This window comes from Elephas maximus, chromosome 2 (assembly GCF_024166365.1).
Source record: "Elephas maximus indicus isolate mEleMax1 chromosome 2, mEleMax1 primary haplotype, whole genome shotgun sequence".
NCBI classification, from domain to species: domain Eukaryota; kingdom Metazoa; phylum Chordata; class Mammalia; order Proboscidea; family Elephantidae; genus Elephas; species Elephas maximus.
The window spans coordinates 229,572,811-229,861,168 of NC_064820.1; the positions used below are offsets into that span (position 1 = coordinate 229,572,811).

The following is a 288,358-nucleotide window of genomic DNA, read 5'->3' on the forward strand; positions in this document are numbered from 1 at the left end:
AATTTGTCCATTTCTTCTAGATTATCCAGTTTGTTGCCATACAGTTGTTCATAATATTCTGTCATAATTCCCTTTATTTCTATTGGGTCACTCGTAATGTCCCCTCATTCATTTTTTATTTTGGTTATTTGTAACTTTTCTTTGTTAGCTAAAAGTTTGTCAATTTTATTCATCTCTTCAAAGAATGAATTTCTGGTTTTATTGATTCTCTCTGTTGTTTTTCTGTTTTCAATTTTATTTATTTACGCTCTGATTTTGTTATTTCCTTTCTTCTGGTAGGTTTAGGCTTAGTTTGCTCTTCTCTTTCTGGTTTGTGGAGTTGTCCAGTTAGGCTGTGAATTTGAGATCTTTTTTACGTAGACATCTATTGCTATAAGCTTCCCTCTAAGTACTGCCTTCACTGCATCCCATAAGTTTCGGTATGGTGTTTTTTTCATTTGATCTAAGAAATTTGTGATTTCTCTTTTGATTTCTTTCTTGAACTATTGGTAATTTAATAGTGTGTTGTTTAATTTCCATAGGTTTGTGTATTTTCCAGGTTTTCTTCTTCTTTTTTTCTGTTATTGATTTTCTAGCATCACTCTGTTGTGGTCATAGAAAATACTTCGTATGATTTCAATCTTTTTAAATTTGTCAGGACTTGCTTTGTGACATAAAATCTGGTCTCTTCTGGAGAATGATCCATGTGCACTGGAGTAGAATGTATAATGTGCTGTTTTGGGGTGGAGTTTTCTATATATAAAAATTCTAGTTGGTTTATAGTGTCATTCAGGTCCTCTGTTTCCTTGTTGATCTTTCTAGATGTTCTGTTCCACATTGAAAGTGGTGTGTTGAAGTCTCCAACTATCATTTCTTCATTCATTTCTATCTGTATTTGCTTTATATATTTAGCTGCCCCCATGCTGGGTGCATATATATTTATGATTGTTAAGTATTCTGGATTAACTGACACTTTTATCACTATATAATGTTCATCTTAAACTCTTCTGACAGATTTTGTCATAAAGTCTACTTTGTCTGATATTAAGATTGCCACCCAGCCCCCTTTTGGTAATTATTTGCATGGAATATTTTTTTTCCATTCTTTCATTTTCAACCTGTTTATGTCCTTGGGTCTAAGGTGTGTCTCATGTAAACAGCATATAGTTGGATCTTTTTTTTTTTTATTAACTTTTATTAAGCTTCAAGTGAACGTTTACAAATCCAGTCTGTCACATATGTGTTTACATACATCTTACTCCGTACTCCCACCTGCTCTTCCCCTATTGAGTCAGCCCTTTCAGTCTCTCCTTTCGTGACAATTTTGCCAGCTTCCCTCTCTCTCTATCCTCCCATCCCCCCTCCAGACAAGAGCTGCCAACACACTCTCCAGTGTCCACCTGATATAATTAGCTCACTCTTCATCAGCATCTCTCTCCCACCCGCTGACCAGTCCCTTTCATGTCTGATGAGTTGTCTTCGGGGATGGTTCCTGTCCTGTGCCGACAGAAGGTCTGGGGAGCATGGCCGCCGGGATTCCTCTAGTCTCAGTCAGACCATTAAGTATGGTCTTTTTATGAGAATTTGGGGTCTGCATCCCGTTGATCTCCTGTTCCCTCAGGAGTTCTCTGTTGTGCTCCCTGTCAGGGCAGTCATCGATTGTGGCCGGGCACCAACTAGTTCTTCAGGTCTCAGGATGATGTAGGTCTCTGGTTCATGTGGCCCTTTCTGTCTCTTGGGCTCCTAGTTTTCAAGTGACCTTGGTGTTCTTCCTTTTCCTTTGCTCCAGGTGGGTTGAGACCAATTGATGCATCTTAGATGGCCGCTTGTTAGCATTTAAGACCTCAGACGCCATATTTCAAAGTGGGATGCAGAATGTTTTCATAATAGAATTATTTTGCCAATTGACTTAGAAGTCCCCTCAAACCATGTTCCCCAGACCCCCACCCCTGCTCTGCTGACCTTTGAAGCATTCATTTTATCCCGGAAACTTCTTTGCTTTTGGTCCAGCCCAATTGAGCTGACCTTCCATGTATTGAGTGTTGTCTTTCCCTTCACCCAAAGCAGTTCTTATCTACTGATTAATCAATAAAAAACCCTCTCCCTCACTCCCTCCCTCCCCCCTTCGTAACCACAAAAGTGTGTGTTCTTCTCTGTTTTTACTATTTCTCAAGATCTTATAATAGTGGTCTTATACAATATTTGTCCTTTTGCCTCTGACTAATTTCGCTCAACATAATGCCTTCCAGGTTCCTCCATGTTATGAAATGTTTCACAGATTCGTCACTGTTCTTTATCGATGCGTAGTATTCCATTGTGTGAATATACCACAATTTATTTACCCATTCATCCGTTGACGGACACCTTGGTTGCTTCCAGCTTTTTGCTATTGTAAACAGAGCTGCAATAAACATGGGTGTGCATATATCTGTTTGTGTGAAGGCTCTTGTATCTCTAGGGTATATTCCGAGGAGTGGGATTTCTGGGTTGTATGGTAGTTCTATTTCTAACTGTTTAAGATAACGCCAGATAGATTTCCAAAGTGGTTGTACCATTTTACATTCCCACCAGCAGTGTATAAGAGTTCCAATCTCTCCGCAGACTCTCCAACATTTATTATTTTGTGTTTTTTGGATTAATGTCAGCCTTGTTGGTGTGAGATGGAATCTCATTGTAGTTTTAATTTGCATTTCTCTAATGGCTAATGATCGAGAGCATTTTCTCATGTATCTGTTGGCTGCCTGAATATCTTCTTTTTTTTTTTTTTTTTTTTATAGGAAGTATTTTCATTCTCGTTGCTGTCTATGAATTTCCTTATTCCCTCCTTGATGTCTTCTATAACCCAGTCTTTTTTCAGGAGGGTATTGTTCATTTTCCAAGTATTTGATTTCTTTTCCCTCGTTCTTCTGTTATTGATCTCTAGTTTTATTGCCTTGTGGTCTGAGAAGATGCTTTGTAATATTTCGATGTTTTGGACTCTGCAAAGGTTTGTTTTATGACCTAATATGTGGTCTATTCTAGAGAATGTTCCATGTGTGCTAGAAAAAAAAGTATATTTTGCAGCAGTTGGGTGGAGAGTTCTGTATAAGTCAATGAGGTCAAGTTGGTTGATTGTTGTAATTAGATCTTCCGTGTCTCTGTTGAGCTTCTTACTGGATGTCCTGTCCTTCTCCGAAAGGGGTGTGTTGAAGTCTCCTACTATAATTGTGGAGGTATCTATCTCGCTTTTCAGTTCTGTTAAAATTTGATTTATATATCTTGCAGCCCTGTCATTGGGTGCGTAAATATTTAATATGGTTATGTCTTCCTGATCAATTGTCCCTTTTATCATTATATAGTGTCCTTCTTTATCCTTTGTGGTGGATTTAAGTCTAAAGTCTATTTTGTCAGAAATTAATATTGCTACTCCTCTTCTTTTTTGCTTATTGTTTGCTTGATATACTTTTTTCCATCCTTTGAGTTTTAGTTTGTTTGTGTCTCTAAGTCTAAGGTGTGTCTCTTGTAGGCAGCATATAGATGGATCGTGTTTCTTTATCCAGTCTGTGACTCTCTGTCTCTTTATTGGTGCATTTAGTCCATTTACATTCAGGGTAATTATAGATAAATAAGTTTTTAGTGCTGTCATTTTGATGCCTTTTTATGTGTGTTGTTGACAATTTCATTTTTCCACATACTTTTTTGTGCTGAGGCGTTTTTCTTAGTAAATTGTGAGATCCTCACTTTCATAGTGTTTGACTTTATGTTAGTTGAGTCGTTACGTTTTTCTTGGTTTTTGTCTTGAGTTATAGAGTTGTTATACCTTTTTGTGGTTACCTCATTATATACCCCTATTTTTCTAAGTAAAAACCTAACTTGTATTGTTCTATATCGCCTTGTATCACTCTCCATATGGCAGTTCAATGCCTCCTGTATTTAGTCCCTCTTTTTGATTATTGTGATCTTTTACCTATTGACTTCCATGATTCCCTGTTATGTGTATTTTTTTTTAATTAATCTTAATTTGTTTGTTTTTGTGATTTCCCTATTTGAGTTGATATCAGGACGTTCTGTTTTGTGACCTTGTGTTGTGCTGATATCTGATATTATTGGTTCTCTGACCAAACAATATCCTTTAGTATTTCTTGTAGCTTTGGTTTGGTTTTTGCAAATTCTCTAAACTTGTGTTTGTCTGTAAATAACTTAATTTCGCCTTCATATTTCAGAGAGAGTTTTGCTGGATATATGATCCTTGGTTGGCAGTTCTTCTCCTTCAGTGTTCTGTATATGTCGTCCCATTCCCTTCTTGCCTGCATGGTTTCTGCTGAGTAGTCAGAACATATTCTTATTGATTCTCCCTTGAAGGAAACCTTTCTTTTCTCCCTGGCTGCTTTTAAAATTTTCTGTTTATCTTTGGTTTTGGTGAGTTTGATGATAATATGTCTTGGTGTTTTTCTTTTTGGATCAATCTTAAATGGGGTTCGATGAGCATCTTGGATAGATATCCTTTCGTCTTTCATGATGTCAGGGAAGTTTTCTGTCAGAAGTTCTTCAACTATTTTCTCTGTGTTTTCTGTCCCCCCTCCCTGTTCTGGGACTCCAATCACCCGCAGGTTATCCTTCTTGATAGAGTCCCACATAATTCTTAGGGTTTCTTCATTTTTTTTAATTCTTTTATCTGATTTTTTTTCAGCTATGTTGGTGTTGATTCCCTGGTCCTCCAGATGTCCCAGTCTGCATTCTAATTGCTCGAGTCTGCTCCTCTGACTTCCTAGTGTGTTGTCTAATTCTGTTATTTTATTGTTAATCTTTTGGATTTCTACATGTTGTCTCTCTATGGATTCTTGCAACTTATTAATTTTTCCAGTATGTTCTTGAATAATCTTTTTGAGTTCTTCAACAGTTTTATCAGTGTGTTCCTTGGCTTTTTCTGCAGATATCCTAATTTCATTTGTGATATCATTAAGCATTCTGTAAATTAGTTTTTTATATTCTGTATCTGATAATTCCAAAATTGTATCTTCATTTGGGAAAGATTTTGATTCTTTTGTTTGGGGAGTTGGAGAAGCTGTCACGGTCTGCTTCTTTAAGTGGTTTGATATGGATTGTTGTCTCCGAGCTATCACTGGGAAACTAGTTTTTCCAGAAAATCCGCTAAAAAAAAACTGCAGTCAGATCCCTATCAGAGTTCTCCCTCTGGCTCAGGCTATTCAGATGTTAATGAAGCCGCCTGGGGAGGGTGGGGGAGGGAACAGAGAGATAGGAGAGTAGCACCTCAGAATATAGCCAGAGTTGCTTGTCTTGCTTGGAAAGACTATTATATCTGAGATTCCCGCGGGCGCGTCGCCTATGTGTGCTGGCTGTGTGGAGATTGCCCCCGGGGGGTCTGGCCCGCTGGAGTCACGGTCAGATCCTCCGCTTCCAGCCCCACGCCCAGCGTCAAGGCTCCCCTACTGGGACGGTGCACTCTCGACTCCAAAATCAGTCGCTGCCTCCCGGGGACTTCTCGTCCCTCCAGCCGCGTGGCCGTGCCGCCCCCGTGAACCAGGTGGGCCCCCTCCCGGGGTTAGTTCAGATGGGTGGAGTAGCTCCCCGTGCTTGTGCCGCGACCGAGTGTCCCGGCTGGAACGCTGTTCTCCCCGCTCCAATACCAGTCGCTGCCTCCCGGGGACTTCTCCTACCGGCTGCGTCCCACGCCGCCCGCGCGACCCGGATGGTCACCTTCCCGGGGTTAGTTCAGGGGGTGGAGCAACTCTCCGTGTTTATGGCGTACCTGCGTGCAGTCCAAATCCCTGTGGGACGGTTCCCCGGCTCGGATGCTGCTCTTTCTGCTCCAAGATCAGTCACTGCCTCCCAGGGACTTCTCCTAACGGCTGCGTCCCACGCCGCCCGTGGAACCGGCTAGTCCCCCTCCCGGGGTTAGTTCAGGGGGGTGGAGCAGGTCTCTGTGCTTGTGCCGTACCTGACTGGTATGCTGGCTCCAGGCTCTGGAAACAATCGCTGCTTCCCCGTATTAGTTCGTTCTCCGTCTCTAAATCTGTGTTTGTTGTTCAGGGTTCGTAGATTGTTATGTATGTGATCGATTCACTTGTTTTTCCGTGTCTTTGTTGTAAGAGGGATCCGAGGTAGCGTCTGCCTAGTCCGCCATCTTGGCTCCGCCTCCCTGAATATCTTCTTTAGTGAAATGTGTGTTCATATCCTTTGCCCACTTCTTGATTGGGTTGTTTGTCTTTTTGTGGTCGAGTTTTGACAGAATCATGTAGATTTTAGAGATCAGGCGCTGGTCTGAGATGTCATAGCTGAAAATTCTTTCCCAGTCTGTAGGTGGTCTTTTTACTCTTTTGGTGAAGTCTTTAGATGAGCATAGATGTTTGATTTTTAGGAGCTCCCAGTTATCGGGTTTCTCTTCAACATTTTTGGTAATGTTTTGTATTCTGTTTATGCCTTGTATTAGGGCTCCTAGGGTTGTCCCTATTTTTTCTTCCATGATCTTTATCGTTTTAGTCTTTATGTTTAGGTCTTTGATCCACTTGGAGTTAGTTTTTGTGCATGGTGTGAGGTATGGGTCCTGTTTCATTCTTTTGCAAATGGATATCCAGTTATGCCAACACCGTTTGTTAAAAAGACTATCTTTCCCCCAATTTACTGACACTGGTCCTTTGTCAAATATCAGCTGCTCATACGTGGATGGATTTATATCTGGGTTCTCAATTCTGTTCCATTGGTCTATGTGCCTGTTGTTGTACCATTACCAGGCTGTTTTGACTACCGTGGCTGTATACTAGGCTCTGAAATCAGGTAGAGTGAGGCCTCCCACTTTCTTCTTCTTTTTCAGTAATGCTTTGCTTATCCGGGGCTTCTTTCCCTTCCATATGAAATTGGTGATTTGTTTCTCTATCCCCTTAAAATATGACATTGGAATTTGGATCGGAAGTGCGTTATATGTATAGATGGCTTTTGGTAGAATAGACATTTTTACTATGTTAAGTCTTCCTATCCATGAGCGAGGTATGTTTTTCCACTTAAGTATGTCCTTTTGAATTTCTTGTAGTAGAGCTTTGTAGTTTTCTTTGTATAGGTCTTTTACATCCTTGGTAAGATTTATTCCTAAGTATTTTATCTTCTTGGGGGCTACTGTGAATGGTATTGATTTGATTATTTCCTCTTTGGTGTTCTTTTTGTTGATGTAGAGGAATCCAAGTGATTTTTGTATGTTTATTTTATAACCTGAGACTCTGCCAAACTCTTCTATTAATTTCAGTAGTTTTCTGGAGGATTCCTTAGGGTTTTCTGTGTATAAGATCATGTCATCTGCAAATAGTGATAACTTTACTTCCTCCTTGCCAATCCGGATGCCCTTTATTTCTTTGTCTAGCCTAATTGCCCTGGCTAGGACTTCAAGTACGATGTTGAATAAGAGCAGTGATAAAGGGCATCCTTGTCTGGTTCCCGTTCTCAAGGGAAATGCTTTCAGGTTCTCTCCATTTAGAGTGATATTGGCTGTTGGCTTTGCATAGATGCCCTTTATTATGTTGAGGAATTTTCCTTCAATTCCTATTTTGGTAAGAGTTTTTATCATAAATCGGTGTTGGACTTTGTCAAATGCCTTTTCTGCATCAATTGATAAGATCATGTGGTTTTTGTCTTTTGTTTTATTTATGTGGTGGATTACATTAATGGTTTTTCTGATATTAAACCAGCCTTGCATACCTGGTATAAATCCCACTTGATCATGGTGAATTATTTTTTTGATGTGTTGTTGGATTCTATTGGCTAGAATTTTGTTGAGGATTTTTGCATCAATGTTCATGAGGGATATAGGTCTATAATTTTCTTTTTTTGTAATGTCTTTACCTGGTTTTGGTATCAGGGAGATGGTGGCTTCATAGAATGAGTTGGGTAGTATTCCGTCGTTTTCTATGCTTTGAAATACCTTCAATAGTAGTGGTGTTAACTCTTCTCTGAAAGTTTGGTAGAACTCTGCAGTGAAGCCGTCCGGGCCAGGGCTTTTTTTTGTTGGAAGTTTTTTGATTACCGTTTCAATCTCTTTTTTTGTTATGGGTCTATTTAGTTGTTCTACTTCTGAATGTGTTAGTTTAGGTAGGTAGTGTTTTTCCAAGAATTCATCCATTTCTTCTAGGTTTTCAAATTTGTTAGGGTACAATTTTTCGTAGTAATCTGAAATGATTCTTTTAATTTCATTTGGTTCTGTTGTGATGTGGTCCTTCTCGTTTCTTATTCAGGTTATTTGTTTCCTTTCCTGTATTTCTTTAGTCAGTCTAGCCAATGGTTTATCAATTTTGTTAATTTTTTCAAAGAACCAGCTTTTGGCTTTGTTAATTCTTTCAATTGTTTTTCTGTTCTCTAATTCATTTAGTTCAGCTCTAATTTTTATGATTTGTTTTCTTCTGGTGCCTGATGGGTTCTTTTGTTGCTCACTTTCTATTTGTTCAAGTTGTAGGGACAGTTCTCTGTTTTTGGCTCTTTCTTCTTTTTGTATGTGTGCATTTATCGATATAAATTGGCCTCTGAGCACTGCTTTTGCTGTGTCCCAGAGGTTTTGATAGGAAGTATTTTCATTCTCATTGCATTCTATGAATTTCCTTATTCCCTCCTTGATGTCTTCTATAACCCAGTCTTTTTTCAGGAGGGTATTGTTCATTTTCCAAATATTTGATTTCTTTTCCCTAGTTATTCTGTTATTGATTTCTAGTTTTATTGCCTTGTGGTCTGAGAAGATGCTTTGTAATATTTCGATGTTTTGGACTCTGCAGAGGTTTGTTTTATGACCTAATATGTGGTCTATTCTAGAGAATGTTCCATGTGTGCTAGAAAAAAAAGTATACTTTGCAGCAGTTGAGTGGAGAGTTCTGTATAAGTCAATGAGGTCAAGTTGGTTGATTGTTGTAAGTAGGTCTTCCGTGTCTCTATTGAGCTTCTTACTGGATGTTCTGTCCTTCTCCGAAAGTGGTGTGTTGAAGTCTCCTACTATAATTGTGGAGGTGTCTATCTCACTTTTCAATTCTTTTAAAATTTGATTTATGTATCTTGCAGCCCTGTCATTGGGTGCATAAATATTTAATATGGTTATGTCTTCCTGATCAATTGTCCCTTTTATCATTGTATAGTGTCCTTCTTTATCCTTTGTGGTGGATTTAAGTCAAAAGTCTATTTTTTCAGAAATTAATATTGCTACTCCTCTTCTTTTTTGCTTATTGTTTGCTCGATATATTTTTTCCATCCTTTGAGTTTTAGTTTGTTTGTGTCTCTAAGTCTAAGGTGTGTCTCTTGTAGGCAGCATATAGATGGATCGTGTTTCTTTATCCAGTCCGTGACTCTCTGTCTCTTTATTGGTGCATTTAGTCCATTTACATTCAGCGTAATTACAGATAAATAAGTTTTTAGTGTTGTCATTTTGATGCCTTTTCATGTGTGTTGTTGGCAACTGCATTTTTCCACATATTTTTTTGTGCTGAGACGGTTTTCTTAGTAAATTGTGAGATCCTCATTTTCATAGTGTTTGACTTTATGTTAGTTGAGTCGTTACATTTTTTTTGGCTTTTATCTTGAGTTATGGAGTTGTTATACCTTTTTGTGGTTACCTTATTATTTACCCCTATTTTTCTAAGTAAAAACCTAACTTGTATCATTCTATATCGCCTTGTATCACTCTCCATCTGGCAGTTCAATGCCTCCTGTATTTAGTCCCTCTTTTTGATTATTGTGATCTTTTACCTATTGACTTCCATGATTCCGTTATGTGTATTGTTATTTTTTTTAAATTAATCTTAATTTGTTTGTTTTTGTGATTTCCCTATCTGAGTTGATATCAGGACATTCTGTTTTGTGACCTTGTATTGTGCTGGTATCTGATATTATTGGTTTTCTGACCAAACAATTTCCTTTAGTATTTCTTGTAGCTTTGGTTTGGTTTTTGCAAATTCTCTAAACTTGTGTTTATCTGTAAATATCTTAATTTCGCCTTCATATTTCAGAGAGAGTTTTGCTGGATATATGATCCTTGGCTGGCAGTTTTTCTCCTTCAGTGCTCTGTATATGTCGTGCCATTCCCTTCTTGCCTGCATGGTTTCTGCTGAGTAGTCTGAACTTATTCTTATAGATTCTCCCTTGAAGGAAACCTTTCTTTTCGCCCTGGCTGCTTTTAAAATTTTCTGTTTATCTTTGGTTTTGGCGAGTTTGATGATAATATGTCTTGGTGTTTTTCTTTTTGGATCAATCTTAAATGGGGTTCGATGAGCATCTTGGATAGATATCCTTTCGTCTTTCATGATGTCAGGGAAGTTTTCTGTCAGGAGTTCTTCAACTATTTTCTCTGAGTTTTCTGTCCCCGCTCCCTGTTCTGGGACTCCAATCACCCGCAAGTTATCCTTCTTGATAGAGTCCCACATGATTCTTAGGGTATCTTCATTTTTTTTAATTCTTTTTTCTGATTTTTTTTCAGCTATGTTGGTGTTGATTCCCTGGTCCTCCAGATGTCCCAGTCTGCATTCTAATTGCTCGAGTCTGCTCCTCTGACTTCCCATTGCATTGTCTAATTCTGTAATTTTATTGTTAATCTTTTGGATTTCTACATGCTGTGTCTCTATGGATTCTTGCAACTTATTAATTTTTCCACTATGTTCTTGAATAATCTTTTTGAGTTCTTCAACAGTTTTATCGGTGTGTTCCTTGGCTTTTTCTGCAGTTTGCCTTATTTCATTTGTGATGTCTTGAAGCATTCTGTAAATTAGTTTTTTATATTCTGTACCTGATAATTCCAGGATTGTATCTTCATTTGGGAAAGATTTTGATTCTTTTGTTTGGGGGGTTGGAGAAGCTGTCATGGTCTGCTTCTTCATGTGGTTTGATATGGACTGCTGTCTCTGAGCCATCACTGGGAAACAAGTTTTTCCAGAAAATCCGCTGACTGCTACGCTGGCTCCAGGCTCTGAAAACAATCGCTGCCTCCCCGTATTTGTTCGTTCTCTGTCTCTATATCTGTGTTTGTTGTTCAGGGTTCGTTGATTGTTATGTATGTGGTCGATTCACTTGTTTTTCCAAGTCTTTGTTGCAAGAGGGATCCGCGGTAGTGTCCACCTAGTCCGCCATCTTGGCCCCGCCTCCGGATCTTTTTTTTTTAAAAAATACATTCTGTACTCTTCAGCTTTTGATTAGAGCATTTAGTCCGTTAACACTTACTGTAATTACTGATAAGAAGTGACGTACTTCTGCCGTTTTGTTTTTTGTGTGTCTTAAGCCTTCTTTGTCCTTTAGTGCTGTTTGCTTTTGAGTTTTGTTGGTTTATTGTAGTGAGCCTTTTTGGTTCTCTTCTCCTTTCCTTTTGTGTATGTTTTTTAGTTATTTTCCTAGTGGTTACGATGAACACTAAATTTAAGAGCTTGTATTTATAACATTGTAGGGGTTGGTGGGCAGGGTAAGTTCATACTAACTTAACTTCAGTAACATACAAGAAATTCTATATCTATACCCTTCATCTTCCCCTTTTGTTGTTATCACTTATATCTTTATATTTCAAGTGACCTGTAATGTAATTTTATCCTTGCCTTTTATATACTTGTTATTAAAAAACATGAAGGACAAAACATTTAGAATTATCAAGCATGAATACCTTATTATTAACCCATATACTTGTCCATGCATTTCCCTTTATTAGGGATCTTTCTTTTTATGTATAGCTTTGAATTACTTTCTAGTGTATTTTCCCTTCTATCTGAAGAACTCCCATTAGTATTTTGTGTAGGTCCACTCTGGTGGACACGAACTCTCTAGGCTTCTGCTTATCTGGGAATGTTTCAATTTCTTCAAGGATAGTTTCACTGGGTATAGTATTCTCAGTTGACAGTTCTTTTCTTTCAGCACTTTAAATATATCATTCCATTGCCTTCTGGCCTCCAATGTTTCTGAGGGAAAACTGGCAGGTAATCTTATTGAGGATACTTTGCATGTGTCTGTTTGCTTCTCTCTTGCTGCTTTCAGGATTCTGTCTTCATCTTTAATTTTTGAGAGCCTAGGTATGATGTGTCTTGGTGTACATCTCTTTATGCTTATCCTGTTTGTAGTTCTTTGAGCTTGGATTTATAGATTCATGTCATTTGTTAGACTGGGGAAATTTTCTGTCATTATTTCTTCAAATATTCTCTCTGTCCCATTCTCTAATCTCCTTCTGCAATTCCCATGATGCATAAATTAGGTCTCTGGTTGTTGTCCCATAATTTCATTAAGCTGTGCTCAGCCTTCTTGAGCCTCTGTTCTTGTTGCCCTACAGCATCTGTAATTTTAACTACCTTATCAATTTGTTGACTGATAATTCTGCCTGATTAAATCTGTTGGTAAGCCCTTCTATTGTGTTTCTCATTTCAGTTGTTGTCCCTTTCAGTTGCAATATCTATTTTTGTTTTTGCATTTTTTTTCTGAAATATTGATGAATATTTGAGACTTAAAATACTCCATTTTCACTGAGCCTACTCCTTAATGTCATAAACCCTTTTCAAAATGTCTGGTCTGGATTCTCTATTTTTTAAAATGGACTTTATTTTTTAGAGCAGTTTTAGGATTACAGAAAAATTGTGCGGAAAGTATGAGAGTTCCCACATACTTCCCCCTCCGCACACCATTTCTATTATTAGCATCTTGCATATTTGTTACAATTGATGAACCAACACTGATGCATTAAGTAAAGTTCATAGACTACATTGATGTTCACTCTGTGTTGTACAGTCATATGAGTTTTGACAAAAGCACAATGTCATATACAGGGTTTATTTTTTACTGTACTTTAGATGAAGTTTTACAGAGCAAACTTCACTTAAAGTTTGCTCTGTAAATTTTCTCATTAAACAATACACATATTGTTTTGGACATTGGTTGCCAACCCCATGACATGTCAACACTCTCCCCCTCTCATATTTAGGTTCCCCATTACTAGCTTTCCTGTCCCCTCCTGCCTTCTTGTCCTTGCCCCTGGGCTGGTGTGCCCATTTAGTCTTGTTTTGTTTTATGGGCTTGTCTAATCTTTCGCTGAAGTGTGACCCTCAGGGGCAACTTCAGTACTGAATTAAAAGGGTGTCGGGGGGCCATACTGTCAGGGTTTCTTCAGTCTCTGTCAGAACAGTAAGTCTGGTCTTTTTTGTGAGTTAGAATTTTGTTCTACATTTTTCTCCAGCTCTGTCTGGGACCCTATATGTGATCCCTGTCAGAGCAGTTGGTGTGGTAGCTGGGCACCATCTAGTTGTGCTGGACAGTCTGGTGGAGGCTGTGGTAGTTGTGGTCCATTAGTCCTTTGGACTAATTTTTCCCTTGTGTCTTTGGTTTTCTTCATTCTCCCTTGCTCCAGATGGGGTGAGACCAGTGGAGTATCTTAGATGGCCACTCACAGGCTTTTAAGACCCCAGACGCTACTCACCAAAGGAGGAGGTAGAACATTTTCTTTATAAACTATGTTATGCCAATTAAGCTAGATATCCCCCGAGACCATGGTCCCCAGCCCTCAGCCCAGTAATTTGGTCCATCAGGGAGTTTGGATATCTATGAAGCTTTCATGACCTTCCTTGGTCAAGCTGTGCTGGCTTCCCCAGATTCATGTACTGTCTTACCCTTCACCAAAGTTACCACTTATGTATTGTCTAGTTAGTGTTTTTTCCCTCCTGATCCCTCCCCTCCCTAGTAACCATCGAAGATTATTTCTTTCCGTTTGTAAGCCTTTTCATGAGTTTTCATAGTAGTATCTCATCAGGATTTGTCCTTCTGTGATTGACTTATTTCATTTACTATAATGCCCTCCAGATTCATCCATGTTGTGAGATGTTTCACGGATTCATCATTATTCTTTATTGTTGTGTACTGTTTTCCTTATTTCTTTTAGTGCTTTGTCTATGTTTTCCCTTAGTTCTTTAATTGTGTTATATTTGTCCATTTTTTCTTTTTTTCTAATATTTGATCATCTCTAGATGCACTTTCACTCCCTTTGTCATGTTTATTTGGATGGACCATTTTTTCTTTGTGTGCTTTGTGATTTTTTTTTTTTTTTTGCTGGTCATTGGAATTTTTGAGAGTGTTAACATTCTCAGTTTTCCCCAGTATTTGGTGTTTTTGCCCACACTGCTTTCTGCAAGAAACTCTTAGGTGGGCAGAGCTTTCAGCCTTTGCTTTCTGTTTCCTCTCCCTCTCTGTGATAGTTCTTTCTCCCTCCCTGGTTTAACCGGGATTTGAAAATTCCAGATTTTGTTTTTCAACTTTCAATCTCTCCCAAACACATCAAAGAACATGCTATGGTCCGTCTGTCCACCAGTGGGCACCGCCACTCAGGCGAGATATCATGTACTAATCAATCTGTCCACCAGGGGGCTAAGTCCCTTCCTTGTTTCTGCAATCACGTTTTTCGCTGGAAAACCCACACCTAGCAAGCCCCTTTCAGTGCAGTGTTGCCCTCCAGTTTTGCCCGAGGTTTCCTTCCCTGCTTCGTTGGGGCTGCTTATATCTGAGCTGGCATTCAGGGAAAGCACAGGCAGACTTTCTTACCTTTCAGAAGTACGAAGCAGTGGCACTCCCCAGAAGGGCCTCTGATTGTCTTGTTGATTTCAGAGCCCCAGTGGCCCTATGGTGGTTGGGGGAGCTGTCTCCACTTAGGTGACCCTCCTCCTGACTCCACTGTAGGGAGCCACCTGTAGGAGTTCATATCAGTTCAGCAACCAATACTTACAGGTTTGGGGAGGGACAGCCACAGTCCAAATGGACGCCCAGGGAGGTCTGCCTTGTTGCTGTCAGAGCCTGCCCTGTAGTATGCTGTCTGTGGCTGTTCCCTCCACTCTATATGCCTGCTTCCTAGCAAGCAGCTGCCTCAGTCAGCAGTCCTCAGCACCGACTGTAAGAGGAAGCAGGCAGAGCCAAAATGACCCCTAGGGAGGTCTGTTCTGTTGGTTTCAGTGATATGAGCTACGTGGTGCACAGGGAGGCAGGTAGAGTGCTATGATAGCAGACTCCACTGCGGGGGTCTTCTGTAGCAGTTTGTAAGAGCCTAGCAACCAACAATTACCAGGTGGGGGAGGGGGTGTCACACTCTGGTCAGATCCCCATGGAAATCTGCCTTGTTCCTATCAGATTCCTCCTGGTGGACTGTTGGCTGTGATTATAGCCTCTAGTCAAGGCTCTTGCCACCTAACACACAGCAGCCTCAGTCTGCAGTCCTCAGTGCCAATTGGAAGTGGGGGCAGACTAACTCCGACTGACCCCCAGGGAAGTGTCTCCTGTTGGTTTCAGAGCCCACAGCTATAGGGTGCATAAAGAGGCAGGTACAGCGCTGACTATGGGAGCAGGCTCCATTGCAGGACTCTTCTAAGGGAATTCACAGCAGGGATGCAGATGACAGTGTCTGGTGAGGAAGAGGCTGTCACACTCCAAATGGACCTCCAGGGAGGTCTGCCTTGTTGCTATCAGAGCCCTCCCTCCCTCTGCCACAGTATGCTGGCTGTGGGTGTACCCTCCACTAGATTCCTGCTTCTTGGCACACAGAGGCTCAGTCAGCAGTCCTCAGGACTGACTGAAAGAGGGAGCAGACAGACCAGAACTGATTCCCCAGAAGGTCTGTCTTACTGGTTTCAGAGGCCTGAGCTATGGGGTGTACACGGAGGCAGGCAGAGTATTAACTGTGACAGCAGACTCCACTGCATGTGCCTTCTGTAGGAATTTGCAGTAGGTTTGCAACCAAAAGTGTCTGCGTGGGGGAGGTGCTGGCACACTTCAAACAGACCCCTGGGGAGGTATGCCTGGTAGATTTTAGGGCAGAAGCTTGGGGTCCTGTCTCTTTGTACAGACAGGGGCTGTGGTGGTTAGAGAAGTAGGCTCTTTTCCTGGGGCCACTACCCAGTTCACAGCAGCCAGTGGCCTGCTGGCTCGAAGAGGGGCAGGTATGGTGGGAGGAGTGATTTCCTACCATATACAACTCGTTGATTTGTTGATTCTTGCCTGTCTGCAGTTCCCTGCTGCTTTCCTCTGCTCCCTGATTCAGAGTCCCTCAAAGCTGAGCACCATTTCTTTATTGTACTTCTTGTATTTGTGGGGGGAAGGTTGAAATGATTGGTTTATGCCACCATATTCCCAGAATTCTCCAGACTATTTCTAATAATCTTTGTCTATGTGTTCCTTCCCTATCCTATTCCTGGTCTTCCTGACAGAGGCAATCTTTACCTTGAATTGTGTGTTGATCACTTCCTTGTTATTCTGTATTATGTGTACATATACATACTTATGCCACACGTATATGTACGCTTAATACTTAGTTCTTGTTTTAGGCTCTATAAAATGGTAAGTCTTTCACTCAAGATTTTGTTTTCAAGATTTCATTTCCATGTTGGGTATTACTGTAGTTGATCCATCTCAATGACTCTATCTCCATTTCACAATGTGTTGCTTTACCACAATAAATTGACTCTCTCCTCAGCAGATGGACAGTGGGATACTGTGAACATAGCCCCTATGCACATTCTGGTGCATATCTCCTGACAACACATGTAAGGGTTTTTCCCAGGTATGTTCTGACACAGAAGGGCGAGAGAGAACCTTGGTGAGACGGATTGACACAGTGACTGCAATGATGGACTTGAATGTGCCAGCAATCACAAGGGTTAACACAGGACCAGGAAATGTTCCATTCTGTTGTACGTAAGGTTGCCAAAAGTTGGAGTCAACTTGACAGCAGCTGTCTATTTAAACCCAACTTGGTCATAATGCTCTAGTTATCATTTTGTTACTGGACTTGGGCTTGCTGGGGGCTCCATTTAGGCTTTTATGATGCCTTACTTATGGTTTTGTCTATTAGTGGCAATGGTTCGTACTTTTTCTCCCTTGTGCCATTCTTCTTAGGTCTTCAAGTCAAGGTTATATGAGATGGGGAGTGTCACCTCTTTCTAGTCAACTCTGCTAACACGCCACTGAGTTTTTTTCAAGGTCACCATCACCTCTGTGTTGTCAAATCCAATGGATTTTGTCTTCATTTTATTTGGATTCATCATTTTACCAACTTATCTTTTCTTCTCAAAACAACTCTTTTCAGCTGGTTTTCCCCCAGCCCTCTGGGTTCTCCTAGTCTCTTGTACCTAACTCTTGTACTCAACTCTAACGGTTGAAGTTCCTTAGGTCTTGGTCCCAGGCTCCCTTCTTTTTCTCTCCACATTCTTTAGGTGATTTTTTCCATTCTCATGAGTCTCAAATGTATACCCTCAGCCCAGATCTCAGATATTTTCTCTGAATATTAATCTTTCTTATCCAGCTGTCTTCCTAACACTGTCATTTGGATGTCTGATAGGTATCACAAACTCAACCTAGCCAAAAGGAACTCCTGGTCTTTCCCCAGTCATTTCTCGTTTAACCTTCCATGTCACTATATAGCACCACCATCCTCCAACACATGCAAGCCAGAATCCTGGGTATGATTTTCCATCCTCCCCTCTCCCACACCCCTCTACCCAATCTATCACCAAGTCTTATGGAGTCTACGTCCAAAACACACCTTAACTTTTTCCAGTTCTACTTCCACTGTTACCACCTGATCTAAACTATCAGCATATAACCTGGATACAAGCATTAGCTCTAGAGCAGACACACTAACACCCCCTTAGTAATAGTACCCTGGTTTCGGTTTGCACTTCTTTCCCTTGCCTAGATAGCATATGTACTTTGCTGGTAGGTGATCTAACTCCACCTCTAAGGATATACCCCGGCTAGTGTAAATCAGAGGTAGACAAACTTTTTCCATCAAGGGCCCAAAAAAAAGCAACCAAACTTGTTGCCGTCGATTCCGACTCATAGCGGCCCTATAGGACAGGGTAGAACTACCCCATAGCTTCCAAGGAGCGCCTGGTGGATTCGAACTGCCGACCTTTTGGTTAACAGCCTTAGCTCTTAACCATGCTGCCAGGTGGTAAATATTTTGGGGTTTGTGGGCCACGTATGTCTCTTTTGCATTCTTTTAACACTTCATAAATGTAAAAATGTATTGCTTCTTAACTCATGGGCTATACAAAAACAGGCCACAGGCCTTAGTTCGTCCCCACCTCTGGTTTAATCACTCAGCATGGTTCATTTCCCTGGTGGCTGGAGGAGGGAGAAGACTGAAGACCCACAGGATGACTCTGACTCCTGTGGGACTGACAGAAGTAGCTTGTTTTCCCCTGAATTCACATAATCCTCTTCCCTCTGCCTTGGGAGTCCTCACCACCAATGCCTACTCATGCTCAAAGCTCAGCTCAAATGCTGCCAACTTCACAAGGCTTCCCCTGGTCTCTCCTAAGCAGAGCAAGGTGCAGCTCCTTGGACTTCCACAATATGTCACTTACCTCTCGATTACAGCACCTGTATTCTGTACCAATGGAGCCCTTTCTACGGGCACCAGAACAACCTGTGAGGTAGGTATGTTCTCCTTTTATAGATGGACAGGCTCAGGGAGGTTATATAGCTAGCTTGTCCAGTCACAGGGCTAACGTGTGGCTGAGCTGGATTTGAACTCAGTAACTGACATTGCACTTCGCCCATTACCCATCTGCCCCGCTAGACCACGAGCAACTTTAAAGCAAAGATATCTTAATCCTGAGTTCATTTTTGAACATGACACTGCTTCAGGCACCAAGAAGCCATCAGAATGTTCTCAATTTTCTGTTTCTGCTTGTCTGCCCTATTATTCTCACTACAAGTTGGCTCCTCCTGGTAGGTGCACACGGCAAGCGATGTACACTTCTCACCACTTCTAGGTTTAAACATTTCAGGCCAAGGCACACAGACTTATCTAATTGTCTCAATGGCAGCTCTAAGTTCCCAGTAAAATTACCCAAGCCAGAATTCTACCTCTGGTCCTGAGGGTGGGAGTGGGAGGTGTGTGTACGTCACAGAGTACAAACAAGACTCTTGGTCCTTCTCATAACTATGCAGATTCTGTGTGGGAACTGGGGGGAAGGGCCCCCAAAGATGGAACATTGTGAACTGGGCAGTCTCCATACAAAATGTCCATTACGATGGTAAGTTATTGGTTGAATGATTTAGTCCTGTCTAGGTTTTGCCATTCTACCTATTTTTTTTTTAACAATATAGAACAAAAAATAGTATGTTGCTTATAAATGTATCACAATATATTGGTTATCTTTTATTAGCAGCTTTATCTTGCTGACTTTTTTAGAAAGAGAGAAATCAATAAATCGACTTTTAGGCTACAATCTAAAAGTTCCTGTGTGAGTGCCCTTTCTCAAATGTACTGGGCAAAATTAAGTCAAACTAGACAAATTTTACAGACAATATACCTTTTCAGACACATTATTGGTTATTTGCAGGAACTACAGTGAGATGGGGTTCAAAAGAACAAAACAAAGGTCGTGCTTGGAGTCAAATTATTGACATCCACATGCTAAAAGGGTGTGACCCACCATCCGTACAAGTAAACCATGACTGTGACCTGGGCGTGACAGCAGCAAGTTGAGGATATTCCCTGCCACTGGGTAGACAATCATGGAACCACACGAATCACACCCTGTGTGGAAAGGGGTGTGACCAGAAGTGGGTGGTGTGCCCAGAGCCTAGAGAGGTAAGGCCAGAAGGGCAGGCAGTGACGGCCACCCCTAGCTCAGGGATGCCACAGCCTCCTGTGCTCAGTCATGTCATTCACTCCTAGTTGCAAGTTCTGGGCCCAGGCTGTCTCACCCTTTTGGCCCTTTCTCTAGCTGCAATTTCCCCTTTCTGAATTTCTTATCTGTCTGTACGATGGAGCTGGGCAAGAAGAACCCAACCAAAACCCACTGCTGTAGAGTCGATTCCAACTCACAGTGACCCTACAGGACAGAGCAGAACTGCCTCATAGTTTCCAAGGAGCAGCTGGTGGATCTGAACTGCCGACCTCTTGGTTAGCAACTGTAGCACTTAACCACTACACCACCAGGATTTCCTAAGCAAGGAGAGGTGGGCAAATTAGTGGCTTTTAGACCTGTAAACCTTGCAGCACTTTCTTTAACTGACAGCTTCTCTAAAAGCTCAGTATATAGCTAAAAGCAGAGCAGCTTGGGATGTACGGACGGGCCTTTCCCCTCTCCTTCTAGGGTTTCTAAAGGGGCTCCAGGAACCAGTATGAAATCCAGTTTACACTGGTCTCTGGAGTCTTTTGCAGGTCTGTATCCTAAGATGATGAGAAATCTTTCAATACCGTGCATCTTACAGGCATCTGCAGTGTCTACAATAATTTTGCTTCTGGGTTATGGTTAATTGGCCATGTCACCTAACTCAGATGAAGGTAAAAAAATGGCCAAATTGGCTTTCTGGTATTTTGCAATGTTTCCTAGCAGTAAAGTTTTATATACTTACGATAAAACCCTTGCACCACGTTACTGGGACACAGAGGAACTAGTTTTCGGATTCCTATACATGAGCACTTGCACACCGTTTGTTCCCCAGGACACCAGAGCTATGTTTTATTTTCACAGTATGCTTGAGGGAGGCTGCCGAGAACAGAATAAAGGCCTGGAGATGGCGGGTGGGCTTAGGCCTGGATACTGCTCTTGGTGTTGAAGGCCAGGTAGTACATGACTGTGCCCATCAGGGCGGCCAGCACCTCTGTGGAGACCCAAGGCCCGTTCCAGGCACCCAGGTGCTTGATGTCAACAGTAAACAGGGGCGGATGGCTGAGACGTCCTCGCTGTTTCTCTGGGCCTTCCTCAGGAGGCTGTAGGACTCCTCGTCAAAGAACCTGACCTCGTAGGTACCTGAGTGGGCGTGCCTGTGCTCCACGCTCCAGGACGCCTGGTAGCGCTCCATGTCTTGGCCCCAGGTGACAGGAAACTGCTTTCCTCCGACATCAGCATAGAGAGGTATGTTCTGTCTGCCATTCTTCCAAGTCAGGGAGAACTCCACAATAAACACGGTCTCTGTGGTGATGACAGCATCTGAGGTAGTGTAGTAGGAGGGGACAATCACAGGTGTCTCTCTGGTCTCTGCAGAGCAGCCCATGGAGCCAGCCAGCAGAAGCAGCACTAAGGTCTTAGTCGCTGCTGCCATCTTCCCTCCACCAAAGCTGAAAGAAAAAGGGGACAGCAATTTACACAAGGAGTCCCTGGGTGGTGCAAAGGGGTTAAGTGCTCTGCTGCTAATTCAAAGGTCAGAGATTTAAACATATTCAGAGGCACCTTGGAAGAAAACCCTGGTGATCTACTTCAGGAAATCAACCACTGAAAACCCTATGGTGCACAGTCCTACTGTGACACACAAGGTCATCCTGAGCCAGAGTCAACTTCTCGGCAACTGGAGAATTTACAAAACCAGCTCTTACTGGTCAATGGTTAGTCTGCCTGCAGTTTTTCCTTATGATAAACAATAACGGCAATGAAAGGCTGTGGAAGACTGCTATAGTGATGGCCTCCCATACATCAGGATTCCCTTTGCCTACAGCTTGAGCGGTGCCTCTCACACCAACTTGGCCATCTGACTCACGTGAGCCCCAGAGACAGTAAACGTGATGCAGGCAGAGGCTGGAAGAGCTCGGTGTCCTGGGATTGCCTTTCCCCTCATTGCTTACTGAGCTGAGCAGCCCCAGAGGCAGCCCTGACTAGCCTGCTGATGATGGGTGGCACATGGCCGTTTCACCCAGGGTCCCTGCCAGCAGCTCGTTTTGTTAACAAGCCCAGCCACTCTCCAGGAAGCAGACATGAGCCGTCCTGGCTGAGCCCAGTACGAACTGTGACCCACAAGATTACGAGCAGTTAAATGACTATTTTAAGCCACTAGGTTGTGGGGTGGCTCGTTACACAGAAATAGATACAAAACCCTTACGCACACATTTGTTCACCAAGGATAAATTCCTGGAAGGCATCCCAAAAGCCCTGAATTTTAACCTGGCTGTCAACAAATGTCCCTTTGGACATGGTACTAGATATTTTGCACTCAGGCACGGGGACAGTCTTGTTTGTTAGCTGGCTGGCCCAAACGTCCGGTTTTTCCTGTCAGAGAGGAACCTGAAGTAGGTAACTGGCCCACTGCAGCACTTTCCCCTGTGGTTAATTTATGCTCTAGGTCAGCGAACTTCTCAGTGAGGCCCCAGTCTGTCATGTGACTCCAAGAATAATATAAACTCTAAGGTTTATGGAGTACTTGCCATGTCCCAGACACTGTACCGAGCACTCTACCTGTGTTTGTCCTTTATTATCCTTTTCACAAATGAGGAAACAGACAGAGAGGTTCAGTGAGAAGCCTAAGATCTCAGAGCTAGGCAGGAGAGCCTGAACTTGCACCCAGAGTCTAACCACACCTGCTGCCTCTGTGCAGGTTAAGAGCCCACACTTGCTAGGTCCCCGACTATGCTCTCCACTCCCTTGAGTTCTCCGAATGATCACTGAACACCAAACACGTTGCTCTGTGCTTGTGGCCCTGCCTCTCTGTGCTCAGGCACCCATGTTCAAGGACGGTAGTGTTTTCCCTACCAAACTTCAGTTTTCCTGTTCTCAGTAGAATGGCAGCCTTGAGTCGGTTATTCTTGTCTTTGAAAACACTGTAGTTCTTTCCATACTGTGTAAGCATCATCATCGGTGTAAGCATTTCTCGGTATAAATAAGGGTTGAAAAGTTAATAAATACAGATAAATAGTAAAGTAACTTTAACTGGAAAAAAGCCTACAAAAATACTCTTACTACCCAACTAAAAAAAAACAAACAAACCCACAGCACTTGGACTTCAGTAACCTGGACTTCCTTCTGATGTCACTGAGAATTCAGTGAAAGTGGGAGGCAGCTCTTGATGGAGTTTTTGGACCAGGGCAGCACTTTCTCCCTCACAGAGGGAGCTGCAGAGGGAGGCACAGAGAGCGGCAGCCAGCCCTTTCGAGTCCTGGCATATGACCTTGGAAAGGGAGTTAATCAATCTTTTCCAGCTTCAGTTAGCCCATACCTAACATGGAGAAAAAAATGCCTTCCACACTTCAGTTTACAAAAATGGAGATAAAAATGCCTTCTGTACTCAAGTTTATGGTGAGGATTAAGAGTTGGAGCAAAGCACTAGGGCAGGGCTGGAGACGCAAGGAACACCTGACAAACGTCAGGGCCTTGACACCTGGCGACCGGATCTGGTGCCTAAAGCCAAGCACCCTTTGATGTGGATGAGCGCCCACCACGTGCAGGCACCGTCCAGGGTGTTGTACTGGATGCATGAGTCCAGAACCAGACACTTAACAACCAAGAGGTTCCCCCCGTGCTAGGGCATCACCACTAAGTATCAAACTGTTATCCTCCCCTCCCGTGATTATTACTAGTTCATCTGAACCTCTTTTATCTTAGACTATAACTGTTAGAGAAAAAAAAAAGGTTTGGATGGCCGGGTGGGAGAAGCCAGAACATTAGCCGGCATGCCCTGAGTTTTTAACTTATGAGGTTGTTTATTCTCCCATTTCACAGATCAGGAAGGAAGGGCCGAGAGAGATAAATTTGGTCGGACTCGCGATCACGATTTTTCTGCTGCACCGGGCAGGATCTTAATTTAATGCAACACTTCTCGGAAAAGCAGATGACTAAAATCGCATTTTAATTGCCAAACTAAACAGCAGGCTCCCAACGGGATGATGTCCACGCCCGATTTTCCCTCTTTCAGGCGCTCTCCTCCCATCACACCCTCGCCCTGGAGTTAGGCCGTGGGCTGACTACCTGCTGCAGGACGCCCGGGGGTCTCGTCTCCCCGGGGACAGCAGAGACAGCGGGGACACCGGCGACTTCGCCGGGTCCTCGCGGCGCTGTAGTCCCACCCGGCCCGGCAGCCCTCCGCGCGCCCCCGCGGCCCGCAGTCCGCCTGCGCACGCGCCCTCCGCGCACGCGCCCTCCGCGCCCCCGCCCTCCGCGCCCGCGCCCTCCGCGCCCCCGCCCTCCACGCACGCGCCCTCGCCCCTCAAGTCAGGCCCCGCCCCGCCCCCGCCCGTCCTCGCCCTTTTCCTCGGGCCGCCGCATCAGACCTTCCCGCCAGTCCCGGCGCCTCGCGGTCCCGCGCCCTCGCCCCGCCGCCTCCGCCTCGCCGCCTGAGGCGCTCCGCAGGCAGGACTGTCGGAGCGAACGCCGGCCCCGCCGCCTGCGAAATTCGGCCGCAATACCAGACGACTAGGCGGCTGCGGGAGCGCGCACGTCCTGGCGGCGTCGCGCGGCTCCGCCCACCGCGGCGTGCGCGCTCCGGGCGGCGGCCGGCGGGGGCGGGCGGGGGCGGCTGGGGGGCGGAGCCGCCCGCGGGCTGAGGCTCTGGGCCGCGGGCTGCTGGGCAGCTCGGCGGCGGCGGCCGGGAGGTCCGGGCCAGCGGGGCCACGCCGTCTGCTCCGCGGACACGCCGAGGCGGGGCGGACCGGCGCGCAGGATGCGTCCCTAGCCCCGGCGCGGCGCGGCGTCCCGGAGCGTCCCCGGGCGGTGCGGACCGAGGTGAGGGCGCGGGGACGGGCGGGCGGGCGGGCGCGCGGGCCCCGGGCTGCCCCGACACCCCGGCGCCCCGGGACCTCAGCACCCCGGGCATCACCGAGTCTGGCCGGGCGGCGGGCGGCGGGCGCCGGCAGTGGCGGGCGTTTATGTAAGCGCCGGCCGGGCAGGTGGCTGGAGGCCGGGCCGAGCGTCCCCCGAGCGCGGAGCCCCTGCTGCCGCCGTGGGCTGCTGGCTGCTGGCTGCGGGGCTGCGGGGCTGCGGGGCTGCGGGGCTGCGGGGCTGCGGGGCTGCGGGGCTGCGGGGCTGCGGGCCGGGTCCGGGGCTTGGCGGTGGCGGCGCCCGTGAAGGAAGGCTGCGCCCGGGACGGCCCCGCTCTCTCTCCCCAGGCGCCCCGTCTGCGCGGGATGCGCTGCGCCCCGGGATGAGGCTGCGCCCTGGGGAGGAGAGATTGAGTCTCGGGAGGAGACTGCGCCTCACGTCCGCTTCAGAGGGTGCCGCGTCCGCGTTGGGTGCTCTGCGCCCCGGGGAGGGAATGTGTGTGCCGTAGGCTGAGGCCGTGGAGATGGAGATGCGCCCCCAGGAGGGAAGCCTGTGCCCCGCGGAGGGGAACTTGGCCCCGGGATGAGGCTGCGCCCCCGAGGAGGGGAGGGCGGCATGGGGCTGCGCCCCGGGGTGAGGCTGCGTCCCCAGGAGGGAAGGCTGCGGCCCCGGGGAGAGGAGAGCGGCACGAGGAGGCTGTGCCCTAGGATGAGGCTGCGCCCTCGGGAGGGAAGGCTGCGTCCCGGACGCCCGCGTCCCCCCGGAGGGCGCCGCGTTCGCGAGGGCTGCTGTCGCCGCGGGGCCGGGAAATGCTGCGGGTGTAGGGCGTCTGGAGCGATTGGGAACAGTCTGAGGCGATCGGGGGCCCGAGGTTAATTCTGACGTGTCCGCATCAGCAGTAGGAAAATTACTGCGTTGTGGGTGGGTGTGAGGGAGGTGTGAACTTGGGCTGTGGACGCTAAAACGTGTTGAGTCCCAGTTTACAAGTCCGGGATCCTACAGTGTGTTGGAATCCCGATTTATACTTCGGAAACCGACACCTGGTGTTTGGCTCGCAGTTTGTATTTTTAGCCAGCAGGTTTGGTTGTTCTGATAAAGATGCTTTATTTCCCTTGTACACTGTCGTTCCATCCCCGAAGTATAAAAAGTGGCGTGGTATCAAAGTTCCTTCTTTGGTCTTAGTGCCATGATCAAGATGATGAAACAGTAGTTTCTGCTGAGAATAGAAATGCTTGTTTAATCCCTCTTAAATTTGCCCTTATTTTCGTTTCTTTGAAGGGTGTTGCCCAGAGCTACACCCCAATTTACAATTGCAAAACTCTGGAATTGTCTAAAAAGCATACCTTAGGCAATGTAAAGCTTCATTTTCATCTGATTACTGTCTTCCTGATCTCTAACCTCTGTGAAAATCCCTGCACCCTCTCCAGAAAATGGACGCTTTGGCGCTGAGACTCCGTTACCATCTTTGCTTGCAGAGAGTTTCCCAAGAGGGAGAAAAGGAGAAGGAAAAGAAAAAGGCAAAGGGTTGGGTGGTACTGTTCCTCCAGGTGCTAAGAGAATTAACTGCACCTCAGCTCAGGTGTCCTCCAGAGGGCAGGGCCTCCAAGCAAGGACACTCACTGTAGAGGCCACATCGACACTGGATGACACTGGCCGAGCTGGGTGCTGCAGTCCCGCTTGGTGGAGATGAATTCACACCGCCTTTGAAAGGAGCCTGTTGTCTCTGCGTAATGCACTGCTGGGTGCCCGAGGATTGCTGTGAGAAGCCCAGGTTTGCAAGACTGAGTGTATTCAGCCACAGCTGGATCGGCTCGAAGCTATGGTTGGGAGGGAAGAAAGGAGGTCTTTCTGCAGGGGGCAGTGGTAAAAAGAGAATTGGCCCGGCTCTGAGAAACTGAGGACACTTGTGTCTCGGGAGCGTGTGCTTGGGAAGTGGTTCTGTGAGGTGACAGAGGAGCATTAGCTATTTAGTGATAACATCACGAACAAGCAGGCTCCCAGGCTGATTTCACTTCTTTGTGAATTTGTATGTCTTAAGGCATCTGAATTGCTTCTAGATTTTTGAGATAAGAAAATTCTTTATACTTACATTTGTCAAATGAATGAATAAAAGGAAATTAATTCATTTGATAAATACTGATCTATGATCTCTATGTGCTGGGCCCTGCCTGTTCTCGGTCATTTGGGGGAGACTTTACCAAACAAGATAGAGTTTAGAAAAGCTAGCTGGCAGTTTGGGATGGGTTGCTTGTTGTTTTATTAATCAATTTTATGGCCTTAGCATTTTTACTTACATATTTAAAAAGAGAAACATGCACACATTACAACCTTTAAAAGGTGGGAGGGGGCACGTGAAACTTCCTTGCACTCCATCTCTGGCTGTGGGGTTCCCCTCCAACCACTGTGACCCAGTGATTGGGTATTCTCCTAGCAGTAGTCCAAATATATACCTAGTTGTGTGTAGGAAGCCCTGGTGGCACAGTGGTTAAGAGCTGCAGCCGCTAATCAAAAGGTCAGCAGTTCGAATCTACCAGGCGCTCCTTGGAAACTGCATGGGGCAGTTCTGCTGTGTCCTGTAGGGTCAGTGTGAGTTGGAATCGACTCGATGGCGATGGGTGTATATGGGTAGTTGTATGTGTTTTTTAATGTAAATAGATTGTTTCCAATATTTGCTATAATAAAGAGTGCTGCAATATTCATATATTTTTATATATGAGTGTAAGCACAACTCCTTTATCATTTTTATTAATCATCAAAATTCTTTCACTGAACGTTTATTTCAAAACCAGGTTTTACTCTCTTGAATGCCGTGATAAACTATGTAAGTATTTAGGACCAAAAAATATCATTTAAGTAGGGAGGAGGCAGTTAGAAAATTCACATTGGAGATTAATAGGTAAAGTTATGAAATTCGTTTAAGAAAAATGATTAAGGTTAGCATTGGACTAAAAAGCTTAATTGGAGGGATCCAGTTTTATTGGAATACTTGATGGTTTTCTGTGTCAGCTTTTTAAACTGTCAATTTCCAAATCCATAATTTGGTGTGATAGAAACGTTGTTAGTTGCCATCGAGTCGTTTCTGACCCTAAGCGCGCAGGCCTTACTTTCGAGGTGCATCTGGGTGGGTTTGAACCACCAACCTTCCAGTTATTAGTCCAGCATTTAACCATTTGTGCCACCAAATAGTGGTGTTCAAAAAAACGTTTACTTAATATGGTCATAGAGGTAGAAGAGGCAAATAGTGAGAATTTCATTTAATAACTGTATATTAAAATCATTAAGAATTCTTATTCTTTGAGTAGCTTTATTTTTCCAATCATAACTTTGTATTCGGAGTGTATTCTGTGCCGCTGTGCCCCCTTCCGGCACCTGCGCCCCATGGGACAGGGACAACTAGAGGTCTTCTCAGCAGGCTTCACTCTGCCTTCGACTTGCAGAGTTTTGCTTCCTGGTTTAACAGCTGTTGGCCTGGGACCTACAGTACAAATCATTTCAAGTTAGTTTTGATTCGGTTGGTACTGCTTGTCTGGGCTTTCTACCCGTCCGTGTACAGTGTGTTCCAGGAGTATACAAGGAAGCACGACTGGTTTTAGGTCTCTAGTCTTTGTGATGGATTTAAGATTTAGCTGGGGGCAGGGCAGCTTGGGAAGAGGGAATGAAAAGAGCTTGAAGGCTCCTCCTAGTTTTACGGGGAATACAGTAGGATTGAAGCATTTCCACACCTGGCCTTGTTTCACTCTTGCATTGATTCCACGGATATTCACCTCATGCCTTCCTGGGTGCTGGAGATACAGGAGCCAGCCCAGCAGTGGTAGCCTGTGCCCTCAAGGGGCTCAGTTATGTGGGGAGGAGGGGGACATGGTGCTGTAGGAGCAAGTCAGGCAAGTGGTGGGGTGCCGGTTGAGATGGGTGAGCTTCTTTGCCTGGGGAGCTACCTGGGGAGCTGCTGGAATAAGAGCCTGGGGCCTCAGCTTCCCTGTGGTTGTGGTGTGCTGGTAAACTGCAAGACGGCTGGGGGCGTGGGATGGGGTGGGGTGGGGGCCAGTGCCAGGAAATGAGAGTGGAGAGGGCTGGAGGGCTGGTCTCCTTGGATCATAGAGGCTGTGGTGAGGAACTTAGATTGTACTCTTAATGTGATGGGAGGCCTGAGTTTCCTTTTAAAAAATTGACTTCAGAGGGTTTTGAACAAGGGAATACGGTCTGATTTATCTTTACAAAAAATCGCTCCGGCTGCTGTGCCACGTAGCTAAGGCTTATTAGGAGCTCGTGATGTGCCTGGCCCATGCTAAGCCCTTTACATCTATTGATTAATCAGAACAATTATTCTGCAAGTTTTGATGCTTCCTTGATTAATTTAATTCTCATAACAGTCATGAGGGTAGATACTATTATTCCCCATGTTACATTTGGGGGCACAGTCTCAGAGAGGCCAAATAAGTGCTTTGCCAGGGTCGTGCAGTGAGTGCAAAGGTAGGGCATGGCCCTTTCTCCTGTGCCGCTACAGGTCCCCCTCCTCTCCTGGGTACGGGAGCAGCAGCAGGGCCCTGAATTGGGAGTCTAGTGTGGGGTCCAGGTGAGCCGCATGGGCCTTGGACCTGGGCCAACCTGGGCGGCAGCAGTGAGATCACCTTGGGGTTACTGCACTCTAGCATTTGTGAGATGCCCTTGTTTGTAAGCTGCGTCATTGTTTTTTTTTGTACCACTAACAAAGGGAAAGTGTTGCCAGTTAACAATGACACAATGCTTTCTTACCACTCAGTTAGCTTAAACTCCTTACAAGAGCTCTTAAACTTTAACATAGACTTTTACACTCTTATTGCTCTTATGCTTTACTAAAAAAGGAAAATGCATGTGAAATAAAGTAAAGCCTTCACGTTTAGAATCCAATTTTTCTAATTCAGCTTTGGATTGGGCCTATCTACTGTGACCCCCCCCCCCGCCACAATATGGCTCTCTGTCGTCTCACGGGGGTCTTGGGGTGAGGCAGCACCTGAAGCTGCACTGCTGTTGTCTCAGGGGTTTTCACTCCAGGCTGCTGACAACTATTCAGCAAGCTTTGATGCTTTCTTGATCTTACTAGAAAGTGTTAAGGTTCCCTGAAACAATTTGCTGACCGTTGCGTGGAAGGGTTGGGTTGTCCATTCCGCCTCCAAGACGAACAATTGACTTTGAGTGGCTGGAGCAAGAATAATTACTTGCTTATAAAAAAAAGCTCAACTCTCGCTGCCAACAGCATTGTGAGATACCATCAGTTTTAAGATTTCAGAGTTGTTAAGATGCAGAAATAATGTGCGTCTTGGAGTTGATGAACTATTGTGTGGTTTGCTGGGGGCCCCAGCAGGATTTGCCAGTAGATTTGCTCTGAGAGAGCGCATCCAACAATGATCCCAGGTTGGTTGATGGGCACCGTTTATCAAGTGGGAACGTTTGTGGGAAGAGCAGGTACTTGGGGTGAAGATCAGGACTTTGGTGTTGGACACGTGAAGTTGGAGACACCTCTTGGGCAGCAGCTTAGCTTAGCAGTTCCACCCACAGACAGCACCTAGCCAGCGCCTTGGGTTTTTGTTCCCCCATTTACTAGATGTATGATCTTGAGCAAGTTTTTTTATTTTTCTGTACTTTAGCTTTCTCATACATAAATTAGGAAGAATGATAGTGGCTTATCTCAAAGGGTTGTTGTGCCCATAAACTGAGCTAATGCAAAGTGCCTAAAATAGGCCTTGTTTCACATTTGCATATTTTAGTCATTGGTTATCTAAGTAGGTATTTTTGCATAGGGACTGTAGGTAAATCCAAGTTCTGGGTCAAGAAGAAGTTAGGGTCAGATAGGTAAATTTGGGGGTAATTTACATATTGCTGGTGTTTGAAACCACAGGGTGAGTAGTGAGTGCTGACAGAGAGGAGGAGCAGGCTGAGGACACTGAGCCCTGGGGATCAGGCAAGGGGTCCACCAGAAGAGAAGGGTCTAGCAGTGCCCATTGAAAAGGGGTCCCTTAAACAGGGAGGAAGCCAGGAGAGTTTAGTGTCCTGGAATCCAAGTAAAAAAGTGGTGCAAGGCTGAGAAAGTGGTCAGTTACTTTTCGTTCTGGGATTTGATAGGAGGTAGGTTTAGGTGCCCTTGGTGAGCTGTTTCTGGAGCGGTGGGGAGGAGAGGATGGGGGAGTGGAGAGCATTAAGCAGTAAGTAGAGAGAATTCTTTGGAGAACGGATTTTGTTGAAAGGGGAGCAGGTAAGGAAGTGTTTGCTGGAGGGGGGGTGTGGGCTCAAGGAAGCTTTCTGTTTTATTTTAATTAAAAAAAAATTATAGCATGTTTATGAGCCAGTAGGACCAGTCCAGGAGAGAGGGGAGAAATCTGCAACATGTCAGGAGAGAGGATGATGGCAGAAGCCAGGTCCTTGAGAAGGAGAAGCTGTGGCTTGAGCATGCAGAATTCATCCCAGGCCGTAGGAGGGCAGGCTTGGGAGCACAGCCATCCCACAAGGAGGGGATCCCACAGTCTTTAAGCAGGAGGAGCCTCAATTCACTTCAATTTTTTTTCTTTTAAAGACTGCTGCCCTTTTGAGGGGAGGGTGTAAGAAAATATGATTTTGTCCCCAGTGCAGAAAAGTAGGGACAGTGCTCTAGGGCTTTAGGAGCATTAGCTGCCTTGGGGCAACCTTACAGAACTGATATCTGGGAAAATGGCATTTTTCTTTATTAAAAAAACAAAAAAAATGAACACATTTAGATGTCTGTAAATGTATCATTAACTTAACTGGAAATCAGCACCTTTATCCACCAAACTGTACCACTTAGGGGACAAGCAAGACCGGGCTCCTGATTGGTGCCTTATTTGTGTCTTAAAGATCTAGAGGGAAATACCAGGCTCCCTCTCCCCCTAGGAAGGCAGGTGTTGGAAGTTGTGCTCTGCTCTCTTGGGATGTCGCCATGGGATGGTTTGGAGAAGGTGGGTGTTCCTCCTTCATTCTGAGTGGTCAGGTGAAGATCCAGTGCTCTTTCTGTGGCTTTATTCAGACTGCCAGTGTGGTGAGGCTGCAGTTTTCCAGCACTGATGCTATGGGAGCCAGACCTGCTGGATCTGCATGAAGGGATGTGTCAAGTGCAAAATGTACTAGACAGTTGCCTGGGTAGTGGAATAGCTTCCCAAAGCCCATGGAGGGTGATGGGGGTTTTGTGGCTCCTGGGACTTATGGTGGCATCTTGTGCTGCTCCTTGGGGAGGAGGGCATCAGTGTGAGGCCATGATTGGCCAAGGCAGGGAATGGTGATGTCCCGTTTCCCTCACCCCCACCCCTTTCCTGCGGCTTTACCATTCATGGCTTCCGGCCTGTGGATGCCCAGGCTCATTCAGGGCACCAGTATTTGTTTAAATGAAGTTGCCTCTTGGATTAGTAATACATCTCACCTACCCAGAATTTGGTTTGTGCTGTTTGTGGTCACTCGATTTTTTTGGGTTTGGAGTTTTGAAATACCGAGCCTCTCAGTTGCTTGCCCAGCGGGATGACAAGCGAGGCAACATTTCACGGCCTCCTGGCGTTCCCTCTGTTCTCGTTCTTGGTGCTGGGGAGAACAGTTCCCCCTGCCCTGGAAACGTTCACTTCACTCTCTCTTTCCATTGGCAGGTTTTCCCCAATGCCTTCCCAGTGTGGGTCATCGCGTGTGGACGCCATGGTGAGTGACGATGATAAAGCCTCTGTGGCTCTGTGAGCTAGCCTTCCAGCGGAGGGGACTAATGACGGTCACAAAGACACATCTCACACCTTGACATCGTTCTGTATATCTGAGTGACAGAGGGAAACCAGGGCCCAGGCAGACAGCACCCAAGGGGAGTGCCAGCTTGAGGTATGGTGTTCTCAATAAAAGGTATTTACGCTGAGGCTGAAAGAGAGGGGAGAAGGACGGTCCAGTGGAGGGAGCAGCTGCCCACGCTCCTTCTTGGTGGGGGAGGAGGGGAGGCCAGCAGCCTGTGTCAGTGATTATGGGGAGGGCAGTGGAAGGTAAGGCTGGAGAGGTCTCGGGCCCACTGGAGAGGTGAGGGTCTTGCGGACCATGGGGCAGAGCCAAGGAATTGTTGGAGTGTTTTAAGTAAGGGACTGAAGTGTTGTGACTTGTCTTGGGAAGAACACTTCTGTAGCCTGTGGGGAGTGGGCTAACGGGGGGCCTGGTAGAAGGTCCAGATGGACCGAGGTGGCAGGCTGGAGAAAAGAGAGCAATGCGAGTATCTCTTGGTTGTGGGATGGTGGATTTGGTGATGGGCTGGGCCTAGAAGATGAGGGCAAGGGAGGGATCAAGATAGGCTCTGAGGGGAAGATTCTTCATTTGTATCTGTAATTTTGTTCTAGATTCTGCTTGCATCTGCAAATTCCTTTCCCTCTAGTATGTGATGTACAGAATATTTACATGTACTTATGTACGATCTATAATGAAGGATGTAACGTATCATTTGTAAAACACACAAATAAGTTGTGTGCCGTCGAGTTGATTCCAACTTATAGCGACGCTATATGACAGAGTAGAACTGCCCCATAGGGTTTCCTGGGCTGTAATCTTTATGGGAGCAAGATTGCGGAGCCGCTGGTGGGTTTGAACCGCCAAATTTCTGATTAGCAGCCAAATATTAACCATTGCACCACCAGGTCTCCTTCGCAGAGAAGGATGCGTGTTTAAAATTGGATTAGGCAGAACTGGCACTGATTGGTGTCCTTGTACTTGTACCAGTTATTCCTCGAAACAGCCTTATGTAGGAGGTTTGTTACCCTATTTTTTAGATCAGGAAACTGATGTTTAGAGGTTTGGTAACTCCTGGGAAAGCTGGATAATAGTAGCTAATGTTTATTAAGATTTTACTGTGTGTCAGACATGGTAAACAGAGTTTAATCTGATACAATCCTCACAGTGATTTGAGGTTACTGTTAGGAAGAGCTGTCATGATCCCCTTGTATGGATGAGCACACGCCTGCCTGGGTCACCTGAGCAGCCTCTGGACAGACCTATTCCCTCTGGTCTCCTTCCATTGCAGCTCCACTAGCAGCCAGACTGACCTCTTGGTTTAAGCTGGGATGTGTCTGCTGTTCAGACCCTGTGGCTGCTCCTGTCTCAGAGGACAAGACAGTGTCCTCCCGGCGTCTCCAGCTCTCTACGCCCTGGTCCCTGGTCCCCTCTCAGGCCCCCTCCTACTGTCCCCATCCACCCTGCAGGCTCATTCCTGTGCTCAGGGCCTTGGCTCCAGCGGTCCGTGGCACTTCCCCCGATGAGGTGGCCAGCCCTCCAGCCATTCTCCTGTGCTCTCTCACCTCCTGGCACACAGCGTGCTATCTTACATCCATTTCCGTTGTCTGTGCCCACATTCGTTCCACACGCAACGTGCTCGGCAGGAACAGAAATCTCAGGAAGGCAGCATCATCCTCGTTTTGGTCCCTGAGGTAGCTATCCTAAGGGCTCTGAGTAATGCATAAAAACCAAAAAAACCAAACCCAGTGCTGTCGAGTCGGTTCTGACTGATAGTGACCCTAAAGGACAGAGTAGAACTGCCCCATAGGGCTTCCAAGGAACATCTGGTGGATTCGAACTGCTGACATCTTGGTTAGCAGCTGTAGCTCTTAACCATTATGTCACCAGGGTTTCCGAATAATGCATAGCATTTAGTTAAAAAAAAACAGACAAACAAACAAACAAAAGCCTTTTGCTGTTGAGTTGACTCCAGTTTATGGTGACGTGTGTTACAGAGAAGAACTGAGCCCCACGGGGTTTTCTTGGCTGACACCTTCACAGAAGTAGGTTTGCCAGGCCTTTCTTCTGCAGGGCCACCGGATGGGTTCGAACCGCCAACCTTCAGGTTAGTAGTTGAGTGCAAACCATTCGTGCCACCCAGGGCCCTAAAGCAAACATGTTGCTGTTGAGTCGATTCTGACTCATGGTGACCAGTATTTGTTGAATGAATGAATATGTTTTTATTACTTACTGTGTAGGTTTTTTTTTATGTAGGTAGTAAGTGATAGAAACAGAATTTGAGTCTAAATTTGTCTGCCTCTTAAAGTGTGTGTTTTCTGTCTTACCGTACTGCCCCACCCCCAGTGTTCCTATTGTGCTTGGTGAATCAGTCATATCTTTATGCCCCATATGTCTGTATTATCTCCAGATTCCCATGCTTTTCTCTGCAGGGTGGAAACATTTACAAAACATTCAAAATTGTTAGAAAACCAAAAAGTGCATTATAGTAAATTAATCTGTTGAAAACAGGGAGTCCATATCCTGAAAACATAACTCTGTCCTGTCAACATTATTTTAACCCCTTTTCGGCAATGTGTAATTGGGATCTGTTCTCTTAAGCAACAATAGTGTCTTAATAAAGAAATAATAGTTATAGCAATATCTTGATGAAAATGAGAGTACTTTGGATAATTCTGGGAGGTTTCAGAAAAAAGGAACCAAATTAAGCGAAACACATACACCTACTCCTCACTTACCAACTGTCTCTAGTTATCTGACGTTTTGCGTTTACGACAATAGTAAAAAACCAGCTATCTGACTATTTTGCGCATAAATGACATATGTCTGGCAGTAAAGAACGCCAGGGTGTGAGGCGAGGGTAATACTGGCTGTGATGGTTAAGGTTATGTGTCAGCTTGGCTGGGCCGTGATTCTCAGTGGTTTGGCAGTTATATAATGATGTGATTTGGCAGTTATGTAATGATGTAGTCATCCTCCATTTTGTGATCTGATGTGGTCATCCTCTGTTTTCACATAATGCTGACTTTTGCATAACGACCTGGTCTTTGGAACCTAACCATGTCAATAAGTGAGCAGTGGGTGTATGTGATCCAACTGAGGAGGCTTGACAGATTTAAAAATCAGAGAAAGTGGGGTTTATAAGCTGTACAGTGGAGGAACAAAAAGAAAAGTGTATCAGAATTTAGGAAATTGGGGATTTGATACCAGCCCTGTGTCTGAAATGGATGGTCAGTTAACATTTTGTCTTTGCCGCAGGTTCCTTGAGGATAAAACAAGGGAGGTTGAATTGGTGATTTCTAAGGTTCATTCCATTTCTTGGAGACTGTTTTAAGTAGGTGGTTTGAAGGGTCATTCATGCAGTTGTTGAACAAACACTTCTTATAGAACCTTTGTGTAGAAGTAGATGATGATGCCCTATTTCACTTCCATGGCTGCTTAAGATCCACAGGAGATAGAGCTCGGCAAAAAAGCATCCTTCCCCCACCCTCTTTACTTGGTACCTGCTGAGAGGTAAGGTGTAGGGAAAGGGGGGTGGGTCATGGGAGTGGACCAGGGCTAGGACCAGGTCTCAGAGGCAGGACCTAGGGAGCTGGAGTAATGGATTTTAACTCCATGAGAAAATGCAGCACTGCAGAGAATTGGAGGTGATCACCTTCTGTATTTTCTTTGTTTTAGGGGACTCTCTGTGTTAGCTGTCCTGGATTAAATTGAGCGAGCATTGTCCTTTAGCTCTTCAAATCTAGAGCTTATCATAACTGACTAAAAATAATTCAACAATAGTTAATATTTGGAGTCGTGGGTGGTGCACATGATGAACACACTCAGCTGCTAACCAAAAGGTTGGAGATTTGAGTCCACCCAGGGGCACCTCAGAAGAAAGGCCTGGCAGTCTACTTCCGGAAGATCACAACCACTGAAAACCTTTTGGAGCACAGTTCCACTCTGTCACGTGTGGGGTTGCTAGGAGTTATAATCGTCTCGATGGCAACTGGTTAACTGGTTGTTAATATTTAATTGGCCCTCTTGTTCTAAATCATGAAGTTAGAAATGAAAGTTGTTAACGTGTATACATCAGTCATGCTGGAGAGGACGTTTGAGAGTCGCCTTGTATTCTCGTGTCCTTACTTATGGGCAGTGCTCATGCATTTATTTATTTATTTTTTTTAATTTTTATTTTTGGTTAAGAACAGTATGGTGCAAATTCTTTACCTTGCTGAGTATTAACTTACTCTAGGTGAGTTGGTTTCCTTGAGAAAAAGAATTTGTTCAAGGATATAAGGTAGCCTCTTGTGGTCTGTGCGAGGATCTGAGCATCAGGCTTGGCAACAGGTCATGAACCACGCCTGGTGCCCTGTGGGACCAGGCCCTCTGCCAGCTGGTGCCTTCTAGAAATAATGCCCGAAGTCTCAGTGTCTTCCTTTTCAGGAATAGAGTCTACAGGGCACCTGCTTTCTCAGATTGCTGCCTTTCAGGATGAGGTCCTGTGTGGGTGCGTCAGGTTGGTGGAGCCTGTTTCTTGGGTGCATCCTGGCTGCGTGAGAGACAGGGAGATCAGGCTCTGGTTCCAGCTTAAGGAGGAGTGACTCAGCTCAGGGGACTTGCCCAGATATAGACCATAGATTCAGAAGACGCTGGGTGACCGTGGCTCTGACTGTGACCCTCCGTGAATGGTGGGGCACGTGTAGTACTGATCTTCTACGTACTTTATAGGTTCAGGCTGAAGTCAGTCTTCGTCAAATTGGGGTGGTAGTTTCGAGAACCATGCTTTGGCCACAGTTTAAATAGCAATGATTTGACTCTTAATATCTATTCTATCCTAGAGAATAATCGAAGTTAATTATGTTAAATGTGTACTAATTAGCCTTGATCATTTTGAATATATTCCTTTTCAGAATAGATTGTTGTATGTCGCCAAGTTGATTCCGACTCATAGCAACTATATAGGACAAAAAAAGAATTGTCCCATTGAGTTTCCAAGGCTGTAATCTTTATGGAAACAGACTGCCATTATCTCACTCCTACTAAGTGGCTGGTGGGTTTGAACCACTGACCTTTTGGTTAACAGCCGAGCTCTTAACCACTGTGCCACCAGGGTTCCTTGCACAAGCAATGAATAGTGAGTAATTATTTCCTGCAGGCAGAAAACTAGTTTGGGAAGTTGAAGCTGAAAATCCTTAATTCAGAAAGACCTGGGACTCAGGAACGAATCCTAGAATTTCAGAGCTGCAATAATTTGAGAACAGGTTTACCCCGTATTTTACTATCACTGAAAACCTATAGAGAAAAATCACTTGGATCAGGTTTTCAGCTGGTGTTTGGATGTGCCAAGACTAAAACTTCTGTTTCAAGTCTCCTAACTAATTGTCTTTTGAGTATGTGGTAGTACTACCCAGTAATACAAACAAAACAAAAACAAACCCATTGCCATCAAGTCAATTCTGACTCATAGTGACCCTGTAGGACAGAGTAGAACTGCCCCTTAGGGTTTCCGAGGAGCGACTGGTGGATTCAAACTGTTGACCTTTTGGTTAGCAGCTGAGGTCTTAACCATTGTGCCACCAGGGCTCCTACATAGTAATAGAAAACCAAGGAGCGGGGGAACCAAACCCATTGCATCAAGTCGATTCCGACTCATAGGGATCCTATAGGACAGAGTGGAACTGCCTGATAGGGTTTCCAAGGAGCGCCTGGTGGATTCAAACTGCCGACCTTTTGGTTAGCAGCTATACCCCTTAACCACTATGCCACCATGGTTTCCTACCCAGTAATAGAGCAGGGTTAAAATCTATACCTTCTGACTTCTAGGTTTTCCCCCTTCTTCTTATCTTTTCGATGGCATGTGGTAGATGCTTCTCACCCACAGATGAATGAATGATGTATTTGATCATTCCACAATGAAGATTTCTACTTATTTTTTTTCCTCTAATGAAACTGTGTGAGGGAATTGATTATCTTCCATAGGAAAAGCAGGTATTTGAGGTAATGAGTAAATCTAGAAGGTATTACTGAACATAGAGCATCTTTTCTGGGCTCTTGTGTAGGATAAACATATTCAGTCTCCTGCTTGGTTCGCTTTATATGTGTGCATTTATCGATATAAATTGACCTCTGAGCACTGCTTTTGCTGTGTCCCGGAGGTTTTGATAGGAAGTGTTTTCATTCTCGTTGCATTCTATGAATTTCCTTACTCCCTCCTTAATGTCTTCTATAACCCAGTCTTTTTTCAGCAGGGTATTTGTTCAGTTTCCAAATATTTGATTTCTTTTCCCTAATTTTTTTTGTTATTGATTTCCACTTTTATGGCCTTATGGTCTGAGAAGATGCTTTGTAATATTTCGATGTTTTGGATTCTGCAAAGGTTTGTTTTATGACCTAATATGTGGTCTATTCTAGAGAATGTTCCATGTGCGCTAGAAAAAAAAGTATACTTTGCAGCAGTTGGGTGGAGAGTTCTGTATAAGTCAATGAGGTCAAGTTGGTCGATTGTGGCAATTAGGTCTTCCTTGTCTCTATCGAGCTTCTTACTGGATGTCCTGTCCTCTGAAAGTGGTGTGTTGAAGTCTCCTACTATAATTGTGGAGGTGTCTGTTTCACTTTTCAGTTCTGTTAAAGTTTGTTTTATGTATCTTGCAGCCCTGTCATTGGGTGCATAAATATTTAATATGGTTATATCTTCCTGGTCAATTGTCCCTTTAATCATTATGTAGTGTCCTTCTTTATCCTTTGTGGTGGATTTAACTTTAAAGTCTATTTTGTCAGAAATTAATATTGCTACTCCTGCTCTTTTTTGCTTATTGTTTGCTTGATACATTTTTTTCCATCCTTTGAGTTTTAGTTTGTGTCTCTAAGTCTAAGGTGTGTCTCTCGTAGGCAGCATGTAGATGGATCGTGTTTCTTTATCCAGTCTGAGACTCTCTGTCTCTTTATTGGTGCATTTAGTCCATTTCCATTCAGCGTAATTATAGATAAGTATGTGTTTAGTGCTGTCATTTTGATGCCTTTTTATGTGTGTTGTTGACAATTTCATTTTTCCACTTACTTTTTTGTGCTGAGATGTTTTTCTTTGTATTGGTTCCCTTTAAATTCTACCACACCATCATAAAAATCATGCACTTCTTAAAAATCAATTAAATAGCCATGCTTTAAATTGACTGCCTGTTATCTATACGGCCCTTGGTTAGCTGTAAGTCGTGCTGGCCTTAAAAGCAAGCTGGGAAGAGGAGGTTAGAAAGTTAAATAATGCAAAAGGTAGCTCAGGGCATGATTTATTTGTCCTGGCATTGGAAGCCAGTGAGTTTTGTGTTGCAAGAAGATGTGTCTGTTTGCAGTTAATCCTCATTCTGCCTCCGTCATAGCAGCCTCTGATCTGTTTTCTCTCTCTCCAAAATTTGCCTTTTGCGGGCATTTCATATAAACGCGATCATGTAGTGTGTAGTCTTTTGCGCCTGGCTCTTTTCACTTAATGTTTTTGAGGTTCACGCATGTTGTAGAACGTGTCAGTGGTTTGTTCTCTTTAGTGTTAGTTGTGCAGATATAGCACATCTTGTTTATCCATTCACCAGTTGATGGGCGTTTGGATTGTCTCTGCCCTTCGGCTGATACGAATGTTACTGCTTGAACATTCACGAACACATCTTTGTGCGGACATGTGTTTTCATTTCTCTTGAAGAGTCCATAGGAGCTTTTGACGTGAGGCGTAAGATGAAAACATTTCTTTGTGACGTTGGTAACTCTGGAGAAGACTGTTTGTTGGATTTCCAATGGCTTGCTCCTGAGGTATCTGTGATGTGGCTTGAACATCTTGAAGAGTGTGACCGGGAAGTATTATGGCTATCAATGTCGGGGTAGGCCAGTAGGGTCTGTAAAGATGACTGACCTGTGGTGTACATTATCAGGCCCCCAACAGGTGAACTCTTTCCCAGTATTTGATTTTTTTTCCCATTCATCAGAGAAAAAAACCAGTGAAGTACCGTTGGGCATATTAAACACCACATTCAGCCTCACAAAACTGCAAGGGCACTTTTTGAACCAAAAATTCTACTTCTAGGAACCTACACTGAAGATACACCTCCAACAATATGAAAGTAAGTGCGCACCGAGTCATCCTGCCTCAGCACTGTTCGTAACTGCAAAATACGGGTGACAGCCTGAACACCCGTACACAGCAGAGGCCTCAGCACTGTTCGTAACTGCAAAATACAGCCTGAACACCCGTACGCAGCAGAGGGCTGAATAAACCTTGGTGCGGTCACACCAAGTACTGTGTGCAGCGGGAAAGCGCTTCCCAAATTCATTTGTGGTGGTTTTCAGGCTGTGCTGGAAAGGAACAGAGTGAAGGCGTGCAAGGGTCAGGTATGGCACACTCATGTGAGGAGGAGGGGGTATAAGAAAATGCATTCGTATCCGTACATTGTGTGGAGAGTTACAGGAAGGATAGCTGAAGCTAAGGAGATGGGCTGCTATGGAGGGTGAGTGGGTGCTGGGTGGAAAGGAAAGGGGACTAGATACGGGGTAGTAGGGGTAGGGGAGCGACAGTTCTCTTAGTACGCCTTTTTTTATAGCCCCCCACTCTTGGAACACCAGCAGTGTTTCATGTACCTCAAAGCAAAATAAATAATTAACATCAACAAGCATGTGGGGGGACCCGAAATGGAATACAAACAGAAACAAATGATCCCTCTGGGTTACAAAGCGATAACACAGCCCCAGTAAAGGGGCCACTAAAGAAAAGGTTCAGCTTTATTTTGGAAAACATTATCTGGACTGGATTCTGTAAGGCTAAAGAGAACAGGAGCTGCACAGAATCCTCTAGTTGTGAATTTGTTTCTCCTGAGGGTACGGGTTAGAGTCTGAAACTGTGTTTACATTCCCCCTACCAAATCCACTGCCTTTGAGTCAGTTCTGACGCACAGCGACCCTGTAGGACAGAGTGTAACTGCCCTATAGGGTTTCCAAGGCTGTAAATCTTTACGGAAGCAGACTGCCACATCTTTCTTCCATGGAGCAGCTGGTGGGTTCGAACCACCGACTTTTCGGTTAGCAGCTGAGTGCTTTAACCACTGTGCCACCAGGGCTCCTCATGTGTACATTAGGATTGAACAAATAAGTAAATACACAGTGAGTAATGAGAGCCAGGTTTCTCACTGTCTCTAAGGAAGAGGTTAAAAACAAGGAGAGGTCGAAGGGAACAGGAACCCGGTGGTGTTGGATTGGAACCCAAGCTATCAATGTGAATCCATGGTTTTTAATATATGTATATTCAGAGATAGATTCAGAGTTAAATGTAGGCATGTATATAGCATGAATTAGCGTACATACATACGTAAATACATGCAAAACTCCTAGCGTTGTCTGTCGAGAAGGCCTGTAAGCAGCAACACCCCTGTAGCAACGAGCACCCCTAAATACCATTCCACAGTAACAGGAAGCCGGACTCCTTGGAGAAGATGGGCCTGGAACATCTGGTTGTGCCAGAAAGTAAGAGCGTGCTCAGAAGAGGATGAGGCTTGCTGGAAGGACACAGGAGTCAACCAAGGAGCTCCCAATGGCCAAAGCTGGAACAAACTGAGCAACAAAATAAATAATGATAGTATTGGTTTATAATCTGTAGAATGAAAGATTCATGAGTACATACTGAGGTAAATAAGTAAATAAATGGCAGAAAAGGGGTAGCTGTCCCTTATAGAATTCCATGAATAAATGTAGAAAGGGAGAGGAAAGTAAAACTCACCATGAGGCAAATACCGCAGTTGTAGTTACTTCAGGCAAAATCTATGGGCAGATGCTAAATTTCGTAGGTAAAGCTTCGAGGAGAAACAGGATATTTGCAAAGCCTCAAAGTATCTTTTTTTTCCCCAAGTTATTTATTTATTCAAAAGGGAAAAATGGTAACCATAGAGTGGAGAAACCCAGCAGACACCACCTACCCAGGCGGTCAAGGTTAGCATCACCTATGATAAGATGTATCATATCACCTACTTCCTGCGGTGACACACATTCCCAGTCTCAGTCTCATTGTGAGGAAATACCAGACAAACCCCAATTGAGGGACATTCTGTAAAAACCTGACCAGTATTCTTCAAAGGTGTCAAAGTCATGAAAAATAAGGAAAAACTGAGAAACGGTTCCAGCTTGGAGGACACTGAGGAGACACAACAACTAAGTACAGTGTGGGGTCCTGGATGAAATCTGGAACAAAAAGATGGCAGTGGAAAACTGGTGGAGTTCAAATAAGACCTGAAGTTTAGTCAACAGTATTGTACTAATGGAAGCCCCGGTGGCGCAGTGGTTAAGAGCCTGGCTGCTAACCAGAAGATCGGCAGTTCAGATCCGCCAGCCACTCCTTGGAAACCCTGGGGCAGTTCTACTCTGTCCTATAGGGTCGCTAGAAGTCAGAATTGACTTGATGGCAGCCAGGTTTTTTTTTTTTTTTAATTGTAGCAATGTTTATTTTTTAATTTTTGTCATCGTTCTGTGATTTTGTAAGATGTTTAACATCAGGGGAAGGCTAGACGGGAACTCTAGTATTCTTTAGTTTTTCTTTAAGTTAAAATCTCAAAATGAAAAGTTGAAGAAGGCACATGACAGAACGTGAAGTATCTGTGGAGTTGATGGTGACCCAGAGGAGGGTAGGAGCGCGCTGCCTGTGTCCCCCTGTTTGTAATGTACTGCTGTCAGTTCTCCCTCTGAGGGAGTATTGGAGTTATTTCAATGAGAAATCATACATTCTTTCTGGAAACTCTTGTTACTTCTCCCGCTCCACTGTAGAACATTCTGGAGATGTACTTCCCACCCTGTGGCAAGGAGGGGCATAGCTCTGTCAAAGACGGGCCCATCAGAATGACATTTGAGTGGGGGAGGGGTCCTTTCCCAAGCCACAGGGAAGAGCTGCTGTTTCCAGGAGGTGAAGCCCTCCTGGGTAGACCAGAGTACCAGGTGCCACTATATTGAGGTCAGTTTTAGAGCCTCTGGTATCTCATATGTGTGCAAATGTTTTCCTAGTTTGACTTTGGACGTCTGTTAATTTTTTTTCCAAAGAGAAATTTAAAAATTTTATATAGTGAAATTTATCAGTCTTTTGTTTTATGGGTTTTGAGTCCTGTGTAAGAGCATTTTCTCTGCCTCAGTAGTCATATTCTTTAATTTCTTCTAGTACTTTTTTTAAAGATAATTTTTATTGTGCTTTAAGTGAAAGTTTACAAATCAAGTCAGTCTCTCACACAAAAACCCATATACATCTTGCTACACACTCCCAGTTACTCTCCCCCTAATGAGACAGCCCGCTCTCTCCCTCCACTCTCTCTTTTCGTGTCCATTTTGCCAGCTTCTAACCCCCTCCACCCTCTCATCTCCCCTCCAGGCAGGAGATGCCAACATAGTCTCAAGTGTCCACGTGATCCAAGAAGCTCACTCCTCACCAGCATCCCTCTCCAACCCATTGTCCAGTCCAATCCATGTCTGAAGAGTTGGCTTTGGGAATGGTTCCTGTCCTGGGGCAACAGAAGGTCTGGGAACCATGACTACCGGGGTCCTTCTGGTCTCCTGCACACCATTAAGTCTGGTCTTAGGAGAATTTGGGGTCTGCATCCCACTGCTCTCCTTCTCCCTCAGGGGTTCTCTGTTGTGTTCCCTGTCAGGGCAGTCATCGGTTGTGGCCGGGCATCATCTAGTTCTTCTGGTCTCAGGCTGATGTAGTCTCTGGCTTATGTGGCCCTTTCTGTCTCTTGGGCTCATAATTACCTTGTGTCCTTGGTGTTCTTCATTCTCCTTTGATCCAAGTGGGCTGAGATCGATTGATGCATCTTAGATGGCTGCTTGCTAGCATTTAAGACCCCAGATGCCACTCTTCAAAGTGGGATGCAGAATGTTTTGTTAATAGATTTTATTATGCCAGTTGACTTAGATGTCCCCTGAAACCATGGTCCCCAGACCCCTGCCCCTGCTACGCTGGCCTTCGAAGCATTCAGTTTATTCAGGAAACTTCTTAGCTTTTGGTTTAGTCCAACTGTGCTGACCTCCCCTGTATTGTGTGCTGTCTTTCCCTTCACCTAAAGTAGTTCTTATCTACTATCTGATTAGTGGATACCCCTCTCCCACCCTCCCTCCCTCCTCCCTCTCCTAACCACAAAGGAATGTTTTCGTCTCAGTTTAAAGTATTTCTCAAGTTTTTATAATGGTGGTCTTATACAGTATTTGTCCTTTTGCAACTGACTAGTTTCACTCAGCATAATGCCTTCCAGGTTCCTCCATGTTATGAAATGTTTCACAGATTCCTCACTGTTCGTTATCAATGCGTAGTATTCCATTGTGTGAATATACCATAATTTATTTATCCATTCATCCGTTGATGGGCACCTTGGTTGCTTCCATCTTTTTGCTATTGTAAACAGTGCTGTAGTAAACATGGGTGTGCATATTTCTGATCGTGTAAAGGCTCTTATTTCTCTAGGATATATTCCAAGCAGTGGGATTGCTGGATCGTATGGTAGTTCTATTTCTAACTTTTTAAGGAAGCACCAAATCGATTTCGAAAGTGGTTGTACCATTTGACATTCCCACCAGCAGTGTAGAATTGTTCCAGTCTCTCCACAGCCTCTCCAACATTTATTATTTTGTGTTTTTTGGATAAATGCCAGGCTTGTTGGAGTGAGATGAAATCTCATTGTAGTTTTGATCTGCATTTCTCTAATGGCTAATGATCGTGAACATTTCCTCATATATCTGTTAGCTACATGAATGTCTTCGTTAGTGAAGTGTCTATTCATATCTTTTGCCCATTTTTTATTTGTCTTTTTGCAGTATCATGTAGATTTTAGAGATCAGGTGCTGATCAGAAATGTCATAGCTAAAAACTTTTTCCCAGTCTGTACGTAGTCTTTTTACTCTTTTGGTGAAGTCTTTGGATGAGCATAGGTGTTTGATATTTAGGAGCTCCCAGTTATCTAGTTTTTCTTCTGCGTTCTTAATAGTGTTTTGAACACTGTTTATGCCATGTATTAGGCCTCCTAACGTTGTCCCTATTTTTTCTTCCATGATCTTTATCGTTTTAGATTTTATATTTAGGTCTTTGATCCATTTTGAGTTAGTTTTTGTGCATGGAGTAAAGTATGGGTTTTGTTTCATTTTTTTGCAGATAGATATCCAGTTATGCCAGCACCATTTGTTAAAAAGACTGTCTTTTCCCCATTTAACTGTTTTGGGGCCTTTGTCAACTATCAACTGCTCATATGGGGATGGATTTATGTCTGGATTCTCAATTCTGTTCCATTGGTCCATGTATTTGTTGTTGTACCAGTACCAGGCTGTTTTGACTACTGTGGCGGTATAATAGGTTCTAAAATCAGCTAAAGTAAGGCCTCCCACTTTGTTCTTTTTCAGTAATGCCTTATTTATCCAGGGCCTCTTTCCCTCCCGTATGAAATTGGTGATTTGTTTCTCCATCTCATTAAAGAATGTCTTCAGGATTTGGATCAGAATTGCATTAAATGTATAGATCGCTTTTGGTAGAATAGACGTTTTTATAATGTTAAGTCTTCCTATCCATGAGCAAGGTATGTTCTTCCACTTATGTAAGTCTCTTTTGGTTTCTTGCAGAAGTGTACTGTAGTGTTCTTTGTATAAGTCTTTTACATCTCTGGTAAGATTTATTCCTAAATATTTTATCTTCTTGGGGGCTACTGTAAACGGCATTGATTTGGTGATTTCCTCTTCCATGTTCTTTTTGTTGGTGTAGAGGAATCCAACTGATTTTTGTATGTTTATTTTGTATCCTAATACTCTGCTGAACTCTTCTATTAGTTTCAGTAGTTTTCTGGAGGATTCCTTAGGGTTTTCTGTGTATAAGATCATGTCATCTGCAAATAGAGATACTTTTACTTCTTCCTTGCCAATCTGGATGCCTTTTATTTCTTTATCTAGCCTAATTGGTCTGGCTAGGACTTCCAGCACAATGTTGAATAAGAGCGGTGATAAAGGGCATCCTTGTCTGGTACTCCATCTCAATGGGAATGTTTTCAGGCTCTCTCCATTTAGGGTGATTTTGGCTGTTGGTGTTGTATAAATGCCCTTTATTATGTTGAGAAATTTTCCTTCTATTCCTATTTTACTGAGAGTTTTTATCATGAATGAGTGTTGAAGTTTGTCAAATGCCTTTTCTGTATCAATTGATAAAATCATGTGATTCTTGTCTTTTGTTTTATTTATGTGGTGGGTTACATTAATTGTTTTTCTAATGATGAACCATCCCTGCATACCTGGTATGAATCCCACTTGGTCATGGTGAATTATTTTTTTGATATGTTGTTGAGTTCTATTGGCTAGAATTTTGTTGAGGATTTTTGCATCTACACTCATGAGGGATATAGGTCTCTAAATTTCTTTTTTTCTGATGCCTTTACCTGGTTTTGGTATCAGGGATATGGTGGCTTCATAGAATGAGTTTGGTAGTATTCCATCCTTTTCTATGCTCTGAAATACCTTGAGTAGTAGTGGTGTTAACTCTTCTCTGAAAGTTTGGTAGAACTCTGCTGTGAAGCCGTCTGGACCAGGGCTTTTTTGTGTTGGGAGTTTTTTGATTACCTTTTCAATCTCTTCTTTTGTTATGGGTCTGTTTAGTTGTTTTACCTCTGTTTGTGTTAGTTTAGGTAGGTAGTGTGTTTCTAGGAATTCATCCATTTCTTCTAGGTTTTCAAATTTGTTTGAGTATAGTTTTTCATAGTAATCTGATATGATTGTTTAAATTGCCGTTGGGTCTGTTGTAATATTGCCCATCTCATTTCTTGTTTGGGTTATTTGCTTCCTCTCCTGTTTTTCTTTTGTCAGTTTGGCCAATGGTTTATCAATTTTGCTGATTTTTTTCAAAAAACCAGCTTTTGCTCTTGTTAATTCTTTCAGTTGTTTTTCTGTTTTCTATTTAGTTCAGCTCTAATTTTTATTATTTGTTTTCTTCTGGTGCCTATGGGTTTCTTTTGTTGGTCTCTTTCTATTTGTTCAAGTTGTAGGGATAATTCTTTGATTTTGGCCCTTTCTTCTTTTTGGATGTGTGCATTTATTGATATAAATTGGCCTCTGAGCACCGCTTTTGCTGTGTCCCAAAGGTTCTGATAGGAAGTGTTTTCATTCTCATTGGATCCTATGAATTTCTTTATTCCATCCTTAATGTCTTCTATAACCCAGTCTTTTTTGAGCAGGGTATTGTTCAGTTTCCAAATATTTGATTTCTTTTCCCTGCTTTTCCTGTTATTGATTTCCACTTTTATGGCCTTAAGGTCTGGGAAGGTGCTTTGTAATATTTTGATGTTTTGGATTCTGCTAAGGCTTGCTTTATGACCTAATATGTGGTCTATTTTAGAGAATGTTCCATGTGTACTAGAAAAGTAAGTATACTTGGTTGCTCTTGGGCGGAGTGTTCTGTATATGTCTACGAGATCAAGTTGGTTGATTGTGGCATTTAGATCTTCCGTGTCTTTATTGAGCTTCTTTCTGGATGTCCTGTCCTTCACCGAAAGTGGTGTGTTGAAGTCTCCTAGTATTATTGTGGAGCTGTCTATCTCACTTTTCAATGCTGATAAAGTTTGTTTTATGTATCTTGCAGCCCTGTCATTGGGTGCATAAATATTTAATATGGTTATATCTTCCTGGTGTATTGTCCCTTTAATCATTATATAGTGTCCTTCCTTATCCTTTTTGATGGATTTAACTTCAAAGTCTATTTTGTCAGAAATTAATATTGCCACTTCTGCTCTTTTTTGATTGTTGTTTGCTTGATATATTTTTTTCCATCCTTTGAGTTTTTGTTTGTTTATGTCTCTGAGTCTAAGGTGTGTTTCTTGTAGGCAACATATAGATGGGTCTTGTTTTTTAATCCATTCTGCCACTCTCTGTCTCTTTATTGGTCTTTTAGTCCATTTACATTCAGGGTAATTATGGATAGGTATGAATTTAGTGCTATCATTTTGATGTCTTTTTTTGTGTGTTGATGAGTTCTTTTTCCCACTTGATTTTATGTGCTGAGTAGATTTTCTTTATATATTGTCCTTTCCTCCTATTTGTTGTTGTTGATTTTGTTTCTGCTGAGTTTGTATTTTTCCCTTGTATTTTATTTTGATGAGTAGGATAGTTTGTCTCCTTTGTGGTTACCTTATTATTTACCCCTATTGTTCTAAATTTGTAACTAACTTTTATTTCTTTGTATCTTCATATCTTCCTCTGCATATGGAAGGTGTATGATTACATTTCTTAGTCCCTCTTTACTTTTTTAATATTATCATCTTTTATATAACATCGCCATTACCCTGTGTTGGGCTTTTTTTTTTTTTTTTAATCTTGCTTTTTTTTTTTTTTTTTTGGATTTCCCTGTCTGGGCTGACTTCTGGTTGTTCTGCCCAGTGTTCTAGTCTTGGGTCGATACCTGATAGTACTGATTTTCTAACCAAAGAACTCCCTTTAGTATTTCTTGTAGTTTTGATTTGGTTTTTATGAATTCCCTCAACTTGTGTTTATTTGGAAATGTTATTTAAGAGACAGTTTTGATGGATATATGATTCTTGGCAGGCAATTTTTTTCCTTCAGTTTTTTAAGTATGTCATCCCATTGCCTTCTTGCCTGCATGGTTTCTGCCGAGTAGTCCGAGCTTATTCTTATTGGCTCTCCCTTGTAGGTGACTTTTCATTTATCCCTTGCTGCTCTTATAATTGTCTCTTTATCTTTGGTTTTGGCAAGCTTGATTATAATATGTCTTGGTGACTTTCTTTTAAGATCTACCTTATGTGGAGTTCAATGAGCATCTTGGATAGATATCGTCTCATGTTTCACAATATCAGGGAAGTTTTCTGCCAACAAATCCTCAAGAATTTTCTCTGTATTTTCTGTTATTCCTCCCTGTTCTGGTACTCCAATCACTCGTAGGTTATTTCTTGATAGAGTCCCACATGATTCTTAAGGTTTCTTCATTTTTTTAAATTCTTTTTTCTGATTTTTCTTCAAATATGTTAGTCTCAAGTGATTTATCTTCGAGTTCAGAAATTCTACCTTCTACTTGCTTGGTTCTGCTCCTCTGACTTTCTATTGAGTTATCTAATTCTGTAATTTTTATTGTTAATCTCCTGAATTTCTGATTGCTGTCTGTTTATGGATTTTTGCAGCTTATTAAACTTTTCATTATGTTGTTGAATAACTTTTCTGATTTCTTCAGTTGCTTTATCTGTGTGTTCCTTGGCTTGTTCTGCATATTGCCTCATTTCCTTCCTGATGTCTTGAAGGGTTCTGTATATTAAACTTTTGTATTCTGCATCTAGTAATTCCAGGAATGCACTTTCATGTAAAAGATCCCTGGATTCTTTGTTTTGAGAGCCTTCCGAGGTGATCATGGCCTGTTTCTTTATGTGGCTTGATATTGACTATTGTCTCTGAGTCATCTATAAGTTATTGTATTAGTTTATGCTTGCTTACTGTGTTGTAACTGCTTGTTTTGTTTTGGTATACCCCTATGGGTTGCTTGAGTGAACTATCTTGATTATTTTCGCCTTTGGAGCTCTGCTGTCCTGTCCCCAGCTGGCTAGAGCTGTTATCAGGTATATCAGTCTAGGAGTCCATTCAGTTTTCTTGTGTCAATGAAGCTCAGGTTTCCAGGCAGTTGATATCAAGTGTGTGGTACAGGCTCTGTCATACAGTCTTAGAGGGGTGGGGTAATTAGTGTATATACTGGTATCTGATTGCAGCGGGGAGTCACGCTCTGAACAAGGCAGGGGTCTAAGAACCCACCCCCAAGTGTCTCTGAGGAAAATGTGTCTCTGTTCCCTAGAGCATGCTGGTGGGTGGGCTCTGCAGGGGGACCATAGGCACCCAAAGTTTTTGGTTGTAAGGCCTGGGAGGTACCAGTTATCCATGGACCCCTCTCGCGGGTGGCTGGGCAACCTAAGTGGAGCTGCCAGTCCTTAGGTCTCTGTTGTGGGTAGGTGAGGACCTTGTTTAATAGGCAAAGCAATGTCAAACGTCAAACACCCACCTCTCCACCGCACAGCTGAAATGGTTGGAATTTTCCAACAAGGGCCTATTGTCCTGAAATTGGCCCACACAGGTCCATGCAGAAGGGAAAGGTGCTCAAGGTCCACGGACGGTTTATGCCTGGACAGGAGCTGCTTCTGTCCTGAGCTCCCCCAGTTAATGGAGCTAGTAAATTATCTTTTCCCCCAGTTGCAAATTTTTTCCTTCCCCAAGGCCAGGAGGACGGCTCCAGGTGCTCACCAGGGTCTATCTCAGTCCCGGGGATTCAGCCGCTGAAGCCGGCTTGGGGGTGTGGAGGGCACAGTAAAATATCTGCAAGTCCTTAGCTTTTGCGGAGAGCGCTGTTCTCCTCAGGTTCCAGAGGTGTGAGTGGGCTGTGTGGCTGCTCCTTCTCCCTGAGGAACCTGAGGCCAAACGCTAGGACCAGCCCGCTGCTGCCGACTCTGAGAATGGTGCCCGAGGGCTCCCCGCGATTCAGGTCCGGCAACTCCTCTCCGCTTCTGAATGGTCTCTTCCTTCCCCTGCCCCTCGGTTCATTGTCTAAGCTTGCCTTTGATGCTCAGGGCTCCCCGCTTGTCACAAATATGCTCGTTTCACTTGTTTTTTCAGGTCTTTGTTGTAAAGAGGGCTCAACGGAAGCGCCTGCCTGTTCCGCCATCTTGGCTTCTGGCTCTTCTAGTACTTTTATATTTTGTTATTCATATTTACCTTGTTAATCTATGTGAAATTTAATTTTGAATAGCTCAAAATGGGGATCTAATATTTTTTCCAGTTGGCTAGCCAGTTGCTTCAATCATTGAGTAGCCTGCCTTTTGCCCTTTGCCCAGAAACACCACTTTTACAATATACTGAATTATTTTTTCAGATATATTTTCTAATTGTTTTTTTTTCCTGTGTAGGAAAGCTATTGATTTTTGTATGTTGATGATGTTAACAGCTTGTCATTTGTGTCTTGGGTTTTCTAAGAGGGTAACATTGGGCAAATAATGCCTCTTCCTTTCTAACCTTTATACCCTTTTTTTTTGTTGTTGTTCATCGACTAAAACTTCTGAAACACTGATGAATGTAATGTTGGATAATAGCAATGATTTGCAGGCTTCTTCTCTTGTTCCTACCTGTAATGTGAATGCCTCCAGCGTTTCCCCATTAAGTGTGATATGTACTGTAATTGTTTTGTAGATACTCTTTATCTAGTTAAGCAACTTACCTTCTCTTCCTAGTTTGCTGAAAGTTTTTAAAATACTCTATATCATGAATAGCAGAATTTTATTGTGTGCTTTTTCTGCATCTCTTGAGATGATCCTATGGGTTTTCCCCTCCAGTCTGTTAATAGAGTAAATTTCACTAACACATTTCCTGCTGTTAAACATTCTTGCATTCTGCTTTTCTTTTAGCACACTGCAAATTAGATTTGCTGTTTATTTTTGGACATGTCATCAAGAAAGAACAATTGCTAGAAAAGGACATCACATTTGGTAGAGGGCCAATGAAAACAAGAGAAACCTTCCATGAGATGGGTTGATACAGTAGTCACAACAGTGGACCCAAACATATTAAAAATCATGAAGGTGGCGTAGGACCTGGCAAGGTTTTGTTCTGTTACACATAAGGTCACCATGAGTCCGAGTCATTAACTTTTTTTAATGAGTACCCACCCATAGCTTTTTTCGGGATAGAGCTTATATACTGTAATGTACATACACTGGTGTGCCGGTGAGCACTTAACGGCTGGCTCCCTAGTAGTAAAAAGCCCTGATTTGTAGCGCTTCCCGATCTCTTTGGTATAAGTATTCCCACTGTGGCCATTTCAAACTACCAGTGAGTCATGTGGCTTGCAACATTCCCGAACATTTCAGTCCTCCCTTGGGAGCCAGTCTGTGCTGTCCCCAGTGTATACTGGAAAGCTGAACAATGCAGCTGCATGGGTTTTATGCATGTATGCACGTGTGTCAGCTTCACTGAGATCAACATGTAGAGCAGGTTTGTAATCAGGCTTCCTCTGGCCCACCCAAGTCAGTACTCCCACTGGCTGTTCTCACCCATCGCCATAGCTTCCTTGCTTTTGGCTTAAATACCTAGTTTATTTTCAGGCCATTCTTGTTTCTTATTCTCTGCACTTAAAGCTCTACATGTCTCCTAAGAACTGCTTTGGCATCCTCATTTATAGATAATAAAGCATAAGGCTTGTAATGACTTCCATTGAAGACTGAGCGTCAGACCTGTGATGAGTATCATGGCGCTGACTTTTCAGAGGACAGTGCAGCTTCCGTTAAATGTGAGAAATGCTGTCATCTTATACTGAGTCTGCTGTTAATCTTCCTTTGCATTGATTAAAACTCTTGTTTTCATTCATTTTTGCGATCATTCAAGAAGTATTTTTTGAGCATCTGCATAGTAATAAAAAAAAATTTTTTTTACTATGTATCAGCCGTTTTGGATGTCAAGGGTATATAAGTGAGTAAATTAACTCCATCCCTTTCTTCATGGAGCATACATTCACGTGTTTTCCTTTTTGATTGTCCTTCCAATTTTCTTCTCACTCAGACATCCACTGTCTTTGCCCCTGGTGTAATCTTAAGTCAATCCAATGTTTATATGATTTCTTCCCCTGCTTCAGTTCTGAAATTTCCTGCTTAGATACTAGTTGATGTTTAGCTTAACTATTTATATAAGAGACTATCTCAGGAATAGATTTGACACATCGAACACTAATGACCAAAGACCAGATAAATTCTCCCTGGGGAAGGACATCATGCTTGGTAAAGTAGAGAGGGTCAGTGAAACAGAGGAAGACCCTTAGCAAGACGGATTGACCCAGTGGCTGCAACAATGGGCTCGAGCATAACGATGGGATTACATCATACATGAAAAAAGCAAGAGGTCATTGAAATGAACAACATAGATGTCAGAAGAGACTCTGAAACTTGCCCTTGAATGTAGAGTAGCTAATGCAAAAGGAGGAAATGATGAAGTAAAAGAACCTAACACAAGATTTCAAAAAGCTGCCTGAGAAGACAGAGTATTATAATGAAATATGCAAAAGCGTGAAGTTAGAAAACCAAAAAGGTAGGACACACTTGGCATTTCTCCAGCTGAAAGAACTGAGAAAAAATTCAAGCCTCGAGTTGCAACATTGAAGGGTTGTATGGGTAAAAAATTGAATGACGCATGAAACATCAAAAGAAGATGGAAGGAATACACAGAAATACCATACCATAAAGAATTGGTTGATGTTCAGCCATTTCACAAGATAGCATATGATCAAGAACTGATGGTATTGAAGGAAGAAGTTCAAGCTGCATGAAGGCATTGGCGAAAAGCAAGACTCCAGGAATAGACGGAATACCAATTGAACTGTTTCAACAAACACACACGATGCTGGAAGTGCTCAATTTGTCTGTACCAAGAAATTTGGAGGAAGCAGCCTGGCCAGTCAACTGGAAAAGATCTATATTCATGCCTATTCCAAAGAAAGGTGATCCAACAGAATGTAGAAATTATCGAATAATATCATTAATATCACATGCAAGTAAAATTATGCTGAAGATAATTTGAAAATGGTTGCCGCAGTACATCAACAGGGACCTGCCAGGAATTCAAGCTGGATTGAGAAGAGGATGTGTAACAAGGGATATCATTGCTGATGCCGTATGGATCCTGGCTGAAAGTGGAGAATACTTGAAAAATGTTTGCCTGTGTTTTATTGGCTATGCAAAGGCATCAGACTGTGTGGATCGTAACAAATTAATAAAAACATTGCAAAGAATGGGAATTCCAGAGCACTTAATTGTGCTCATGTGGAACCTGTACATAAACCAAGAGGCAGTGGTCTCCAACAGAACAAGGGAGTACTGTGTGGTTTAAAGTCAGGAAAGGTGTCACCATACTTACTTAATCTGTATACTGAGCACATAGTCTGAGAAGCTGGACTATATGAAGAAGAATGCAGCACAAGAATTGGAGGAAGGCTCGATTAACAACACGTGACATACAGAGGGCACAACCTTGCTTGCTGAAGGTGGAGAGGACTTGAAGCACTTACTGATGAAGATCAAGGACTACAGCTCTCAGTATGGATTACACCTTAGCATAAAACAAAAATTCTCACAACTGAACCAATAAGCAACATCATAATAAACAGAGATTTATCAAGGATTTCCTTTTACTTGGATCTGCAATCAACACCCATGGAAGTAGCGGTCAAGAATCAAACAACATATTGCATTGGACAAATCTGCTGCAAAAGACCTCTTTAAAGTGTTAGTAAGCAATAATTTCATCTTGAAGACTAAGGTGTGCCTGACCCAAGCCACGGTATTTTCAGTTGCCTCATATGCATGCAAAAGCTAGACAATGAGTAAGGAAGACTGAAGATGAAATGATGCCTTTAAATTATGGTGTTGGCAAAGAATATTGAATATACCATTGGACTGCCAGAAGAATGAACAAAGATTCTGACTTGGAGGAAGTCCAGCCAGAATGTTCCTTAGAAGCAAGGATGGCAAGACTTCATCTTACTTACTTTGGACATGTATTAAGGAGGGACCAGTCCCTGGAGAAGGACATCATGCTTGGTAATGTAGAGAGGGTCAGTGAAGCAGAGGAAGACCCTTAGTGAGATGGTTTGACACAGTGTCTGCAGCAATGGGCTCAAGCATAATGACAGTTATGAGGATAGTGTAGGACTGGGCAGTGTTTTGTTCTGTTGTACATGGGGCCATTATGTTTTTACATTACCAAAAAAAAAAAAAGGCAAACCAAACCCGTTGCCGTTGAGTTGATTCCGAATCTTAGCAACCCTATAGGACAGAGTACAACTGTCCATAGTATTTCCAAGGAGCAGCTGGTAGATTCAAACTGTTGACCTTTTGGTTAGCAGTGGAGCTCTTAACCATGTACCACCAGGGCTCCGGTTTTTACATTAGGAAAGGTTAAATTTTAAAAGGGTTGTAATGACACAGTAATTGGAAAAGTTGAGCAATGTGGTACTTTTATGGTGTGTGACTGTCGTTGCCACACTGCATGTCTAGATGTTGTGTGATTGTGTCCCCTTCAGGGGGGCCTCTATTTGTATTTCCTGAGGGCAGTAGAGTGGTCTGGGCCACTGTGACATCATCTGTGTGGCTGGCAGCTCTTGGGGTTGGGGGCTTGGTTAATAGCACTGTGTACGCTATTGCGCTGTTTGCTGTGTCCTTCGGTGTCGTGTGAGCAGAGAACAAGATGTCTGGCCCCCATTCTGCAGGCCCCAGTCCAAGGAGTTTGGTGGGTTCCATGCAGAGGAAGAGTCAGGGGACCAGGAATCTGGGAAATATGGGTGTAGGGTACTGGACTTTGGAAATCCATCTCTGCCCGCCTTTCTGCTTCATTCATTTGGATCTCTGCTTTCTTAGTCCTTTGCAGGATGAATTTGACTTTAATTTAAAAATCAGTATTTTACTTTAATAAGAGAAAAATATTCAGAACAAGTTAAGAGACCCTAGAGATCAACTTTCCTATACTGAGAAACAGAGTGTGGGATGCACATCTGGGTGTAGGCCCAAGCTTCTGGCCCAGGAGTCCTGTCTGCAGGGAAGGGACTTCTGAGGAAGGACAGACCCCCAGGTGGCAGCTCCCTTCCTAGCCGCTGGCCAAGAAGGTGTGGCCCTGCTCTTTGCTGAGATCCCAGGTCAGCCCGCTCCCTTTCCCACCCTGGGCTGTCCTACAGCCTTCCTCACTGATGGGTGATGCGCGCTCAGCTGGGGATGGAGAGAAAGCCCAGAGGCCCTTTGTTTGTCAGATGACTCTTGGCCTCTCCGGAGTGAAGGAGAATGCCCTCTCCAGACTCTGTTCTGTCTGTCACGTTGGAGCTGGTGGATGAGAAGGGGGTTTTAAAATGGGTATGAGAGAAAAGTACTTTTGTTGTGAAAGTATATTCTGTTTTTTTTGTTTGTTTGTACCGTTATACCTTGGAATCTTAAATCTTTGAAGGTAACAGGTATGGGGATTGAGTCTTAATTTGAAGGTTGAATCCTTGTAGATTACCCTTTGAATCTCAGTCTTTTTCTTCGTCAAGTTAATTTTTCCGTCTGTTGTACTTTTGTTGGATTTTTAAATATAGATACATTTTATTTATCTGTACTTAAATTTTTATCGGTCAGCCAGCCAGACTGATAGCAATAGTACAGTGACATAGGAAAAACAAAACATTTTCCTGCAAAAATTACAGTCCCGAGCAAGTTAGGGATTGTACCAAAACACAGACGGAGAGGAAATCAGGGAAACTCTTCATAGCTTATGTCTAACCCCTTAGCTCAGCAATACTTTAAAATAATAAGTATTTTCTAGTAAATCACAGTTTTATAAAATAGAGGTAATTCTCCATCACACAGTTTTATATTTTTTATTTCTTTTTTCCTGAGGGTCGGTCATAGAACCTAAAGATGTCAAAATAAGTATTCTGTCTGGTTTTCTAAGCCATGAAGATCTTCATCCTGTTTTTTCAGAGACCCCAGGGTATTGAAACCCTTTTGATGAGTCTCAATTCATACTCCTCTCCTCCAAACATTTACACAATGTTTTTATTGTTAGCTGCCATCGAGCTGGCTCTGATCCGTGGCAACCCCATGTATAACAGAGTGAAACACTGCCCAGTCCGGCACCATCTTCACGATCATTGGTGTGCTCGAGCCCATCGTTGTAGTCACTGTGTGTTTTGAGTGCCATCCCGCCTAGGGCGATCATCTTCCAGCAGTATATTGGGCAATATTCTGTTGTGATCTGTACGGTTTGCATTAGTGTCATGGATTGAATTGTGTACCCCCAAAATCTGTGTCAACTTGGTGAGGCCATGATTCCCAGTATTGTGTGGTGTCCTCCATTTTGTAATTCTCTTAATGTTATAAATCATGATCTCTTCCTGTGGTTAAAAAGGATTAGGGTGGGATGTAACACCCTTGCTCAGGTCACATCATGATCTGGTGTACAGGGAGTTTCCCCGGGGTGTGGCCTGCACCACCTTTTTATCTCTCAAGAGATGAAAGGGAAGCAAGCAGAGAATTGAGAGAACCTCATACCACCAAGAAAGCAGCACCAGGAGCAGAGCATGTCTTTTGGACCCAGGGTTCCTGCACGGACAATCTCCTCAACCAGTGGAAGATTGATGACAAGAACCTTCCTCCAGAGCCGACAGAGAACGCCTTCCTTTGGAGCTGATAGCCTGAATTTGGACTTCTAGCCTACTAGACTATGAGAGAATAAACTTCTGTTTGTTAAGGCCATCCACTTGTGGTATTTCTGTTACAGCAGCAAGAGATGACTAAGACAGTTGGCTAATTTTTGGAAGTAGACCACTAGTCTGTCTCAGTCCGGAAGCTCTCCAGAAAGCCCTTCACCATGGGGTTTGAAATACTGGCGTTTGACCCTGGTTGTATTTGAAGTACTGGTGGTGTAGCTCCCAGCAACACACAAGCCACCACAGCATGACACACTGACAGACGAGTGGTAGACTTACTCAGTGGGCGTGGGCACGATGAAGCCCAGGAGATCCATGCCCAGCTTTACAGTAGGAGCAGCCCCAGGAGGAAGGAAGGAGCACACCCCTCACCCTGCTGTGATTGAATTGTACATCCCCATTGGAGTCACGTGGGAGTTAGCTGTGGGTGGTGAGCACTGAGGTCCTGCCTGAGCACTTTGCTGGAGTACATTCTGGTTTTTCTCAGCAGCCCCAGGGGGCATCTAGGCCCCCAGCAACAGAGTTCTGCCTGCCCTGGATCTGGGGTGGCAGGGTATCATGAACTGAATTGTGTTCCCCCCAAAATATGTGTCAACTTTGTTGGGCCACAATTCCCAGTATTCTGTGGTTGTCCTCCATTTTGTGATTGTAATTTTATGTTAGAGAAGAGAGTATTAGGGTGGGATCATAACACCACCCTTACTCAGGTCACCTCCCTGATCCAATGTAAATGGAGTTTCCCTGGGGTGTGGCCTGCACCACCTTTTTTCTCTCAAGAGATTAAAAGGAAGCAAGCAGAGAATGGGGACCTCATACCACCAACAAAGCAGCGGCTGGGAGCAGAGCAGTTCCTTTGGACCTGAGGTGCCTGCACTGAGATGCTCCCAGACCAAGAGAAGACTGATGCATCGCAAGGACCTTCCTTCATAGCTGACCGAGAAAGCCTTCCCTTGGAGCTGGCACCCTGAATTTGGACTTCTAGTCCACTGGACTGTGAGAGAATAAATCTCTCTCTGTTAAAGCCGTTCACTTGTGATATTTCTGTTATAGCAGCACTAGGTGACTAAGACACAGGATCTCCTCTCCCGGGTCTGATTTCAAGAGTGTCCGCCTATCCTAATGACAGGGAGAGAGAATCCAGGCATCCTATGGGTGCTAAGCCCTCCGAGCCACACTGTCTCCATCCTCTGATCTGCTGGTGGTTTTCTGCCACCTCCTAGATTTCAGTTCCGTGGCTGTGCAGCCAGGCCTGTTTGTAGCTAAGGCTTAGGATGCTGGAAGGTACTTGACCTGCTGAGGCTACATGCTCTCGTCCCGGAAGGCTGCCAGTGAGTGGTCACAGTGGTGTCTGCTTCCTTCCTAGCTGTGCTGTTCTCTTCAGAGGCTGTGGGGAAGGAGGCCCAGGACCGCCTGTCACTGGGGGTCCCAGCAGGTATGCAGAGGATGTGCAGTCTGCCACCCAGGGGTCTCGGGCCCTGGGTGGGGGCTTTGGACAAGGCCTCCTTGGATTTTCAAGTTACACCCTGAGAACTTGATCACTTTGCATTCTGCCGGTTCAGCCTTTGGGTATGTGTCTTGTATCTGCCCTACTGAGTGCCTTCGGAGGAGGCTCTTGGCCTCATTGGGCCTGGTCTCCCTGCAGAGTACACAGTGGGTGCTCAGAAAACGTTTGGTGACGCGAATCCAGTGACTTGCCTTGTGCCATTTAGTTTCACTGGGGATTTATAACCACAGATTGAGATTGTTCTCACCTTCTGACTCATCTGATGTGACTTTTTATTCACAGAACTTTAAAAGGTGGTTTCTTGATTTTAATATTATATGTAATGTTCCCTCATTGAATGTACTGTGAACTGCCAGAAGAACGAATAAACCTGTCTTGGAAGAAGTACACCCAAAGAGTGCTTCTTGGAAGTGATGGGGAGACTTTATCTCATGTACTTTGACATGTTATCAGGAAGAACCAGTCCCTTGTAGATATCATGCTTGGTGAGGTAGAAGGTCAGCAAAAAAGAGAAAGACCCTTGATGAGATGGATTGACACAGTGGCTGTAACCATGGGCTCAGACATAACAGTGATTGTGAGGATGGCACAGGGACTGGGCAGTGTTTCCTTCTGTGTACATGGGGTTGCTATTGAATTGGAAGCGACTCAATGACACCTAAGAACAACTCTCCTAAGATGGGTTGCTGGCGATTTTGTGTTTAAAAAGCGTGGCACTTTGGAGAAATACAGTATATCAGGTTAGGTGTTCAAAACATTCTGAAGCATTTTTTACAACTCCATAAGCAGTTGGGTTTAAAACATGGTGAATTTTTGTGGCTTGGTAAAGGTCAATAGTGTTTATCATCTGTCAGGCCGTGTGCCATGTGTCTGTCAGGCCGTGCGTCTTTCAGGCTGCGTGTCAGCTCCCACTGCTGAGTTATAGTTTCCCAAGTGCTGGAGCCCGTTTTGGATCCAGTACAAGTTTGTTGTCTGAAATTTCCTTTACTCTGGGGAATCTTCTAGTAAAATTTTGAAAGCTTTTGATAATCCCTACGATGTTTTTGAGTTAGGGATTGGGGAAGGGATGTATTTTTATCGTCACTCTGGCATTGGCCTTGCTCATGTTGGTGCCTCCTGGGCGTCCGCACAGCCATTGCATTGGGTCGTCATGTTGGGCCATCATATCGGCGATGCACCCCTTGCGTTGAGAGAAGGACTGTGGTGTTTGTGTCTTTTTTTGTCTCCTTTGTCCTCTACTTCACAACAGCATGTGTGGCCCTGCCTGTAGCTCGGCCGTGTTCTGAGCCCAAACATGGACTTGCTGGACCATCAAAGCAGCTGTCCTGTTAGCCTCTTCTCTCACATTGCTCTTCCCTCCCTCCCGGTCCCTTCTGAATGCCGGTGGCATGTGAGCTCTGTGACTGGCACCAAGTGGGGATACAGTGAGGCGCACGTTACACGTATGGTCCTTGCTCTCATGGAATTTCTAATGATACAGGCTGTTACGGATTGATTTGTGTCCCCCCAAATTGTATTAACTTGACTAGGCCATGATTCCCAGTATTGTGTGATTGTCCACCATTTTGTCATCTGATGTGATTTTCCTATGTATTGTAAATCCTGGCTCTACGAGGTTAATAAGGTGGGATTAGCGGCAATTATGTTAATGAGGCAGGACTCAATCTATAAGATTAGGTTCTGTCTTAAGCCAATTTCTTTTGAGATAGAAAAGAGAGAAATGGGTGGAGAGACATGGGGACTTCATACCAACAAAAAAACAAGAAAAAAACCCCAGTGCTGTTGAGTCGATTCCGACTCATAGCAACCCTACAAGGAGTCAGGAGAATAGCGAATCCTTTGGACCCGGGTCTCTGGGCTGAGGAGCTTGTTGACCAGGGAAGGTTGATTACAAGGACCTTCCCTGAGAGCCAACACAGAAAGGCTTCCCCTGGCGCTGGCACCCTGGATTCAGACTTCTAGCCTCCGAGACTGTGAGAGAATAAACTTCTCTTTGTTAAAGCCATCCACTTGTGGTATTTCTGTTATAGCAGCACTAGATGACTAAGACACATATACATGTACCACGTAATCACACCAGTAAATGTGAAATGTCAGCTGTGACAGAGAGAGCCCTGTGGTACATTGAGGTGTGTGAAAAACCTTCGAGACCTTGACTTGGGAGCGGGGAAGGTGTCCCGGAGGTGGTGAGGCCTGTGCCTCGCTGTGCCTGCAGGGAGCCTGTATTGTCCTCCTCCTGGCACCATCACCCCCTTGTCCTCCCTCCCTCCTCAGCCTGTCCTGGTCGGGGTTTCCGCCTCACCTGTCCTCTGAAACAGCTTGTCTGGTCACTAACAACCTCTCTCTTGTCAAGGCCAGTGGCCAAGATTTTGTGCCTCTCTTCCTTAGCCTCTCAGCAGGATTGACTGTCTGGATTCTGGGAGGCCAGGCTGGCCTGGTTTCCTTCCCAGGGCAGCCTTCTGTGCCGCCTTCCTCCTCCTGAGATTTCGAGTCCAGGAATTCTGCTGGGCTCGGGCGTCTGCCTGCACTCTCATCCATTCCTCCCTGACTCTCGGGCCCTGGCTTTGTCCTTGGTCTGCTGCTGGTGCTGCTCCAGCTTAACACATCCAGCTTGGACCTCCACCCCACCCCTACCCCCGGGCTTCAGACTGGCCACTGTATGTAATGCACGCATCCCTTGGCCGCACTGCTCTGGTTCCTGCCCCATCCCTGCTGTCCACATGTCCCTGCTGGTTCAGGCCTAGACCTGGGTGACACTTGGACTCCTCTTTCCCCTCAGTGTCTCTGTGAGTCCTGTCCGCTCTTCCTCCTAATCTGGCCCTTTCTGGCTTTTCCCTTTGACACCCCATTGCCTGGTTTTCCTGGGCCCAGACCTGCTCTGCTGCAGTCCTGCCTCCATGTGCTCACTTTGTAGAGGCAGATCCAGCATGCTCCCAATCCTCTGCTTGACGTCTTCACCTGGGGAAGTTGCTTCTCCGAGAGAAATTCTACAGCCTCTCTCCTGGCCCCTTTCCCTCTACTTGTCCCTGGTTCGCTTCTTTGTACACACCTGATGCCCCACCACAGGGCCTGTGTCTCCTGTCCCTCCTGCTTGTGATGATGGGACCCCGGTGTTGATGAGGATGCTTTCGGCTCCTGGCAGAGGCCTCCGGACCGTCCTAGTTGTAGTAGTCGCTCCTGTCCTCTGCCGTCCACCCTCTCCCACATCGCCCTGTCCTATGAGCGCGAAGTCACCCTGCTTGTTTGCCTCCCTGCCCCCGTGTGCAGGCCCTTGGAAGGCAAAGGTGCCTGCTCACTGCGTGCACGTGATAGCCTGCCCCGTGTGTGCTCCTGGTCACTCACCTTGGCCCTGTGCACGGCTGAGGTAGAAAACCTGGCCAGAATGGCTTTCTGGTAGATTCCCTGTGACCCCTGGGCCCTACCTACCAGGGAGTCTGGAGGTGGGCAGTCCAGAGCTGGGGCAGCAGCCCCCGGCCGCCATCTGTATTTCCAGACCCTTCCATCTCTCCATTCTGCGATTTCAAAGTGCAGCTTTTGTCCTCATGCCTGGTTCCTCGGGCCATGTGGTGACTGTTCTGTCTCCAGCCTAGTGTTCCAGCAGCAAGTGGGGAAGCAGGAAGGGGTGGTATCTATATCAGGAAAACACAAAGCTTCAGGAAGCCCTGCGTTTCCGGCTCCTTGGCAGGAAGAGTGTTGTACAGTCACCTCTGGTTGCCAGGAAGTCTGGGCCAGTGTCTGTGCTAAACAGAGTCAGGCTCTGTGAGTGGGAGGGGTTCTAGAAGTAGATCTTGGGTAAACAAGGAGCAGGGGCTCCCACTGCCATAGCAGCCGGGGGTTTTAGGCTATAGGTACTCGTGCCAAGAGTGGCTTAAGCCATTGCATGTTGGGTGCTGTATCACGCATCCATTTCTCACATCTCAAGTTCTGTACCAGTTGAGAGGAAGCCACATGCCGTACACAGGCAGATGGAGGTCAGATGTGGGCTCTGGTGGTGAAGCCCATTAGAGGCGTGGCTTTCTGTGACCTGGTGGTTGCTAATACCTTACCCCAGATTAGACAGACTTACCCACCCAGGCACCAGCCTGGCTGGGGCAAGTGTAGGGTGCCCTTGGCAGGAACACATCCCTCTGCCTGGCAGGAGAACAGGCCAGCGTGCCTTTTTCTGTGGGCAGGCCCAGCCAATGGAGGGGAGAGGAGGGTGAGGTTGAGCCAAGGAGGCCAGCTTCCTCCTGGCAGGCATATCGGTCTCCACTCATCCTGTGGGGAAGCGTGAGCAAGCTGGATTCTCAACATAGGGGACCGGAGGAGTGGGGAGTAAGTGCCCCTCCCCATGTGGGGAAGAGGAAACGAGCTGGATTCTCAACACAGGGAACCCTGGGAGTGAGGAGTAAGTATCCCCTCCCCCTTAAAAAAGAGAAGAGCCTTGCTGTAGCTCATGTAAGAAGACTTTGGAAAGCAAGGGAGCTGTAAGGGGCAGTTGGTCAGGAGTAGGGGCTAGAGTTAGCATCTGTGAGCTGTTGGCCCTCCTGCTGCGTCCTGGGCTCCTCACACTTGAGGCTCCACACACCCTGAGCTCCTGACCGCCCACGCCCTGGTGAGCTCAGTGCATCTCCATCTCCAGGCTGACGAGGCCTTGCAAACTGAACATCCGAAATCAAATGCTTTATTTTCTTGCCTTTCTCTGACACCCACCCAGTTGCTAGAAACCTGGCAGTCACCCCGGATTCCTCCCCTCGTCTCGCCCGCCGCGTCCCATCCATGAGCACATCTCGTGCTTATGGTCCCCGTGTCTGTCCTCAGCACAGGAGACCTCTTCTCCAGTCTCCGCGGCTGCCCTTACCCTTGGACTGCCGCCATTTCTCATGGGGCCTCCACAGAAGCCTTCTGTCCAGCCCTGTCTTCCCCGTCTGCATGGCTGTCCTCCACACAGCAGCCAGGACGAAGGAGCCAAGACATTCATGTCGCTCCGTGCTCACAGCCCCTCGGTGACCTAACTTGGCCTGCCTGTCTTGTCAGTGTTGCCTCCTCCCATGTGCCCCTCTGTGGTCCTGGCCCAGGCTCACTCCTTGCATCCACCACACATGTTCCCACCTTGTTGCTTTCCATGGGTGACTGCCCCTCTGCCTGGGAGTGACCCTGTGCTCATTAGATGTCTGCCACCTTCTTGGAGACTGCTGACCCCGTTTCCAAGGTGCCCTCTGGGTTTCCTGCTAAGAGGCAGCCAAGTGAGAGGGTTATTTGCGTGGTCTCTAGAACTGGACTGCTTGGGCTTTAGACCATCCTGGCTCTGTCACTTACTAGCTGTGTGACCTTGGACACATTACTTAACCTTTCTGGGTCTCAGCTTCCCCTTCTGCAAAGTGGGCATAATAATAACCACCTCATTATTGTGAGAATGAAATGATTACATAAAGCAGAGTGACAGTATCTGTCAGTAGCCATGCTAGATAAGTGAGGTGGCTGCTGTGATATTATCATTGCACCGTGTTAGTTTCCTTTGTAGCAGTGACCCACATCTTTAGTCTCATGGATGTTGCTTCTCCCTGTGGGCAGGGAATTCACCAGTTTATGCTGGGCACCTGGCAGAGCACCTTGTAAAGAGGGGCAGGAGCTTGGTAAATAATTTCTCACTTTACGTTTGAGCCTCACTGCCTCTGCCTTGGAGCTGGAGATGAAGGCCAGGTTATTCTTAGAATTTTAAGTTTATAGGCCAAATGGAAGTATCTTTCCCTGTACAGCAGAAAAGATCCCAATATAGGGACATATTGTTCCCCTCACCAACAAAATGAACACCTTTTGAGCTGTTTTACCAACAGGTGGTGGAACCTGAAGTGCCTTCTCTAGCTGTGGAGGTGAAATCTGACAGGTGCTTGGGATGGAAGGAATCTTTGGGTTATAATCTGATAGAAATGTTCACCCATGCCCTCAACTCTCAGGATTTCTCTCTAGGGTGGTGGATTCAACATAGCTCCTTGGGAAAAAGCTTGGTAGTTGGAATCGGTGAAGTGTGATTTTCTGTGGAAGCTCAGCATTATTCTTTGATGTCATCCTTGAATGCCTCGTGTAAAATCCTAACTGTTAAATTAAGGGTCTTTTTATTTTGGATTGCTATCTGAGCCTTTAAAAAAATTTAACATTTACATTCAGTGTGAATCAATTATTTTAAATTGTTTGAATCCTAGCATAATTACTAAGCAGCATGATGGGCCGCCCAGAGTGGATGCTCAGGACCTCCTGGGCCTGTGTATGCACGCATGTGCCGGACGTCCTCTGGGCTGGCACTCCTGGGATGCTCTCTAGGGTTATGATGGCCCTGTGGCCACTTTGGGCACCCGCGTCCGGGTGTGCCTGTCAACCAAAGACCCCAGAGAAGGGTGTGTTTCCGGGGAGTTTTCTGTGTGCTGATGGTGGTAGAAGGTTTACCTTCCAGAATCTGCTTTAGGCTCAGTCCCAGAATCTGACCTGCTAAAAACATTGACCGATGTTACAGGAAGTGCTGCAGATGTGGCATTACAAAGACAAAGGCAGACAATAGTGTCAGAGTTTGTGTGAGCTTCGTAATGCAGGTGCACTGCTGTCTTCCGTGACTTGATTTCACCTTCGTTTCCCCCTCAGGATTTTAAAAACCTGTGTTTTAAAAAAAGGCACTTTTAAGTTGTAAAAATGACTCAACATACACAGAAATAGAAAAAAGCAGCACGCGAAGGCTATATACATGGACTGTTCAGTTAAAAAGGTAGCACAGAGGCACTTGTTGGAGGTGAGGCCACAAGAGAAGGAAAGTGCTGTACCAGTGACCGACTAACCAGGCGGGGATTTGGGGAGCCTGTCCGGATCGTGGCTGTGTCGGTCATTATCCCAAAGTTAAAGGCAGCGTCACACCTGAGACCCAAGTGAGCAGCCAGTTCCCAAGGGAACTGAATTTTCTGAGCCCTCTGCTTAGAAAATAGAAGATTTAGGGAGCCCCTGCAAGCCCCACCCACTCCACCTGGAAATGCGGAAGTTTCGCACACCACCCGGTCGTTTTTTGACTTTAAACGTTTAATGAACCAAAGTAAAAGGTAAAATATCTTCTTTTGACATCCGTGGTGGAGTCGTAGGTACCCAGGGTTCCTCCGCCCGGGTCTAATAAACTTGCATCGAGAGCACAGCAGGACGTTGTGTCTCCTTCAGTCTTGTTCATAGAATCCCAGGAGATGTGGGAACCAGGGGTGGGGTTTGCTTTCTGGACCATCTGTATCGCCGAAGTCCGGGTTGGAGGTGGCCGGCTCGCAGACGCAGTCCCGGCGGGCAGCTCCGGACAGAGTGGCGGGTCTTCCTACCAAAGGCCGGGCTGCAGGGCGAGCGGGGCCAGCAGGGCGAGTGTTGCCCCGGGCGCGGACAGCGGGACACCCGCGCGGAGCTGCACGCCAGGCAGAGGTCGGCTGGCCGTGGCATTGGTGGCTGGGGCTGGGAGCAGGGTGGCGATGGGCCCGGGCTGTGTCTCCCCCTGCACTGGCAGGAGCAGGGCCGCCAGCAGCAGCAACTCCAGCGCGGGCTGGGCCGTCATGGCCGGGCGCCCTCGGAGCCACTGCGCGTCCACTGCGCGTCACCTGGGCACTTGGGCTCCCTTTCCCTCTGATGAGCTCTTGGTGCTGCTCTGGTAGGACACTCGGCGGCTCCTCTCTGGGTGAAGTCCGGTCGCTCTTACTGCCTTAACCCCCGCGGTCCAGTTAACGGTCGTGCAGAGAACCCGGCGGCAGCGGCGTTCGGCTCTTCCGCGCGCCTCGCGAACCCTGCGCGTCCAGGTCCGCCTTGCGCCCTGAGTGGAGCTGCCCGCAGAGCCTGCGCATGGCCCGGAGCAGGCGGCTCCGATAGGCAGTTTTCGTGGCTCACACTCGTGGCTCACACCTGGAGAGCAGGGGGTTCGGGAGGGTGCCGTGGGCCTGGTGGAGTGGGTTGGTGCTTAACCTGAACCCGCTTCGCAGTACTGCAGCTGCGTAAACCCCATGATCTGTTGGTTCAGTGGAAAGCAGAAAACATTTCCTGCTAAAGTAGACACGTAGAGTGAAACAGAAGCCTTGAAATTATGCTAGCTTATTTTAGTTTACCGATGGGTTAATTTTACAAATGTTTTTTCTTAGTGCTTCTCAAAAATTGTGGTCAATGTACAAAATGTATTTCCTCCTCGACTGGAGTTTAAAGGACACCTTATTTCTCAAGTAAATCAGGGATACTTTTGCTTTTAGAAGTTGTCGTGAACTTTACCATCGAAAAGAGCATTAAAATGTTTTTCTCCCCAAGCAGAAAGCATGTTTAATTTTACAAATACTGTATACTTAATGCTGAAACATTGGAATTCTGATCAGTCTTGCTGACTGCTACAAGGTTAAAAAAAAAAAAGCCACTTAAAATTGTATAAAAGAAAAAAGTAGAAAGAACAGTGCACATGTTTTTGCCAGAAAGTGAGCATACTTTGTGCTTATTTTTATGCTAAATAGTAATTGTTAGTGTTACTTTCTTTACTTGGTTTGAGGCTCTACTTGTTATCAACACTAGGGTTAAAAAAAACTTTTATTTTTTTTAATTTATAGAATTAACACATATCCTTGGAAATACTTGTACAGCAGTTGAAATGAAAAGTTCTGGCTTCCTCACCGTCCTTGCTCTCAGAGTGGACAGCTCTTAACAGTCCCACCTGGTCCAGTATCCAGTGGGAGAAGGCAGTTTCCTGGGAGCACGTTTGGGGTGCTGTTATCAGGAGTGGAGCCCTGGTGGCACAGTGGCTAAAACACTCAGCTGCGAACCAGAAGGTTGGCGGTTCAAACCCACTGGTCACTCCCGTGAGAGAAAGATGTGGCAGTCAGCTTCTGTAAAGATAATAGGCTTGGAAACACTATGGGGCAGTTCTACTCTGTCTATAGAGTTGCTATGAGTCGAAATCAACTTGATGGCAATGGATTTTGGTTATCAGAAGAAGGGAGATGGATTCAATGTAGGCAAAGCCAGCTCCTGCCCCAAGTATTAATTTTCAAATGTATGTCTGCATAGTCATACAAAAGAACATATTAAAACAAACAAAAAATGTGGGCCCATGGGTGAAGTAGTGATTCTACGGCTGGCAAGAAATACACAGGATGACCCTGGAGCATCTCATAGTGCCAGAAAGTAAGAGCATACTCAAAACACAACACAAACAAAAATCCCACATTAATGGGGTGTGTCAAAGGGACACAGGAGTCAACTGAAATACTTCACAATGGCCAAAATGGAACCATTTGAGCAACAAAATAGTGTTGGGTTATAGCCCAAAGTATAAAATAACTCTCACTGAGTTCTTACTGATACAAAATAAGTAAATGGGGAATAGACAAATCTCCTATGCAGAAGAATTACAAATAATTTATGTAGATACTCTGCCCTTGAGGAGGCAGAGCTTAACTCCCCACTCCTTGAGTGTGGGCTGTGCGCAGTGACTTCCTTCCAAAGAGTACGGAATGGGAAGGAGGGAACAAGAGTAACTTTACAGTGGAGAAAGCTGACAAATACTACCTCAGCCAGATGATCAAGATCAACATCAAAAGTGATAAGTCATGTTGATTGGATGTGTATTAGTTTCCTAGGGCTGACAGAACACATTACCACAAGCTAGGTGGCTTAAAACAACAGAAATTTATTCTTTCACTGTTGTGGAGCCCAGAAGCCTGAAATCAAGGTGTCTGCAAGGGAGGCTTTGAGGGAGGATCCGTTCCGTGCCTTGCCTGCTTTTATTCATTTTTTTCTTCTTTTAGAAAGTCCAGGTACCATGTCCTCTGGGGGTCCCTTCAGTCTCAGCCGGACCGTTAACTCTGGTCTTTTTACTAGAATTTGAGTTATGCATCCTTCTTTTCTCCTGCTCCATGAGAAATTCTCTGTTGTGTTCCCTGTCAGGGTGGTCATTGGTGGTAGCCAGGTACCATCTAGTTCTTCTGGTCTCAGGCTGATGGAGTCTCTGGTTTATGTGGTCCTTTCTGTTTCTTGGGCTCTTGTTTTCCTTGTGTCTTTGGTGCTGTTCATTCTCCTTTGTCCCCTGAAATCATGGTCCCCAGACCCATACTCCTGCTACTCTGTTCCTCAAAGTGTTTGGTTGTATTCAGGAAACTTCTTAGCTTTTGGTTTGGTCCATTTGTGCTGACTTCCCCTGTATTGTGTGTTGACCTTCCCATCACCTAAAACAGTTCTTGTCTATTGTCTAATTAGTGAATACCCCTCTTCCTCCCTCCCCACCCTTGTAACCATCAAAGAGTGTTTTCTTCTGTAAACCTTTTCTTGAGTTCCTGTAATAGTGGTCTCGTACAATATTTGTCCTTTTGGCCTCACCTGATATTTGGTGGTTGCCACAATCCTTGGTTTGTAGATGCAGCACTCCCATCTTTGCTTCCGTCTTCATATCGCCTTTTCCTCTGTGTCCTTACTTCTCAAATCTCCCTTTTCTTTCTGTTTTAAATCCTGTCATTGGATTTACAGCTCATCCTAATCCAGGATGATCTTGTCTCAAGATCCTTATCTTAGTTCCATTTTCAAAGACCTTTTTTCCAAGTAAGATCACAGTCACAGGTTCCTGGGGGTAGAATTCGGATATATCTTTTGGGAGGCCACAATTCAATGTGCTACATATGTACCCTTGATGTGATGTGATGAGAAGGGCACTTCACGCCCCCCCCCCCCAAAAAAACCCATAACCCCGGTCTAATCATGAGAAAAAACCAGACGCATGCCGTAGAGGGACCCTCTACACATACCTGACCAGTGCTCCTGGGAACTCTCAGTGTCATCAAAGACAAGGGAAGTCTGAGAAGCTGTCACAGCCCACGGGAGCCTAAGGAGACATGGCGACTAAATATAATGTGATGCCTTGGATTGAATCCTGGAACAGATAAGTCTACTAGGTAACAACTAAGGAAACCTGAGTGAACTATGGATGTTAGGTGGTGATAATGATCATTATTGGTCATTAATATGTAATAAATGTACCATACTAAGGTAAGATGTTAATAATGGGGGAAAATGGGTGTGGGATATACAAGAACTCTATGTGATCTCAATTTTTCTTTAAATCTAAAATTATCTAAAAATAGACTATTACAAATAAAAATAGTGTTTAAAAAAACTGCTATTTCCTTAGAAGCTCCTATTGTGTCCTTATCCTCTGCCTCAGGTAAATACTATCCTGACTTTCATCTTAATTGTTCCTTTGGTTTTCTTTGTAGATTTACCGTTGTTTTTCACCCTAAATAGCCTTTAGTTTTGCAAAACCCAGGAGCAAGCACAAACTTAGCTTCCCAGGAAGGGTGTATTATTAGTCAGGGTTCTCCAGAGAAACAGAACTGATAAAATGTACATAGATAGACAGATTTATTTTAAGGAATTGGCTTACAAGATCCTAGTGGCTGGCAAGTCCAAAATCTGTAGGTCAGCCAGCGGGCTGAAAACTCTGACATTCTTGTGTCCTAAATTGGAATCTGTAGGCCTAAACGTAGGCTGGAAACTGCGGCAGGATGTCTGTGTTACATTTTTGAGGCAAAATCCTTTATACTCAGGAAACCTCAGTTTTTGCTCTTAAGGCCTTCAACTGATGGGGTGAGGCCCACCCACCTTGTGGAGGGTGATCTGCTTTACCTCAGGCAAACTGATTTAAATGTTAATCAGGTATAAATACATTCGCCAAGAACCAAACCCGTTGTATCAATTCCAACTCATAGCGACCCAGTAGGACAGCCTACAACTACCCCATGGGGTTTTCAAAGAGTGGCTGGTGGATTCCAACTGCCAGCCTTTTGGTTAGCAGCCATAGCTCTCAACCACTGTGCCACCAGGGCTTCACATACCTTCACAGCAACATCTAGACTAGTGTTCGACCAAACAACTGGGCACTGTAACCTAGCTAAGTTGACACATGAAATTAACTATCAGAAAGGGGTAATACTGCCAGTGAAGGTTCCATGGGAATGTGGGGGCAGGGGGAAGTGTGGGTGGCAGTGACTGGTAATCTCCAGGGCCCTCACTCACATTTTCACATAGGGCCCTCAGGCAGTGTATTCACAACATCATGTATTTTTGTAAATTTTGCAAAAGTGAGATCTTTTAACTCAGTTCGGACCTCCACAGACCCCTCTATCATGCCCCTCGGCTTCCGCTCCCCGACTCTCTCTTTTGCAGGGTGGTATTGAATGGCCTTGGGTGTCTTTGGGATCCGGCTAAGAGAAAGTTAGGTTGTGGACATGTATGTGTGGGTTTTCAGCTACTCTGTGGAGAGTTAGGTACTGTCAACTAGTCAGGTGTTGTCAGTCTGGGTTCTGGAGGCCTCTTCTGCAGCCCGAGGCATACAGGTAAGGGCCAGAGGAGAGGGTGGTGCCCACTATACCCACTTAACCCAGGACTCTTAAGATCAAGGTGAAGATCCCAGGGGAGACGAGGGAAGAGTTGGCTCCGTGCAGGTGCAGGATCAAGGCAGGGACCAGCTTTAGTGTAGCTTGGAGACACAGGTGCGCTGAGTGACAGGTGTAGGGATGGGCCAGGGAGAGCTTGAGATGTTTCTCAGGGAGAGGATTTTCAGAGAAGATTTTGGGTGAACTCTTGACAGGATCGTAGTTGCTAATGGTAACCCCTAGCAAAGTTGAGGTTTTCTGTTTTTGGCAGTCGGAGGGGCAACCACAGTGCTGCAGGGAATGCTGAGGGGCTCCATATGTGGAAGGAGCAAGCAAGAAGGAGCTTTGGAGGGCAGGGACTTCCCATTCCAGCCTGCTGGCATCCTGTATAGTTTCAGATGCTGCCTCCCTGCCTGGTGAGCTCCCTGCAGCCGGCCCAGGGGGCCTTGCTCAGGAGCGCAGGCCACCCACACACACACCCCTGGAAGTCTTTTGGGGTGACTGCTGGCTGCAAGGGGCCATGAATAAGAAGCCTGCGCTCTTCCCTGGGGGGAAACATTCCCAAATGAAGGGAACATGCTCCAAGTGCAGTCGAGCCTAAGGCTTTGAGTCGAAGCCTGTTTGGCGGGGTGTCTTAGTGTCCTGGGACTGCTGTGACAAAATATATCATGAGTGGGTAGCATTAAAGAACAGGAATTTATTGTCTCACAGTTCTGGAGGCTCGGAATCTGAATCGGGCTCCAGCTGTAGGCGAGGGTCCCACCTTTTCGGTAGCTCTGGGAGTTCCTTGGTATTCTTGGTTTGGGGATAAAGCCCCACGTAGCATTTCCTCTGTGTCTCTCCGTGTCTATTTTCCTTCTTTATAAAGGCACCACTCAGAAGAGATTAGGTGGAGGGCCCACCCTTCTCCAGTATGACCTCAGTAACATAAAAGATAACTCTTAGTTCCAAACAGGGTCACGTGCATGGTACAGGGGTTAGGATTTCATCATATCTTTTGGGGGGGACTCAATTCAGTCCATAACACAGGGCAATGTGAGGACAGTGATGCCACGGGAACCTTACGGGCTCAAGTCCTAGGTGATTTTTCTCTTCTGTTTCGGATACCCCATTGATCCTTTGTATTTTTACCACTTGACTGGGTAATTTATGATCTTTAGAGGAGCATTTGGTTTCGTTTTAGCCTTTTAAGTGTGCTAGAAGAGATGGAAAGCCTGGTTTCTTGGATGCTCCTGATTGATCCCGCCCACCTCAACTGCTCTCCCGAGCCCCGGCGGTTCTCAGATCACAGTTGATTGAATATACTTCAGATCAGACAACCCAGGAGAGTTAGCCCTGAGGAAAATATTGAATTTTTTTGAACTTTGTAAAGGCGAAAGCACTCTACCTTGAATTGTTTTTCTGGTCTCTATTAGATTTTCTCCATACAGAAATACACATGACTGGGTCTGTTTCTGCACATGTAATTTTAGGAGCTGGCCTCCTTCGTGAAATGGATGGGGGCCGTGGGAAGACGTTGGGCTTGAAGATGAGATTCCTGTCTTCAGTCGTGCTGAGCAGCTTTATGAACGTGGGAGGAGTTTGCCTTTATGGTGCCCATCTATGAATTTCAGCTGAAATCAACTTCTCTGCCTTTTTGTCTGTTTTGCTAGTGGTACTGATGCCTTTGTCCTTTAAAACAGCTGTAGAGGGATATCAGCAACCTACTGTAGGAACGCTTTTGTAAGAATTAAAGCTACCTGATGTCACTTCACGTTTCAGGATTGTTTGCTTCTCAACTTGTGGACTATCTAAGGTCTTAACTTGTGAACCCTCTAAGGTTGTTCTTAGATTCTCAACTGTTGTCAATAGGATGTAAAGCTTTCGAAGTTCACTTTTTTTCTTTTCCATAGCAGTGTTATTTCCTTTCTTTGTCTGTATTGCAATTGTATCCTGTAACAGGCTTATTAAATTCCCTGGGAGATTTTTATAGGTACCTTCCTCCAGTTGGTTACGTTGCCAGCTGCCGAGCTTAAGGCCCTTTTATGATATTTAACAAAGCTCTCTGTGTTTAGTGTGGGCTGCAGTTGTGTTTAAAGCTGCAAAGTAGACTAGTATATTAGATACAAATATAGACCTGTCAGTTCACTTATCTTTTTAAGTGTGTTCATCCTAGTTTCTCTCCAGCCATCACAACTACTCAACCTAGGAACAAAAGGAGGTGCATAGAATCGTATACTGTGATGCTTCAGTCAGGTTTTCCAGATGCGCGTCTCCACCTGTAATCCTGACGTGCACGGTGGGGCCGTAGGTCGCAGGTGTACTTGCCATCTCTTTTCTCTCTTATGCTCCCAAGAATGATTGTCTTATGAATCAGCCCAAACAAAAAATTAATTAAAAAAATGAATATTTCCAACGACTTGTTTCTTATTTTTTGATTATTAGCCCACTTTACTTTTACAAGCCACGTTTAGCGCTATCTTTCGTAGGCTAGGTAGGGTCCTTCCAGTGAAAGGTCCACTGGGCCAGAAGGGAACTGTATGTTAGTGAAAGTTATACTCGTGGTTTAAGATAGAAAAGATCACTGGAATACTAAGCTAATAAATTCTGATTCAGAAGTATACTAACTCTTTATTTCAAATTCTGATTTAAAAATTAACATTTAGAAATTAAAAATTTTTCTTTTCAGGACCCACAGATGTCAGTCCTTCAGTATTATTGAAATTGAATGTGTCAGGATAAATTTGGGGGATGCAAATTTGTGTCTTCCCCCACCAGTTATACTCCCCCAAAGAGGGAGTAGGTGCTGTACTTCATTGCCTCAGGGTAGGGCTTGTGACGAGGCAGAAAGTACAAGTTGCACAAAACGCAGGTGTGCAGTTTAATTAATAAATTACCACGGGAACCCTAATGTACCCACCAGCCAGGCTGAGAAAAGAATTAGAAAAAGCAAAGGCATAAACTTTGGAAAAGAAACTGTCTCTGTTTGCAGTATATCTGAAAAGCTGTAGAGCGGTATTGTTTAATAGCACTTTCTGCAATGGTGGAAATGTTCTGTTTATGTACCGCCCAGTACAGTAGCTAGTGGTTATCATATTGGATGGCATAGCCCTAGAGAACAACAATAAAAAGAAATCAAATGATAAAGGAATTCACCAAGGTTGAATTCATCAAGCAGAAATATAAAATTAATACATAAACATCAATAACTTTCATATAAACAAAACAATAAACAGGTAGAAGATATCATGGAAGAAACAACCCCATTTACAATAGCAACAATAAAGTTAAAGTACTCACGGGTACATTTCATAAGAACTGTTGAAAACCTAAGTGAAGAAAACTGTAAGACTTGTTCTTGCTTAGGTTGTCTCAGCATCATTAAGATGTCAGTTCTCCCTAAGTTAATTTATAAATTTAATGGGATTCCAATAAGAATATGAACACAACAGTGGTCTTTTTTTCCCTTGGGTTGGACATGTTGATTCTAAAGTTCAAATGGAGAAACCAACATACGTGAATAGCTAGAAAGTCAGAAAAGTAAGAGCTAAAAAGAAGAGACTAGCCCTATCAGATATTAAAACATGCTGTAAAGCTTCTGTGGTTCAGACAGTGTGGTCCTGGGCATGGACAGACAGGCCAGTGGCATAGGAAGTTCAGAAATACACTCAAATATAGATGGAAATCTAGTATATGATAATGTGGTATCTCAAATCTCTGAGTCAAAGGTGAACTTTTTAATAAATGATATTAGGATGAAGGGATGCCATTCTGGAAAAGACAGCATCAGATTTATCCTTAACACCATATACAAGAATGAACTCTGAGTGGATCACATTTGATTTATACCTTACACCGTATACAAAAATGACCTCCAAGTGGATCAGAGAACTAAAGGTAAAAAAGGAAACTATACAAGTACACACACACAAAAAAAAATAGGTGAATATAACCTGTATGTTGGAAAAGGCTTTTTAAAAAGTGTGATTCAAAAGTTTGATTTGACAGAAGAAAAGATGGGTGCCTTTGAAAAAATCTTTTGCCAAAAACAAACCAACCAACCAACAACAACAAAAATCCACTAAGTAAAGACAAAACACAAAAAGATCAACTGTGAAAAATTCCTTGTAACGTATCCCAAAATATTTTACACACAAGTATTTTAAGAGTCAAGGGAAAGAAGACCAAAATCCTGTAGGAAAACGGGCAAAACACATGAACAGATAACGCGCGCGTGCATGTGCGTGCACACACACACAGAGTGGTATAAAAATGGCTTTTAAACTTCACTAGGGTACACAATCTTCTCACACAGCAGATTGCCAAAAATTTAAAAGCTTGACCATACACTTTGTTGGCTAGGCTATGGGGAAGCGGGTACTCTCATGCATTGACGGTGGAAATGCAGAATGGTACAACCTTGTGGAGGATAATTTGGCAACGTCTAGAAAAGCTACATAGGCATTTACCCTTTAACCCAGCAACCCACTTCTAGGAATTTACCCTGAAGATACCCTCCAACAGTACAAAAATACATATCCACAAGATTATTCATTGCAGATTATTTGTAAAACATTTGAACATAGGTGATTAGTTGAATAAGTTATTTTACATCATGTGGAGTATTATGCAACTGAAAAAAAGGTATGAGGATCTCTAAAAACTGATATGAAGTAAAAAAAGCTGAGTGCAAAAATATATGTAGTATGCCACCTTTTATGTAAGAAAGAAGATGAAAGTGTACATATTTCTACTTATTTTTGCAAGAAGAAACATGGGAAGAAAATTAAGTTGATTACCTACAAGGAGTGGAGTGGGAGGGAGATAGGGTAGCAGAGAGGTATATTTCACAGAATGGAGTGACTTGGCTCTGAATGTATCTTTTTATGTAGTCTTGACTTTTGAAAACGTTAGTGTTATATGTATTAAAAAAATAATAGGGATGTGAAAAACTAATTCAAACAAAAATGAACACACCTGTGAAAAAAGGAACTAAAAAACAATACAAGTAACTTTTGAGCATGGTACTTGATATACCTTTAGTTTAGGGGAAAAAAGAATGGCAAGCAGACCTTGGATTTTTTTCTTGGTAGTTTTTTTTTTTTTTTGGTAGTGGGATAGATGTGGCAATTCTGAAACTATTTTATGTGTGTCATAGAGTCGAGCAAATGAATAAATGAATCCCTACCTGAGAGCCAGGGTTTTCACTGTGGGAAAAAGAAGCAAACATGGAATGGGGGTTGGATTGGAATTGAGGCATTAGTATGGATCCATTATTTCTAAACATTAAAATATTTAAATATATGTATCCTACCTCTCTCTACTTAAAGGGCCTAGACGCCATGACACCCCATAGCAGTGAGCACATTTAGCACTCAGGTCTTGAATTCTAAATACTATTTCCCACTAAAAGAGAAAACAGCCCTCCTTGGAGAATGGTTCACACCAAGACTGGGCCAAGGAAGGACAGGAGATATGCCTTGAACATCTTACTGTGCCAGAAATTAAGGAAGCTCTGAAAATATGTTGGAGGCATGTCCAAAGGGCATAAGAGTTGGCTGAAAAGGAACAAATGACAGGGAATTTGAGTGTCAAAATACGGTAATAATGATGTCTGTTGTTATTGTTAGGTGCCATCAAGTCAGTTCCGACTCATAGTGACCCTGTGTACGACAGAACAAAACACTGCCCAGTCTGCACCATCCTCACAATCGTTGTTGTGCTTGAGCCCATTGTTGCAGTCACTGTGTCAGTCCATCTCGTTGAGGGTCTTCCTCTTTTTTGCTGACCCTTTACTTTACCAAGTATGATGTCCTTCTCCAGGGACTGATCCCTCCTGACAACATGTCCAAGGTACGTGAGACATAGTCTCGCCATCCTTGCTTCAAAGGAGTATTCTGGTTGTACTTCTTCCATGACAGATTTGTTCTTTCTTTTGGCAGTACGTAGTGTATTCAGTATTCTTCTCCAACACCACAATTCAAAGGTGTCAATTCTTTTTCGGTCTTCCTTATTCATTGTCCAGCTTTGGCATGCATATGAGGCAGTTGAAATCACCATGGCTTCTATCAGGTGCATCTTAGTCTTCAGGGTGACATCTTTGCTCTTCAACACTTTAAAGAGGTCTTTTGCAGCAGATTTGCCCAATGCAGTGCATCTTTTGATTTCTTGACTGCTGCTTCCATGGGCGTTGATTGTGGAGCTAAGTAAAATGAAATCCTAGATAACTTCAGTCTTTTCTCCATTTATCATGATGTTGCTCATTGGTCCAGTTGTGAGGATTTTTGTTTTCTTTATGTTGAGGTGTAATCCATACTGAAGGTTGTGGTCTTTGATCTTCATCAATAAGTGCTTCAAGTCCTCTTCACTTTCAGCAAGCAAGGCCGTGTTAACTGCATAACGCAGATTGTTAAGGAGTCTTCCTCCAATCCTGATGCCCCGTTCTTCATATAGCCCAGCTTCTCTGGTTATTTGCTCAGCATACAGACTGAATAGGTATGGTGAAAGGATACAACCCTGATGCACACCTTTCCTGACATTAAACCATGAGGTATCCCCTGGTTCTATTTGAACGACTGTCTGTTGATCTCTGTACAGATTCCTCATGAGCACAAGTGTTGTGGAATTCCCATTCTTCACAGTGTTATCCATAATTTGTTATGATCCACACAGTTGAATGCCTTTGTATAGTCAGTAAAACACAGGTAAATGTCCTTCTGGTATTCTCTGCTTTCAGCCAGGATCCATCTGACATCAGCGATGATATCCCTGGTTCCACGTCCTCTTCTGAATCCGGCTTGACTTTCTGGCAGTTCCCTGTTGATACACTGCTGCAGCTGCTTTTGAATGATTTTCAGCAAAGTTTTACTTTTGTGTGATATTAATAATATTGTTCAATAATTTTCTTATTTTGTTGGATCACCTTTCTTGGGAATAGGCATAAATATGATGTCTAGCCCACTGAATACAATAGGAATCCATGATACCATGTTGATGATACATGGGTGGGTGGGTGGATGGATAGGTGGGTGGGTGGGTGAATGAGTGGGTGTGTAAGAGGAAAGAAGAGGATAAAGGGCTCTTCCTTACAGTAGAATGCCGAGTGATAAATATGGGTTGGGAGATGACCATTTTGCAGCCATCATTTGGTTTGGACAAGAATCATTAGTTGATTTTAAACCTAGAAGTGGAATGTTAGATAAGGAACAGGATATTTGCACGGCCTTAATAGTTCTCTAAGCAGTGCATGATCAAAAATGACTTCACCCGTGAGAAGCACACGGACTACGTGTGCCTCTGGGTGTGATGCCCCAGAGGATGACATAGGGTCACTTCTATCACACTTGGCAGGAGTTCATACCATGAATCCAACAGGCAGAAACATCAGACACACCCAGGCTTGATCCTGTACAAAAGAACTGTCATGGGAGAGTCAGGCTGAGGCCCTTTCCAGTTTAAAGGAGACTAAGGGGATGGATATATAAATGCTGTCTGTGACCTTGAACCAGAGCCAGTCCTGGAGGAAAAATGTGGATGCCAGAAGGAACGTTACCAGGACAATTGTCAAAATCGGAATGTAGACGGCAGATTAGGTACCTATATCAATTTTAGATATCCTGGGGTTGATAGCTGTTCTGTGTACAGAGTTTTTTTGTTTTTAGGAAGCACACACTGAAGCGTTAGGGGTAAATCAGCATGATGTAAGCAACGTTTCAGAAAAAATAAATCACGAGTGTGCACATGGTGAGAGAGAACGTGGCATGTTTTTAAATTTTGGTAGATCAGTGTAAACAGTAAGTGGGAGTTCTCTATTGTGACTTTCTTGTTGAAGTTTGGAATTCTTTTAAGAGAAAATTTTGATTATAATAAAAAGTAATTTCTAAACTGAAAGACGAATCTGTTTACTTCAACTTAATAAAGTGTGTCTATTGCAATTTGCTTTACTTAGCTTTAGGACATATCAAGAATGTTGAATTGAAAGTCTTTAGGCATGGCTTTTGCTGATTGGACCTGTAGGACCCGATAGATTCTGGTAAAGTGTTACTCTCAATCCATACACAACCACCCACCACCAAAGTTCACTGAATTCTCCAGTGTTCTGTGTCGGTGGGTAGAGTTGTCTTCTGTATGTCAGCAGTTCCCAGCAGGAGGGGAGGCTGGGGCAGTCTGGCCTCAGCCCCTTGGTTGTGAGACTGACATCACAAGGGAACGTGGGTTTAGCAAGGGTGAGAGGTGGTGGCCTGGTGGGGGTGGGCCATGCACCGGCTCAGGCTTTAGTAGGGGAAAAGGCAGCACAAATTTCATTCTGACTGTCTTTTTGTGTGTGTGTGTGTGTGTGTGTGTGTGTGTGTGTGTGTGTGACAAAGGGCTGAGACGGGGGCAGCTTTGAGTAGTGCCTCTCTAAAAGCGTAACTGGGGTGGTGAGGGCTTGTGCTGACTGGACCCCCGGCCTGCTCCCCTGCTCCCCTGCTCTGTGACTGGAGTGTCACTGGGCACTGCGTGCTGCTGCTCCCTGGTGAGCGCAGAGGGGTTGTAGTAGCCCCTCCATGCACAGTTAATGTGGGGGCCGCAGGGGCCACTCTTGAAGAGCGCTCGGCTGGGTTATTGTGGTTATGATGGTTTTCACTGTTCGGTGACTCTTCCTTGATGCTGCTTCCAGTGTGCATGCTTAATTGGAAATGGCCCCACTAGATACTGGTGAGGAGCAGTTGCCCTTCAGTTATGTAGCGAGAATGAAGGTTTATGATTGTTAATTTCTGAGTTTACTGGCAGTAGGCTTTGAAATGGGCTTTATAATGAAAGCCACGCTAACTGTTCCTAGGTTTCATAGGGCTTTGGGCCTGATCCATGTCCAGGTAGCAGGTATGTGGAAGCTGGGATTCCCCCCTGTGATTGACAGGCTCTGGGGACTCATCAACTTCCCCCTGGCTGGTATATTCTGGGTTACTCTGCCCTGTTTCTCTTCCCCTCCAGCCCCCACACCTCATTCTCAGACTTAGGGGTTGTCAAATTTAGGTGTTTCTTTGCTCCCTTTTTTCTCAGGGTGACCCTGTTCCCAGCCGACTTCATAATGTATTGGGCTTGAAGGTCTCAGATAGAGACTAAACACAGAATTTGTTAGAAGGGTAGTAACCCTGGTGAAGCCCATGTGGTTGCAACCCCCTCGAGCCATTCTTCTGTAGGGGATTCAGCAGGCCCTGCAGACACCTGGCCTCTGTCCTGCTGGAAGGCACTGCATAGTCAGTGCTGCTAGAACCTTCTACTTTCTGCACCACAGGCCCTCTTTGCCTGAGGAGAAAAATGGCAGCTAAGCAGTGGCTGATTTGGGGTGATCGAAAATGACATCACCAGTCACTGGTGGCCCTCTGGCTGTCCCCAGGTACCCCAAGATTGTGTCTGACTCTTCTTACGCTGCCACCTTTCAATAACTGTCCTCTGCTGAAAGTAGACTGCACCCTCTGTTCCTGGTTTTGTGTTCTAGGCTAAACCATTAGTTTGATTAAAAACTAATTTTATAGTTTTACGTGTTGGACCAGGAGCCTCTTCTTTTTCTCTACCTGAGTAGGCTGCATACAGAGAACATGGTCTGGAAAGGTATGAGAAAACCCAAAACTGGCCTTAGTGTCACTTCCAGGCCTGCACGCACCTAGTGGGCAGAAGGAGAGGGCGTGCAGCCAGAAAGCGCAGTTCCCACAGAGAGCGCACCCACGCAGTGCTGGGTGAGCAGGAGAGCCAGGGGAGGGTGAGTTCCCGGGGAAGAGCAGCTTTGCTTCAGGCAGATCTCAGCAGCTGGGACAGCAGTACCTGATGTGGCCATGTGAAAGGGTGAAAAATCGTCTTAGTCATCTAGTGCTGCTGTAACAGAAATACCACAAGTGGATGGCTTTCACAAAGAGAAATTTATTTCCTCACAGTATAGTAGGCTAAAAGTCCAAATTCAGGGCCTCAGCTCAAGCTTTTTCTCGCCATTGGTCTTCGTATCAGTGTTCCCTTGGACTAGGAGCTTCTCCGTGCAGGGACCCTGGGTCCAAAGGATGTGCTTTGCTCCCGGCACTGCTTTCTTAGTGGTATGAGGTCCCCACTTTCTGCTTGCTTCCGTTTCCTTTTCTCTCTTGTAAGATAAAAGGTGGTACAGGCCACACCCCAGGGAAATTCCCCTCTACGTTGGATCAGGGATGTGACTTTAGTAAGGGCATTACAATCCCACCCTAATCCTCTGTAGCGTAAAATTACAATCACAAAATGGAGGACTACCACCCAATACTGGAAATCATGGCCCAGCCAAATTGATACACACATTTTTTGGGGGACATAATTCAACCCATGACAGTGATGCTTAGCTCCTTCCTCGTGTGTGTGTCATTGGCACCCTTTCATGTAGCCTATTTCAGGTGTGTTAACTATGACTTTCAGCTCTGCCCTCCCCCCTTGCCGACCACCATGAGATCTCTGCCCCTTCTCCTGATCATCATGCGCCCCCTCCCGTTGACCCTGGCATACTCTTGGAGGGTATGTGGTGCATAAAGGGAGCCTGTTGCCCAGGTGTGGGAGGGACCTGCTGGAACACTGTCCTTCTGCCTTCCTGCGCTGTAGCTCTGAGCCTTGCTCTCCCCCTGGGGTGCTGTTCTTCCTGGTGCCACAGGCTGCCTTGCAGAGTGACCACGGTGCCTTGGCCATGCTCTGGCTTGGCTGGCCTGAGCCTGAGTCGTCTGGGCCTTTAAAGAACGTATAGCCAAAAGTGGCTCAAAAGCTGGTCGGAGCCATTTCAAACATCTGTGTTGTCATCGAGTAGTATCTCCCTGTTTTTCTGTGTCAGGCCTTCAAGCTTCATTTAATTTGGGACTAGCCTGGAGGAAGGCTCTTTATGGAGTAGTGGACGTAGGAGGGGATTGTTGCTGAAAGGAGATGTTCCTGGAGACCCCTGCTGGTGCCCTAGCACAATGACCACTTTACCAGGGGTCTCAGGAATGAAATAGAATAACATTTGAAGTAAATAAAAATAAAAGTTCAATTGCTCGGTAGCGCTGGCCACAGCTGATGGCTGTCGTCTGGACAGCACCTTCCTGTGTTTGCTGCAGTCTCTGGTTGCACAGTGGTCAGCCTCAGCTGGTTTCACACAGGGTGCCTGTGTGGGCTCTGCCTGCTGGGTCCCCCACCCTGTCTGCCCTGGGAAGTTCTTCACTGCTCTCCTCCCTGTAATGTTTTTATTCTGAAAATTGTATGTTTCATTGTTGAAAACTCAGAAGATTTTGTTGTTAGCTGTGCTCGAGTCGGTTCTGACTCAGTGACCCCATGCACAACAGAATGAAACACTGTCCCACTTGGTCTTGTGCCATCCCCACAGTCGCTGCCATGTTTGAGCCCACTGTTGTAGCCACTGTCACTTTATCTTGTTGAGAGTCTTCCTCTTTTTTGCTGACCCTCTACTTTACCAAGCATGATATCCTCCAGGGACTGGTCTCTCTGATAACATGTCCAAAGTAGGTGAGACGAAGTCTCCCCATCTTCGCTTCTCAGGAGTTTTCTGGCTGTACTTCTTCCAAGACAGGTTTGTTCATTCTTTTGGCAGTCCATGGTATATTCGATATTCTTTGCGAACACTGTAATTTAAGGGCATCAATTCTTCTTTGGTCTTCCTTATTCACTGTCCAGTTTTCACATGCATATGAGGCGATTGAAAGCACCATGGCCTGGGTCAAGTGCACCTTAGTCCTCAAAGTGACTTCTTTGCTTTTTAACACTTTGAAGAGGTCTTTTGCAGCAGGTTTGCCCAATGCAGTACTCTCTTTGATATCTTCACTGCTGCTTCTGTGGGTGTTGATTGTGGATCTAAGTAAAATGAAATCCTTTACAACTTCAGTCTTTTTTCTGTTTACTGGTCCAGTTGTGAGGATTTTTGTTTTCCTTATATTGAGTTGTAATCAGTACTGAAGACTGTAGTGTTTGATCTTCATCAGTAAGTGCTTCAAGTCCTATTCCCTTTCAGCAGGCAAGGTTGTGTCATTTGCATATCGCAGGTCGTTAATGAGTCTTCCAGCTTCTTGAATTATTTGCTCAGCATACAGATTGGATAGGTATGGTAAAAGGATATACCCCTGACTCATACCTTTCCTGATTTTAAACCGTACGGTACCTGAATGACTGCCTCTTGGTCTACGTATGGGTTTCGCATGGGCACAATTAAGTGTTCTAGAATTCCCATTCTTTTCAGTGTTATCCATAATTTGTTATGATCCACACAATAGAATGCTTTTGCATAGTCAATAAAATACAGGTAAACATCTTTCTGGTATTTTCTGCTTTCAGCCAAGATCCATGTGACATCAGCAATGATATCCCTCGTTCTATGTCCTCTTCTGATTCCAGCTTGAATTCCTGGCAGTTCCCTGTCAATGTACTGCTGCAACTGTTTTTGAATGGTCTTCCGCAAAATTTTACTTGTGTGTGATATTAATGATATTGTTCAATTTCCACATTCTCTTGGATCACCTTTGTCTGGAATGGGCACAGATATGGATCTCTTCCAGTTGGTTGGCCAGGGAGCTGTCTTCCAAATTTCTTGGCATAGACGAATGAGCGCTTCCAGCATTGCAGTCATGTGAGACAAGTAAAATAACCTCCTTGCTCACTTAATGAGCTGTGTTCACGCGGGTACTGGACAGGCAGCTGGTACTTGTGTGCCCTCCTGATACAGGTGTTCCTCTCATTGTGTTCTGCGGCCTCATGGGGTGAGCATCATTGATATTCTACCCCTTTTATGGATGAGTGAACTGAGACAAAAAAACTTTCGGTCTCTTCCCCAAGATGGTACAGCTCTAGGCTGCAGGGCTGGGACTGGGCCAGGGGATCACATGTAACCCGTCCCTGATCTGCCTCCCTCACTGCTGGGTGCACCCTGACCTCTCAGGGTGAGCTTTTTCATTTCAGCATGGTCTTTAGTGGCTGTGCGGTATTCATATTTACTTCATAACTTCATAGTGCTGGCTTCATTTTCTTCATAGCACCATTACCACCTGGTGTAGACCCTTAGTGTTCTTTGTGTTTTCTCTCCCCACTGGACTGGAGGCTCTCTGTTGGTGGAGACTTGTTTTTGACATGTCATCCTTGGTGCAGTTTGTGCTTGACTAACCTAAAGGTTGGCGGTTTGAACTCACCCAGTGGCACCGTGGAAGAAAGGCCTGGCGATCTGCTTCCTTAAAGATTACAGCCACAAAAACCCTATGGAATGGTTCTACACTGTAACACATGAATCAGAATCAACTCAACTGCAAAGGCTTTGGTTTGCTTTTTCCTGGTGAGTAGAAGGCACATGAATATTTGTTGATGTCCTGTCATCATTTTAACCTGTTAATGCACCTTTTGGTCGTTTCCAGGTTTGGTATTACAGCCAGTGCTTTGATCTATCTCTTAAACCAAATAAACGCTCTGCCGTTGAGTCGATTCTGACTCATAGCGACTCTCTAGGATAGAGTAGAACTGCCCCATAGAGTTTCCAAGGAGTGCCTGGTGGATTCGAACTGCCGACCTTTTGGTTCGCAGCCGTAGCTCTTAACCACTGCGCCACCAGGGTTTCCTGATCTATCTCTTAGGGTGATAAAAATGCTAACTCAAACCGATATAAGCAAAAGTAGTTTACTTGCTTCTGAAGTTTTCCTTTGGGATTCTGTGGTAAGTAATTCCATGTTCTAGGCTGTTCATTAATGTGTAGTGTTCAGCTCGGCTGTGAGGTGTTTCCCTCTCTTCTGTCTTTATAGATATTGTAGCAGAAAGTTGAAAATGGCCGTACTATGGTTACTGACTGGTCACATTTCAGCTGGAAGTCAGATGCGAATGTATATTTTTACCGCATGGCCCTCCCACCTCCAAGCTCTGACCTGTTTTATTTTTAACTTGAACTTTCTGCTCTATTACCCAGTACAGGGAGAAAAGAAGCGCCGATTAGTCAGTTTGCTTTGTATTTATTTTTACTTGACCTTTCCACTTCTGAATTTTGAGAAGAAAAGGTGAGGTTCTTTTCTCTGCATAAGTGTCCTCTTGATGAGAAGCCGTTTTCAGTAAGACACTTGCTGGAAGTGACGGCATGTAACCCCAGGGGATGTGTTCAGCCTTCTTCATTCATGAAACAAACTTCAAAATGACGATCTACGTGTTCTACTAAGTAGTTATTATTTACTCTTCCTGCCGACTTGTGAAACAGTGCGAGTCAGTCCCAAGCTGTGGTGTGCGTTCCAGGGCCCGGGATGGAGGGACTTGGCGGAGGTGCCCTCGAGGGGGGCTGTAGAGCCAGGTGGAGCAGGAGCGGGGGGATTTGTCCATTTGCTTCTTATTTATTTTTTTCTGCAGAAATCAAACCAAAGAGTCCTCACCGACAGACATGTTTTAATTCCTAGGAGATCAGACTTTCTAAACGCCCCACTTACAGCAGTTTGAGGAATAATCCCGACATTTTAAGCACATATCAGTCCCTTTTGAAATTCGAATATGAAGGAGTTGCTAGCATTTAACATACTTTTAACATTTCTAGTTCCAATTGCTGTCAAGATTCATTTTGTTTTGAATAGGCAAGTCAGTTTTGGCCGTTATGTTAAAAAACAAAGGTAATAAGTTACATTAAATTAAATCTCAGAGATAGTGTTCATGTCCTGCTTGTAAAAACAACCGGTTTATCTCTTTCAGTTTTGTTCTTCTGGAAGGTACTAAGTGATACAGCAGCACCTCTGTGTTTTGATCCATCCCCTGAAGCTGATGCGTTGTCAGGCCATTCGGGAATCTCGTAGGCTTTGGTCTTCCAGCTTGTCAGCAGTGACTTTGAAACAGCTAGCACTTGGACTTTGCTGCTGAGTATTGCACATAGAGAAAAGTGCCCAAAAGACAGATGTACAGCTCAGTGGAGCAAACCTCCGTGTGACTTCCACAGATCAGGAGACAACACTGCCAGCCCCAAGCCTTCCTTCTGCTTCCCCCAGTTCAGACTCACTGCCTCCCCAGACCGGCCGCCATGGTTTATATTAGAGTTATCACTTGAGCTGGTGTCCTGGAACTCTTGTGGTATAGGCTTGCTTGTTTGTTTTTTTAACTTTATATAAATGGAATCAAAGGATGCATTTTTGTATCTGCCTTCTCTTGTTCCATATCACATTTGTGAGACTCATCTGTGTTGTTGCTTTAGTTGTGGTTAGTTCTTATGTATTGCTTTGCAGTATTCTGTCAGTCTTGGAGGATATACAGCCAGAATGCTTCTTAGAAATAGATGTCATCTTGTTTACTTTGGACATGTCATCAGCAGGGACCAATCTCTGGAGAGGGACATTATGCTCGGTAAAGTGGAGGGTCAGTGAAAACGAGGGAGACCCTCAATGAGATGGATTGACACAGTGGCTACAATAGACTCCCAACATAACGATTGTGAAGATGGTGTGGGACTGGGCAATGTTTCATTATACACAGGGTCGCTATGAGTCAGAGCCATCTGGATGGCATCTAACAACAACAGCGTTATTCAGCTGTTCAACCATGTTGTTGTGTTAGCTGCCAGTGTTGGCTCCTGACTCATAGCTCCCCCATGGCCATCCCTATGATCAGTTGAGGATCAGATCGTTGTGATCCATAGGGTTTTCATTGGTTGACTTTCAGAAATAGACCATCAGGCCTTTCTTCCTAGTCTTTCTTAGTCTGGAAGCTCTACTGAAGCCTGTTCAGCATCATAGCGACACATGAACCTCCACTGACAGAGGCTTGTATGTGAAAGAGGTGCTCTGGCCAGGAATTGAACCCGGTTCTTCCACGTGGAAGGCTAGAATTCTACCACTGAGCCGTCGCTGCCCTCACGTCATGTATGTAGTCATTCTGTGTATGAGGAGCAGTTAGGTGGTTTCCAGTGTTTGGCAATTTTGAATAAAACCGCTCTGACTCTTTTTGTGCATGTTTTCCGGTTGGTATGTGCAGGCGTCCTGATGGTGGGACTGCCAGGTTGTAAGCATACCTTGTTCAGCGTTGGTGGGCGATGCTTAGACTGGTCTGAAGTGGGGGTCCCGGTCTGCACTCTCCCAGTGCACCTGCATGATGCTGAGCATCTTGGTCATGCCTGGCTTTCTAATCTTTGCCGTCCTGGCAGATGTGTAATGGTATTTCCCTGTGGCTTTAATTTTCGTTTCCCTGATTGCTGATGAGGTTGGGGAGGCCCTTTTCCCCATGTGTTTAGTGATTGTTTGGACGTTCCCTCTTGAAGTGCCCATTAAAGTGCCCAGCCAATGCTACCATCACTGGGGAAGAACTGAGGACATAGGGCCAGCTCTGCCTTATTTTTTGTTATACTAACATCTTTTCTTAAAAACAAAAAAACAACCTTTTTTTTCTTTGAAAGTTATAGAATTGGCTCATCATTTTTGACTCTGTCTTAAGCATCTCTTCTGGAGTTACTTGTTTTATTTAGTTAAAAAAAAAAATTAGACGTACTTCTTACCTGTAATACAGCTGTGGTAATTAGCTGGCAACACACTCAAGGCCTTCCTCACTCCATACCTCTGGGATCCTTGGAGCTCTTCTCTCAGCTTCCTTCTCCCTCAGGGTGGGGGCCAGATGCTGGGATGGAAGTGGACTTTGCTCTGGGGCTTCAGCTCTTTGCTGAGCTGCCCTGTTTTGGTTTTGAATGCAGTTGAGCAGATGTGAAGGGGGCAGGGGGTGGCAGTCCCCCATTCTTCTTCATGAATCTGCTCCTGCTGAAAGGTGGGAAGCTAGTCGTTGGCAGGCCCCACAGACATAGCTGCTGTCCCAGTCTGGGGGATGCAGGCTTGGGCTGTGAGTAGTGACCATATAACTGACTGCTTCAATGGAGGAGATGTCTTTGAGAGTAGAGGGCCTGCATTAATAATCACACCAAGATGATGTGTGCAGACAGGGTGTTCTGGCCAATCAGGTCATGACCCCAGAGCTGTGATACGCCCTCCCCCCAAGGCTGAAAGGGTCCATTGGGAGGGTGGAGGAAGCACTGAGGGTCATGCAGGGACCACGTGTATCATCAGCTATAGTCCAAAGGGGGCATGGCTGGGACTGGAGCAGAATATCCAGATAGTCAGCCTGGTCTTTCCACTTTCTGTTTAGTTTAATTCATCTGTAAGAAGGGTAAGCTCTTTGCCTTGCTTGTGTACCTTTCCTAGGGCTACTTCAGGGAGCTGAATGTGGTAATAAACAACAATGTTTTGTGGTGTCTGTTCACCTTTATCCTCAGATCTTTCCTTGTCTATTGTTTAACGGTTACTGGAAGGAAGAACCTGTGGGACCTGGCCTCTAGAGCTCTGAGGGCCCTGTGCTTCGTGTCAGCTGAGTTGCAGAAGACATGGCTTGTCTAGGAGGGCTTCAGGGCGTGGTCCATAGGAAAGGTGGCTTGTCCAGGAGGGCTTCAGGGTGTGGTCCATAGGAAAGGTGGCTTGTCCAGGAGGGCTTCAGGGCGTGGTCCATAGGAAAGGTGGCTTGTCCAGGAGGGCTTCAGGACGTGGTCCATAGGAAAGGTGCTTGTCCAAGGGGGCTTCAGGGTGTGGTCCATAGGAAAGGTGGCTTGTCCAGGAGGGCTTCAGGACGTAGTCCATAGCAAAGGTGCTTGTCCAAGAGGGCTTCAGGGTGTGGCCCATAGGAAAGGTGGCCTGTCCAGGAGGGCTTCAGGGTGTGGTCCATAGGAAAGGTGGCCTGTCCAGGAGGGCTTCAGGGTGTGGTCCATAGGAAAGATGGCTGGTCCAGGAGGGCTTCAGGGCGTGGTCCATAGGAAAAGTGGCTTATCTAGGAGGGCTTCAAGGGGTGGTCCATAGGAAAAGTAGCTGTCTACAGGGGGCTTCGGGGCTGGTTCACAGCAGCGCCAGTGGGGACCCTGTGCTTGTTCCCACCTGGAGGACAGTCCTTTAACTTCAGTCATTGTGTAAATGAACTCTCTACAGTTAACACTTACAGCTCAATTAACCTTCGTTGGCAAGTGCAAAGGTAAATTTTAGCTTAGCCACTTTGAAAAATTTTCGAAGATTTCTGTTTGGAAATCACAATTTGACCTTTCCTTTTGTAAGCAACAAACTCTTATTAGTCATATATGCATGTCACATAAAAGAAGATTAATATTCAGTTAGTTAAAATATATTATTAATCACCTGCTAAAGTGCCAGAATTCTCTAATTTGAGAAAAGCCGTGTGATCTAACGTGGTTGTGGCATAAGGTTTTCTTTTAATGAATATTATGATTGGTACACATATGTCATGTGTACCAGTCAGAAGTTATCATCCTAAATAAATACTGGGCATGTTCTGATACTGGTCGTTTTCTTGGTTGCCACCCTTCAAAGGCCTACAGCCTTTTATATAGAACACATACATAACAAATGAGCAATCATGGAAAGGAAGCCTATTTTCTGAGTTCTGTCATTCTGTCAAAATGTCGGGCACATGTATCTCAACTTGCATTGCTGTGCTCAATGTGGCAGGTATTGAAAATCAATTCTGACATTCTTTTCCACGGAGACCTCAGAACCCCAGGTTCCTTCCTAGGGTGCTACTCTGGGAAGCACTCTCATTTTACAGTGGCTCAAGGGTGCAGCCTGTCTGCCATCAAGGTGAGCAGCTGAGCAGTCTGGGTAGCAGGGACAGGCTTTCAGAAGGGTGGGCGCTCGTTGAGAGGACTCAGCACTTGCAGAATCTTCAGAGATGTGGAACTTGAGCCGAACTCTTTTTAGTAAAGTTGGGTTATACTGAAAACAAACCCAGCCCCTTGCCGTCGAGTTGATTCCAACTCATAGCGACCCTATGGGACACAGCAGAACTGCCCCATAGGGTTTCCAAGGAGTGGCTTGTGGATTTGAACTGCCAGCCGTTTGCTTAGCAGCCGAGCTCTTAACCACTGCACTGCCAGGGCTCCTGATACTAAAACATCACTTAATTTTTGTTGATTGAGAGCACATGTGGGTCCATCTGTTGGCTGAATAATGTGGTTGTTACCAACAGCACTGTTGCAGCTGTCATCCCCCATCTTCATCACTGTCCTTACCCTGTTAAGAGCTAACATTTATAGAGCATGACAGCCAACAACAACAGTTCTGTGCCAGGAACCATGTTAAATTCTTTGCCTGGGTTATTTTGTTCCATCCTTGCTGCAGCTAGATGGAGTAGACCCTCAAACTAGCCCCAGTTTACACAGGTGGAGGGGGGACCTTAGGCACACGGGTTGAGTACGCCCCAGAGCACAGAGCTGGGGTACATGGCTGGGTTCTGAAGGCGGCGAGCTTCCAGCTGTCTTCGTCATCCTGGGTCCGTGGGTCACACCGTACTCCACAGATGCAGGGGAGCTGATCAGGGAGCTTTTATCCATAACAACAAAAAAGCAATGTGATCTTTGGGGAGGTATACTTTGTCAAGCTCCTACCTTGTTTCTCCACTCACAAGCAAGCTTGGTGAGCATCTTACTTTGTAAGGGCCCAGGGACCAACCTTCTGGGGACACACAGTATTTCGAACCTGGTTGATTCCTTTATCCCAGAAATGCAGAAGAGTATATTTTTGACATTTGATCTCATCTGGCAGCAGCCAGGAGAACATGATTCACTTAGACGTTAATGCATGTCTGTGGGTCACCAAGTGAGTAAAGGTTTAGGACCTAAGTCTTATGTTCCAGCTCTCTGCTGAGTTGGGTAGGTAGCACACTGGTTTCCTTACCGAGTGCTGGATAACCTCTAGTATTTGGCAGCCTTGGCCACCTCTCTAGGTCTTACATACTTTGGACATGTTGTCAGGAGAGATCAGTCCCTGGAGAAGGACATCATGCTTGGTAAAGTACAGGGTCAGCAGAAAAGGGAAAGACCCTCAAAGAGATGAATTGACACGGTGGCTGCAACAATGGGCTCAAGCATAATAACGATTGTGAGCATGGTGTAGGGCTGGGCAGTGTTTTGTTCTGTGGTACATAGGGTCGTTTTGCGTTGGAACCGACTCACCGGTACCTAACAACAACTAAGTCACTCAGTGAAATCTTGACAGAACTGGGGACAAAAAAAAACCCACTGACAGCTCGAAATCTGGTTGTTGATGTTTACAGAAATGCAAAAATAAGAAGTGGCATCGTTAACCCCATTGCCTAGAAGCAATTCTTGCTACCATTTTGTGTTGTTTTTAATATATATAAAAAAACTATGTTGGGGAGGGATGGGAATACACACACACACATCTATATATATACATATAAATATATAAGGAGCCCTGGTTTTGCAGAGTGAAACCACTCAGCTGCTAACCAAAACGTCAGTGGTTCAAATCCATCAGCTGTTCTGGAGGAGAAAGATGTGGCAGTCTGCTTCCATAAAGATTTATGGCCCTGAAAACCCTATGGCAGTTCTGTTCTGTCCTATGGGATCGCTATGAGATGGAATTGAATTGACGGCAATGGGCTTGTTTGTTTGTTTGGTTATGTGTGTGTGTGTGCGTATTTCCACCCTTACTCCCCAAATATAGTTGATAGTCTACCATTACTCTATGTATTTCTGTAAACATCTTCAGATCTTTGGAATAAAATGTGGTATAAATTAACAAATAACTACTGGCACACAGAGAAACTGTTTACATGTTATTTTCACTGAAGACTTTTTCTCTTCACACTTTTATGATACCCTGTGAAGTAGATAGCATTATTTTATTTCTTGGATTTCCTCTTGTAAGGATAAGGGTAGAGGAAGCCGCTCTTCCTTGGGGAGGGCAGTATCGCCTGCTGTCTCTTTGAATTCCCAGGAATGTTGTCTTCATGCACTCTTCTGACTTGTTCTGAGGAAGCCTGTGTTCGCTTTCTTATGCCTGCTTCTTGGGCGTATAATAGTGTTGCATGTGTAGTACACATAGAAGAAACACGGACAGATGCATCCTAAATAGTGTGTGTTTGAGTATACACGCACACACATGCTTATACATATATGCCTATGTATACACACATACATATGTGTGTGGGAGGGAGGTTCTAGCCATACAGCTCTGTAATGCAATTTTTTTTTTAACTAATCATTAGACCATGGACATTTTTTCATGTTAGTACAGATAGTACTTCCTTCTTTATAGGACTGTTATATTTTATCTGTTTTCTTTCACAGTAAAAAATAGCTTTTAAAAAACTCTGATTTTATGTAGTTAAGACAGCGCCCATAGCTATTTCAGCCTTTACAGCATGAGCGTGTTGTTCGTTACACAGATGCACCGCAATTACTTAATAAATCCCCTATCGATGAGGGCACCCTCTACATAGTAACATGGCTGTTCCCTTGTTTTGAGTGCTTTTTTTATCTTGATTTATTTTTGTGATTTCCCTGTCTGGGTTGACTTCCGATTGCTCTGCCCGGTGTTCTAGTCTTGGGCTGATACCTGATACTATTGATTTTCTAACCTAAGAACTCTCTTTAGTATTTCTTGTAGTTTTGGCATGGTTTTTATGAATTCTCTAAGCTTCTGTCTATCTGGAAATGTCCTAATTTCACCTTCATATCTGAGAGACAGTTTTGCTGGATGTAAGATTCTTGGCTGGCAATTTTTTTCCTTCAATTTTTTATATAAGTCATCCCATTGCCTTCTTGCCTGCGTGGTTTCTGCCCAGTAGTCCGAGCTTATTCTCATTGACTGTCCTTTGTAGGTGACTTTTCATTTATCCCTAGCTGCTCTTAAAATTCTCTCTTTATCTTTGGTTTTGGCAAATTTGATTATAATATGTCTTGGTGACTTTCTTTTAACATTTACCTTATGTGGAGTTCAATGAGCATCTTGGATAGATATCTTCTCATCTTTCATGATATCAGGGAAATTTTCTGCCAACAAATCTTCAACAATTCTCTCTGTATTTTCTGTTATCCCTCCCTGTTCTGGTACTCCAATCACTTGTAGGTTCTTTTTCTTGATAGAGTCCCACGTGATTCTTAAGGTTTCTTCATTTTTTTAAATTCTTTTATCTGATATTTCTTCAAATATATTAGTGCCAAGTGCTTTATCTTCAAGTTCAGAAATTCTGCCTTCCACTTGCTCAATTCTGCTCCTCTGACTTTCTATTGAGTTGTCTACTTCTGTAATTTTATTGTTAATCTTTTGAATTTCTGATTGCTGTCTATGGATTTTTCCAGCTTATTGCATTTTTCATTATGTTCTTGAATAATCTTTTTAATTTCTTCATTTGCTTTATTTGTGTGTTCCTTGGCTTGTTCTGCATATTGCCTCATTTCCTTCCTGATGTCTTGAAGGGTTCTGTATATTAATCTTTCGTATTCTGCCTCTAGTAATTCCGGGAATGCACTTTCATCTAGAAGATTCCTTGATTCTGTGTTTTGAGAGTTTGTTGAGGTGATCATGGTCTGTTTCTTTATGTGACTTGATATTGACTGTTGTCTCCGAGCCATCTATAAGTTATTAGTTTATTTTATGTTTGCTTACTGTGTCGTACCTTCTTGTTTTGTTTTGTTTTGATATGCTCAAATGGGTTGCTTGAGTGAGCTTGCTTGATTATTTTAGCCTTTGGAGCTCTGACGTCCTGTCCCCAGATGGCTAGAGCTGTTATCAGGTATATCAGCCTAACAGTCCATTCGCTTTTCTTGTATGAATTCAGCTCAGGTATCCAGGTAGCTGATCATCAAGTGTGTGGTACAGGTACTGTCCTACAGTCTTAGAGGGGCAGGGGTGATTGGTGTAGGTATTGGTATTTGGTTGCAGGAGGGGTCATGCTCTGAACAAGGCAGGGGGCCGAGAATCGTCCCCCATGTGTCTCTGAGGAAAGCGTGTCCCTGTTCCCTAGAGCATACAGATAGGTGGATTCTGCAGATGGACCATGGGCACCCAATGTTTTTGATTGTAAAGACTTGGAGATACCAGTTATCCTTGGACCCCTGTCATGGGTGGCTGTGTGACCTGAGTGGAGCTACCAGTCCTTAAGTCCCTGTTGTGGGTAGGTGTGGACCCTGTTTAATAGGCAAGGCAATATCAAACATCAAACACGTGCCTCTCCGCTGCACAGCTGAAATGGCTGGAGTCTGCCAAGAAGGGCCTATTCTCCTGAAATAAGCCCACACAGGTCCATGCAGAGGGGAAAGATACTCAGAGTCCACAGACCGTTTATGCCTGGAAAGGAGCTGCTTCTGTCCTGAGCTCCCCTGGTTAGTGGAGCTGGCCAATTATCTTTTCTCCCAATTGCAAATTTATTCCTTCTCCAAGGCCGGGAGGATGGCCCTAGGCGCTTAACAAGGCCTATCTCAGGCCCAGGGAATTTAGCCACTGAAGCTGGCTTGGGGGTGGGAGAAGGCGCGGTAAAATATACTAAAGTACTTAGCTTTTGCCGAGAGCCCCGTTCTTCTCGGGTTCCAGAGGTGTGAGTAGACTGTGTGGCTAGCTGCTTCTCCCTGAAGAAACTGCGGCCGAACGCTAGTACCAGCCCACCGCCCTGCTCTGGGAATGGTGCCTGAGGGCTCCCCTCCATTCAGGTCCAGTAACTCCTCTCCGCTTCTGAACGGTCTCTTCCTCCACCTGCCTCTCAGTTCGTTTTCTAAGCTTGCCTTTGATGTTCAGGGCTCCTAACTTGTCATAAATATACTCGTTTCATTTGTTTTTTCGGGTCACGTTGTTGTAAGAGGGCTCACCAGAAGCGTCTGTCTATTCCTCCATCTTGGCTCCGCCTCTTGATGAGGGTACCCTTTTAATTTAACTACTTAAAAAACCACTGTAGTAATCTCACCCAGCACATGGTAAAAAAAAAAAAAAAAAAGAACAAAAAAAATTAAAATACATAAGCGAGATGAAAAGTTGACAAGTCCCTCTTTCTTTCCCTTCTTTCCAGAGGTAAGCAGTTTACAGTTTGTGTTTTTGTCCTCTTTTTAAATTCTTCACCATAACTTTATGTAACTCTTCTATAAGTTCATGTGGGAAGTCAATAAATAGTGCCTCTCCAGCTCTCAATTTTTTGTGAGTTACGTTTTTAGATTTACATTGACAAGCTTTAAAACATTTTTAGCCTGTTTCTCATCTATCATTGGGCACTCCATGCTTTTTGTATAGGTTGAGTCTAAATATCAATATGAGGAAATCAGCATTTACAGTATTAGGGTAATGTAATATATTTCAGTGTAGAACCAGCTGGCGCTATTGGACCCATCAAGCGAAAAATGTAATTCTCTATCACAAAACCCTTGCTAGTCAAAGGATAATGTTCCAAGGTCAAATGGGACCCCTTTTTCCAGGCTTCCTCCCTGCTTCTAGTGTACAGTCATGGCTGGGGTTTCTCATGTCCCGTGATTCCCTGTTTCTTGGGTTCTGTGTTTGTTTTGGTTCAGTTCCTACTTCATCAGCTTCTTTGCAGAGTGCGTGGCTGGTAGACTTCTTGAGTTCTTGCATCAGTTTCTCCCCGAGATTATGGTCCTCCAACACCCTTTTAACGTGGTATTGAAGTTGCTCAAGAGGTTCCTTCCGCCAAAGATTAGGCAGGTCTATAGAGCAAACAGTAACACGCATGAGGAATGTACTTCATAGTTGAGTCATGTGTAGGAGACCAATGGGCACATGAGCCCAAAAGCAAAGAGAAGAAGGCAGGAAGGGACAGGAAAACTGGACAAATGGAAACAGGGAACCTGAGTCGGAGAAGGGGAAAGTGTTGATACATGGCGGGGTTGGCAACCAATGTCACCAAGCAATTTGTGTATTAATTGTTTAATGAGAAAGTAGTTTGTCCTATAAACTTTTACCTAAAGCGCAATTAAAAAAAAAATTACTTGGGGGAAAAAAAAGCAATTATTTTGTTCCCGTACTTGATTGATAATTTGGCTGGGTCTAGAATTCTAGGTTGATGTAAATTTCCCTTTGAACTCAGAAAATATTCTCTGTTACTTTCCAGAGTCTGCTGTTGCTTATGAGAAGTCAGATGTCAGTTTGATCCTTGTCCTTTTGTAGGTAAACCTCTTCCTTCTATCGTCCCTCCCTCTCCCTGTTGCCTTAAGAACTGAGGATTTGGTTTGGAATTACCCTAAGCTCTGATCCACTTCTCTTTCTGTACTCATATCCCCCTTTGCCCACTTGGAAAATTTCCTCCTTTCTTTGGAGAACAATTCTCAGGTTCAGCCTAGGAATGAAAGTCTTACCCCGTGGCTTTGTTTCTGGGGGAGGCCGTCCCTGACTTAGTCATCTCTGCAGTTTCCTCTGTTCTTTCCTTTTCAGCTGATCACATCAGCTTTGTGCCTTAAATGGAGTCCCTGGGTGGTATAAACGGTTAACACACTCTGCTGCTAACTGAACGGGTGGAGGTTCAACTCTCCCTGGAGGCACCTCTGAAGAAAGGCCTGGTGAGCTACTTCAGAAAATCGGCCGTTGAACGCCCTGTGGATCACACTTCTACTCTGACACACATGGGGTCACCACGAGTTGGAATGAACTCGATGGCAGCTGGTTTATGCCTTAAACATCTGTTCCAGCTTTCTGGTCTGCTGCTGAGCCCCTTTGTGATTTTTTTCAGTGCTATTATGGCCCATTGACCACCAAAGGTATCTTTTTTGACATTTTGACCGAGCCTTGGGAAGAAGGGAAAAAAGATACATGCTTTATCCCCATTTTGAATTCAAAGTCTTTTTAGGTTACCCTTAGAAAACAACAGGAGTCCCTGCCTAGAGCCCTTTCACAGTGGCTGTTCTCATTCTCCAGTGGAAAAATTGCTCTGCAGTATCAAAGATTTGGGAAAAATTAAGCCAGTTCCAGTAAGTTTGTCAGCAGCATATATAAATCCCTTATAAGATGTGTTGTACTTTTATGTATTGTTTTATGTTACATATGAGTGTTCCATAAACATAAAAAGAACTGGATAATTTTGTTACACTTAACCATGATAGTGTGTTGCACTGTCTTAGTACGTCACAAAGAAATAAATTAGAATGTGGGGAAGTTTCTGTCCATCTGTTTTGCAATAAAGATGGAGATGATTTATGACGCTTATGAGTTTAAATGGTTCAAAAAAAAAAAACTACTGATGTTATTTTTATCACTCTATACCCAAACAACTGCTATTAAGCTAAAATGACAATGATAAAATGAAACTAACAATACATTATAAGTATAAAAGCAACAGTGGAGTCCATGGTAAATTAAAGTCCCCACTGATAGCAAGTTGTTCTTTCTGGAGCTAGGGGATAGTGGCCATCTGCATGTGTGCTGTGTGGGGGAGCTTTGGAGCCTACCATGGCAGCCATGCTCTGGAATAAATTAGATCCCAGGAATCTCTATTAACACCCAAGTTTAAAACCAGAAAACCAAACCCATGGCCATTGAATCAATTTCAACTTATAGCAACCATATAGGACAGAGTAGAACTGCCCCGTAGGGTTTCCAAGGCTGTAATCTTTATGGAAACAGACTGCCACATCTTTCTCCCTAGGAGCGGCTGGCAGGTTCAAACTGCTGACCTATGGGTTGGCAGATGAGTGCTTAACCACTGCGCCAGCAGAGCTCCTGCCCCAAGTTTAGTGCCCCTTAATAACTTGCTGTGTCAGTTGTTGTTAACAAGCCCTTAGTTGTATTGAAAAGGAAAAGGCTGTGGAATTTTGTTGGTTATGAACTGAAGAAAGGACGTAGGTTTTGGATCAGTTCACAATCCCTCAAGAGGGCTGACTTTGGATTGTGCTACAGAAATCCTTCTGGACATCTGAGATCTCAGTCTTTTTTGGATGTTGGGGTTTTTTGAGCATCTGTTTAAAGAGATGTACATTTTCACTAGAAAACTGTATCTGTGCATAAAAACACACTATTTTGTATATAGTTTTGCAGTTTGCATGGACTTCCTGAAGCCCATTGATAAACCCTAGATAAGAATACTAGAGGGCAGCACAACTGGGCTAAACCAAAAGCAATGAAGTTTCCTGAATAAACTGAATGCTTCGAAGGCCAGTGTAGCAGGGGCAGGGGTCTGGGGACCATGGTTTCAGGGGACATCTAAGTCAATTGGCATAATAAAATCTGTTATGAAAACATTGTGCATCCCACTTTGAAGAGTGGCATCTGGGGTCTTAAATGCTAGCAAGCAGCCATCTAAGATGCATCAATGAGTCTCAACCCACCCAGATCAAAGGAGAATGAAGAACACCAAGGTCACAATGTAATTATGAGCCCAAGAGACAGAAAGGGCCACATGAACTAGAGATTACATCATCCTGAGACCAGAAGAACTAGATGGTGCCCAGCTACAACCGACGATTGCCCTGACAGGGAATGCAACAGAGAACCTGTGAGGGAGCAGGAGAGCAGTGGGATGCAGACCCCAAATTCTCGTAAAAAACCAGACTTAATGGTCTGACTGAGACTAGAAGGACCCCAGTGGTCATGGCCCCCAGTCCTTCTGTTGGCCCAGGACAGGAACCATTCCCAAAGCCAACTCTTCAGACATGGATTGGACTGGACAATGGGTTGGAGAGGGATGCTGGTGAGGAGTGAGCTTCTTGGATCAGGATGACACTTGAGACTGTGTTGGCATCTCCTGCCTGGACGGGAGATGAGAGAGTGGAGGGGGTTAGAAGCTGGTGAAATGGACAAGAAAAGACAGAGTGGAAGGGAGGAAGTGGGCCGTCTCATTAGGGGGAGAGTAATTGGGAGTATGTAAAAAAAAATTGGGAGTATGTAGCAAGGTGTATATAAGTTTTTGTGTGAGAGACTGACTTGATTTGTAAACTTTCACTTAAAGCACAATAAAAATTATTAAAAAAAAAAAAGAATACCTGCCCTAGATAGGATTGCAAAGCCCCTGTTTCTCTCTCATCATGGCACCTGGGGGTCCTCGCATATGTGGACAACAAAGTCCCCAAGGTTAGGTATCTAACGCTCACCTTCTTCTTTGGCACTCTTCATGATAACCTGATGACAGAATGTACTAGAATCCTCTGCAGACACCATACCCAGTGCATACTCTGAGTAAGCTGTGTTGCTCAACTCCCCGGCAAGAGAAGGAATGCCTGGAGGCATGCGAGTGCTTGGTCATTATTTTCATTATTGGCAAGAACGTTTGTTTTCATTTTATGAGCTTCTTTATTTCTTCTTTCCCCTCTGTTTTTAGTAATTTTCTAAAGGTTGAGTGCATTTTTTGAGCAAAGTGTCAGGTTTATTGTACTAATGAAATTTAGGAAAATACCAAGTTGAATTATTGAAGAGTCTGAGTTAAGGAATACTTGAATAGAAATGTCACTGTATTAAATTTAACAAACGACAGTAATAAGCAAGGCCAGTAAAATACCGTGCACTGCTGAATCATATGTACTGGTGATTAGAGAAAATTGGTTTATACTTAACATACCCTTGGTTATAAACAAAGGGCCCAAAGAGTGTGGAAGGTCCTTATGAATCTGTCTTCCTTGGCAATTAGTTATATTAGTGAGTTAAGCTTCACCTTCTGCAGTTTGTTGTGCTGTGGTGGCTTGCATGTTGCTGTAATGCTGGGAGCTGTGCCATCAGTATTTCAAATACCAGCAGGTTCACACATGGTAGACAGGTTTCAGCCAAGCTTCCAGACCAAGATAGACCAGGAAGAAGGACCTAGCAATCGTCACAACTGGACCAATAAGCAACATCATGATAAATGGAGAAAATATCTAAGTTGTCAAGTATTTCATTTTACTTGGATCTGTAATCAGTGCCCATGAAAGCAGCAGTCACGTAATGAAACAACACATTGCACTGGGCAAATCTGCTGCAAAAGACCTCTTTAAAGTGTTAAAAAGCAAAACTGTCACTTTGAGGACTCAGGTGCACCTGACCCAAGCCATGGCATTTTCTATCGCCTCTCATGCATGTGAAAGCTGGGCAGTGAATAAGAAAGACTGAAGAAGAATTGATGCCTTTGAATTATGGTGTTGGCAAAAAATATTGAATATACCATGGACTGCCAAAAGAATGGATTAATTTGTCTTGAAAGAAGTACAGCCAGAATGCTCCTTAGAAGCAAGGATGGTGTGACTTCATCTTACATACCTTGGACACGTTATCAAGAGGGACCAGTCCCTGGAGAAGGACATCATGCTTGGTAAAGTAGAGGGTCAGTGAAAAAGAGGTAGACTCTAAACGAGGTGGACTGACACAGTGGCTGCAACAATGGGCTCAAACATAAAGATTGTGAGGATGGCGCAGGACTAGACAGTGTATTATTCTGTCATACACAGGGTTGCCATGAGTTGGAATTGACTCGATGGCATCTAACAACAGTAAGTTTGGATAACTAGTTATCTAACAGTACTAATAACTGCTATTATGGGGTGCTTAGTGTGTGCCAGGCGCTGTGCGAAAGTGTTTCACATGCATCCTGATGTAACCTTCACAACAACCACATTGCGTATTTGTTATTATTCTGATTTTTAGGTGAGGTCACTGAGGTACAGAGAGGTCAAGGAGCTTGCTCAATGATAGTAAGATGTGGAACTGATTTGAATCCAGGTCGTTCTGATGCCAGGACTATGCTCACTGTGCCATTAAAGATTCCTCCAAAGACTCATTAATTTGATTTCTTAATAAAGTATTAATAAAGGAAGGCTTTTTTTTTTTTTAATGTAATTCAGACATCATAGCAGTTTATAACGATTTTAGTTGTAAATGCATGGGAGATGTTGAAGGCACTTTAAAAAAAAATTTTATTGTGCTTTAAGTGAAAGTTTATAAACCAAGTCAGTCTCTCAAACAAAAATTTGTATACACCTTGCTATATACTCCTGATTGCTCTCCCCCTAATGAAACAGCACACTCCTTCCCTCCACTCTCTCTCCTCGTGTCCATTCAGCCAGCTTCTGACCCCCTCTGCCCTCTCATCTCCCCTCCAGGCAGGAGCCGCCCACATAGTCTCATGTGTCTACTTGATCCAAGATGCTCACTCATCACCAGTATCAGCTTCTATCCCATTTTCCAGTCCAATCCCTGTCTGAAGAGTTAACTTTGGGAACGGTTCTTGTCCTGGGCTAACAGAAGGTCTGGGGACCATGACCACTGGGGTCCTTCTAGTCTCAGTCAGACCATTAAGAATGGTTTTTTACGAGAATTTGGGGTCTGCATCCCACTGCTCTCCTGCTCCTTCAGGGATTCTCTGTTGTGTTCCCTGTCAGGGCAGTCATCGGTTGTAACCAGGCACCATCTAGTTCTTCTGGTCTCAAGATGATGTAGTCTCTGATTCATGTGGACTTTCTGTCTCTTAGGCTCATAATTACCTTGTGTCTTTGGTGTTCTTCATTCTCCTTTGCTCCAGGTGGGTTGAGACCAGTTGATGCATCTTAGATGGCTGCTTGCTAGCATTTAAACCCCAGATGCCACTCTCCAACGTGGGATGCAGAATGTTTTCTTAATAAATTTTATTACGCCAGTTGACTTAGCTGTCCCCTGAAACTGTGGTTCCCAAACCCCTGCCCCTGCTACACTGGGCTTCAAAGTGTTCTATTTTATTCAGGAAGCTTCTTTGCTTTTGGTTTAATCCAGTTGTGCTGACCTCTCCTTTATTGTGTATTGTCTTTTCCTTCACCTAAAATAGTCCTTATCTACTATCTAATTAGTGAAAACCCCTCTCCCTCCCTCCCTCCCTCCCTCCCTACTCTCGTAACCATCAAAGAATATTTTTTTCTCTGTTTAAACTATTTTTCGAGTTCTTATAATAGTGGTCTCATATAATAATTGTCCTTTTGCAACTGACTAATTTCACTCAGCATAATGAGAAGGAACTTGTTCTAGTCTCACTAAAGCTAGATCAAATACTAGTTTTCATTAATAATGTGCAGATAACCTATTAAGTTTGTAATCCTAGCACCAATTATTGAAAAAAAGAAGTCTTTCTCCATGGCACTGTGTTGCCTCTTTTGTGGCTCAGGTGGATCTGTTTCTGTACTCTGCGTGCCAGTGGCCTATTTGTCCTGTCATTGTGCTAGTGCCACATTGACTTAATTGCTGTGGCTCCGTCGTGTGACTGTTCTGTAGTTGCAGGTTGCCAGCTTTGCTCTTGTCTAGTGATCTTGGACCTTTACATATTCATATAGTTTAACCAGCCTGTCAGTTTATACACACACACACACACTTTCTCATCCATCCACCCACCCGTCTATCCATCCGTCCACCCCGCCCATCCGCCCACCCATCTATCTGTCCATCTGTCCGCCCACCCGCCTGTCCGTCTGTCTACCTACCCACCCACTCGTCTATCTATCCATCCATATTTAGACAGACTTAACATTTTATATATTGAGTTTCCGGTATCCAGGCATATCCCTTTGTTTGTGTAGTTAATTTTTTTCACTAATATTTGGTAGTTTTCTCTATAGAGATCGTACTTTTTTTTTAGACTTATTCTTAGCTATTTGATTATTTTAAATGTTATCATAAATGATTTTTTTTTACGTTTCTGGTTTCTACATGTTTATTGTTAGTATATAGGAAATGACCTTGCTAAATTTACTTACTAATTCTGATTATTAGTCTGTGTGTTATTTTGGATTTTTTGTATATGTAGCCCTATTATCTGCAAATAATGAGTTTCAGTTTTTTCCTTTTCAGTCCTCAATCTTTTTAGCTTTTTTTTTTCTTTTTCCTTTATCGCACTGGCTAGCTTGCATATCACAAAGTTGAGCAGAAATGGTGAGAGTTTGCCTCCTTGTCTTTTTCCCAGTCTCAGGGAGAAAACTTTCAATATTTGACCAGTAAGTATGATTTATGCTGTAGAGCTATTGTTTTATTTCTTTTTTCAAGGGTCCACTTTATCAGATTAAAGAAATTCCTTTATATTACCATTTTGGGGAGAGTTTTCATTCCAAGTTATGAGTGGAGGTTAAGTTTTATCGAATTCTTTTTCTGAATCTAGTGAAATGATCACGAGGTGTTTCTTCTGTTAATACTGTGCGTTGATTTATTTTCAAATGTTAAAGCCAACTGCGTGTTTTGGGTATACATTCAGCCTGGTTTTGATGTACTGTCTTTTATATATCGCAGGATTTAAATTTGCTAATGTTTATGTTTTCTGTGATGATGTTTGGAAGAGAAGTCGGCCACCAATTTTTGACCCCTGTAACGTTCTGGAGAGGTTTTACTACCAAGGTTACACTGGTCTTATAAAGAGAGTTGGAAGTATTCCCACTCTTTCTGTTGCCTGCAGCAGTTTGTATAAGATTTGTGTTTTTATTTTATACAGTCCATGTTTCTACATATACTTCTTTTATCGTCATTCTTTTTTTTTTTTTTTTTTTGCCACTTATGCTATCTCTTTGAGATAACTTTTCTTCTTCTGAAATATATCCTTTAAGATTTCCTTCAGTGAGGGTCTGCTGGGGGCAAAATATCTTGGGTGTCGTTTGTCTGAAAACTTCTTGATTTTATCCGTATTGTGAAAGGATTCTTACTGAGTGAAGTCTGTTTTCTCTCAGCACATTTAAGATAGTGTCTACTCTGCTGACTTCTTTCATCCCTCTTTGCTCTGGGGGAGTTAGCCGTCAGTGTCACCTCTGCTCCTGCAGCTGCTTTGCTTCATTTTCACTGACATGTGTCTGGATTTCTATTTATTTTTGTTTATTCTGCTTGGGGTTGGGCATCTCGAGTCTGTTTTTGTTAGATCTTCTCACTCTATCTTCCATTTCTTTCATCTCTTTGGATTTCTGGGCTACATTCTCTTATTACTTTAGGTCTACCTCCCAGTCTACTAATTTTCTCTTCCGCTGTATCTAATATGCTGTTAAAACCTGCCCATTGAGTTTTTAGTTTTAGTCATTATATTTTTTTATTTCTAGGTCTGTCTGTTCCTTTTACAAGTCTAACTGACCATTTTCTGTGGCTGTTTTTTTATTTCCTTAACCAGTTATTTTATATTGTGTATTTGATAATTCCAGTGCATTTGAGGGTTCGTTTCTTCTGTCTCTTGCTTATGCTGGCTCTCCTTCACGTCCTGTTTCCTTGTGGAATTGTACCTTTTTATAAGCTACTTATTTTCCTTGGGAGACTATTTGTGTGAATTCTCTGAGACCTCAGATGATGGTGCATTTGTTTTGCTTCTTCCAACTGTCTGTGCACTAAAAAAAGTGCACTAGGTGTCCAGAAAAACTTTACACTAAAGTTACAGTTGGATGATTCTTGGAGCACCCAAGAATCCATGGAAGGTTAGCTTATGGGAAGACCTTTGCTGTTGTTAGGTACCGTAGAATTGGTACCGACCCATAACAACCCTATGTACAACAGAATGAAACACTGTCCAGGCCTGTGGCACAATTGTTCTTATGCTTGAGCCCATTTTTGCAGCCACTGTGTCAGTCCATCTTGTTGAGGGTCTTCCTCTTTTTCACTGACCCTCCACTTTACCAAGCATGATATCCTTCTCCAGGGAATGATCCCTTCTGAAAACATGTCCAAAGTATGTGAGATTAAGTCTCGCTATCCTTGCTTCTAAGGAGCATTCTGGCTGTACTTCTTCCAAGATAGGTTTGTTCATTCTTCTGGCAGTCCATGGTATATTCAATATTCTTCACCAACACCGTAATTCAAAGGTATCAATTCTTCAGTCTTCCTTTTTCATCATCCAGCTTTCACGTGCATATGAGGAGATTGAAAATACCATGGCTTGGGTCGGGTGCACCTTAGTCCTCGAAGTAACATCTTTGCTTTTACACTTTGAAGAGGTCTTTTGCAGCATATCTGCCCAATGCAAGTGTCTTGACTGCTGCTTCCATGGTGTTGATTGTGGATACAAGTAAAATGAAATCCTTGACAAACTCAGTCTCTTCTCCGTTTTTTGGTCAAGTTAGGAGAATTTTTGTGTTCTTTATATTGAGGTGTAATCCACACTGAACGCTGTCGTCTTTGATCTTCATCAGTAAGTGCTTCAAGTCCTCTTCATTTTCAACAAGCAAGGTTGTGTCATCTCCGTATCACAGGTTGTCAGTTGAATCTTTCTCTAATGCTGGTGCCGCGTTCTTCTTCACAGGGTACAGCTTCTTGATTATTTGCTCAACATACAGATTGAGTAAGTATGGGGAAAGACAACAACCCTGACACACACCTTGCCTGACTTTAAACCACACAGTATTCCCTTTTTCTGTTTGAACGACTGCTTCTTGGTCTATGTACAGGTTCCTCATTAGCACAATTAAGTGTTCTGGGATTCCTATCCTTCACAGTGTTATCCATAATCTGTTATGATCCACACAGTTGAGTGCCTTTGCATAGTCAATAAAACACAGGTGAACATCTTTCTGGTATTCTGTGCTTTCAGCCAAGATCATCTGATATCAGCAATGACTATCCCTAGTTCCACATCCTCTTTTGAACCTGGCTTGAACTTCTGACAGTTCCCTATTGATGTACTGCTGCAAACATTTTTGAATGGTCTTTAGCAAAATTTTACTTTTGTGTGATATTAATGATATTGTTTGATAATTTCCACATTCTGTTGGATCACCTTCCTTTATAATGGGCACAAATATGGATGTTTGTCAGTCAGTTGGACAGGAAGCTGTCTTCCAAATTTCTTGACATAGAGGAGTGAGCATCTCCAGCGCTACATCCATTTCCCGAAACATCTTGATTGGTATTCCATCAGTTCCTGGAGGCTTGTTTTTCACCAATGCAGCTTGGACTTCTTCCTTCAGTACCATCATATCTTAATCATATGCTACCTCCTGAAATGGTTGAAAGTTGATTCATCAGCAAGGTTGCTTTCTTTGGAGTCCCCTGAGGGCTGGGAACAGGTTTACTTCTGGTTAGCCCTTACTCTGAGGGTGTAGCTCTCTTTACAGGTGTTGTACTATTAGATGCCCCACCTTGGGCAGGCCAGAGCCCTTGGGCTTTGTTTTCTGTTCTTTGGGCCCTACCTGATCAGGTTCCTGTGTTGGCTAACAGCCTCAGCTGGGAGCAGTCTCATTGCTCCACTCACCTCCCTCATCTCCATCTCTTAAAATTGTTGACACTCATGTGGCCTCCCCACGTGCCAGGTAGTTGTGTTAGCATGGTACATTGTTAGCTCATCTCATTCTTCCAACAACCCTAGGAGGCAGGTGTTCTTGTGATCCTCATTTTATGGATGAGGAAAATTGAAAGAAGAAAGAGATGGAAGTCAAGTCAAGTTACTTGTCCAGGTTGCACAGCTAGAAGTGTCCCCGATGTAGGAAGCAGTCAGAACCCAGGGTGTGCCCTTACTGCTCTGCTGTGTAGCTTATCCTTGTATAGTTTTAGTGGAAGACTGGCTCAGGTGCCTAATAACTGCCATTGGGAATAAGAAATCCTCATTCTTCCTTTCTTTTAAGAATTGTCTCCTTTTCATCTCTCAATTCCTTTACCAAAAAAGAGAATCGTGAGCATTTTCTGTTAAAAAACTTATATTTAATACACATTATAAAAGAAAGCAAGGAGATGTATTTGAGATTTTCTATCAAAAATGACTAAGTTTCTCCTATGTAGACAATTCAGCTCCTTACAATGGATGCTGAATAATTTTCATATGTGAGAGATACTAATTTCTAGAATTTGATAAATAACCCTACTTTTAAGATAATATTACTATAAAAATTTGTAGATCATACTCTTTTGAATTTTAACTAAGAGCTCCTGAAAATTAGTTTGACATGAGTCTGATGCAAGAAGTCGACAAAAGTCATAGGTTGATGTAGCATAAGTATGTGAAGATAGAAGAAGCTTTAGCTTCACAAGTCCTTTAAGTCAGCTCAGGAATTAGTGATTTTTTTTTTTTAATTTTTATTGTGCTTTAAGCGAAAGTTTACATATCAAGCCAGTCTCTCACACAAAAACTTATATACACCTTGCTACATACTCCCAATTACTCTCCCCCTAGTGAGACAGCCCAGTCCCTCCCTCCACTCTCTCTTTTTGTGTCCATTTTGCCAGATCCTAATCCCCTCGTCTCCCCTCCTGAGTTAGTGATCTTTGTAAACTTTCTAAGTTTATTGTCAGTCTTATAGTCAGTCCCTGCTTCCCCAGGACTGGAGTTTACAGGGCTTTTCTGACTGGAATCTAGGGTCTCTGTCTAAGGGTGGGTTCTCTAGAGAAGCAAAACCAGTGAAGAGTACATAAATAGAGAGAAAGAGAGGAAAGCAGGGAGGGAAGGAGAGGGAAAGAGAGATTTATCACAAGGAAAATGGTTGTAGAGGCTTGCACGTCCAAAGTCTGTGGGTCTGGTGTCAGGCTGGAGGCTTCTCTTGACTCAAGTAGCTGCAGGGGCTGATGAACCCAATATTGGCAGGCTGATGGCTCACAGACTTTGGATGCTAATGAGTCAAAGATTGGCAGGCAATCGGCAGACTGCTGGCTCAAGTCCCAAGAACCAGATGTCAGATGATGACAAGCTGAATGCGGGATCCAGATTGAGCTTTGCCAGAATGTCTGTATATATATTGGATGCTAGGCCACACCCCCAAGGAGACTCCCGTTACCACTGATTGGCTGATCACATCAAATCACATCATGGAGGTGATTATATTATATCACAGAATGGAAGATAACTATATCATTACATAACTGCCAAATCACATCATTATATAACTGCCAAACTACATTACATAACTGCCAGACTACATCGTTATATAACTGCCAAACTACTGAGTATCATGGCCCAGCCAAGTTGACACACAACCTTAAACATCACAGTCTCTAACAACTCTTTCCATGCTTCAATTGATTTAGGTCTCTTGTTATTCCTTTGGTTACAGAAAGTTTCATGTGTTTGTATTTACATGTGTTTAATTTTTGCTTTCACTCCTTTTATTGCTTGGCTTTTGTAGCTTAGTCTATGTAGATGTATTTAGTTGTATTTATTTGGACTTTTGTAGTCCATTCCAGATTTTTGTGGGAGAAGGTGAGTACATACCACAGTTTACATGGACAGAATCATTCATCAGTCCTGTGTTGCCTGGGGATCTGATGATGGAAAGCCTGTCTGCCAGCTGCTGATGGAAGACAGCGGGAACCCTTGGGACGTACCCTCTCACTTTCTCTGCCCTTGTCTTGGTTCCTGAGGGCTTTTCTGTTGACCTTACTTGTTTCTTAGCTATAATTGAGTGAAATTGGCCTTAACTTTCAGGCCGGAAAAATCACTCCTTCAAAGCAAAAGAAAAATCATAGTGAAAACAACATGGCCGACTGTTGTTGTTAGTGTAAAGGAACTTGACACAGGTACGTCATTAATTATGTAAAACAAAAACCTCAGGACTCACCCAGTGAGATTTATAGACCTCTGTTAGCTCAGACTTCCGCTCCCCCCTGCCCTAACCCTGTAATAATGTAACTGAAGGAGCTCGCTTCAACTCACCCATCCCCAGGGTGAAAGATCTCCCAGGAGGGAGCAAGAACTGAAGCTGGAGTGGCTGCACACCGCCACCCTCTGACTTCCTCTCCATCTTTACGGCAAGATTCCGCCCCTCACCACCATCCTGCTCCCTGAACGAGATTGCTTCTCTTCTGAAATGGGATGGGCAGGTGTCGTGAGCTGAAGAGGCGATGTCAGTTCCTGACAGACCGAGGGAACAGCAGCCATGGTGACAGTTCCCTTGTGCCGCTTTCTTTCTGTGAAAATGCAGAGCCTGTGCCTGGTGTGGGAAGCATTGGATTCCTCTGGAAATGATCATTAAACAGTAAAATCTGGCCAGGTAAAGGGAAATCCCCTACTCTGTTTCATGATTCATTATATTGATTACATCAAGCTTTAATTTCCCATAATTTTTGTATTTTACATTGTTTAAAGTTAGAAAAGATAAAGTTTTCCCTCGGGTCATAAAAATATGTTTAACTATGTTCACTAATTCACTTAAAAAAAATAAAATGAGGGGTTTTGAAATATAAAAAAAAAAAAAAAAACAGCTTTATGGAGGTATAGGAAACCCTGGTGATGTAGTGGTTAAGTGCTACAGCTAGTATCCAAAAGGTCAGCAGTTTGAATCCACCAGCTGCTCTTTGGAAATTCTATGGGGCAGTTCTACTCTGTCCTGTAGGGTTGCTATGAGTTGGAATTGACTCGATGGCAATGGGTTTGGTTTTATGGAGGTATAATTGACATGCAAAAAAACTGCACATATTTAAAATATACAGTTGGATAAGTTATGAGACATCTGTGGGACCGTCATCACAATCAAAATAAATAATGAACATTTACCAAAAGTTTACCCAAAGTGTCTCTCCCTGCCTCCTGCACCCTTGGCATCTACCGTTCTATTTCTGTGGTTATAGATTATTTTGCATGTCCTGGGGTTTTCTATAAACAGAATCATGTAGTATGTACTCTCGTCTGCCTTCTTTCACTCAGCATAATTATTTCGAGGTTTATCTTAGTTTCCTAGTACTGCTGTAACAAAACACCATAAAGTAAGTAGCTCAAAAAGCAAAAATTTATTGTCTTTCAGCTCTGGAGTCTAGAAGTCCAAATGAGGGTATCGGCCGTGTTGATTCCTTCTGAGGCTCTGAGAGAGGGTCTCCCAGCTTCTGCTTCTGCCCTGTGGTCACATGGCGGTTTGTCCTCAGTCTAGCTCCGTGTCTGTTCGCCTCTTTTATAAGACACCGCTCAGATGGAATTAGGACCCACTCTGTTTCCAAAAACAGTCACGTTCACAGGTACCAGGGGTTAGAACTTGAACGTATTTTTGGGGGGAACACAATTCAACCCATAACAAGATTCATCCATTATTGTATCTATCGATAGTCCATGCTAAAGTAGTCTTTCTTTCAAAGCTGGCACAGAAAACACTGGGTAGTGTTTTGTTCCATTGTGCATGGGGTTGCCACGAGTCAGGGGCTGATTTGATAGCAGCTAAGAACACCAACATACTTTAATATACTTTGGAGGTTTTTATAGTTCAGAATAATTGGAGCACCTATCTTCTAAAATTTCCTTTTTCGCTCTGACTTTCTCATGTTGAAAATTGACAGAGCCAATTCCTAGGAGACTCTCTTATCTTCTGTCTCCCCACCTGTGCTGTCGGTCACGAAGCCCTGTCTACCACCCCTGCAAGGTATCACTGACATTTTCCCCTCCTTGTCATCTCTGTCCCCTGACTGTCCTTGCCGGCCTGCAGTCTCACTCCCTCTCTGCAGTGTCCCACAGAGTATCCAGAGTAAGATTTCTGAAAACACAGATGGGATTGCTCTGCTTTACAAAAGACTCCTCTTGAATCGCCGCTATCTCTGGCAGTGTCCACATTCCTTGGTGGGCAGAGAGAGCCCCCACTGTGTGACCCAAGCCCACCTCACCCTCACCTCGGCAGTTTATGTCCCAGTCAAAGTGATTCTCTGTGACCCTTCCTAGGCCCTCCAAGGCTCAGGGACCCCACTCCGTACTCATGGCCCCTCTGGGGGCCTCTCTGCCCCTATCCTTCCTTCTGTCCCAGCACTTGGTGATGGGCCTGCATGTCTGCCTCCGCACCTTCAGACCGTGGCACCCACCTCTGTGTCCCCAGCACTGCCCACAGGCTCGGTGGGTGCGACCTCACTTCAGTGAGGGCCTTCTGTGGTGCACTGATGCTTCTCTCTGTAATGGTTCTGGACGAGCTGCTTTTATTTTCCCTCCATTAGGCCAGGCTTTGATATACGTGCATTTTCTGTGATTGCAGGATGTGGTTTTAAAAGCTCCTTCCTTAAAGATAGTAGTGCTCACTGATACCAAGAGGAGGAGGAAGCGAGATTTAGTTGCTCAAAGAACTTTTGACTTTAATTTGATTCAAGGGGGAGAGCAAAAACCTTCCCCCATTCATTATTATAATCTGTGCTGGCCCTGGAGGGACAGTGTGAAATAGGGTGGGTATAGTTTCTCTTCTTCTTGAAACCTGGAGAAATGACACTACCTGCATGCACAGAAGAAAACCCAGGTGGCGCAGTGGTTAGGAGCTATGGCTGCTAACCAAAAGGTCGGCAGTTTAAATCTACCAGGCACTCCTTGGAAGCTCAACGGGGAGTCCTTCTCTATCCTGTGGGGTCGTTACGAGTCAGAATCAACTTGACAGCAGTGGCGTTTTTTTTTTTTTTTTTTTTTATGCACAGAAAGGATTTTATAAGAATCCATAGAAATTTGCATAAATATTGAACCAGTGGCATCACTGGGGCATGGGGGGGGTGTGTGGCGGCTACAGACAGCACCAGGTGACATTGTCAGAGGGGGTGACACTAAAATGAATGTCTGTAAAATTTTTGTGCAGTGTTTCAGCAGAAATTTATGATTTTTTTTAATTAAAATTTTTTTTTATAGTTAGTTATAACCAAAAAAAAAAAAAGTGTCGTAAGCCAAGCTTCATGTATTAATGTACCTACAAGGCTAAAACTCTATGCTCATTTACTTTCTGAACCTTCTAACGTGCTCTGGCCAGAGCTGTCGTTACTGCCCAATTACAGTGACTCTTCGAGTCGCGCGGTCTCGCCTGCACGCGCTCCAAGCACACACTGTTGTTTTCGTTGCTGCTAATGTTTTTGTAGTCCCTGATTTTGTCAGCTTTTCTGGTGTTAGCATGGGGTGCGACACCAAGAGTTACCTTACTGGGTGACACCAACCCTAGTGACACCGCTGTGTTCAACTGTGTAGCACACTTCTCAATGTTTAATAATGGCTTCTATTTATAATGCTTAATTAGTCCTAAGAATTAGTGCCCCACCAAAGAATCCCGTGTTTGCCTTAGTCCCCTTCAGTTGTTTCCTGTCTATTTGTTGTTCACTTGCCTTGAGCATATTATGCGTTCGTAGTTCTTGAAATAGTTCATATCTCTAAGCATCAGTGAGTCTGCTCATTTGCATGTATTTGTACAACCGAACACTTGTGTAATGATACTGGTTTTATGCATCTGTGAGGTAGAAAATGAGACTACTTATTTTTTGGCAGTGCAAAGCCCTGATTTCCACAGCTAATTAAATCATAATGATGAATATCACTTTAAAGGGAAATGCAATTGCTTCATTAATAAATACAACTACTATTGGCCCAGTCATTAAGTGCTGTGAGTGATAAATTTATTATAATAAAGCCAGTACTGGACTTGGTGTCAGTGCTAGGCATGTTTAATCTGAGATGTCCCGACTTTGAACAGTTCTGCTGTGGCATGTGAATTTCCTTTTGTTAGCTGATAGGTATAAGCCATTGTGGGAACCCCCCCAGCTGGGCTAGTTCGGAGTCGCACTATTTTCAGAAAAGGATTTCCTGAGTAGGAGCAGTCCCTGGAGAAGGTGCAGGAAAGGCGGTGGTTCTGGAGTTAGAGCTGAGCCGTCTGCCCTTGAGAACGTCAGCGGGGAAGGTCAGGGGGCCAGAGGTGCTGTTGGCATTCTTTTTGTCTGTCCTACAGGACTTCTTTTTCCTTCCTGCTTTCCATCTTTTTGGGTTATCCTCCAAACTCCTTGCCAGTTCCATATGGTGGATCAAGCCAGACTGAGAAGAGGGGGCAGGATTAGAATCCTCAGCCCTGGCTCTTTGGCTTGCTTCTTAGCACCCCAAACCATAGTTTTCTTCTCCTCTCTCCTCAGCTTCTCTTCGTCTCGTTTGCAAGGAATAGAAAACTGCTAGCTGACTCCTTTCCTGACTCTTTCCGTAATCTTGGTAGCCATTTTGCAACTTGGATTCTTTAGCTTTCTTAGCTTGTTATTGCAGAGAGTTAGCTGATTGTGATGATCAGGTGGTGGTTTTATGCCCTGAACTGTACAGTGATTACTTGGTTCCGCCATTAATGCATAACGCCCTGTGCAACCAATTGTCATTGGAGACAGTTTTTTGGTCCCACTGCTTAATTGATGGTTTTCTGATGTATGGTTATTGTGAGGTACATCTTTCCTAGAGAAGGGTGCGTATATAAAAGAAGAATTATAAATTGCATGTTCATCTTCACCCAGGTTAAAAAAAAGAGCACTGTACAACTCAAAAGCCCCCCTTCTGGGGCCTAGGGACCATGGTTTCAGGGGACATCTAGGTCAATTGGCATAACAAAATTAAGAAAACATTCTGCATCCCACTTTGGTGAGTGGCGTCTGGAGCCTTAAATGCTAGCAAGTGGCCATCTAAGATGCATCAATTGGTCTCAATCCACCTGGATCAAAGGAGAATGAAGAACACCAAGGACACAAGGTAATTATGAGCCCAAGAGACAGAAAGGGCCACGTAAGCCAGAGACTACATCAGCCTGAGACCGGAAGAACTAGATGATGCCCGGCCACAACCGATGACTGCCCTGACAGGGAGCACAACAGAGAAGCCCTGAGGGAGCAGGAGATCAGTGGGATGCAGACCCCAAATTCTCGTAAAAAGACCAGACTTAATGGTCTGACTGAGACTAGAAGGACCCTGGAGGACATGGTCCCCAGACCTTCTGTTAGCCCAAGACAGAAACCATTCCCCAAACCAGCTGTTCAGACAGGGATTGGACTGGACTATGGGATAGACGATGATACTGGTGAAGAATGAGCTTCTTGGATCAAGTAGAGACTTGAGACTGTGTGGGCAGCTCCTGTCTGGATGGGAGATGAGAGGGCAGAATGGACATGGAAATATACAGTGGAGAGAAGGAGTGTGCTGTCTTACTAGGGGGAGAGCAACTAGGAGTATATAGCAAGGTGTATATAAATGTTTGTATAAGAGACTGACTTGATTTGTAAACTTTCACTTAAAGCACAATAAAAAAAAAAAAAAAAAACCCTTCTGTTCCTCCTTGATGGCAACCGCCCCCCTCACCCATGGGCGTAGTTACTATTCTGTATCTTGAACTAATACCGTCCTCGCTTTTCTCGTAGTTATACTAGGGAAGCCCACATCCTAAGCAGTAGAGCTTAGCTTTGCCCGTGATTGAACTTGATGTAAATGGAATCATTGGTATATTCTTTCTTGTCCTTCTTGATCTGATAACGTGGTGGGTTATGTTAATTGATTTTCTTACATGAAATCATCTATGTATTCCCAGTGTAAATATCACTTGGTCATGCTATATTACCTTTCGAAAATGTTGTCTGATTGGGTTTACTCACCTTCTGTTTTGGATTTTTACATCTACATCTGAGTGAGTAAAAGATCAGACAGTATTTGTCCTTTTATGACCAGACCCCTTCCACTCAGTCTGATGTTCTCTAGGTTCGTCCATGTTGTGGCATGCTCAGGACCTTGTTTCTCTTGGGATTTACATTTTGTATAGCTTGTGTGCCCATTTCCTGCAAGGAGTGATTTTTTTTTTTTTCCTCCTAAATTCTGTAATGTCTTTTTTTTTTTTTTAATAACTTTTATTAAGCTTCAAGTGAACGTTTACAAATCCAATCAGTCTGTCACATATAAGTTTACATACAGCTCACTCCCTACTCCCACTTGCTCTCCCCCTCTTGAGTCAGCCCTTTCAGTCTCTGCTTTCTTGACAATTTTGCCAGCTTCCCTCTCTCTCTATCCTCCCATCCCCCCTCCAGACAAGAGTTGCCAACACAATCTCAAGTGTCCACCTGATATAATTAGCTCACTCTTCATCAGCGTCTGTCTCCCACCCGCTGACCAGTCCCTTTCATGTCTGATGAGTTGTCTTCGGGGATGGTTCCTGTCCTGTGCCGACAGAAGGTCTGGGGAGCATGGCCGCCGGGATTCCTCTAGTCGCAGTCAGACCATTAAGTTTGGTCTTTTTATGAGAATTTGGGGTCTGTATCCCACTGATCTCCTGCTCCCTCAGGGGTCCTCTGCTGTGCTCCCTGTCAGGGCAGTCATCGATTGTGGCCGGGCACCAACTAGTTCTTCTGGTCTCAGGATGATGTAGGTCTCTGGTTCATGTGGCCCTTTCTGTCTCTTGGGCTCTTAGTTGTCGTGTGGCCTTGGTGTTCTTCATTTTCCTTTGCTCCAGGTGGGTTGAGACCAATTGCTGCATCTTAGATGGCCGCTTGTTAGCATTTAAGACCCCAGACGCCACATTTCAAAGTGGGATGCAGAATGATTTCATAATAGAATTATTTTGCCAATTGACTTAGAAGTCCCCGCAAACCATGTTCCCCAGACCCCTGCGCTCCCTGACCTTTGAAGCATTCATTTTATCCCGGAAACTTCTCTGCTTTTGGTCCAGTCCAGTTGAGCTGACCTTCCATGTATTGAGTGTTGTCTTTCCCTTCACCTAAAGCAGTTCTTATCTACTGATTAATCAATAAAAAACCCTCTCCCACCCTCCCTCCCTTCCCCCCCTCGTAACCACAAAAGTATGTGTTCTTCTCAGGTTTAACTATTTCTCAAGGTCTTATAATAGTGGTCTTATGCAATATTTGTCCTTTTGCCTCTGACTTATTTCGCTCAGCATAATGCCTTCCAGGTTCCTCCATGTTATGAAATGTTTCAGAGATTCGTCACTGTTCTTTATCGATGCGTAGTATTCCATTGTGTGAATATACCACAATTTATTTACCCATTCATCCGTCGATGGACGCCTTGGTTGCTTCCAACTTTTTGCTATTGTAAACAGAGCTGCAATAAACATGGGTGTGCATATATCTGTTTGTATGAAGGCTCTTTTATCTCTAGGGTATATTCCCAGGAGTGGGATTTCTGGGTTGTATGGTAGTTCTATTTCTAACTGTTTAAGATAACGCCAGATAGATTTCCAAAGTGGTTGTACCATTTTACATTCCCACCAGCAGTGTATGAGAGTTCCAATCTCTCCGCAGCCTCTCCAACATTTATTATTTTGTTTTTGGATTAATGCCAGCCTTGCTGGTGTGAGATGGAATCTCATCGTAGTTTTAATTTGCATTTCTCTAATGGCTAATGATCGAGAGCATTTTCTCATGTATCTGTTGGCTGCCTGAATATCTTCTTTAGTGAAATGTGTGTTCATATCCTTTGCCCACTTCTTGATTGGGTTGTTTGTCTTTTTATGGTTGAGTTTTGACAGAATCATGTAGATTTTAGAGATCAGGTGCTGGTCGGAGATGTCATAGCTGAAAATTCTTTCCCAATCTGTAGGTGGTCTTTTTACTCTTTTGGAGAAGTCTTTAGATGAGCATAGGTGTTTGAGTTTTAGGAGCTCCCAGTTATCGGGTTTCTCTTCATCATTTTTGGTAATGTTTTGTATTCTGTTTATACCTTGTATTAGGGCTCCTAGGGTTGTCCCAATTTTTTCTTCCATGATCTTTATCGTTTTAGTCTTTATGTTTAGGTCTTTGATCCATTTGGAGTTAGTTTTTGTGCATGGTGTGAGGTATGGGTCCTGTTTCATTTTTTTGCAAATGGATATCCAGTTATGCCAGCACCATTTGTTAAAAAGGCTATCTTTTCCCCAATTAATTGACACTGGTCCTTTGTCAAATATCAGCTGCTCATACGTGGATGGATCTATGTCTGGGTTCTCAATTCTGTTCCATTGGTCTATGTGCCTGTTGTTGTACCAGTACCAGGCTGTTTTGACTACTGTGGCTGTGTAATAGGTTCTGAAGTCAGGTAAAGTGAGGCCTCCCACTTTCTTCTTCTTTTTCAGTAGTGCTTTGCTTATCCGGGGCTTCTTTCCCTTCCATATGAAATTGGTGATTTGTTTCTCTATCCCCTTAAAATATGACATTGGAATTTGGATCGGAAGTGCGTTAAATGTATAGATGGCTTTTGGTAGAATAGACATTTTTACTATGTTAAGTCTTCCTATCCATGAGCAGGGTATGTTTTTCCAGTTAAGTATGTCCTTTTGAATTTCTTGTAGTAGAGCTTTGTAGTTTTCTTTGTATAGGTCTTTTACATCCTTGGTAAGATTTATTCCTAAGTATCTTATCTTCTTGGGGGCTACTGTGAATGGTATTGATTTGGTTATTTCCTCTTCGGTGTTCTTTTTGTTGATGTAGAGGAATCCAAGTGATTTTTGTATGTTTATTTTATAACCTGAGACTCTGCCAAACTCTTCTATTAGTTTCAGTAGTTTTCTGGAGGATTCCTTAGGGTTTTCTGTGTATAAGATCATGTCATCTGCAAATAGTGATAACTTTACTTCTTCCTTGCCAATCCGGATACCTTTTATTTCTTTGTCTAGCCTAATTGCCCTGGCTAGGACTTCTAGCACGATGTTGAATAAGAGCAGTGATAAAGGGCATCCTTGTCTGGTTCCCGTTCTCAAGGGAAATGCTTTCGGGCTCTCTCCATTTAGAGTGATATTGGCTGTTGGCTTTGCATAGATGCCCTTTATTATGTTGAGGAATTTTCCTTCAATTCCTATTTTGGTAAGAGTTTTTATCATAAATGGGTGTTGGACTTTGTCAAAAGCCTTTTCTGCATCAATTGATAAGATCATGTGGTTTTTGTCTTTTGTTTTATTTATGTGGTGGATTACATTAATGGTTTTTCTGATATTAAACCAGCCTTGCATACCTGGTATAAATCCCACTTGATCATGGTGAATTATTTTTTTGATGTGTTGTTGGATTCTATTGGCTAGAATTTTGTTGAGGATTTTTGCATCAATGTTCATGCGGGATATAAGTCTATAATTTTCTTTTTTTGTAATGTCTTTACCTGGTTTTGGTATCAGGGAGATGGTGGCTTCATAGAATGAGTTGGGTAGTATTCCGTCATTTTCTATGCTTTAGAATACCTTCAGAAGTAGTGGTGTTAACTCTTCTCTGAAAGTTTGGTAGAACTCTGCAGTGAAGCCGTCCGGGCCAGGGCTTTTTTTTGTTGGGAGTTTTTTGATTACCGTTTCAATCTCTTTTTTTGTTATGGGTCTATTTAGTTGTTCTACTTCTGAATGTGTTAGTTTAGGTAGGTAGTGTTTTTCCAAGAATTCATCCATTTCTTCTAGGTTTTCAAATTTGTTAGGGTACAATTTTTCGTAGTAATCTGAAATGATTCTTTTAATTTCATTTGGTTCTGTTGTGATGTGGTCCTTCTCGTTTCTTATTCGGGTTATTTGTTTCCTTTTCTGTATTTCTTTAGTCAGTCTAGCCAATGGTTTATCAATTTTGTTAATTTTTTTGAAGAACCAGCTTTTGGCTTTGTTAATTCTTTCAATTGTTTTTCTGTTCTCTAATTCATTTAGTTCAGCTCTAATTTTGATTATTTGTTTTCTTCTGGTGCCTGATGGGTTCTTTTGGTGCGTACTTTCTATTTGTTCAAGTTGTAGGGACAGTTCTCTGCTTTTGGCTCTTTCTTCTTTTTGTATGTGTGCATTTATCGATATAAATTGGCCTCTGAGCACTGCTTTTGCTGTGTCCCAGAGGTTTTGATAGGAAGTATTTTCATTCTCGTTGCATTCTATGAATTTCCTTATTCCCTCCTTGATGTCTTCTATAACCCAGTCTTTTTTCAGGAGGGTATTGTTCATTTTCCAAGTATTTGATTTCTTTTCCCTAGTTTTTCTGTTATTGATCTCTAGTTTTATTGCCTTGTGGTCTGAGAAGATGCTTTGTAATATTTCGATGTTTTGGACTTTGCAAAGGTTTGTTTTATGACCTAATATGTGGTCTATTCTAGAGAATGTTCCATGTGCGCTAGAAAAAAAAGTATATTTTGCAGCAGTTGGGTGGAGAGTTCTGTATAAGTCAATGAGGTCAAGTTGGTTGATTGTTGTAATTAGATCTTCCGTGTCTCTATTGAGCTTCTTAGTGGATGTCCTGTCCTTCTCCGAAAGTGGTGTGTTGAAGTCTCCTACTATAATTGTGGAGGTGTCTATCTCACTTTTCAATTCCGTTAAAATTTGATTTATGTATCTTGCAGCCCTGTCATTGGGTGCATAAATATTTAATATGGTTATGTCTTCCTGATCAATTGTCCCTTTTATCATTATATAGTGTCCTTCTTTATCCTTTTTGGTGGATTTAAGTCTGTAATGTCTTTTGAGAGGTGATGGGTAGCTGGGTGATCTCTAGAGGTGACTGGCTGTGTCCCATGATTGCAAATGTTACTGTCATGTGCTTCAGGGCCCTTCCTCCATGGACGCCCGTGTTTGCCCCTCTTTGCTTGTCTTCATGCCTCCTGGTCCTGTGAATGCAAGATTGCCTAAAAAGACACTTGATCCAGGCTTCGATTAAAGGACTCCTTGGCTAATTTGGTTTTTGTTGGAAAATACGAAGTTTTCTCATAGGTTCAATTTTTTTTTTCTTTTAAAAGATCATTACTTCAAAGATTTTGTTTATCTTATAAATTGTGCTGTATGCGCACATCTTTAACACATTGCTGGTCCATTCTTCCTCATCCTCCATCTTCATCCTTCCCCCTTGCTCTTCTCCCTCCGTGACAGAAAAATGCCTCCTGTCTGGGGCAGCCTTTTATCGAGCTATTTTGTAGCCACTGGGCCAAGTACCCTAGTCTCCGTTATCCTATTTCGTCCTTTCAGGATGTGGAGATGTGTACAGCAACAGTGTGTGAGGAAATGAGGCCTGGAAGGTGTCACTAACTCATTCACTCCCTCACGCCCCTCAGCTATGGGCCGCAGAGCTGGGAGGGACCCCACGGCTCTCTCATTCTTGAGAGTTGTGCTGTCGCTATGGCCCCCTACGATACCCTGGACGTGCGGCCACCTCTCTCACCCTGTTTAGTGTGCGTATACTCAAAGGTAGTGCCTATGTTTCATTGTCACCCAGCACATCCCACCTGCTGTCTGCTGGGCCGTCACCCAGCACATCCCACCTGCTGTCTGCTGGGCTTGTCCTGATGCATGTCATGTCTGGCAGACAGTTCGCGGAGGCGAAACTTCTGGCCCAGGCTCAAGTAGTTGGCTGGTCACAGTGAGGGGGCCAGAGCGCAGGTTTATAAATCTCGTTCCATGTTCTTTGTGTTATGTTTGCCTTCCTCAGGTTAGTCAGTGGACTTTCTGGATTTTAAAGCTTCTAGAAGCGTGTCTTACTTTGTCGTGGGTTAATCATCACTCCTTCGTCTTCTCACCTTAGGATCTGTGTCCCATCTTAGCTGGGAAGCGCCAGTTGTGACTTGCTCTTACCTTTTCGTTCTCACATTCTGTTGCCTGGACATGTGTTGTGCTAGGTTACTGAGTGAGGGCAGGAGGGTGCTGAGCAACAGGAGGCCCAGTGATGCCTTCTCTTGACACTGGGCACCTTGGTGGTTCTCCTTAGCGTGGAGACCAAGACTGATGGGAAGGACTCCTGGTGAGCATGAATCGGGAATGGTGATGACTGGGGGTCATGAAAAAGCAGATAGTTCTGGATGTTTGGCCCAGAACCCTCTCAGCTGGACAGGATGCCTCTGTGACCCATGTGGTTCTTGGTGGTGTTGGTATAAGTGGAGGGAGCCCCCATGCTTCTCATCATGTCTTAGATGTCTCCCGTGTGGATGAGCCAATACCTGCTGAAGATGAGGGAGCCTCAGAGAGTAGGTCAGTGCCTATCCCTCCACAGTGACAGGAGCCACCTCGCGTCTGACACAGACGGCCCCAGTAGCTGCAGGAAGTTTGCCACAGTTAGAAGCTGACCCACACTCACACTTGACCTTGTCCTCACACCTGACCTCATTCTTCTGAGTAACCGTTTGGGATGCCACTTATTCCTGGATACAGCTTTCCAAAGACTTCCAGCTCTGCAGCCGAGAAGTCCACTTCAGATTTTCCTTCATTCTGATGTGGGGCTGCTATTCTAAAGGAAAATATTAACACTACATATGTTTTGTAACCTGAATATGTGGTGTTAATATTTTCCTTAAGAATATGCTCACATATTGAAGTATTATCTTTAATGACTTGCTGTGTGGAAACATTTTTAAGCAGAGAGGAAACAACATGGAGGATATTTGTCCTAGCCTTCTTGCTTCCGGAAGGATGGGTAGGCCTGTAGTCCTATATGTTCCAAGCCGGGCAGTAAGAGGGCAGGGAAGGTATCTATGTTGTCTGTAGCTATATGCTTCTGTATCTATCTCTACATATGCATGCATATGTGTGTGTCGGTGTGTGTGCACCCATGTATGCTTGTGTGTGCATACACGTATGTGCACGTATGCAGGTGATTTCAAAGCAGATGGTACACGTGTGGTGTCGTGTGAGGTTCCTTAGCTTGTGGCCTGGTGCTCCTTTATGTGGGTGTGCAGGACTGTCAAAAATCCGATCGTGGATACGCATGTCACACGTGCACCGACCTGTGCGGGCCGGTGGGAGGAAGGTGCAGGTGGCTATTGTGCATCCCCCTGACGATGCATAGGAGTCCATTTGAAGTGACTTAAACTTGTATTTGGAAGAGGACTTTTAATTCAGGGTATTTGTTATCGTTAGAACATTCAGGTTACAGGTAGTCCCCGACTTACGATGGGGTTGTTCTGATAACGCCTTTCTAAGTCAGTTCTGACATAAGTAGAATGCCTTTTTTTTTTTTAATTTTTGTTATTATTGCCTTTTATTATCAGCATCTTTATAAATCCCATCTTTGAACATCTGAGTGAACACCTGAGAATGATAACATCAGCATATAACGCGCCGCAGCATTGTATGTGGTGTATGTTTCTAATGATAAGATGTACAAAAACAATCTAAAACAACAGACGGTCGTAAGTACGTTTCACTGTAAACTGAATACGTCCTAAATCAGGGGCTACCTATACTTCTGAAAGCGTGAGAAAGCTTTTTTGGGGGGGCGGGTTGGGGTTTTTTTTTTTTATTAACTCTTGGGACTCTTCTAATTTACTGTATTTTAGTTACTGATGATCTTTTAACTTTTTAAAATATATTTTTATAATTTTCATTGTGCTTTAAGTGAAAGTTTACAAATCAAGTCAGTCTCTCACACAAAAACTTATATATACCTTGCTACATACCCCAATTACTCTCCCTCTAATGAGACAGCCCGCTCCCTCCCTCCACTCTCTCTTTTCATACCAGTTTCACCAGCTTCTAACCTCCTCCACCCTCTCATCTCCCCTCCAGGCAGGAGATGCCAACATAGTCTCAAGTGTCCACCTGATCCAAGAAGCTCACTCCTCACCAGCATCCCTCTCCAACCCACTGTCCAGTCCAATCCGTGTCTGAAGAGTTGGCTTCGGGAATGGTTCCTGTCCTGGGCCAACAGAAGGTCCGGGAGCCATGACCACCATGGTCCTTCTAGTCTCAGTCAAACCATCAAGTCTGGTTTTTTATGAGAATTTGGGGTCTGCATCCCACTGCTCTCCTGCTCCCTCAGGGGTTCCCTGTCAGGGCAGTCATCGGTTGTAGCCGGACACCATCTAGTTCTTCTGGTCTGAGGATGATGTAGTCTCTGGTTCATGTGGCCCTTTCTGTCTCTTGGGCTTATAATCGCCTTGTATCCTTGGTGCTCTTCATTCTCCTTTGATCCAGGTGGGTTGAGACCAATTGATGCATCTTAGATGGATGCTTGCTAGCATTTAAGACCCCAGATGCCACTCTTCAAAGTGGGATGCAGAATGTTTTCTTATTAGATTTTATCATGCCAGTTGACTTAGATGTCCCCTGAAACCATGGTCCCCAGACCCCTGCCCCTGCTACACTGGCCTTCGAAGCATCAGTTTATTCAGGAAACTTCTTTGCTTTTGGTTTAGTCCAGCTGTGCTGACCTCCCCTGTACTGTGTGCTGTCTTTCCCTTCACCTAAAGTAGTTTTTATCTACTATCTGATTACCACCCTCCCTTCCCCCTCTCCTAACCACAAAAGAATGTTTTCTTCTCAGTTTAAACTATTTCTCAAGTTCTTGTAATAGTGTTCTTATACAGTACTTGTCCTTTTGGTGAGAAAGCTTTTTAACATTGAGCTAAATTAATTATATCTTTTTATTATCCAGAGTGAAGTTTTTATGTTTGGCATGGAGCGCTTAAGAGGTGACTGAAGAAGTGCTCTCATCTGCACAGAATTGGTCTTCCTTCTACTCACAGCCAAGGATTCCTCGGCCCTGGGATCAGAGCAAAAGTTCACACTACAAGAGTTCTAAGGTGGGCAAGAACCTTTAACAATTTGATAGAATGACTTTTACCTGATATAAACTGCTTAGTTGAGCCTTTTGGCCTGCCTTGTAAACTGTACTTTATTGAAAAATTCCCAGCATAGATTATTCTGTTAATTCATTTATAATCTCACTGTGGCCTCAAATCCCCTAGGCAGCTCGGCAGCCCTCTTCCAGGCCGGTGCACTGCTGCCCTCTGGTGGCCCAGGTGTTCAGCGCCGCCTCTTCGGTGTCCACAGTTACTGAGTTGGTGTTTTTATGCCAGGTGCTAAGCGAGGTTGTTGTAAAGCCTTTGACCATACATTGTTGTTTTCCTTGAGGTGATTATTTTCAAAATAAAAGTACTTTAGTACTCAGTGCTTATTTTTACTGATAGTTTATGGTTCAGCATCTGCTTTTGAGAAAACGGGAGACAAATCTTAAAATCCAGGGGGAGTGCATACCGTAAGGTAAAACCAAGGCCCGTGGAGTGACTGACTGGAGAAAGTCGAGTTTAAACGTAACAAGGAATGTTTTTCACGTGTTCAGATGAGACGGGGGAGGATGTGGCAGAGAGGGGCTGTCCCAGAGCTGCAGGTACTTGCGGACCGCTGGCCATGCCTGTGTTTGTTTATTCATTCACTTGTTCAGTGAACCTTGATGAGAGCTGCCCACGTACCGGGCACCTTCCAGGAGCTGGGGCTAGTCATGAGCAGATGGACAGACAGGCAGCCCACCGCACAGAGCTTTTATTCTGGTGAGGGGGACAGGCAGCACCTGATGGAAAAGGTCATATACCCAGCATATTAGGAGGATATGTACACAGGGAAGGGGTTGAGGAGACGGCCGAGGGAAGCCCACTGAGGGAAGGCCTGTAGGGATGAGCACAGAGGCTTTCAGGCAGGGTGTCTCAGGCACAGGGACAGCAGTGAAAGCCCTGACTCGGTGTGAGGAGTGGGGCGAGCAAGAGGGGAGTAGGAGCTGAGGTGAAGGGTCACAGGGCAGACAGTGCATTGTCTGCAGGCTCATCACCATAGGGCCCTGAGTGGAGGCGGGCTTGCCTCACCTGGAAGTCACTCAGGCTATTGGTAGGGAAGAGATTGCAGCGGGGCCAGGGCTGAACGAGGTCCTGGGTAGAGCCCCTGTAGCGCTCCCAGCAGGGTGGTGGCCACGAAGCGTGAGCAGTAGCTGCGAAGTCCAGGTCCCATCTGTAGGTAGAGCCCGTAGCATCAGCTGGCAGATCAGGCGGAGGAAGGGTGAGGGCAAGAGGGATCAGATTGACCCTTTTTTTAAAATTGTGTTTTAAGTGGAAGTTTACAAATCAAGTCAGTCTCTGGTACAAAAACTTATACACACCTTGCTTTGTACTCCTAGCTGCTCTCCCCCTAATGTGACAGCACACTCGTTGTCTCTGCTCTGTATTCCCCATGTCCATTCAGCCAGCTCCTGTCCCCCCTCTGCCTTCACATCTCCCTCCAGATAGGAGCTGCCCACATAGCCTCATGTGTCTGTCTACTTGATCCAAGAAGCTCACTCCTCACCAGTATCATTTTCTGTCTTATAGTCTAGTCCAATCCCTGTCTGAAGAGTTGGCTTTGGGAATGGTCCCGGTCTTGGGCTAACAGAAGGTCTGGGGACCATGACCTCCAGGGTCCCTCTAGTCTTATTCAGACCATTAAGTCTGGAGGGAAGCCCTTTTTTGACTGAACAACTGGGAACACAGAGCAGTGTTTGCTGAGCTAGAGACGACTGTGGGGAGGTGTGGGGGAGCCCCAGAGCATAGTGTGGGCAGCACGAGTCTGCGATACCCACCTGACATCCGAGGAGAGGCTACAGGTCAAGGGAGAAGTGGACCTACGCTGTCAATTTGGGAGTTGTCAGATGGCACTTGAAGCTGGGGTTCTGGGGATGTAGCCAAGGTGTGATGTGAGGACAGAAGGGAGAGGCTTGGGAGCCCAGGGGATGGATGGCCACCACTCTTGGAGAGGTAGGCCACTCCCACATCTGACCACTGGGTTCTGGGCCTGTACCAGGAAAAGTGCAGATGTCAGCGATTAAAGTAATGGGTCCCCAGTGCACCCTTTGAAAGGAGGTTTTATTTTATCTTCAGCTGATGCTTTTTTTTTCTGCAAAGAGTGTGGGAAGGGCAAAATCAAGGTCATGTTTACCGTTGCTCCTGCTGCTGGGGTGGCAGTTTACTTTCAGCCTTAGCTCTTCTTTCAGATATGAAACTGATAGGAAATCAGTTTTTCTGTGACCAGATTTTACTGAAAGACTGACAGCCCCTGAGCTGGGGTGAGTCTGGAGGAGGTTTGTGGTTTAGTGTCGCTAAGTTAAGTATCCTTTGTGACCGCCTACGTTTGACGTGTCACAGAAGGAAAGCATTGCATTAATTATGCTGCCTATGTGGAATAGCAGGTATTTCTAGACGGTGTAAGCGCTCCTTGGAGAAGTGAATTATTTATAGTCCTTTGTAGAAATAAACTATTCTTAAAGGCACAGGAAAAATAATCAGGCCAGAAAGCCGTATCGAAAGCATATGCCAAGAAAGCAAGACGAAAGGGCTGCGGATGATGAACCGTTACAGCATCGTGAGTCACAGCGCTTCTTACCAGCCAGCGCTCTGTTTGTCGATGGTAGCCGAAGAGTAGAAATGCTGCCTTTTTTTTCTTTTCATAAAATTGAGCTAATTTTGGCAACAAATAGTCTGGTGTTATTCCTTTTTCATTCTGTTTAAAATGCTATGAAATTTGAAAAAATAAGCAGACGAGGACGTGTTTGGCTAACGTGTCCTCCTCCTGGGTGAAGCTCTTGCCTGCAGCCGCAGCCTGAGCCATCCAGCCGTCCTCTGAGGGGCCTTTCTGTTCCTGGCACTCAGCACTGTGATGGGGCCCTGACTTTATTTTTAGCTCCAGGCCTGGTGGCTGCTTTTGCCCTTGCTTATTCCTTAAAAAGATTGAAGTCGCTCTCTGTGTCTTAACCCATGAAAACGTCCGCTAAGGCTGGGACCTCTTTGGGGTTTGCTCTGTAGGATTCCTGCAACATTGACTCAACCGCTCGGATTTGGAGAGGGACCAAGGAAACTGGGACTTGTTTAAACTTGGACGCCGTTTCTCAGGGCTTCCCATTGCTACTGCATCCCAAACATGCCTTTTAGACAGATATTGATTATACAGATCCCCCTTTTTATTCTAAAGTGAGATTCGTGGGAGATACTACCTTCCGTAATTACAACCGTAGCATCCAAAAAAAGCAATGTAATGCCCAACCGGAAGGTAAAGAGAAGTTAAAAATGCAAAATAAAAGAACGTTTCTGTTAGTCGGCAGATGCTTGGACTCTGCTGCCCTCGGCAGAATCCCTGTGAGCGTGTGGCTCTAAGTGCAGGCCCAGACAGAGGCCAGTCAGTGACTCAGGCCACAGGCTGTGGGGCTGAGGAACACGGTTTTCTGAAACGGCGTACAGCTCCCAGATTCATTCTGAAAGAAGCAGTGTGCAGTCTTCCCTGTCTTCAGGTGGTAACTACCTTTCTGGAAAATTCAATGTATATTAAAAGTACGGAAAAATACCTAGTGGTTGTATGTGAAACCAGGTGAAGGTTTAGGCTTAAGCAGCTGTTTCACCAGCGTGAAGGTCTGTTGATGCGGGAAGGTTACTGAGATGAAGTGTTGGCTAAAAGTGAGAAGTCATTCTCAGTTTGTTTTTCTGGCATGAGTTGTCACCAGAAGGTGTCTCTGTGCTCGCTGGCCTGACATTTACAACAAGAAGCGTTGATGCATCTGTGTGTCTGTTTTGTTAGGTCCACAAATCTAGAGCAGCTGCTTAAGGTCAGAGAATTCATTTCTGGAGGAAGTTTTAGTGGGAAGCCTACGATTGCTGGCTCAGCAGCCTCTATCATTCTAGACTTTTAAAAAATTACTCTTATTTGCTCATCGATTCTGGAACTGGGAAACCAAACCCAAGAAATTTATCCCCACCGGGTTTTGCATGCAGTACTTAAAAGCATGGATGAATTTCTTTCTCTTCGAGACCCTCAATACTTGGGGGCACTGGTAGCCTGCTGTGAAGTTACTGTCTCCTTGGGGGCTTTGTAGGTTGGTTCTTCATATGGAGACACCTCTACCTACTTCTTGGGCTTGTCAACCTGAAATGAGAGTCATTCTCAAACAGAACACTCCAGAGGAGGGCTTGGCTGCACCATCGTTCTGTCCGGTTACAGCCACATAAAAAGGAGGGCAGATTCTTACTGAGTCCATGCAAGCAGCTACATTGCCAGGAAGAGTAAATGGATTTTAGTTAAAGCGTTTGTTCTGAATTCTAAAGGTTCTGTGACACTGAAATGCCATTTAGACAGTGTTTCATTTCTACTTTAGAAGTTTAGTCTACCAAATTGGGGGCCAGGATAGATTAAGAAAGAGAAAGCCAATGGGCTTGCTCATGCACACACTAGAAAATAAAGCATTCAAAAGAAGACCAGCAGCACTCCAGAGAGGCACAGCCCGTGTCTCCCAGCCCCGTTCCTCAGGTCTGACTTCATGCTTATCTCTGGATCGGGGCCATTAGTTTGTTTTCATAGTCATTGCTTCTGGGCAAAAGCCCTGCCTTGTTCCCTGGCATAGTCTGACAATTTTCTGAGGGGCGTCAGGGCAAACCCCTGATTCTGTTCCTGGACCCCTGAAGGGTCAATAGTTAAGAGTACCTGTGTCCTGTAAAAAACCCACTGCCGTTGAGTTGTTTCCAACTCATGGTGACCCTATAGGACAGGGTAGGGCTGCCTCATAGGTTTCCAAGGCTGTAAATGCTCACAGAGCAGACTGTCAAATATTTCTCTCATGCAGTAGCTGGTGGTTTCGAACCGCCAACCTTTCAGTTAGCAACCAAGCACTGGGCCACCGGCCCTGTTTCTAGTGTTTCGTAACAAATTACCATAGGCCCAGTGGTGTAGAACAACACACGTTTCTGCCTTCATGGTGTCTGTGAGTCAGGAGTCTGGGCCCAGGTCAGCTGGGTCTTCTGCTCAGGGTGTCACCAGTCAGAAGTCAAGGAGTCAGCTGGGGCCGCGTCTCATCTGAGGCTCAGGGCCCTTTTCCACACTGGTTGTTGGTAGAATTCATTTCCTTATGGTTTTAGGACTGAGACCCTCAGCTTCTAAAGGCCGCCTGCCATTCCCTGCCCTGTGGCTCTCTCCTCGGGATGGGAGTTTGCTTCTTCAAGGCCAACATGAGCATGTCTGCTGCTGCTTCTTATCTGTCTGATGTCTCTTGTCCTTCAAGCGCTCACCTGATCAGGTCAGACCTGCTTAGGATAATCTGCTTTTTGATTTTGGGTGGGCAGAACTTTCAGACTCCTACAGTGCCTAGGTCACTCCTGTATTGGAAGCTAGAGGGCAGAGCACCCCTTCTGTCTGCCTCTGCAGGAGGTGGTATTCATTTCTAGCCTGCCAGGATGTGAACCACTGCTTCGTCCCAAGACCCCCACAGCGTGACTGTAGGTACTGAGGAGACATTCAGCCATAATGAGGCCAAGAAAAATGACAGATGATTGAGGAGGACTCAATGATTAAGGAAAAAAGACCAAACCTAATAACTTAGAAAAAGCAGCTGCCAATGAGGCAAAAAGAATGGCAGAGACAGACGCTAACTCAAGCCAAAAAGCAAGGTGAAGCTTCAAGGAGACATATGCAGAATACAAGAAAAGATTTTCTGGAACTAAGCAACCTGCTGTCCAGATTTCAACATTCTCCAGCCAGACTGAATAGGAGAATGGGCCTGCTGAGCACCAGATGCGTATGCTGGGGGACAGGGGGAGATGTAGGGAATCAGAGGAGGGAGGCAAGGGTTGGTCGTCAAAGGGTTGAGCCATGGCCAAAGTCACATGACATCCCCCCAGTGAGGGTGCTGTGGCCTGAACTATGGGTGGACTGAAAGGAACTGCTGCTGCCCTTCCTCCTCTCCAAGGCTTCCTCAGTGGCGTAGAGTTGGGGTGAACCTGAGCATCACACTAAGAATCTAACCATGCCTACCCCTCTCCAAAGACCTCCTTGTTTTCAGAGGCCACCAGCAGCCACGGGACTAGATAGAATCAGAAACTCAGAACACCTCCCAGCTCCAGCACACAGCGAGTCACACAGGCAGCCTCTCCTGCCACTGTTTCTCTCCTGGTGCCCAGGGCCAGAGGGCTGGAGCGTGGTGGGGAGGAGGGGAAGCAGAGAAAAGCCAGCCCCTCCCCAACCAAGCACAGAGGGCTGGAGCCTGGTGGGGCACCAGGGAGCGAGGAAGTAAAATGAGCCCAGTTGCCACCCCTAAAGCTGGCGGAAGAAGTGAAAGGGAGGCAGGCACTGTCTTCCTTCTTGGAGGTGGGGTGCTGTGAGGAGTACCGTACTATCTGTGACACCTCTCTTTCTAAAGGGCTCTTCTCCACCAGTTTCCTGACATTCCTAGTGCTGGCCTCCTCCTGTGTGCCCTCATGGGGGAGATGTGGGAAGAGGCTCGGAACCAGTTTCCTTGCCTGCTGGCCCATTCAGCATAAATGCCTCTCCCGAAAACATGTGGGCCCCTCATACTCTTTCCTCAGCTTCAGGGCCTTAGCCTAAACTGAGGCAACAGGGCAGTCCCAGTTTAAACACCAGGCACACTAGATTTGGGGAACATAGCTTAAAGGGCTACAGGTAAGTGGAGTTACTCTTTCACAAAATGTGTAATAGGATTTTGGAGTTTGTTACTCTAGGAATTGCATTTCCTAGAACCTATAGTGATCTGCAGAAACCCTGGTGGCGTAGTGGTTAAGAGCTATGGCTCTCAACCAAAAGGTTGGAAGTTCGAATCCACCAGGCGCTCCTTAGAAACTCTTTGGGGCAGTTCTACTCTGTCCCATAGGGTTGCTATGAGTCAGAATTGACTCAAAGGCAATGGTTGGTTTTATAGTGATCTGCTTCAGGAAAGATCACAGCCAAGAAGGCACTGTGGAGCAGCTCAGCTCTAACACACGGGGTAGCCTGGGGAGAAATAGACTTGTCGGCAACAGGTTTGGTTTTTGGTTTTTACAGCAATGTTCAAGAAGGGTTTACGTTGCATCCCGCACCCACGCATTCATTCATTCATTCGTTTATCCACCAAGTATTCGTTGAGCACCTATGGGCAGATACTAACCCAGGGCCTTAGGCATAACTGTGCACAGCACAGATCCACACCTGACCAGTGGAGCCTACATCTGGCAGGAAGTGGAGGGCCATAGTACTGCCACCACCAGGCCAAGTCTGCTATGAAGGGAACACAGAGGCACGAGTAGAGCCCTCTCCACGGAGGCAGATTTGAGCAACTGCCAGGAGGGATCTCCATGTCCAGGTGAGGCATTGGCAGCCACAGCCCTTGCCTGATTTCTGCTCTTTAGACAATGTAGAGTAGGAACCATGGGTCTGTCGCGTGGGGGAACTGTAAAGAGGACCGCAACTCCTTGCTAGGGAGGTGGGAGAGACCACATGGTGTCCATGGGAGGCCAGAGGAAGATAGCAGATGTCGAACAAGGGGAGTTGGTGATTTGAGATGGTTTTGTAGAACATTTATAAAATATCTGACTAAAACTTGGTTTAAACAGCATGTAGAATGTAGTATCAAGAGAGAAAAGTTTCTAAAAAGTGGTTGGATTCCCAGTTTTTATGTATTGTGGCATTAAAAAAAAAAAAAAAAAAAAACACATTTAGCCACAGAAGTATGACTTCAGTAAATAAGAACTTAGTTGTCTACACATTGTTGGATGCAAAGTTATAAATATGCGACATTCTTAGTACTTGGCAAGTTTTTCCCTTTGGCTTTTTTGTGCTCTAGTTGTGACTAAATTTAAAATAATGGATATAGATATCTTTAAGAGTGGTATGCAAGAAAATTTTGAAGATTTATTTGTAGATTCGGTTAACTCTGGTCCTCCTCCGTATTTACTTCCAATTTTGTCTCTGAGGAGTTCGTGGAAATACAGCAGCGCCCTCTTGTGGAAGGATTTGGTGTGTTGCTGTTGCCAACCTGTAAAATACCAAAGGTGGAATTTACCACCTCCTGAGCCCCTTGATTTTTTTTTTTTTTTTTTTTTTTGAGCCCCTTGAGGAAACCCTGGTGGCGTAGTGGTTAAGTGCTACGGCTGCTAACCAAGAGGTCAGCAGTTCGAATCCACCAGGCGTTCCTGGGAAACTCTATTGGGCAGTTCTCCTTTGTCCTATAGGTTCGCTATGAGTTGGAATTGACTCGACGGCAGTGGGTTTTAGGTTTGGAGCCCCTTGCAGGAGAAACCCTAGTGGTGTAGTGGTTAAGTGCTACAGCTGCTAACTGAGAGGTTGGCAGTTTGAGTCCACCAGGTGCTCCTTGGAAACTCTGTGGGGCAGTTCTACTCTGTCCCATGGGGTCGCTATGAGTCTGAATCGACTCGACGGCAGTAGAGTTTTGGGTTTGAGCCCCTTGCAAAGACCTCTTGGTCCCTAGGTGCAGGTGGAGAATTTTGGGTGACCAGTGACTGCCGACAACCTCGTTAAATCCATAAATCCACCTACATCGAGGGAGACTTCAACCATTGCTGGCAGCTGCTGTCACTGTTTAGCTTTATGGCCTCTGAATGCACCTTTGGGCATTGCCTAGAGGGGTATTTGGCGTGGTCTTTCTGTTACTCCATCCCTGTGTTCATTCTTACATTCCTTCCTTAGTGGCTGACAATAGTGGTTAGGAAAAATACATCAGTTAAATTTTAAAAGGGTAGGTCACAGGAAGTCACTTTCAGCGGATTTCTTCATTCATTATCGTACTCAGCCTCTGCAGTGCTGCTGAGTCAGGCACTGGAGAAGCGAAGCATGGTCTCTGCCCTCAAGTTGTGGATGTTCTAGTGAGGCTGAGGACAGGAGACACACCCACGTGATGCTGTGACAGACTAGAGAGTGTGGGCAGAAAGGAGGTGGCCTGGTCTCCCTGAGGCAGGATCGGGGTAAGCTTCTCTGTGGAGGGGGTGATGGTTGGACTGAGTCCTGAAGGACGAGCATGTATTTTCCAGGCAGGTGGGCATGGTTGCTGGGCAGCCGGGTAGGAGACACCGTGGGGGCAGAGGAGAGTGGGGAGACAGCTTGCCGGCTGCCTGCAGACGGCTGAGTGCAGCAGGTACCAGCCCAGGTCCGCCGCTGTGGAAGGGCTGCAGGGGAGGGGGCGCGGGAGGGCCTCGTTCATGTGTGGTGGGAGGCCGGGGAGACCAGGCCTGTGTTTTACTTCAGTTTTTATCAAAAGTGATCCCTTCACAACTTAATCTAGTCCTCACCCTCCTGAGGCAACCACAAATTTTTTTTAAGGAGTTTTAGATACATGTATTTCTGAATTAGTTAAGACTAGGGTCATCTGTGTCAGAGGAGCCCTAGTGGTGCAGCGGTTAAAGCTCTCGAGTGCGAACCGAAGGTTGATGGTACGAAATCACCAGCAGTCTGAGGGAGAAAGATATGGCAGTCTGCTTCCCTAAAGCATGTATAGCCCTGGAAGTCCTAGGAAGCAGTTCTACCCTGTCTTACAGGGTTGCTATGAGTCAGAATCGATTTGACAGCAGTGGGTTCGGGTTTTGGAGTTTATAAGTGTCAGAAGGAGTCCTGGTGGCATAGTGGTTAAACGGCTTGGTGGCTGCTAACCGAAAGGTCGGTGATTCGAACCCACCAGTTGCTCCTCGGGAGAAAGATGTGGCAGTCTGCTTTCATAAACGTTTATATGGAAACCCTGTAGGTCAGTCCACTCTGTCCTGTGGGGTCATTATGAGTTAGAATAAACTCAACGGCAGTGGTTTGGTTTTCACTTATATGTGTCAGAGAACACAAAATAACAAGGGACTTAGAGAAGATCAGGAAACCCTGGTCGAGTAATGGTTAAGTGCTACAGCTGCTAACCAAAGGGTTGGCAGTTCGAATCCACCAGGCGCTCCTTGGAAACTCCATGGGGCAGTTCTGCTCTGTCCTATAGGGTCGCTATGAGTCAGAACCGACTCGACAGTGGTGGGTTTGGTTTTGGTGGACAAGATCAAGGCTTGTATCTCTTTCCCATCAAGGTCCCCTTGGGCCATGCAAGGCTGGTGTGGCGTTCCAGGTTGTCCAGGCCCCAGGCCCTCTGTCCTGGGCTCTGCCACGTGTGATTCCACCCTCAAGTTTGAGGCCTGTGATGAAGAAAGGGTGCATGCATAATGTCTCCTAAGAGAGGTTCGCAGAAGTGACCACATCACATTTCTGTGTTCATTCTATTGGGCATAACTTAGTCACGTGGCCTGACTAATTGCAGGGGAGGCTGGGAATTCCATTCTCCATTCTGGGAGGCCATGTGCCCAGCCACAGTTGGGTGCCGTACTTTCCATTTCTCAATAATACACTTGCTATTTCTTGATTTATAAACTTTACATGTTATCCATTGACTTTTAGTTCAGGTAGAGGAGGATTGCACTCACTTATGCATCTACCTTCTATTCTCTTCCTGTGTCATTTAGGAATGCTCTGGGCTGAAAGTAACAAAACAGGACTTACTGTGGCCTAAACAACTGGGGATTTATTCACTGGTTACATAATAAGTAATGCAGGGGTCAGTTTTGCTAGATTTGGTTCAGAGCTCAGTCATATCAGGATCTGGGTCAGGATCTCTGCGTCCTCCTAACTGTTCTCTCGTGCAGTATGGCTGCTGCAGCTCAGGGCATCCCACATATATAGGCAAGGTAGGAACAACTGGGAAGGTGCAGTGCAGCCCATGTCTGTCCCTTTCATCAGGGACAGTCCAGACACCTCCAGCATACTTTCACTTCTATCTCATTGGCCAGAACAGTGTCAGACGGCTCTGGTCACAAAGGAGATCGAGAAAATGGGTATTGAGCTTTTCTAGCATCCCTGGTGAATGGGGCAAGGGAGAAGAGGGTTAGGGGTGAATGTTTGGTCAGCCGGCCAAGATTGGCAGCCATGGTTATCTTAGGAGCTGCAAGTGTTCTGTTTCTTGTTCCATCAGTGGGACAGAGTCTCCTAGCTCCCCACTGGGGAAGATAGGGATACAAGCATGTACTTGACCCTGCCAATCACCTCCTTGTCACTGTTTCCTCTGTTCAAGTTCTGTCAGGTCTTTTTTTTTTTACATTCTCAAAGTGGATATTTTTCTATTCTCTGACCATTGTTCAATCAAAGTTTCAAACCAATAAATGGCATTTATATGATTACTATATTTTGACACAAATAATGAGCGCATAATACCTTTTTTTTGCCACCTGTGCAACCCCCTTTCATGTTATTTTCCTAAGTGTGCTATGCGCAGTATATGTGTGGGTACATTATTTACATGAGCACGTTATTTGCGAAATATATGACGGTAGATATTGTTTATAAAACCAAGAAAAGTGTATATGACCATATTTCCTTCTCTATGGTCCACCCATCATATTCAAATAATTTCTCTTGTATCATACTCTACTAATTTCTGAAAATGATGCCACATTTTAATTTACTTTATAATTGGATCATGCCTTTTTTTGTTCAGTTTTATCTTTTTCCTGGATTCACACATTGCATGGGATAGAACAGCAGAATGGTTAGAAGCACAGACTCAGGCTCCAGACTGAGTTCAGATCAGTGCTATTATGCGTTTTATACATTGCTGGATTTGTTTTTTGTAGTGTTGTATTTGCTAGTGTTTTGCCAAGGCCTTTTGGGTCTATATTCTTGATGAATATCAGCCTGTAGTTTTCTTTCCTTGTAGTTTCTTTGTCTGAATGTTAGCCTCATGAAAGGAGTTGAGAAGTATTCCTTCCTCTCTATTTTCTGAAAGACTTTGTAGGATTCATATTATTTCTTCCTTAATTTTTTTTTTGGGGGGGGAGGTTTTCAAACTATGAATTCAAGTGCTTTAATAGGTAGAGAACTATCCAGATTTTCCATTTCTTCTTAAGTCATTTTTGGTAATTTAAGTCTTTCCAGACTTTTTGCTGTTTAAGTTGTTGAATTTATTGGCATGAAATTATTCTTGACACGGCCTTGTTATCCTTTCGATATCTGTAGGATCTGTACTGATGGCCCCTCTTTCATTCCTAGTACTGATAATTTCGTTTTTCTCTCTTTTTCTTGATTAGTTTTAATTATGGGTTTATCCGTTTTATTTTTTTTCCAAAGCAGCTTTTAGCTTAACTGGTTTTTTTTTTTTTTCCTGTTAAGTGTTCCTTTTCTGTTTTATTGATTCCTAATCTTTTATTTATTTTTATTTTTTATTGTACTTTAGGTGAAGGTTTACAGAACAAACTAGCTTCTCATTAAACAGTTAGTACACATATTGTTTCATGACATTGGTTAACAACCCCACGACATGTCCACACTCTCGTTTTTCGATCTTGGGCTCTCTATTACCAACTTCCCTGTCCCCTCCTGCCTTCTAGTCTTTGCCCCTGGGCTGGTGTACCCCTTTAGTCTCATTTTGTTTTATGGGCCTGTCTAATCTTTGGAGGAAGGGTGAACCTCAGGAGTGACTTCATTATGAAGCTAAAAGGGTGATTGGGGGCCATAGTTCCAGGGTTTTTCCAGTCTCTGTCAGGCCAGTAAGTCTGGTCTCTTTTTGTGAGTTAGAATTTTGTTCTACATTTTTCTCCAGCTCTGTTCGGGACCCTGCATTGTGATCCCTGTCAGAACAGTCAGTAGTAGTAGCCAGGCACCATCTAGTTGTACTGGACTGTCTGGTGGAGGCCATGGTAGTTGTAGTCCGTTAGACCTTTGGACTAATCTTCCCCTTGTGTCTTTAGTTTTCTTCATTCTCCCTTGCTCCTGAAGTGGTGAGACCAGTGGAGTATCTTAGATGGCCGCTCATACGTTTTTAAGACCCTAGATGCTACTCACCAAAGTAGCATGTAGAAAATTTTCTTTTAAAATTGTGTTATGCCAGTTGAGCTAGATGTTCCCCAAGACCATGGTCCCCACAGCCCTCAGCCCAGCAATTTGGTCCCTCAGGGAGTCTGAATGTGTCTGTGGAGCTTCCATGACCTTGCACAAGCTGTGCTGGCTTCCCCAGTATTGTGTGTACTGTCTTACCCTTCACCAACCTACCACTTATCTATTGTTTATTTAGTGTTTTCCCATCCCCTCCCAAGCCCTCCCCTCCTTTGTAACCATCAAAGATTGTTTCTTTTTGTGTGTAAACCTCTTTTTGAGTTTTTATAATAGTGGTCTCGTACAATATTTGTCCTTTTGTGATTGTCTGGTTTCACTCAGCGTAATGTCCTCCAGATTCATCACTGTTCTTTATTGTTGCGTAGTACTCCATTGTGTGCATGTACCATAATTTGTTTATCCATTCATCTGTTGATGGGTATCTGGGTTGTTTCCATCTTTTTGCTGTTGTGAACAATGGTGCAGTGAACATGGGTGTGCATATGTCTGTTCGTGTGACAACTCTTCCTTCTCTAGGATATATTCCTAGGAGTGGGATTGTTGGATCATATGGTATTTCTATTTCTAGCTTTCTAAGAAAGTGCTTTACTGTTTTCCAAAATGATTGTACCATTTTGCATTCCGACCGGCAGTGCATAAGAGTTCCAGTCTCCCCGCATCCTCTCCAACATTTGTTATTTTCTGTTTTTTTGATTCATGGCAGTAATGCCAGGATGAGATGGTATCTCATTGTGGTTTGCATTTTCTCTAATAGCTCGTGATCACGAGCATTTCATCATGTCTGTTAGCTGCTCGAATGTCTTCTTTGGTGAAGTGTCTGTTCATTTCGTTTTGCCCATTTGTAATTGGATTATTTGTCTTCTTTTTCTAGAGGTGTTGGATTTTCCTGTAGATTTTAGAGATTAGACCTTTGTCAGGTTTGTAATAGCCAAAAATCTTTTCCGAGTCTGTAGGTTCTCTTTTTACTCTTTTGGTTGGTTCCTAATCTTAGCTGCACTCTTTCTTTCTTCTGCTTACTTTGGGCTAAATTTCCTCTTAATTTTCTGACCTCATCAGATAGAAGGTTAGCTAATTGATGTTAGACTTTTTTCTTTTTTAATATGAGCATTTAAAATTATAGAATTTCTTCTAAGTAAATTTTTTTTTTAATGTCTTAAGTACATTGCAAAAATTTTGATATGTTATCTTTTCATTCAGTCCAAAACATTTTCTAATTTCCTTTATAGTTTCTCCTTTTACTCATGCATTATTTAGAAGTGTGCTGTTTCATTTCCAAATATTCTGGGGCTTTCCAAATATCTCTCTGTTAATTAAGTTCAACTGTGGTATGAAAGCATGTTCTGTATTACTTATTATTTTTAAATATATTAAGACTTGTCTTATGGCCCAGCCTGTTGTCTGTCTTGGTGAATGTCTCATCTGCTCATGAAAGAAAGAATGTGTATTCTGCTGTTGTTTGGTTACCTAAACTTTAATAAGATCATATGAGTCCATGAACATGGTTCAGGTGTTTTATATCCTTCCTGACAATTTCTCTGCTTGTTCAATCAATTCCTGAGAGAAGAGTGTTGAAATCTCCAACTGTAGTTGTGGATTTGTCTCATTTTTGTTTCATTTCTTTTCAGTTTTTGCTTCATATACTTTGAAGATCTGTTACTGGGTGCGTATGTATTTAGAATTGTTATGCCTTCTTGATGGATTTAACGTGTATCACAATGAAAAGTCTCTTTCAGGGGAAGGTTTCTGTCAGCAAATCTTCAATGATCCTCTCTGTGTTTTCCATTTTTGCCCCTGTTCTGGAACTCCAGTCATGTGCAAATTTTTGCTCTTGATTGTATGCCATGCAGTTCTTAGGTTTTCTTCATTCTCTGATTTTTCCTCAAAGTGATGTCCATGGATTTGTCTTCAGTTTCACTGATTCTGTCAGTGAAATGTTGTTTCATATTTATTTCTGTTATGTTGTCCATTTCTGAAATTTTGTTGTTTACCCTTTGAATTTCTAATTGCTGTTTTTGTGAGATTTCCTATTGTTTATTTATCTTGACATTTGGTTCTCGTATTATTTTCCTGAATTCTTCTATTGCTTTTTCTGTGTTTTCCTTGATTTTGGCTATGTTTTGGTTGGTTTTGTCTGTGTTTTCTATGATTTTGCCTGTGTTTTCCTTTATCTCTTCCCTAATCTCTTAGAGAGCCCTGAATATTACACTTTTGAATTCTCTATCGGGTAGTTCCAGTGTCTTTTCTTCTGCTGGAAGATCAACTGGTGGTTTATTTTGGTTGTTTACTGGAGCCATCTTATCCTATTTTTTTTTTTATTATAATTTTTATTGTGCTTTAAGTTAAGGTTTACAAATCAAGTCAGTCTCTCACACAAAAACCCATATACACTTTGCTACACACTCCCAATTACTCTCTCCCTCCACTCTCTCTTTTTGTGTGCATTTTGCCAGCATCTAACCCCCTCCACCCTCTCGTCTCCCCTCCAGGCAGGAGATGCCAACATAGTCTCAAGTGTCCACCTGATCCAAGAAGCTCAATCCTCACCGGCATCCCTCTTCAACCCATTGTCCAGTCCAATCTATGTCTGAAGAGGGAATGGTTCCTGTTCTGGGTAACAGAAGGTCTGGGGGCCATGACCACTGGGGTCCTTCTAGTCTCAATCAGACCATTAAGTCTGGTCTTACGAGAATTTGGTGTCTGCATCCCACTGCTCTCCTGCTCCCTCAGGGGTTGTCTGTTGTGTTCCCTGTCAGGGCAGTCACTGGTTGTAGCCGGGCACCACCTAGTTCTTCTAGTCTCAGGATGATGTAGTCTCTGGTTCATGTGGCCCTTTCTGGCTCTTGGGCTGGTAATCACCTTGTATCCTTGGTGTTCTTCATTCTCCTTTGATCCAAGTGGGTTGAGACCAATTGATGCATCTTAGATGGCTGCTTGCTAGTGTTTAAGACCCCAGGCACCACTCTTCAAAGTGGGACACAGAATTTTCATAATAGATTTTATTATGCCAGTTGACATAGATGTCCCCTGAAACCATGGTCCCCAGACCCCTGCCCCTGCTACGCTGGCCTTCGAAGCATTCAGTTTATTCAGGGAACTTCTTTGTTTTTGGTTTAGTCCAATTGTGCTGACCTCCCCTGTATTGTGTGCTGTCTTTCCCTTCACCTAAAGTAGTTCTTATCTACTATCTAATTAGTGAATGCTCCTCTCCCACCTCCCTCCCTCCCCCCTTTCGTAACCACAAAAGAATGTTTTCTTCTCAGTTTAAACTATTTCTCAAGTTCTTATAATAGTGGTCTTATACGATATTTGTCCTTTTGCAGCTGATTTCACTCAACATAATGCCTTCCAGGCTCCTCCACGTTATGAAATGTTTCACAGATTCTTCACAGTTCTTTATCAATGTGTAGTATTCCATTGTGTGAATATACCATAATTAATTTATCCATTCATCCGTTGATGGGCACCTTGGTTGCTTCCATGTTTTTGTTATTGTAAACAGTGCTGCAATAAACATGGGTGTGCATATATTTGTTCATGTAAAGGCTCTTATTTCTTTAGGATATATTCCAAGGAGTGGGATTGTTGGGTCATACGGTAGTTCTATTTCTAACTTTTTAAGGAAGCGCCAAATCGATTTCCAAGGTGGTTGTACCATTTGACATTCCCACCAGCAGTGTAGAAGTGTTCCAGTCTCTCCACAGCCTCTCCAACATTTGTTATTTTGTGTTTTTTGGATAAATGCCAGGCTTGTTGGAGTGAGATGAAATCTCATTGTAGTTTTGATCTGCATTTCTCTAACTGCTAATGATCCTGAACATTTCCTCATATATCTGTTAGCTACCTGAATGTTTTCTTTAGTGAAGTGTCTATTCGTATCTTTTGCCCATTTTTTAATAGGGTTATTTGTCTTTTTGCAGTTGAGTCTTTGCAGTATCATATAGATTTTAGAGATCAGCCACTGATCAGAAATGTCATAGCTAAAAACCTTTTCCCAGTCTGTAGGTAGTCTTTTTACTCTTTTGGTGAAGTCTTTGAATGAGCATAGGTGTTTGATTTTTAGGAGCTCCTTTTTTAGTTATCTAGTTTTTCTTCTGCGTTCTTAATAGTGTTTTGTACACTGTTTATGCCATGTATTAGGCCTCCTAATGTTGTCCCTATTTTTTCTTCCATGATCTTTATCATTTTAGATTTTATATTTAGGTCTTTGATCCATTTTGAGTTAGTTTTTGTACACAGAGTAAAGTATGGGTCTTGTTTCATTTTTTTGCAGATGGATATCCAGTTATGCCAGCACCATTTGTTAAAAAGACTGTCTTTTCCCCATTTAACTGTTTTGGGGCCTTTGTCAACTATCAACTGCTCATATGGGGATGGATTTATGTCTGGATTCTCAATCCTGTTCCATTGATCCATGTATCTGTTGTTGTACGAGTATCAGGCTGTTTTGACTACTGTGGCGGTGTAATAGGTTCTAAACTCAGGTAAAGTAAGGCCTCCCACTTTGTTCTTCTTTTTCAGTAATGCCTTATTTATCTGGGGCCTCTTTTCCTCCCATATGAAATTGGTGATTTGTTTCTCCATCTCATTAAAGAATGTCATTGGGATTCGGATCGGAATTGCATTAAATGTATAGATCGCTTTTGGTAGAATAGACATTTTTATAATGTTAAGTCTTCCTATCCATGAGCAAGGTATGTTCTTCCACTTATGTAAGTCTCTTTTGGTTTCTTGCAGAAGTGTACTGTAGTTTTCTTTGTATAATTCTTTCACATCTCTGGTAAGATTTATTCCTAAATATTTTATCTTCTTGGGGGCTACTGTAAATGGCATTGATTTGGTGATTTCCTCTTCAATGTTCTTTTTGTTGGTATAGAGGAATCCAAATGATTTTTGTATGTTTATCTTGTATCCTAATACTCTGCTGAACTATTAGTTTCAGTAGTTTTCTGGAGGATTCCTTAGGGTTTTCTGTGTATAAGATCATGTCATCTGCAAATAGAGATACTTTTACTTCTTCCTTGCCAATCTAGATGCCCTTTATTTCTTTATCTAGCCTAATTGCTCTGGCTAGGACTTCCAGCACAATGTTGAATAAGAGTGGTGATAAAGGGCATCCTTGTCTGGTACCCGATCTCAATGGGAATGTTTTCAGGCTTTCTCCATTTAGGGTGATATTGGCTCTTGGCTTTGTATAAATGCCCTTTATTATGTTGAGAAATTTTCCTTCTATTCCTATTTTGCTGAGAGTTTTTATCATGAATGAGTGTTGAACTTTCTCAAATACCTTTTCTGCATCAATTGATAAAATTATGTGATTCTTGTCTTTTGTTTTATTTATGTAGTGGATTACATTAATTGTTTTTCTAATGTTGAACCATCTCTGCATACCTGTAATGAATCCCACTTGGTCATGGTGAATTATTTTTTTGATATGTTGTTGAATTCTATTGGCTAGAGTTTTGTTGAGGATTTTTGCATCTTCATTCACGAGGGATATAGGTCTATAATTTTCTTTTCTTGTGGTGTCTTTATCTGGTTTTGGTATCAGGGATATGGTGGCTTAATAGAATGAGTTTGGTAGTATTCCGTCCTTTTCTGTGCTCTGAATACCATTAGTAGTAGTGGTGTTAACTCTCCTCTGAAAGTTCGGTAGAACTCTGCAGTGAAGCCGTCCGGACCAGGGCTTTTTTTTGTTGGGAGTTTTTTGATTGCCTTTTCAATCTCTTCTTTTGTTATGGGTCTATTTAGTTTTTCTACCTCTGTTTGTGTTAGTTTAGGTAGGTAGTGTGTTTCTAGGAATTCATCCATTTCTTCTAGGTTTTCAAATTTGTTTGAGTATAGTTTTTCATAGTAATCCAATATGATTCTTTTAATATCAGTTGGGTCTGTTGTAATATTGCCCCTCTCATTTGTTTTTTGGGCTATTTGCTTCCTCTCCTGTTTTGTCAGTTTGGCTAGTGGTTTATCAATTTTGTTGATGTTTTCAAAAAAGCAGCTTTTGCTCTTGTTAATTCTTTCATTTGTTTTTCTGTTTTCTATTTCATTTAGTTCAGCTCTAATTTTTATTATTTGTTTTCTTTTGGTGCCTCTGGGTTTCTTTTGTTGGTCTCTTTCTATTTGTTCAAGTTGTAGGGATAATTCTTTGATTTTGGCCCTTTCTTCTTTTTGGATGTGTGCACTTATTGATATAAATTGGCCTCTGAGCACTGCTTTTGCTGTGTCCCAAAGATTGTGATAGGAAGTGTTTTCATTCTCATTGGATTCTATGAATTTCTTTATTCTGTCCTTAATGTCTTCTATAATCCAGTGTTTTTTGAGCAGGGTATTGTTCAGTTTCCAAGTGTTTGATTTCTTTTCCCATTATTGATTTCCACTTTTATGGCCTTATGGTCAGAGAAGATGCTTTGTAATATCTCAATGTTTTGGATTCTGCTAAGGCTTACTTTATGATGTAATACGTGGTCTATTCTAGAGAATGTTCCATGTGCACTAGAAAAGAAAGTATAGTTGGTTGGTGTTGGGTGGAGTGTTCTGTATATGTCTACGAGGTCAAGTTGGTTGATTGTGGCATTTAGATCTTCCGTGTTTTTATTGAGCTTCTTTCTGGATGTCCTGTCCTTCACTGAAAGTGGTGTGTTAAAGTCTCCTACTATTATTGTGGAGCTGTCTATCTCACTTTTCAATGCTGATAGGGTTTGTTTTACATATCTTGCAGCCCTGTCATTGGGTGAATAAATATTTCGTATGGTTATGTCTTCTTGGTGTATTGTCCCTTTAAGCATTATATAGTGTCCTTCCTTGTCCTTTCTGATGGATTTAACTTTAAAGTCTATCTTGTCAGAAATTAATATTGCCACTCCTGCTCTTTTTTGATTGTTGTTTGCTTGATGTATTTTTTTCCATCCTTTGAGTTTTAGTTTGTTTGTGTCTCTAAGTCTAAGGTGTGTCTCTTGTAGGCAGCATATAGACAGATCTTGTTTTTTAATCCATTCTGCCACTCTCTGTCTCTCTATTGGTGCATTTAGTCCATTTACATTCAGGGTAATTATGGATAGGTATGAATTTAGTGCTATCATTTTGATGTCTTTTTTTGTGTGTTGTTGACATTTTCTTTTTCCCACTTAATTTTATGTGCTGAGTAGATTTTCTTTATATATTGTCCTTTCCTCACATTTGTTGTTGTTGATTTTGTTTCTGCTGAGTCTGTATTTTTCCCTTGTATTTTATTTTGATGAGTAGGATAGTTTGTCTCCTTTGTGGTTCTTATTATTTACCCCTATTTTTCTAAATTTAAAACTAACTTTTATTTCTTTGTATCTCTGTATCTTCCTCTCCATATGGAAGGTGTATAATTACATTTCTTAGTCCCTCTTTATTATTTTAATGTTGTCTTCGTTTATATAATGACATCGCTGTTACCCTGTTTTTGGCTTTTTTTTTTTTTTTTAATAATCTTGCTTTGTTTCTTTGGATTTCCCTGTCTGGGTTGACTTCTGGTTGCTCTGCCCAGTGTTCTAGTCTTGGTATGATACCTGATATTATTGATTTTCTAACGAAAGAACTCCCTTTATTATTTCTTGTAGTTTTGGTTTGGTTTTTACGAATTCCCTCAACTTATGTTTATGTGGAAATGTCTTAATTTCACCTTCATATTTAAGAGACAGTTTTGATGGATATATGATTCTTGGCGGGCAATTTTTTTCCTTCAGTTTTTTAAATATGTCATCTCATTGCCTTCTTGCATGCATGGTTTCTGCTGAGTAGTCTGAGCTTATTCTTATTGGCTCTCCTTTGTAGGTAACTTTTCTTTCATTGCTCGTTGCTCTTATAATTCTCTCTTTATCTTTGGTTTCAACAAGCTTGGTTATAATGTCTTGGCGACTTTCTTTTAACATCTACCTTATGTGGAGTTTGATGAGCATCTTGGATAGATATCTTCTCATCTTTCACAATATCAGTGAAGTTTTCTGCCAATAAATCTTCAACAATTCTCTCTGTATTTTCTGTTATCCCTCCCTGTTCTGGTACTCCAATCACTCATAGGTTATTTTTCTTGATAGAGTCCCACATGATCCTTAAGGTTTCTTTCTTTTTTAAAATTCTTTTATCTGATTTTTCTTCAGATATATTAGTGCCAAATGATTTATCTTCGAGTTCAGAAATTCTAGCTTCTACTTGTTCAATTCTGCTCCTCTGACTTTCTATTGAGTTATCTAATTCTATAACTTTATTGGTAATCTTCTGAATTTCTGATTGCTGTCTGTCTATGGATTTTTCCACCTTATTAAACTTTTCATTATGTTCCTGAATAATCTTCCTGATTTCTTCAGTTACTTTATCTGTGTGTTCCTTGGCTTGTTCTGCGTATTGCCTCGTTTCCTTCCTGATGTCTTGAAGGGGTGTGTGTATTAAACTTTTATATTCCACCTCTGGTAATTCCAGGAATGCACTTTCATCTAGAAGGTCCCTAGATTCTTTGTTTTGCGAGCCTGTTGAGGTGATCATGGTCTGTGTCTTTATGTGACTTGATATTGACTGTTGTCTCTGAGCCATCTATAAGTTATTGTATTAGTTTATGCTTGCTTGCTGCGTCGTAGCTGCTTGCTTTGTTTTGTTTTGGTATACCCCTATGGGTTGCTTGAGTGAGCTAGCTTGATTATTTTCACCTTTGGAACTCTGGTGTCCTGTCCCCAGCTGGCTAGAGCTGTTATCAGGTATATCAGTCTAGGAGTCCATTCAGTTTTCTTGTGTCAATGAAGCTCAGGTTTCCAGGTAGTTGATATCAAGTGTGTGGTACAGGCTCTGTCCTACAGTCTTAGAGGGGCAGGCGTGGTTGGCGTATATACCGGTATCTGATTGCAGCAGGGGGTCACGCTCTGAACAAGGCAGGGGGCTGAGAACCAACCCTCGAGTGTCTCTGAGGAAAACGTGTCTCTGTTCCCTAGAGCGTGCTGGTGGGTGGGTTCTGCAGAGGGACCATGGGCACCCAAAGTTTTTGGTTGCAAGGACTGGGAGGTACCAGTTATCTTTGGAAAACTGGTGGCTGGGTGATCTGAGTGGAGTTACCAGTCCTTAGGTCCCTGATGTGGGTAGATGAGGACCTTTTTTAATAGGCAAAGCAATGTCAAATGTCAAACACCCACCTCTCCACCGCACAGCTGAAATGGTTGGAGTTTGCCAACAAGGGCCTATTCTCCCGAAAGAGGCCTACACAGGTCCGTGCAGAAGGGAAAGGTGCTCAAGGTCCACGGACGGTTTATGCCTGGACAGGAGCTGCTTCTGTCCTGAGCTCCCCCAGTTAATGGAGCTAGCAAATTATCTTTTTCCCCCAGTTGCAATTTTTTTCCTTCCCCAAGGCCAGGAGGATGGCTCTAGGTGCTCACCAGGGTGTATCTCAGGCCCAGGGTTTCAGCCACTGAAGCCAGCTTGGGGGTGGGGGCGGGGGTAAAATATACGCAAGTCCCTAGCTTTTGCTGAGAGCGCTCTTCTGCTCAGGTTCTGGAGGTGTGAGTGGGCTGTGTGGCTGGCTGCTTCTCCCTGAGGAAATTGTGGCTGAATGCTAGGACCAGCTGGCTGCCTCCGCTCCGGGAATGGTGCCTGAGGGCTCCCCACGATTCAGGTCCGGCTACTCCTCTCGACTTCTGAACACCCACTTCCTCCCCCTGCCCCTCAGTTCGTTGTCTAAGCTTGCCCTTGATGCTCAGGGCTCCCAGCTTGTCACAAATATACTCGTTTCACTCATTTTTTTGGGTGTTTGTTGTAAAAAGGGCTCGATGGAAGCATCTGTCTATTCCACCATCTTGGCTTTGCCCCATCTTATCCTATTTTTTTTTTTTTACTTGATCCAACAAGTAAATTTATTTTTTTCTGGGATAACTGCAATGACTATATATGCTGGCCTCATGTCAAAGTAGCTTGAATATAGTGGTGGCATATAAAAATAAATCAAGCAAATGAAAATGTGGTAAATATGAGAAATACTTATCCTATTTTTTAAATATGCTTCGATAGCATTTGTTGTCCATGAAACATTTAGGTATTATTTCTTTATTGATTGTAGGTTTGTTTTGTCCTGTTTTTCCATTTTGTTTGGTTATGTCTGGGTGTGCTTTGTTGCTTGCTCTTCTGAACATGATAGTTCTCATTACCTTGTCTTGGTGTGCTGGGCAGATCCAGCAGGACGGGAAGGGGATGGAGATGGGTCATTTATCTGCAGTGTGAAGTGGGCCAGGGGCTGGAGCAGGGCCACTGCAGTGTGCAGGGGGGTCCTGAGCTGGCGGGGAAGGCCCTGGGGTCCAGGCTGTGTTTCCTCAGGACTGCAGGCAGGTGGTGGGAGGGCTCTAGAGCTAGTGGAAGTGGGCCTGGGGCCCAGGCTGGGTTCCTTCAAGGCCACAGCAGGTGGTGGGAGGAGTCTGGAACCGATGAGAAGGGGCCTGGCGTCTGGGTTGAGTACCCTGGGGGCCGCGGCGTATGGCAGGAGGGTTCTGGAACTGGTGGGAAGGGGCCTGGTGTCCGGGCTGGGTCTCTTGAAATGTCTCTTTTAATCTCTGGTATATTCCTTGTTCTAAAGTATACCCCGTCCGAGATTGATGTAGCCAACCAAGCTTATGTTATCAGTGTTTGCATGTTTATGTAAATTTCCATGCTTTTACTTTTAACCAATCTGTGGCTTCATATTTAAAGGTGTTTTTGGTAGACAGTTTGTTGTTGAGTCCTGCCATTTCACCCAGTTTGCCAATTTCTGCCATTTAACTGGAGTGTTTAGACTATTTACATTTAATGTAATTGTCAAAACAGTTTGGTTTAAATCCACCATTTTGCTGCTTTTTCAAATTTGTTCTATCTGTTTTTGTTCCTTTTGCCTCTTTTCCTGCCTTCTTTTGTATTAATTGATGATTTTTTATCTCTACTATTGGCTTATGAAATACAACTCTTTTGAAAACTTTTTCACAGTTACTCTACGTTTTATAATATACACCTTTAACGTTTGCTGCTTACCCTTTTTGTGTCTAATGCAGTGATATTATAACAGGACTTATGAAAAGCCCTGTGATAACATTTTGAAAAAATATTTGTCTATATTTTCCTTTCAGTTTTTAAAATATTTTCCTTTCAAGTTGTCATCTATACAGACTTTCCTGAGTTATTATGGAATCACTTAAATCTTACGAAAATTCCCTCTAACTCTATCTTTGATTGTGTTAATGCCCTCTAGCCAAAGACTACAAGGAACACACTTATGGTTAAATAAGTTGGGTTTTTTCCTCATTATAATGAGAAAGAACACACACCATGGACAGAAAATGGATTGACACGATAGCCAAAACGATGGACTCAAACATCCAAATGATCGTGAAGATGGTTCAGAACCAGGCAGCATTTTACTCTATTAAATATATCGAACATATTCAGTTATCTCTCTATATTGATTGGTTGATGTAGAGACAGATACAGATGTTGAACCCAACTCAGCAACATCTAACAACAACAAGTGAGAGTGGGTTAAAAAGGACTTATGATTGGATTGAACCTTTGGTAGGTGATTTAGTGTTTATTATAGGATTGAGCTTGTGGTAGGTGATTTGGGGGATGGTTCAAGAAAGTAGGGCCTCATTCTGGTTCAGATGATGCCAGATGATTTTATGATTGGTTCTCGTATGAAGTCTTAACTAAAACAGGACAGATGAAAGCAAGGCTAAAGCTAATTTTAGAAGTAAAACTGTAGTTACCTGTGTTAGCCAGGATGAGGAGGTATTTGTGGTTTGGACCATGTTTATGTTTTTGTCTGTGTTCAGATTTGTTGTTGCGGTGGTCTTGTTTTGTCTTGGTCCATTATGGTCTCAAGAGTGGCCTTGTCTGATGGTTATGTTCTATGACGTTTTTTATGTTCATCAGGAGAACACCAAGACCTAAGTGTCAAGGACAGGTCCCTTCCTGGCAACACCGAGCCCAATAGTGCCAGGCCAGCTCCTAGCAAAAGAGCCTGGGAATACTAGCTACCACCTAACAAGACCAAGCCCAGCTGTGAAGGCCAGGCCCAGTGTGAGCTCAGGCTGGCTCCCAGAACACAAGGCCCAGCCGTGAGGGCCAGGGTGGCTCCCAGAACACCAGGCCCGGCTGTGAGGGCCAGGGTGGTTCCCAGAATACCAGGCCCAGCTATAAGGGCCAGGCTGGCTCCCGGAACACCAGGCCCAGCTGTGAGGGCCAGGCTGGCTCCTGGAACAGCAGGCCCAGTGTGAGCTCAGGCTGGCTCCCAGAACTCAAGGCCCAGCTGTGAGGGCCAGGCTGGCTCCCAGAACACCAGGCCCGGCTGTGAGGGCCAGGCTGGCTCCTGGAACACCAGGCCCAGTGTGAGCTCAGGCTGGCTCCCAGAATACCAGGCCCAGCTCTGAGGGCCAGGCCCAGTGTGAGCTCAGGCTGGCTCCCGGAACACCAGGCCTGGCTGTGAGGGCCAGGGTGGCTCCCAGAATACAAGGCCCGGCTGTGAGGGCCAGGCTGGCTCCCGGAACAGCAGGCCCAGTGTGAGCTCAGGCTGGTTCCCAGAACACCAGGCCCAACTGTGAGGGCCAGGCTGGCTCCTGGAATACCAGGCCCTGTGTGAGCTCAGGCTGGTTCCCAGAACACCAGGCCCAGCTATGAGGGCCAGGGTGGTTCCCAGAATACCAGGTCTAGCTGTAAGGGCCAGGCTGGCTCCCGGAACACCAGGCCCAGCTGTGAGGGCCAGGCTGGCTCCTGGAACACCAGGCCCAGTGTGAGCTCAGGCTGGCTCCCGGAACACCAGGCCCAGCTATGAGGGCCAGGGTGGCTCCCAGAATACCAGGCCCGGCTGTGAGGGCCAGGCTGGCTCCTGGAACACCAGGCCCAGTGTGAGCTCAGGCTGGCTCCCAGAATACAAGGCCCAGCTATGAGGGCCAGGCTGGCTCCCGGAACACAAGGCCCAGCTGTGAGGGCCAGGCTGGCTCCTGGAACAGCAGGCCCAGTGTGAGCTCAGGCTGGCTCCCAGAACACCAGGCCCAGCTGTGAGGGCCAGGCCCAGTGTGAGCTCAGGCTGGCTCCCGGAACACCAGACCCGGCTGTGAGGGCCAGGCTGGCTCCCAGAACACAAGGCCCAGCTGTGAGTGTCTGGCTATGAGCATCTGGCGGACTTCCAACTTTGGTCTTTTGGAGGCTTGATGAACTCCTTTAGAACGGTAGGTGGTGCTGTAGCTTAGCATCTAAGACAAAGAGTAGGCTAGATGGCATACTGTGTTGCAGCGAAGAAAAACTTCGTTTCACATCATACAAGTTTCCACGCATTCCTAATGTGCGCTGAGATTCTGGCTTTGTTCAATGAGTTCTGTAATTTCTGTTAATTGGCTTTATTTTAACCCTTTTAAAGTACCCAAGAGGCAATGGTATGAAATACCTACAGCTGGTTTAATTCAGTGAATGATTAAAACAAAAAACAAATCTGTTCCCTTCGAGTTGATTCCGATTCATAGCTACCTGTCCCATGGGATTTCCAAGGAGCAGCTGGTGGATTCAAACTGCTGACCTTTTGGCTAGCAGCCGAGCTCTTGACCACTATGCCACCAGGGATCCTCAGTGAGTGATAGGACTTGTAAGTTAAATTTTATCAAAATAATTTATAAATTTAACTATAATAAATTATGGGCTGGCTTATTTTGTTTTTTATGGAATTGGAAGATACAATTTTGTACATCTTATATACTTCTTAAAAAAATTCTTGAGGGTCTAAAGTTTATGTGTAAAATAATGTCATGGTTCCACTGCTTTAGTCTAATGTTTCGTTTTAGGATCACATAACCCAGGTGTCACTTTGTATCCTTTGTTCATAAATCCTGAGGAAGCTTGGCTGACAAACAGGAGAAGGTTGAGATTGCTTGCCCTTGAGGAAAAATCCTAGCCATTCCAGGATTCAAAATATGTTACTTTTTGCCTTTCAAAATCAGCACTCATCTGAGACACGTACATTTGGATTTTTGACTGAAAATTCCTGGGTGAAGTCATCTTAAATGAAAATGCAAAAAGCTTAATTGAATTCCTTATCGTGAGTGAGTTGAAGGATGCTGCAGGCGGGCTGAAAACTGTGATCGTTCTGGGCTGATGGGAAATAGAATGTTTGAAGAATTGGTGTATTTTTTTTTTACTTATAAAGAATCTGAATATATTAAAAAATATATAATGTTGGCAGTAGTGTTTTTGCTTTAATGGGGCAGCCCTGCAGAGTGGGGTGAGCTCAGTTCTAGGCTGGTGCACCCTGGATTCCAGCAAGTCCTCCTACTCATCGGACATGGGACTTGGGCAGGCCACGTAACCCCTTCACCCACCAGTCCCCTCTTTATAAAGCGGTAAAATACCATAGCAGCGGAAACTCAGGTGGCACCTACCCTGTCCTCACCTGAAGAGAAGAACCTCTGCCTTCACAGAGCTTGTATTCTAGCAAGGCAAAGGAAGACCATCAGCGGTGCCCGGAGCAGACGTTACATTATGCTGTGTGTCAGAGACAACAGGAACGTGCTGGGAAGAGGACTGCATGGGGGCAGGGGGTGGAGCAGGGGTAGGCGTGCGTAACTGTCATCATGACTTACAGATGAGGAGTCTGAGGGGCAGAGGAGAAGAAACTTGCCTGAGGCCCCGTGGCACTGTAGTTGTGGTCACGGGGTGTAGCCACCCATTATGTGCAGGGCATAGCTCCTCTCACGAGGACTCAGTTGTGAACAGTATCCCTGATGGTTGTGAAGACATGATGGCGTGTCCACACACCCTCACGCAGTCTGTACAGAACCCACTTTGCAGGCCGTGGTGAGGTTTCATTGAGTGACAGTTGTGAAAACATGGTGGCGTGTCTACGTGCCCTCATGCCATCAGTACAGAATCCACTTTGCTGACTTCAGTGAGGTTTCAGTGAACTGACTCGTGGCCATGGTCACATTATCAGCTCCCACTGAGCACTTGGCCTCAGTGGCTCCCCCGCCTCTAGCTTCCTCTTCCGGCAGCTGCAGTGTCAGGCGTCAGTCTTTGGGCTTATCTGTCTCTGTCACTTTATTACTCATTCCCCAGCAACCTCTCGCACTCTCCCTGGTGCCATTGAGCCCAGCTGTGGGTCTTTAGCCAGGCTGCACCCCAGACACAGACCCTGCGTCCTTCTAGCATCTCCTCGGGTAGCTCACAGATATCTCCACTGGAAGACGACAGGCCCAACTCCTGCTCTTAACCTCAGCGTTTCCCGTCAGCTGCCCCATCTTCCAGTGCTCAGAAGCTGCGGGGTTGTTCCTCTCTTACCCTGACATTGAACCTTCGACATTCAGAATGTGGCCACTTCCTGCTGCTTGCTCGGCTCTTCCCTTCTTCAGCCCTCATCCCCACATCTGTCCTCACCAGTGGTCAGCACCTCCTTTCAAAAGCAGGTTAGGCCATATCCCTTCTGCTCAAAGCTCTGAGGTGGTCTGTACCCTAAGAGTGATCACCTCAGTCCTACAGTGGCTTAGGAGACCCCACGTGTCTGCACCTCGGGGCCCCTTGGCCACCTCTCTTCCCTCCTGTCTCTCCTGCCAACTCCTTTGCAGTCATTCCGGCCTTGCAGCCTTTCCTGGAAGATGCCAGGCACACTGCTGCTGCTGCTTCTGCCTCAGGGGCTTTGTCCTTCTGTCCCCTCCCAGGATGCTCTCCCCCAGGCACTGTCATGGCTGACGTTCTTACCACCCAGGGGCTCTGCTTCATCACAGCTTCTCACCAAGCTGGTACTGCTGCCTCCTGCCTGGTACCCACTCAAGTCCTCTTCCTAGCACAGCGCCTGTCATCTCTGACACACAGCGTGATGTAATTAATGTCTATGCTTACCACTGACGGTCTTTCTCCTGCTAGAATATAAGCTCTGCGAAAGCTGAGGTTTTTGTCTGTTTGTTCACAGATGTATCCCAAACCCTTAGGACAGTGCCTGGTATACAGTAGGTACCCACTCAGTGTCAGTTGGAGGAATGAGTATTTGCTATGTTTGTTATTAACAAACATTTCTGAGGCACTTCAATATGACATTAAGTAATGTCACGGTTTCCCATGTGTTGACTATTCTTAAATAACCAATGAGTGAATACCTGATCATTTAGAGAGTTTAGAATTCTAGTGGGTAAGCATCTTTTTTTCTTATTTTAAGAGTAGAAAAATACTTTTTAAGAGTTTTATCTTAACTGAATGTTCTCAGAACATTAAATTTTGGAGTCTTTACTTTGAGGACAGGTAAAAATAAAATTAACTGGATGGATAGATAGAGACAGTCGAATCAGCTCCAACTCATGGTGATCTCATGTGTAACAGAACAAAATGTTGCCCGGTCCTGCATCATCCTCACTATTGCCAGCATATTTGAGTCCATTGTTGCAGCCACTGTGCCAGTCCATCTCATCAGGGATCTCTCTCGTCCTGGCTGGTCCTCTGCTTTACCAAGCGTGATGTCCTCCTTTCTGTTGATGTGTCCAAAGCAAGTGAGTTGGACAGTGTTCTATTGGGATCCGTAAGGTTTTCATTGGCTGATTTTTGGAAGTAGGTCTCCAAGCCCTTCTTCCTAGTCTGTCTTAGTTTGGAAGCTCCACTGGAATCTGTTCATCATGGGTTTTTGGAATACCAATGGCGTAGCTTCCAGCATTGCAACAACATGGAAGGTACGCAGTATGACAAACTAGCAGACCGGTGGTGGAAATTCACTAGGTACCTGGAATGTCAGTGCTAAATGGCGAATGGCTACTTCTGACATTCTGCTAGAATTATATGTCCTTATTAACTTGCAAAGATAGCCGACTGAAGTAGCAAACAGGTGCACTTTTAAAATTGGAAAAAAAAAGGGCTTTAAAATATTTTTAAACAGTAACCTTTGTCAGTTTAATCATTTGCTGTGACTTCCTCCATTCTCCTGGACACAAGCATCCTCTTTATGTTTCTCTTAAATAATCCTGTCATGGATCGAATTGTGTCCCCCAGAAATATCTGTCAGCTTGACTAGGGCGTGATTTCCTTGTATGATTGCATGAATGTCTACCATTTTACCTTCTGATATGATTTCCAACGCTGTAAATCCTATCACTATGATGTAATAAGATGAGTTCGTGGCAGTTACACTGACGAGGTCTACAAGATTAGGTAATGTCTTAAGCCAATCTCTTTTGAGATATAAAAGAGAGAAGCGAGCAGAAAGACATGAGGACCTCATACCACCAAGAAAGCAGTGTGGGGAGCAGAGTGCATCCTGTGGACCTGAGGTTCCTACTGAGATGCTCCCAGACAAGGACTTTCCCCCAGAGCCGACAGACAGAGAAAGCCTTCCCCTGGAGCCAGCACCCTGAATTTGGACTTGTAGCATACTGGACTATGAGAGAATAAAGTTCTCTTTGTTAAAGCCATCCACTTATGGCATTTCTGTCATAGCAGCACTAGATGACTAAGACAGAATTTGGTGCTGCGAGAGTGGGGTGCTGCTCTAACTGACACCTAAACCATGGAAGTGATTTTGAAGCTGTGAATGGATAGAAGACTCAGGGAGATGAGGAGAACTGTTAACACTGGAGAAGGTGCAGATGGTGAGAAACAGCAGCAGAGGACTGGTGGCAGGAGCAGCGAACCGGCAATAGCAGAATCAGCAGACCAGCGCCAGACAGCTCTGGAGCCAACCCATGGAGCAAGAGAACTGAGCGCCTGTGCGCAGGAGGCTTCCTGGCAGAGTGGGCTGCCTCTGGGGACTTGGCCCTGGAGCTAGGCTTGCTGACCCTTGGAGCGAGAGAGCTGAGTGCCTTCGGGCCAAAGTTTACTGGCGGAGTGGGGTGCCTCCAGGCACTTATTGGTGGATCTGCAGAGCTTTGGAACACCTGCCCCAGCAGGACAGATGTGGGCGTGAGGCCCGAGGAGCCGAGAGGCCAAGAAACAAGGAAGCAGAAGCTGAAGAGACAAGAACACAGGAAGCCAAGCTAACTTAGTCTCAAAAGGTATGGCCGGGACCTCTGGGGTTTCAGAGGGCGGATCCATGGCCTCTGGTTTTCTAAGGGTAGAGTTTTCGCTTAGATGGACTAGGAGAATGGTGTGCCTGAAGCCAAGAGAGCAGAGTTGCCATCTCAGTGGGCCTGGAAGGTGGAGCTGAAGCCCAGGGCCGAGGGGCCTCCACTCAGAATCTGGAGAGTGCGGCCAGTACCTAGAGTCTGGAGGGCAGGGCTATTGTGTACATGGTCTCAGAGAACAGAGGATTATTTTCAAGGCTTGAGGGCTAATGTAATGTGTTCTGCTAACTTGCTTGTGCCTGTTATGCCTTCTTTCTCTCGAATTTCTCCCATTTGTAATGGCAATGTCTGGCTTGTGCTTGTTCTGCCATTGTACTTTGGAAGCAGATAACTTATATTCTGGATTTTGCAGATGAAGAGGAATTTTTAGATTTTGGGCTTGCAGCTGATTTAAGACTTTTGCTCTGGTATGATGGGTTGAAGATGTTTTATGTGTGGCAAGGACATGAATTTTGGGGGGCCAAAGGGTGGAATGTCATGGATTGAATTCTGTCCCCCCAAAATATCTGTCAGCTTGACTAGGTAATGTCATCTGATGCGATTTCCTTAGGTGTTGTGAATCTATCACTATGATGTAATAAGGTGAATTAGTGGCATGTACGCTGATGAGTCCTTCAAGATTAGATAGTGTCTTAAGCCAATCTCTTTTAAGATATGAAAGAGAGAAGTGAGTAGAGACATGGGGACCTCATTCCACCAAGAAAGCAGCACTGGGAGCAGAGCGCATCCTGTGGACCTGAGGTGCTGAGATGCTCCCAGACCAAGGGAAGGTGGCTGCATCACAAGGAACTTCCTCCAGAGCTGACAGAAAGAGAAAACCTTCCCTTGGAGCTGGTGCCCTGAATTCGGACTTCTAGCCTGCCAGACAGTGAGAGAATAACTTTCTCTTTGTTAAAGCCATCCGCTTGTGGTATTTCTGTTATAGCAGCACTAGATGAATAAGACAAACCCTAAAGGTGAAAGGAGGAAGCAGGGAGAACTGAAGCAGGAAAGGATAGAGATACAGAGTCAGGACACCACCTCAACTCTGGTAACTTAATTGGAATGACTCTAAAACAAATTAATGTGCCTTGAGAAGGGGCTGCTCCATTGGTGCGCCTCTACAGCTCACAGCCCCAGATTTACCACAGTGAGGGTGCCCTTCGCTTTGTCATGCTGGCAGGTTCTAAATTGCTCTTTCAGGAAAGAACAAATAAAGTGTACATCATGTTGGGAAGATTTATGGTGCATTGGGTTGCGTCATTTGATGAGGAAAACACAATGTGATTATTAGTTGAAGGCAAAATATATGGCATTGCCACTTTTATCTAATTTTTTATGTTAACGTAGAGCCAACATCAAGTGAGATTGTACAACATTATGGTCAGGAAACGAGCACGTCTTTTAGAGACTGTTACGTGTGTTTTAGTTAGCAGGAACCTAAGTGGACCTGGTCTTATTGAACCAAGAAGTGTTGAGAAATGTGCTGGATCAATGACTCCACGGTGGCCTTGACACAAGACAGACGCACAGATGTTGGATGAGCCCAGTGCAAGTTCTCTTAACAAACTCACTGTGACATCTTTCACAATATTTGCTGTTGTTATTGGCCATTTAGTCAACTCCAACTCGAACTCCAACTCCCAACAATAACAGAACAAAATATTGCCTGGTCCTGTGCCATCCTCATAATTGTTGGTATGTTTGAGCCCATCGTTGCAGCCACTGTGTCAGTCCATCTCATCGAGTGTCTCCCTCTCTCTCACTGACCATCTACTTTACCAAGCATGATGTCCTTCTCCAGAGATTGGTAGTCCTGATGGTATGTCCAAAGTAAGTGAGACATAGCCTTGCCTTCCTCACTTCTAAAGAACATTCTGGCTGTACTTCCTCCAAGACACATTTGTTCATTCTTCTGACAGTCTATGGTATAGTCATTTTTTGCCAGTACCACAATTCGGATGCATCAGTTCTTCAGCCTTCTTTTTCATTGTCCAGCTTTCCCATGTGCACGAGATGATTGAAAATTCCATAGACTGTAAACCCCCAGTTAATTTTTTATGAATGTATAACTGAAGATGGTGGTGCTCATGTATCTTCACTGACAGTATTATCTTATTTGATAGATTTGATGGACTCCTGAAAAGCTATGCACATACTAGGGTTTTGTGGCCACATTACAGGGTCGTATCCTCACCGGTGCCGTTTGCTTCTGAAAAGGACCCAGTGAGAGGCTGCCAAACAAATCCAAATATCCTTTTGTTACGTCTCTTGGCTTATCAGGTTTATGGATTCTGATTTATCTGATTTAAACAATTGGAAATTTTAAAGATAGGAGTATATGTATACTTTGAAAGTTTTTCTTTCCATGAATATACTTATAACTTGCCATGTGGCTAGATGTAGAACGTTGTTGTCTTTTTTGGGTTATGATGGAGAAATTAGAATTTTCTCATTTCAAAGAAAGGGGCAGTCATCACTTGTGTATTGGTTGGGAAACTCCGTAATAGGAAATCCCAAAGCCATAAAACCAGCCCTTGATTTCAGCTGGTTGGAGCCCACCCCGGACAAGTCCTTCAAGAGCCAGCAGGGGGCGCAGAGACACGCCAGCCTCTCCTGGGAGTGGCTCCACTTGGCTGCGCCATTTGCAAAGATGTGGTGTGAATGTGAATGGAGGCTGTCCCAGAGATGAAGGCCCCCCATCAAGCTTAGCCTCCTCTAGAAACAAAACTCAAACAAAGCCCCGATGTAGAGAAATCACAGATTTTTTTCCCTCTTTTTAACCTGAGAGTATCTAGCCACTGGGGAGAGGTTCCTTCTTTTCACCTGAATTTTTTAAGCCTTCGATTATTCCTCAGTAATTTCATCCTAAAGAATCCAGAGTCAAGATAACTTTTTATAATTTGTCTTTTTACCTTAAACTGCTATTGGTTTGATCTGGACTGCTTGAAACTCTTGTTAAACTATTTATCCTGGATGAGATCTGGAAGTTTCAGCTCCATTTTTCAAATTGCTTCTTCCTTGGTTCAGTCCCCATTAGGAGACCCCTGGGGCCTTGCTTTGAAATTCAAATGTGGCTTCTCCTGGCAGCCCTCACGCCCCGACCGGCACCTGCATCTCCTGGGGGCGGGGCGCCTGCACTGGCGACAGGGACATTGCACAAGGCATTCTTATTTAGCGGGGTGAGTTTTTAAAAATGTGATGATTTTTTTAAGCTTTGGCCAATCTTCAGTCCTCTAGACCTGGTTAACCACTGGTCGTTTCCCATGGTTATGTACCTAACTTATTTTGATTCCTTGCAAGGGAATTGTTAATAAAGATGCCTATAAAACCAAAACCAAACCGGTTGCCAACTCGTAGTGACCTTATGGACAGAGTAGAACTGCCCCATAGGGTCTCCAAGGAATGACTGGTGGGTTCAAACTGCTGACCTTTTGATTAGCAGCCAAACTCTTAACCACTGCGCCACCAGGGCTCCAATACAAAGTAGTTCCAGAGAGGTTTTCTTGTTTGTTCTCTAACATAGTTAGAGGACTTTTTCTTTTGAGTAATATCACAGTTTTAAAATTATTTAAAGCTGAATTTTAATTGAACACCTTGAAATTTTTATTAAGTTAATGTTAATACTATTTAATATCAATAATTTTGTATATTAACAATTAACATATTGTTTATAATTAGTGTTATATGTTAATATAAATATATAAAAATAAAACTATTGACAGGTCTGGTGTTTGATGTCCGTCTGGTTGCCAGCACAGAGCATCAATATCATATGGTTTACGCCCGGTATGTCTAGACCTTCACACACACTCTCATACAAATTTAGGAGCAATATGAATCATTTGTCCCTGAGTGGCACAAACAGTGAATGCACTCAGCCGATAACTGCAAGGTTGGAGGTTTGAGTCCACCTAGAGGTACCTCAGAAGAAAGATCTGACAATCTACTTCTGAAGGATCACGGCCATGAAAACCCCATGGAGCACAGTTCTGCTCTGACCCACATGGGATTGCCATGAGGCAGTTGGGCTTTTTTTTAATGAATTACTTAATATGACAAAATATTCCTCGATCACCATGTACAATTGTGTGACTGTTGCGCTAATGCATGTACCTTAGGAATAATAAATAGGAAAACAGACGGGGGACATTACTGGGAAATGGTACCGTGTTATGTAAAATAAGAGTACATCATGCTGAGAGGAAGGATTTGACAGGTTAGTTCATTTGTCATTTCTTTCACCTCAGTGCACGTGCCACTCAAATCCTCAGTGTAACCTGAAGCATGACCCATAGGCAAGATCAGCAGCAAGACAGCCCACGGGCTCCAGAGCACTTGTGTACAATTAACTTTTGTTTAGGAGCATATGACAGGAGATGTGGGAGGGTCTCCCTGGGGCTGGAGCTGTGTTAGTCTAGACAGAGGGCGTTGAGGGTTATGGATTGTGCTGTGCCGGCACAATGGGCTGGGTCCCAAGTGACAAAGGTACTCGAGTACTCCATGAGGCGTGTGTGAGTGAGTGTGTGTGGGGGAGAGAGAATGTGTGTGTGAGAGAGAGAATGTGTGAGAGAATGTGTGTGTGAGAGAGACTGTGTATGTGAGAGAGAATGTGTGTGTGTGAGAATGTGTGTGAGAGAATGTGTGTGTGTGAGAGAGAATGTGTGTATGAGAGAATGTGTGTGAGAGAATGTGTGTGAGAGAGAATGTGTGTGTGAGAGAATGTGTGTCAGAGAGAATGTGTGTGAGGGAGTGTGTGTGAGAGGGAATGTGTGTGTGAGAGAGAATGTGTGTGTCAGAGAGAATGTGTGTGTCAGAGAGAATGTATGTGTGTGAGAATGTGTGAGGGAATGTGTGTGAGAGGGAATGTGTGTGTGGGAGAGAATGTGTATGTGTGAGAGAGAATGTGTGTGTGAGAGGGAATGTGTGTGTGAGAGAATGTGTGTGTGTGAGGGAATGTGTGTGTGTGAGGGAATGTGTGAGAGAGAATGTGTGTGAGAGAGAATGTGTGTGTGTGACGGAATGTGTGTGTGTGAGAGGGAATGTGTGTGTGAGAGAGAGAACGTGTGAGAGCGAGCATGTGTGTGTGAGAGAGATGAGGGCCCAGGCTGCCTGGTCCGTCTGCCAGACGCTGTGGAGCACAGGAGCGGTTTCAGTCTTAGCCTCTGCCCCTTGGGTGCTCATAACCCCCCGGAGTAGGCGGTATCCCTGCAGTGAAGTAGGGACCCCAGCAAGTCACCACAGGGCCTGAGTCAGGCAAGGAGGAGGGAGGGAAGGAGGGAGCGCCCTGCCAGGAGGGCGGTCAGCAGGGGCCGCCATTGGAAGTGCGGTGTGCTTGTCCTTCTGGGGGCTTTATTAGCAACACCCTTCTATGGATTCATCCCACCGGCTGCCTTGCGTGACAGCCTCTTACTTTTTAAACAGTAAAACTCTTTTGTTGACACTTTAATTTCATTATATTAGGAACTTTGTTTTCAAGGAGACAGAAAGGACTTTTTTAAGGCCTTTGATCTGTTTGCTGTGGGCCATCTCCCTAGAAAGATCCCCAGGCATTGGGCACCTCTCCCCTCCCTCTCCGTGTGGTGTTCTGTGAGTGGCGGTGTGGAAGGGTTAACTGTCACGTGCCGCGTTCTGGGTGGCACGGCCAGCCGGGAAGTGACTGGTGGTTTGCGCTCCCTCAGCCCAGCAGCTGTGCAGCTGAGGAGCACGCCTGTGGCAGAGGGGGAGAGCTGGCTCCCTCCCGGGTGCCGGGTGCCGGGTGCCGGGTGCCACCCGGGTGCCGGCAGAGGGCTGCTGTGGCTGTGGCGGCGGTGGCATGCTAAGCGCTGAGCCTCCGTGTGACTGCCCCAGTGACTGAGGGACGCGCCCGAGAGCTGGGCTGGCTGTGGCTGGGGGTCGGCTCGTTGGCATGGCGTCCCTTGTCACGGCAACTTTACATGTGGGGACCTTCTTCAGCATCATGGGGCGGCGATTTAAAAGGAGGCGCAAGAAACGCTCGGAGAGGAAGGGTAATTTGTTTAGTTTTTATGGTGAAAATGTGAAGTAGGGGCTGATTTCTGGGGTAGACCGCTTTTGTGAGTTAGCAGTCCTGCTGATGCCAGTGACTTCATAGCATCCCTTTTAAAGCGTCTCTCTTTTTTTTCTTGGCACCTTAAAGAGACTGAGGGGCTAGCTTAAAAAGGAAACTGTAAAAAGATGCATATAAACGTGTGCATAAATCATGCTAGCTTCGGAGTTTAAAGTGTATTTTTAGAAAGATATTGATGAAAGCTTAGAAGTTTGTAGCTTTGAATATTAAAAGGTTTTCCCCTCTCAAGAGAGACGCTTTATAATATTTGTCCTTTCTCCTGCCACCCTATTAATGACTTCCCTAATGTTAAAACTATTCTTTATAATGTAGAAAGTAAGATTGTGGCAACCATTGTTAAAATATTTTCCTTTTAAAGAACAGAGAATATTCCTTATATTCACTGCTCCAGGTTAATTTAATTTCAGTTTTTAATTCACCATGATGTGTTAAGACACTAAACTCTATGTTTTCTTAAAACCAGATTCAAAAAGTTGTTCGTGACTATATAAAATTACACATTGTTGGCTGTTAGAGGTGAATTGTTGCTTTAAAAGCTGCTGATAGTTTGCCTTCCTATAAAACCAAAAAAATACCCATTGCCGTTGAGTTGATTCCGACTCATGGTGACCCTATTGGACAGAGTAGAACTGCCTCGTAGGTTTCCAAGGCTGTAAATCTTTACGGAAGCAGACTGCCACATCTTTCTCCCGCAGCGCAGCTGATGGGTTCAAACCACTGACCTTTCAGTTAGTAGCCATGTACTTAACCACCGTGCCACCAGGGCTCCTTGTCTTCATATAAAAATTATTTAATTAATTAATAGGAAATTAATTTCGTCTTAGGTGAAAAGATTCTTCTAGCTAGGGGAATAGTCAGTCTTGCCATGATGATTGAGTGTCTAGCCTCTGTGTTTGCTGTTACCTTCTCCTTCTCTCCCCGTCCCCAACTGACAGGACTGACCTGGACCAGGTCCCTCACCACCTCAGCACCCCTTGGTGTTCTGAGGCATGAGATAGACATCCCTTCAGGAGATAAAAATTAGCTGGTTTTTACTGTGGCTTCCTAAAAAAAACGGAAGAAGAAATTAATTTCTCAGTCAACAATCATATGATAAAACCAACCTGATAAATATAACAAAGGCCAAAAGACAATTATACTTAATGGAACTTCGTGTCAGGCATTGGGGGTCACAAACCTTGGATCTTCATCAGCACTGTGCCCTCTGGTGTTGTGTGTCCAGGGCACACACGCTATAATCCAACCCGTTGCTGTCAAGTCGATTCCGACTCATAGCGACCCTGTAAGACAGAGTAGAGCTGCCTCATAGGGTTTCCAAGGCTGTCGTCTTTAAGGGAGCAGACTGCCCACATCTTTCTCCCACAGAGCAGCTGGTGGGTTCAGTTAGCAGCCGAGCATTTAACCTCTGTGCCACCAGAGCCCCTTTACTATAATCCAGATGACTCATATTAGCCCTACTGTGTACAAATTCCAGAATCTTATTCTCCAGTAGAAAAACCCTCCTTACATACATTGCATTTTCAGACCAACATCTTACACTCAGTGTGTTACAAGATGCAGCAGTTAAGTCCATGTTTTAAATGACTCTGTTCTCTGGACGTTGCTATGTGGTGTGAATTTATTGTGAATGCTCTTAGACAAGACAGGGTTGTGTGTTGGTACCCACTCTTACAATATGCACTATATTTGAAACTAATAAAAATGCCTTTAAAAATTATGGATATTGTTAAGACTGACCGTTCCATTTATACCAAATTGGTGAAGTTTTACCAGATTTAACACATAATTTTTAGCATCGTACGATTTTAAGGTGCTGCAGATGGGTGTATTGTTCTTTCCAAGACTGGTATAACGTATGCCTCGCTTTTATGTAATTATTTATTGAAAACAATGGAGTAGCAAGTGATTTGCTTCTACTCGGCTTTAGTAACAATCAAATTTCAGTGATTTTTCATCACCCCTGAATTATCCACATAGTTACTCCCTTCCTCAGGGCACGTAATTGACTGTCGGCTTCGTATGAGACTCGGAGGAATTAGCTTAATCATCAGAAAAATATGGCAGAAAGAGAAGAATGTGCTCCTTTAATATTGAGCAGGACCTCCACCGAGCAGATCCTGCTGCGCTGGCAGATACTGCGGCCCGGGAGCCGATGCAGTCCCACGGCGGGACAGTGGCCCAACACGTGTGGTGTGCTCTGCACCCAGCCCGCCCATAGGGGCAGCTGTCGCAGCCCTCTTCCTGTCACAGCATGACCGCTGAGTGGATGAGCAGTGATGGGGAGCTGGGAAGGGCAGGTGGAAGAGTAGGAGGCGACGTGCAGAGCCCCCCCTTCGCCTGCACTGTTTTGTGTAGGTGGCTTCATGATTTCCAGGTGACAGGCTTTCATGTCAAGTCAATGTTGTGACCCTGTTGGTGCCGGACCATGCCGCATACTGTGTGGGGACTGCTGTGGGGCAGGCAGCACCTCCAGGGTGTGCTCCAGTCTGAGGTCAGGCACCCCACGTTTCTAGGACGGACATGTGAATGGGGGTGTGGGGAGTCTTTGGAAGACATAGAGATCCAGACCCCTAAGTCTTCCCATCTTAAGGTGCCACTGCTTGTGGTGGTGATGCAGGCAGGTGTTGGGTGGCCTTCTTCCCAGTCTCAGCCCAACTCTCATCTGTGAGAGAGTACTTCCCTGGCAGGTGTGGAGCACTGTGACAGTGGAGGAATAGGGTGGCATCTATCTGTCCACCATCTACCTGCTTATCCACCATCTGCCCACCCATCCACCAACCCATCCACCTACCCATCTACCATCCGCTCGCCCATCCACCATCCACCTGTCCACCATCCACCCACCCATCCACCGTCCGCCCACCCATCCACCTACCTATCCACCATCCGCCTGCCCATCCACCATCCACCTGTCCACCATCCACCCACCCATCCACCGTCCACCTCCCCATCCACCATCTGTCCACCATCCACCCTCCCATCCACCGTCCACCTACCCACCCATCCACCATCTACCCGCCCATCCAGCCACCCATCACCATCTACCCACCCATCCACCATGTACCTATCACCATCCACCCACCCATTCTCCAACCACCCGTCACCGTCCACCCCCCCATCCACCATCCACCCACCCATCCACCATCCACCTACCATCCATCCGCCCATCTACCATCCACCTACTCAGCCCAACTCTCATCTGTGAGAGAGTACTTCCCTGGCAGGTGTGGAGCACTGTGACAGTGGAGGAATAGGGTGGCATCTATCTGTCCACCATCTACCCGCTCATCCACCATCTGCCTGCCCATCCACCTACCCATCCACCATCCGCCCATCCATCCACCATCCACCTGCCCATCTACCATCCACCTACTCACCTGCCTGCCCATCCACCATCCATCTGCCCATCCAGCCACCCATCCACCATCCACCTACCCAACCAGCCACTTATCCACCATCCACCTACTCACTCATCCATTCACCTACCCATCCACCGTCGACACACCCACTCATCCATTCACCTACCCATCTCCCATCTACCTGCCCACGCATCCATTCACCTACCCATCCACCCACCTATCCACCCATCCACCCACCTATCCACCCATCCACCCAGCCACCCACCCACCCATCCATCCAACAAGGACCCATTAGAGCCTTCTGTCTGCCAGGCACCAGGGACTCAGGAGCGTACAAGATAGGCATGGGGTGATGATGGGATGGCAGCAGGAGGGGACAGCCCAACTTTTCAGGCTTGGGGGTGTGCTCTGGAGTGGGCCACCGAAAGCATCGTCCAGTGGGCGAGGAGGTGGGTTTGTGCATCACATGCTGTTGTGCTATATGTGTAAGGGAGGGAGACCACCATGTCTGTGTGGCACAGGTAAGGAGAGCGGCATGCTCTCCAGGGAGCAGCAAAAGCTTGGAGATTGAAGGCTCTGATTTTTTAGAACCTTCTGTGATACATACCTGGGGTGTTTCATTGCTTTTGTTCTGATGACCTTCGCAGTGCAAGCAAGGACCCTGCTTACCAGGCAGGAGCTCTCCTTCCCCAGAGGGCGCTGTCCCATGGGTGGGCCAATACCTCTGTTGGTTAGCAGTGGGAATTCTAAAGGAAACTTACATAAATAAGTTTGTGAAGTTGTACTTGCGATACTCTGGAAATGAACCTAGAGAAAATCTTAGCAGTACCAATTCTTTGTGTAATTAGTGCTCTTATTAACAATACAGTTCAAATGATTATCTTTTATTTTCTTTGATTCAAGAAAATAAACTACAATTTTAAAATAAGCTAAAACTTAATTAAAGCAAAAAAACCAAACCCATTGTCTTCAAGTCAATTCCAACTTATAGTGACCCTATAGGAAAGAATAGAACTGCCCCATAAGGTTTCCAAGGAGCAGCTTGGTGGATTCGAACTGCCTACCTTTTGGTTAGCAGCCTGAGCTCTTAACCAGTCCACCACTAGGGCTCCGAAACTTAATTAGGCAATGTTAAATAGAGCAGACATGAACAGCATTTCAGATACATAGGTAGAGTGTGTCCACTTGGAACGACAGAGTGTGGTTATGAAAACAGTGCGTATGTGAACTGTTTTGTCCTGCTCCCAAAAGGTCCGCAGTTTGGATCCACCAGCCGCTCCTTGGAAACCCTATGGGGCAGTTCTATTCTGTCCTATAGAGTCTCTATGAAGTTGGAATCAACTCCATGGCATTGGTTTGGCTTTTTGGGGGGTTTAGCAGTTTGTGTAGATTTCTCAAGGTTGCTGTTGTTTATGCCTGTCTTTGAGGAGCTAAAGATACAGTGAAGAGGAGAAAGAGAAGTGCATGTGTGTACACACACACACACACACACTCCCACACTCCTACAGGGGCATGTAGGGCCAGGGAGTGAGGAGAGAGGAGGCACTGGCTATGTGAGAAGCAAGCCCACGTGTCCTATGATCTCGCTGCTCCTGCAGCAGTCAAGAACCCATTCTCTCTCTCTTTTTTTTTTTTTTTTAATTTTATTGTGCTTTAGGTGAAAGTTTACAGAGCAAATTAGTTTCTCCTTCAAAAATTTATACACCAGTTATTTTGTGACACTGGTTGCAATCCCTGAAATGTGTTAGCACTTTCCCACTTTCCACCCTGCGTTCCACGTGTCCCTTCATCATGTTTTCCTGTCTTTCCTGCCTTCTCGTCTCTGCTTTTGGGGAGGTGTTGCCCATTTGGTCTTGTATATTCGATTGAACTAAGAAGCATGTTCTTCATGTGTGTTATTGTTTATTGTATAGGCCTGTCTAATCTTTGGCTGAGAGGTGAACTTCAGGAGTGGCTTCAGTTCTGAGTTAGAAGGGTGTTTGGGGGCCATAGTCTCAACAGTTCCTCCAGCCTCTGTCAGACCAGTAAGTCTGGCCTTCGTGAATTTGAATTTTGTTCTACATTTTTACTTGCTCTGGCTGGGACCCTTGCTTGTGATCCCTGTCAGAGTGGTTGGCAGTGGTAACCGGGCACCAGCTAGTTCTGGGGTTAGGCTGGTGGAGGCTGTGGTTCATGTGGTCTGTTAGTCCTTTGGACTGGTATTTTCCTTGTGTCTTTCTTTGGTTTTCACCATTCTCCTTTGTTCCACATGGGATGGGACCAGTAGATGTATCTTAGTGGCCGCTCACAAACGTTTAAGACCCCAGACACTACTTACCACAAGTAGAATCTACTCACCACAGTAGCATTTAGAACATTTTGTTTATGAACTATCTTATGCCAGTTGACCTAGATGTCTCCTGAGACCATGGTCCCCAGCCCTCAGCTCTGGTAACTTGGTCCCTCAAAGTGTTTGGATGTGTCTAGGAAGCCTCCATGGCTTTGCCTTGGTCAAGCTGTGCTGACTTCCCCTATATTGTATGTTGTCTTTCCCTTCACCAAAGTTAACATCTATCTACCATGTAGTTAGTGATTTCCCCTCCCCAGCCCTCCCCTCCCTTGTAACCATCAAAAATTGTTTCTTTCTGTATGTAAACCTTTTCTTGAGTTTTTATAATAGTGGTCCCATAAAATATTCGTCCTTTTGTGATTGACTTTTTTTGTATAACGTGATGCCCTCCAGATTTCTCCATGTTGTGAGATGTTTCACAGATTTATCACTGTTCTTTATCATTGTGTAGTATTCCATTGTGTGTATACACCATAGCTTGTTTATCCATTCATTTATTAATGGGCATTTTGGTTGTTTCCATCTTTTTGCTATTGTGAATAATGCTGCAGTGAACATGGGTGTGCATATGCCTGTTCACGCGACAGCTCTTATATCTTAGAATATATTCCTAGGAGTGGGATTGCTGGATCATATGGTACTTGTTTTTCTAGTTTTTTAAGGAAGTGCCATGTTGTTTTCCATAGTTGTATCATTTTACATTCCCACCAGCAGTGTATAAGAGTTCCAATCTCCCTGCAACCTATCCAACATTTGTTATTTTCTGTTTTTTTGATTTGTGCCAATAATGTTGGGGTGAGACGGAATCTCATTGTGGTTTTTATTTGCATTTTTCTAATGGCTAGTGATTGCAAGCATTTCCTCCTGTGTCTCTTAGCTGCCTGAATGTCTTTGGTGAAGTGAAGAACCCATTTTCTTTAACACAAGGTCTGGAGTCACCCTGAGGGCAGCTGCCTCCACTCTGGTCCGGTGGTGGGAAGGACACCCCAGTCTGATCCCTGCCGATGAGCCACCTTGTCCGCTCGGGCACATCCTGGCCTTTGTTGAGCACAGCCGTTTCAGTGGCACCACTTTCTGGTCCAGGTCTACGGATCTTTGTTTCTCCAACCCTTCAGTGCCCCCAATGTTTTGACACTATCCTCTTTGATTTCTGCTTGTAAGCCAGTCCTTTCATGAGTTCATCTTTTCCCTGAAATAGCTTACTAACACTAAGGTAAAAGCAAAGACTCATCCACCCAGTTCGCCTAGAGCCGCAGGATCTGTGGGCATGCCGTCTACCTTCCAGCACCCTGCAGGTGTCATGTGCCTCGCGTGGCAGAGCACGTGTCTCCATCTTTCCAGGTGACGTTAGATTCTTGCCGCCTGCTGCCCTGATGGGAAGCCAGTGCCACACACGGTAGTGTGTCCACCTCAAGGAGTGGTTTCTGGGTTAGTTAAGGTTCGTTACGCAGCAAGTCCTTTAATGCCTGCTTGTGTGAAGACCGCCATGAGTGTTTCCAGTTGGCAGGAGGCCTTCCACACAGTCACTAATGTGTGCAGACTGTTGGCATCTTGTGACTGTCATTTTCAGTAGGCGAATTCTGAGGTCATTGGGCTTGACTATGCTACGCTAAAGGAGGGGAGCCTGGAGATTTGTGAGGGAGGGTTTGAGGGTCAGGCACATCATGGCTGTCCACGTTCCACTGTCCAGAACCCAGGCACGCGGGCTCGTGGAATAGCAGTGGAAGTCAGAGGATGGGCTGGAATATTGTGTCCAGGGGGAGGTATTTGGTTACAGTAAACAGAGAGAATATGCTTGAATTTGGTCCTTGCTCCTTTTGTATTCATTTCCACATGTTGAGCTCTGTGGCTCATTATCCATTTTCTGTTATGGTCACTGTGTTCTTAAGTCCAAATTCCTCCACAGATATGCACCTGGAAGGCTAATTGCTAAAAACAAGTTGAGACATGACTTTGAAAATATATTCCTTTAAGAATCACTTTAATTGCCCTGAGAGTATAACCAAAGATTTTTGGATGTTATAGGATTTATGCTGCAAATAACTGGGCAGAACTACTTAGCCTGCATGTGACTACTGTGGTCGGCACCATCTAGTGTTGTTGCCAATATCAAGTTCTTGTGTTAAGTGAGGTTAGAGATGAGTTCACCACAAACAGCCTGTGTATCAAGGGAGATAGGCTCATAACGGTGGGTCTGTCCATGTTGTCGTTAGTTGCCACCAAGTCGACTCCAACTCATGGTGACCTTTTGTATCACAGAATGAAATGTGGCTCGGTTCTGTGCCATCTTCATGATTGTTGGTATGTTTGAGTGCATTGTGGCCATCGTATCAATCTATCTCATTCAGGGTTTCCCTTGTTTTTGCTGACCCTCTACTTTACCAAACATAATGCCCTTTTCTAGAAATTGCTCTTTCCTGATGACATGTCCAAAGTTGTTGTTAGTTGCTGTCGAGGCAGCTCCAACTTGTGGTGACCTTAAGTATAACAACGAATCACTGCTCAGTCCTGTGCCATCTCCATGACCTTTGATATGTTTGAGCTCATTGTCGAGGCTGTTATGACAGTCCATTTCACTCTCCTTTACCAAACATGAAATCCTTTTCTAATAATTGGTGTTTCCTGATGATGTGTCTAACCATCCTCGCTTTTAAGGAGCATTCTGGCTGTATTTCTTCTCACACTCGCTTGTGTGTTCTTCTGGTGGTCCGTAGTATATTCAGTATTCTTTGCCAACACTATAATTCAAATCTTCTCCCCCTTTTTTTTTTTTTTCATTGTCCAACTTTCACATGCATATGAGGCAATTAAAAGACCATGGCTTGGGTCAGGCACACCTTAGTCATCAAAGTGACTTATTTACTCTGTAGAACTTTAAATAGGTCTTTTGCAGCAGATTTGCACAACATGTTATGTTGTTTGATTTCTTGACTACCCCTTCCACAGATGTTGATTGTTGAGCCAAATAGCATGAAAACCTTGACAACTTCAATTTCTTCTTCAGTTATCATGGTGTTTATTGGTCTAGCTGTCAGGATTTTCACTTTCTTCACATTCAAGTGTAATCCATACTGAAGGCAGTAGCCTTTGACCTTCATCAATAAGTGTTTCAAATTGTCTTCACTTTCAGCAATCGTAAAAGGTATATAATCAATTATCAGTAATTGATGAGACCTCTTTAAACTTTTAAAAAGCAGAGATGGCACTTTGATAACTAAGGTGTGCTGACCCAAGCCATAGTCTGTCCATGCTAGACACCATTTTCTGCCATAGGAATTACGATGGCTATCGTTCATTAGGACTTGATGTACAGCAGGCACTGCCGATGTTCAAGCCATGAAGGTGCTCACTGAGCCACAGAGCCCCCTTGGGGAATAAAAAATACACCCAGACTGAGAGAGTGCATCCCTTGAAACGGGACTCATGCCTGGGTCCCTCACTTGGCATACTGTTCCCTCCCTGATCACTGTCATTCTGCAGAAATCAGATGAGCAGGTCAGGCTTCTAAGGGGATGCGACCTTGTAGCAAGACATTTATCATCCCTGTAAGGAGAGGATAATAATTGTAGCCTGGTGTTCAACAGGAAACCCTGGTGGCATAGTGGTTAAGTGCTGCAACTGCTAACCAGGAGGTTGGCGGTTTGAATCCACCAGGCGCTCCTTGGAAACTATGGGGCAGTTCTGCTCTGTCCTATAGGGTCACTATGAGTTAGAATCAACCCCACGGCAGCAGGTTTGGTTTGGTTTTTGGTGTTCAACAGATCAGCCTTAGTAATTGTCTTAGACTGAGTTCTCTAGAGAAGCCAAACCAGTGAAGCATGTGTATGTGTATGTATACACATGTATATATGTTTGTAAATATTATATATTTAAAATCTAAAGGAAATGGCTCATATGGTTGTAGAGGCTGGCAAGTCCCAAGTCCATGGGTCAAGCATCAGGCTGGAGGTTTCTACTGACTCATGTAGCTGCAGGGGATGACAAATCAAGATAGGCAGGTTATACGGCAGGCCTCTGGCTCACAGGCTGCAGATGCCAACGAATCCCAAGATCAGTAGGCAAGCTGCTAGTTCAAATCCCAAGAACCAGAGATCAGATAAACACGAGCTAGATGCAGTATTCAGAGCAAGAGCCTTCCTGGAACATCCATTTGTATTACTGGAGGCAGGCTGTACCCCGCAAGAAAACCGCCATTCAGCAATTGGCTGCTCATAGCAGATCTCATCATGGAGTTGATTACAACATTACATAACTCACAAGCTACATCATAACTGCCAAAACCACTGAGAACCATGGCCCAGCCAAGTTGATACACAACCTTAACCATCAGAGTCCACCCCTTGTCACCTTGACACCCGCACACACCTCCTTAAACCATACATAGTCTCTAAATAAAGACAATTATAAAGTCATACTTACGCCTAACATGATACAAGTAACGTGTACAACAGAAAACGCACTAGCCCGATTTACATCTTATATTTTGTAAGTGAAAAAAACAAAAATACTTGATGCACACATGCAAGGAAGAAATACTCGTAACAATTTAAAGTCCTCGTTTCTGCAACTGGCTATGTGGTTGTAGCTGGTATTTAGAACTACCTTCTTCCACCACTCATTCCACATTCTCTTTACCCTTAGTAAGCTCCTCAGCTGGTCATGGTTCTTTGCCTGGTGAAGTGACTCAGACCTTCATTCCTGAAGGGTCTGAGTCATTAGTAGTCATGTTGGAATTGGGTTGCTATAGTTTTCCATTGACTTTAATCACAGGCAGAGTATTACTAAGAGACACCCTAAGGGATCTCCTGTATTCCAGACGTACTCTTCTTTACCTCCGTTATGTGATATCAATCCGATTTCCTCTTGGTAATCGGGATTAGTACACCAGCCAGTATGGTAGCTCCCTTATTTGTCTTTTGATCCAAAGGCATGAGGAGCCCAAAGAGGCTGATAGCATTCTTAACTTCCAGTTCAGTGGAATCCATGTTGTGTCTCCATTTGGGAGCTTTCCTCTCTTTGGAACTAAGACCTCTGGACCTGAAGAGCATAGGGTAATAAGGACAGGAAGCAAAAATTTTGTGAGTGGGTCACTAGGGGTGATAGCGAGTGGCGCCACTCCCATTTCCACCTCCTTGATTCCTGAACCTATGAATCCCTGCAACAGGAGAGACAACACCCCCTGCTATAGGAGAGATAACACCATATATTAGACACTGGTTTAGAGCATACACAGCCTCCTGGAGAACATCGCTCAAACCCTGCAAGGTATTGCCACCTACCTAGCTCCGTAATTGTGTCTTTAGAAGGCTATTCCATCATTCTGTCAAGTCAGCTGCTTCAAGATGATGGCGAACATGGTTTAAGACCAGTGAATTTGCTGTGTAGGATACCATGATGGTAGATAAGGCATTCTGTAAGTTCATGAACGGTGGTTTTGGTGGAAGCATTGCAGGCCGGGACGGCAAATCATCTGTATCCAGAGTATCTATTCCACTAACAACAAAATGCTGCCCTTTTCATGATGGAAGCAGTCCAATGTAATCAACCTGCCACCAGGTTGCTGGCTGATCAAGTCGAGGAATGGTGCCATATTGGGTACTCAGTGTTGGTTTCTGCTGCTGGCAGTTTGGGCACTTAGCTGTGGCTATAGGCAAGTCAGCCTTGGTGAGTGGAATGCCATGTTACTGAGCCCAGGTATAACCTCCATCCCTGCCGCTATGGCCAGTCTGTTCATGAGCCCATTGAGCAATGATGGGAATGGCTGGGGAAAGAGGACGACTGGTTTCCACAGAACACATCATCCTATCCTCTTGTTGGTTAAAATCTACCCCAGCCAAGGTTACCCTTTAGTGAGCATCCACATGAAAGAGAAATATCTTTACTTCTTTGCCCATTCACAGATGTGTATCCATATATCCATACCTTACCCATACCTCCTTGTCGCCAATTTTCCAATCTTATTCCTTCCAAATCCCTGACCATCTAGCCAAACAGTTGGCCACAGCTCATGAATCAGTATACAACCACACATATGGCCATTTCTCCTTCTAAGCAAAGTGAACAACCGGGTGCACTGCTCCAAGTTCTGCCCATTGGGAGGATTTCCCTTCACCACTCTCCTTCAGGGAGGTACCAGAAAGGGGCTGACATGCTGTCACTGTCCACTTGCAAGTGGTGCCTGCATATCGCACAGAACTGTCCGTAAACCAGGCAAAAGTTTTCTCTTCTTCAGTCAACTGATCATGAGGGATTCCCCATGAAGCTATAGGTGCAGACTGGGAGATGGGAGGTAATGTGACAGGAGTGGAGACCATGGGCATTTGGGCCACTTCCTCATGCATCTTACTTGTGCCTTCAGGTCCTGCTCAGGCCTGATCTCGCATATATCATTTTGTTTTAATGATGAGTGCTGCTGTGATGTCTGACTTTATGACTCTGTCAGTCAGACTCTGACCCAGTTTTTGATAGGCAGCTCAGGGCACATGGTGGCTTGGTAGCCCATGGTTAAGCGTTCAATCTCTACTAAGGCTCAGTAACAAGCCAAAAGCTGTTTCTCAAAAGGAGAGTAGTTATCTGCAGAGGACGGCAGGGCTTTACCCCAAAATCCAAAGGGTCTGTGCTGTGATTCACCAATAGGGGGCTGCCGAAGATTCCAAACAACATCTCTATCTGCCACTGATACTTCAAGCACCATTGGATCAACTGGATCATATGGCCCAAGTGGCAGAGTGGCTTGCATGGCGGCCTGAACCTGTGGCAGAGTCTTCTCTTGTTCTGGGCTGCACTCAAAACTAGCAGTTTTTCAAGTCACTTGATAAATAGGCCAGAGTAGCACACTCGAATGAGGGATATGCTGCCTTCAAAATCCAAAGAGGCCCACCAGGTGTTGTGCTTCATTTTTAGTTGTAGGAGGAGCCAGATGCAATAACTTATCCTTCTCTTTGGAAGGAGTATCTCAACATCCCCTATACCACTGGACCCCTGGAAATTTCACTGAGGTGGAAAGTGCCTGAATTATTGTCAGATTAATTTCCTACCCTCTAGCACATAAATGTTTTACCACTAAGTCCAGAATCATTGGCACTTCCACCTTACTAGGTCCAATCACCATAATGTCATCAATGTCATGGGCCAGTGTGACATCTTGTGAAAGGGAAAGCAGATCAAAATTCTTGCAGACTAAATTATGACATAGGACTCGTTAGTTGATATACCTCTGAGGTAGGACAGTTAAGGTGTTTTGCTGGCCTTGCCAGCTGAAGGCAAAATGCTTCTGATTTCCTTCAAAATAGGCATGGAGAAAAAGGTATTAGCCAGATCAATAGCTGCAGACCAGGTACAGGGAGATGTATTAATTTGCTCAAGCAATAAACCCACATCTGGAACAGCAGCTGCAATTGGAGTCACCGTCTGGTTGTTTTCAGTAATCTACTATCATTCTCCAAGACCCATCTGTTTTTTTGCACAGGCCAAATAGATGAGTTGAAGAGGGTGTAGTAGGAGTCATCACCCCTGCATCCTTCAAGTTCTTGATGGTGGCAGTCATCTCTGCAATCCTTCTAGGAATGCGTTATCGCTTTTGGTTTACTATTTTCCTAGGTAGGGGCAGTTCCAATGGCTTCCACTTAACCTTTCCTACCAAAATAGCCCTTATTCCATGTTTCAGAGATGCAGTGTGGGGGTTCTGCCAGTTGCTGAGTATGTCTGTTCTAATTTTGCATTCTGGACCTGGGGAGATCACTACAGGTTGGGTTTGGGGACCCGCTGGACCCACTCTGAGATGGATATAAGCTAACACTTTGTTAGTAACCTGACCACCATACGCCTCCACTCTGACTGGTGGGCCACAGTGATGTTTTGGGTCTCCTAGAATTAGTGTCAGTTCAGACCCAGTATCCAGTAATCCCAGAAAAGTCTGATTATTTCCTTTTCCCCAGTGAACAGTCACTATCGTAACAGGCCATAGATTCCCTTGGGAAGCCTGGGAGAAAGATTACAGCATACATCTTTAGAAGTGCAATGGGGTCCTTCCTCAAGAGGACCCGGCCTGCACTTCATTCAAGGGGTTGTGTGTCTGTAAACTCACTCAGCTGTGACTCTCTATCCTGGCAATTCAAGTTAGACTGCCATTCACTTATCCTAGAATTCTCTGCTTGTACCGATCAAGTAAATATTTGGTAGATTTCCCATCTATTTCACTCTTAGGAACACCATGACTAAGTAGCCAATGCCGCAAGTCCATACAAGTCAGATTATTCTGATATCTGCTTTGACTTCACTGTCCTTTATGGTAACCATGCCGACCTTATCTTTGTTGGTTGAGTGCCACCACTTGGCCTCTACCACTCTGGGGTCCAATTAGCCACATTGTAGTTAAGTGTCTTAATCCAGTCAGGGCAGTTCCCACTGTCAAATCTGACTTATACAAAATAGCAATCATGACAGTCTTTAAGGATGCTGGGCTTCCTTCACAAATTTGTTCCTCACAGTTGTGGTAAAAGGTGTGTCCTCTGGGCACTGCTTGTGTGAGTCCTTGGGTCTAACCTCATAAATCCACTCAAACATGCCAATTTCCCCAAGCCTTTGGATACCTTCTTCTACAGTATACTAAGGCAGGTCTGGTATTTCAGCTTGATTTAGTGTAGGCTACCTCATAATCCATGCTTCAGTGAACCAACCAATAAACTATTAGATCCTTTCCTAACTTCTCAAGCTGAAACACCGAATGAAGAATCTGTGCTTAGTGGACCCGTATCAATGAACTCAGACTGATCCAACTTTATGTTCCTTGTACCATTGTCCCACACCCTTAATGGCCATTCCCACATATATGCTCCAGGTTTTTGTTTGTACATATTAGAAAAATCAAGCAACTCTTTTGGAGTGTAGTGTGCCTTCTCCTGGGTCACACTTTGTACTTCACCTTTTGGGGCTTGCTAGAACTTAGGTCTAGTTATAGGTCTAGAAGCAAAAAAGGATGGTGGGGATGTGTTCTGAGAACATTCAACAGTGTCTTATAAGGCATCTGCCTCAGATGATGCCGCAAGTGATGACCCAGACACCTCTCGAGGTGATGACTCAGTCAAGGGTCTAAAGACAACAGCTGGGTTAATCTTATCATATGGAGGTGGAGGGGCTAGTGATTTTACTGGGGAGGGTGACTTAGCAAACAAAGATGGAGTAATCTTTTCGGATGGGAGTGAAAGGGCTGGTTTTTTTTGGAGGAGTGATTCAATGGAATTTAGGGGCTCAGTGTCCCCAGCTTCCCTACTATTTGCCCATATGTCCTCATCCCAAGTTTCAGGATCCCATTTCTTCCCAGTCACTTTAACTTCATACAGCATTAAAGTTTGGGAATTCATTTGGTTTTGTGATTCAGCCACTCTTACGATGAGACTCTGGGTTTGGTTTTCGGTGGTCTGCTCTGTTACTACAAGAAATAAGGCTTTCTTTCAGGGCACAAGTGGCAACTTTGAAGTCGTTTATGTAGTGCTTAAGCTGTGACTCTGAAGCCCTGAGCTAATCTCTTTCTTTCACCACTTTGTCTAGTGAAAGTAGGGCAATCAGCTTGTACCTCTCATTCTCACAAAATTGTAGAAAAGTATCAAACGTGTGATTACCCAGAGCCTTACCTCTCACCAATACTTGATCCATTGGTGGTGATATTTTACGTACTTCTCTTGCTGCCTCATGCCATGGATTAGCATTGCCCTTTTTACTACTGGAAGCAGAGTCATCAACATCCTTAAGACTAACCAGACTTGAAAACCAATTTAGAAAACTCATCCTTTCAATTTTGTTTCTCTAGAACCACTCTTGGTACCAAATGTCTTAGACTATGTTCTCTAGAGAGGCAAAACCAGTGAAGTGTGTGTGTATATATATGTATACACAGAGAGAAAGAGAGATTTATGTCAAGGAAATGGCTCACACTGTTGTAGAGGCTGGCAAGTCCATGGGACAGGCATCAGGCTGGTGGCTTCTTCTGACTTATGTAACTGAGGGGCTGACGAACCCAACATCAGCAGACCATACAGCAGACCTCTTGCTTACGTGCTGTGGAGGCCAACGAATATCAAGATCAGCAGGTAAGCTGCTAGCTCAAGTCCTAAGAACCAGAAGTGAGATGATGACAAGCCAGATACAGGATCCAGAGCCTGAGCCTTGCTGGAACCAGGATATACAGGAGCCAGGCCACAGCCCCAAGGAAACTCCCTTTCAACTAATTGGCTGCTCATGGCAGATCTCTTCATGGAGTTGATTGCATCATTACACACCTGCAAATTACATCATTACATAACTGCCAGACTACATCATAGCGGCCAGACCACTGAGAATCATGGCCCTGCCAAGTTGACACACAGTCTTAACCAGCACAGTAACAAACGTAAGACTATTTAATTTACAAATATTTTTGACTTAAGGACTTGAGAGGTAAATTAGTATTTTGTCAAGTTTATCTAGTTTTAGAGAAAACAATAAAGCAGACGTGGTCCCAAAAGGTAACACGGCACAGATCATGGCTGACACACGATGGAGTGGCCAGGGATGCACCGCAGCTGGGTATCCCACTGGCTCACATCCCGTGAGGCACAACTGAACATGGTGAATGTGCAGAGAACAGGTTTCCGAGTCTGTCCACGCCACAGCTATCCTCGCTGCGGGCCTTGGGGCTCTCACCGTTACAGGGAAGATCAACTTGGGTGAGCTGCTCTCAGCCCCTTTTGGAGAGCAGTCCTGTGGTTTGTGGGCTGCTTTCTGCGTCATCTCACGGTAACTTTAAATTACAGGTGTTGGTGAGCGGATACGGTGAAACGTTTCAGGCTGAGTAAATGAAGCCTGTGGGAAATTTGGGATGTCAATCTTTGCCAAGGTTATCCCCACCTTATTTTGGCTTGGGGTTGCTTGTCTTGCTGCTGGGTGGTTACTCTGCAGGGTACACTGGCCTTCTTGGTAAATGTTATATGGAGTCACTGTCTACTTTAAAACTAACCCAGCTGAATTCAGCAGGGCTCTGTTTTTTGTGCTCTTTAACCTGGTGGGTAGTAGTTAAGAGTTACAGCTGCTAACCAAAAGGTCTGCAGATTGAATCCACCAGGTACTCCTTGGAAACCCTATGGGGCAGTTCTGCTCTGTCCTATAGGGACACTATGAGTCAGGGTCAACTTGACGGCAGTGGGTTTTTTTTTTTTTTTTTCTTGTCGCAGTTAGTAATAGTACCCTGTCTTCATTTGGATTAGTTGCCATCTGGTTGTAACATTTTAGTAAAAATGAGAAATTAGCGATAATTGATAAAAGCCCACGGTTTTCCTCCTGGTTAAGACCAGCCAAGCCAGTTTCAGTCAAGTCAGCTCTGACTCATGGCGGTCTGTCTGTCGTCTCAAGGTAGAGCTGTGCTCTGCAGGGTTCTCAATGGCTGATTTTTCAGAAGTAGGTCTCCACGCCTTTCTTCCCAGGTGCCTCTGGGTGGACTCAAACCTCCAATCTTTCAGTTAGCATCCGAGTGTTTTAAATGTTTGCAGCACTCGGAGACTCCTGTGAAGACCAACACATGGCCCGTATTTTAAAGAGCGTCCAACATGAAAGAAAAAAAAAAAAAAACACAAGAGTGGCCGACATATCCAGGAGTGGAGAAGTGCCTGAAGGGAGTGTGTGATACTCAGAGGACTTCTGTACACTGTGGGATTACTTCTGTATACTATGTGGAACCGTGGGGAAGGGTGGAGACTGGAGGCAGGGACATCCGCTGGCTCATGATTGCGGTTGTCCAGGGCCTGAGGGAGGCTGTGCTAGACGTGAGGGAGCCTGGTGGGTTTGGCTCAGGTAATGTGGAGCACAGAGACAGGAGAGGTCCGTGTCATCTGACCAGCGAATGTGTCCTGAGCATGAGTCCCATGCAGGCCCTGGGCCGGGGTTGGGTGCATGGAGTGAGGGCACTGAGGCTCCCCTCCCCTTCCAGGATCTCACAGCCCAAGGGGAGGGACAGGCAGCAAAGAGGGAGCTGGACAGCCCTGTTGGGCTGTCAGCAGAAGTGGGTAGGCTGGTGGACTTGGGAATTGTTTTCGAGGAAGTACTGACAGTTCTTCTGATGATGGTACTTTGGATGTGGGGATGAGAAGGAATAAGGGACTAAGGTGACTCAGTTTCTGGCTTGAGCAGCTATGGCACTTGAGAGCGTCCAACATTAAAGGAAAAAAAACAAAACAGAACAGAAGAATGGCCGGCACATCCAGGAGTGGAGAAGTGCCTCAAGGGAGTGTGTGATACTCAGAGGATTTCTCTACACTGTGGAATTACTTCTGTATACTGTGTGGAACCGTGGGGAAGGGTGGAGGCTGGGTAGAACCATCAGATGACACAGGTTTGCCCTCTGGATGCATTGGCAAGTTCACCGCCGAGCCTGCTGATCCTATGCCCACAGGCCCTGGGCCAGGGCAGCCTCTGGACCAGAGCGGTGCTGTACCCATGGTCCTTCATGAGCTCAGGCCATGCCCACGCTGGACCAGTGCTGCCCAGCCTCCTTCGAGAGCCCGGCTGGTCTACAGTCTTTCACTCACTGCCTGTGACATTTGCATACGGCTTTGTCATGCTGTTTTCCTTTTTAATAAGGTGGGGTGAACTATACCTACAACTTGAAGGCGTCATCAGCTTCCTTCATCCTGTGATGGCGAGAGTGGCGGTTTCTGTGGTTTCCTGCTCCAACTCGTCTGTCTTTGTCAGTCCTACTGACCTTGCACATCCCCCTGGAATTGCAGACTACGGGTCGTCTTTCTGCTAATTGTCCTCGATCTGTTTCCCTCTTCTGATTCAGTAGATTCCCCTCCAAATCAATATTTTCCAGCTAATAGTGAGTGTGATGTGTATCATGCATTGCGGTGCTTATTTTGATTATTTAATTTGCATTTCACTAGAAAAGCCATGTTTGCTAAAAGTAATGCATGAATCTGGTTTGCTCTGCCCTGTCTGCTGGATCTCATTCAATGTGTACAGAATTTCTAAAGGTTAACTGAAGAGCAGATTGCTGGGATGAAATTCCAGAAAGGAAAATATTTCATTGTGAAATACTATAAATGAATACTTGAACATGTTAGTGATACTGTTTTAGTCAGATAGTATTGAAAGCAAAGTGCAAATGATGAAGCCTGTTCTCTAATCATATGTAATTAACCTGTTGAATTTCAGATCGTTTTATTTCCAATCATGTAAGAGATTTGTACAGTAAAACCTGTGAGAGCCGGAACTCGACAGGACAGCCTTGTTTTTCCAGGTCTTGCGAGTTTTCCACCTTTGACAGGGTGCGGTCTTAACACTTTTCTGTTGCTTGTGTTAGTGGAAAATACTTGAACTTTTCCTTTTCTGACAGGTTTCTGCCTTACACAGGTTCTGGCTTTTGCAGGTTTTACTGTACTTCAGTTACCTTTGTTAAATCATCAAGTCATTGTTCAGCTATTTTGCTATCGCCAAAAAATTAATCGAGCCCTTAGCAAGCTGCTAGAGTTATAGTAAACAATCAATTTGAATAAGCTCCATTTTACACTTCCCTTTTTTTTTTAATTTGCAGTTTATAGCTGTTAAGAATAAAACTCAGTGCTAGTTGTAAAGGATATGTAAAGCTTTTCTCAAAAACTGTCCTTTTCTGAGAGGAAAAATGAATTCCAGTAACACTTATTAGCAATTTTAATCAGGTTTGCTGCATGTCTTAAACACTGTGTTATTCTGTAAGTTTTTTACTGGATTTCCAAAAACAGAATTTTCACAGGCACAATAGGGGACGTTCAAGTGCTGGTGTATCTTTAATGCCTTTCATGACTGAATTATTTTCTGCTTTTAATTTTTTGTTGATACAATGTTTTTTCCTTAATGGAATCCATGCTGAATCATTGAGTGTGTCTGTATTTTTGGTAGGTAATGTACATATTATGTGAGACGCATAAGTCCCTCTGGACTCCGGGGGTAGAATTGGTGAGATGAGGCAAGAAAAAAAATCATGTTATCGTAGCAATTTTTTTTTTTTTTTTTGGTGAAACTTTTCAAAACAGGGGGTAACACATAAAGGCACCTTGCAATGGCTGCACATAACTGTGGTCTGAGACTCCGTCTTAGTGCTTTGTTCTCTGAATTGCCTTCTAGAACCCTTGACAGGTGCACTCAATGTATGGCGCCTGAAAATGAGTGTCTTAGTTATTTAGTGCTGCTGTAACAGGAATACCACACGTGGATGGCTTTAACAAAGAGAAGCTTATTCTCTCACAGTCCAGTAGGCTACAGGTCTGAATTCAGGGCGCCAGCTCCAGGGGAAGGCTTCCTTTCTCTGTCAGCTTTGAAGGAAAGTCCTTGTGATGCGTCAGTCTTCCCTTGGTCTGGGAGCATCTCAGCCCAGGAACCTCAGGTCCAAAGGATGCGCTCTGCTCCCGGCACTGCTTTCTTGGTGGTGTGAGGTCCCCATGTCTCTCTGCTCACTTCTCTCTTTTGTATCTCAAAAGAGGTTGGCTTAAGACAGTACCTAATCTTGTAGACCTCATCAGTATAATTGCTGCTGACCCATCTTAGTACATCATACATACATGATATGATTTACAACGCAGGGAAATCACATCAGATAATAAAATGGTAGACAGTCATACAAAGGAATCGTGATCTAGCCAAGTTGACAGGTATTTTGAGGGGACACAGTTCAGTCCGTGACAATGAGGTATTCATTCAAACACGACGTCATCATGAGAAACACAACTTCAAATAACACACAGGAGAGACAAAAGAGACAAAAGTTTTGCACAATCATACCTCTTACAATATCCTGTAAAAACTGTAATTTGCCGCACACACCCATGTCTTCCATTTCAAACAGTTACACAGGTCCCTGCCTGCCAGCAGCACGTACTGTCAGTGGGAAAGTAGCTTCCCAATAAATCCGAGAGGCGGAAAATGTAGCTGGATGCTATATGTCCCACAGGTCATGAAAGGGTTTAATGTAAGTCACATTCTTTATGGTTTATTCCAGAAAATCTTTTTGCAGTAAAGGCAGGGAGGTGATGGGGAAGGTTGGGAATGCTTATGAGTTCACTTCACATAGTGGAGAAGAGATAAGGAATACTGTCAAAAGTTGATAGGGGCATTATACTTTAGCTTTGCAATGTAAGAATCTACCAAGAGGTAGAAGGAGTAACACTACAATTAACCATTTACCCACCATCTGGCTTAAAAAATAAAACATCACCGATTTCATCATGTTATTTGAAATCAGCAGTTAACCTAGAGTTATCTCCCAATTACCCAAAACCCAGTGCCAGCTAATCTCCTAATTAGAGCTAGCCGTTCTGCTGTGGCTGTCTCAGCATGAGGGTCCAATTTCACCACGTTCAATGTGGTCACCCTATGTCCAGTCCAAGTTAGTGAGCAGTGCCGTCTCACCTCACTGACTCAGGAGGCCACCTCATTGAGTGTTATATTTCTGAATGGACTCTGATCTACTCTGGACTTTATTCTGTCACATCGGTCTGTCTGTCCATCCGTGAGCCACAGCCATGTTGTTTCAGTCTTTGAGACTCTTTGGTTTCAGATCTGGGAGGTTCCTCTAGTTCAGAGCCTTTCTGGCTCTTCTGACCTGTTTATTTTTTTACACAAACTTTAGAATCAGCTTGTCTAGTTCCATTAAAAAAAAAAAAAAAGTAATTGAAATCATGTTAAACTTAGTCTCAGGTCTTCTGATGCCAAGTTTAATGGTTTCTCACACCTTGCTGCCCCCCAAGTTTAGCTGATTTCATATTGCTTTAAGGCCATACTGAAAAATGAAGAAATTATTGTGAATGTTGCTATGAAATAAAGCTTTTCATTAATTGACTATTCCAGGAATTTTGTTCTGTATGGGATTTATGATGTGATTTTAGTTCTTCAGTGTTTATAGTTCAGGCCACAAGAGGAGCTCTTCAAAATGAAAGAAAAATAGTTACGTGAAATGCTCTGAAGTGCTTGGATTTAGGATTTTGCTTTGTTTTTATAACCTTTAGTACAAGAGTTGGCATTTGTAGAAGCAAAAAATGTTGGCTTATGCTCTGCAAGAGATTTCTAGCTCTCATTCTTAATATGCAAGGACCTACCATGCCCCATGCACTGTGATTATTTTCTACTGTGAGACATTTTCCATATCCTTATATTAGAATTTTAATACATAAGAGCAGGAAAACAAGATGTACCGTAAAATGCATTACAGCTGGGTTGACTCCTGTGGCTCTGAACTTTACCTTCATTGTCACTGCAAAGTTTATTCTTCCTTGTCCAGGCCTCTGAGAGAAGCCAGCTTTCTCAAGCAGCCAGTTACTGATGGGAAATACACAAGAATTAGATTAATCTAATAATGAATTGGAGCCCCTGGGTGGTGCAGACGGTTAAGCACTCGACTACTAACTGAAAAGTTGGAGGTTTAAGTCCACCCTTGGAAGAAAGGCCTGGTGATCTACGTCAGACAGATCACACGTATTGAAAACCCTGTGGGACACAGCATGGATGAACCTTAAAAACATTATGCTACGTGAAATCAGTCAGTCGTACATGGACAGGTACTGTGCGATCTCGCTTATATGTACTAAGCAAATATGTAGAAACAAAAGGCCATTAATGGTTACCGGGGTGAGAAGGAGGGGGAAAGGGGAAGTTTTCTGCTTGGGCGGGGAGGGGCAGTGAGTGTACGTTGATGGTGGTGGAATACCTTGGAAAAAGATAGTGATAATGGCTGTACAGCATGAAGGATGTAATCAATGTCATTGCATTGTAAATGTTGTCCAGGCATAGAAACTTGCCTCCAAAAACAGACAGTGCCGAGAGACTGAAGAGGCAGGCAACTCCAGTGTGGAAGCAAAGTTTATTAGGGAGACTTACATATCAGGCAGTCCTGGGCAGCCTCAGGACCAAAGCAGATCGCCACACCACCCAGTGGGAGGACAGAGATTTTAATAGTGGTGGTAGACAATAGTGGCTACAAGCCAGGGGCTCATATGAGAATGTCTCAGCAAACAGTTGTGAACTAGCAGAACACACGAAGCGGTTCATGTTCCGCCTTGCAAAGCCTATTTCCCCTTCAGTCCACCCTTCAAGGCTGCTCTTACAATCTGGCACGCTCTCCCTCTCGTGCCGTAGTATGAGACCCTGTTCCCTCCCTGCCGTGGACATATAGAAGTGGGTTTGGCCAGGTGCCGTGTGGCACCTACACATGCACAAGAGACAGAGAGCGTTCCTGTGTGCCCAGAACAGGGGGAGGGCTTCTCTGATAAGGAGAAGGAACTGGGAGAGAGAAGGCGACTCAGTTCCCAGCCTCCTTATCAGAGATTGTTCTGGGCTCAAAGTCTTTACTTAGGCAGCCTGGATGGGAGGCACAGAGGCAGGCCATTCCCCCCAAGATGTAGAGGTTGTTATATTGACAGATGTTTTGGTGTGTGTTTCACCACAATAAAAAAGAAAATTAAGGGGGGAAAAAAAACCAAACTACGGAGCACAGTTCCACTCTGACGCACATGGAGTCACCACGAGTTGAAGTTGGCTGAACGACAACAGTTTTTTAAACAATAAAGAATTCAGGATTCACATGCAGTTGTGATAAATGGTGCAGAGATCCCACGTGCCTTAAGTCGTCTAGTGCTGCTATAACAGAAATACCACAGATGGGTGGCTTTAACAAAGAGACGTTTATTTCTCACAGCAAAGTAGGCTAAAAGTCCAAAATCAGGGCGTCGGCTCCAGGGGAAGGCCTTCTCTGTTGGCTCTAAGGAAGGTCCTTGTCATCAGTCTTCCCGTGGCCTGGGAGCTTCTCTGTGTAGGAACCTCAGGTCCAAAGGATGCGCTCTGCTCCTGGCACTGCTTTCTTGGTGGGATGAGGTCCCCCTGTGTCTCCGCTTGCTTCTTGCTTTTATATCTCAAGAGATTGCCTCAGGACACAATCCAGTCTTGTAGATGGAGTCCTGCCTCACTAACACAACTGCTGCCCATTCTCCATCATTAACCTCGTAGAGGCAGGATTTACAACATGTAGGAAAGTCACACAGTACTGGGAATCATGGCCCAGCCCAAAACAATACATATATTTGTGGAGGGCTATAATTCAGTCCATGACACCATGTGTCCTTGACCCTGTTTCCCCCAATGGTCACTTCAGAAACAGAACATTTCCATCCCCGCAAGGATCTCCTGTGTTGCCTTTTTATAGCCTCACCCACTTCCTTCCCACACCACCCACTCCTTAACCCCTGACAACCGTTAATCTGTGCTCTATTTCCATAATTTTGTCATTTCAAGAATGCTATATAAATGGAGTTTTACAATATGTAACTGTTTGGAATTGGCTTTTTCACTCAGCATAACTCTCTAGAGATTGATCCGGGTTGTCAAATACTCAATAGTCTTCCTTTTTCTGCTGAGTAGTGCCCTGTGGTATGGACATACATACCACAGTTTGTTTAACCATTCACCTGCTGAAGGGCTTCTGAGTTGTTTCCAGTTTTTGACTGTTATGAATAAAGTTGCAGTAAACATTCTTGTACATGTTTTCCTGTGAACATAAGTCTTCGTTCCTCTGAGGTGAACACAAAAGTGTACAATTCCTGCCTGAATTGTAGGATAGTTGCATATTTCATTTTTTTAAAAGTTGCCGAATGGTTTTCCAGGGTAGCTGCACCATTTTACACTCCCAGCACAAGGCACAAGTGATCCAGTCTCTCTACCCTCACCAACATCTTGTGTTGTCACTAGTTTTTATTTTATTCTGACAGGTGTGTAGTAATGTCTCGTTGTGGTTTCAATTTGCATTTCTCTGATGGCTAATGATGTTGAACATCTTTTCATGTGTTTATTTGCCATCTGTGTATCACAGTGAAGTGTCTCTTCTTGTCTTTTGCCCATTTACTAATTGGATTGTTTATTTTTTTTTTTACCATTCAGTTTTGAAAATTCTTTGTATGTTCGAGATATTAGTCCTTTGTCAGATGTGTGATTTTCAAATATATTTCCCCCAGCCTGTAGCCTGTCTTTTCATCCTGTTAACAGTCTTTCATGGAGCAAAAGTTTTGAACGTTATGAAGTCGAGTTTATCAGTTTTTTATTGTATGGATTGTGCTTTTTGTGACAAGCCTAAGAACTCTTTGTCCAGCCCTAGATCTTGGAGATTTTCTCCTGTGGTTTTTCCAAATGTTTTATAGTTTTATGTTTTACACTTAAGTCCATGATCCGCTTTGAGTTAATTTTTGGGTGAGGTGTGAGGCTTAGGTTGCATATGTCTTTATCCTCCTGCAAGTGGAGTCCTTTCTGCCTATTTTAAAATCAGGTTTCAGAACAGTTATTAGAGCAGTCATTTGGATGTTTGTTTATTGGTTGTCTCCCTGAATTTACAATTTTGGTTATTCGGAAATTGCCTTTTGTTCACAACATCTGCACCTTTGAATACACTGTTTCCCCCTCTTATAGGGTGCAGTACCTCGGGCTCCATTTTCCTGGCCGCTCCACATACCTGCAGCTTTGAGGGCATCCTCCCTTTTCATAATGGAAATATTAAAGCACATGCAAACAGGGTTGTATAAAGAGCCCCACGTGTCCACCAGCCAGCATCAGCAGTTCCCTGTCATGCCCAATCCTATTTCCACTCTACCCCATCTTCTGTTTTCCCACCACATTGGGTTACTTTGAAGCAAATCCCCGACAGTATCATTTCACGTGTTAATACCTTGGTAAATATCGCCCAAAGGTAAGTACTATCTTCACACCTAAAATAATGAACAGTTCCTTAATATAATCAGTTATCCAGACAATGTTTATAGTTAAATTCCCAATTGCAGAATCTGGCTCATTCATTTTAGGTTCCTTGTAATTTCCAGCCCCGTGCTTTGCACATAATAGATTCTCAGAAAGCATTTCTTGAAGTAATTAGTGAATATAAAATAATGAATGCTTTAAAACCATCTGAAGGTCCCTAATACACCCATTGCCACTGAGGCAGTTCTGACTCAGCAGCCCTACAGGACAGAGTAGAACTGCCCCATAGGGTTGCCGAGACTGTAGTCCTCACCGAAGCAGACTGCCACATCTTTTTCCTGCAGAGCAGCTGGTGGGTTTGAACCACCAACCTTTCCGTTAGCAGCCAAGCGCTTAACCACCGCGCCACCAAGGCTCCTTCAGAAGGTTCCTAGGTGGCGCAAACAGCTTGTGCTCAACTGCTAACCTAAAGATTGGCAGTTTGAACCTACCGAGCAGTACCAGAAAGAAAAGGCCGGGCAGTCTGCTTTCGTTAAGTTTGTTATTGTTGGGTGTCTTCGAGTTGATTTTCATCTCAAAGCAACAGCCGAGAAAACCCTACGGAGCAATTCTACTCTGTAATACTTGGACTTGTTATGAGTTGGAATCGAATCCCTGACAACTAATAACAACAACAAAACTATCTGGAAAACCTTTTAACATAGAGGATTCTAAATAGAAATCCGTTTAACTTTTAGCAACAAATTGTCCAGAAATACAGTGCAATTAAAAGTTGTTAATGAAGGGTATCATGAAAACTATATAAGTTTAAAATATATGTGCATGTGTTAGCCAGTTTTAGACACCATGTTCCTAAAAGCAACGACTTACCTTTTAGTGATTTATAACACAAATTTTACTTGTGTACCAAACAATATGTGGCTAATCTTCTTTTGCAAATCTTCTTTTTCCTCCATGACAATTCAATAGAATTCATTATTATAGATTATGTGTTAGTACAATCTTGCCAGCTATATCCACAATATTTAGGAAAAGGAAACTCCTGAATTTGTGAATGATTAGATAATCGGAGTAATAGTTCTTGGAGTAAAATAAGTTATACATGGCTAAGAAATTAGATTTTAACAATTATGCTTTTTTAGTTTCAGCCTTATGAGGTGCTGTTCAAAATAAAAATAGTTAAATGCTCTGGGGTGTTTGTGCTTGCTACATAGCTTTGTTTTGCAATGCAAAACCAGAAGTCTTCCCACAAATGGCAGATTGGTTCATCAGCGTCTAACTTGAGCTCTGGGCTCAGTTATCATGGTGGGACTCCCGTTCAGAGCTCTTTCTAAGATATACGCTTCCTCGAATCTCTCCCTGGTTCCCAGCTCTCCATGGCCCTCTGTCCCTAGGGAGTCAAGTCCACACTCCCTAGAGTGACATATAAGGTCCCAGTCCCTGTGTACTGCCCCTGAGTCTCCCTGGCTCTGGTTCCTTTCCGCCCTGCATTGTCCCACCATACTGGAGGGTCTTAGTCAGAAAGCCTGTGGTGACAAGGTACAAAACCGACTTACTGCCTAATGACAAAGGGGGAAACCCAGGCAAGAGCCCCAAAGGCCAGGCATATCCCTAAAGTTTTCCAAGGGTTGGAGAAAAGGCAGTCTCTCCTGCCTTCGCCCCAACTTAGCATTTCTCTCCACCTCCCTGGGAATCTCTCCTGATCTCTGTGTTTTCATGTCAGTTGTACTTTGGCCAAATGTGGCTGCCCGGCTGCCGCATGCTGCCTCTGAGAACTTGGTAAAGAGGGCTTTAAGAGGGACTGGAAGGCAGAACCCCTCTCTCTTCATGACTTTTCTGTGCTAAAAGCAGTATCTGGTTTTCTAGATGAGTTTTAGTATTTAAGCACCCCCGGGAGAAGTTTCCACAGAGATCTTGACTGTAATTGTCACGGACAGGGAGGAGGAGCATCCTGGGCGCCTGGCCTCGGGGCACACTGCAGCAGCATCTTCCACCGCTTGGACCCCTGAGGCAGCTGTGTGTGGGGGGAGGGAGTGGTGGGCTGGAAAGCAGTCAACGTTGTTAAGAACTAGTTAGGAAGTCATGTTGAAAGGTTTGGATAATGATTAAGTGTAGAACAACCTATGCTTAGAGGAAAGCCTGCACTTGGAAAGAAACCAACATTGTGAATATTTAGGAGGGTAGGTTGAGAGACCTGGTGATTGATTCAATATAGGGAAGGAGGGCAGGGAGGGTCTAGAGATGGCCCCAGGCTCCTGGCACAGGTGACAGAGCAGGGAAGGTAGATCCTGGAGCAAAAGGACTTGTTTTTTCTTTTCTTGAAGTGTCAGAATTAATTTCCGTGTGTGGCAGCAAGTGAAACTACGGAGAGGTGCGGGAAGCAAAGCTTTTCTCCCTTGCCCCCTTCCCTGCTACCCCAAGTCAGCGTGGAGTTTGTGGTGCTCGTAGATCCTTCGGGCGGCACACCGGCACACTGCGGGCTCTACTTTAGTCTCTGCGTAGCACTGGCCACGTTCCAGTACCTGCTTGTCCATGTGTTTGCCACCTGCCTCCCAACCCCCTAGAGTGTGTGCACCCTCACGGAAGCGGAGACACTTGTGTCTCCAGCACCTAGAGCAGAGCCACCACAGGGTGCTTGCTGAGAGGCTGCAGGAGGGAAGGAGGGAGGGAAGGAATACATACGGGCTTTTCTGGTTTACTAAAAAGTGCCCATCCTACAACACATGCTGTGCCGCAGCTTGTTTCTATACTTACTGGGCATCAAATTAGGTCACTGGCTATTTTTGCAGTTTGTTTCATAGTCCTCTCTAGAACGAATCTTCATGTACTAAGCCATTTCCACTTTTAGTGGACATTCAGGTTGCTGCAGGGTTTGCCTCTTAATTTATCACAGCTGCAGTGACATCCTTCCATAAGATTACATCATCACATATGTGTATATTAATCTATACAGAATCGAGTTCCAAAGCAGGTCAGGAGGCACACATGTTTTCCAGAAAGATTGTAATGACTCACGCTTTTCATGCTCCCATCCACGTGTGATGTGTCTGTTTGCCCACATGCTCCCCGGCACCTCGCCCTAACACTCTTCTGTTCAACTTGAAACGTTAGCATACAGCATACACGCAGTAAATCAAAGTGCACAGTGCAGAGAACGATTGCCAGGTACGCGCGTCCTGCTGAAGAGACAGCACCGTTCTCAGTGTTTCACTCCCCGTCTGGGCCCTCCTCAGCCTCAGGCCTCTCTCTCCTTCAAGGGAGAACTCTCCTGGGTTTTACGTGAATACTTGCCACCTTTTTTCTTAACGCTTACTGCAGACCCACATGTCCGTTGTTTGGTTTTGTCAGCTTTTGGAATTTACTTAAATAAATACCATCATATTCTGTGTAAATGTAAGTTTTCTTCCATGATTTGCCCTTTTTGTTGTTGTTTTTGTCAGTGTTGTTTTCAAGATTCATCCAGTTTGATGCATTTAACTTTGTTTCGTTCATTCTTGCCATATTCCCTGCTGGATTATGTAGTCCTATATGAGTGTACTGAATATACCCAATTTATGTGTTTACCGTCACTAACTGTTGATGGTCATTGCCGTCTCCTCTCATAAGTAATACTGGTGTGGACCTTTTTGTGCAGAATTTCCGGGGGCATATGCCTAGGGGTAGAATTATGGCATCACGGTGTGTATATGTTCACCTTAGATAGGTAATTCCCTACAGAGTTTTCCAGCGTGGCTGTGTCCACCCACACTCCCACAAAAATGACTCCAGAAAGTTCTAAGAGTACCACTTCCTCTCCAACCCTTGCTATTGTCCAACTTTTAGGATTTTTTTTGGTCTGGAGTCTGTGAAATAGTATCTCTTTGTGTTTGTGACTTCCATTTCACCAGTTACAAATGAAGTTTGTTATCTTTTCAAATGTTTTGAGACCATTTGTGTTTCTTTCTCTATGAAATGGCCCTTTCTGTCTTTGGTCCACTTTTTCTTTGGGGTTATTTGTTGTTGATTCATAGATGTATTTTATATGTTTAAGACCCTAATTCTTTGTCAATTATATGTATTGCAAATGACTTTTCCTAGTTTGTGGCTGTTAAAAATTACTAGTGCTCTTTTCAATTTGTGCTAGTCTGATGGGTGAAGACAATTGATTCTCAATTGCGTTTCATTCATTCAATCAGCAAGTATTTGCTGAGTGTCTACTCTGTGTCAGGCACTGTTCTGGGCACCAAGGATATAGCAGTGAATGAAGCCAAGTCCATGGAGCTTCCATGTTAGTGTAGGGAACAGACAAGCAGCAGAGAGTAATGGAAGGTGGTCATAAATATCACAAAGAAAAATGAAGAAAGGGGGCAGGGAGGGAGTCCTGAGAAGGAGGCGGATGGAGGTAGAGTGATCAGGGGCTGCTGTCTCACACTTGTTGGTTGGGTAGCCTCATCAAGAAGGCAGCATTTGAGCAAAGGCCTGAAGAAAGTAAGGGGGTGAGTTGTGTGGACATTTGGGGAGGAACCTCCCAGGTAGAAGGAAAGGCACAGGGAAAGGTCTGGGCTGAATGCTTGCTCAGGGTGTTCAGGAAACTGCACAATGCCCCCGCTCCTGGGGCTGAATTCAGGAAGAGGGGATACAGGAGGTAAGACTGGAAAGTTGGGATGCAGACAGACCTCAGAGGCCTCAGGTATTCCATGAAGACTTTGGGTCTTAGACAGATGGGAGTCAGGGAAGGGTTTTAGAAAGAACATGTACAATTCAGTGACATTGGTTACCCTCTTCAAGTCATGCTACCATTCTCACCCTCCTTTTCTGAATTATTTCTCCCCCATTAACACAAACTTACTGTCTGACCTTTTGAGTTGGTGTTGTCAGTTTGGTCCAATATAGATAGTTCTTTAAAAGAGCGCAATGCTCAAGGCAAACATCCTGTGGTTGCTTTTAATTTTGCCTGTAAAACTGCGACTGAGGAGGAGAGAGAAAGTGGTGCCCACCAGGCAGTGGCGCCATAGGTCAGTGCATAAAGCCACAGGCCTGCAAACAAACTGCCTGGACGCAGAGCCCTGCCCTGCCTTCCACTGGCTATAACATTGAGCACCCCCTGGCGCCTCAGTTTGCTTGGAAGTAATAATAGCGCCCACCTCATAGAGTTGTTGTGAGCGTTAAAAAAAAATAATGATTAGCACAAAGAAAAGGATCTGGTACGTGGGCTGAGTACTTAGCGTTTCTTAGCTTCCATCCCACCTCCTTCAAGAATCTGCTTACTATTCCACCTCAGATTGGTTTTACCATTCTCTGAATTATTACTGTGCTTGTAATTTGCACCATGCACTTTAGCTTATAATCAATACGTCTCTTCAAATAAATTGTCTTTGTTTTAGTAACTTGTAAATCTCTAGAGAACTGTGACTCCCTGAGAAACTAGGAACTACTAAACCTTATAGAGTCACCTCTAATCCTTCAAAATCCACATTAGTTTTTACATTGTTAAGGAGGAGGCGTCATTAAAGATTCTCCATGGCAGCTTTTGAAGATAGGCATTTTGAAAATTGATATGGAAATGCAGAGGACCTAGAATAGCCAAAACAATTGTCTAAAAGAAGAAAAAAGCTGGAGGCTTACCCTACCCGATTTCAGAACTTACCACAAAGCCACAGTATTGGCATAGGAATAGACGTATGGTTGAAAGGGACAGAATTAAGAGTAGAAATAGGCCCCCACATAGATGTCCAAATGGTGTTCTTCAAAGGGCGATTCAGTGGGAAAGGATAGTTTTTTCAACATAGGGTGCTGAAACAATCAGATAGTCATATGTTTAAAAAAATTAACCTTGATTCTTACTGCACACATTATACAAAATTTAATTTGAATGGATCATAGCTCTAAATGTAAAACTTCTAGAAGTCTTCGTGGGAGAAATTTTTGGTGACCTTAGAATAGGTAGAGATCTTAAATAGAATACAAACTGCCCAAATCATAAAAGAAGAAAATGATCATTTAGCCTGCATCAAATTTTAAAACTTTCACTCTTAGAAGTACACTGCTAAGAAAATAAAGAGGCAAGCCAACAACTTAGAGAAAGTATTTGCAAAACATATCTGATAAAGAACTATCTAGAATATGAAAAGAACTCTTAGGGTCCAATTAAAAAAAAATAAAGGATCTGATAAGAAAAAAAGGCAAACGATTTAAACAGATACTCTCCAAGAGACTTACCCAAGAGAAATGAAAATAGATGTCCGCATAAATACCGTATGTGAAAGTTCAGTTTTACTCACACTAGCCAAAAAACTAGAAACAAACTGAATGCCCTTGCTAAATGGTTAATCTAATAGTGTTGTCTATTCCATGGGATGCTACGCAGTAATAAAAAGGAAAACCCTACAGATACTTCAGTAACATATATAAATCTCAAAAGCACTGTGCTACGTCAAAGAAACAAGGCATAGGAGACTACATACTTTATATGATTCCCCTTCTGTGAAATTGTAGGATCAGCAAAACTGTAGTTACAGAAAGCAGATGGCGGTCTCCGGGGGCGGAGGGAGGAATTGCCTGTGAAAAGGCATGAGGGAACTTTTTGGTGATAGTAATGTGTTGGTTCTCCATCATGGTAGACCTTACATGACTGTACACGTTCATGAAAACTCATCGAACGAAATACTTAACATGGGTGGAGTCTACTTTTTGTAAACTACAGTCAGTAAAGTTGAATTTTAAAATGGAAAGGTCTCCTTATGTTGGCATTTCCTGCCTGGAGGGGAGATGGGAGGGTAGAGGGGCTTTAGAAGCTGGCAAAATGGTCATGAAAAGAGAGAGTGGAAGGAGGGAGCGGGCTGTCTCACGGAGGGGAGAGTAATTGGGAATATGTAGTAACGTGTATATAAGTTTTTATGTGAGAGACTGACTTGATTTGTAAACTTTCACTTAAAGCACAATAAAAATTATTTAAAAAAAAAAATGGAAAGGTCTCCTGAGGCTGCTGATTTCTGGAGACTGAGATGGTTTCCAAAGCTCAAATGCTGCACAGGTGGGCATCGTATGGGGCACTGTGCCGCTGATCTCCCTGCGTTTATGCTCAGCCGCCTCCTTACTCCTGGCCCAAAGCGTCGGTGGAGAAAAGGCATCATTGCTGCTGTTTTCCAGTCATGTGTGAACCAATTCAGACTAAAGGGAGATGTGTGAGGCATGTTATAAACTGAGCAGGCTATGCGTGTGAGGGTGGTTGTTATTTTTATTCTCTTACAGCCTTTATAGCCATGTTTTTATAATGTACCTCAAAGTTTCCGTGAAATAATTCTAGATGCCCCGCATGGACTTTCGGACTGGTTACCCCACGTAGACTGACTGGTTACAGTTAAACAATTGGCCCAGCAGAACCATCAAGCTCTCTGAAGAAGGCAATTTCACCAAGTTAGAATATATTCACCCCAAACACAGAGAAAAAAATGAGACCGCTGGTTTTGAGGTGGGACCAGCTCCCAGAAATGAAGGGTACCTCAGCACCTGGAGTCGTGGTGCAATGTGGCCAGGCAGGCCCGGAAGATGCCGAGAGAGAGAAGGGAAGATGAGGATGTCTTTCCGAATGTTATATGAGTTTTTCCTTTAATTTGTAGTGGTACTGTAATAGTTCCCAGAGAGTAGACTCACCTCAAATTACTCACGTAATGGGCACGCTAAATCTTATTTTCTTGCTGTCTTTCAGACAGAAACAATCTCCGCCAGTCAAGAAACCCTCAAAAGCATTTTGCCATGGACATAGAAGATGAAGAAAATATGAGTAAGATCTAGGCCTATCCCCTAGTATCAAGAGTAGCTAATTTTCTCTTAAAATCTTAGTGGTTTTGTAAATTTATTTAATGAGACCAATTTGGGAAAGGTGATTTTTCTAATGATAGGGACTATGAATAGTGGCTTGGTTTTAATGTTCGATGCACTCTCCACTATAATAGGTGTCATTATTCAGTGTGGCCATCTCTTCTGCAGGTATATGTGTAGATTTTCTGTTCTCATTGTTGTCACAGGGTGTCATTTACACACCTGGAAGTGCAACCTCTGCACCAAGAGGCCTGTCTCATGATGGTTTCATTACGAGTCATGTCATTGCATGGGTCTCATGATAATGGCCTGATTTTTCACTCTCCACAAATCTAAGATAACCATTGAAATACCTGGTCATTTGGTTTAACTGTGCATAAATGTTTTCCTTTCAATACAGTTGATTCTCTTGTATTTTGAGCAAAGGGCTCACACTAATCTTTTAGATCTTCCGTTGCCAAAGACATTGACAAGATTTAAGGGTGGTGTTTACCAAAACTTACCCCTGGACCCTTACTCCTCTCCAGACTATTCTTTGGGGCTGGGGGAGGGTGGAGAGCCTCAGGAGCACCCCAACTTTTTCCCCACCCTATGTTGTTCCCTGTGAAGAGTGCAGTGAACATACTTCTCTTTTCTATTTTCTCTTTAATCCCAGACAGTGATGCTTTTAAATAAAGGTTTAAATGCTCCCACAGGATATGTAAGAGTTTAGGAGGGAAACCACAGTGAAGACATTATCTTTCTAACTAATATATGTGTATATATACATTCTTTCTGATTGTCTCAAGGAAGAGCATGCAGCCCTGAATGGTGGGTAGTAGGTACTGAGGGTGGTTATTGATCACTAGAACGTAGGTCAGAGCATTTCCCTGTGGCTGCACCCACAACAAGAAGCCCTGGTGATGCAACAGTTGAGTGGTCGGCTGCGAACTGAAGGGTTGTTGGCCCAAACCCACCCAGCAGATCTATGGGAGAAAAACCTGGCAACCTGCTCCCATAAAGATTACAGCCAAGAAAACCCTATGGGGCAGCTCTGCTCTGTCATGTGGGATCACTAGAGTCGAAAGCGACTCCATGACACATAACAACAACAACGTCATGCACACAACTGACCACTGGAGACCTTGGAGCTGCTGTTCTCTCCAGATAATCCAGTGGTCCCCCAAGAAAGAGTTTCTGCCTGGTGTTACTGCTGCAGGGCTTTGCCGTGGATGATGCACAGCGGGTCTTGGTCCTTTGTGACGTGACCTGTGTGTGGGACGTCCACTTTGCGTGGTTGGAGTCAGACACTGTGGGAAAACATTCTCCAGTACTGTCCAGGAGCCACATGAGCAGCGTGCTGACTCCCTTCTACTCACGCACGTGCTGCCTTTGGCTGCCTGGCTTTTTCCAGCTTGGTTTTCTCTACAGATCCTACGATTCAGAGTTCTTTAACACCCAGCCTGTATTCTTACTGCTCAGTCTCACTCTCGAGCTCCAGGTTTGTCTCTGTTTTTAAGACAGAGGTTATGGTCACACGCCTCACTTTAGAGACCACTGCTGGAGGTGCATGGTGCAGGGTCCCTGTGGAGTGCTGGCAGGGGTCCCCAGAGCACCCTCATGGTCTGGACTCTGGACCGCCATCCGAGGCAGCAAACACCTGGCCCACGTGGACACCTCGCTGTTGTGTAGTTTGTATAACCTGGTTATATGGTCAATGAAGGACTTTCCTCTCCCCAAGCTGATCCTGTGATAACTTAACAAAATAAGCAATCCTTCAGGATGGTACTTCTGCAAAGATAAGCTGCTGGTCCTGGTGCTGAAACTTAGAAATGCCCGTCCTGTGTTTTCTGTCATTTTTGGAAAGCAACGAGAAATGGTATCACAGTTAATATCTGCGTTTAGGAAATACAGTAGCATGATACGTAAAGAGAAAGCATCTCTATAAGCGGGTCGTGATAGCAGGGTGTGTTTCTCCAATTTTAATTTCTTTTTACGTAGTAGCATTTTTGGAAACCCTGGTGGCGTAGTGGTTAAGAGCTACGGCTGCTAACCAAAGGGTCGGCCATTCGAATCCACTAGGACCTCCTTGGAAACCCTGTGGGGTAGTTCTGCTCTGTCCTACAGGGTCGCTAGGAGTCGGGATCAACTCGACAGCAGTGGATGGTGGTGGTGTGGTGGTATCATTTTTAATAAGGTGGAAGATGAACAGTGTCTTCATTGCTTCCGAAGTGAGTTGTTAAGAATTTACGTAAACTGTGTTATAGAAAGTGTATTTTTCTTATAACCTCAAAATTATTTATCATTCTAACACTGATTATTTTTATTTCAGTTATTTCAGCAGTTTTACGTATTTACATATTTGATCAAATGTACGTGAGAATACATTTATTATGCTTTGATTTTCTACATTGGTAAAGAATTCTGTTTGACCACAAAATTAAAGTGTAAGCAATAACCTAGTATATGTTCTTGCTCAGTTTATTAACCTCTAAATCCCTTCTTGGCTCCACTTTTTTCCACCTCTTGTTCCCCTTGAGCACCGAAAGGAGTAACCTATCTAGCTTTTGCTGGAGGATGTTATAAATGAAAATTTAGTGACCATTCCATCAGCTTTGTCAACTGGGACAAGTGGTGTGTGTGCGCCAGGCATGTTCTGGAGAAGTGATGAGAGTGGAGGAAGTTTATAGCGTCCAGGTCTCCCTCAGGGCAGCCTCAGTCTCCCCATGGGTGGTGTGTAAGCAGGGCTGTTAGCCATTGGCCCAGTGAGGGACCACAGCCCCATAAACTAGAGAGCTCGGCAGCCGGCAACTCGACGTTCAGTCCCACTTAAGCCTTCTCATGGGCTGAACTGATGGATGTTATGTGGTTGAAATGCCCCCTAGAGCCACCATCTTGGGACATTTGTAAGTTGGTGCATAACTGTAAACGACAGTCTGCCTACTTGAAAGATGTGTTATGGATTTTTGCAAGCTAGCGTCAGAAGGTCTTTAAAGACCTCCATACCAGCTGGTTGTTACCCTCATGCTTCATACCTTGGCCAGGTGTAAAAATGAGCCCTGGTGAAAAAGAAACGGTTTGTCTTTTCTGAAAAGCTTACTAAACCGAAAGGAGGAGGCGTGAATGCTTTTTTATCCCCCTTTCAAAATCAAAATCATGTTAATTTTGTCATGGATGTTTAGAGTTCCAAAATTATCTTCATTAATTTCAAACATAAACTACTACTTTTAAAAGGTAGGGTAGCTAAACTATTCTGAAAATCCATCAAATTTTGTTTAAAAAAAAATTGCCGGTTTTTTGTTAGGAAGTTGTAGCCTACCCGTAGCCTCAATTTTATATCTCGTTCTTAAACTTTTTTCATATCATGAATGCGTTAAAAATTCAGAAGTAAATCAATTCTCATATATAATGAGAATCTTTAAAATTAATACTAGAAGTAAATCTGTATTCTCCTAAAATAGTTTTTAAAAACCAGACAATTTTATGTAATTATATAAGCAGTTTTCTGAGATTAATTCATGAACTTACGTATGTTCAACTTGCATATGTTGATTAAATATATATTAAACCTGAAAAACTGATCAGCTTGTGAGTGCATGTTTTTAAAAAGTGTTTCCTCTTCTGGGATATGCTGCATCTTAAAGCCCACAGATAGTATGAGGGTACATGAAATTGAAAAAGACGGAAGTGTGACGGTAAAATGTTTATTTGTCTATGCTGGTATTAAATTGTTTCATTAGACTTATTAATATATTTCTCAATAAGTTTATCATCTCACATGTTGATAATGCCTAAATAAATCATCTCTAGATGCTTCAGAATATCCCCATGAGAAAAAGAAGATTTAAAAAATCACCTTCGAATGTAAAAGCAGTTGGTGATACTAAATAGAAACTGCCTTAGCCCTTCCTCAGCGGAACGTCCAGTTACTAGTTTCAATTCAGGCCAGTAGTTCTTTGGCGAAATTTGCAGTTTTTCACTTGTAGAACTAGGAGTAAAATTTAGACGCACACATCACTTAACCAGTTACAAAGGTAGATAAAGGAATCTATAAATTTTGCATTTACAAGATCCTGCAACGAAGGCGTTGTAAGTTACTCTTTCTGGGCACCGCAGGTTCCAGCAGCACTGATGTTAAGGAAAACCGCAATCTGGACAACGTGGCCCCCAAAGACGGCAGTGCCCTGGGGCCTGGGGAGGGCACCCAGCTTTCCAATGGGGGCGGCAGCAGCAGCAGCAGGAAGCGGCCCCTGGAGGAGGGCAGCAATGGCCACTCCAAGTTCCGCCTGAAGAAGCGGAGGAGGGTGCCGGGGCCGGTCCTGCCCAAGAACGCCCTGATGCAGTTGAACGAAATCAAGCCCGGCCTGCAGTACACGCTGCTGTCCCAGACGGGGCCGGTGCATGCGCCCCTGTTCATCATGTCGGTGGAGGTCAATGGGCAGGTGTTTGAGGGCTCTGGCCCCACGAAAAAAAAGGCAAAACTTCATGCTGCTGAAAAGGCCCTGCGGTCTTTCGTCCAGTTTCCAAATGCCTCTGAAGCCCACTTGGCCATGGGGAGGACCCTGTCAGTCAACACGGATTTCACGTCTGATCAGGCCGACTTCCCTGACACGCTCTTCAATGGCTTTGAGACTCCAGATAGGCTGGACCCGCCCTTCTACATGGGCTCCAATGGGGACGACTCCTTCAGCTCCAGCGGGGACCTCAGCCTGTCGGCGTCCCCCATCCCCGCCAGCCTCATCCAGCCTCCCCTGCCCGTGCTCCCACCCTTCCCACCCCCCAGTGGGAAGAACCCGGTGATGATACTGAACGAGCTGCGCCCCGGACTGAAGTATGACTTCCTCTCTGAGAGCGGGGAGAGCCATGCCAAGAACTTCGTCATGTCGGTGGTGGTGGACGGCCAGTTTTTTGAAGGGTCAGGGAGGAACAAGAAGCTGGCCAAGGCGCGAGCTGCCCAGTCGGCCCTGGCGGCCATTTTTAATTTGCACTTGGACCAAACACCGTCGCGCCAGCCCATCCCCAGCGAGGGGCTTCAGTTGCATTTGCCACAGGTGAGGACCACATGCTGCCAATGTGCAGGGTGGGCGTGAGTTCTCGGGAACGCGTTTAGGTAGGCATTGTCTCATTGCTGCTGACTCCATCTTCATGTTGCCAGGGCCTCTGCAGAGTACTGCTGGTAAGTCTGGCTGCTGGGGGCTGCCCCTGTTACTGTGGTGGAGTGGTGAGCGCAGGGCCAGTCTGTTACGGACGTGGGGAGTGCTGCTCTCCTAGACCCCATGAGGGTGGCGATGCTGGAGCCTCTCTTCACCAGTGTCCATATATACCCATCACGGGCACCTGCTTGTATGGTTCCTGTCCCACATGGCCCACCCCCTGCAGTGATCCTTTCCCCATAATAAGCTGTCATCAGGAGAGGGAAGGAAACCCTGGTGGCATAGTGGTTAAGCGTTGGGCTGCTAACCAAAAGGTTGGCAGTTTGAATCCACCACGTGCTCCTTGGAAACTCTATGCAGTAGTTCTTCTGTGTCCTATAGGGTCATTATGAGTCAGAATCGACTTGATGGCAATGGGTTTAGGAGAGGGGAGGGTAAACCTGAGCTAGGGAACTTGGCCCCCAGCCCTGGGGTGTTTTCCTTCAGAGTCTCATCTGGGAGCCTCATGCACAGCACACGAGATGCTGCCAGGCCCAGCTGAGAACCTCAGTGTGGGCCAAGTGTCTGGCCCTAACTACATTCCTGAGGCCAAGGCACCTGTCCTCCTGAGTGGGAGCACAGAGTTCGTAGGCATAGGGCTTGCAGGCACAGGGCCATGGGCACAGCCAAGAGGCTGTGGGATGGAGGTGTAGAGAGACCCTCCCCCAAGATGCCCAGCCCCTGCTGGGGCCTGAGGTCCACTGGGCCCTGAGTTTGCTGTGTGGGGTCCATGTGGGCCCCCCGCTCAGGCAGGGTGTGGGCAGCCGCTTGAGTCTGGTCTTGGATGATGAAGAAAGGTACTTAAGGCTTGGCTCAGACGGGCCTGCGTGACAGAGGAAGAGTGAAGGAGAAATGAGCAGCATTTAATTGTCATATGTCTGTTCTAGAGCTCTTTGATTATTTATTGCTTCTTTTTTTGGAAACCCAAACTTCTTATGGTCTACTTAAAAATTATTCTTTTAGGGAGGAAATCCAATGCCCTTCTCTCCTCATTTTGACAAAAGATTTAATTTGAAGATGAAATATATACTGTGTTTGGTCAAAATAAATGAAGGACTCAAAATTGATAGAGAGGAGGGCCTGTATTTCTCCTAGAAAAATCAAAGTGTATTATAGTTTGCCTTGAGGTACAATTAGAATAATGTCCAAGCAGTTGTCTTCTGAGAGACCAGTAGTTCTCAATTGTAAAAGAAGAAAATTTGTTTTATTTTGCTGAAGGCAACCAGATATAAATTTAGTATGAAAAAATTCATTCAAAGTATTAGTATTTTACTGATTCTGTTATGAACCAAATAATCATTTCTCATATTAACTTCTTTTTGACATTCGTAAGAATTATTGGTCCCTGAATAATTTTACAAAACAGTGCCATAGATCCCAAGTGATTTTTTTTCGATTTTGCTATTTGCTAAAATACTTGAGCCTGAGTTCAAAATAGCCCCTGATATGACTTCCCTGGAGGTCACCAGAGTGGTGCACAGGATTATTAGAGTCACATTGCATGCTTTGAGCCCTGAGCAGCTGGTTTGCAGTGTAGGTTGGTAGCATCTCAGAGGGGAGGCAGGTGGGAGCCCACTCATGGCGAGTGGGACTCACAGCCCTTGTCACCTCCTGGGCGGGCTCTGTGACTTCATGACGTAGTATGGGCAGTCATCAGGGCCACTGCTTAATGTGTCCCACTGGTGCTGGCACGTTGGGGAGCCATGGGGTACAGCTAGCCAGGCCTGCCTGTTGCCCCCCACCCCGCCTCGGTGTCTGGCTGGGGCTGAGGATGTGGGGCTGTCCCGCTCCCACTGCTTTTTCTGGGGCTCCTCCCCAGTCTCTGCCCACAGTGGTCTCCCAATCCCGGTATGTCTTCTGGGGCCCCCAGAGCAGCCCAGGAACATGAGCCCATTTCCCCTGGGGAAGGTGGCTGAAGGCCTTCCCAGAATCAGTCCTCATGACTGTTGCAGGGCTCCATGATCTTTGGACTGGAAATTTCAAAATGAACATTCTTAAGTGGATAAAAAAAATCCTACTGTTGTCTTAGAGCCATCCTTGAAGGACTTAGGTAAACTAGCCCCAGTCTTAAGAGCTTGGCCTCCTTGGTGCTCATAGTGGCATTAGGGTGTTTTTAGAACCACATGGCACCAGTCATACAGGGCCTCGTAGAGCACTGTGTCCACAGCAGGTTTGTCAAAGTGGTGTGACGGCACATCCACCCAGCCGTGAGGGGAAGGACCTCCGTCATTTCTGCTCATCATTGCTGCAGGAGACGCTGATGCCTGGCTGCATAGGCTGGGGCTCGCTTGTTAAGCACAGTGCTTTTGTGACTGTGTTCAGCCCCCAGATTCAGTGGGGAATCACTTCATCAGCCGAGTGAGGGATCCTACAGGGTGAGACTAGTATCTTTAAGACAATTTAAGAACTATCTACCTGCCTCAGATGCCAGCATCAAACAGGTAAATACCAGCATGAGGGCTGACTTTGGCTCAGATTGTCACTGATCTCCACAGTCAGACTTTGTCTGCTTTCTCTGCAAATTTGGAGATGTGCCTAACCTTACAAGAAGAGAAAACAATTATTTCCTCTGGCTTACCCGTAACCTCCGTGATTATTTTCTATTTTGCGTAAATTCATATGCATTGTCCTCTCCTCTGCCTCACTAATTCATTGTTCACAAGTTCTGCCTTTCTGTTTGCCATTTTAGTCCCTTCACTGCGCTCCTGTCTGTCATCGATGCCTTTGACAGCTCTCTAGCTGTCTGGCCTTGAACACTCCCTGAGGCCCGTTGGCATTTGCTGGCACAGTGATAGGAGGAAGACATCCTGCTGGTTTTATTTGCTGTAAACAAACCACGACTTAGGATGAATATCTGACTTTTTGATTCATGTTGGAAGTGTTTTAGTAAGGGCCAAGTGTGGAACATCAGGTTTACCGGGCGACCGTCTGATCATGCAGACAACATGAGATTGGGGGGTGTAGGTTTGCGCTTGGCTCGTTACACCCACCTTCTCCTTAGGTGTTGTTCCCAAAGGCACTTGGGCTCATTATGCTAAGATTCATAAGAGCCAAAATGGACTGTCAGCATAAAAACACAACCATGTCCACGTGTTTGTCCAAGTGGCTCACTGATCCAATAATATCCCAATCGATGTGTTCCAAACATGGGAATTCAACATTTCCCTCTACAACTGTAGCCTTTGCTACGTTAGAATAGTACTCACTCTGAGATGAACAGACAGTCATGTAAGTTCTTAACAGGCCTGGTTGCTGAGTAGACTGAGCCAGGGCACATTTGATTAAACATTGAAATAACAGCACACCTAAGCTAACAAGTGCCTTTGAGAGCAAGGTGCTGTGAAAGCGGAGGGATTCTTTAACCCTATCACGCCTTCAAACAGCCCCTTTTCTCTGGGCTGTGATTTTGCTTATCACGCCCTGGAGAATCTGCCTGACCTTGTCCAGTTCCATGAGCTGAGCTGTACCAAGTGTGGGCTTGAGAAAGGGCTGAAAGGATCCTGCCCATGTCCTCTAGAAGGTGTGCCCCAGGGACAGCATGGGGGCTGCAATGGGAGAGTCACAGAGGCTGGGTGGGCCATGGGCGGGTGGAGGCGGACCGTCCAGTGCAGGCAACCTTGAGTGAATCACGCTCCCCCCTCTGCGCCTCAGATGCCTCCTCTGAATGCAGAGGGGTGATGTCTGAGCCTCATTCACAGAGCCTTGTGAAGGTCAGAGGGCCAGCAGGCGTGTGCCAACATGCCACAAGGGCTGGCTCTTGCCTGGACTGTCATGGAGACCACATGACAGAATTCACATGCAGAGTTTGTAGGATCCTTAAGGAAGTATGCTCACACTCACACACGTTTACACACACTCACATATATACACTAATACACATACCCTGCACACTCACACACACACCGCTCAACACGTACGCGCACACACGCTTACACATTCACTCACACACACCCCCCCACACTCACACACATACATCACTCAGCACACACACACACGTTGACATATACGCACATACTTACACATTGACTCACACACTGTCACACACACCCGACACACAAGTACACTCGTACACACACCCCACCACTCAGACATAGACACACACACACACGTGTACCACATTTACACGTGTGCGGTCCCAGAACAGAAGTGGGCTGAGGCATCACCTTGTGAGGGGTATGCAGGTAGACAGAGAGGAAGGTGGCTCTGCTGCAGGAGTGTGCTGTCCTTAACCCTCCTCTGTGATCCCCAGGTGTTAGCAGATGCCGTTTCTCGCCTGGTTCTGGACAAGTTTGGTGATCTGACCGAGAATTTCTCATCCCCCCATGCACGTAGAAAAGTTCTTGCTGGAATTGTCATGACAACAGGTAAAACGATTGGTGTTGTATTTAACCCTCTAATTACCTTTCTAAAATGTTTAACACGTGGGAAATGCTATAAATGTCACTAATCTATAAATATCACTGTCACTACTGGAGATCATTTTTTTTCTTCTTCAGAGTCTTTGCTGTATGCAAATGTAGGAACTGTGCTGACATACTTTTATCCTAAATGTGCATCTTTTTAAGGAGCCCTGGTGGCGCAGTGATTAAGCCCTTGGCTGCTAATCAGAAGGTCGGCTGTTCGAACCCACTAGTCACTCCACGGGAGAAAGACGTGGCAGTCCGCTTTTGTAAAGATTTACAGCCTTGGAAACCCTCTGGGGCAGGTCTCCTCTGTCCTGTAGGGTCACTATGAGTCAGAATTGACTCAGAGGCAATGGGTTTGGTTTAATTTTTTTTTTTTCGTACGTCTTTTGAACCCGAGTTTGTTTCACTTAGAGACAGTGTACTATTGTGTGAGTCATTATTTGGTTCCCAGTTTTAATTGTGTGAATGTCTCCATCTGCTGAGACACAGGATGGAAAGCTGCGGGAGACTTGTATTCTTGCTTCATACCTGATTTTCCAGTTAACGTCGGTGCTGCCACATAAGTTTCTGTAACCGAGAAAGCTTTAGCGGAGTAGAAATCATGGGGGCAAGCATGGTCTAGGGTGGCAGAAGAAACCTTATTAACTTTGTCTAGAAGTTCCCAGTAGAGAAGAGATCCTCCTCAGACTCCTTGCCCCACATCCCAGGAGTGGGAACCATTAGTAGCATCTCTCTGTGGATAGCTCCCAGGGAAAGAAACCACAGCCTTGACCTGGGCCTGGGCTTATCCTGGGCTCCCTGGGTAAGGCTCAGGAAGAGGGCATCAGCTGCTCCAGGCCTGGCTCTGGGGTCATTGTTTCAGGCCCTCCCTACTTCAGGACATCTGCTCAGCCCCACTGGCCCAGCCCACCTGGCCAGTGATTGCACAGACTCCTACCTTCTCTGGAGGCCAGAGAGGGAGGGAGTTGGGGATGGCCTGTCAGTCTGCACCTGCAAGCCAGGAGAAAGCCCCAGAAGGGACTGTGTAGTCCTTTCCTATTGAGGTCATTGTCTCCAGTCAGACTATGGAAAGGAAATGATTCCGTAGTCCTCAACGTTGGCCACTGAGAGCCCTGGTGGGCAGTGGTTAAGCCCTTGGCTGCTAACGGAAAAGTTGGCAGTTTTAACCCACCCAGTGGCTCCCCGGGAGAAAGAGCTAGTGATCTGCTTCCGTAAAGATCATGGCCACGAAAACCCTACGGGGTGGTTCTACTGTATCACAGGCGGTCACCGTGAGTTGAAATTGACTCAGCGGCACCAACAACAACACCTGATGCCCAAGAAAAAAACGCTTACTGTTTTAGTCATAAGCACTTTCTTGCCGTGACATATTTACTTTGGCATAGGTAAGATGTGTCGGGGGGTAGGATGAAGTATTGTGAACTGTACCTTGGATTTCAGGTTTTATTTTACTGTTTGATACCAATATTTTCCTTCCTATTCTCTATCGCTTTACTCCTGTCTTTTACATTATTAAAAGGTGAGCATGTCAACTCCTAAATGAAGGCATTCCCTCAGTGAGGGCCCATGCCTCCTTCTGTGCATGAGTGGGCAGGCAGCGTTCTCTCCTCCAGGTTACTGCACCGCGAGCATTTCACATCCTAGTGTGGGTCTCACTTGGGACCATTTGCTCAAAGCCAGAATGCGCCAATATGTGTATAATAAGCTAATATGTGCATAATACGCTAATATGTGTATAATATGCTAATACGTGTATGTGTAGAGCAGTATCCACAGCACCTGGCGCAGGGGTTCTAATGTCAGGTGGTCTGATTCAAATCTGGGCTCTCATTAGGTGAGTTACCCTGGGCAGGTATTAACCTCTGTGTACCTCAGTGTCCTCATCTGTAAAGTAGATAATGATAGCCTATGCCTCAGAGGATGCTGGGAAAATGAAAATAATTCCCTAACATACTGAGCACAGTGACAAGCCCATGGCCAGCAACCATTAATTTAGCTACTAGTAAGTGCTATATATATATATATTATATATAAGTGCAAGTTTAATGTCCTTAATATTCAGGATATATCACGTCTATAATAATTGGCATATCTCACAAATTAAACGTCAGAACTATCACTCCGGAAGATCGCCAGTGCTTACGACTTCACTTTTAATACAATTAAGTGGTGACAAATACTACTAATCAAAAATGTTCTGAATTAATTCTGTTTTCCTTCTACCCATCTAGGTGAATTTTAGCCATTCTCCCTAATCTCTGTGGTGCTTGGATATTTCATTTCAAGATTAATTACCAGACCAGCTAGTGTAATGGTGAATGCTTAGGAAAAGGCTTTATTGAATTTGAGGGGAAATACTCCCAGAATCTGTACACTAACTAGTGAGGAGGGTTGACTTCCAGAAATGCTGCAGAACAAGCCCACAGTAAGAGTTGTTCACTCACCACACGTGAGTTTGCCAGATAGAAAGTAGGGGGTAAGAGTGTGTGTGAAGATGAGATGCCGGCAGCTTGAACTGCGAGTTGAACCCTCAGGATCAGGCTCCCTCTTGAAAAGCTAGATCACTGAGACATGGTTCAGACTCCAAGAGCGCAGTCAGGCAAGCACTCCTGCGGGTTACGGGGAGTCATTTCTCTCTTCTTTTCCAGGTACAGATGTTAAAGATGCCAAGGTAATAAGTGTTTCTACAGGGACAAAGTGCATTAACGGCGAGTACATGAGCGACCGCGGCCTTGCCTTAAATGACTGTCATGCAGAAATAATCTCACGGAGGTCCTTGCTGAGATTTCTCTATACGCAACTTGAGCTTTACTTAAAGTAAGTGTAGTAAGTAAGTAAGTAAGTCAAGGAAGTTGTTTTCAAAAATATTCTTCTGTCAAAAACCATTCTGAAACCTTTCCCTGTTACTGGAACCACTGAAAGATTCTCGAAATGGTAACTTGACCAGTAACAAAGTGCCTGGGGTCCCAGTTTCTGATGACCTTTAAGCCGCTAAACACAAGAGTTGGCAGAAAACGGAACGTGACTTGTTGAGAAAACATGACAAGTCCGTGTGTAAGACTGCGTGCTTTTGTTATACGCGGTATAGACATACACAGAACTTCCTAAACTGCCTCGTAATGGTGGTCGTTTTTATTCCAGCCACTGTGCCTACAAACAGTGGATCATGGGTCTGAACTGCTTGTCTTATCTGTTTTCATCTTTATCATTTCTTGTTTCGTCTTTCTGTTTCAAAGTCGTAAATGGCATATCTGTTATTGAACGGACAGTACCTGTGTTACCATCAACAGATAAAATAAATACTCAGGTTGAACTTTACTTTGTTGAGATTGCTAAAACCTGGGGTGCTATGACCTTTGGAAATCATTTTAAACGACGAGAGACTAAATTTTGGCCATATTCAGCTTTAAAGATTATCTTTGCCACTTGTTTCATTTCAGTAACAAAGACGATCAAAGAAGGTCCATCTTTCAGAAATCAGAGCGAGGAGGATTTAAGCTGAAGGAGAATGTCCAGTTTCATCTGTATATCAGCACCTCGCCCTGTGGAGATGCCAGAATTTTCTCACCTCATGAACCAATACTGGAAGGTATGGGACTAGGGTTTTGAACAATCAACAGTGTTTCTCAAGAAAATTCATGATTATGTAGTAACAGGTAAAGGTATAAACCTACATTAATATCCGTTTTTTCAATTTCAGCCGTGGATGTGGATGTGATAGGAGTCTGTATAAAAGCATTGGTCTTTTCAATTAGTAAGTTCATTAGAAAAGTTCAATAAGTGAAAGCTGTTAATTCTAGTTAACCAAGTAATTAGAATGGACCCAGGGTATTAGGTCAAAATTTTATCAGTATTCAAATTTGGATCATACTGATCTCTTAAGGCAGAGATGTTAGGTGATCCTGCATATTTCTGATGAATTATAATTTAATAAATGTGGTAGAAATATTTGCCTGATATTTAAGAGCAGGGTAGACACTCCTGAAAAGTGAGACAGCTACTGCTGTCAGATTTTGTTCCCTCTTTTCAGACAAGGTTAGCACTTTTTATAGTAACTTGTATCTACATCTTTCCTCCAGAACTTAAGATTTATTCCAAATAGAACAGTTAATTACATTATTTTCACTATTTGTTCATGATAAAAGTAACACATATCCACTGTGGAAAATTGCTAAATATTTTTAAAATATAAGAAGGAAAATTAAAAATCACCCATATTCAGATAGACTAGAGATAATCACTATGGATCTTTTGGCATGCTTCCTGTAGATTTATTTTTGTCTCCTTATAGATTGTTCAACAATTTACAGAAAAAAAAAAAGCACACAAGTATCAATCACCGAGAATTAGCAAATGTCAGCATTTAGTCCTCTTTGCTTCAGCTCGTTTTCAATGAAATGATAGAAATAAACCATTTCAGCTAAATTGGAAGCTCCCTTTCTTTTCCCCAAGGAGACCACTTTTGTGATTTGTTTCGTATTTGCTCCTTCCTGTCTGATTTTCGTACCTGTTTTATTACACATAGAAGGAGCCCTGGTGGCACAGCAGTTAAGCACCTTGCTGCAAACCGAGAGGATGGCAGTTTGAACCCATTAGTTGCACCATGGGAGAAAGATGTAGCAGTCTGCGTCCACAAAGATTACAGCCTTGAAAACCTTACTGGGCAGTTCTACTGTCCTAAAGGAGGGTCACTATGAGTCAGAGCTGACTTGATGGCAGTGGGTTTTTGGGTTTTATATATATAGTTTAAGCATATGCAAATATATGTATATATATACAGACATACACACAGACACACGCACACACAAAATATATGGTATATTTAGGTAGGCTTTTCAATAAATAAGTGGTTTACTACCTGTGGGTTTTTTAACCCTGTTTTTGTCACTTAGAACCAGCAGACAGACATCCAAATCGTAAAGCAAGGGGCCAGCTCCGGACAAAAATAGAGTCCGGTGAGGGGACGATCCCAGTGCGGTCGAACGCAAGCATCCAGACGTGGGATGGAGTGCTGCAGGGGGAGAGACTGCTCACTATGTCGTGCAGTGACAAGATTGCTCGGTAAGGCATCCCCAAGGGCACTCTGTCGATTCTTATAAAGACAGGTCTGTTTCTCAGCTCTCTATTCTCCGCTGGTCTGTGGTCAGCTGTAATTGCACAAGGTCCACAGCTTTTTAAGTTTCTTCTACCTTCTCATGAATATTTATTCTTCCACATACATTTTAGAATCAGCTTGTCAAATTTTCCTAAATGTCATGTTGGGATTTTATTTGGAATTGCATTGAAATTATGGATTGAGATGGGAAGAATTGAAATAAATCCTCTCCAACAATGTGACCTTGCCATTCTTCTGTCAAGAGGTGACGTCTGCATTCCCTCCTCTGGGCAGCTCCCATTTCCTGCCAGGATCTCATGGAGAGGTCCTGGGGGTGAGATGCCATGTGGAGAGGGAACTGAGGAGCAGGAAGCACCAGGCATGAAGAAAGAGCCCATCTGGAAAGTGGAAGAGAGAAGAGAAAAATCACCAATATCAAGAATGAGAGAAGAGAAATCACTACAGATGCTACAGACAGTTTAAGGGTCTTACAGGGAAATTATAAACAAATTTATGCCAATAAATTTGACAACTTAGATTAAGTAAACAAAATTCCTGAAAGATGCAAACTCCCAAAGCAGTTTGTGATAGATAGAAGAAATAAATTACTTGAGAAGCCCCTGTATCTGCTAAAGAAATTGAATTTGTGATTTAAAACCTCCCTGAAAAGAAAACTCCAGGCTCAGATGACTTCACTGGTGAATTCTTCCAAACATTTAAGAAGAAGCAGTCCCCGTTTTACAGAAAATTGAAGAGGAAAAAATACTTACCAACTCATTCTATGAGCCAGGATTTGCCAGATACCAAAGCCAAACAAAGAGAATAAAACTGCATACCAGTGTCTATCATGGACATAGATCTAAGAGTTCTATCAAAACTTTAGCAAACCAGGTCTAACATCATGACCAAGTAGGGATTATCCCAAGAATACAAGTTTGGTTAAACATTCAAAAGAATCAATGTAATTCTTCATTTTCACCAACTGAAGAAGACAGAGAAAAAGCATTTGACAAAATTCAACATTGCTAGTGAACACTGTCAGCATAGTAGGAACAGAAGAAAATCTCAGTCTAATAAACGGCATCTGCAGGAAACTCACATTTATCATCATACTTAATGGTGAGAGACTGAATGCTTTCCCCCTAAGCTCGGGACAAAACAGGGATGCCTGGTCATGCCACTTCTATTCAACATTGTGTTGGAGGTTCTCGCCAGTGCAGTGAGGTTCAGAGAAATCAAAGACATCTAGATTGCAAAGGAAAAAGTGAGATTATTCTTATTTGTAGGCGTAATTGCATATGTAGAAAGTAAGATGGATTGTGCAAAAAAGCTGTTAGAACTAATGAATGAGGTTAGCAGCATTTCAGGATATATGATCCAATAACAAAAATTAACCATATTCTTACACTTGCATTAATTTAAATTAAAATGTACAGAGCAATGCACTGAAAACTACAAAATGTTTCCGAGAGAAGTTAAACCAAAACCAAACGCGTTGTCATCAGAGTAGAACTGCCCCCATAGAATTTCTAAGGAGTGGCTGGTGGATTCAAACTCCTGACTTTTTGGTTAGCAGCTGAATGCTTAGCCACTGTGCCACCAGGGAAGACCTATATAAATGGAGAGATATATCATGCTCATTCATCAGGAAACTCAGTATTGTTAAGATGCCAGTTTTCCTCAAATTGATATGTAGATTGAACACAGTCCCAATCGAATCCCAGCAGGTGTTTTTGGAGAAATTAACAAGCTGATCTAAAATTCATATGGAAATGCAAAGTACCTAGAATAGCCAAAACAACTTGCAAGAAAAAGAACAAAGTTCAAAGACTAACATGACCTGATTTCAAGACATTATAAAGCTGCAGTGATGAATTAAGTGTGGTTTTGGCATTGACAAGTAGATCAATTCTGCCAAGTAGAGAGTCCAGGTAGGCCCACACGAATACGCACAACTGAGTTTTAACCAAGGTGCAGAGGCAATTCAGTGGAGAAAGAATTGTCCTTTCAACAAATGTGCAAGGACAATTAGATATCCCTATGCAAAAAAAGGAAGAAACTTCAATCCATACCTTCCACAATATACAGAGATTAACTCAGTGGGTCATAGACCTAAATGTATAAAAGTTGTGGGAGAAAACAGGAGAAAATCACTGGGACATTGGGTTAACCAAAGATTTCTCCAACACCAACACCAAAAGCACTCTCCATAAAAGAAAAAACGTTCATAAATTAGACTTCATAAAAAAAAAACACTTTTCTCCAAAAGACACTTTTAAAAGAGTGAGAAGACAAGCCATAGACTGGACAAAATGTTTGCAAATCGTATATCTGATAAAGGACTATTATTTACAATGTGTATCGACTCTGAAAACTCAACAAGGGGGGGAAAACAAAAAATGGGCAAAATGTTTGAACAGACACTTCACCAGAAAAGATATACTAATGTCAAATAAGCATTTGAAAAGATGCTCAAGATTGTGAGTCATTAAAAAACAGTTAGTGTAGAGTAGATTCTGACTCATGGTGATCCCATGTGTGTCAGGTAGAGCTGCGTTCTGTAAGGTTCTCATGGCTGAGTTTTCAGAAGTGTATCACCAGGCCGTTCTTCTGAGGCACCTCTGAGTAGACTCAAACCGCCAACCCTTTGATTAGCAGCTGATCACATTAACCATTTGTACAACCCAGGGACTTCTTCATTAGTCATTTGTTGTTGTTGTGTGCTGTTGAGTCAATTCCAACTCATAGCAGCCCTATATGACAGAGTAGAACTGCCCCATAGGGTTTCCTAGGCTGAAATCATTACAGGAGCAGATCTCCAGGTCTTTTCTCCCATGGAGCCATAGTGGGTTCGAACTGTCAGCCTTTCTGTTAGCAATGGAGCATTTAACCATTGCGCTACCAGGACTTCCTATCCTGAAAGGTAGCCCTTGGAGTTCACCAGCAATTGAGGTGTCTTTACTATGTAAAACTTGGGGTGGCACCTGAAAATGTGTGCCAAGAATCAGGGGCCACAAAGATCACTCCTGGTCAGCCAGCTTCTGGAAGGGAGGGGGCGTGATTTCAGTCATGCGTATTCAGTGATTCAATCAATCATGACTGTGCAGTGAAGCCAATAAAAGGCTTTGAACACAGAAGTTCAGAGGCTTCCTAGATTGTTGAGAGAAGGGGTGGCGTGTCCCTGGGGATAGTAGAAGCCTTGTTTTGGGACCTTTCGCAGACCGTGCCCTGTGTGTCTCTTCATTTGTATCCTTTCTGGTTATAATAAATGAGTGACTATAAGTATAGATACGCTTCATGAATTCCGTGAACCATTCTAGAGAATTAATGAACCCACAGGGGGCAAATGAGAGCCAGCAGGGGCTGGCATCAGAAGGACTGAGTCTAACTTGTGAGCTTCAGTCCAGCTTTGGGTGGCTGGTGGTTGGAGAGCGTGCCGCTCAAGCAGCTGGCAACGAGGAAGATGTGGGGAGGTGAGGACTGGATCCACTTCCAGGTGGGAATTGGGTCCATGCCGATGCTTACCACACAGTTAGCAATAAAGGTGTGGTAATCTGTCCTTCTCCTTGCTTATTGGTGCAGTTGGCAGTGAGGATGGGATTTGTCTCCCTTGCCCCTTGATTAGTGCAGTGGCTGATTGGTACATTTCATTAGACCCAATTTTTGGTAAGAGTCCCTGGGTGGTACAAACAGTTGAAGCACTTGGCTGCTAACCAAAAGGTTGGAGGTTTGAATCTACCCCACAGTGCCTCGGAATAAAGCTTAGTCATCTACTTCCGAAAACTCAGCCATTAGAAACCCTGTGGAGCACAGATACACTCTGACACACATGGGTCCCTGAGTCAGAGTCACCGGCAGCTGGTTTTCTAATCTTCCACAAATGTGTCATCGTGAGAAAAGACCATCACAAAAAAATGGTTCCACAGTCAAAAAGGACTTTTAAGTGGATTTTTTTCCTTTAAGATTTTAAACTGCCAAACCAATGTATTATTCCTAATGACGTTCTTTTTTTAATTGGTCAAAGTTTCTACGAAATAAACGGTACAACAGCGTAACTGCAGGAGTTTGGAGTCCCGCTGTTAAATCTGAGGTGGACGCACGTCTTTCCGTTTAAGAGTGTGCTTCCTTCTCCCCAGGTGGAATGTGGTGGGCATCCAGGGGTCCTTGCTCAGCATTTTCGTGGAGCCGATTTACTTCTCGAGCATCATCTTGGGCAGCCTGTACCACGGGGACCACCTCTCCAGGGCCATGTACCAGCGCATCGCAAACATAGAGGGCCTGCCCCCGCTGTACATTCTCAACAAGCCTCTGCTGAGCGGCAAGTATCTTAGAATGTGCTGTTCAAGCTTTTCCATGTAACTGTGTTTTATTTCTGGAAGCCGTGGTAGCATAGTGGTTAAGTGCCACGGCTGCTAACTAAAACGTAGGCAGTTCAGATCCACTGGGTGCTCCTTGGAAACTCTATGGGGCAGTTCTACTCCGTCCTACAGGGTCGCTATGAGTTGGAATTGACTCAACTGCAAAGGATTAACAGTATTTTATTTGTTTATTCAAGTCCTTACAAAGGGAAAACAAAAGAAAACCCTAGGGAACCTCCACCATGGCTGTTAGAGAAACCACACAGCCTTTCTAAAGGGACAGGACTGATGCTTTCTGGCCCTTGAGGGTGTTGGGAGAAGCCTGTCTCTAAACCCTGGAAGTGAGTCCCTCCTTGAGGTTTATCTGTCCTGCGGATTGGAAACCTTGCCATTCGTAGACAGAATTGCAGCCTGGACTCGGCACCTCCATGTCTTTCCTTCGCGGCATACCCGGCTCCCTCCCCCCGAGGCAGAGGGGCATCAGCCTTCCAGGACTAGCTTTGGGTGGGCCTTGCCAGCTGCACCATCTCTCCTTAAGCGCCCGAGGTGGTTGTCACTTGATGACCAGCCACCTCCGGGAGACCCCTCCACGGGCACCCCAAGGCTTCCCCGTGCACTCTGCAATGCCCAGCCTCCTCCTGGGTGTGACACAGACTCAACACGCTTGTGACGTGTAGCTCTTGTCTCCGTGGTGTCTGGCACCCACTCTTTCAGCCCTTCATTACTTTTTTTTTTTTTTAGAATTTCAGTGGCTAGCAGTAAAGTGAACAGGAGCTTTTGAATTCAGGGGTCCTATCTTCTAAGCTCGTCTTTATTAAAAAGGACACAGTTAAGGTACTTTTATCCTTTTAAAAATACTGTTTGACTTACCTTTTTGAAGCTCAAAACTAAAATCGTAACCCTGAACTAAACCGCATTTCTCTCTGGCGTGTGTGTGCACGTGTGTGTGTATTTGTGTGTGTGCACGTGTGTGTACTCCGCTTTGGGTCATAGTGCTTGGCTACTAGCGTGTCTACTTTGAGGAAAAGCAGGGTGGAATTTGATTTGAAAGCATGACTCTTAGAGTACATGAATTAAGGGGGAAAAAGAGAAGTTGTGTCAGATCAAATTTTACAGCTTCCTAAAGCCCTGGGGAAACAGTGGAACAGTGGAACAGTGGTTAAAGGCTATGGCTGCTAACCAAAAAGTCAGCAGTTCAAATCTACCAGGCTCTCCTTGGAAACTCTATGGGGCAGTTCTACTCTGTCCTGTCAGGTTGCTATGAGTTGGAATCGACTCGATGGCAACGGGGTTTTTTTTTAAGGAGCCCTGAAACCCTGCTGGCACAGTGGTTAAGAGTCTGCCTGCTAACCAAAAGGTTGACAGTTCAAATCCGCCAGCCGCTCTTTGGAAACCCTATGGGGCAGTTCTACTCTGCCCTATAGGGCCGCTATGAGTTGGAATCGACTTGACAGCAATGGGTTTAAGGTGGCACAGTGGTTAAAGCACTCAGCTGCCAACCAAAAGGTCAGAGGTTCAAACCCACCAGCCGCTCCATGGGAGAACACTGAAAGTTCTGGCAGCCTGCTTCCATAAGGATTTACAGCCTTGGAAACCCTACGGGAGCAGTTCTCTGTCCTCGAAGGGTCACTATGAGTCAGAATCAACTCCATGGCAATGGGTTTGGCTTCCTTTGGAACCTTACCAAAAGAGACTCTGGTAAAGCTTGATGGTGGTTATGCTGAAATTTTAGCGCCTATTGAACTTCCATTGGTGGACATGAGATAAAATGTAAGTATTTTACTTTTTTCACCTAATATTTTATCGTAAAGATCATTCCCATGTTAAAAAGAAAATGAAATAGAATGACAACAAATGAATTGTAGTGTCCCTGGAGAGGACAAAAAAATTGACACAACTGTTTATAAGAGAAAATGACAGAGAATGACTGGCTTAACTGATTAAAATAAGATTACTTAAAAAATGAAGCAAATCAAGAGAAAATGTTTTATGCTTTAATGAAAATCTAGTGACAGGCTTTTTTTTTTTTTTTTTACAACACCATTAAGACTGAAATGAGAAGAGGTAACTTTTTATCTCCGCATACAGCGTACATTTTCACTTTAGTAAGAACTTCTTGGTGGCAAGGAATGATGTGTGTGGGCCTCTGCTGTGAGCACTCAGATGCTGTTCTTTCTGGGTGTCGACGTGACCTTGGCTCCACTTTGGCAATGGAAGCCTGTTGAACTCCCTCGTAGCCTGTTTTCAGATTAGTTTCACATGGGCACTTGCAAGGCTCCGAAACAATTCCAGCTTCTAATTTACACCCATTGGTCCCTTGAGCCTGAGTGCCTGGGCTGTCCCAGTTTGCCATTCAAGGCTCACAGGAAGAGCTCCAGAAGAAAGACCAATGGTGCTTGACTGTCCTGGTGTGATGGCTCTCACAGTCTTGAGAACAAAGACAGCGTGCCCCAGGGTTACTGGTGAGAGTCCCTATAGTGCTGGTTTTACTGGCAAACAACTCAAAACATTAGCAAAGCAGGCAGCTATGGGGAAATAGAATACTAATGAGTTCAGTTTGAGTTTGGGGGAAAGTCACTGGGATGACAACATGAGAGGAAACAGGTGGTAAGAGCTGAATATTACAGCAAAAAGAAAGTGGAGGGGAAGGGGAGTAAGTTTTCCTCTGTGTATTCACTGCTGTTCCAGAATAGGAAACGATACACCACCCTGCTGGTAAAAATCAGTGTAACTATGTATACCAGTTGCCGTCATCTGCTCTAACGTACGTGATTCCATGTGTATCAGAGCAGAACTGTGCTCCACAGGGTGTTCAGTGGCTGACCTTTCTTCCAAGGCCCCTCCAACCTTTTGGTTAGCAGCTGAATGTGTTAACAGTTTTTACCACCCCGGGATTCGATGGTAACTATATACGATCAACTATATACGATGTTGTTAGCTGCTGTTGATTGGGCCCCAACTCGTGACTCCATGTACACTGTAACAAAATGCTGCCTGATACTGTTGTGATCCATAGAGTTTTCACTGGCAGATTTGGAAGTGAACTGCCAAGCCTTTCTTCCATATATAATAGTTTATTTAAAAAAAAAAAAAAACAACTTTTGTGTCAAGTATAGCAAAGAAAGCTGATTTAAGAGATGCGGTGTGATGGAGACACACAAACACACACGTGTGACGCATGGACCCCTGGTGGCACAGTGGTTAAAAGCTACGGTGAGCTACAACATGGATTGAATTGTGTCCCCCCAAAATGTGTCAACTTGGTTAGGCCGTGATTCCAATTATTGTGCGGTTGTCCTCCATTTTGTGCTTGTAATTTTATGTTAAGGAGGATTAGGGTGGGATTGTATCACCCTTACTAAGGTCACATCCCTGATCCAATGTAAAGGGAGTTTTCCTGGGGTGTGACCTGTACCACCTTTTATCTTACAAGAGATGAAAGGGAAGCAAGCAGAGAGGGGGTACCTCATACCACCAAGAAACCAGTGCTAGGAGCGGAGCGTATCCTTTGGACCTGAGGTTCCTGTGCTGAGATGTCCTCAGACCAAGGGAAGACTGATGCATCACAAAGACCTTCCTCCAAAGCTGTCACAGAAAGCCTTCCCCTGGAGCTGGTGCCCTGAATTTGGAGTTCTAGCCTACTGGACTGTTAGATAATAAACTCTTTGTTAAAGCCATCCACTTATGGTATTTCTGTTATAGAAGCATTAGATGACCAAGACAGAATCTGGTACCGAGAGAGTGGGCTGCTGCTCTAACAGATACCTAAAATATGGAAGCAGTATTGAAACTGTGAATGGATAGAAGAACTCAGAAGTGAGGAGAACTGTTAACATCAGAGAAGGTGCAGATGGTGAGAAGCAGCAGCAGAGGGCCAACAGTAGCAGCGAACAGGCAGCAGCAGAACCAGGAGGCCTGTGCCGGGCAGCACGGGAGCCGACCCATGGAGCAAGAGAGCTGAGTGCCTTGGCACAGGAGGCTTCCCGTCAGAGTGGGGTGCCTCCAGGCACTTACCTGTAGAGCTAGGCTTGCTGAGCCACAGAGCAAGAGAGCTGAGTGCCTTCCTGCCGAAGTTTACTGGCTGAGTAGGGTGCCTCTGGGCACTTTTTGGTGGAGCTACAGAGCTTTGGAGCATTTGCCCAAGCAGGGCAGATGTGGGTATGAGGCCCTAGGAGCTAAGAGGCCAAGAAACCAGGAAGCAGAAGCTGAAGAGACAAGGAACACAGGAAGGCGAGCTGCCTCAGTCTCAAAGGGTATGGGCATGACCTCTGGGGTTTCAAAAGGTGGAGCCGTGGCCTCTGGTGTTTCTAAGTGTGGAGTCACCCCTCAGATGGACTAGGAGAATGGTGCGCCTAAAGCCAAAGGAGCAGAGTTTCCGTCCCAGTGGGCCTGGAAGGCAGAGCTGAAGCCCAGAGCCAAGGGGCCTCCATTCAGAATCCAGAGAGTGTGGCCAATACCTAGAGTCTGGAGGGCAGGGCCATTGTGTGAATGGTCTCAGAGAACAGAGGATTACTTGCAAAGCCTTTAGGGCTAATGTAATGTGTTCTGTTAACTTTCTTGTTGCCTATTATCCTTTCTTTCCCTCCAGTTTCTCCCATTTGTAATGGAAATGTCTAGCTTGTGCCTGTTCTGCCATTGTACTTTGGAAGCAGATAACTTGTATTCTAGATTTCACAGATGAAGAGGAATCTTTGGATTTTGGACTTGGAATTAATTTAAGACTTTTGCTATGATATGATGGGGTGAATGTGTCTTACATGTAGCAAGGACATGAATTTTTGGGAGCCGAAGGGTAGAATATCATGGATTGAATTGTGTCCCCCCAAAATATGTGTCAACTTAGTCCATGATACCCAGTATTGTGTGATTGTCTTCCATTTTGTGGTAGTAATTTTATGTTAAAGAGGATTAGGGTGGGATTGTAACACCCTTACTAAGGTCACATCCCTGATCCAATGTAAAGGGAGTTTTCCTGGGGTATGGCCTGCACCACCTTTTATCTTACAAGAGATTAAAGGAAAGGGAAGCAAGCAGAGAGGAGGGACCTCCTACCACCAAGAAAGCAGTGCTGGGAGCCGAGCATGTCCTTTGGACCTGAGGTTCCAGTGCTGAGATGCCCCCAGAGCAAGGGAAGGGTGATGACAAGGACCTTCCTCCAGAGCTGATGGAGAAAGTCTTGCCCTGGAGCCGGTGCCTGAATTTGGATGTCTATTCTATGAGAGAATAAGTTTCTCTTTGTTAAAGCCATCCACTTGTGGTATTTCTGTTATAGCACTAGGTGACCAAGACAGCTGCTAACCAAAAGGTCAGCAGTTCAAATCCCTCAGCTACTCCTTGGAAACCCTGTGGGCAGTTCTACTCTGTCATATAAGGTCACTATGAGATGGAATCGACTTGACACCAATGGGCAGGTGTGATGGATTGCTTTTATGTGGCCTTTCTCTCCATGGTCTTATAACTCCCACCCAGGTGATTGGGTGGGACCGTGCAAATAAGGTAACTGTGGCCCACCAAAGGGATTGGTCAATTTTGCCATCCTCCTAGGCTTAAAATGAGCCATCCTAGAGGTGGGAAGAAAGGATGTTACTACGACCAAGGGAGAAGAGGCAAGAACGGAACGTGTCTTTGGACCCGGGATCCCTGCACTTAGAAGCTCCTGGAACCAGGAGACTAAGAGAGAAGAAGCTGTAACACTGATGACAGCAAGAAGCTGTGGCAGAGAAGCAGCAGCAGGAGACAACACATTGGGCTTCCTGGCCCACAGAGCAAGAAAGCTGAGTGCCTTCGGGCAGGAGGCCTGCTGGTGGAGTAGGGTGCCTCTGGGCCTTGTTAGCAAAGCTAAAAGAGCTTTCTAACACTTGCCAGAGCAGGGAAGAGGCCAAGGGGCCAGAGAGAGGTGTGCCTGCAGCAAGCTGGGAAGGTGCTGTCCTGATGTAGGAACTGTATCCTGAGTGTTCCTGAACCTGGATTGTACCGTTACTTCCCTAATAAACCCCATAGTCATGAGTGTTGTCTGTGAGTTCTGTGTGGCCATTGCAGTGAATTAGCTGAACTCAGCAGAGAAGTGGAGAGTGCTGTGGGAGGGTGGTTGGTGTCAGAATTGGTAAAGATAGTGGAGAAAGGAGGCACATCTGACTTCTGCCTCATAGGAATCAGCCGTGGGCTGTTAATCTTGATTCTCCTTCCCCCTTGTGAAGTTAGAAAAGGTCAGACGCCCCTCCCACTCCATTTTTACAAGAGATTAAATGAGGGGGACTAAATATGACTGAGGATGTGTGTGTCTGTGTGGTAGGGGTAAGAATAGGTATCAGAGACGTGGAAGAGAAGGAGAGGGAGTAAAAATCCTTTTCCTCCTTGCCTCTGTGTTTGTTGGAAGGACTAACCCTGCTGTGTATCGTTCTATGGAGTAACACGGGATGAGCAGAAATGAGGCCTTGTCACAAAGTACAAAATCATTCCTCTTCTGGTCTTTTTCCCCTTTTTTTTTTTAATTCCGCATTCAGATCTATTTTTCATTTTGCTAGAGCACATCCTTAACTTGGGACAGAGGGCAGTAGAGTGTTGTTTTGGGGGAAAATGCCTGTGTGGGTGATACTCTTGAGTCTTTATTTTGCTTCACTGCATGGTGTTTTCAGCATGTCGAAATCTAGGTTCTTCATCCTGTCACTTGAGAACCCTATGGTTGCCCTCCTTTGTCCTCTGTTGTCACAGGGCCACTTTGGTTTTCTTCCCTTTATGAGTACTTTCTTTTATTTTTCCTCTCTGGCAACATTAAGTTTATCTCTTTCCCTTAAAATTCAGAAATTTCAGCAGAATGTGATTAGGTAGGTGGGTGGTTTTTCTTCCTGCTTGATACTCTGAGCCCTTTAATCTGCATAGTTTTCAGTTCAGAGAAATTTTCTTTGGTTTCATCTTTTATTGTTGCTTTTTCTCCACCCTCTCTGATCTCTCTTTCAAAAGTTCTGAGCAGAACACTCACATCTCCTGCCAGAGCCTCTCCTCCCCTTTCACAGCGTCCTTTCCTGTCTGCTCTGCGGCCTGAGGGCACCCTAGTCACTTGCTCGGCTGTGGCCATGCCCGAACACTGACAAGGCTTTCTGAGGACCAGAGCTGCTGTAAGCATGGATCCATGCTCCCGTGTGATAACAAGTGGAAACAAATTCTCACAAGTCCCTTCTCTCTGCTCTAAACCCATCCTGGGAGCATGACTCTGCATGGGCTTCCATATCTCTGACTAGGTTTTCGCTTACAATTTTCTGCCCAAGGAGATCAACTTTCTAGTGCCTGGAACCATCTGGAAGTTTTCACAGTGGAAGGGAATGGCTGTTGCCTACCATGAGTGTTGATGGAAAGGACCCTGTTTGAGTGAGTGAGCCAGATGACTTCTGCAGCATTGTCTAAACCCTAAGGTCCTGTGGAATGTGGTTTGCTTGCTTTTTGTTTTTAGTGTTCTGTGTTGGTATGTCTGTAAGGATAAAAGACAGTGCCTATTTTGTTGATGAAACCTTTGAGGATTTTTCAGCAATAGCAATTGTGACACTTCATTGAGTCTTGTCTTCAGATCATCCCCTGAGGCGTACACATGCTCTTTCCAAGCCCCTGTCCTAAATTCTTTACATACTCCATGTAATCCCCCTCAAAACCCCGGCAGGTAGATGTCCCACTTTACAGGGAGAACAGTAAAGGTGGAGCTGACACATACTACTCAAGACTAGCAGACCCCGGCACTGGTAAGTAGCACCAGGAGCGTTTGTGCCTGAACCAGGCTCTCACCCCAGTGTGCTCCCGTTCCTGGCAAGGAGAGCTAGCACGCCTTCTTAGTCTGTCACAGACTGGCTTTCCCAGTGTGTAGGCATTAGCAGGGCCGCTGTTGTGATCTCAGCACACCTACCCATCCAGTGGTTCTCACTGTACTGCATCCAAAGTCAGAATTCCCTTCTCTTGTTACCTCTCCTACACATTGGTGGGTGCAAGGCTGTGAGGAGGGCACTTGATGATTAAATACGACAGATCTGTGTGATTCACTGGAAAGAGAGCCCAGGTGAGGATCGTGCTGGATTCAAGCACCCCTCTGGGTAGGGTTGCCAGAGCCACGCATATCACTTCCTGGACCAGGGCACTCATACATTCATAAAGTTGGTGTTTTAACATGAGGTCCATCTCATCTAAGAAAAAGCAAGGTAGGATTTGGCCTGAGGTTCTCTGTAAAGGCCTCGGTCCCCTGCCTGAGACTAGTGGACTGTCCAAACGAAGCATGTCCCTGCTGGCCGGAAAGCCCTGAGGCCAGAGAGAGGCCTCCTATGGTTTACTCTCTACTCACCCGCACTCGGCTCAGCTGGTTTCATTTACTTGTCTGATCAGCTCAAACATTGCCTTTTTTTCTCCCAGAATGTTTTTTGTTGTTGTTGAGAATGTACTCAGCAAAACATATATCGATTTAAGTTTTCGCAGGTACCGTTTAGTGACATTGTTTACATTCTCCCAGTTGTGCAAGCATTCTCTCCCTCCTTTTCTGAGTTGTTCCTCCCCCGTTGACATAAACTCATTGCTCCCTGGGGTTCCTATCTTTCAAGGGGCTGTCGTCCATTTAGGAGCCCTGGTGGTACAGTGGCTAAGCACTTGGTTGCTAACCAAAAAGTCACTGGTTCAAACCCACCAGCCACTCTGCGGGAGAAGAGTTGCCCGTTGTAAAGACAATCAGAATGGAAGTCTGCAAGGTGCTTTACTCATGTTTTAAATGACAGATCGTCTCACAGCTTTTGTGGGACTCCAAGGATCCACAGGCACAGGAGCTCAGAGGCCCCGTGTTAAATGGCCTGGATCCTCCTCAGTCTCAGGTGCTGTGTGCAGGGTTTTCTTAGACTTCAGTTCAAACCCAGGGTCTTCTGCCCATCCCTAGCTCTTATTTTCACAAGAAAGGCCACTTTCAGTAGAAGTTGTAAACTGTACATTTTCCTGACTAATAATTGCTATGACATAAACCCATAATGATCCTAAAGTATCTATTGAGAGTCATTATGTATATAATTCATTTTTGATCATCCTAGTAAATCAGCCAGAGTCCTGGTGGCACAGTGGTTAAGAGCTTTGGCTACTAACCAAAAGGTCAACCGTTTGGATCCACTAGTGCTCCTTGGAAACTATCAGGCAGTTCTACTCTGTCCTGTAGGGTCGCTATGAGTTGAAATTGACTCAGTGGCAGTGGGTATAACAGGGTATATAGTATAGGAGTCACAATCACTTGTTAGCAACTGATTTGGTTAACTGGTTAGTATATTAGAAAGTATCTTTAAGATGGAAGTAAGAAAAAATATTATTGCCGTCTCTTCTGTTTTTTTTTTTTTTTAATTAGACCAACTCACAACTTCTCTGGATTTTTGTTTTAAAAGTTCTGATTCAGCATACTTAATTTACAACAACAAAGGAACTTTAATTACCAGCCGAATTGTTTGTGCTTTTATTGGTTTCTGCACTGTGGCCTACGATTAACTCATTACCCTAGTTCTCGCTCTGCAGCCTCAGAAAGACAGGCTCCTCCTAGGTGTCAGTCCCCACGATAGTGCTAGCCCTGGGGACTTAGAAAAATGTGCTCTTGTGACCATTTAGGGCTTTCTGTCCCAGAAAAAGCATATGGTTAGCACAAGAACCTCAAGGCTAGCTATTTTCTTTTTGCCTTATTTCCTGCATGTTTGCTAAAGACAGCACTTTATTTAGCTGAAAACACTAAAAAAAAAAAATTGTACTACATTATAGTCTTACTTTTCAGTTAATTAACTGACTGTTTCTCTCTTTAGTGTCCAAATGTTGTGATTTTAAGGTTTAAATCGCTTTCAACGGTAATCCATTATTTTAGCCTTGTCATAGAGAAGTAATGGAATTGCAGAGAAAGGTAACATAATATAAGCACCATTCATTTGTCATAAAACATTCTATTCTGTTATGGCCAGGAATTCCTAAGCAGACCACTTGTACGTAAGCAGCCTCCCAGCCCCCATCCTCCGAAAGAAACCTTTCTGACTCTGTAGCTGCTTGAATGGCTGTGGTTTTGAGCACACTCCTGGGGCCACCACCTCCTACACAAGTGACAGCTCAGTGATCTGCATGAACTTACCACATGCCCGGCAGGTGCTGGGGATGGAGAGGATGTGCTCGTAACAGCAGCCAAAGACCTAAATGCCACCGAAAAAACTGTGTCAACGGAAAAAGCCCAGAGCGTGAGATAAGCAATGTACACGCAGCAGCCAGTTAGTAAAATGAGAAAATGGTGATACCGAGAATATGTTTGACCCCTAACAATATAGTAATGTCCCATGGCCCCAAGGAGAGGACAGCTGCTTCCTCCCTGGGAATCCTCGCCCATGGTGAGGCTAGCCTGGCCCTGGTGTGTGGTTAGGGCCCACCTGGCCATGTAGACAACCAGGCAAGGACTGTGCTGACCTCTGGACTCTTAAGAAGAGGATGTGAGTCTTTTATGATTGTTTCCACTGCGACTCTCATGTGAATCAGGTGCATGCAAAAGAAACAGGCAGACGAAACCATGCCATCTACCTGTATTTATCCAAGATTTTAATTTACAAACATGAGTGAACAGCCTATATCAAACACAAAAGACCTATATGAGAAAATAGAACTGAGTTCAGAGGAAATAGAAATAATTAAGAGAATATAAATAATTATTAACCTTATTAGTATGTGTGAAGTATTTAGTAAGGCCAAAATCAAATATTAAATTGAAGATCTAGAAAATATTCCTTCAAATATTCATCCTAGTGAGGGTAGAATGGAAGTACATGAGTCAAATAAATCTCAGATAACTTTGAGCAGAAAGATATAAAGTATGAGAAAAAAAAGGTGAGTGATTTAGAAAATTAAAAGGCCCAATATCTAGTAGTATTCCAGAAACAAAATAGAGTGAAGGAAATAATAAAAAAAAATTTCTCAGTACTAAAGAAAACCAAGAATATTCAAATTGAAAGGATGTGAGTACTGGGCAGGATGAATGGGGAAATAAAGAAGCCATGTCTAGCACATCTTCCTGAAATATCAGAACATCAAAGAGGTAGAGAAAATACCAAAAGCTTCAGAGGCACCTAAAATAAATTACCAAATTTATGTAACACTTATCAGACACTCTGGAAGCCAAAAGTCAGTGATGCAATGACTTCCTAGCTCTGAGGAAAAATATTTTTTATTGTAGAACTTTATATCTAACCAAATATTAATCAAGCTTTAGGACAAAGTGGTAACTTTCAGATATTCAAGGATTCAGAGGATTTATCTCTAATGCATATTTTTTAAAAGAATAATACTTTGAGGATACACTCCAACAAATTAAAAAGACATCTAAGAAAGAGAAAAAAAAAAAATGGGATTCAAGAAAAACTAACCTTGAAAGACCAAGAGTGCAATGAAAAAAAAACTCAATTGAAAACCTAAACAACTAAGCAGATCAGAGAGCTCTAAAAAGATCACTTTCCAGAAGAAAGTGGATTTATTTTAACAAATGGTCTGCCTTTGAAGCTGAATTCTCTGAATGATAGGGTAAAAAAATGCTTCTTTGGTGAACAACAAAAAATAAAGGAAGATATAAACTCCCAAAAAAAACAAACCAGAGCCATTGCCGTCACGTCGATTCTGACTCATAGCAACCCTATAGGACAGAGTAGAACAGCCCCATAGGGTTTCCAAGGAGTGCCTGGTGGATCCGAACTGCTGCCCTTTTGGTTAGCAGCCATAGCTCTTAAGCACTCTGCCACCAGGGTTTCCACATAAACTCCAGGAAACCCAAAAAGCTATTCAAGAAAAGAACAGCTCAAATATGAAGCAAACAAAAATAAGGTATGATTTGGAGCAATTGGTGGGAAATGGGACAAAGAGAATCCATTTGAAGTTGGCAGGGTGAGTTGTCTCCTTTGGGCAACTTACCCTTGATGATAGGATTAACAATTCCTTCTCTTCAAGTCTGTCTCACCACTCACCTCTGCAGTGTACAACATGGTCCTTACCATGAGTAATTAAATCCAGAACTCAATAATTGTACAGGTACCTTTCAGTGACTGCAAAGTTAAAACTAAAAATTAGCTACACTACAGAGAGTTAAACAAAAACTCTTGAGCCACGTAGAAGCTACTCTCTCTTAAATAATTCTTAGGTCAGAGAAGAAACTGGAATTTACACTGCTGGGCGTTTCGGATACTTATATCAAAAGTGATGGCTGACTCCACCGTCACAATCAGGAAATCCATGGCCTTGAATGAACAAACACAAATGAAGTAAGCGTTTGGTCCCAGAAATTGGGAGAGAAAACAAAGCTAAGTAGGAAATACAGGAAGAAGAAAGAAAATAGAAAAAGACAGACGGCGAGAGGGAGATGGGGAGGGAAAGGGGAAGGAAAGAGGAAAGAAATGAATGGAAATAGGAAACAGGAAGATTATAATCGATCGACAAAACCGAGGTGTTAATTTGAAACAACAATAAAGCAGATCTACTGCTGCCAGGTCTAATCAATGCAGTGTTAATCAGATAAGATTAACGAATTTGGCATCAGAGGGTGTGACTACAGACATACGGAGAGTTTAAAAATTTCAAGAGAATTCTTTGTTCAACTCTAATGCTTATAAATTTGAAAATCTAAAAAAACGGGGGGCGGGGGGAGGATGAATAAGAACATGTGAATTACCAAAATTAACCCAAAAGAAACACAAAATACGGCAAAGGAGATGGATGTCCAGAGAAGACCCTGAAAAGGATGTCAACAAATCACCTTCCAGGAAGTTAGCAGACAGTTTAATCAAGTCTGTCAAAGAGCTTGTTGTATATAAGCTTTCCAGGCCATAGAAGAGAGTCGTTGACCTAATACCACAACTGGACAAAAAGCACAAAAAAGACAACCACAGAACAGTATCACCTATGACCAGAGATGCAGAACTTCTAAGTTGAATTCTAAGAACCAAATTTAGCCAATACCCGAGAATCTAAGTGTGGTTTAATGTTGTACCTGCTGATAAAGTCCATCCGTGAGTAGCCGTAAGAGAGGACCCATGACACCTTGCCTGCGCGTGCTGGTGTGTGCCTGAGTGTGTGTGCACACCGATGTGCACCAGAAGGGTAAGCACTAAAGTGCTGATGCTCATCACAGAATGAGGAATTATTTGGGGAGGGTTTAAAGAGCCCTGGTGGTGCAGTAGTTAAGAGTTCAGCTGCTAAACAAAAGGTCGGCAGTTCGAATCCACCAGCAGCTCCTCGGAAACCCTGTGGGGCAGATCTACTCTGACCTGTAGTCTTACTATGAGTCGGAATCAACTCAACAGCAGTGAGTTTGGTTTTGGGTTTTTTTTTGGTTAATGACTAATGAAGTTGAGCATCTTTTCATGTGCTTATTTGCCATCCCTATGTCTTCTTTGGAAACCCTGGTGGTGTAGTGGGTAAGAGCTACAGCTGTTAACCAAAAGGTCAGCAGTTCTAATCCACCAGGCATTCCTTGGAAACCCTATGGGGTGGTTCTGCTCTGTCCTATAGGGTCGCTATGGGACGGAATTGATTCAACGGCAACGGGTATGGTTTTTTTAGTTTTATGTCTTCTTCAGTAATGTACTTAAAACTTGCCCATTTTTTATTTGATGGTTTAGTTTCTTATTACTGAGATTTGCAAGTTCATTTTGTATTCTGAATATAAATCCTTTATCATATGTAAGCTTTGGAAATCATTACCCCCCAACCTGTGACCTGTCTTCCATTCTTTTAATAGTATCTTTTACAGACCAAATGCTTTTAACTTTGAAAAAGTCAGTTTTTTTCTTTGACAGATTATGCTTTTGATGTATCTAAGAATGTTTGCCAGAATGTTCTCCTATGTTTTATTCTGAGAAGTTCTGCAGTTTCAGTTTTTACATTTAGAATTATATTCCATTTTGAGCTAATGTTTGTGTAGGTGCAAGGTATGAATCAAAGTTCAGTTTTAGCATATAAACGTTCGGTTGGTTTGGCGCCACTTGTTGAAAAGATCCTCCTTTCCCACTGAATTGATTTTGCAGCTTTGTCAAAAGTCAGTTGTGCAGAGATAAGCGTAGGTCTCTTTCTGGATTCTAGTGTTTTCCATTCATCTATTTGCCTGTCTTGATGCCAGGGTTATGCCGTCATGGTTTCTAAGAATCCCTTGGCTTCCTAAGAAGTGGTGAGATCAGGTAGTGTCAGTCTTTCGACTTTGCACTTATTTTTAAAAGTTGCTTTGGCTATTTAGGTCCTTTCTGCAACTTTGCAATTTCTGCAAAAAAAAAAAAAAAACGTTGGTATTGTGTTGAATATATAGATCAGTTTGGGGGCAACCAACATTGTAACAGGTTTGAGTCTTCCAGTTAACAAGCACAGACTCTCTCTCCATTTAGTTAGATTTCCTTTCACTTCTCTCAGCAACGCTTTGTCATTTGCGCTGTGCAGTCTTGCAATTCTTTTCCCAGATTTATCCCTAAGTATTTCAGATTTTTGATGCTGTCATAAATGTTACATCATATTTTTAGGCAGACAATGCACACCTTCTACGTTTGTTTGCCAGCCATGCCCTCCCCCGACGAGGTATTTTTGTAAGTGCTACTATGCCGATTGTTTTTACATGTTGCTGTGAAAAATTAGCATAACGCCCTTATGAAAAAACTTCACTGGGGAGGGTGCAGTTGGCAAACAAATGTAGAAGGCGCATGTTATTTGCTTAAAAATATGGTATTTTTATTTCAATTTCCAAATGATTGCTAATATATAGAAATATTCTAGTAGCTTTTTCTGTAGATACATTTTCTTTATACTTGATCCTGTTGTCTGTGAATGAAGACAGTTTTATTTCTTCCTTCGCGATCTGGATGCGTTTGATATCGTCTTAATTCCTTATCATGCTGGGTAGGCCCTCCAGCACAATGTTGAATAGAAGTGATGAAGGCAGACATCCTTGTCTTATTCCTGGTCTTCAGGGGGACAGCATCCAGTTTTCACCATTAAGGATGATGTTAGCTGCAGGTTTTTATAGATGCTTTTATCAGTTTAGGAGGAAGTCCTATTTGTTCCCAGTTTGCTAAGAGGTCCGTAATCTTCTCCTCGCAGGCCAGGGCCACCTCTGCTGAGCCTCACATGTGGCTCCTCTGGGTGGGGTTCTTCTCTGATGTGAAGAGACAGATAAGTTACTGTTTCTATTTGATTATTGCAAAAACAGTTTTACCAAAATGAGGTGAAAACAAGAGGGAAAAAATGAGAGACTGACTCGGAGGCTGTAAGAATTCAATTTTGAATTTTTAAAGGACAAATTTTAACCTGGAAATTGTGAATATTATCTCTTAACCCAGATCCTTTCCAATTGTGTTTAATTCTTAACTTTTTTTTTTTTAGATTTTTTTTATTGTGCTTTAAGTGAAAGTTTACAATTCAAGTCAGTTTCTCATATAAAAACTTAAAACACATTGTTACGTGACCCGAGTTGCTTTCCCTGCAACGTGACAGCACACTCCTTCTCTCCATCCTGTATTGCCTGTGTCTATTCAGCCAGCTCCTGTCCCCCTCTGCCTTCTTATCTCCCCTCCAGACAGGAGCTGCCCACATAGTCTCATGTGCCTACCTGAGCTAAGAAGCACAGTCCTCACCAGTAGCATTTTACAGTCCAGTCTAATCTTTCTCTGAAGAGTTGGCTTTAGGAATTGTTTTAGTTTTGGTTTAACAGAGAGTTCAGGGGCCATGACCTCTGGGATCCCTCCAGACTCAGTCAGACCCTTAAGTCTGGTCTTTTTACTAGAATTTGAGGTCTACATCCCACTTTTCTCCTGCTCCATCAGGGGTTCTCTGTTGTGTTCCCTGTCAGGGCAGTCATTGGTGGTAGCCAGCCACCATCTAGTTCTGGTCTCAGGCTGATGGAGCCTCCGGCTTGTGTGGCCTTTTCTGTCTCTTGGGCTCATATTTTCCTTGTGTCTTTGGTGTTCTTCATTCTCCTTTGCTCCAAGTGGCTGGAGACCAATTGATGAATCCTAGCTGGCCACTTGCTAGCCTTTAAGACCCCAGACGCCACTCACCAAAGTGGGATGCAGAACATTTTATTAATACACTTTGTTATGGTAATTGACCTAGATGTCCCCTGAAACCATGGTCCCCAGACACCTGCCCCTGCTACTGTGTCCCTCGAAGTGTTTGGTTGTATTCAGGAAACTTCTTAGCTTTTGGTTTAGTCCAGTTGTGCTGACTTCCCCTGGATTGTGTGTTGACCTTCCCTTCACCTAAAATTTTTTTACTATCTAATTAGTGCATACCCCTCTCCCTCCCTCACCACCCTCGTAACCATCAAAGAATGTTTTCTTCTGTGTTTAAACCTTTTCTTGAGTTCTTATAATAGTGGTTTCATACAATATTTGTCCTTTTGTGACTGACTAATTTCACTCAGCATAATGCCTTCCCGATTCCTCCATGTTATATTTCATGGATTCATTGTTGTTCTTTATTACTGCATAGTATTCCATTGTGTGAATATACCATAATTTGTTTATCCATTCATCTGTCGATAGGCACCTTGGTTGCATCCATCTTTTTGCTATTGTAAACAGTGCTGCAGTGAACATGGGTGTGCATATATCTGTTCATGTTAAGGCTCTTGTTTCTCTAGGATATATTCCAAGGAGTGGGATTCCTGGATCATATGGTAGTTTTATTTCTAGCTTTTTAAGGAAGCGCCAAATCGATCTCCAAAGTGGTTGTACCATTTTACACCCCCACCAGCAGTGTATAAGTGTTCCAGTCTCTGCACAACATCTCCAGCATTTATTATTTTGTGTTTTTTGGGTTAATGCCAGCCTTGTTACAGTGAGATGGTGTATCGTTGTAGTTTCGATTTGCGTTTCTCTAAAGGCTAATGATCGTGAGCATTTCCTCATGTATCTGTTAGCTACCTGAACGTCTTCTTTAGTGAAGTGCCTGTTCATATCCTTTGCCCATTTTTTAATTGGATTATTTGTCTTTTTGTTGTTGAGGTTTGGCAGTATCTTGTAGATTTTAGAGATTAGACGCTGATCAGATTTGTCATAGCTAAAAATTTTTTTCTAGTCTGTAGGTTGTCTTTTTATTCTTTTAGTGAAGTCTTTGGATGAGCATAAGTATTTGATTTTTAGGAGCTCCCAGTTATCTGGTTTCTCTTCTGGTGTTTGTGCATTGTTAGTAATGTTTTGTATACTCTTTATGCCATTCTTCCATGATCTTTATCATTTTAGATTTTATATTTAGGTCTTTGATCCATTTTGAGTTAGTTTTTGTGCATGGTGTGAGGTATGGGTCTTATTTCATTTTTTTGCAGATGGATATCCAGTTATATGCCAGCACCGTTTGTTAAAGAGACCATCTTTTCCCCATTTAATTGACTTTGGGCCTTTGTCAAATATCAGCTGCCCATAGGTGGATGGATTTATGTCTGGATTCTCAATTCTGTTCCATTGGTCTATGTATGTGTTGTTGTACCAGTACCACGCTGTTTTGACTACTGTGGCAGTATAATAGGTTCTAAAATCAGGTAAAGTGAGGCCTCCCACTTTGTTCTTCTTTTTCAGTAATGCCTTACTTATCCGGGGCCTCTTTCCCTTCCATATGAAGTTGGTGATTTGTTTCTCCATCTTATTAAAAAATGTCGTTGGAATTTGAATAGGAATTGCATTGTATCTACAGATTGCTTTTGGCAGAATAGACATTTTTACAATGTTAAGTCTTCCTATGCATGAGCAAGGTATGTTTTTCCACTTATGTAGGTCTCTTTTGGTTTCTTGCAGAAGTCTCTTACAATTTCCTTTGTATAGGTCTTTTACGTCTCTAGTTAGACTCATTCCTAAGTATTTTATCTTCCTGGGGGGTCCTGTAAATTAATTCTTATAATATGAAGAATATTTTTTATATGTCATGGGGATTGAACAACACACAGTTGTATAATGTAGCATTAGAGTATGGGGTAGTCTTTTTGTTTATCAGAAATTTCTTCCTAGCTGTGTTTTTATCAAACTATGCTAGATGCTAGAATACAACCAGACAATCCTGACCAATGGGTGTTTCTTTCTAGGAAGAAAACTATTGGTTTGTACTTTTAGTTTGATTCTCCTGTTTTTTAAGTGATTTTTTAACTGTCTGGTGTGTGAGTTTGTTAATTGCTTAAGTAATGTGTTGTTTTATGGTTTACTATGACATTTTTCCACGATTCAATAGAAATACTTTTTTAGCCAACCTGACCTAGTTTGCATGATATTTTAAATGCTTATGTGTAAAACCAAACACATACCCAGCCCTCCCACATTAGATATGTATCCATCAGAAATATGTGTATATACGTTTACTGAAACACATGTTCAAAAATGTTCACACACGCGCTCTTCAGAATAGCCAGGTGCTAGGAGAAACCTGGAGTAGATAACCCTACTATGGTGCATTCACACGGCAAACCCTGTGCAGCAATAGGGTGGAGCACATTGCGGCTCCTTGCACAGTGTGGATGAAGCTCAGAAACATAATCTTGAATGAAAGATACCAAACATAAAAGAATATATCCTGTACGACCCTGTTTATAGACAGGTCATAGAGGTCAGCATGGTGGTTCCCATGGGGAGACCTGGGGGGCGGTGGTGAGAGGGCAGGAGGGGCGCCGGCATGCGTGCATCCACGTTCCCTGCCTGGATGCTGTGTCCACTTTCTGAAACTCACCAAGCGGTCAGTGCACTTAGGATTTGTATTCTCTTCTGTATATATGTTATGCTTCAGTAAAAACATTGGCGTAAAGTTAACTAATGCTCGTGTCTTCGAATAGAAAAGTGATTTTGTAATGTAGTGAAAGAGGCAGAAATCTTGAATCGACCTCAGAGCTTTTCTTGAGTACAGTATCTTTTACTAGGAGCCCTTGGTATCAAGGATGACCTCCAGGTTTCTAAGCTAACAACTAGATCTTTGGAAGTCCCATTGGCTGAGATATTGGAGGAGGGGTGGTGGGTAGGTAAGGGGGGCAAGAACCAATGCTTGGTTTTGCTTGAAATTGAGAGATTGGGATTCCTGTGGACATCCTGGTGGACATCCTGGTGGACATTTTGAGAAGATAGTCGAAATATAGAGTTTGGAGCCTAGAAGCGAGGTCTCATGGGAGGCAAAGGTTTGGGAGCTTGTGTATTTATAAATATTAACAGGTCAGTCCCATGGTGGGAAAGGACAAGTGGATTAACCTGCAGAAAACCAACTGACATCAAGTTGATTCCAAACCCTGTGCTCCATAGGGTTTTCAGTGGCAGATTTTTTGGGAGCAGATTGCCAGACCTTTCTTCCAAGGCACTTCTGGGTAGACTCGAGCCTCCAATCTTTTGGTTGGCAGCCTAGCACATTAACCATTTGCCCCACCTGGGAGACTCCAGAATGGTCTATAGTTTCTTGTTTCTCTTTTGTGGTTGTATTTCTTAAATTTTCACCATTGAATGTTTGTTGACTGGGATCTAATTGAGCTAGAATCTAATTCCCTTGATTTTCAGATTCTTCTTTGGTCGTTTAGAAGGATCATATAAAACCAATGGTGCCAACACCAGCTGCTAAGCAGCTGAGGTACACTCTGTGGGTGTTCAGAAAAAGACTCAATAGGTGGCCCAGTTACAAGCACAACTTGTGTGTCAGAACTAATCACTAGTCAGTTTTGTGGTTGGAGAGAATAGAAGGTGTGTACCTTATAATCTGCCGTGTTGCCGTATATAACCATAGTCGTTATTCTCCTTAAACGTGGCCACTTAGTACGTAATAACCTGTAGTCACATTACAGTAAATTGCCAGAGCCACTGGTTATAGAGCATTTAATCCCTAGAGAACACTGGACTCTCGTCCAGGGGTGACACACACACTCGGGCCCAGATGGCATTCGTAGGCACCAAGTTGATCTCAGTGGCCACCCACCTGTTTGTCCCCAGGCCACCCAGGCTTCTGGCTTGTAGTGTAAGGTCTCCACGCTTATGTTTCTGTCAGACCCGCCTGCCCGCCTCACCTTGTCACCAGCAAGCCTGCAAGACTGTCCACCATGAGGCTGGGGAGGTGGCATAGGAGCCTCAAGTGGGCAACCCCATCGGAAGCAGCCGTGGCGCACCTCAGTCCACACATGGCCCCCCCCCCCGACTGCACCTGGTGCCTGGCATCGGGACACTGTCTTCGTCTCTGAGTGCTGCTGTAATGCCACAGGAGCACCACAGTGGGTGGCCTTGAAAGACGTGAATTTCTTGCCTCCCAGTTCTGGAGGCTGGAAGTCCAAGTCCAGGTCTCAGCCGTGTTGATCCCTTCCTTGTCAGTCGCCCCGGGCATTTCTTGGCGGGTAGACGATCCTCACATGGCATCTGTCTTCCTGCGTGTGTATCTCTGAGTCTATTCTGCTCTTTTTATAACTCAGAAGTGAGTAGATTTAGAACCCACCCTACGCACACGTGACCTCATTCATATAACCAAACCCCATTTCCAGACAAAGTCACATCCACAGGTGCAGGGGTTGGGATTCCAACATGTATTTGGGGGACACAATTCATTCCATGCGAGGCGCTGTGTTCAGCCTCGTGCCCCCTCACTCTCTGTCTGCTCTGTCCAGGCATCAGCAATGCAGAGGCACGGCAGCCAGGGAAGGCGCCCAACTTCAGTGTTAACTGGACGGTGGGAGACTCGGCCATCGAGGTCATCAACGCCACGACGGGGAAAGACGAGCTGGGCCGTGCGTCCCGCCTGTGTAAGCACGCCTTGTACTGTCGCTGGATGCGCGTCCACGGACAGGTACTGGGCCCCCCCCGGCCCGCCCCCGCCCAGCAGCATCTGCTGTGCTCGCCGCTGTCCCTAAACCATCCTCACCTCATGTGACCGCGTGCAGCTGCCTAAGAAAAGAACAAAAATGACCCTTGAAAACTTGCTTCTCGGGACTTGTGAGCATAGAAGCCAACCCTGGTGCTTCTGTCCTAAAGCTGTGTCACAGGCAACTTCCCTCCCTCCCTCCGCCCCAGAACCAGAGTCACCTTCACTGGTGGGAGCTTCTCGGCCGCTCAGGAGCTGGGAGTCGTTCATACCATGAGTCCCCCCGCCCCGCTTCCTGCAAAGCAACACAGATATTCATTGGTTTCTGTTAAACCCTCCATGGAGGTTTTTAACCTTTTTCAGCAGCAGGTCCGTTTAGTCAAGTTCATAACACATAGTCGCCGTGAAGGCAGCGTTGACAGTGATTCAGGAGGGGTGGGTGGAGCAAGGGGCCTGACTCACATGGGTGTGTAGTGACCCATGCTGGCCCGTGGTAACCCATGCTGGCCTATGGTCACCCATCGTCCCCTGCAGTGGCCAGCGGTGCCCCTTCGTCACCTATGGCCCATGGCAGCACAAGGTGGCAGCCCAAGGCACCGTCCAGCATGCCGTCCAGCAAGACAGAGACTTTCTCAAGACCTGCACGAAAACGTGCCAGCCAGCCACAGGGATGACTCGGAGTTCTCCAGTGTGACAAAATATACATGCACCAATGGTGCGCTTGTTGGTTTTTTAAATAATTAAAATCTTAACAGTGGAATTTAAACCAATGGTAGGGGGTTTTTCTGAGCACCTCTCAGAATGTAGAGTCTGCAGCTGCCCATTTAACGAGGGAGACTGCTGCTTGGGGGTGATAAATTAAGACTACAGAGAAAGAGCTCCCTGCTGTTTCATGTGATATGACCCCTTCATGGGCCGCTTGATCTTTCTGGCTTGTCCCCCAGAAGCCAGCACAGCCTGAAACGCCATTGTTGAAATGTCTCAGCAAGTTTTGTTTTCATCTGGCACTGTTACTGCTTAAAAAGCTGCAATTATTTTCTGTTCCCTTACAGGTTCCCACAAACTTACTACGCTCCAAGATCACAAAGCCCAACATATACCACGAGTCCAAGCTGGTTGCCAAGGAGTACCAGGCGGCCAAGGAGTGTCTGTTCAGAGCCTTCATCAAGGCAGGGCTAGGAGCCTGGGTGGAGAAGCCCACGGAGCAGGACCAGTTCTCACTCACACCCTGACCCCACGGGGGCGGGGGCACGTCAGGGTCCCGCGTCGGGGTCCGGCATCTCACACCTGACCCTGCAGGACGCAGCGTATCGGGCATCGGGGTCTGGGGTCAGGGTTGACGTCTTCACCCGGCATCTCACACCTGACCCCATGGAGCACAGCGCGGGGGACATCGGGGTCCAGCCTCTCACACCTGAGCCCGCAGGGTGCGGCACGGGGCACATGGGGTCCAGCGCCCTCACCTGGCCCCTGCACGGCAGTATTTCCCCTTTCTAAATTACTGCTTTCATTCTTAGTTTATGTTTAGAGATTGAGTTCTACTGAGTAGGGCTTCCTTAAGCTTAGAAAAATAGTAATTACTTTGTGTGAAAGTATTGAATAAATAATTTATTCAAAGCTAGGAACATGGTTTATAAAATAAGAAGTAATTATGTCAGATCAATTTCTGCCACATTATTTTAATTGCAAACAAGTATTTACGTGTGGAGAAGGGTAAGAAAATGGGGTTAGCCCCTGCTCTCTGTAGGCACTCACCCTGGTTAGCCAACTTGGCAGACTTTACAGACCTCCCCCCGGGGAACGCCTAGCACAATGTGGCTCCTGACACAGGGACCTCATCTGCCAGAGCTGTGACCCTGACCCTTGTAGCCTCCAAACTCTTCTAGAAGCTTCTGTGCTCCTCGTTGGATTGTATCCTGGAGACATTTACTTGCTTTACTTTCAAGTAATCAGAGATGAAAATACATCCAGGGACCCTCTGCTGGCCATGCATTTGGGTTTTTAAAAAATATTTGACTTGATAAAAATCTTTATAAAAGACTAGGAGTCCATAGCGGCTACTCCATTTCTTCCCCTTAACCTCACGGGTATGAACGGCTGCCCAGAGATCTTTACAGGAAGGAAGGTAGGTCAAGTAGATGATTATTCTTGGGACGCTCCACTGAAAAGGTATTTTTAAATTATTCTTTTCAGCTTTATCAAAGAAATGTTTGAGAAACAAAAAGTGTTCGGGCTTGAAGGCTCACAAGCAGTGCAGTGCTGGTGAGGGTGGTCTGGAGTTGCCCACCGCTGGTGAGGGTGGTTTGGAGGTGCTAACTGGTGGTGTGGGTAGTCCGGAGGTCCTCACAGCTGGTGAGGGTGGTCTAGAGGTCCTCACTGCTGGGAGGGTGATCTGGAGGTGCTCCCTGCTGGTGAGGGTGATCTGGAGGTCCTTACAGCTGGTGAGGGTGGTCTGGAGGTGCTCACTGCTGGTAAGGGTGGTTTGGAGGTCTTCACTGCTGGGACGGTGATCTGGAGGTGCTCACTGCTGATGAGGGTGGTCTGGAGGTCCTTACAGCTGGTGAGGGTGGTCTAGAGGTCCTTACAGCTGGTGAGGGTGGTCTAGAGGTCCTCACCACTGGTGAGGGTGGTCTGGAGGTGCTCACCGCTGGTCAAGGTGGTCTGGAGGCCCTCATTGCTGGTGAGGGTGGTTTGGAGGTGTTCATTGCTGGTGAGAGCGGTCTGGAGGTCCTCGCTGCTGGTGAGGGTGGCCTGGAGGTGCTCACTGCTGGTGAGGGTGGCCTGAAGGTGCTCACTGCTGGTGAGGGTGGTCTGGAGGTCCTCACCACTGTGGATGCCAGGACTGTCTGGAGACAGGTTTGATGGTCATGACATGGAAAGGGGTGCTGCTGGCATCTGGTAGCTGGAGGCCAGGGTGCTGCTGTACACCCATAGTGCACAGGATACCCCACAGAAGGATCTGTCCCCGGCCTGGTGGAGAGGGCTACACTGGCACCCCAGCTTGGGCTCCAAGATGGATGCGCTGCCTTGTTGCTCCAGCTTAGGGTTAGAGAGAAGCTATGGAGGAGAGCTCTGCCTGCTGTCATTGGCGCCCACATTTGTGGTTCTGTGGTTGGCCTGACCTGGGTGTTGTGCCTGGCAGAGATGGGCTGGCCCCACATCCGAACACAAAGCCATCCTGTCAGTACAGTCACCCCGAGGGGTAGGGCTGTCTTCACATCATCCTGGGAAGAGCCAGCACTGAGCAGAGCCACTATGGTCAGTGCCCAGGCAAGACAGCTCAGAGCGGAGGTGTGGAACGGGTGCCCTGGCTCTGAGAGGACGCACCCGGGCCTCACTCGCCAAGGCCTCTCCCTACACGTCCACACAGGTGCATTCTGGTATGTCCTCACCCTGACACACTGCCCTGGCTGGTGATCTTGGCCAGGGCACTTCAGGACTTGGTCCATGCAGAGGAACGAACTTCTGCTCAAACCAGCATCATCCTCCATTCTGAGGGTGACCCTGAGCCAGCCTGGGTGACCTCACCTCCACCTTATGTGTTAGAAGGTGCTGGGTCCCACTCCACCTGTGGAGTGAGAGGCGCTGTGTGCTTTGGCCTTCTGCAGAGCAGGCTCCCACACAGGCTGGGAAAGAGGCCTTGTAGGGGGGGCGTATTTTTACTCTTGTCTGTGAAATCATATTTTTTCTAATGCGGGTTGGGAGATAGACTTAGTTTTTAAAAAATACATGAATTTTACCTATAGAGTCCAGTGGAAATATGTTCTATATGCCCAGAAACCTGGTCACCCCGGGTGTCGAGCACCTTCTCCTGTTGGGTAACCATTAGCAAGAGCTTGCCCTGCCCCCCGGCCCTGCCCAGGTAGACTGGTGCCTTGTCAAGTGTGTGTCTGAGGGACCACTGACGGTGGGGCCCACCTTCCCTTCCACAGCGCCGTCAGGGCAGGCTGGGCCATGGGCACTGGTTGGGGAGCAGGTGAGGTTCCAAGACACCTGGGCAGCTGGGTGAGCTAGGCAAGTGTGGTGTGGGACAGCTGCACTGTGTCCCTTGCCGCCCCCCATCTGGGAGTCATGTCCCTGGCCCTGCAGCCTCTGTGCTTCTAGGATGGTACAGCTCGAATAGCTCATCTGTGTCAGAGAAAAGCGTCAGCCCCTCTGTGCCCACCAGGGAAGCCACACCAGGACACATGCCACAGACGAACTGCTGTGCCGAGGTGTTACTCTGCATCCCGTGCCGTTGATCGGGATTTTAGAGACATAGTGGAAAAGCTGACAGGATTGAGAACTTGGAGTTTTTGAGAAAAATCTTAAATGCTGAGGACATTTTAACGAGTGAGGGCAGGAAGATTTTTGTTTTGTTTTGCCAGCTAAACGTGAAGTATTGATTTCTAGTCAGTCGTGGAACTCTGTCCTCTACCCAGTCAGTCCCCTTTTGAGGTCCCTAGGCCGCAGCAGACCCAAGGAACCTTTCTGGGTGGCTTTGGCTGGGGCCCCGGGCCGGTGGGGATGTCAGCGTCGTAAGGAGGTGTCAGGTGGAAACGGTGCTTATAATGTGGCTGACATCTGGGACCAGGCGTGGGCCGGGCCAGCTGTTGCTCCCTCCTTCACCAGTGTCCCTCAGTGCCAGAAAGTTCTGCTCATTCCCAGGCAGTGACGCCAAAGAACTGCAGCTCTGATTCTAAGTCTTAATTTAACATTGAATTATCATTCAAAGATTTTTTTTTTGTAATTAAAAATAATTATTCCATTTTTAAATGTACAATCCCATGCTTCACAAGATATTAATTTCTCTAGAATTTTATTCAGACAGTTTCACTTATCACTTGTCTCCCATAGAATCGCTGCTTTCTCTGTAAAGACAGCGTTTGTCCATCTAACTTCAAACAGGTGTGTTCTGGAGGAGGCGAGGGTGTCCACAAATCTGTGCCCATGGCGCTCACAGTTCTGAGAGTGGAAGTAACGGGCGGCAGGGGTGGGGACCACACTCTCCTCTCTTTTTTAAAAGGAAAATTTGACACAGGTGGATCTTTTCCCATTTCTAAAACTGTTTTACACAGAGATTTAAGGTATGCCAATCATAACTTTGATCCAGCAAGAGAAATAAAATTAGCCAACTTTCCCATCTCTGAATTCTATGGGGTTAGAGAATCCCTCAAAAGATTGCTTTGTGTCAGTTCCAACCCGTATAAAGGGCGGGATGTCCGTGTTGGTGTGCGTCCTTATCCCCTAACAGGTGTCATGTGACAGGTCTCCCCCAGGTGTGAGGGGACAAGGGTGCTGGGCCCTAGGCCTGCGGGCAGGGCTGTGCCATGGAACTAGGGAAACCACTGTGAGGTGCTGGGAGTGGGCGGAGGTGGAACCGTTGGCTCCGTTGTGGCTTTCAGGGTGTATTAGTTTTCTCAGGTCCGCCCTGTCCCTGGCAGCGCTGTCTGCACTGCTCTGCCTACTGTCTCGAAGGACCAGCACAGAGCCCAACGGCTCTGGTCGCGTGTGCCGCGGGCAGTGGTGGGTAAGGGCTGGTGGCAGCTCATGGGGACTAAAAGCACAGTTTACGGAACTTGAAGGGAGTGAGCCCCCAAGGGATTTGCTTTCCAGACTTTAGGTTACACGCTCTTAATTTGGCTTTAGAATTTGGGTATTTTATATGAATGTAAATCAGCCAAGAAACGTGTCACGAAGAAGCAGTGCTCCGTGTCTCTGTATGTACATTTGTGTATATATCACCACGTCACCTGCATGAGCCTCCTCCACACGAGACCAGCTGGACCGAGCATGAGACACTGTCACATGTAGACACAGGACTGAGACGTCTCAATAAAAACACATTGTTTCACTACCACAGTCTGGCTGAGACTTTCTTTCTCTTTCCAAACTATTTCTCTCCTTAGCTCCATGGACAGGCTTGGAGATCAATCCCAGTGAACGTGATTTGGAAACGTGGCTTTGGGGCCTTTGTGGACTTAGGGTAAATGCCACCCAAGGGAGCAGCGGGGTCCTTGCCACTCTGGTCATGTCCTCAGGGATGAATCCTCCCAGCCGCTCAGCACGTTTCCTTAACTGGCCATTGACTGGACGGTCTCTTCGTTTCTTTTCCACCCTGTTTCCCCAACTCCCCCACCACCAATTCTGCTTCTCACCATCTTCCTGATGAGCACAGTGGCCCCATTCCCTTATTTCAGGGTACAGTAGTAAGCAGAGTTCCCGGTGGTCCAAACAGTAAACACGTTAGGCTGCTAACTGAAACTTGAAGGTTCAAGTCCACTTGGGTGACACCTCAGAAGAAAGCCCTGTGAGCTGAAAAATCAGCCGATGAAAACTATGAAACGCAGTTCTCCTCTAACACACATGGGGTCGCCATGAATTAGGGTTGACCCAACGGCAACTGGTGTTGAAAGGTGTGGTATGGTAGGGTATGGAATGACATGGTTGGTTATGGAATGCCGTGGGATGGGATAGAACGGGATGGGATGATAGTAAGAGGAAAATAATATAGCTGCCCTGTGTGTGTCCCCATCTATAAAAGGGGAGATGGTACAAGCCCAGATAAGCTGTCGGGGTTATGTGAAGGTTCAGGTTATGGGGGCATGAGAACACTGGAGAAGAACCTGGACCCCCAGCTACATGTGATGGGCTGTGTCAGGTAGGATGCAGAACTCTCTTCATGCTTTGGGAGGACAGTCGTAATAACTTTGTGGAAAATTGGCTACAAAGCAGTATTTGTATTTCATGATTGTAAAGAAACGTGTAGGCTTTATGTAAGTGCAACCACACCCAGAACAGTCGGGAAGGGCCAGAGTCTGATGGGTGGTCTGTGGATAGTGGGGTTGGGATGCTTTTAGTTTTCCTTTTTTTTTCCATTTATCTATTTCTCTACTGTTTCTACAATTAAATAGAAAACTCAGGGAAATGCATTGAAAAGCCAGAAGCCCCACATAAATACAAAGCAGTACCATTCTAGGCACACAGTTTGCTTCTCTCTTTTGCATCTATTTTAAGCCTGTTCTCTCTCAATGAAAGGAACATTAAGAAGAAAATACTGTCTCCAAAAAAAGACAGACTAGTGGAGCTCCAGAAGAAAGCGTGGTAGAGATGAAGGTCTGCTTTGCAGACGTTCACGGGCCAGCACATACCCCCAAGTTGTTGCTCAGTGGTGTGTGTGTGAATAGGACTGGGCTCCTCTGGTGAGTTGAGACCTCTGGGTTTCATCAAGTGAGAAGAAAGGATTTTTAATATTACATAGTGAATCCCACCAAACCTGGCTCTAAGTTGGGGGTTCTTAAACTTTATCTGACAAATGCACACAGTGAGTGCCCTGTGGTCAGGCTCTGCTCTGGGGGCTGGGAATAGACCCTGAGAGCAGCAAAGATCACTGCCTTAGGGGCACACGTTCTCTGAGGCAAAGACATAAAAACTGACCACCACAAACAGTAAGGGTTGTGGTGGGGGTGCTCTGGGAAAACAGGAAAGAACAGCCAGTGAGACAAACGGGGTGCGGCCAGCTGCGGAGTTAACATTTTAAATAATGGCGGGTCTACCTCTGAGGTGGTGAGGTTGGTGCCAGATGAGAAAGTGATTTTCCAGGCAGAAGGAAAAGCCGGAGCAGAGGCCCTGAGCCGGAAGTGGGCCTGGCCTGGAGCCCGAAGGTTGGAGAGGCAAAAGTTTGGCAAGCCAGTTGTTAAACAGCCATTACTTAAAAATTAGTTTATGTAAGTTTACAATTAAATACGTTCTATCAAAAACAAATACTGAAAATGCGTCATTTCCTGATTATTTTACTGCGTTTCTCTACAGTCTGTGCTCTCGAGGTTATTTGGGGGTTATGCAAATACTGCAGAAGGGTGTGACCAGCTCTCGCCTCATACGCCCAGGTCACAGGCCTCACACAACAGACACCCGCCAATGCCACAGTCAGGGCTTGGTTCTTCGTTGCGACTGTCTCTAGACCTAAGAAAGTGAAAGAGAAAACGACAGTGCAGATGAAGCAGAAAATGAAGCTACTACATTGTGAATGGCACAAAACATTGAGAAATATTCTTCCAGTATTTGAAAACTATTACCTGCTTCGGCAAAGAAGTCGCTCAGTCACTGAACGAGGGAATTCCGACAGACCTTTATTGGTCCACCTTTGCCTTACTCAAAAGTGAAAATACTGTGCAAAGCTTTGGTCAGACCTACACACTCAGCAGTCGCAGCCCCAGATACGAGAGGTCAGCAGATCAATAGAAGCACCTGTGAGAGCCAGTTGGCTACAGGGGTGTTACAGTGGAGTATTGCATACTTTATTATTACTTGTAAATCATGTGCTATTCCCCTTATATCAAAATTACACACAAATATGCACACATTGGAGTCGGGCTGTTGTTAACTGTTTACTCGCCTCAGGTTGGAGGTTCTGTGCACCCAGAGGCATCTTGGGAAAAAGGCCTGGCTATCCACTGCCAAAAAAAATGGCCATTAAAAACTCTATGGAGCACAGTTCTACTCTGACATATATGGGGTTGCCATGAGTTGGGGTTGGCTCCACAGCAGCTGGTTAACAGGCATTCTCAGGAACAAAAGCCCTGTTCTGGGGAGGCCCCAAGAGCTTGTGGGAATTGATCAGCCCCTGGCAGTTGCTGCCCCACCCCACTTGCCCTTGACCCCCAGGGCTGGCGAGTGACTCTCTGAAGCCTGTCTCCTCCAAAAGCTACAAAGGGTGCAAGCTTGGGGCCTGTGGGTGAGGGGCTATGGGGATTGCTTGTTCCTGGGCTCCCCACCCTAGGCTCACTTGCCTCCCCCTACCCCCCTCGGCTCCCTGGGGCCCTGGGCGGCTGGGGTCCACTTTCCCCATATACAGCCAACTGATCAAGTAGCCAACACCCCAGGGGGAAATGACCTCAGAAGGGGAAATAGGACATTTGAAAATAAAAGCGATATTGAATTATAGATGCCATCAGAATATATTCTAATATTTTTAGAACAGACAGCTCAGGAATTTAAAATTAGCTTTATGAACATTCCAAAAGGGATAAGAAAAGAGAACCGAGCAGAATTTAAAATAATGAACACAGTAGATGGGCTAAATAGTAGAATGGGTTTACAATATGAAGACCAGGTCGAAAAAGGAAGGGATGAAAAACAAGATTGAAGGAAGTGCTCACAGATGTGGATGACAACGGCACAGGTGCTAATACCTGGCTAACGGGTGTCTTTTCTAGTGCCCGCGCCAGGCGTCTGTGAGACACTCGCTGAGGCCACTGCACATGAAATGATGTGTGAAGAACTCGCCGGCATTCGGGGCTTTTGAAGGTTTTTACATTCCTACCGGCAGTGGATGAGGGTTCCAGTTTCTCCACAACCTCATCAAAATGTAGTTGTCTTTTTTTTTTTTTTTTTTTTTATCATTGCCCTTCTAGTGGGAGGGAGGCCTGCCTGAGAAGTTTTCATTCCTGGAGCACACAAACTGTTGGCAGCGTGCCGCGTGTGCCAAGTGACCAGATGGCTGTAGGCAGATCCCGGTCTCTGACCTCACAGTGTCTGCATTTTCAGAGGATGACAAGGAATTCAGGTCAGAGAGCAATGCACGTTGGGAAGAAAAACCAAGCATGCTGAGCAACCACATGACTCGACTGATGTAGGAAGTCTTTATGTCAAAGAAATGCATTTTAACCGACTCTCTGAAGAGGCAAATGGTTTCAAAAAACCTTCCTGACATTTCCCTCTTTTTTTTTTAACTTGGAAAACTTTCATTTTGTAGCATTAAACTTTTCTTCTGTGTACACTATTTGCTTTTGTGACAAAATCCCATGAGCACTTACAGTACCATCGTCATTGCTGTTAGGTGCCATCTAGTTGGTTCTGACTCATAGCAACCCTATAGGACAGAGAAGAACTACCCCATACAGTTTCCAAGGAGCAGCTGGTGGGTTTGAACCACTGACATTTTGGTTAGTAGCTGAGCTTTTAACTGTGCCACCAGGGCTCCTAGAGTACCATTGTTGTTGTTGTTGTTAGGTGCCATCGAGTCATAGCAACCCTATGCACAACAGAGCAAAACACTGCCGGTCCTGCGCCATCCTTACAATTGTTATGCTGAAGCTCATTACTGCAACCACTGTGTCAGTCCACCTCGTTGAGGGTCTCCTTCTTTTCCACTGACCCTGTACTGTGCCAAGCACGATGTCCTTCTCCAGGGACTGATCCCTCCTGACGTGTCCAAAGTGTGCAAGACGCAGTCTGGACATCCTAGCTTCTAATGAGCATGCTGGTTGTACTTCTTCCAAGACAGATTTGTTCGTTCTTTTGGCAGTCCATGGCATATTCAATATTCTTTGCCAACACCACAATTCAAAGGCGTAAATTCTTCTTCGCTCTTCCTTATTCATTGTCCAGCTTTCACATGCATATGATGTGATTGAAAATACCATGGCTTGGGTCAGGCACACCTTAGTCTTCAAGATGACATCTTTGCTTTTCAATACTTTAGAGAGGTCCTTTGCAGCAGATTTACCCAATGCAATGCGTCTTTTGATTTCTTGACTGCTGCTCCCATGGCTGTTGATTGTGGATCCAAGTAAAACAAAGTCCTTGACAACTTCAATCTTTTCTCCTTTTAGCATGATGTTGCTCATTGGTCCAGTTGTGAGGATTTTTGTTTTCTTTATGTTGAGGTGCAATCCGTACTGAAGGCAGTGGTTCTTCAAGTTCTTAGCAAGTTCTTCAAGTCCATTTCACTTTCAGCAAGCCAGGTTGTGTCATCTGCATAATGCAGGTTGTTAATGAGTCTTCCTCCAATCCTGATGCCCGGTTCTTTGTATAGTCCAGCTTCTCAGATTATTTGCTCAGCATACAGATTGAATAGGTATGGTGAAAGGATACAACCCTGACGCACACCTTTCCTGACTTTAAACCAATCAGTTTCCCCTTGTTCTGTCCAAACTGCCTCTTGGTCTATGTACAGGTTCTTCATGAGCACAATTAAGTATTCTGGAATTCCCATTCTTTGCAGTGTTATCCATAATTTGTTATGATCCACACAGTCGAATACCTTTGCATAGTCAACAAAACACAGGTAAACATCCTTCTGGTGTTCTCTGCTTTCAGCCAGGATCCATCTGACATCAGCAATGATATCCCTGGTTCCATGTCCTCTTCTGAAACCGGCCCGGATTTCTGGCAGTTCCCTGTCAATATACTGCTGCAGCCATTTTTGAATGATCTCCAGCAAAATTTTAGTTGTGTGTGATATTGTTCTATAATTTCCATATTCCGTTGGATCATCTTTCTTGGGAATAGGCATAAATATGGATCTCTTCCAGTCAGTAGTCCAGGAAGGTGTCTTCCATATTTCTTGGCATAGACGAGCGAGCACCTCCAGCGCTACATCTGTTTGTTGAAACACCTCAATTGATATTCCGTCAATTCCTGGAGCCTTGTTTTTCACCAATGCCTTCAGAGCAGCTTGGACTTCTTCCTTCAGTGCCATCAGTTTCTGATCATATGCTACCTCTTGAAATGGTTGAACATCGACTAATTCTTTTTGGTATAATGACTCTGTGTCATTATACCAAAAAAAAAAAGACCCCACGTGTCTGTCAGTTTGTCGTACTGCGGGGGCTTGCGTATTGCTGTGATGCTGGAAGCTATGCCACTGGTATTCAGATCTCAGCAGGGTCACCCATGGAGGACAGGTTTCAGCTGAGCTTCCAGACTAAGACAGACTAGGAAGAAGGACCCAGCAGTCTACTTCTGAAAAGCATTAGCCAGTGAAAACCTTGTGGATAGAGTACCATAGAAATAGTATTTTAAAGAGTCTGTGCTAATCCTGTATGATTCCAACTCTGATGTTCTGGAAATGGCAAAACTAGAGACAGTGAAAAGATCAGTGGTTGCCAGAAGTTCAGAGAGAAAGAGGGAGGGATGAGTAGGTGGAGCACAGGGCATTTTTAATGCAGTGAAATTATTCTGCATGATACTGTGATGTTGGACACATGATGTTATGCGTTTGTCCAAACCCATAGGACTGTACAATGCAAAGAGTGAACCCCCATGTAAACTATGGACTTTAGTTAATAATAACATACCAGCATTGGCTCACTAATTGTGACAAATGTCCTACACAAATGTAAGATGTTAATAATAGAAGCAAATGTGTACACGGGGAAGAAGGGGTAAGGGAACCCTGTACATTCTGCAAAATTTTCCTGTTAACTTAAAACTGCTCTAAAAGAGTCTATGTTAAAAGTCTATGCTAGACTTTAACAACTTCTTAAGAAACATTTCAAAGGCACATAAGTAGAGAGAATAGTATACTGAATTCCTGTGTATCAGCTCTAACAATGGTCAACACTTGGCCGATATTGTTTCATTTAAGCCTTCTTATGGTGTTTTTCTGTCCTTTAAGGAAGCCCCGACATGTCATTTCATATGTAGTGGCCTCATTGAGTATCTCACAGTGCCCTGTTATGGGCACTAAACTACACAGACATCCTGGTAGCCAGGTGTTAGCACTTCTACCATTATCATACAGATCTCTGAGTATTTTCTTTAGAATGGGAAACCCAATCTATTATTTAGCTCATCTATTTTGTTTATTGCGTACACTATTTTAAATTCTGCTTGGTTTTCTTATCTCTTTTAGAATGTTCATGAAGCTAATTTTAAAATCTTGGACTGTTCAGCTCTAAAATATTAGAATATATTCTGATGGAATCTGTAATTTGATACCACCGTGGAGAACAGTTTGGCAGTTCCTCCAAAAGTTGAACATAGAACTAACTACCATGTGACCCAGCAATCTCAACCCTAGGTATATACCCAGAAGAAGTAAATGCAGGAACACAGAAACCTGTACACCAGTGCCCATTGCAGCACTTTGCACAATAGCCAAAAGGTGGAAACAACCAAAACATTCATCAACAAAAAAATGGATAAACAAACTGTGGGATATTTGTACAATGGAATATTACACAGCCATAAAGAGAAATGAAAACAAAGATGGCGAGACTACGTCTCACATACTTTGGACAGGTTGTAAGGAGGGATCAGTCCCTGGAGAAGGACATCATGCTTGGTAAAGTAGAGGGTCAGCGAAAAAGAGGAAGACCTTTAATGAGATGGATTGACACAGTGGCTGCAACAATGGGCTTAAGCATAACGATTGTGAGGATGGCGCAGGACTGGACGGTGTTTCGTTCTGTTGTACGTAGGGTCGCTATGAGTCAGAGCCGACTCAACAGCATCTAACAACGACAACAACAAAGAGAAATGGAGTCCTGATCTGTGCCACATGAATGAACCTTGAAAACATACTGAGTGAAATAAGCCACAAAAGGACAAATACTGTATGATTTATAGAATCATATAAGCAAATATATAGAAATCAAAGGTTATTAGTGGCTACCAGGGATGGCAGGAAAGGGGAAAGGGAAAAATTTTGCTTAAGGGGCATTGAGTTTATGTTAAGAGTGGTGATTTGATTTTGAAAAGGATAACGAAAATGTGCACAGCTTGAAGAAAGTAATCAATGTCACTGAATTGTACATGTAGAAAATGACAAGAGGACATACGTTTGGCTATGTGTATTTTCACCACAATTAAAAAAAAATTCTCAGGCATACAATGCTTTTGAAGCCTTGCCACACAACAGCCCGCCTTAAGAACAGTTTTGGATGAGATACTTAATCAAGAAACAAAATCTAGGAAATCTTGCAACAGCCACATGAAGTAAAACTGATCAGTATGTTGGTCAGTTTGTGGTCATTTCTAAGATGTTAATGTCAAAGTAAAAGAGAACGTATACTGTTATGGATTAAACTGTGTCCCCCCAAAAGATATGGAAGTTCTAGCCCCTGTATCAGTGAATGTAACCCAATTTTGAAACGACGGTTTTCTTTTCTTATGTTTATGAAATCATACCAGAATAGAGTGGGTTCTAAACCAATTTCTTCTGGGTGATGTCTTATAAAAAAGGCAGAATAGAGGGGCAGAGAGACACTCACAGGGGGAAGGCAGTCACCATATAAGGCCCCATCTACAAGCAAAGAAACACTAAGGATTGTGGCAAACACCAGAAACTAGGAGAGAGACCCACGAAAGGAATTGACGTGGTCAAGACCCTGAATTTGGACTCCTAACCTTCAGAACTGTGAGAAAATAAATTCCTGTTCTTTAAAGACACCCACTTGTGAGTTTTTGTTTGTTTTTGTTATGATAGCACTAGGTCACTAAGACACATACACATAATAACCCAAACTTAAAAGTCTAGATAACATCCACAGGACTGAGGTTGGGGTAATGGGAGATTAGGGAAAATGAGAGTCTGTTAAAGTTCTTGTCTTATTGGAAGGGGAATATAAACTTTTTTTTTTTTAATTAACACATATCAAAGATTTTTAGTTAACTCTAGTTAATAAGGAACTGGAGTTCCTAGGTGGAGCAAAGAGCTACTAATGGAAAGGATGGAGGTTCGAGTCCATGCAGAGGCACCTCCAAGGAAAGATCTGGTGATCTACTTTCAAAAGATCACAGTCATTGAAAACCCTGAGGAGCACAGTTCTACTCTGACACAGTTGAGTCAGTGTAGATGGCAACTGGTGCAAGGAGAGAACCAATGTTACAACCAATTCTGTTGAAAATTTGGCTTACAGAAGTTTATGTTCTCTACCTAACTAAATCCCTCTGGCCTTTTATCTGCTTGTCTCAGGAAGAGAACAGAAGGACATCAAGCAAGTCAAGAACCATAGGGTGGTTTACAACCTCATGAATATCTAGGGCCTCCTGGTACCCCCACCCTTTCCTGCCCACCCTTATTCAGCTCACTTGCTTACCTACAACTCACATGTCCTTAAGATCCTATCTTCTTAACTCAGTCTTTCTTACTTTCTATAGAAAGAGGGAATATTCTTAAGTAATACTTAAAATACATATTACAATGTGCCAGCTGCCTGAACAGTTAGTTATTAGCAATACATACCTTTCTTTTTTATTAACCACAAAGGAAAACTTTGATCATCATGTTTAACAAAATTAGTGCGAGAGGTTTTCTTATGCATGTGAACCCCAAAACCGAGATGCTTGGCATAACTAAGCTGGCTGACCTAGGTCTAAATTAAACTCCATTTTGAATTAAACAGCAGACTGGCCTCAAGCCTCTGCTCATGCTATCCTGAAAAGACAATTCAACTTCTTGCAAAAGTTAACTGCTTGCAACACAAAAAGAGTAAGGGTCAAATCATTAGCTTGTACAAGGAATTGTTTGTTAAAAGATATTTGCCGAGAATGGCTATACAGCTTGATCCAAGGATGCCTTGGTCAACATGTTCCAGGAGATTAGGAAATAGAATTGATGTTAAGAAGACATGTAACTTAAAAGACAAACAACCCAATCAAGAAGTGGGCAAAGGATATGAACACACACTTCACTAAAGAAGATATTCAGGCAGCTAACAGATACATGAGAAAATGCTCTTGATCATTAGCCATTAGAGAAATGCAAATTAAAACTACGATGAGATTCCATCTCACACCAACAAGGCTGGCATTAATCCAAAACACACAAAATAATAAATGTTGGAGAGGCTGCGAAGAGATTGGAACTCTTATACACTGCTGGTGGGAATGTAAAATGGTACAACCACTTTGGAAATCTATCTGGTGTTATCTTAAACAGTTAGAAATAGAACTACCATACAACCCAGAAATCCCACTCCTCGGAATATACCCTAGAGAAATAAGAGCCTTCACACAAACAGATATATGCACACCCATGTTTATTGCAGCTCTGTTTACAATAGCAAAAAGCTGGAAGCAACTAAGGTTGAATGGTTAAATAAATTGTGGTATATTCACACAATGGAATACTACGCATCGATAAAGAACAGTGACAAATCTGTGAAACATTTCATAACATGGAGGAACCTGGAAGGCATTATGCTGAGCGAAATTAGTCAGAGGCAAAAGGACAAATATTGTATAAGACCACTATTATAAGATCTTGAGAAATAGTATAAACCGAGAAGAACACATACTTTTGTGGTTACGAGGGGGGGAGGGAGGGAGGGTGGGAGAGGGTTTTTTACTGATGAATTAGTAGATAAGAACTGCTTTAGGTGAAGGGAAGGACAATACTCAATACATGGAAGGTCAGCTCAACTGGACTGGATCAAAAGCAAAGAAGTTTCTGGGATAAACTGAAGGCTTCAAAGGTCAGCGGAGCAAGGGCGGGGGTTTGGGGACCATGGTTTAAGGGGACTTCTAAGTCAATTGGCAAAATAATTCCATTATGAAAACATTCTGCATCCCACTTTGAAATGTGGCGTCTGGGGTCTTAAATGCTAACAAGCGGCCATCTGAGATGCATCAATTGGTCTCAACCCACCTGGATCAAAGGAGAATGAAGAACTCCAAGGTCACACGACAACTAAGAGCCCAAGAGACAGAAAGGGCCACATGAACCAGAGACCTACATCATCCTGAGACCTGAAGAACTAGTTGGTGCCCAGCCACAATCGATGACTACCCTGACAGGGAGCACAACAGAGAACCCCTGAGGGAGCAGGAGATCAGTGGGATGCAGACCCCAAATTCTCACAAAAAGACCAGACTTAATGGTCTGAGTGAGACTAGAGGAATCCCGGCGGTCATGGTCCCCAAACCTTCTGTTGACCCAGGACAGGAACCATTCCCGAAGACAACTCATCAGACTTGGAAGGGACTGGACAGTGGGTAGGAGAGAGATGCTGATGAAGAGTGAGCTATTTATATCAGTGGACACTTGAGACTGTGTTGGCATCTCCTGTCTGGAGGGGGGATGGGAGGGTAGAGAGAGTTGGAAGCTGGCAAAATTGCCACGAAAGGAGAGACTGGAAGGGCTGACTCATTAGGGGGAGAGCAAGTGGGAGTACGGAGTAAGGTGTACATAAACTTATATGTGACAGTCTGACTTGATTTGTAAACGTTCACTTGAAGCTCAATAAAAGTTAACAACAACAAAAAAAAGAAGACCTGTAACTTAATGACCTCCTTGTAACTTTTTGCCATGTACCCCCTTCAGCTTGTGAGCATGTAGTCCTTTGTTTACTCCACCTTATAAAAACTTCACTACTCTCCCTGCAATTTGGAACACTATTGGACCCTGCATAGGTGCTGTGATGTGTCCTGATTTGCAAGTCTTCTCCCAATAAAACTCTTTGCTTTTACTCCCAACAGAGTATAAGACTTGGGCTTTGATATATTTCTTGGCAACCACAAAGAAATCCAAAAGTGAGCTGACCGCTGCGGGCTCTGAGGCACTGAGGACTCAGGCCAATAGTACCAGGCTGGGCCATTTTGGGCCCTTCTGTTTTCATGGCGGATTCAGGAGTTGCAACAACTCTCAGGTCTGAACCTCCACATTCTTTGTGCAGAAGCTCCTTTAGTTTTATTGTTGGATTTGCCTTTCTCTTTACTTTCTTCTTCTATGAACAGAACATAAGTTCCTTTGGCTTTGGGGTTCCATACAGTTGTTGCTTAAGGATCTCAAAACCTTATCTGGTTCTGAGACACTGAAAGCTCTGACCTTTTGTTTAAAAGCTTCTAGAGCTAACTTTTCACTGCCTTTGGTAACATGGGAAATAACAAATATAAGAGCAATACTGAGCCTCCTTCAGGGATTCTCACACATTACATGAACAAGCATTTTGATACTTCACATGTTTGTTTCTGTCTACTTGGCATGACCTTACCAAGGGAAGCTCCGAAGATCAGTAGCCATTTTGGGGAATCTTTGATCTTTCTAAATTAATATTTCTGCACAGTAAATCAGACTTACAATGGTATGCTTATTTTAATTGGTATTTTGAGGCCTCTGAAAGACATCAAAACTGGCAAATAACCTCTCTGCAGAGCATAGTTTCCAAATTGACCAAACAGAAAAAAAGAATTGCAGAATACAATTTCTGAAATGAATAAGCAGAATAAGGATTACAAAGTCAGGTCTGTGCTATACTGACACCATCCACTGCAGCTCCCTCTGCACCTCTGCTAGCAGACGCTCCTTTTGATCCTCCTCCACCTTCTTATCCTTCTGAAAACACTTTGCCTGAACCTTCTTTCTTCCCTAGAGAATCTGCTAAAGATTCAAAGCCAAAGAGTTCAAAGTCCATTCCTGCAATGCCTTTTAAGATTCATCCTGCAGAATCAGGATTGGGTACCAGAGAAAATCTCAAGAACATTAATTATTTTGTGCCCTGGACTCACACAGAATTACGTATCATTGTTAAAGACTTTTCAAATTTACACAAATTTGCTAAAGAAGTTAAAAGTCCTTATTGAAGCTTATCAGCCTGGGTTGTCTGATTTAAATCAATTAGTCTGTATGTTAGTTGGCCCTGGGGAAGCCAAATTGTGGTTAATATATGCTGTATGGAAAAAAAAAAGAAAAAAAAGAACCAAGATAGTTTAGCCTTGGACACAGGCAAAACAGCTGAAACCCTTCTCACAGAAGCTCAAGTTCGGGGCACAAAGTTACTTGAAGTGATCCCTAAGGCCTTTCCCCTGATAACTGGTTGGACAAAAATTCATTCTTGCATACAAAATTAAGACAAAATGTATATGATTATCAAGCCCATTTATTCCAGAAATTTTTGGAACATTCTGGGTTAGATCATCTAGACAAAGGAACTAAGGGAGCCTTTAATGCAGTATTTCTATCTGGCCTCAAACCTGAAATTTCAGCCTTAGTTAAAAGGCATCATTTAGACTGGAAGGCTGCCCCCACTGGGGAATTGACTAATTTAGCTCATAAGCTCTTCCAAACCTTAGAAACAAAACAGACTGCTAAGGCTAACAAATTAATGGCCCTTCAATTACAGCAGCTGCAAGGGCCTGCCCAGAAAAGAAATTTTAAACCTTCGAATGGACCTAAAACTGGTCTCTGCCCCTATTGTAAGAAACCTGGCTGTTGGAAAGATGAATGCTTTAAATTGAAGAAGAAACAGAAGGTCTCCACCCTTCCACCCTTTGATTCAGAATGAAAAGGGCCTGGGGCAATGCAGGGACCTTTTCTGTGGTAGCCATAAACCCCCAAGGAGAAATAACTATATACATCAATGTAGAACCCTGCCAATTTTTAATTGAAATAGGACTTCCCTATCTGCCGTTAACACCATACGTTTACAAAAGCCTTTGCCCCAGAGTACAAAAACTTAAACATAGTGGGGGTAACTAATAAAGAACTGTCATTAGTTCATTATCAGCCTGTGAAAACATCTCTTGGCCTCATTGAGGATCTGCACCCCTTTTTGCTTAGCCCTAATACCACTTTAATGCCCCTGTTAATTTAATAGGAAGAGATATTTTATTTAAATAGAATTGCCACTTACAATTGAATGAAAAGGGGGAAATATTAACCTTGCCTGAGAGTCACAACCTAGGGATGGGTAACATTCAAAAGGAAGAGGCCCTTTGCCACATGCGAGCCATTACTATGCCCCTTTTGAATTCTGCTTGCTCAGGTTCTCTTCCTCCCTGGTATTATTTCTCAGATTCCTGAGAGCCTGTGGGTTGCAAATTCTACAGACGTTGGCCAAGTTCTGTCCACTGAATCTATTAAAATCCAAATAGACACATCTATACCTTGCCTAAGATTCCCCAATATCCACTTAAACAAGAAGCAAAGGTGGGACTAACTCCCGTTACTCAGGATTTTCTTTCTGAAGGGTTAGTCGTTCCCTGCACCAGTCCTTACAACATGTCTGTCTTTCCAGGTAAGAAGCCAAACAATTGCAGCTGAATATTTGTTCAGGACCTACGTGCAATTAACTGCATTGTCATTCCTAACCCACATTTACTACTTTCCAATAATCTCCCTGATGTCACATATTTCACTGCTGTAGACCTCTGTAGTGACTTTTTCAGTATTTCTGTGGACCCTGTTTGCTTTCACTTGGGACAACCAACAGAATTACTTGGTCTGTTATGCCTCAGGGATTTAATGAATCCTCTATTTTTCTCAGATTTTGCATGCAGATTTGCAACCTTTGCAATTTCCAAATGAATCTACCTTGTTACAATATTTTGATGACTTACTGGTGTGTTCCACCTTTTGACAGGCCTGCCTTGAGTTCAACATAACTTTATTAAAACAGCTGCTGGAGGACATAAAGTTTTAAGAGAAAAATTGTAACTAGCTGAGCCTTCTGTCAAATACTTAGGTCATCTCATCTCTGCAGACACATTTCTATTGACCCCAAGAGAAAAAAAGCTATTGCAGAATTTTCTTTTCCTAACATGAAGAAACAATTAAGGGGCTTTTGGGAGCTTTGTGACTATTGAGAAGTCTGGATTACTAGCTTTTCTCTCATGGCTCAACCTCTATACAAATATTTGAAAACCCTTGAATCTGATCCATTCTATCTTATCCCAGAAGATTGAAGGGCAATAACTAAATTGAAAGTGTTTTGGCTAACACACCCACTTTAGGGTTCCCTAATCTTGGTGGCATAGTGCTTAAGTGCTATGGCTGCTAACCAAAAGGTTGGCAGTTCAAATCTACCAGGTGCTCTGTGGAAACTCTATGAGACAGTTCTACTCCATCCTATGAGGTAGCTACGAGTCAGAACTGACTCAACAACAACAGGTTTTTTTTTTTTTTTTTAACAATCATTTAGACTTTATTTGTAAGTGAAGTTTCTGGTAATGCATTAGGTGTTCTTACACAGAAACACAGCGGGTAAAATATGCCTGTAGGTTATTACAGCTTGCAGTTGGACCCTGCGGCTATAGCCTACCCCCGCCCCTTGCCTCAAGGCCATAGCTGCTATTACAAAATTAGTAGAAAACACTGCGTATATAGTTTTGGGAAAATTTTCAGATGTGTATGTACCACATGCTATGTCTGCTCTACTTAACTCTGCTTTAACCCAACATTTATCTGCCAGTAGGCTCACCTCCTGTGAGATCCTTCTTCTGGCAGCCATAAATATTAGACTACATACAGTGGCTACCTTAAACCCAACCACTCTTCTGACTGTAACTGATGAAGATGATTGTCCTTCCCTTGATTAGCTAGACCTAAGAAGTTTTTGACTCCCCGTAGTGATTTAAAGGAAACTCCTTTGACAAATCCTGATATTAATTTGGAAACCCTGGTGGCATAGTGATTAAGTGCTACAGCTGCTAACCAAAGATTCAGCAGTTCAAATCCAACAGGCAAAAAAAATAATAATAATAAAAATTTTTTTTTTCCAGCAGGCACTCCTTGGAAACTCTATGAGGCAGTTCTACCCTGTCCTATAGGGTCACTATGAGTTGGAATTGACTCGGCAGCAATGGGTAATGAGTATTAATATATTTGTAGATGTATCTTACCTGAAACCAACTGCTGACTCTCATTACCAAGCAGGTTATGCTGTGACAACTTCTACTGATGTCCTTGAAAGTCAGGATCTCCCCAGAGCCACTTCAGCCCAACAAGCTGAACTTACAGCTGTCAGTAGAGCCTGTAAACTCACGGGAAAGGTTCATGAATATTTTTATGGATCCTAAATATGTCTTTGGAGGTGTTCATGAGTTTATAATAGAATGGAAACAGAGATGGCTTGACACAGTGGCTGCAACAATGGGCTCAAGCATAACAACAATCATGAGGATGGCACAGGACTAGGCAGTGTTTCATTCTGTTGTACTCAGAGTTGTTATAAGTCAGAACCAACTAAATGCACCTAACAACAACAAGGAGAGAGGGTTTTTAACCTCTTACAGGGCTTTAGTAGCAGATATTTTAGATGCCCTATTGTTCCCCTCTGAAGTCGCTGTAATCAAAATACAGGCCCACCAACTGAAAGGAGTCCCACAACCTGAAGAGATTAAAGGAAACAAGCTTGCTAATGTAGCTGATAAGCAGGCTGATTCCCAAAGTATTATTGCCCCCTTTATAGCCAAAGAGTTTATAGAGGGGTCTCTGGAAGAACCTCTAGAGAACTGTTCTTGTGAAATGACTACTATTTTTGCATTCACCAGAGAAAAACTTTTGAAACATCAGCATCTGGCCCTGTCAGATGAAACTGAAACATCAAAAAGATCAAGCTGTTACCAAGATCTTGACACTAAACTAACTATTGCTAGGAGCCTGACACTAAAATTGTTCTTCTTAAGCTTTTGCATGTCCCTATGATGAGGGCTATACATGAGAACACTCATCTAGGAAGACAGAAAATGATTGAAATTAAAAATATATATATTGGTGGGGAAATTTTTCGGAAGCAGCTGAGCATGTGGCCACTCATTGTCTTATTTGTCCATGTTATAACCCTGGGAAACATCTTAAGACTGTATATGGACAACACCTTTTACTTTCTGGATCTATCATTGAACGGCAATCAGATTTTATCCAGATTCCACTTTCCAGTGGTTATAAATACGTCTTATTAGTGATTTGTAGATTTTCACATTGAGTGTGGTCTTTTCCCCACGATATGCCACTGTCTCCTTTGTAGCAAAAATCTCCTCAAAAATATAATATTCACTTGGGGAGCACAGAAAATCCCTGTAGTGATTCGGGAACCCATCTTACTGGACAAGTAATTCAAGAATTATGCAGAATTTTCCCCATATACTAGAGATTGCATTGTCCTTATCATCCTCAATCCTCCGAGTTCGTAGAAAGAACTAATGGTATAATAATAATAAAAATCAACTGGCTAAGCTTTGCGAATCCTTAAGTTTGTCCTGGGCTAAAGTTCTCCCTTTAGTCCTCCTAAATTTAAGAAGCACTCCTTTTGGACCTCATAAACTCAGTCCTATGAAATAGTTACTGGAAGGCCTATGATCCTTTCTGCATTGCCTCTACTGACCCTAACTTAGTGCAACCTGAATTATTGAAATATTGTCAGTCTCTAATGCAATACTCTAAGAAACATTTTTTTACAAATTAATGAAGCATTCGAGGAGCGGAAACCTGGCTCTCCTCCTCTACTTAATATTAACATAGGATATAAAAGTCTTGGTTATCTAGTGCTGCTATGACAGAAATACCACAAGTGGATGACTTTAACAAAGAGAAGTTTATTTTCTCACAGTAAAGTAGGCTAAAAATCCATATTCAGGCTGTCAGCTCAGGGGAAGACTTTCTCTCTTTGTCGGCCTTCTAATCAACCTTCCCCCAGAGTAGAAGCTTCTGTGCTCAGGGACTCTGGGTCCAAAGAATGTGCTTTGCTCCCGGCACTGCTTTCTTGGTGGTATGAGGTCCCCCATTCTCTGCTTGCTTCCCTTTCCTTTTATCTCTTGTAAGATAAAAGGTGATGCAGGCCACCCAGGGAAGCTCCTTTTACATTGGATCAGGTATGTTACCTTAGTAAAGGTGTTACAATTCCACCCTAATCCTCTTTAACATAAAATTACAATCACAAAATGGAGGACAATCACACAATACTGGGAATCATGGCCCAGCCAAATTGTTATACACATTTTTTGGGGGGACATAATCCAATCCATGACAGAGATGTGTTTACTGGAAAAGGCAACAATGAAAAGATTCCTTAGAACCGCACTGGAAGGGGCCTTACCTAGGTCTTCAACCCTTGTGCAGAAAAACTAGAAGTAATTAACCCTCGAGTTCATTTATAACAGTTAAAGAAAACTAAAGCACCTATCTGGACTTGTCTGCCAACAGGAGATTTGAAATTCAGACTGAAACATCCCATTGACCAGAAGATGGCAGCTTCAGAAGCAGGTAGCTGATCCAAATGTCGTGGAGCAAGATTACATGTAAGATGCTGAGATTTTTGGACTGTTTCCTAACTGCTGGTATTTTAATAGTTTTGACTGTTTTTGAAAATTTGTGGAATTATTTCTTAATAACTTTGGTAATATTTGAACATCTTTTTGTTTTTTTTAACTCTGACCTAGTGAATTGAGCCTTTATTGAAGTTGTACACTGTTTAATATTTATAGCCTTTAAAACAAATTTTCTTTTACCAACCTAGATCAGTTAACTTTCTCTCCATTATGAAATTTTTAATAGGTACACTCTTTCTGTTTATTATAACCATCGTCAATGCTTGGAGTGAAAATGCTTTTATCGAATTAACCAAATCAGTAGCCAGCACCAGTAATTTGACTGAGTGCTGGATATGTCACTCCTCCCCACAGTCTACACAGGACCATACTGATCTTGCTGTACCAGCCTTAGGTTATAAGTTTACACCTAATTTAATTATTGACTTTGAAAAACCATTTAAACAGGCCATTCATGTCCAAGTATGGCTACCTCCGGAATTACCCACTTCTCCATCAGTTCCCTGTTTCAGTCCTACTTGTGCTTGAGAAGTATGTTTTACTCTTCGCACATGATGCAATCTTTCTGTTGGCGACACTGAATATTATTCTGCAATGGTGGGTAACTGGAAACCCTGGTGGCATAGTGGTTAAGTGCTACAGCTGCTAACCAAGAGATTGGCAGTTTGAATCTGCCAGGCGCTCCTTGGAAACTCTATCAGGCAGTTCTACTCTGTCCTACAGGGTCTTTATGAGTCAGAATTGACTCGACTGCACTGGGTCTTTGGTTTTAGTGGGTAACTGTTTTAAAAAATAATAAAAAATCTCCCAGTTTGTGCCCAACTCTGGGATCACCTAGGATTTGAAGAATTATCTATTTGTGATGATTCGTTGACTGCAGACTGGCTTGAAAGAGCCAGCCAGTCCATCCCATTTCCTTATATTTGAACCAGGACACATATGTTATGTGCCCCACCTAGATATGTCTTTCTTTGTGGAGGATCAGCTTTTTTTGAGAAAAAAGTCCAAAGATTCACCATATACTTAGGCCTTGCCATACTTAGACTGTTGGACTATATGGGGCCAATGCACCTTAGGTACCCTTGAATTCCCCATGCATATCCATTCATACAATGATGTGGAACAATGACTTGAAATTAATGTCCATACAGAAGAGAGAATTTATCCTATCAGATAATCCAATTGCTGATAGGCCTTGATGGGGTTGGTCATTTCTTCAAGCACTTTTGTATATTACAATCAGAAAAACGTATTCACAATCTATTAGCCACTATGGCTCAAATTGGTGATAGTATTGATGATGGAGTGACAGTTCAACAAAAATCCTTAGAATCCCTTGTTAAAATTGTTTTACATAATAGAATAGTTCTTGATTTTCTCCTAGCTCAGCAAGGAGTTTGTGCCATCACCAGTACCTCTTGCTGTTATGGGTAAATAGAACAGGCTATCTCTAAAATATGCCAAAAGTACTCCTGGTTACATACCATCTCCCCCTTGACTGTTCCTTCCTTCTTTGATATTTTTAGCTGATTACCTCCAAGTATTGGATCCAGAATATGCTTCTTCCTACTAGTCTGCCTACTCTTTTTAATTATTCTAATTGTTATTATAGGGCTTGTTAAATGTATTATGCACTGTTTTTCTCATTGCCATAGCTGACCCTCAAGACATCTAACCATGCAATGGATTATGTATTTGGAAGAAACTGAATTTTCAAAGGAGAATGAATTTTAGTTCTGGGATCATGCCTTTTTGGAAAATGCCAAGTTATTCCTCTAATGTGGCCTTGTCTGCAGCATTTGCCCCAGATGAGGCCCAAAGCTCTAGCAAGGTAACACCAGATGGTGCCTGGCCACCTCTAATAACAGAGATGGCATCTGGGGTCTTAAAAGCTCTATAAGAGTAACCATCCCTGAGATGCTAATTTCTTGCAGAAAATGAGTAACTCCTGTATGGGTGATCTGCACCCCCTTGTGGAGGCTTGATCAAAAGGGAGAGGTGTATGCAGACCCCAAAACTGAGGTGCTTGGCATAACTAAGATGGCTGACCCAGATCTAAATTAAACTCCATTTTGAATTAAACTGCAGACTGGCCTAAAGCCTCTGCTCCTGTTGTCCTAAAAAGACAATTCAATTTCTTAGAAAAGTTTAACTGCTTGTAACACAACATGAACAAGGATCAAATCTTTATCTTTTACAAGGAATTGTTTGTCAAAATATGTTTCCCAAGAAAGTTTACACAGCTTGATTCAAGAAGAATGTCTTGGTCAACATGTTCCAAGAGGTTAGAAAATAGAATTGTTAATGTTAAGGAAGTCCGTAGCTTAATGACCCCCTTGGACTTTTTGCCACATACCCCCTTCATACCTGTGAGCACATATTTCGTTGTTTCATCTGCTAAAAACCTCACTATTCTTCCTGCAATTTGAAACACTATCATAGCCTGCCTGGGTGCTGTGGTGTGTCCTGATTCATGAAGCTTTTCTTCTCCCAATAAAACTCTTTGTTTTTACTCATAACAGAGTGTAAGATTGGTGCTTTGCTATGACACTTATGATGTTATACTTGTTGATTATTTGGTGTTTACCTTCTGGGAATAAAGTTTGATACACACATATATGCAAGCCTTTTTCTGTTTAGTAAATCGCTTGCACATTTACCTACATATTTCATGTAAAGTTGTTACAAATTAAGAAAAGCTGTATATAGACAATTTCTTTTAATGACTTATAATAAAGTGTTCCAATTAATTATAATAGATCTACATTTTAAGAAAAATCTTTATCCTTTATTAATTTATCTTACAAGATGTACTCTATGATTTCTTTCTCAGTGGTTTTCTCTTTTCATGTCCCTGGGAGAGCATGTGAACACTTACATGAATTGAAAAAGTAGGTCAAACTTATTATTTTCTAATAAGTCCAAATTGGTTCACTGGTTTGACAAGGAGGATTAGGTTACACGGAAGGAATTTTCCATAAATAGAATGAGCTAGATCTGCAACTCCAAAGTTTCAATAAAAATACATTTAAAATGATGGTATGATGAAAGCATTTTATCAAAAATATTGAATTGGCAAAATAAATAAATAATGAAATTAACACTTCAATGTTCCCAGCCCCCTCGGAATATCTTAGGCTATTGTGGATAAATGACAGTCCTTTGGTAAATTGAGAGGAAACCTCTGGTAAACTTCCCAGAAGTTGGTATTGACTGGGTAACAAATCCTCGTGCAGGTCAATTAACTTCTGCACATTTGTTTTTGAAGTAATTGAATGAAAACCTAATTGAAATAATTAAATGAAAACTCAGTCGATGAAGCATAAAAATAATTTTAATAGGTTTTATTTAAGATCACCTTCTGATTTTTGGCCTGTTATTTAGAGGAGTTCAAAGTGCAGGAAGACATTGCTGTAACACATCGCCTTATCTATGAATTGATGCAAACCCAGGTTTACCAGCATTTCTGTTTATGAAAACAAGAGTAGGAATACAGTTGAGTCTGGACCCTGTTTCATGGGAACAGAGAGTATCTTGATGCTCAGGTGCGGAAAACACTCAGCCCTAGCCATCTGGGGCATTTTCAATAAATTGTTGCTTTTATGTGTAATAGCTGTTTATCAATATTTGTAGTATGGTATTTGGTTTTTTGAAAGGTTGTGAACTGACAGTACCTGTAAGGATAGCTTAACCCAGAAGGTATTATTAACAAAGACTTTTGGTCACATACAAAAAAATTTAGTTTTGATCCATATAAATATTTTGTTGTAGAGAAGTGTGGTAAACTAGTTGCCATTGAGTCAGCTTCGACTCATGGTGACCCCATGTGTGTCAGAGTAGAACTGTGCTCCACAGCTTTTTCAATGACTGATTTTCTGAAAGCCGATCACCTGGCTTTTCTTCTGAGGTGCCTCTAGGTGGACTCAGACCTCTAAACTTTTGATTAGCAATCAAGAGTGTTAGCTGTTTTCACCACCCGGAGACTCCAGAGAAGTATGATAGGGTGATCTTAAAAGACTTTCAGGCATAAAAATATATTCCCTGAGGCTGAATTCCAAGAGAAGTGGAAAAGGCAAAAACTTTCTGAAGGTCGTAGGTCTTATATCCATGTATCATTTAAAGTGGACGGTGGAACGTATTGAATCTTTGCAGTATTTAGATTCCAATGAGTTTATATCAATCACATCCATAGGATAAATTTATTGAATACATGCGTGAGCACCGTTCTAGGTCTTTGTGAATGAGCCACGACAGTGTCTGGAAGCCTTTCCTGAACAGAGACAGATTCTGCCTTCGTGGCTTCTGTTCATTCTGAATTGGGGGGAGGGGGAAGGGCTTCAGAAGGTAACTGAAACCTAGGAGCAGGGCCCAGGTAGCAAGTGACATGGTAACGCCATGTGCGGGGCAGGCTGGGGCCAGGAAGCTCAGGTGTACCCAAGCAGGGGCTGGAGCAAAGACTGAAGGAGCTGCACATGTATACATTTAGAGTCACCAAACAATTTTACTTTAGTACAACAATATTTACATTAGGCCAGAAATCATACCTTTTGTAAAAAAACAAAAAACCTACAATGAAAAGATTTGGTTGTAAACTACAAGTATTTGGCAGTTACAGATTTTCAAATTCTTTTAGAGATTAGGGAGCAAAAACAAAATCACAACTTGCAGCAACTTTCCTGCCAGCCCCCTCCCCAGCCAACCCATCCCGTCCAGTCTACAGGACTCCAGGGGCAACCTTCTCCCAGTGCCCTGGGGATGTGCCACCCAGGGCACCAGAGAGGTAGGTCAGCCCCAGAATGGAGCACCCTGGGAGGATTTCAGACAACCCTTGTGCTCCCAGGACCCCTATGTTGGTGCACCACAGCCTCCTGTTCCCTGTCCCCGTTCAGGTCTGTTCATCATCAGCAGGAAAGTCACTGTATGATCAGATAAGACCCTCCCCTGGGGCTGGTGGGTCTTATCGGGTGAATGCCTGTGCTGTGAATGTATAGATGTACCTCCTGTGACATCTACCCCCTCTCGTCTCCTCGATGGCCTCTTTTACACAGGGAATGCAAACAATCCCAAGTTGGTGCATGGAGGGCTGAGACTGGAAGGCTTATTTGGAGCTGAAATGTTTCTAAGCAAAGTCAGAAGAGGGTGACCTTCAAACCGGAGTTTGTTTTTCTCCTTTTGCCTGGAACTAATCAGCTTAGCACAGATGCCTGGGTGACCCAGGGAGATAGGGAATTCATCTCACTCTGCAGTTCACCTTTTGTATGCTATTTATTCTAGAGCTTTCCTTACTGCATGCTAAGGAATCCTATGAATTTTTCAGAGTCATAAATAGGACATTCTTCAAATGTCTCCAAAGAATAGCCAACATTCTTGTTTCTCGCCTATGTCACATTGCTTTATGTTGAACCCCTCCAGAGCAGAAATGCTGACTTGAGGTAGAATGTTGCCACCTGCCAAGTGGAGAGCTGCCAGCCATCCACATATCTCTTCCATCCATCTGTGGTCAGTATAAGGCACATTTGTGCATTGGCACAGTGTCCTATCAGCTCCCATCACTTGCACAGCAGAAGCTGAGGTGAAAATAATCTCTTTAGGATTACCTATCTGTGTTTGAATTGAAGATTGACACATAGCTGTGAACAAAAGCTGGTTCCCCATGACAAAGAGGGTGACCTTGTCACTGATGCAGAAAGGGACAAGTTTCTTCGTGTCAGATTCGTGATCATCTCTCATTTGATGTCTCCTCTCCCTACAACCAAACTCAGGGGGAAAAGGGGTGGGAGACCCTGTGGAAAGCATTTTGACATGGACAGATTGCCTCTGTTTAAATCATAGAGAAATATGTCTGTGTCCCAAAGACTAAAAATTCTCAGCGATTTGCTCATAAAACAGGTGCATGTCAGGGATAGCTGCTGGGCGCAGCTGCAGACTCCAAGAACCACCCATCCTGTTTCCCTGCTCCATGACTGGCTCTCAGAGGAACAGGCTTCAGTGCATCTCTTCATAGTTCAGGTGAACTCCTGCACCCCTTGTTACAATCCCTTTCCACAGGGAAGCTGGAGGCCGGAGCTGGAGCCATGGGAAGGTGTCAGACATGCAGGACATGCTGTGCGCCAATAACGACAAGCTTGGGCAGAGTGATTGACATCTCAGACCTCTCGGCCTCCAAGGCTTTTCAGAAGTGGCAGCCCTTCAGGGCATTGGGACAATTTGGTGGAAAGGGAGAGGCAGGCTAAAAGGACCGTTTACTGGGTTTACCTCTCAAGGAGAAATAAATGATTTAGGAAGAGGTCTGTCTGGAAACAAAAGACTGAGGCTCAAATTTGTGCTCCCAATTTCCTCCTTCAAATCAAATTTCTAGAAATGGAAGATGGCAACTTAGACTGACACATCATAATGTTCCTCTACAACAAAGACTCCAGAAACCAAGTGAAACACACAGATGACAACCTCGAAACCCTGAACATCAAACAGAAGGCTGAAGAATTAGACTAAGCTCCGAGTGGAAGAAACAACAAAAAAAATGAAAACAGCAGAGGTGTAGATTTGTAGATCCTTGGCACCCTGACAGCTGGCCTGGCACAGTGTGTTCATCTTGGGACAAAGCAGGCAGTGTACCTGGGTGAGGAGCACAGGAAAGCAACTACAAGGAATTCACAACAGGAGAAAGAAATACTTTGTAAACAAACATGGAATGAAACAAGGTGAGCAGAACACAAACCAAGTCTCAAAAGGGAAGGTACAGGAAGACTGGACAAGAGATCCAGTGATCCTTCTGGCCACAGAAAAGGGAGGGAGCCAGGACTTGAGGAGAGGACTACCCACCAGCAGCAGTGCCTGACCATTTGGCCAGTAAAAAGCCATTGAATAATAAAACTGTAAACAGCAACTAGAGGTCCCCCACCCAGCCAGACTTCATGCAGCCTCCTCCCCCACATTTAAACAGGAGACGCCTCAATCGTCTGGGGCAGCCAGGCAGGGACACTTTCCACACCTGTGCCCAGTAACTGGCAGGAGCAATGCTTTGTGCCCATAGCCTGGAGACTGACAGAAGAGCACTTGCTGCCCAGTGACTGGCAAGAATGCACCAGCAGCCTGTCAACTGAGGAGAGAGCTCTCTTGCCCACAGCCTGGTGACTGGCGGAATTGCCCCATCACCCACTGCTTGGACACTGGCCGGAGCACCTATTAACTCACAGTCTGGAGACTGGTAGGGGCACTCCTGTAGCCTGGAGACTGCTGAGAGTGTCATCTCACCCACTGCCTAGTGACCAGCAGCGGTGTCCCCTCACCTGCTGCCTAGCAAATGGCAGGAGCACCCCAGTGCCCACAGCATGGCAACAGGTGAGAGTATGCCTCCAGCCCAGTACCCAGTGTGAGCGCTCCTTCATTCACTGCTGGGCAACCAGCAGAAGTGCCCAGGTGGCTGCTATCCACTAATTGGTGGGAGCACCCCCATGTTGGCTGCCTGGCAACTGGCACAATCTCCCCACACTCACACAGTAACCAGAAATGCACACTGCACCATTGCCCAGCAACCAGCAGGTGTGTCCAATGGCCTAGCCCAAAAACTAGTGGATGCACCCCTGCACACCTTTCCTATGACCACCTGGCCCAGCCAGCCCAGCAGGCACATCCCATTACCAGTGACTTCCAGGTGCATACCGACAGCTCCGAGAGTGCCCCCACCCAGCAACAAGCAGGCATTCCCTGTGCCAACACCCAATAACCACACGGCTGCAGCAACACCCAGCCAGTTCCTGCAGGCTGGCCTCATGTGCGTGGAGACTCCTAAACGCCCACCACCTACTGAGACACCAATTTGTGCTGCACAAAGGGCCTACCCCATTCATTTGAGTAGCGTTGCCACCTTATGGCTATGAAAATGACTTGTCCTGCTCTCCAGCAGCTGCACTAACTGCTAGCAACAACCTGAAAGGACCCCATGGTCCCACAAGGACTATGTAGGGAACTTAACCATCCAACACTTCTTACTTACTGTCAGGGAAAAACCTGCTTTCCCACCTACACTCAACCCAGTCAGGGAAGACAAATGAGCCTAAGCACAGAGGACTTGTGTGTGGGTGTGACCCACCATATCCACTAGTAAGAGGAAATCATTCCCAGCCAACAGATACCAACAAAGTCACACACGGACCAGAGCCACAAAAAACAACAACAATTAGGATAATGCAAAGGAAGAAAGACATTCTAAAGAGAAAGAGAAGAAACAAAGCTCCTGATACATCAAAACAAAACAAAACTCAACACAAAACAAACATACATATAATCAATCAATAAATATATAGATAAATCAACTAACACCTTAATGCCTCAGAGACAGCAGACCATAACAAGTCATATGAAGAAACAAGATAAGATGTCTCAAACAAGTGAGCAAAACATAGGAATAGGAAATCTTCCTAAGGAAGAAATGGTAATAGATCTACCTGATTAGGAATTCAAAATATATAGGATCCTCAAAGAGATTAAGAAAAAAAGCAGACAAAACCCTAGAAGAATTCAGGAAAACAATACAAGAAAAAAAAAAAGACAAATAGATAATTAGGAACCATACAAAAACAACTAGAAATCCAGAAGATTAACAATAAAATATTAGAAATATATAAATCAATGGAAGGGCATAAAAGTAGAATTGAATCAATGGAAGAAAGAATCATCAAACTAGAGGACAAATCCCTCGATAATAATTTGTTTGAGGAACAGTCAGAAAAAGAATGAAGAAAAATGAAGAGTTATGTGGGACACTATCAAGAAGAATAATTAACGTGTAATAGAAATTCTAGAAACCCTGGTGGCGTAGTGATTAAGTGCTACAGCTGTCAACCAAGAGGTTGGCAGTTTGAATCCGCCAGGCACTCCTTGGAAACTCTATGGGGCATTTCTACTCTGTCCTATAGGGTAGCTATGAGTCGGAATAGACTAGATGGCAGTGGGCTTGGTTTTTGGTTTGTTTAATAGGAATTCTAGAACAGGAGGAGAAAAAAAAGGCAGTGAGGGAATTTTTGACACTGGCAGAAAACTTCTCTAATATCATAAAAGGCAAGGAGGTTTCCACCCAAGAAGCCCAACAAATCCCACTCTGGATAGACACAAAAGAAAGCAACCAAGACATATCATAATCTAACTTTCCAATACTGCAGACAGAGAAAGAATTCTGACAGCAACTCATGAAAAACAAATTATCACCTACAAAGGGGCACCAATAAGACTAAGTGCCAATTTCTCAGCAGACACTACTCAGACAAGAAGGCAATGAAATGAGATATATAAAGCCCTGAAAGAAAAGAATTGCCAACCAAGAATCATATATCCAGCAAAATTCCCTTTCAAATATGATGGTGAAGCTAGGATATTCCTAGATAAACAGAAATTAAGGAAATTTGTAAAAACCAGACCAATATTACAAGAAATATTAAAGGGAGTCCTTTGGACAGAGAACCAGTGACATCAGAGAACAACCTGAGATTAAGACACACAACATCATCACCCAGATACCAATCAAGACAAAGAATTTTCAAAAGTAAAATAAAGCTGCAAAATTGAAAACAGAGAACCGGAGACGTCAGTCTATAAGGGACAACTCCAAAACAAAAAGGGGGAATCAATGGAGTAGTTATAGAAATTCCACATGGAAATGAACTTTAAAAAGTAGCTCAAGAAGGGAAAAAAGTATTATAATGACATGTGCAAAGACCTGGAGATAGAAAACCAAAAGGGAAGAACATGCTCAGCATTTCTCAAGCTGAAAGAACAGAAGAAAAAATTCAAGCCTTGAGTTACAATATTGAAGGATTCTATGAGGAAAATATTAAATGACACAGGAAACATCAAAAGAAGATGGAAGGAATACAGAGTCACTATTCCAAAAAGAATTATTCAACGTTCAATCATTTTAGGAGAGGTCACATATGATCAGGAACTAGTGGTACTGAAGGAAGAATTCCAAGCTGCACTGAAGGCATTAGCAAAAAACAAGACTCCAGGAATTGACGGAACACCAACTGAGATGTTTCAACAAATGGATGCAGGGTTGCCAAGAAATTTCGAAGACAGCTACCCAGCCAACCGACTGGAAGAGATCCATATTTATGCCTATTCCCAAGAAAGGTGATTCAACCGAATGTGGAAATTATTGACCAATATCATTAATATCACATTCAAATAAGGTCTTGTTGAAGATAATTTTAAAAGTGTTGCAGAAATACATTGACAGGGAACTGCCAACAATTCAAGTTGGATTCAGAATAGAATGTGAAACCAGGGATATCACTACTGATGTCAGATGAATCTTGTCTGAAAACAGAGACTACCAGAAAGATGTTTACCTGTGTTTTATTGACTATGCAAAGGCATTCAACTCTGTGAATCATAACAAATTATGGATAACATTGAAAAGAATGGGAATTTCAGAACACTTAATTGTGCTCATGAGGAACCTGTACATAAACAAGAGGCAGTCATTTGAACAGAACAAGGAGATACTGCTTGGTTTAAAGTCAGGAAAGGTGTGCATCGGGGTTGTATTCTTTCACCATAAGTATTCAATCTGTATGCTAAGCAAATAATCTGAGAAGCGGGACTATAAGAAGAAGAACGTGGCATCAGGATTGGAGGAAGACTAATTAACAGCCTTTGCTATGCAAATGACACAACTTTTCTTGCTGAAAGTGAAGAGGACTTGAAGCACTTACTGATGAAGATCAGAGACCACAGCCTTCAGGATGGATTATGCCTCAACATAAAGAAAACAAAAATCCTTACAACTGGAACAATAAGTAACATCATGATAAATGGAGAAAAGATTGAACTGGTCAAGGATTTCATTTTACTTGGATACACAATCAACACCCATGGATGCCAAAAACACCAAACACACTGCCATCAAGTCAATTCTGACTCATAGCAACCCTATAAGACAGAGTAAAACTGTCCCACAGAGTTTCCGAGGAGCACCTGGTGGATTTGAAATGCCGACCTTTTGGTTAGCAGACATAGCACTTAACCACTACACCACCGGGGTTTCCTCCTGTGAAAATAAAAAAAAAAAAAAATGAAAATAGCAGTCAAGAAATCAAAAGATGCATTGTGTTGGGAAAATCTGGTGCAAAAGATCTTTTTAAAGTGCTGGAAAGCAAAGACTTCACCTTGAAGACTAAGTTGTGCCTGACCCAAAACATGGTGTTTGCAATTGAATGTTTCATATGCATGTGAAACCTAGGTGAGGAATAGGGAAGACCAAAGAATTGATGTCTTTGAATTGTAGGGTTGGTGAGGAATATTGACATAGACTGCCAAAAGAACAAACAAATCTGTCTTGGAAGAAGTACAACCAGAATACTCCTCTGAAGCAAGGATGATGAGACTACGCCTCAAACACTTTGGACATGTTATCAGGAGGGATCAGTCCCTGGAGAAGGACATCATATTTGGTAAAGTAGAGGGTCAGCACAAAAAAGAGGAAGACCCTCAACAAGATGGATTGACACAGTGATTGCCACAATGGGCTCAAGCATAACAATGATTGTGAGGATGGCACAGGATGGGGCAGTGTTTCGTTCTGTTGTGCATAGTGTTGCTGTGAGTCAGAACTGACTTGACAGCACCTAACAGCAACCACATGGAGAGGAAGTTAAGGCAATATCAAGATATAACAGACTGTTTTAAATTTAGGACAATAAAGGTAAATTTCAGAGTAAGCACAAAGAAAATTGATAAATCTACTCACCAAAATAAAGAAGAAAAGAAAATAGACTCAATAGACACAAACCAACAATGACGGACACGCAAAAACGTTCATAAACCGAAAGAACTCAGCAAAGAAAATTAAGCGAAGAAACTGTTAACACCGCAAACCATTAACATAAAAACATGGCAGCAGTAAATTCATACCTATTGATAATCACACCGAAGGTAAATGGCTGAAATGCACCAGACAAGAGACAGAGAGTGGAAGAATGGATAGGAAAACATGACCCATCAATATATTGCCTGCAAGAGGCACACCTTAGACACAAAGACATAAATAGGTTGAAAAATCAAAGGATGGGGAAAAAATATCAAGCAAACAGTAAGCAAAAGAGAGCAGGAGGGACAATAATAATCTCACATAAAATAGATGTGAAGTCAAAATCCATTATAAAAGACAAAGTTACAGAAGATCTAAATAACATAATCAACCAACTCAACCTCATAGACATATGCAGAACCCTCCACCCAACAGCAACACAGTACACATTCTTCTCCAACGCCCATCAATCATTCTCCAGAATAGACCATATTTTAGACCACAAAACAAACCTCAAAAAAAAAAAAAAAATAGAAATAATACAAAGCATCTTCTCTGATCATAAAATGTTGTAAAACTAGAAATCAATTACAAAGAATAAGGGAAAAATTACATACATGGAAACTGAATAACACCTTACTTAAAAACTATTGGGCAATAAATGAAATTAAAAAATTCTTAGAAACAAATGAGAACAAAAACACAACATACCAAAACCTTTGGGACACAATAAAAGCAGTGCTCAGAGGAGAATTTATACCAATAAAGGCACACATCAAAAAGAAGGGCCGAAATCAGTAGCTTAATCCTACAACTTGAACAAATAGAAAAGGAACAGCAAAAGAAGCTCACAGTCACCAGAAAAAAGGAAATAATAAAGCTCAGCGCAGATCTGACAGGAATCACACACAATAGAGCACCCTGGACAGAACTGGAGAAAAATGTAGAACAAAAGTCTAATTCACAAAAATAAATAAATAAAAAGAGCAGACTTACTGGTCTGACAGAGATCGGAGAAACCCAGAGACTATGGCCCCTGGACACCCTTTTAGCTCAGTAATGAGGTCACTCCCGAGGTTCACTCTTCAGCCAAAGATTAGACAGGCCCATAAAATAAAGCGAGACTAAAGGGGCACACCAGCCCAGGGGCAAGGACTAAAAGACAGGAGGGGACAGGAAAGCTGATAATAGGGAACCCAAGGTCGAGAAGGGAGAGCGTTGACATGTCGTGGAGTTGTTAACCAATGTCATAAAACAATGTGTGTACTAACTGTTTAATGACAAGCTAGTTTGTTCTGTAAACCTTCATCTAAAGTACAAAAAAAAAAAAAAATCAGAACAGAAATAAATGAAAGAGGAAACAGAACAATAGAAAGAATCAACACGACTAAAAGTTGGTTGGTTCTTTGAAAAGATCAATAAAATTGACAGACCACTGGCCAAATTGACAAAGGAAAAAAATGAGAAGATGCAAATATCCAAAACAAGAAATGAGATGGATGATATTACAACAGAACCAACTGAGATAAAAAGGATCAAAACAGAATGTTATAAAAAATTGTACTCCAACAAATTTGAGAACCTAGAGGAAATGGACAAGTTTCTAGAAACACACTACCTGCCTAAACTAACACAAACGTAGGTAGAAAATTTGAAGAGAACTGTAACAAAAGAAGAAATTGAAGATGTAATAATAATAATAATAAATCCCAGCAAAAAAAAAGCCCCAGCCCAAACAGCTTCACTGGAGAATTCTACGAAACACGCAGAGAAGAGTTGACACCAATTCTATTCAAACTATTCCAGAACACAGAAGAGGAACGAATACTCCCTAATTCCTTCTATGAAGCCGCATAACCCTGAAACAAAAGCCAGGCAAAGTCACCACCAAAAAAGAAAATTACAGACCAATATCCCTCATGAATATAGATGCTAAAATTCTCAACAAAATTCTAGCCAACAGAATTTAACAGCATATCAAAAAAAAAAAAAAATCATGATCCAGTGGGCTTCATATCAGCGATGCAAGGATAGTTCAACATTAGGAAATCAATCAACATAATTCACCACATAAATAAAACAAAGGGAAAGAACCACATGATCATCTCAATTGACGTAGGAAAAGCATTGATAAAACCCAGCACCCTTTCCTGATAAAAACTCTCAGAAAAATAGGAATAGAAGAGAAATTCCTCAGCCTAACTAAGGGCATACATGTAAAACAAACAGCCAACGTTAGAGAAATTCCTCAGCCTAATTAAGGGCATACATGTAAAACAAACAGCCAACGTTATTCTCCATGGAGGAAGATTGAGAGCATTCCTCTTCAGAAGAGGAACGAGATGAGAATGCTGTTTGTCACCACTCTTATTCAATATTGTACTGGAAGTCCTAGCTAGAGCAATAAGGAAAGAAAGGGAATCCAGACTGGAAAGGAAGAAGTAAAACTATCCTCATTCACAGATGACAGAATCCTATGCATGGAAAATCCTGAAGACTCCACAAGAAAGTTATGGAACTAATAGAAGGATTCAGCAAAAGTGGCAGGGTATAAGGTGAACACACAAAAATCAGTTGGGTTCCTCTACACTAACAAGGAGGATTCTGAAAAGGAAATCAAGAGAACAATACCATTCACAATACCACCTTTCCCAAAGGATAAAATACCTAGGAATAAACCTAACTAGGGATGTAAAGGACTTATACAGGGGAAACTATAAAACACTACTGCAAGAAACTAAAATGGAAACATAAATGGAAAAACATTCCATGCTCATGGATTGGAAGGCTTAGTATTTTGAAAATATCAATACTACCAAAAGCAATCTATAGATGTAATGCAATCCCGATTCAAATCCCAACAACATCCTTTAAGGAAATGGAAAAATTAATCTCCAACTTCATATGGAAAGGAAGGAGGCCCTGAACAGCTAAAGCAATATTGAAGAACAGCAACAAAGTAGGAGGCCTCACATTTTCCAATCTCAAAACGTAATATAAAGTGTCGGTAATCAAAACAGCCTGGTACTGGTTCAATGACAGACACAGAGACCAATGGAATAGAATCGAGAACCTAGAAGTAAAACCATTCATCTACAGGCAGCTGATCTTGACAAAGGGTCAAAGTTCATTCAATGGCGAATAACCTGTCTCTTTAACAAATAGTGCTGGTAAAACTGGATAGCCATATGCAGAAAAATGAAACAGGGTCCATACCTCACACCATGCACAAAAACTAACTCAAAATGGATCAAAGACCTAAATGTTAAAGCTAAAATGATAAACTTCGTGGAAGATAACATAGGCTTAAAACCAGGGGACCTAATTTTCAGCATAAACAGCCTATCGGACAAAACTAAAAATGCGTGAACAACTGAAGATAAATGAGATAACTGTTGTTGTTAGGGGATGTGGAGTCAGTTCTGACTCATAGCGACCCTATGCACAACAGAATGAAACACTGCCCGGCCCTGCGCCATCCTCACAATCGTTGTTATGCTTGAGCCCATTGTTGCAGCCACTGTGTCAACCCACCTCGTTGAGGGTCTTCCTCTTTTCCACTGACCCCGTACTCTGCCAAGCAAGTCTCCAGGGACTCAGCCCTCCTGACAACATGTCCAAAGTATGTAAGACGCAGTTTAGCCATCCTTGCTTCTAAGGAGCATTCTGGTTATATTTCTTCCAAGACAGATTTGTGTGTTCTTTTGGCAGTCCATGGTATATTCAACATTCTTTGCCAACACTACAATTCAAAGGCGTCAATTTTTCTTCGGTCTTCCTTACTCATTGTCCAGCTTTCACATGAATAGGATGTGATTGAAAATACCATGGCTTGGGTCACATGCACCTTAGTCTTCAGGGTGACATCTTTGCTTTTTAACACTTTAAAGAGGTTCCTTGCAGCAGATTTGCCCAATGCAATGTGTCTTGATTTTTTGGCTGCTGCTTCCATGGGTGTTGATTGTGGATCCAAGTAAAATGAAATCCTTGACAACTTCAATCTTTTCTCCATTTATCATGATATTGCTTATTGGCCCGTTTGTGAGGATTTTTGTTTTATGTTGAGGTGTAATCCATACTGAAGGCTGTGGTCTTTGATCTTCATTAGTAAGTGCTTCAAGTCCTTCTCACCTTCAGCAAGCAAGGTTGTGTCATCTGCATAACCAGGTTGTTAATCAGTCCTTCTCCAATCCTGATGCCCCGTTCTTCTTCAATAGTCCAGCTTCTCAGATTATTTGCCAAGCATACAGGATGAATAGGTATGGTGAAAGTATACAACCCTGACACACACCTTTCCTGGCTTTAAACCAGTCAGTATCCCCTTGTTTTGTCTGAACAACTGCCTCTTGATCTATGTACAGGTTCCTCATGAGCACAATTAAGTGTTCTGGAATTCTCATTCTTTGCAATGTTGTTCATAATTTGTTATGATCCACACAGTCGAATGCCTTTGCATAGTCAGTAAAACACAGGTAAACATCCTTCTGGAGTTCTCTGCTTTCAGCCAGGATCCATCTGACATCTGCAATGATATCCCTTGTTCCATGTCCTCTTCTGAACCTGGCCTGATTTTCTGGCAGTTCCCTGTCGATATACTGCTGCAGCCGCTTTTGAATGATCTTCGACAAAATATTGCTTCTCTGTGGTATTAATGATATCGTTCTATAATTTCTGCATTCTGTTGGATCACCTTTCTTGGGAGTAGGCATAAGTATGGATCTCTTCCAGTCAGTTGGCCAGGAAGGTGTCTTCCATATTTCTTGGCATAGATGAGTGAGTACTTCCAGCATTGCATCTGTTTGTTGAAGCATCTCAGTTGATATTCCGTCAATTCCTGGAGACTTGTTTTTTACCAATGGCCTCAGTGCAGCTTGGACTTCCTCCTTCAGTATCACAGCAACACACAAGCCCCCACAATATGACAAACTGACAGACAAGTGGGGAAATTAAATAACTGGGACTCTTTAAAAATTAAATACTTATGCTTATCAAAAGACTTTACCAAGAAAGTAAAAAAAGAACCTATAGCTGGGGAAATATCTTTGGAAGTGATATATTCAATGAAGGTCTAATCTCTAAAATATATAGAAAACTTCAACAACTCAACAACAAAAAGGCAAACAATCCAATCAAAAAATGGGCAAAGGGCATGAACAGACCCTTCATCAAAGAGAATATTCAGGTGGCTAACAAATACATGAACAAATGCTCAAAAACATCAGCCATTAGGGAGATGCAAATCAATACTACAGTGAGATACCATCTCACCCCTGCAAAAATGGCAATGATCAAAAAAACAGAAAACAACAATGCTGGCAATGTTGTGGGGGGATTGGAGCTCTTATACATTGCTGGTGGGATTGTAAAATAGTTCAACCACTGTGGAAATCAGTATAGTGCATCCTCAAAAATCTAGAAATAGAAATACCTTATGATTCAGCAGTATCACTCCTAGGCACACATTTTAGAGATACAAAAGCAGTGATGCAAATAGACATATGCACACCTATGTTCACTGCTGCATTATTCACACTAACAAAAAGATGGAAACAACCTAAGTGCCCATCAACAGATGAATGGATTAACAAGCTGTGGTACATACATACAATGGAATATTACACAACTATAAAGAACAATGAGCAGGCCGAAAAGCATCTTTTAACATGGGTGAATCTGGAGGACATTATGCTCTGTGAAATAAGTCAATCACAAAAAGACAAATATTGTATGGCCCCACTATTACAAAAAACCACGAATAGATACGCACACAGTAAGCATATCTGGGCTGGGAGAGAGAGGGAGGAGGAATCACTTTCTTGATGCTTTTGGTGATGGGAAAGACAAGTCCAAATATGGGTGAAGTGAGCACAACCTGACCAAGGCAAATACACTAAGAAGTACACGAGAAAAAGGGACAATTTTGGTAAATGCTAAAACACATAAAAATTTACAACAATAAAAACAACCAAAAAATACGTGTGTGGTTATGTGAGTAGACATGGATGGATATATGTGTATGCAAAGGCATAGGGGAGTAAATGCACACACATGTATAGGTGTATCCGTAGGCATACGTATACACATATTTTTTGTGCTGCATATATAACAAACCACATAGGAACACAATTACAGAGGCTTTCTAGACACATATCCAAGCAACTCTCAGGATTGGTAAGAAGTTAGAAGGCTTGGGACCATAGTCTTGGGGGACAACTTAGTCACTTGGCATAACATAATTCACAAAGATAATGTTCCACATCCTAGATTGGTGCGTAGCATCTTGGATCTTAAAAGCTCATGAGGCGTCATCTAAGATACAACTATTGGTCTCTACTTGCACGGAGCAAAAGAGAATGAAGGAAATCAAAGGCTCGAAGAAGACACTAGTCCAGAGGACTACTAGCTCACATGAACCATAGCCTTCTTTAGCCTGAGGACAACAGATGGTGCCCAGCTACCACTGCCAATGGTTCTGACGATGAAAACAATACAAGGTCCCAGACAGAATGGAAGAAAAATGTAGAACAAAACCCAAACTCCTAAAAAAGCCCAGACCTACTGGACCTGTAAAAACTAGAGGAACCCCTGAGACTATTGCCCTAAGATAACCTTTGAACTTGGATTTGAAGCTATTTCTGCAGGTCACCTTTCACCCAAATAATAGATTGACTTATGAAATAAACAATATCGCCCTCAAGTAATGGGCTCTCTTCAACAATTCACTATATGAAACAAAACACTCAGCATTTACCCAAAAGCAAAGATGAGAAAGTAAGGGAGGAAGGGAAGCTGGTCAACGGAAACAGAGCAAAATGGAAACGATGAGAATGCTGACACACAGTAAAAATTGTAAACGATGACACAGAACAATTTGTGTAAAAAATCGTCAAATGTAAACCTAATTTGCTGGATAAACCTTCACCTAAAACACAATAAAATATTTTTAAAAAAGAAAAAAATTTCTAGAAATGAAAAATATTATAATCTATATTAAAAACAAAATGAATGGACTAACTAGTAGATAAAAAACCACAGCAAATGAGTTGCCAGCTAGTTGACTCCAGCTCATTGTGACCCGGTCCACGTGTGTCAGAGTGGAACTGCGCTCCACAGGGCTTTCAGTGGTTGGGACCTTTTGGAAGTAGATCAGCAGATCTTCCTTCCAAGGCACCTCTGGGAGGATTCCAACTGCCAACCTTTTGGTTAGTAGCCAAGTACCACCCAGGGATAACCAGGAGATTATATACATCCAAAGAGAGAATCAGTGAATTGGGAGGTAGGTCTGAGACTTCACAGTGCAGCTCAGAGAGTAAAAGAGCAGGAAAATATAAGAGATTAGGAGACATGGAGGCTAGGCTGAGAAAGCAAAAAAATACAACACATACGTACAAAAGAGGAATCTGGAAGTAGGTGACCATGTAATTTAATATCCCAAGCAGGACACTTAACAACATACGAGTGGGCATTAAGGACATTAAAATTATACAGTTTTTTTGAATATTTATTTATCGATAGACAAATTGCCTCCATTTTTATGGTGGACTTATAAAATAGTTCATGCAAAATCATTTCCTAAGCTAAAATTGTAAAAAATTTAAATAACAAAATCATGTGTGTTAAAAACATTTTTATATTGGTTTTCTAAACATTAAAGAAATAAAGTGAGATGGTCATTTTTGTACATATTCACATACTTTAACCTGTTTCTTAGCCATGTCTTTCTCTAATATTGTGTCACGGATACTATTTTTGAAGCTTTTTAATATTTTTTTGTTTTTTCATAAAATTTTCTGAATTTTCTTCAAAGTTGCCTTTCATGATTAATAAACTTAAAATTTTTAATACCTTCAAAAACATACCTTATAGAAATATAAGATTTGTATATCTCAGATTTAAGAGGCATGTCAGGTCTCAAGAAAACTTGGCACAGAAGAATCAACACTGAGACACATCCTAGTAATGTTACTGGACTTCGAAGATTAAGTTTTCTTAAGGCATCAGACAAAACATCAAGTCATGTGTAAGGAGAAAAACAAGGCTAACCTAAGTCTTCCGCTGGAATGTTCAACGCTAGAAAACAGTGTGGTAATACAAACAAAACTCTCAAAGGAAACTGGAGAATTTTCAGATTCAGCCAAAACTCCTTCAGGATAAAGACAAAAGCAAAACATTTCTGAATAGCAAAATTTCCAGGGACAGAATCCACGAGCGCTTCTTGAAGACTTTCAAGGGGTACATACTGCAGCTAACCGAGGGGTGGTGGAGGCAGTGCAGAGAACTGGAGTTGTAAGCGTGGAGTAAGCCTTCAGCACTGTGGTGACCAGAGCAATAAGACAGAATTTAAAACGCCACCCACCCTGACAATGTAGAAATTATATACCCAGCACACTCTGAGGGAGGAGGCAGAAAGAGGAGTGGAGGTGGTGTTTGTATACTGATGTACTTAGCGTGTACAGACACTGCAGTATAGTGGTTAAAACAAGAATTCGGGAGTCAAGCATCTGAGTTGGAATCACACCTGCTAGTTGTGTGACCTTGGTCAAGTTCCTTAACCTCTCTGTTTTCTCCTTTTTAAAATGGAGATAATAATAGAACCCAATCTCAAAGAATTGCTGTGAGGATTAAACGAGTTGATGGGCATAAAGCATTAAGAACCATTCTTGAAATGTAATAAATGTAGTTTTTACTTGCACATTTAGTTGTTCAGCTCAGGAATCTGATCTGTTCACTAGCTGTTGTTGTTGTTAGGTGCCGTCAAGTCTGTTATGATTCACAGTGAACCCATGCACAACAGAATGAAACACTGCCCAGTCCTGTACCATCCTCACAATTGTTATTATGCTTGAGCTCATTGTTGGGGCCACTGTGTCAATCCATCTCATTGAGGGTCTTCCTCTTTTTCACTGACCCTCTACTTTACCAAGCACGATGTCCTTCTTCAGGGACTGGTCCCTCCTGATAATATGCTTAAAGTACGTGAGACGGCGTCTCATCATCCTCACTTCTAAGGAGCATTCTGGCTGTACTTCTTCTAAGACAGATTTATTCATTCTTCTTGCAGTCCATGGTATAATCAATATTCTTCTCCAGCACTTTAATTCAAAGACATCAATTCATCTTCGGTCTTCCTTATTCATTGCCCAGCTTACACATGCATATGAGGTGACTAAAAATACCATGGCTTGGGTCAGGTGTACCTTAGTCCTCAAAATGGCATCTTTGCTTTTTAACACTTTAAACAGGTCTTTTGCAGCATATTTGCCCAATGCAATACGACATTTGATTTCTTGACTGCTGCTTCTGTTGGCTTTAATTGTGGATCCAAGTAAAATGAAATCCTTGACAACTTCAATCTTTTCTCCATTTATCATGATGTTGCTCATTGGCCCAGTTGTGAGGATTTTTGTTTTCTTTATGTTGAGGTGCAATCCATACTGAAGGCTGTGGTCTTTGATCTTCATCAGTAAATGCTTCAAGTCCTCTTCGTTTTCAGCAAGCAAGGTTGTATCATCTCCATATTGCAGGTTGTTAATAAGTCTCCCTCCAATCCCGATGCCCTGTTCTTCTTATAGTCCAGCTTCTCGGGTTGTTCGTTCAGCATACAGATTGAATAAGTATGGTGAAAGGATACAACCCTGACACACACCTTTCCTGACTTTAAACCAGGCAGTATCCCATTGTTTTGTTGGAACAACTGTCTCTTGGTCTATGTACACTTTCCACATGAGCACAATTAGGTGCTCTGGAATTCCCATTCTTCGCAGTGTTATCCATAATTTGTTATAATCCACACAGTTGGATGCCTTTGCAGAGTCAAAAGCACAGGTAAAGGTCTTTCTCTGCCTTCACCCCAGGGTCCATCCGACATCAGCTATGACATCCCTTGTTCCACGTCGTCTTCTGAATCCAGCCTGAATTGCTGGCAGTTCCCTGTCGATGTACTGCTGCAACTGCTTTTGAATGATCTTCTGCAAAATTTTATTTGTGTGTGATATTAATGATATTGTTTGATAATTTCCTCATTCTGTTGGATCACTTTTCTTTGGAATGGGCATAAATATGGATCTTTTCCAGTTGTTTCTATCACCAAGGTTATATTTTCCAACTACTGACCTTCCTTTTTTTCCAACTTTTGCATTCCAATCACTGGTAATTATCAATGAATCTTGATTGCATTTTCGATCAATTTCAGACTGCAGAAGTTGGTAAAAATCCTCACTCTCCTCATCTTTGGCATCAGTTGTTGGTGCATAAATTTGAATAATATTGTATTAACTGATCTTCCTTGTAGACGTATGGGTATTATCCTATCACTGACAGCGTTGTACTTCAGGATTGATCTTGAGTTCTTTTTGACAATGAACGTGACGTTATTCTTCTTCAATTTGTCATTCCTCTCATAGTAGGCCATATGATTATCCAATTCAAAATGACCAATACCAGCCCATTTCAGCCTGCTAATGCCTACGATGGAAACCCTGGTGGCGTAGTGGTTAAGTGCTTCAGCTGCTAACCAAAAGGTCAACAGTTCGAATCCACCAGGTGCTCCTTGGAAACTCTAGGGGCAGTTCTACCCTGTCCTATAGGGTCTCTATGAGTTGGAATCTACTCGATGGCAGTGGGCTTCGGTTTTTGTTTTTTTTTTTTAATGCCTAGGATATAGATCTTCATGCATTCCATTTCATTTTTGAAGCCTTTCAGTTTTTCTAGATTCATACTTTGTAATTTCCACATTCTGATTATTAGTGGATGTTTGCAGCTGTTTCTTTTCATTTTGAGTTGTACCACATCAGCAAATGAAGGTCCCAAAAGCTTGACTCCATCCATGTCAATAACGTTGATTCTACTTTGAGGAGGCAGCTCTTCCCCAGTTGCATTTTGGGTGCCTTCCAACCAGAGGGGCTCATCTTCCAGCGCTATACCAGGCAATGTTCTGCTGCTATTCATAAGGCTTTCACTGGCCAATTTTTTCAGAAGTAGGCTGCCAGGTCTTTCTTCCTAGTCTGTCGTAGTCTGGATGCTCAGCTGAAACCTGTCCATCAAGGGTGACCCTGCTGGTTTTTGAAATACTGCTGGTGAAGCTTCTAGTATCACAGCAACGCACAAGCCACCAGAGTATGACAATCTGATAGACATGTTTTTTGTATAGAAGCCTTTTATTATATTGAGGGATTTCCCTTCTATTCCTATTTTATTGAGAGTTTTTTTTTTTTTTTAATCAGGAATGGGTGTTGGACTTTATCAAATGCCTATTCTGCATCAATTGAGGTGGTCATGTGATTCTTTTGTATTATTTATGTGGTGGATTGCGTTTACTGATTTTCTAATGTCGAACCGTCCTTGCGTACCTGATATAAATCCTACTTGGTCATGGTTTATTACTTTTTTTTTGTATGATGCTGAATTCTGTTGGCTAGAATTTTGTTGAGAATTTTTGCATCTCTATTCATGAGAAATAATTTATCTGTAATTTCCTTTTGTGTGTGTGTGTGTGTGTGTGTCTTTGCCTGGTTTTTTGTATCAAGGTTATGCTGGCTTCATAGAATAAATTTGGGAGTATTCCTTTTCTATGCTCTGAAATAGTTTGGAGTAGTAATGATTCGAGCTCTTCTCTGAATAGTAGAATTCTCCGGTGAAGCCATCCAGCCAGGGCTTTTTTGTTGGGAGCTTTTTTTTGTTAATTACCTCTTCAACCTCTTCTCTAATTATGGGTCTGTTCAGATTTTCTATCTCAACTTGTGTTAGTTTAGGTAGGTAGTGTGTTTCTAGAAATTTGTCCATTTCCTGTAGGTTCTCATATTTGCTGTAGTACAATTTTTCGTAGTATTCTGTTACGATCCTTTTTTTTTTTTTTTTAGTTGGGTCTGTTGTAGTGTCCCCATCTCATTTCTTATTTGGGTTATTTGCTTCCTCTCCTGTTTTTCTTTTGTCAGTTTGTCCAATTATTTGTTGATTTTGTACAGGTGGTATACAGGGCTACGCAGTAGGGAGAAAGAAAAGGAAGAAAGGAAAAAAGTAGCAAGGCAGGAGCTGGTGAGTGGGTGTGGGGGGGACCTGGGCTAGCAGTGGGTCGGTAGCTCTCTACTCACAGTGGTGCAGTGTGGCCCAGTGGGAAGGGGTAGAGGTGGCATGTGGGGCTAGGTGGGGGGTGGGGGGAAGAAAAGGAAGAAGGGGGAAAATGGTGCAGTGGGAACCGGCGGGGGGCAGGGGGTGGGCTGGACTCGGGCTGGTGTTGGCTGGTTCCTCTCTAGTCAAGGTGGTGCAAAGTAGCTCAGCAGAAAGAGGTACAGATGGGGTACATGACTAGGTGAGAGGGAGAAAGAAAGGGAAAAAGGAAAAAAAATAGTGCAGCTGGAGCTGACAGGTGGAGATGGGGTAGACCTGGTCTGGTGGCAGGCTGGTGCCTCTCTAACCAAGGTGGCATGGCATGGCATGGCAGGAAGAGATAGAAGTGAGGTACTGGCCAGGTTGGAGGGAGAAAGAAAAGAAAGGGAAAGAAAAGAAAATGGTGCAGCAGGAGCTGGTGAGTTGGGGTGGGGAGGCAGACCCAGGTTGATGGCAGGCCAGTGCCTCTAGACAAGGCACTGCAGCATAGCTCAGAGGGAAGGGATAGAGGTAGAGTATGGGGCTAGGTGGGAAGGAGAAAGAAAAGGAGAAAAGGGAGGAAAAAAAGAAAAGGAGCAAAATGGCATTGCAGGAGCCAGCAAATGGAGGCAGGGCAGACTCAGGCTGGTGGCAGGCCAGCATCTCTCTAGCCTTGTCTAGCCAAGGCAGTGCAGTGTGACCCAGCAGGAAGGGGTAGAGGTGAGGTACAGGTTAGTTAGGAGGGAGAAAGAAAAAGAAGAAAGAGGAAAAACTGGCATGGCAAGAGCTGGCAGGTGGGAGCGGGACAAACCCGGGCTGGCAGCAGCTGGTAGCTCTCTAGCTGAGGTGGTGCAGCATGGCCCATCGGGAGGGGTGGAGGAGGTGTACAGGGCAGAAGGGTGAGGGGTGTGAAAGCATGTTTCTCTGGCTGCTGGGTGCCGTCTCCTGTTGGGAGCTCCATGAAGTTGCCTTCCTGTACTCTCTGTCCAGGGTCATTGATTGCTGTGCTCCAAGATGGTGATGCTGTGCCATGTCAGCTGGCAGGGGGCCTCCATTCCGTATCTCTCCTTGTTCTCTGTTTTTCTTCAGTTTGTTCTTCCATTCGGTGTTTGATCTATTTCTTTATGCCTTCATTTGATGCTTAGGGTTCCAAGATTGATGTTTTATCTGTTTAGTTTTATGAGTCTTTGCTGCAGAAGGATGGCATCTGTCTTCACCCTCTTCACTCTCTTTAAGTTTTCCAACACTTTGGTTTCCTGCATTCCATTCTGGTGTAATTTCTTCAGATCTGTTTTTTCAGCTCACTATTTCTCTCTTCAGCTGTGTCTAATTTGCTGCTTTAATGTTGAATTTTATGGTGACTTGTTTCATTTGTTTTTATGATTTTTTGATCATGAACTACTTATTTGCTTTGGAAATGCATTGGTTGAATTTTTTTGAGTCCTCGATTGAATTTTCCTCAGAAAAAAAAATTGTATTAGTTTCTGTCTGTCACCTGGGGTGCCACCAATATGTCACCAATTTTATTAACAATCAGCTTGAAATTGGACTGCACAGTTAGCATGAACTTGGATAACCAACTTCATTAAAGCCTGGCTTGAGTTTATGAATTCCCAGGGGAATTTTTTCCTCTTACTCTGTGTTAGGGTTGAGACCAGAACATTTCCTTGTAGGTTTGCTCTGTGTTTAGTTCCTTATTCACCATTTGAGAACTCAGCTTTTTGAAGGGTCTTTTCCTGTATTTCCTGCCTTGGAAATTTCCTCAGCCTTATTTCCTGTCCTCCCGTGTAGTGGTCAGAGTAAAAGCTCAAGATCTGTAGGGTTCTGCAGAGACCCTGAATTTGACAGTTGGCTTTGACAGTGACTTATCTCCTGGAGTTCCTAACATCCCTTTGTTTGGTGTCTTGTGGTTTCTTTATCTTCATGAGAGATCAGTGATGAATGACATAGTTTTATTTTAATTCAGCTACTGAATTATTTTCTTCGGGAGGGTTGTTTGGGGGATTTAATCTGCCATATTTCCAGAAATACAGGTCCCCAAGATTGTTCTTCACTTTGCATACCCTCTTGGTTTGGATCCATCTTAGCCAGCATTCCCTAGAAAACAAAGCCTGTTGGGAAGGATACAAAGTGCTGATGCTTTATTTGGGAAGTGCAAACCCAGAGTAATGAGAGTGAGAAACAAGGGAAGTGAGGCAAAGAAAGACAGGCAGAACTCAGTGTCCCACTGAGCCAACTATAGCTCACGGGCCCACTGTCACAGGCAGACACATCCTTACAAAACACAGGCCTTCTCAGGACGGGCTGCATGGAGACTCAGGGAGTCCACCTGGTGGAGTTGGAGGAGGAGGTACCTGCGGTGTGCTCCACAGGGGATCACCTATTCCAGTCATATCACCTGGCCTCTTGAGCAGCTACTCTGGGCTTCACACCGTCCACAGTGTGATGTGGGGAAGTGGGACGTTCTTGTTCAGAGTGGTCAAGGTGGAGCGCATGGCAGGTTGCCTGGCTGTCCTGAGGTGGCCAGATGAAGCAGGAGCAGCAAGTGCCCAACCCTCCCAGGGGAGGTGGGTGGTTGGCCCTACAGCAGCAGAGTCGGGGGACTGGGGAGGCTGCAGGTACCAGATACCCACCAGGAGGGCATGAGATCTGTCTCTAATCTGGGATCCAAGTGGGCCCCATTGTGCACGGGACTCTGGGCCCTTCTGGAGCACAGCTGGCTGGATTTATGCCTGTTGTCGTTGTTGGTAACTGCTGAGTCAGCTCACGACTCATGGCGACCGTGTGCTACAGGGCAGAACTGCTCCATTGGTTTTTCTTGGCTGTAATCTTTATAGAAGCAGGTCACCAGGCCTTTCTTCCATGAAGCTGCTGGGTGGGTTTGAGCTGCCAACGTTAGGTTAGCAGTTAATGGCAAACTGCTTACACCACCCAGGCTCCTGATTTAGGCATAAATGTCACTTAAAACAAACAAACAGTTGCCTTCGAGTTGACTTCAACTCATGGCAACCCTATATGTGTCAGAGTAGAACTACACTGCATAGAGTTTTCAATGTCTGCTTTTTGGAAGCAGATCGCCAGGCCTTTCTTCTGAGGTACTTTTAGACGGACTTGAACCTCCAACCTTTCGGTTAGATGCTGAGTGCATTAACCCCTTGCAGCATCCAGGGACTCCAAACATCACTATGTGTAATGTTTTACTAGATGATCGTAAAATTTCAAGTTTTTAGAAGCAGGGTAAACTGATTAAGTTTCCAAACCCTCTTACCCTATGACTCTCAGAATCTCCTATATGTCACTGCTTCTCCCTCTAGTCCTGACACTTGCCAGCACAAGACGGTCATTGATGTGCTAGTGCGGGTCATGGGGGACTCTGCCCCTGTGGGGTGTGGAGGCCTCTGGGTGTCCAGCTCCCAGCCAGTGATTGGATGGGTACGTTCAGTTCAGGGGAAGCAGATTTCAAGACAGGCCTAAGCCCTGTTCCCAGGCTGGCATCAGACCCTTCTCTGACACCCAAATCTCTCCCTCAATTTCTTTTAGGCCAAAGGAGTATGCTTGTCATCTCAAAGCCTCCACAAGAATGTCCCTAAGTCTGAACCAGGGCCCTTAGGCTCACCATCCACACACATCCTCATGCACCCACTTCCTTGCCCACACGAAGTCCCATGAACCCTTTAAAGTCACATGTGTGCAAAGGTCTCCTTTTTGTGATGCCATCACTAATGCTGTGAAATATTGAAATGAGGATTTCACGGCCAAAGAAACCTGGATACCTGCATGGTAGAAATCGAAACACCCGTCGGCTCTGAGGAGTCGTGAAATAAACAGACTTGTGTGACCAACGTTTCCTAAATCTATCTGACCGTGGACTGTTCTTTTCATAGACTGTAAAATTAATCTCCAGCGTCCAGGCTCCAGACCTGGGAGGCTCTCACCCAGGTAGAGAGCAGCACAACTTTCTGGCTTGGCTACCACAGCAGGCAGGAGGGAGGGAGGGTCAAGGTGCGAGCTTGAGGCAGACCAGGCCCTTCCTCAGCTGCCACACCCACCCACTCATCCGCCCGTGACCCACCCTGTTCGTGGACAGCCAGGAGGGGCAGGTGTGTGGAAGACTACCAAACCAAGCAGCCCAGGTAAGCGTTCTTAGTGTCTAGCCTGGCCTGGCGCATCAGCATGAACTCATGGGACGTTTACTATCGAAGCAAAATCATCACCAGGCATGGTGTAAACTCTTGGGGAATTAATGATGGGGGAATCTGCTTTGAGCAGGAATTTGTTCTTTACGGGAACTGTGGATGCAGGCTTACTGCCTAATTATTCCCCTAATGGTGGGGGTAACGGGCTGGACAGGACAGCGGTGCTGGCACAGCTTCCCTCTCTCGCCTTGGAGTTAATTGTGTGATGCCGCAGGGCTTGGCAGCGTTTTTGCCTCCCTGTTTTTCTAAGGCAAGTGTCGCTAGTTTGCCTTTGCTGAGTCCTCTTCATCTCTGTGTGAGGAGAAGGCGGTTGCGGTGCCTGTTGGAGACAGGGAGAAGGCAACCAGAGGCTGAAAACATCTTCTATGCACGATGCTCATGGGGACAATTGATCTAACCAGGGTGGCGGTGTCCTCTGACTGCACATGGCTTTTTCACCATATAGAAGCGTATGCAAGTCAGCGCTCAGTGCTCAGCATCATCTTATCTCACAGATGGATCGCAGCAAATGTCAATGGCACTGTAATCACTGGAAAACAGTTTCTTGAAACAAGAAACCAGAAATCTTAAAGACAAGACTAAAAATAAGCTGGCGACCCATGACCCACCCAAATGAACACACTGTTTTAATTTTTGCCCCCATTTTACATTGCACTGAAACATAGTTATAAAGGCGGTGTTTGTACTATTTTAAAATTCTCTTTTTTCACTTTACTTCAAATCCAATGCCTATACTCCTCATAATTTTATTATACTTTTCAATACTGTCTACTTGTCTATTTAGGAGAAATACAGTAATTAACTAAAACATCTCTCCGTCATTGCGCGTTGAGTCAAATGATTCTTTTTTAAAAAACATAATATAGTGTAATGTAGATAACACTGCACTGAACATCTTCATGGTTACTGTGTCCTGGTGACATAGTTTCTTAAGCTCAATTCCCAAGAGTAGGATTGCTGATTCGAAGCACACACACATCTTTATGATTTTTGCTCTGTATTACCAATAAAAATAATAATAACAATTTATTAACTAATATTTGCAAGAGGTTCTGTGTTGGAGTAAAGAACAGAATTTTTTTTTTTTTTCTCACAATTCTGGAGACTGAAAGTCCAGATCAGGGTCTTGGCCCTGTCGATTCCTTCCTTGTTGGTAGCCCTGGGCATTCCTTGGATCTTGGCAATCCTCATATGGTATCTGTCTTCCCCAGTTTTTGCATGTCTCTGTGTCTATGGTGCTCTTTATATAACTTAGAAGTGATTAGGCTTAGGACCCACCCTACACTGGTAATGGCCCCTGGGTGGCAGAAACAGTTTGCACTCATCTGCTACCCTAAAGATTGTTGGTTCAAATTTACCCAACTGTGCTGCCGAAGAAAGACCTGGCAACCTGCTTATGTAAAGATCACTGCCAAGAAAATCCTACTGAACAGTTCTAGTCTGCAGCACTCAATAGGATTTTCTTGTTCACAAGCAATTAGTACACTGTTGAATGTTGTTGTTATTAGGTGCCGTCAAGTTGGTTCCAACTCATAGCAGCCTCACGTACAACAGACCGAAATACTCTCCGGTCCTGCAACATCTTCACAGTTGTTGCTATGTTCGAGCCCACTTTTGCAGTCACTGTGTCAATCCATCTCGTTGAGGGTCTTCCTTTTTTTTGTTGACCCTCTACTTTACCAAGCATGGTGTCCTTCTCCAGGGAATGGTCCCTGCTGTGAACGTGTCCAAGCAGGTGAGAAAAAGTCTCACCACCCTCACTTCTAAGGAGCATTCTGGCTGTCCTTCTACCAAGACAGATTTGTTCGTTCCTTTGGCAGTCCATGGTGTATCCAATAGTCTTCACCAACACCACAAACCAAAGGTGTCAATTCTTTGGTCTTCTTTATTCGTTGTGCAGCTTTTGCATGTAAATGAGACAATCGAAAACACTATAGCTTGGGTAAGGTGCACCTTAGTCCTCAAGGTGACATCTTTGCTTTTTAACACTTTAAAAAGGTCTTTGGCAGCAGATTTGCCCAATGCAATACATCGTTTGATTTCTTGGCTGCTGCTTCCCTGGGTGTTGATTGTGGATCCAAGTAAAATGAAATCCTTGACAACTTCAGCATTTTTTCCGTATATCATGATATTACTTACTGGTCTAGTTGTGAGGATTTTTGTTGCCTTTATGTTGAGGACCAGGACCCTTGGCGGTACAGTGGTTAAGTGCTTGGCTGCTAACTGCAAGGTTGGTGGTTCACACCCTCCAGCTGTTCCAAAGAAGAAAAATGTGGCAGGCTGCTTCCATAAAGATTACATCTTGGAAAACTTACACAGCAGTTCTACCCTGTCCTATAGGACTGCTCTGAGTCAAAATTGACTCAACAGTAATGAGTTTGGGTTTCTTTATGTTGAGGTATAATCCATACTGAAGGCTGTGGTCTTCTATCTTCATCAGTAAGTGCTTCAAGTCCTCTTCACTTTCAGCAACAAGGTTGTGTCATCCGCACATCGCAAGTTGTCAATGAGTCTTCCTCCTCTCCTGATGCCGTGTTCGTCTTCATATAGCCCAGCTTCTCGGATTATCTGCTCAGCATACAGATTAAGTAGAGTGAAAGGATACAACTCTGACATACATTTTCCTGGTTTTAAACCAGGCAGTACCCCTTTGTTTTTGTTTTTTTATAATTTTTATTGTGCTTTAAGTGAAAATTTACAAACCAAGTCAGTCTCTCACATAAAAACTTATATACACCTTGCTACATATTCCCAATTACTCTGTCCCTAACCTGCTCTCTCCCTCCACTCTCTCTTTTCATGCCCATTTAGCCATCTTCTAACCCCCTCCACCCTCTCATCTCCCCTCCACGCAGGAGATGCCAACATAGTCTCAAGTGTCCACCAGATCCAAGAAGCTCACTCCTCACCGGCATCCCTCTCCAGCCCATTGTCCAGTCCAATCCATGTCTGAAGAGTTGGCTTTGGGAATGGTTCCTGTCCTGGGCCAACAGAAGGTCTGGGGGCCATGACCACCGGGGTCCTTCTAGCCTCAGTCAGACCATTAAATCTGGTCTTTTTATGAGAATTTGGGGTCTGCATCCCACTGCTCTCCCGCTCCCTCAGAGGTTCTCTGTTGTGCTCTGTCAGGGCAGTCATCGGTTGTGGCCGGGCACCATCTAGTTCTTCTGGTCTCAGGATGATGTAGTCTCTGGTTCATGTGGTCCTTTCTGTCTCTTGGGCTTGTAATTGCCTTGTGTCCTTGGTGTTCTTCATTCTCCTTTGATCCAGGTGTGTTGAGACCAAGTGAATATCCCTTTATTGTGTTCGAATGACTCCCTCTGGGCCTAGGTACAGGTTCCACATAAGCACAATTAAGTGTTCTGGAATTCCCATTCTTTGCAATGTTATCCATATTTGTTATGATCCACACAGCTGAATGCCTTTGCATAGTCAATAAAACACAGGTAAACATC

At 43.9% G+C, this 288,358-nt stretch overlaps 1 protein-coding gene and 1 pseudogene across 15 annotated transcripts; one reads left to right on the forward strand and one right to left on the reverse strand.

Moving 5' to 3' along the window:
* Positions 1 to 19,080: 19,080 nt before the first annotated feature.
* Positions 19,081 to 24,104, reverse strand: LOC126070649 (translocon-associated protein subunit delta-like; annotated as a pseudogene).
* A 109-nt stretch (positions 24,105 to 24,213) lies between these two features.
* On the forward strand, positions 24,214 to 239,492 carry ADARB1 (adenosine deaminase RNA specific B1). 15 transcript variants are annotated; one of them, XM_049875036.1, is made up of 15 exons: positions 24,214 to 24,383; positions 32,042 to 32,261; positions 109,589 to 109,796; positions 121,486 to 121,630; positions 122,003 to 122,147; positions 122,871 to 123,018; positions 193,131 to 193,205; positions 197,339 to 198,273; positions 202,664 to 202,778; positions 205,469 to 205,637; positions 206,261 to 206,409; positions 207,713 to 207,881; positions 212,052 to 212,233; positions 232,870 to 233,004; positions 234,116 to 239,492. In XM_049875036.1, the coding sequence occupies exons 7-15, from the start codon at positions 193,178 to 193,180 to the stop codon at positions 234,352 to 234,354; spliced, it is 2,121 nt and encodes a 706-aa protein (XP_049730993.1). In that variant the 5' UTR covers positions 24,214 to 24,383; positions 32,042 to 32,261; positions 109,589 to 109,796; positions 121,486 to 121,630; positions 122,003 to 122,147; positions 122,871 to 123,018; positions 193,131 to 193,177; the 3' UTR covers positions 234,355 to 239,492. The 15 variants fall into 15 exon arrangements, 14 of the variants coding, with proteins under 14 accessions (XP_049730993.1, XP_049730997.1, XP_049730996.1 ...); XM_049875040.1 differs by having other exon boundaries at positions 32,042 to 32,090; XM_049875039.1 differs by lacking the exon at positions 121,486 to 121,630.
* Positions 239,493 to 288,358: the final 48,866 nt, after the last annotated feature.

Bases quoted from the DNA above. Each gene is read 5' to 3' on its own strand.
- ADARB1 (XM_049875031.1), top strand. From the start codon at position 159,842: ATGGCGTCCCTTGTCACGGCAACTTTACATGTGGGGACCTTCTTCAGC. The intron at 193,206-197,338 runs GTAAGATCTAGG...TGGGCACCGCAG, and splicing joins AGAAGATGAAGAAAATATGA to GTTCCAGCAGCACTGATGTT. The intron at 206,410-207,712 runs GTATGGGACTAG...TTTGTCACTTAG, and splicing joins TCATGAACCAATACTGGAAG to AACCAGCAGACAGACATCCA.